This window comes from Anas acuta, chromosome 3 (genome assembly GCF_963932015.1).
Source record: "Anas acuta chromosome 3, bAnaAcu1.1, whole genome shotgun sequence".
Lineage (NCBI taxonomy): Eukaryota > Metazoa > Chordata > Aves > Anseriformes > Anatidae > Anas > Anas acuta.
The window spans coordinates 43,547,499-43,835,856 of NC_088981.1; the positions used below are offsets into that span (position 1 = coordinate 43,547,499).

At 37.8% G+C, this 288,358-nt stretch overlaps 5 protein-coding genes and 1 long non-coding RNA gene across 13 annotated transcripts; 4 read left to right on the forward strand and 2 right to left on the reverse strand.

Moving 5' to 3' along the window:
- Positions 1 to 24,498: 24,498 nt before the first annotated feature.
- Positions 24,499 to 42,066, reverse strand: ERMARD (ER membrane associated RNA degradation). The gene is made up of 18 exons (XM_068676861.1): positions 41,913 to 42,066; positions 40,450 to 40,618; positions 39,255 to 39,394; positions 38,614 to 38,715; positions 37,973 to 38,062; positions 36,834 to 36,931; positions 36,129 to 36,265; positions 34,750 to 34,864; positions 34,047 to 34,149; positions 33,605 to 33,634; positions 33,026 to 33,094; positions 32,237 to 32,407; positions 31,259 to 31,342; positions 30,923 to 31,002; positions 30,035 to 30,163; positions 27,827 to 28,036; positions 26,780 to 26,893; positions 24,499 to 26,172 (listed from the first exon to the last, which is right to left on the reverse strand). Exons 2-18 carry the CDS (start codon positions 40,616 to 40,618, stop codon positions 26,013 to 26,015), a joined length of 2,001 nt encoding a protein of 666 aa, XP_068532962.1. The 5' UTR covers positions 41,913 to 42,066; the 3' UTR covers positions 24,499 to 26,012.
- DYNLT2 (dynein light chain Tctex-type 2) lies at positions 41,948 to 47,728 on the forward strand. 6 transcript variants are annotated; one of them, XM_068676855.1, is made up of 4 exons: positions 41,948 to 42,137; positions 44,520 to 44,720; positions 45,535 to 45,693; positions 47,044 to 47,728. In XM_068676855.1, the coding sequence occupies exons 1-4, from the start codon at positions 42,039 to 42,041 to the stop codon at positions 47,152 to 47,154; spliced, it is 570 nt and encodes a 189-aa protein (XP_068532956.1). In that variant the 5' UTR covers positions 41,948 to 42,038; the 3' UTR covers positions 47,155 to 47,728. The 6 variants fall into 6 exon arrangements, with proteins under 6 accessions (XP_068532956.1, XP_068532958.1, XP_068532957.1 ...); XM_068676857.1 differs by having other exon boundaries at positions 41,948 to 42,119; XM_068676856.1 differs by having other exon boundaries at positions 41,951 to 42,125.
- An 850-nt stretch (positions 47,729 to 48,578) lies between these two features.
- Positions 48,579 to 66,273, forward strand: PHF10 (PHD finger protein 10). 3 transcript variants are annotated; one of them, XM_068676852.1, is made up of 12 exons: positions 48,579 to 48,765; positions 50,587 to 50,693; positions 51,261 to 51,391; positions 52,214 to 52,291; positions 53,685 to 53,818; positions 53,942 to 54,091; positions 55,005 to 55,114; positions 56,664 to 56,817; positions 59,217 to 59,372; positions 64,144 to 64,252; positions 64,532 to 64,720; positions 66,151 to 66,273. In XM_068676852.1, the coding sequence occupies exons 1-12, from the start codon at positions 48,697 to 48,699 to the stop codon at positions 66,234 to 66,236; spliced, it is 1,473 nt and encodes a 490-aa protein (XP_068532953.1). In that variant the 5' UTR covers positions 48,579 to 48,696; the 3' UTR covers positions 66,237 to 66,273. The 3 variants fall into 3 exon arrangements, with proteins under 3 accessions (XP_068532953.1, XP_068532952.1, XP_068532951.1); XM_068676851.1 differs by having other exon boundaries at positions 48,583 to 48,765; positions 52,208 to 52,291; XM_068676850.1 differs by lacking the exon at positions 59,217 to 59,372 and having other exon boundaries at positions 48,584 to 48,765.
- Positions 64,872 to 69,767, reverse strand: C3H6orf120 (chromosome 3 C6orf120 homolog). Its single transcript, XM_068676860.1, has 2 exons — positions 69,368 to 69,767; positions 64,872 to 68,183 (listed from the first exon to the last, which is right to left on the reverse strand). The coding sequence occupies exon 2, from the start codon at positions 68,135 to 68,137 to the stop codon at positions 67,580 to 67,582; it is 558 nt and encodes a 185-aa protein (XP_068532961.1). The 5' UTR covers positions 68,138 to 68,183; positions 69,368 to 69,767; the 3' UTR covers positions 64,872 to 67,579.
- A 1,474-nt stretch (positions 69,768 to 71,241) lies between these two features.
- On the forward strand, positions 71,242 to 193,651 carry WDR27 (WD repeat domain 27). The gene is made up of 24 exons (XM_068676862.1): positions 71,242 to 71,478; positions 72,130 to 72,271; positions 74,387 to 74,511; positions 74,969 to 75,082; positions 76,663 to 76,714; positions 78,057 to 78,127; positions 79,034 to 79,148; positions 79,630 to 79,762; positions 82,685 to 82,788; positions 83,202 to 83,269; positions 84,221 to 84,354; positions 85,132 to 85,208; positions 86,910 to 86,988; positions 88,924 to 88,995; positions 90,193 to 90,296; positions 91,360 to 91,449; positions 97,422 to 97,543; positions 98,120 to 98,253; positions 104,407 to 104,504; positions 104,843 to 104,964; positions 114,542 to 114,639; positions 125,768 to 125,870; positions 141,330 to 141,428; positions 193,029 to 193,651. The coding sequence occupies exons 1-24, from the start codon at positions 71,299 to 71,301 to the stop codon at positions 193,074 to 193,076; spliced, it is 2,484 nt and encodes an 827-aa protein (XP_068532963.1). The 5' UTR covers positions 71,242 to 71,298; the 3' UTR covers positions 193,077 to 193,651.
- Positions 193,652 to 227,295: 33,644 nt separating this feature from the next.
- On the forward strand, positions 227,296 to 229,691 carry LOC137852997 (uncharacterized). The gene is made up of 2 exons (XR_011094141.1): positions 227,296 to 227,879; positions 229,036 to 229,691. It is a non-coding gene; the product is annotated as an uncharacterized lncRNA (long non-coding RNA).
- The last annotated feature ends 58,667 nt before the right edge of the window (positions 229,692 to 288,358 follow it).

Sequence of the window (288,358 nt, forward strand, 5' to 3'; positions counted from 1 at the left end):
TAAGAGCATCGCTTCATTGCACGGCATTGACGGCTACTACCAAGCCAGCACCGCAGCGCTTCGGAGCGTAACTGCTGAGCACTGGAGCGCTTCAGCACCAGCATAGGCCCTTTTACATAGCTGCAGGCTAAAGGAAAGTGCTCCTGCTCCTCTGTGACTGTGTGAGTAATATTTCCCAGCAATTCTCTTAACAGGGGAAGCAAGGGTTGTTTCGCTGGAAAGTCAGAGGAAAAAATAAGCTCTGTCCAAAAAATGCATGGCCTTTTTTCTTCTTCCTTTTTTTTTTTTTTTTTTTTTTTAAAGGGGGGGAGATGGTGACCAGGCTCAGGCAGAGACAAAAGACAAGATTTGTCTTCAAATAGCAGCACTTAAATGCTAAGCCCCGACCACGGCAGGTGTTTCAATCCTTGATGAGCAGGTGCAGCAAACTGGCTATTGGGCCTTGCAATGCCCTCCAGCCAGATTAGACCATTCATTCAGAGAAAGAAAAGGAATGTGCAAAGCCACTGGGGATCTGGCCAAACGCCGGGTGACTCTCAAGAAGGCCAGTGCTTGTAAAGAGCCCAAGGCCAAAATAATGGGAGCCTCCACTTGCCGTGCCTGCCTTGCATCTGTCGTGCTGCATCCCTGAAAGTGGGCCGGGGTGAGCCCAAGCCTCGCAAATCTGCAGGGTGAGGAGCACAGGGCATGGCTTCATTCTGCTAGCACAGCCTCATCCTGCCTCTCCTCCCAGGCTGGGAAGGAGGGCACTGAAGGGGGCATCGCTGGCTCGGTGGGGACAAGGACAGGAGCTGGGGGGGCTCAGACAGGATACTTCCACCTCCCAGTCATTAACTTCATGGCTGCCATTAAAACCGACACCTCATTAAGAGCTTGTAGTGAATGCCAATAAAGCACGTGCTGGTAAATAATAAATATATGTGGATATCTGATTGGCAATTACAAGCATGGCTCATGCTGTTGGGTAACTCAGTTCTGGGATGTTATGGCTGAGCGAGGCCAGCACATGGTAAGCAGCATCCAGAGGCTTCACCAAGCCTTCCTCTCCCACGGAGGATGTTGTGTGCTTTCCTCCCATCCTCACAGGCACTGCCAGCTAAGCTGAGAGCAGGCAATGCACAGCACACCCTCTGCTGCATGTTGCCACAGAAAACATCTCATTGTCTGTAATCCTAGCCCCAACAGCATACACCCATGCCTACAAATCATTCCTGGGAAGTGTCATGCCATGGGCAAAAGCCCTGCTCCTCCTCCCAACCAGACCCAGCTCACCTGCTCCCTGCTTGTGCTTTGCTTTTATGGTGTAGTTCTTCCAGGACACATGCATGCATACAGGACACATTTCAGGTTTTGGGGAGCCTGTGAGGACCACCAGTGCTGGGACTCATTGGGGAAGGCTTTCTATGGGCACCTTCATGGGGAACCACCTTGCTCAGAGCCCACTCACCCTGGGCCTCTGCACGCTCATCTGCAGCCAAGGCACTGCGTGGTGTGGGCAAGACACCCAGCATGCAGGCTTCATTGTGCCAAGCTTTTGCCACCATCTGAATAAACTGCAGCTCTTCTGGCACCCAGAAGCCAGCTGGCCCAGAAAAGACAGCTGAACTTGGCCCAAGAGGGCCAAATACTATGAAAAAGTCTATTTCCATAATCTGCCTGGCAAGTCAGTGCTGGAAAGCCCTTAAAAGAACCTGAGTGAGCGCTGTTTTGTGAAGCCGGCTCATTGAAGGGAAAGGTTTTAAAAATGAATCACAGGAAAAGTAACCTGTTTTATTCCCTCACATGCAGGGGCAAGAGAAAAAGAAAACTGGGTGTCCTCACAGCTGCCCTGCCAAACTGGTCCCCAGGGCTGCAGGTCCTCTCCCGGGATGGTGGAAGGGCAGGAGAGGGAACAGTTTAGACTGGTGCTCGTGGGACCTCAGTGATTTTGCTCTGCAATCATAACAAGCACTCGGGGAGAGGGGAAAGGGAAGCTCAACAAGCTTTCACAGGGCAAACATACATCTCAGTCTGGCAGCAGTGTATCGCAGCCATCCTCTCTCAGGCTCTTTGGGTGGGCATGTTTACAGCAGAGAGCGCAGAGCGCAGGCAGGGGCATGAGGAAAACATCACAGCTGCAGCAAAGAAAAGTTTGGTTAGACCTCCTGAGTTCATCAGAGCATTCCTGGTGGTGAGAGTCAGATGACACCTCCTATCTGCAGCAGGCAAGCCCTGTACGCGCAGCATTTGGCAGTGTGGTCCTCCCTGGCTCCTGTGCACACCAGCATCAGCAAAAAAGCAGCCCCGAGCCACGGGCTCTCCAGCTGCCTTGGTACACAGCCTAACACACGTCTCAAAATGGTTTTCAAACGAGCTGCCTCGGGTATCCCCACACGTCTGATGCAGTAATGAATGCAAGGTGCAAAATGGCATGTTTCCCTTCGGTTTCCCATGTTCTGTGGATATCTCATGTTTTACATTTTGGAGGGATCTGTTAAATGCTTCTCACCCCTTTCATCTACCCTGCCTTTCATCTCTGGGAAATTGTTGTTTCAAGAGTTTGGGTAGCTCTCCTCGTCCCGTCACACTGTGCTGGGAGCAAGATGGGGATGGGGAGGGAAGAGGGCAGACTCTGGTAGTGCCAAGTGACTCTGTCCCACCCAGGACCATGGGGAAGCAGCTGCTTCCTCATGAGCATCTTTTTAACCTCCAAAGCAATGTGTCTAGAGAGTGGGACCAAAGAAACCCCGTGCTAGGAAAAGCCTGACACGCTGCCATTTCTACTGCTGGTGCTGCAAATGTCTCCTTTGATACATTCCAGACGGATGCATTATTCCTGCTGTAATTTGGCATGGGCTTTGCTCCCCTGTTTGCACAGCGTGCCAGGTGCCTTGCTGTTCATCAGCCCAGCCCCACTGCTACTATGGAGCCAGGCAAGCAAACAAGCAGCGACGACACACTGGCAGTACCAAACGCTCTCAGCCTGCAGAGCCAGCAGCCAGGGCAGGGGCGTGCTGCCTGAGCTAATGTCCCTGGGCTGGACACGCGTTCCTATTTCCTCCCCTTCCACAGGGTAAAGGTGGGCCTTTCATCTTCCCTAAGTAGCTTTTGTGACTCAAACTAATCATATGTGGTTGGACACCCCTAAAGATAGTGGATCGTATCTCCTGGAACTCGCTCACCACCGCAGTGCTGGGAGCTGTCAGCAAGCTGATACTCATTTTGAGTTGCATTCTTATTGCAAAAGCTTGACCCTAATTCTCCAGGCTTGCTGTCTGCCGAGAGCCCCTGACCGCTTGTTCCCTTTATCACACGTGTCCCCCTCACCCACACACCATCCCCGGCTTTTTTGGCAGCAGACTTTGCAGACGCAGGACTTGTCCAAGCCCTCCTCCCCAGTCCCCTGGTAACCTCTGCAGGAAGAGGTGTCCCATTAAACGTGAGGTGTTAACTGCTCTCCTGCCTGCATATTCCAAGATGTTTCCTGCTCATATTTCAGGAGCGGTCTGTAATGTTGCAACCCCCAGTGGGGCCGTTCTGTCAGTCCAAGCATTTAATTAGCTAATTACAACCTGCTGACATGAATACACAGAATATGGTGTTCGAAGAGCAATTTTTTTTTCAATTCATTTATTATTAACCCCCAGTAAACATCTGATATGCTCTTCCCCGAGGGGACAGAGTGGTAATTGGTCCCTTGAACACCGGGTTCTCTTTCTAATCTGCCAGGGCTGGAGCCGGGTGTCACCATCTGTCAGTGTTTGCACATACAGCCCACCGCGCGCTTCACGTGGTGAAAGGGGAGAAAGAGAAAAAGGAAGCAGAAAAATCTCAGGCAAGGGTTTTGAATGCAGCCAGGTCCCCAGCTCCTCTGCCTGGCATTCATCGCTCACACATCTGCAGCCGGCCCGGCGGGCGGCACGGCGGGCCCAGCTGAAGCGCCCGTCCCAGGGTGCTGCGCTAATTGGGCCGGCTCCTTTTAGCCTCGCTTTCCGCCCTGTTTCATCAGGCGTCTGTGTGATGGTTGAGGGAAGGGTGGAAATGATCCTCCCCTCGAGCACTCTGACCGAAGTGTCACAAAACAGCAAGAGCTGGGCTGCATTTCTGGAGGGGACGGGGAGGCCTTGTGGGAAGCTGGGAAATATTGCGGGTGGCTGATCCTGGGTGCAGCACCATGGCTGGAAACGCTCTGGTGAGTGCAGGATCTACCAAGCCAGGCTATGGTTTGGCCCACATGGTGTTTCTGAAAGCAGTGTGACTGATATTTGTGCTGTATCTGATACTGGTGGCCCTCTCGGTGCTGCTACATTTGGAACCGAGGGTCAGACCCCAAAATGCTGGGGTCCCAGCAGGGCTTGTGGCTGCAGTGCTTCCCAAGGCTGCCTCCCCACTACTGTTAGAAAGACAAACCAAACTCTTAAGTCTACTAACTTGATATGAAAAAAATAATCAATCAAACAAACAAAAAACAACAGAAAATCTGCCATGGTATTTTAACACACCTGGGTTTCATCTGTACTTATGCTGTTCCAGTTTCTGCTTTCTACAAATGCCTTAGTGAGTCCATTTGTTAGCAGGAATGAGTGCCAAAACACTGAAAATGCTGGAAAATATATAGAAAAAGCAAACTTGTAAACTTGAATTGTGTAAATAGAGACATTTCTGCTTAATGTGATGGGGAGACTCTCTAATGGATGCTTTGTCTGTAGTATTTTCACCATAGCATGTGCCAGGGTCCCACAGATAGAAAGCAATGTCAAGGTGAAGACATGGAAAGAGGCAGGAGAATCTGGGAAACCACAGAAATAAGGGATCTTGGGGTATGACCAGCAATACCTAACCTATGGTCTCATCCAGGGGTTTTAAGACTTCAACAACAAAAATATGCATTTGTCTTTGGGCTTCTAATACTATGATTTGCCCATGCCTGCTTTGGGGGAAAGTGGAGAAAAATCCAGAATAAAAAGTAAAAATACATAATAAAAATAAATAAGTAAATGAGGAAAATAAATAAATCTTTGTGTAAAGGGAGCATGGTGGGAGACCAAGTACTTAGAGCTAGCTGGTTGACTGTAGACAGCTTGTCTTGCTGCCACCAGGAGCAGAAGGGGGGTGCTGGTAGCTATCCAAAGCTTGTCCTGTACGAGGTGAGTCAAGCACAGGCAGGTGCAGGCATCATCTCTGAACTGTCTAAGACCCATGTGTTCAGTCCTGGGAGCAGGAAAAGTATTAAACTGCAGTGGCTGGGTTGTTTGGAAAGAGACTTGTTCCGGCTAGGCTGCTTGTTTAACTCAAAACATTGACTCTGTCAGTGCGCTGATTCTGACCCCAGCATGTTGTTTTTGTGGTGGTCTATGAGCATGTAGCACACCATTTATCAGAAAGCCAGTTAACAGTGTTAATGCAATGTATTAACTTCTAATTATTTCTAATGTAAATCATATGAAAAAAAAAAAAAGTATTTAAAACATGATTGTGTAGCACAGTCTCTGCTTTAGGAGACCTTGCTCTTTAGAAAAACCTGGGCTGCAGTTCAGGTATAAACTGGTGACATTTTGGCATCCTCAAAGAGCCGTTACAGCTGCTGAGGGATCACCCTGTGCTGTGCACAGTGTTCAGGGGGAAACCCTCAGATCTCAAGCAGAAGGCCCAAGGTACTGGCTTTACCCACTACAACAGCAGAGCCCACTTCGGCCTTTAGTTGGGAACCACATGTGAACTTCATCTTACTTCAGCCGTGTGTGGCAGAGCATTTGCTCTTAGATTCAGCCAAAGCTGCCCTGGGTGTTGGAGGCATCCCTAACATAGCTCTGCAGCTGCTCTATGGCCTTCTCCATGGGCAGCTGCCCCAGGACTGAAGCAGAAATCCCCTGCCAGCCCTCGGGGCAAGGCACCTCTCAGCCTTCCTTCCACAGACAGAGGATTTCTGTGCACCGCTGCGATCTGCCTGGATGAGCAGAGGACAGGGCACTTGTCACGGTCCTGGTGCATTTATGTTAAGCAGGTTTTGGGTAGGTGCCACGCACAGATGGATTCAAAACATTTCAGCTGTTCTCTCGTTGTTTGCTGCAACAAAGGGATGCAATAATTTCACTGAACCCTGCTGATGCTGTAGAAAATGGTTTTCTTCTTTTTTAGCTGCTCTGGCCTTTATCCTTTATCCTTTTTTCTTTCCTTTTTTTTTTTCTTTTTTTTTTTTTTCTTTTTTTTCTTTTTATTATTTTTAATGCAGCATTATTCAAACAGGTTGGCCACTGAGAATTGAGATCATGATGGCAAAGACAGTTTAAAAAATATCATGAATTAATTATTCTTTCCCATGCCCTGCTGTATCACTTATCAGGCCTTCAATGGGAGCACTGGCCCAGCTCTCTTACCATGTGCACGCTAATGGCTTGCTCCTCTATTATCCCTTTTGATCAGACACAGGTGGACAACAAGGCCTCCTCCTTGTCTGTTGAAAAAGGTGCACACTGTTGTCAGGGTGATTATATCTAATTACATCCTGGTTAATTATCAAACATGAATAATTATAGCAGAGCCACTCTCCTCCAGAGATAGGTGCATCTTCCAGATGTCACCCTGCGGTCTCTACAGGGCAATTTCCCAAGACTTTTGTTAGGATGCTCCTGCTATAGAAAGGGGGTTCTGAGGATCTGCTGAGGGGCTCCGTGGTCTGCTCTGGCCCTCCCCGACCTTGCAGCTGGCTGCTTTCTGTTGTTCATGTTGGTAATCCAGAGTCCTCACATTTCCCTCAGTGGGGTCACCACCATGCTTGTTTATGCCAAAACCTTTTTCTCTTACATTTCCTCTCTTCCCCTCTTGCATATCCTCTTATTTCTTCGCTTGATCCCTATCTCCCAGCAGACACATTTTCCCCAGCAGTCTTCCAGGTAATGCCTACACTGAATGGAAGAGAGAAAGGCATATAAAGACATAACAGGAGTATGTAGTACGTGGTATTGCTCCCACTCTAGCAGCTTTTGCAAGAATGGACACAGTGTGTATGCCCTGATGGACGAGGTCGGCAGTACCCATCCCAAAACCCACATGCTCATACAGCCCTCTCCATCCTCCTGTCCCTAACCCTGCAGCTCAGTTTGTAAGGTCTCCTCAGCCTCACTCTAATTGGTGCATGGAAGACATGAATACCTCTGACAAACTGAAAGAAGCAAAATAATTAAATATTTCATCAGTTGGATCCATTGCAAAATATAATGATCTTCAGCTAAAAGGCCATTCCAAAGTCTGCATCGAAGAAACTTCCTAGAAACTTTGCTAAATAAATACATGCTAAACATGCTCGTGTTTTTCAAATAGTTTCTTGTAAACACACTTAGATACATCCTTTCATGCCATAAATCACTAGATACAAAAAGATAGCAGACTTCTCACATAAGTGTCTTCCCTGGCCTTTACTTCAAAATGTTAAATATCCACATGACATTATTGACCCCCCCCCCCCCAAAATAAATAATATTTTAAAAAGTAGTTATCAGCTTCTGCTGTGACCTTTCGTCTTTCTTGGTGCTCGTTGAAGGAGCTCATGAATGTTTGGGGCAGCCTTATGTTAAAGATACAGAGGGAGAACATGTTAGCCCAGGAGCTGCTATGAAGAAGCAGTCCTGAGTTTCACCTAGACACTGTTCAATGTTTATCAGCACCAGATATTTCAGAAAGAGACAGAAGAAAATCAAACCAGAAAGATATGGGACAATCCACCCCCATTAACATATTGGCTTTAAACTTAAAACCTGACATTCTAGAATTTTATGAGTAAAACTTTGTTATGCTTAGTAAAAGCTCTTATAAGTTTCATTAGTATAATTCTGTTTATTCTTGTTACAGTTACAAATGTCAAGCCCCATTTGAGTCTTAGTAAGCCCTTGGACACAAAAGATACATCTACATTAATGTTTTATTTTGAACCTGAGGTGTGCTTTTGAATCACCTCTCCTCATGGTCTCTGTGTCAGTTCATGGTGTAGAGTATTCATTTCCATCAGATGAAACTAAATCAGAGTATGCACCTGAGGAGTACAACTCACTAGTTGCTGCTGGTGGGTGTCTGCTCTATGGGATAAGAGCATAATCCGGCATAAAAGCCCCAGATGCACATAGCATAGAAGGAGGGTGCCCAGCACCAGCCATTTGCTCTGCAAGCCCCTCCTGTCATGCTGCACTATTTGCTGCTACAGACTTAGCAAATAATGCCTGGTGGCATCGAGGCCAATGATATGTGTGCAAACTATTTTCGTTTCCTAATCAACTGTGAGATTGCTGCTTTTTCAGATTAGCCACTCCACTTTTGTTCCTGAATTATAACACACCAAATAGGCTTTCTACTTGCTACTGTTTTATCACAATCTACCTTTATTATTTATACCACAACATTTATACCACAACACCTCTTTTTCACATTTTTTTAAAGGTAAACTTAGGTCTAGTCTTGTCAGCCTCTTCTCACATGAGAAATTTCATGTGTCCTTTTCCATTCCTGTCACCTTTCTCTGAACTCTGTCTTGCTTTGGTGCAGTCTTCTTGTGAACTTGGGAGTATTGGGTGACCTGTACTGCATATGTTATTCCAAATGTGAATGCATCATTGACCTACATTATTAATTGCTTGTATTTTACACATTATTCTCTGTCCTGTTCCTTGTGCAGTCTAACACCTTGCCTGACCAATAAATTAGAGCTGTGCTCTGCATCCAAATGATCATTGAGCCGTCCACGGTGAAACTCAGCTGCCTTTCCCAAGCCCCTGCAGGTAATTGAGAGCCTTGTGAGCTATATGAGCACATCCATTTTTTTCTCCCCTTCAGTGTGCAACACTTTGTCTGAACAGCGCTGAACTTTATCTGACACCGTGTCACCCATTCATCTAGTCGGATTAGGTGCCTCTGAAGTTTCTCACAGCCTTCACAGAATTTGACTAATTCTGCATCCTTTGTGAATTTGTTGGGTTCATAGCCACCTTTTCCGTCTCTCTCCTGAATATCCTGAACAACCCAGGAGGCAGCATGGAACCTTAAATAACCCAAAGGCAACTTTTTGCCATGATGAAATACAGACATTTAAACCCATTTTTGTTTCCTATCTCAGAGATAATTAAAACACTTGAGTGAGCAAATGTTACACTGAACCCATTATTTTTGTGCTCCTCTCTCAGGACCCAGGGCTGTCCCACCCATACAGGTGCAAACAGGTAACAAGAGCCCATTACGTCAGCAAGAGCAGGAATTTTTCCCTAAGACCACCCCCAAAATATTAAGGATGGCTGTAGTTCCTGGTGGTATCCACCAGCAGCCCCATGTCTCCTAGGGGTAATTTCCTCCATTCTATCCTAATTAAAACACTATGATTTTCCTTTATTCTTCTGTCAGCTCAAATTTGCCTGAGGTTTCAGAAGCACTGTGTGTCTGTTCCTATTTCTCCTTCTTTTTATTTATTTATTTTTATTTTGAGGAAATGATACAGCATTGCCCAAGCATAGCAGACTTGAACATGGCAAGGAAGAGAGGGACAGGAAAGGTGCCAAGCATGAATTAAGTCTGCATTCTGCCAGAACAATGCTGCATCGTACAGACGTGTCCCGGAGCGCACAGCACCCTAGTGATAATTTCACAGAATTAATTTTCCCAAAATGAAAAAAAAAGGCAACAGCACAGAAAGGACGAGGCAAATTACCAACACTAATCAGTCTCTCTCTCTCTCTTCCCTTTTCCCTTGTATGATAATTATGATAATTAACAAGCTAACAAGCTTCTAGTAAAAACAGTTCCAGAATTTCAATGTATAATTAATATTTACATCCATAACAAGTTGTCATTTATAGTGAATGTTGATTTTCTTTTTTGAAAAGAAACTGCACTTTATACTCAGAAAAGAGAAGTCCATCAAGAATGTGCACTAAAAAGGCATCTTAAATTCAGAAACCTTGTCCTTATTTGCCATGTATTTATGCAGGGGTATGGAAGCATCTTAACATCTGCGTTTCTTACAAATTATGAGTTACATATGCAAACAAATGCAGTTTCCCTTTTCTTCACAGAAGAGAAGGCCACAACCGCACCACGATGCTCAAAGTCAGAAAGCAGATGCTTCCACATTGCACCTGTGTTTCAGGTGGGTCCTAGCACAGAAATCTTCTGTCACTGTTTAGTGACCTGTAAAGCCAAGCTCAGGTGAGCAACCAGTGATCTGCAGAAATTTCAGATGCTTATTATTTAACGCTCTGCTGCTTGTTGTTGCATGTCTTCTCCAAGGGAGCTGCATTTGCAGTTTTCCAGCTTCTGAGGTGTGCAGAGTAGGAGGCAAATACTTCACTAAAATAGGCTCAGACTCCTCAGTGCTCATGCAGGGTGGCAGCCATGCTCCAATATCACAGCGATGTTGGACAGGAGTTGCATAGGGAAAAAAAACTCAACAGCAAGTTCACTTTGAGTATAAAAGCACCATCCATGGGCAGCTGGATAAACTGTCTGCAGTGACCACTTAAAAGGTGCAGCTTCTGCTTTGCAACCAAAAGATCTTGTAATTGAAGAAATAAGAATGATGCTGTCTCAAGAGCAGGTATCAATTGAGTACCTCTTAACCCATCCATATGCCATAGCTCTCATCTCGCCCCATAGCAAATGGTGGTCCTCAGGCTCTCAGCACCAAAGCACTTCAAAGGAATAACTGCAGGAGACAGGACAGTGATTCACAGGGTGCTGAAAAAGGTTATGTGATGAAGCAAATCTGTATGGAGTTGCAAAGAAGAGAAGCAATGAAAGATATGGCCAAGAAAAATTTCTGAGAAGACTTTCTGTTCTTACCTATTAATATTTGACCCATCAACATATGTTCTTTGGCCAGTTGATTTTCAGATTTTGTCTTCCCCACAAGTGCAATATAACCAAATTTTCAAGAGAAAAAGGAATTGTGGAGTGAAGGGCTTGTTCCACCAGCCAGACCCCGGGGAAGGATGCTGCAGCAGCGGGGTGGGAGCCAGCTCATCCTCGAGCTCCCTCCGGTGGAGACCACAGCCCATGCTGCCGGGGGTCTGCTTGGCAGAAGGGTTGGCAGCAGGGAACATGGGAAAGAAGGGAGGGAAATACGTACCTGGAAAATTTAGGGTGGCTTTGAGTCTTTCTAAGACACGGGTGTTCATAGGAAGGAAGGGTGCTGTAAAAACCCACAGCCTACAGAGAAACTCGTAGAAGTAGCCAGCTTCAGAAGGGAGTCAACACTTGGTATTTGAGTTGGAACCTAATGTAAATTTCTACAAAATGGAAGTTGGACTTGAAATCTGACATTTACTTCTTTGCTAGATTAGACTGAGCATGTGGTCTACATATACAGCTGAGTCCACAGAACCTGACCTAATTAGAATAATGCACTAAACTGACCACTCACATCCCAGATGTGGAGGTGTGTATAAGCTTTCATCTTTACCAAGTCATCATCTTGTACGATATTTCATGGGAAAAAAAGAAAGACTCATGAACTTGTGCTTCTTCCAAACTGCTACGCAAAATGATCCCTGGCAAATGTTGACAGTAGAGTCATCTTTTGGTTATTTCCCAAGTGACTGGCAGACTTTGAATGAATTCTCTGCAAAGAACAGAGATTATGGATTACACCCACCTTGGTTGGATACTTGCACAAAAGTAATTAAACATGCACAAAAAGTCATAGCAGAAAAAGGTCTTGTGTACAGACCTAGATGACTCCTTTTAAGCTCTGCATCCTGTAGTTATATCAAGACTGAAAGAAGGTACTTTGCCATGATAAAGCATAAAAATGTATTTAACAGAGGATGCTCAACAGATGTTGAATTACACATTTGATTAATAAAGGCAAAATAAAGACACAGTAGATTTAGATTTCTTCCACGAAGCATTTCACCTGGTACCATATGGCATTTTAATTAAAAAACTAGGACACTACAAGATCAAAGCTCTTAGATTAAATTTATTAAAAATTAACTGATAGCCCTCAAAATGCAATCTGAAATGGCAAATGATTATAATTGGTGTCAATCTCCAGCAAGTGGGTGTGACTTTTATACCTATAATATATATTTATATATTTTTTTATCAGTGAGGAGAGAAGGGGTCATGATATTGCAGGTGGCACAAAATTACTATCTATGTGCAATTTAGGACTTATGGTAAAATCTAGGCAATTCAGATGGTCCTGTTAAGCCATAAAATGTTGTGATGCATTGAAATCCTTCCTCGACTGTTGAAACTGAAATATTCCTTGGCTGGAGCACCAGTCACTTACTAACCACGCATTGATCCAACAGAGGGAATATTTAGAGGTTGCTTAGGCAAGGAAATCAGTTCAGCAGTGTTCAGCTATACGGAAGCAAATTAGTAGCAGCAAAGACACCTGCTGATGGTAAGGAGAAGGATGTAAAACTGTTTAAACATTGACTCAGAGAGCTAAGTAAAAAGCTGCCGATGAGAAAGAGGAAATACAGACACACTCTCCTGAAGGAATTTCACTTGAATCCTGGAATCCTCTCTAAGGACAGGTAGAACACATCTACCTAGACATGCTATTCTGAAGGAAAACTGCCAAATGGAAAGAGAAGGTGAAAAATGTAGAGAGCTTCCCTCGTTTTCGTAATTTGCACTGACACTGCATGTCAAACACACAAAAATTTCCCACAAGTGGGAAACTTTGCTTCTTAGTGGTGATAGTAAAACTTTGGGATGGATGGTCTTTGTCATATCCTTGGAGGATGCTGCAACAAAGCTTCACTTTTTGGATGTACAAGCTTTATTCTTACAACAGGAAGCCTCACTTTACCAGAAGAAAGAAGACAACTGACTGCATTTCTCATCCATCACAGTTAAGATCTTTCAACAGCCTGGGTTCAGGCCATGGGGACTTGGGAAACTGACTCAGATTTAAAAACCAAAAGCCCACACTGCTGCACATTCAGATTTTCAAAGGGCTCCAGCTTCACTGTATGTGTTTTTAATTAGGGGAGAGAAGGAAACAAATCTGTTCACACAATAAAGAAATGTTTCAGTTCAGGTGCACAATGCAATTCTTGGAGATCCAAGAAGCTCTTTTCATCTTGGGACATTGCTGCAATAGGGAAATAGAATGGAGTAGCTGCTCCATATCAGCAACCTTGTTTTCTACTGAGTGCTACCTACATTTGGCCAGTTCTGCAGGTGGGCTAACTGGAGTGACCAAAAAGCTTTCTTTGTGAGGAAGAAAGACATCCATTTAAGGAATTAATTCAGACCATTCTTTAAAATTCACCCCCCACACTCACTTTTCACTTATTTTGCACTAGTGTCCCCATGAAGACAGGGTCTGAGCCTCCAAATAGGTAGGCGCTAAGGGAAGAAAAATACTTAGTTTTCAGCATGATAGATGTGTGGTGCAGCCACAATACGGTTCCTCTCTGAAAAGCCCCAGCACCTAGAGAGAGCTACAAAATGCTGGTGGTTCTTGATGATCCTGCTCCAGGTGGGATTTCCAGTGCAATGGCTCCCTGGAACCTCCCTTCGGTTCCCAGGAGGAGAAGCCATCCACCACTCTAATGAAAAAGCAGCAATCTTTTAGTCTCCCTGGTCCTGCCCCAAGTAGAGCTTTTAAGTTAAGAAATCCATGTGAATCTAAAAGGATTCCTTAAGAATCAACATAAGCTTTTTGTGTAAGTATGGGGTCTGCACACAGCAAAAGAGAGAAAGAAGAAGAAAAGAAGGAAGAAAGGACTATCAGTTCTATATATGCCACCATAGACTTTGACTCCACTCACCACAAAGCATAAGGAGAGCTATAATTCTCCTCACTGCACCCATATGAGAAAGTAAAGCTTCTCTCCCTCACACACTCTCTTTTCCTAACACTCTCAGAGACCGCTCTTTAGTCAGTCATCCTTGCTGTAAGCTTCTTTAAATCAGAACTGGATAATCTTCCCCATTCTGGGAGGCCTTTTAGGAGAGAAATCTTTGGACACACAGGCCAACTGATGAAGTTGAGAGTTGCTAAATTGACAAAGAACTGACTAAAGACATGATTCCTTGTTTGTAGTAGAAATCCAGTTTCACCAGCAACTATTTATAAAGAACCCTATAATGAAATATGTATGCATGTACACCGACATTACTGTAATTTATTTTATTTCCAATAAGACTCTGAATTTATGAATATCATGATCAGTGTCTGTGCCTCATCAAGAACCTGGAATTTGCCCTGTACACTTGCTACCCTCAATCTTAGAGGTCCCAAATGTGTAGGCATATTTTGAACTAATTTCACCAAATCCGTTCTATTTTTGCACTCTCTCTGAGCATACATGTGGCTCTTCATCACCTGCAGAAAACCCCACATGCAACAGGTGAGCTAGGTAGGGAGCACAGAGACATGCCAGGGACATGGACACAGATCTCCATGCCTTGTCCATGTACCCCTGAGCACAGGCATGGACCTAGTGCCTCTGCCTATCCACCCATTGCAGTTTTTGCCTTCTGGCCTTCTCTCTGTAAAGATCCATTGCAAGGCCATTCATACCAGGGAAATTCAGGGGCTTTGCCTTAGTCAGGACGTGCCAGCATTTTAGTCAATGGAAAACCTGATTTATTTTTTCTCCCAGTAGGTAAGAATGCTTCTGTGTGGAATAACAGAAGAGATCCTCCACCACCCCCTCCTTGCTGTCTATTTGCTTTCTCTCGGTTAAGTCTGTGAGGAAATCCTCTTGGTAAAGCCAGTTAATAAGATTAGATAAATGTCTTTGAAACCAAAATGCTGATATAAAAATCAGAACAACAGAGCACCAGCTGGCTTTTCTTTTGCTCATTCAGATGCAGCTGGAACGCCGCAGCCAGTAACGTGCGAACTGGGAGTGATAATCAATAAGCAGTAAAACAAGAGCGAGATGCCTCTGGAGGAATTTTCCCTTGGTGAGAAAGATGGATTAACTCTAATTCTCAAGGCAGCTGAACAAAAACATTTGCCTAAATTCAGACATAATTTAAATACTGATCCAGAGAAACGTGACAGCCTGGAATAGCAGTGAAACAAGATCCTCTGCTTGCAGCCATTAATACTGTTTAATGTTGGCACTGGATTTATTTATTTTTATATTTTTTTAATGTAAGGTAGCTGCTGCACTGCACAATAAGGAACACCTATTAATGAAGTGTAATGATTAAAGGCTGTTTAGCTGAGGACACCAGGTGAGAGAATGATATTGCTAACTATTACAGCTCTGTGCATACAGAGGCACACAGTTCTGGGCAGCTTATCCAGCAGGGTGCTGTGTACACAGCAGGCTAAAGACAGAAACATTAACTAAATCACAAGATTCGGATCATTTATCTTATCATCACATGGGGAAGGAGTTTATCTTCCAAGCTGGTGCACCTGCTCTCCTGGTAAAACTTTACTCGTGCCATTACCTAGCATGTTATTGTTTCTCATTCAAACATGCCGCCGCAGGAGCAGGACACAGCCAAGGGTGGGTGTCCCTCCTGGAGCGGGCACCAGCCCTACATCTGCACATCCTTGCTGGCACGTGCACTGCTGTGTGAAAACAGCAGACAAACCCCACTTCCCACTCGAGTCAGCCACAAGAAGGGCAACAGGGTTGAAAAATCCCATTGACATAGATTTTGGAAGAAATCTGGAAGGTCTTTAAGAAGACAAAATTTATGTGAAGTGTCAGACTTCTGGCCAAAAGGAGAACTCTGTGAGCACAGCATCAAATCTGTGCGGATGAGTGATCACCTCAAAAAGTGTATTGAAGTAAGCAAAGATCACGAAAATACTGGAAATTGGGATTGACCTCTGAAGAAGCCACTTCAGAACCGAGCGTGTGTCACTCAAGTCAAAATTATTTCACTCAATCTGGTCTTACCCAACAAAACAACAAAAAAGTAAAATAATTCTGGCATTTAGATACAATGAAAAGCAAGGAAAGTGAGGCTGTTCTGAAGATGTAGACATCACAGATGTTCTAGCATGACCTGAAACCTAGAAACCTAGAGGAAGGCTTCTCCTTCCTGTATGTGTGTATGGCTACTGGGAGGAAGGCTCTGGAGATGAAAGCCACTACATTCTAAGAAGCTGTGAAATAAAGAAAGGACTGAGTAGACTCCTCAGGAGTCTGAAAAAAATGCATCCTGTGAAGCTGGAAGATCAGGGGCAATATTTTTAACAAGTATTTCAAGTGAGAAATGGTCAAGGGAGATACACCATCAGTGCATGGCATTGTTCCAGAGCAAAAAAGAAAACAAAATCTTCATGCTTACTTAAGGAAGATGCAGAGGAAAAAGACCCTTACTTATTAGGTGATCATAGAATGACTCATCAACAGGAGATGCTGCAGAGGCAGATGTGGTCCTATCATGTAATATGTGAAGTAAAACCCATGCAGGCAGGGAGGTATTTCTGCCATGACTCTAGATGCTGGTACAACGTCCTCTGCAGGTCTGGTCCCATGAACGAGGAACTGAAACCAGAACAGGTGCAAGAAAAGGCTATTGGGTATATCCAGGAAATAACAAACCCATTTTATGAGTGGACACTAAATAAGCTGGGCTTGTTTAGCCTAGCGATATGAAAACTGAGAAAAGATACTGTTCCTTATTATAAATACATCAAAGTGATGTGTAAACATTAGACAGGGAGAGGAGCTACCTAACTAGGGGACAACACTGGCACAAGAACAAATGAATACAAATGGGACACACAGAAAAAAGGGTACTAGAAAAGGGTTTCTAAGCAACCTGAGTGAGGTTCTAATACAGCAGTACAGCAAACAGAAGAGTAGGAGAGATTAATTATTTCTGGTATTTGATACAGATGAAAAAGATAGCATTCAATCTGGTTGGCTGCAGCAGCAGCACACAGCACCTAGGAGGCCCTTCCTAGTCCTATTCTTGACGTTTCTAAATGCTTTTTACTAATTGGAGGGGAAACTACATATACAAAGGTCGAACTCACGATCTTTGGAAAATTTGGATAAAAACACCTGAATAAATAGAACTCATATTAGGCCACTCTGTAAAAGTCAAAAGGAAACGATAGCTTCCTCTTGATTGCTAACAGCTGCAATCCCTGCCATCCAGTAAGGGTGTTGGCAAGCAAATCCCAACCATGACAGACCCACCGACGTACATGACCAGCCTGTTCATGTTCACACACCATTTCCTATGTGCCTGCAGAAGTCCCAGCTATATATATTGATGCAGCAGACACTGGTAGGCAGGGCTCCTTCCATTGTACATCCCGTCTTTCCCACAGACAGGACTGCACCTTGCTTGCATTTCAGTTAAAATATCCTAACAGAATATTCAGAGTATAGCTTTGATACAGACTGGGTTAAATTAATTTCCATTAAACATGCATATATTCACAGAAATGGCTGTTCAGTCCTGGTGTGTACACAGCATCACACAACAAAACTGAGTCATCCCATTCAGTTCAGATGATTTACAACCTCACTTAGGATGTCCAGGCACAGCCACAGCACAAATAACAAACAAAATGCAATATTAACGCTCGGGTCCCTCTCCTGAGTTCACTAATATGACTTTCATTCTTCAACACGCTAACTGGCTGAAAGTAAGGGATGCTAAGAGTCTCTACTGGGCACTATTTCCTATCATCTGGTACAGATAGTCAAGTGAAAAAAAAATACAGCAATAACCTCCCTGGTTTTATGCATATTATATACATTATACATATGCAAATGCACAGAGGAGACTTCACACAAAAACAAAAAAATCAACCAACTAAACACACACACTCCCAAAAATTATTCCAATCAATCTGACCTTACCCAACAATACAACAAAACGTTAAATAATACTGTCATTTAAAAAAATATATAATATTACAAATCAGGAGGTTAAATTGGCCGGTATTTCGAGCATGAATAATAGATTGTAAACAAACAAACAGAAATGGTGTGGCAAAGCTTTAAAAGCTCACAATGTGACTCCTCGTGTCAAGCAACCACTGATTAATCTGAATAGAAATTAGAGCAAACTGGGAGATAATTGTGCAGCAGCCCTGTCTGTCCGGGATGCAGAGCGCAGGTGCTGGGCCACATCTGCCCCTGAGCACAGCGCAGCCACCATTACTCTCGCCCAGAAAACACCCTGTCCCACTTTTACAGCAGCGGACCCAGGAGGACAGAGAAATGCTATCAATTTGATGGCCATCACTTCGGTAATCATCCCACAGCCATCTCCCCAGAGATGTATTTAGTATCGGCTGCATTTTTCAACCAAATAAATATTCCAGACTTCAGCGTTAATACACCATTAAGATGACACCGTCGTGCTACACGGAGTACTATAAATTAGACCTCGAACACAGCAGGCCAGACAGGAATAGCCATTACTCTCTCCCCACCCCACTTTCACCATCTCTGCCTATCTTCCATAAGAAAAATATTTTTAAAAGAAGCAGAAAAATTGCTTCCTTGTAACAACTCCCATGACTTGGAGGTGAATACTCTTTCTCTGCTGATGCAGGTCCCTGGATATCAAAAAATAAGCACTGAGAGAGCCAGCTTGTATGATATTTTCAGTTTGGAGAGCATTATTGTTTGAAGGGGTGAGCTGGGTTTGCTTTATTTTCCCTCCTGCTTCTTTCCCCTCTCTCTTCCCTCACCTCATCCCTCCTTACTCCCTCCCTTTGGTGCTACATAAACCAGAGGGCAGGGCATCCAGCTGCTTCCACAACAGAACAATGTTTGGGCAGAGTCCATGTTGACACAAGTGCATTATATCCTGAAGGGTCAACTGCAGCTTTTTTTTTTTTTTTTTTTTTTTTTTAGGGGGTGGGGAGTTAGTTTTTCTTTACCAACTGCGTAGAATTAAGCTTCCACTCCTGCACAGCTGCCATTGGTCCTACATCCATGAGATCATCTAATTGTCATCTCCTATCATTGTCCTATGCTGCCGGTTTAAAAATATTACCATTTTCCCACTAACACAATTAGAGACCCTCCCCTTCCTTAACGTTTTAATAAAAGTTACACCTAGGAGATGCACGTAGGACTTGTTAGACAATCAACACCACCCTCTCTCATTTTGTGCTTTTCTGAGCAAGGATCAGCTCAGCTAAAGGGCAAACAGAAACACACAATATGCCAGCCTGTGGTCCAAATGCTGGCTAACTCACCACCCCAGTATCCACCCTCATGGGTAGGGCAGAGCTGCCCTAGGACTTGGTGTGCTGTACGTAATGCCTCCCCCAGCACACCTATCACAGTCAGTCCCGTGGTCCCCAGGAATAATAAACCATACGTGAGGAGGTCTGCACCATACAGATTCTCTGGGGGTACGTTTCCTCTGCACCATAAGATTTTTCCCATGGCAATATACCTCCCAGGCTGAAAACTTTCCAAAAGTGCTTCAATCTTCCTCCTCTAATGGGATCCGTACTAAAATGAGCATAACGAACTTCAAGCCCCTCTCCATCCCACCACTTCTAAATATTGACTACACATCAATAGTTCAGTGTCCAGGTATTTCAGATGCATAACAATCAAAATAATATATTTTATTTATTTATTTTAAAGAAACTTCCACCATTCATTTTTCCAGGAAAAGTCTTTGTGTTTGCTCTTCCAAAACACAATATTGTGGTATCTTGGAGTTTCTGAAGTGGCAGTGTAGGCACTGTACTCTTATGTTTCATTGAGTGCTCGTTCAAAACAGCTGTATGTTCTATATAAAACATGTTTACATAGTAAATGTACTTCCTGTAGACACAAAGAAATGTTAATGAATAACCATTCCTGCATTTCAAATTTTGCAGGGCTGTGGGAAGGATCAGTGCATGACAAAATAGTTAATGTTCACCCACTTTCTGGCACATGAAATCTGTTACTACAACTAATCCCTTACAGAGAAAAGAAAACAGGGAAAACAAACTGGTGCTGGCTAGAACTACTATGCCTTTTTTTCTTTTTTTTTTTTTTTTCTTTTTTTTTTCTTTTTTTCTTTTTAGAGAAACTGTGAGATGCATATACATGGAAGATGAACAGAGAAGGTATTCAGTGGAGAATGCCAGAAGGCATGGACTCTTTTTGGTAGGCAAGACTGCTGGTTTTAATTGTATATATTGTCTTGGATTCTCACCTTCAGAAAAAATGCCAGTTTCACCTCGCACAGTATTCACTACCCATTATTTATATCCTATTGCCTGGGGCCCAGGGAAGGCAAACAACAGGTATTTTCCTTTCAGTCAATTTATATCTGAAAATCTATATGACTTAAAAGACTTCTTAAATAACAGATATCCATTTATCCCTGAAAAATTTAAAAAAGGCAAAAATCAAGTGATCTAACAGCATTGCCCCTGAAAAAGCCTCAAAAAGACGAACAATTTAGATGAAGTTCTTTCTGAAATACAAAAATATAGTGTTTTATAGTTTACTCCAGGAATCTGCTCAGCATCTGCAGACCAATTTATGAAAAAAAGGTGATACACCATACATGGACCAGATGCACTACTGTAGTATAAGGCAGAAACAAGCTTTGTTGGGGATGTTCCAACATTTCTGCACAAGAATTCACAGCATACAAAAAATGTTTCATGTGAATGAAAATCTTTTTTCACTGCAACCTCTCTGCATGGTCTAAAAGTGCTACTGTGGACATGGGTTTCAGAGGCCACCCAACAAGCAATGCTCAACTTTATCTTCTTCACAGGGTGGCATATGAATAGCACATTTCAGTTTTAACAGGCTGAAAAATCATTACCATAGCAATAAGGCTAAGACCTCAGAGCAATTTTCTCAATAAACACATTCCTTGACAATTATCATTTTTGTACAAAAGATATATTTTGCTTTTGAGATAAGACTTGTTTTCATGATACCACCGCAATTAACAAAAGATAATCTGGAACCTTTTCTTTTAGGAATGTCAAACTATCTCATGTTCTGTAAGAAACAATAATTAAACTGTTTATTAAATTCAGTGAACTTATCCTCAAGCTCCTTGAGGAGAGGGGAACTTGATGGAGTACTGGCAAATTCGAAAAGTCCTCAGAAAGTAGTGTGGTGAGTGATAAACCTCTATCTTATTATTAGAATGCAATTTACAAAACATTTTTTAGAGATGTTAAATTTCTCCCAAAGTGATCTGAAACAAACGAGGAGAGAAAAAGTTTTCAAACAGAAGCAACAGCCACAATAAAGGACACGCAGCAAATAACAAAGCTGACAAGATTAGCAGAAAACTTGACTTCTTTAAAAACATTCAAAGGAAAGAGAAGAGTAAATGTCAGGGCGTGATGTTATTTTGAGTTACCAAACACTGCCACCATGCGTTTGCTTCAAAGACTATCAGGCTGCTTGAAAACTGCTACATGATGAGCATTAAAACATAAAGTAAACCAATTTTGTTCCTGTATAATACAATAGTAACAACAACCCCAGAAACGTTTTTAATATTTTTTGTCACTTGAATTACATTTTATAAGGACAGAGGGTGCTGTTTCTAACCCTTTCTACCATCGTGGTGGAGAATAATAACTGGAGAATGCTAGAGAAAAACAATAATGGACAGGCTTTGTTTCCACACACATACATATTTTTGTTTGTTTGTTTGTTTCCTACATAATCGATGTTTTGTTGTGTTTCTACAGTGCCCAACTCAACAAACTACATGTTCATCATCATGATCCCTACAAGGTACCAAACCCCACAAATATTCATGCAAGTGTAACAGAATTACTTCAGAGATAAGCTTTTCTTCAAACTTTTATATGAATGAACAACAACATTCATAAAATGATGTAGATAATGGATTCAGAAAACTTCCTACATTAATTTTTGCCACTTCCTGTTTCAACAGCACAGGATCTCTACTCATATTTGAAAACTATAGCCATTCCAATTTGAATTAAAAGCATTACATTTCTTATTAATTCAGTCTTTTCTCTAAAACCTCTCCTTGAGGTGCATGACAGGCAAGAGAACCGCATCAAACTCCTGAAAAGCTAAAACAATTTGAGATGCCCCTCTTATCATTTAGGTGGGATATTCAAGAAGATGCAATGGAATTTGGGACAAGGAGGTGATCTGAGACAGCCAGCACAGCCAACACAGCTTCACCAAGGGCAAATCGTGCCTGACCAATTTGTTGACTATGTTGGAGTGACTGCATCAGTTGATAAGTGAAGACTGACCCATGTCATCTACCTGGACTTCTGCAAGGCCTTTGACACAGCCCCACATGACACACCAGTCTCCAAATTGGAGAGGGAGTTGAAGGGTGGACCATTCGATGGATAAGGAATTGCCTTGAAGGCTGCACCTAGAGTTGCGGTCAGTGGCGCCATGTCCAGATGGAGACCAGTGGCAAGTGATGCCCCTCAGAGGTCTGTCTTCGGACCAGTGCTATTTAATATCTTTATCAACAACATAGGAAAATGGATCGAGGCACCCTCAACAAGTTTGCAGATGATGCCAAGGTGAGTGATACAGTTGATACAACAGAATGAAGGGATAATCTTGACAAAAGTGGGCCCATTTGAACCTAATGAGGTTCAACAAGTCTAAGGGACAGGTGCTGCACCTGGGTCAGGGCAATCACAGACGTAAGTATAGACTGGGAAAAGAACTCACTGAGAGCAACCCTGCAGAGAAGGACTTGAGGGTTCTTGGACAAAAAGCTTCACATGAGCTGGCAGCGCATGCTTGCAGCTCAGAAGGCCAACTGCATCCTGGGCTGCATCAAAAGAGGAGTGGCCAGCAGGTGGAGGGAGATGATTGTCCCCCTCTGCTCCGTGCTTGTGAGGTCTCACTTGGAGTACTGCATCCACGTCTGAGGCCCCCAGCACAAGAAGGATGTGGGCCCATTATAGCAGGTCCAGAGAAGGGCCACAAAGATGATCAGAGGGCTGGAGCACCTCTCCTACAAAGAAAGGCTGAGAAAGCTGGGGATGTTCAACCTACAGCAGAGAAGGCTCCAGAGCTACCTTAGCGGAGCTTTTCAATACTTAAAAAGGGGTTATAAAAAGAGATGGAAAGCAACTTTTTCTTAGATAATGACAGGACAAGGGTAAACTGTTTTAAACTAAGCAAGGGGAGATTTAGATTAGCGGTTAGGAGGATGTTCTTCACTCAGAGGGTAGTGAAGCACTGCAACAAGTTGCCCGGGTAAGTTGTGGGTAGTGGTGAACACTTCAACATCCGTAGAGGTGTTCAAGGCCAGGCTGGATGGGAGCTTTAGGAAACCTTATCTAGTGGGTTGCACTATTAATGCTCATTGCAGAGGGCTTGTAATTATTTGATCTTTAAGGTTCCTTCCAACCCAAGCTGTTCTGTGATTCTATTAATTCCATTGACTTCACCAGGATGGATGCCTGATTTTCTCCAATGTTTTCAAAATTTCTGTTATAATTTTTTTGAGTTAGAATGCTTAACATTAGCTTGTTAAGGAAAGTTAAAATTAGCTTGCTCAGGAAGTAACAGAAGCAACCTCAGCTATTTTTTTTTTTATATATGCATCTGTGTACACACATTATAGAATATACGTATATATATTACTCAAATACAAGTTAACTAATTGAACTTGGAAGAACTAACTGAAGAATTCTCACTCCCTCATTAGCATTACCCAGGTTTCAGAGATCCTTTTTACACAAGATATTTCAACTACCTTCCTCAGACTACTTTACAGATTCTGCACCTGCATGTATGTCTGTACACCTTCACTGTACTACCTTCAGGAAAATGCAGACCTCAGGAAGCAGGGCCAGGAAACAAAACTGGCAAAAGTAATACTTGGATAAAATTCCACGCTTGCAAGAAGACATTTTCTACTACTCTAGACATTTGAAATTTCAAGAACGAAAACATTTTTAAAAAGACTAAGCGAATATTTATATACTTAACAGGAGACTGCAGTTTTGGACAGCTCAGTCCCAGAATTATGTTTAGGGTAACAGAAAATCAAAACACTTGCACCTGAAGTGTTTTGTCAGCTTTACTCATGCATGCACTAGATACTTTTGGTTATTCCAAACTTCTTTTATTCTTGGGAATACTGGGAACCTGAACCTACTGTATCTTAAAACTCAAGTGATTCCAAACAGATGGCAAAGATAACAACTGGAGCAGAGAAGTCCAAGTGACTGATAAAGGACAAAACCAATGATTTTATTATGTCTCTTGCCATTCGCTCTCCTAAGTGCATTGTAGAATATACATGTAAACTTATGCTGCAACTCTTTTCTGTAAGTCTTACAACAACAGGAAGAAGCCTTAAGCCTTGCATGCAGCTCTACTGCAAATGTCTAAGAAATAATAGCATCAAGACAGAATTAACTGGATTGTCCTAGTCTGTTCCGGATTTGTCTAACCAATAGATGATAGCAGTATTCCCATCAGAGAGCTTAAGAGGTAGGAAAAACAAAATTGCCAGAAGTCCATCATGTTTCTTACTGCAGACTTAAAGCAACAAAACATATCTGTGGCATTAATTAGTAAATGAGACTGTCAATGAGCTCCTTCTTAGGTAAACACAAATGAAGAGAACAGCATGCAAGATCATTTTAATGAAGTTTAGGAAGAAAGTATAGGAAGGAGAACTTTTATGTTGTTGAAAATACACACAGTCTGTAAGATGCTTTTCAGTACAAGAACATGTTTTCAACAAGGAGAAAGTGTGTCATCTATTTATGCACTTTTAAAACGCTATGAATTTTAATTTCTTAATCTCTTTCCTCAACAAATAGGCAAAGTTTTAAAAATTTTTTGCCTTATAACACTTATCATCATCAAAGCAAACGTCATAAAAGTAACTATAAAGCTATGCTTTACAGAAGTTAACACTGCTGAGCAAAGTCAACAGATAGAAAATACATCTTCTAAATATAATTAAATTTGCCACTTCAGCTGTTAAAAAAGCTGAAATTTTATACTGTGGCTCAAAGATTGCATTCAATTAATTATTCCTAGTTTAAATCCTTTTTTCTCTAATTCATATCCTTTAGTTTTAGAGTAACAAAAAACCTTGGAAAGTGACATAGTTAAATTACAAAATTGCAATTAAAACATTGAAAGGGTAGCTTGAATGAAGCAACATGATTTTAGTTTACATCTACCCCCATCACTGAACTAGTGATTCTCTCACTATGATTTCCAGTCAAAGAATCTTATTAAAATGTAACTTGAATCTCTAATTGTTTGTATAATCAAACTATCTCCAGACATTACCCTCTGGTTTTGCTCTCCATAGGAGAAAGAAATGGATAGAGATTAGTTATCTTCTGTGAATCCATTCTTAAACTGATGCATTCCTTTGAAATTCTAGTCTTTGTGGACAAGAATATGGGAAAATGTATTTTTGAAGAAAATATATTCAAAAGGAATCTTGTATGCAACACAAAGATAACTTCTTGAACCATAGTAAATACATGACTGTGATTGTGTACACTTTAGAGTTTATATTTAATTTACATGCAGTTAACTCACTAACTAGGCATGTATTGGGAATGAGCAGATAAATTAAACAAATGGTGCACATCATGCATGACCTGGCTGGTTTGAACTAATAAAAACAATTATAGCTGTCAATGAGCATTACTTTACCCTAAAGGTTATACTATTAATTGTTTCTCAATCTGTTCATCACAGTACTTGAAACTATTTCCAGTGTATTTCATCAACATGTACAATAAATCTTTAGGAATTTGATTTTTTTTCCAGAGCTTTTATTCATCCTCTTCTCTTAGATGTTTTCAGTACAATAAAAAACTTTTTATATAAAAAGTCTAGCTACAAAACATAATATACTTAAAGAAGAATTTGCATCATCCTGAATAGGCTTGCAGTCAATCCTTTTTAATGGATTTGGCAAACAGCTTGTTCTTCAGAAGCTTGATAATTCAACTCCAGTCTCAACAGCCTTCTAATAAAAACAATACATTTTGCATCCAAAATTTTACAATGACTGATGAAGTTTGCTTTTAAACCTTAGACTCGTCAAGTTTGATGACTTCAAAACTCTTAAGATATAACAATATCCTAATAACCTTACAACTATTTAATTTATGTGGCTGACTGAATTAATGTTAGCTTTCTGTCACTGAAGTTCCTTATTTTTCTCAAAGCCTTATTTGTAAGCTCTTCAGTTTCATCCCACTTGTTTTTCTCTGGGCTTGTGTATGTCACCAAGTTTTCAGTATATTGCAAGATTGACTTCAAAAACCTACGAGAAATAAAAACAGAAGAAAAACTCATTAAAGAACCTAAAAAGAAAAAGCTCTCAGTGCCTGACTTAAAGTTACTACATTCTTCTACTGAAAGAAATGTACTTGTTCATTCTCATTTGTAGAAGTAATGATTTTCAGAACTGCAATTAAACACTGACAGAGAAAGAATGCAGTCATATAAAATGTAATACAATTTTCCTCATATTGCTTCTTTTCTTTTCTCAGTCAAATGTTCAGAATACAATCATCTGTTAATTGACACACAAGGAGTAACATTACTAATATATTAAATACAGCTTTTATATACTGAATTTTTCAGTGTGATCATTCTCTGTTTATACTAAGGAGGAGTCTAATAATTAAAAATGTGAATAACTGAACCATATATTTCCAATGAAGTTATTTTAGTTCTTAGTGAACATTGTATGACATAACTGATGACTAATGATGGAAAGAAGGATGACAATTCTTCTGCAGTAGTTATGCTGTTCCTTTTTTTTTTTTTCTCTACAGGATTTACATTACATATCAAATTTATTCAAATGGACACAAAAATAGTGCGTGTAACTTCCAATTACCACAATATAAGTTGTATATACTTACTTTAGATACTGCTGATAATCAGAAGGAGTCTTCTTACAAACCAAATGGACATTGATTACTTCCAGAGTAATCAACAGTAAGATGAGCCGCAACACCGGAAACAAAAACTTAATACTAGAAATAAGCAGAAGTATTTAATAATAAATAAACTAAATCCGAATTAAATTGAAATCACTAATATAAACAATTCCTTAGACTTCTGGATCCATCCTAAATAGTTGGATATTTAATAGTAGAAAAAAAAGACTACAAAAGTCCATCAGACAAAAACAGGCCAAGTATCAAAACTATATAAAGACTATAAATAATGAAACCTCAGAGGAGGAATAGAAGAGAAATACATGTAATTAAGACTCCAGAGAAAACCTCACCAGAATCCATTACCCCACAGATAATAAAATGGAGATCAACTGAATTACAAATATGCATTGTCAGTTTACACTGTTTCTTGAATAACATGTTTTAACATTTTGAGGAATACAACCTGTCCAGGAAAATCATGCTCACAGTTTTTCCAGTTTTTAAAGTAAATTCATAAATCCTTGAAAAACACTTATGAACAGGAACAAAATTAATGGAATCCTAAAAATCGCTCTTCTGTCTAAAAGATGCTGACCCAGCCATGATAAAAATCAGAAGAACTGAAGCAGGTAGAGTGTTGAAATAAAATTAACATATTGCATTCTGGTAAAACTCAAATGGCATTTTTATGCTTAAATAGGAAAAGCAGGATATATATATATATAAATATATTTTCTAACATTTAAATGTTACTTTTATTTGAAAACTTGTAATTTACAGTGTAGTAGTCTAGCAGTGCAAAAAAAATATATTAAATCGGTCTCTAATTTGTTATTTTCTGTTATTTTAATATTACTACATAACCATAAACCTGTGTTGACACTAACTCTGACATGGTTAATGAGAACATAACACTGTATTTTAAACTTGTAAAACAAAACACAAAGCTAGCAACAGCAGCATGCAGCCACTACACCACATCACCATAAACATAGCCACAAAGTAAAGAAAAAAACATCAGCCAACCTGTTTAACATTCGTAGATAGTTATGCCTTTGGCGAGAACGTAGAGTCTTTTTCATCCACTGTTTATATCTCAACTCAATGCTGGCAATAACTTGTTCTGACACTTGATGGCACTGTGTGCATATTTTACGGAGTACCACTAATACTTCCAGGACAGGTCGTGGAGAATAGAGTGTGCAAACGTGTTTATCACAAAGTTTTACCAACAGCCTCCAAAAGAGGAAGTAATTGTTAATTTCAATATTTTGCTAGATGCATCTAACATGAGATATATTTCATATTTGGTGTTGTCCTGGTTTCAGTTAGCACAGAATTAATTTTCTTCCTAGTAGCTGGTGGAATGCTGTGTTTTGGCTTAGGATGAGAAGAGTGCTGATAACACCCCGATGCTTTAATTGTTGCAGAGCAGTGCTTATACTAAGCCAAGGACATCTCAGCCTTTTGCTCTGTCCTGCCAACGGGCAGGCTGGGGGTGCAGTAAGAGCTGGGAGGGGACAGACCCAGGACAGGTGACCCAAACTAGCCAAAGGGGTATTCCATACCATCTGACGTCATGCTAAACAATATATAGGGGTGGCTAGCCGGGGGGAGGGGGCCGGACTGCTCGGGGTTAGGCTGGGCATCGGTCAGCGAGTGGTGAGCAATTGCATTGTGCATCACTTGTTTGTACATACTATTATTACTTTCCTATTATCACCATTGTATTATTATTGTTATTATTTTATTATTATTTTGTTATTATTATTTTCCTGTCTTATTAAACTGTCTTTATCTCAACTCACGGGCTTCACTTTCCATTTCTCTCCCCCGTCCCAGAGAGGGAGGGGGGAGGGTGAGCGAACGGCTGCATGGTGTTTAGCTGCCGGCCGGGTTAAACCACGACAGGTGTGGTTAGATTTGCAATGTTTAACTTAAACTGATCACTCTTACCTCATGACTGAAAAAAAATAAGTATCTTTATACACTCCGTGTACTCTATCACTTTACTAAATGCAATTGAAAAGTTACTGGTGATGAATGTGTTTTCTGTTTCAAATCAAAGAAATACAATGACAATAAATAAAGACATCTAGATGAAATAATACACTAAATATACCAAATCAGAGCATTCCTATGGTTGGAGACTCCTACCATACTTCAATTCACAGTGAATTATTATAATAAAACTTATATGATAATAAAACTTACTGAGACTAAAGGGTATTAACTAATACTCCCATTAGTGTATTGTCTTTCTTACAGGCAGAACAAACAGCAGACTTAACACTTCTTAATATAAAGGTGGTGCTGCCATTGTTTTAATCAACTGCACCAGATTATGAATTGTTAGGAGATCAAATACCTTTCTACTGTCCTTTTCTGATCTACAAACATAACATATCACATTTCACTTTAAACACTGTTCTTATAAAGCTGTTTCTTAATCTCCTTCATACCAAAATTCTCTCTCAGACAGCAAAACATTAACGAGTAAAAGTGATAAAAGCAGAAAACTCTTACAATGGTTTAGCAATTTAGCAATTGGGCTGCTCTTTAAAGAATTAGAACAGTTCAAATTGCTTTATATATATAGACTGTGTGCCTTCCATGTTCTATTCATCAATGGGTACCATCCTCTTTGCCTTATCCTGCCCATACCCAATAGGTTTTATTAGGAGCGCATTGTTCCATCATACTTATTTAGTCATGAACCTCTTCAGAGTACCACAACAGGGCCAATTAAAAAGACAAGTTGTTTTGATTATTATTCCATGTCAGTTTTAACTGGACCTACCAATATACCTCTAAAGTCTGAAAAGTCTGACAAATTTTCTATTTCAGAATCTTGGTACTGAAACACATAAGAATTATGTAGTGACATATTACTCTTTTTAAATGCCATGCATAGCTATGACATCAAACACATTAAAACAAAATTTCTGATGCAGCTTTAGATTAAAGCCCACTTAATCAAGTCAGCATATAAATATTTACATATATTGCTTCCCCAATCTGATTTTCTTTCCCAATGATGAATTCTAAACTAAATCTAAATAAATAATGACCCAGATCTACAACATCTCATTGCTGCAGCAGCAATATTGGAACAGCACTTGAAATATTTCAAGTACTGTTCTGAAAACAGGAAAATCAGTAACTTAGGTTTGAGAGTTCTTGTGCTGAGCTACATGCATAAGTTGACAATGGGAACCCAGAAAACAAACTTACCTCTCTGTTACAACACTATTGATAGGATCGTCTGGACTACAGCAATCCTGGGGCAAATACTGCTGTACTTGAGAGAGGATTTCAGCCATCTTCAAAATTAAAGAACTAGTTTCAGTATTTCCTTCTAACCTTAAAATAAATAAATAAATAAATAAATAAAAAGATCGAGATGACAATACTGTATATTGCTCATTTGCTTAAATGGCATTGATTGAGATGTAGATATTTTGGATAGCAACGTATATGTATTTAATAACCCCTCTTTCTACTATCTTGGTTTTCCCTTTACGTATAACTTTCCTTCTCCAATTAAAATCAGCCTTTTCTCAGTCTCAGCAGTCTCTTAAACTCCTCTTAATCTTCTGCTTATTCATTAAAATCGTGAAGCATACTGAATGTGTGCTTGGTGCATTCCATTTTCACCTCTCAGATCTAAATCAGTGTAATTTCCTATTTAATATCTTGTGTAAAGTCTTCCATTAATTTAGTTACCAAGCCCTTTTCAGAATAAGCAATTATTTTCTGTTTTACATCTGGTGAGTCACCTTTTGCTTTTTGTTGTGATGGGCTCAATTTCTAGTTTAATTTCCTAACAGCTCCTTCAGTATCTCTTCAGAAACAGAACAGGGAGTCACTAACACCCTTGTGTTGCTTTCAAATGGTTCCTCGTTGCCTTCTAGTTAGTGCAATGCTTGTAGTTTTTATACTGTATTTGCATTATATATACAGATACGCATAGCACAGATTAAGTTAAAAAGAAAAACAAAAGGGTCTTTACACAACCTATTTGGTGTTTATCATCTTACTAGTAAAGAAACATAAGATACTTATCATCTCAAATCCAATTTTGAGAACTTTTTTTTTTTGTTATGAACAGCATATACGTACCCTTTAACCGCTTGAACATGTTCCTCAGACACTGTTGGTAATTCAGGCCATACGTGAATGCTCTTCATGCATTCCAGCACCTAAAATTCAAAAACGTACCACGAAAAATTGTATGTAAAGTATGATCTTTGACAGATAACATTTTATTTTTCTTTGTGGCTATTTTAGAAAGAAACTGCAACAACTGGTAATCAGTTCAGTAGTCATAATTATATAAACTGACACAAATTGTTAAGGTTTACATTAGGGCAATCAAAGCATGAAGACAGTAATTAAGACTAATTTTAAGGATTCACAATTTTACGGACTAAAATGCTTTCAACTGTAAGCATTTACCTGTTTCTTTAGTCGGGAAATTGGATGAAATTGAGAACGGTAGCAACTTGCACAAGTCATCAATGGTTTTATGATCACATGTTCCTGATTACAAAATCAACAGTTGACAGACAGCAGACAAAATACAACATTTTCTTCAAACTGTCCTAACTGGATGCAGAATTAGACTTATGTTTAACTTTATGCAAGCTACCTACACTACTGAAGTTAATTAATTTCATACGTCTAAAGCAATAAATCAAAACAATGAGTTTTTAAAGCTTGATTTCTTTGCCATATTTCAACAATGAAACCTGACTGCAGCTGAGAGAAAAGTAACCATGAACTCTCAATGCAGCAGCATGCAAATCTTGAGAAACCAGAAGGAAATCCAAATTATAAATGTAAGATTTATCTCAAAGGTTTTTGTTTCATATTGAAGGAAGTAATGCCAAACACGAACAGGAAATTTGTGAGAGTGAATATAATAATTGCTAATGTTAAAGTACATATATTGCTAGACAAAAGGTATATACAAATTCACAATATAGAGTGTGGACACAAATTGCATCTCCATTTCTGAAAGGTTATTTATAGTGTCTCAGAAAGAAAGGAAATGTCAAACATTACATGCCTCAGTGGCTGAGCTACAGCTGTTCTATGTACCTTTCCAACAACACAGCTGATAAACAGGCTAAGTATCGATATAATTTAACAAATCATATACAGTACTATCACTATAATCTATGGATCAACTATCCAAATAAGGAATAGTTAATCAAATTAAGATACAGTAAGAAGACTTATTCCAGAAAACTTTCTGTATTTATTTTACTGCAATACTAGAAAAACATACTTGCACAGCTTTTTTCTTGGAGGAACGCTTTATTTTTATGAAAAGCTGCTGTAAAGAAAGATGCAGTCATGACACTATCTAAAAATACATTCAGCACCCAAAACAACTGAAGATTCTTCTGACAGCATAATATTGATCCTTACCTTGAAAGCAACTGTGTCTCCATCTGAGAATCTACAGAGAAGTGTAATTGCAAATGCAACTATCTGATTGGCCAATTCTCTAGGAAATGTTTTTATATTGATCTCTCCATGACTTAAATGATCTCTTATACGTGGACCCTCCTGGTGGTTCAAGAAATCCCAAAGAAATTCCTGTGGAAATTCACACCAATGGTTGTGAGTGTACAGAATACCATCTGAAAGATAAATATGTGACTGTGTCTATAGGAAAAATGGCATTTAGATGTTTAGAGAAAACAATGCAGTCTATGCTCACAACAGAAGGGCAACTAGTACAACTTGCTAGCTTCTCAGGAAATTCAAAATTCACATACAAGCTATTTCATAATGGGTAACAACGAATTTCCTTTAAATTTGTGTCCCAATTTCTACATAGCTTCACTGCCTCCGACTCAGTGCAATAAACTCATGTCTTTCTTGCAATCTCAAGTCTCTAAATTCAACACCTCTAGTTTTCATGTTCACTGTTATGTTTGGGTTACAACATGCAGAATGTTCTCTGGTAGGTTTGCAGCTATGTTTTTATGCCACGTGCCCACCTAGTATTACATATGCCCCAGAGGAAGTCAGAAAACAGTTTTAATTTTCCCCACATGTGGCAACAGTTTTTCTCCTGCTCTGTAAGCTAAGTGGAATAAATAAATAAACGATCATAAATGTATCATTATTCTGAAAGAAAACAAAAATAAAACCAACAAAAAAGACAAACAAAATTACAACAACAACAAAATGAACTTTCAAAACACTTGCCATTGCAGGCTCTTCAAGAACTGAAGGAAGCTGGTTGATTTCTTCATTATCCAAATGCTTTTTTAGCATCTAGAAAAAGTAATTTGAATATAAATGCATTGTTGAAAGCCAAACAATCAAAGCAAAAACACTAAGTAAATAGATTTTCTAATATTAAGCAAATACTTCTCCAATGCCAGAAACAAGGTATATATTTACTACTGATTAAATATTTGACTATTTGAGATAATTCAGAAAGGCTGTAAAATCTAGGACTTCTGCTGGCAAGGCTTATTTGTATTTATTTTGATTAGCTGAATCTAGGAAAATGGCAGAGTATGTTTCTTTGAGATGAATAAATAAAAAATAAAAGCATTTAGATTAATCTCTTCATTAAAATTTGTATTGATTTTGTTATCTTCTGAGGGATGTCAAACTTAAAGTATGTTTTCTGCCATTATCTTCTATTTGGAAAAATTTAGAAATAATGCCTTATCCAACACAACAAGAAAGTGCTTTCTGATCTCTACTAATGAGAGACATGCACATGCTTGAATTCTGACACTGATCCATATTTAAAAAAAATAAAATCACAATTACCTCATCAAAAGTGGTGTAGAGAGCAGAAGGCTGGAACAAAAGATAAGTATTACATGATTTTTCAAAAAATGCAAGCCATACTGAAGTTATACTTATTAATTTATGTGAGATACTGGAGGTACATGAATAGCAAAAAAAAAAATCAAAAAAAAAAAGGACTCAGATTTTTTAGCAAGGTGTTTTGTTTCGTCTCTAATAAACGTAATATGATCTACTTTCCTCCCTTAACTACTGTTTTTGAACACTAACCTTCACATAGTTTTTCAGACCACTTTTAGTAGAAAAAAAAAAAAGGTGTTCATGAAACTTTACTGGAAATTTCTAAACAATGTTCCACGATTTCTTGGAATGTTGGGGTAGGAAAAACTGGAAGTATCACCTTGCTTCTAGAATAATTATTCTAGAAATACTGTGAGTCATAATCGACTAGACAGAGACTTACCTCAGCTGTCAGCAGTCGATTTGGACATTTATTAGTTGTAGTGAAGAGCAATCTGAGTCCAGCTTCCAGCTGAGGAAGTAAGAGAATCACACAATCAGCATACCTGAAAAAACAACAGATACCCAAAGGGTTTTTCTTCCCTTATAAATAAAATCCGAATGGAAATTAGAGACATCTTAGAAATATTCTTTCAGGCCAAACAATCTAGACCAATATTCCTCCATAGTGAGGACCTTATAAACAGATATTAATGACTATCTGTGCCCAACAGAAGCTGGCCACCTAGTTCAAATCAGCTCAGAGATGACACTGACTTACAAAAAGGTGGAGCATGGAAGATGGAAAAAAAACTATTTTTTTCTAAATATGTTAATATCTGAAGAGTTACTTCCATTCACTTTCTAAAGCTCTTCTTCGCTACATCTGCTGCAGTTCCTCAGCTTAGATTTCAATACATAGTTTATATTACTTTATCTTGTGCCAACTAGAAATAAGTCCACCAACCTTCTGAGGGACCATCATTACAATGCATAACTATATGTTTGCAGGCAAAAGATTTAGCTAAAAGCTTTGGAATCCACAAGTGCTGCTGACTAGTATTCTAGAAATAGTGAATATCTAGAAATGAAAAGACTAAAGAAATGAAAAGACTGAAGACTACAGACCAAGACTAAAAATAGGGAGAAAACAAATCAACTATTACCTGCTTTGCTTGAAGGCTGTTAAAGCAGCCATCCAAAATGGTACCATTGATTTAAATACAAAATTAGACACTTGTACTAGCTCTTCTGCTACACAAAGTGTTTCATGATTAAGATCTGCAAGTTAGCAAAACAACATTAGTAAGTTACATACAATCTACATGTTTCTAAATCATTATTAACATTTAATTGAAAAGATCACTTCAGCACTTATAAAGGGAGACTTAAAAGCTATTCAATTTATTTCAACTCTGCAAGTAGAACAGCAATCACAATACATTTAATATCAGAAAATCAATTTATAAGATTGCATTTCAACAAATAATATAAAGTGACAGCGTAAACACAGTAAAAAATGCCTACAATTTTTTGAGACTAAAATATTACACAGCAACTGGCCCGTTTCTATTGAGATGTTCTCCACCTACTTCAAATACTTCAAGAAGTATAATATATCTTAATCCCTTTAATTCAGTAAAAATCTGTAGAATAGTGTTTTAAAAATAAAAATATTGTTTCTATTTTATCAAATTTTCTGTACCAACATTTAGCATAATACTTTATACTTCAGTGCTACCATATAATGAAAAAAGACACTTATTAAATCATATTATAAACACATTCCACGACAAGCCATAAAATAACAAGTATAACTTAATTGTAGTAGGTGTTTTTCTGAAGCACACCAACAACTACAGGATTTATACTACATGATGATTTGAATATTATCAGCTTGATATGGTTTCAAAAAGCCCCATTCTCAGTTCCATGAACAGAAGTTTCACTGACAAATTGATCAAATAGCACAGACAGACTATGGCCACTGTATAGACCTGGATTCCTTATATGTTGTTGTTCCTCTGAAACAGTGGGAATACACCAAATATGGCCTGAAACTACAGTGATGAGGAGACTTTCATCTGACACTCTTCAGGTCCTTCCCTGAGAAAAGCATCAGGGTACTGAAGATGAGGCATCATAACGTTTCACTACTTTCCCTGAAATATGCAGAGTACTCCTGCTGGGACTTGTGCACCTGAACCCCCCCGATTCAGGAAAAAAAATAAAGATTCGGTATGACTATTAAATAAAATACATTTTCATCAAAAGATTGGAACATGAAGTCTTCATAGGAAGTAATGTTACACATTTCAGTGTGCTGCAATTATTTTGGAATGCAGATTTTTTTGACTCAATAACAAGTAGAATTGCTTTTGTATTAAAAAGTGGTCCTACAAGCACAATTGATTCATCTAAAGACAGCATATGTTATTTTAGCTAAAAAGATTCAATCTTAGAACTGTGGAAACTCCATTATTTTTAACAACACTTATGGACAATGAAACAACAATAAAAAAACAGCTAAAGGTTAAATACTTGCCTGGAAATGCAACAAGCTCCTCTAAGCTAATGAAGGTCACATAAGGTCGATGTACTAAAATATATTTAGTTTTCAGAAGGTATGTCTGTAATAACTGACCCAATCCTGCAGTTAAAAAAAGCAGCATAGCACAATATCTAGGGAGAATACCATAACATGTTAGAAAATCCTGTATAACTGAAACTATTGCAAAAAATCCACATTTGTGGGTTGGGGACAAAGGTTTTTTCTGCTCTTTCAAAGAAGATCCAGTACCTGTTCCACCCAACCCTTTTGAGTAGGGGGTGCCTAATGATTAACTACATTTACAAGCATGACAAAATGGGGAATTAGGAAAAAAAGAAAAAAGCATCAGTGTATTCTACTTGGCTGCTGCTGCTGCTCCTCCAACCTGCTTTTTGTTCCAAGTTATTTCTGACTGTCCTAACAGACAAGGAACTGTGTTTCATGAAAGACTAAGTTTTGTCAGTTTTCCTGTTAGTAAAACACACTGGTCCTAAAACTGACCAGTTTCATAACGGCTTAAGTATTCTATGGAAATCTAATTCCAAAAACAGCAGCAGCAGCAGAAAATTGTCAGGATACTGCCAAAGGCCTTAAGACACTTTAAAAAAAAAAAAAAAAGAACTAAAATTTACTAATTGCTTTTCAGGAACTGTCAAATCTAACTGATAAGAAAATAAGTTTTCTTTAAAATTAACTTACTTTGCAGGAATTTCTTGTGGGGATGCAAACCCATGCCACAAAACATTACGAAGATTCAGACCATACGGTGATCCAATGAATACCCTTAGTACATCCATCTAATTAATAAACAAAATGATTACTACATGAAGAAATCTATTATTTATTACCTTGTGTCTTTCCCTGACAGGAAATTTGAAGAGTTATTGAGAAACTATAATGCCTACTGTCAAAATGACTAGGCACAGATTGTCACAGTAACGGCAACTCCCAAAGGTATTGAAAGGAAATCTTAACTTTCTTGTACATGCTATAGAATATAATAAGGAAAGAATAAAACTTACAAACATCCTAAACAACTATGTCAGGAAAACAAGATCAAATATAGCTCTTACTTATCACAAAAATACACAATAATTTGGCAGAAATTTACATAAAAAAAGGCAGAATTTGCATTCAAAGTTGTATTCCCAGACCACTACCAAACAAAAAGGGAAACTGTTTAACTGTAAGAATTGAACTTTTCCACATGCCTGTAAGAATTCCAGAAATAATCCTTATAAAACTACTAGACTGGCTAACAAGATATAACCAATACTCTGTCCTAACAAAAAAATTACATTTGTAAAACTGTATCAGAAAGACCATCTACTTTGTTTACACAAGAGGGTAAATGTCATCAGAATTTTGTTTTATTATTTTTATGCAAATGGAAACGGGCTACCTACTTTCCTCTCTTGGAAAAAAAAAAAGTATGGTAAGTGTTATAAAACATTTTACTACAGTGGCAGTGAAGAGAAACACAGCTTTAGAAGCTGATTATTAGGTGTGTATTTTCAAGTAGTACAATTCAAAAAGAGGCAGACAACTCTGCAGTTTTCTTACCCCTTGCCAAATATATGAAATTTTGTGTATGTGGGTTTTTCATGTAGAAAAGCAAGTAAAAACATATGGGCTTGCCTTAGAAATCATTACCATTTACAATTATAATATTCACTATTTTTTGCCATACATCCCCCAGATTTTCTGTGACACCTATATAATGAAAATTTTCCCAATATATTTCAAAATTTGCAGTGCAAGCAAAGGTTATGTTTGGAAACCTGGCAAAAAGAAAACCAGCTCTGTAGTTGTTACTTATTTCGAAACTATGCACTTACTACATCTTGTCCAAAAACAACTGCAAGCTGCTCAGAAGCAAGCAAATCTCTTAGAAGGAAGGGACAATCTTTACCAATCAGTAAATATACCTATTAAAGAAGAAAAAAGTAAAAACAATTAAAGCATAAATAATTCAGTATATTTCTTTGTATTTCAAACACAGAGCCTGACAATTTTATCCAGTAATCATTTTCACTATTGAAAACAACCAGGATGTTGAGGAAAGTTCTCCAGCAGCCCATTTCCAGCTCTTAGCTCTTGCCTCTCCTCAAAGAAATTAATACATCATCAGGTCATGTGTGGAAAAAGTATGCTGCTCTGTTTCAGTTAAATAACTCAGAGCAGCAAAGACCTCCTATATGCTCACAGATTAAGCAAACATTCCTCTTTTTTAATGAAATTGTTTAGGAAGTGCATTCACAGCAACTCTACCAGCACAGGTGATGGGGAACCAGAATGCTTGTTAGTGCAACTGGATCCAGTAGAAAACACCTGTCCAACTGGATCCAGGTGTGGCTAGGCTACTCTGTACTACTACAGTACAGGGTAATTTCACTTCTTCAAAGTGCAATTAAATCCAAGAATTCGTTCTCATGTTATAAAAGAAAACCTGCAATTGAATACACATGGTGCCACTTACATCACCCAAAGCTCTCTCCAAGCATGATGTCAGCTTCATTAAGCCAAGAGCAACTTCCGTAGCTTGCGCATATTGTAGAACATCAAATACTTCAAGAAATAACTGTGATTTGTGGGAAAAAAGAGGAAGAATGTTGCATTAAATATTCAGAAGGAAAAATCAAATTGTCAAAATAACACAAAAACATGACCTAAATATTCCTCTGTGATTGTCACTACACTATTACAGAATGAAAACCATGCCACAGTGATAAAACTGTAGATATCTGGAGGGTCACTACTTTAGACTGTCTCTTGTATTTTTAGTCACAACTTACCTAGAGGCTCGCATCTAAAAAAAATAACTAACTTTACACAGTAATATTTGGTATTAGACACTGATTATTAGTCTTTACAGAAAAATAAAGTAATACCATCTTAGGTTAGAACAGGCTCAAAACACCACATGTTCTTTTTGTGGCAGCATATATGAAATCTAACTATAGAGTCAGGAAAATTAGAAGTGACAACGTGTCAGAGAAGGACAATTAGTTACAAATTCTAATCATTTTGGTTCATTGATCTCTCTTGAGTATTCCTATATTGAACTTCCACAAAGAGATCATGTGTCAAAATACAAACTGTCCATATACATTTCCATACCTCTGTGTAGTTTGTCCAGTGGAACCATACTGCATACTGAACTACAAATTGGTCCTTGGTTAGAGATTTGAAGTGCAAATTAACTGATTCACATACAGGTCCGAGTGATTGGACACTTTTGATATAATCCACACTTCGATCTTAAATTGAAAAACAGAAGGTGATTAGAATACCAAACTTACTGAAGTTCCAATATTTTAAGAACCATAAGAAGTAGAACCTCCTGTAGCCCATGTACATATTTAGATAAACAATTTTATCCAGATTATTTTAATGCAACTGATACACTACAATTTACTGTCCAAAAGAGCACACAAATGAACTATGGAAAAGTGTAGTGTGAAACCAGGTAAGATCAAATGCCTTCTCCCAAAAAAAAAAAAAAAAAGAAAAAAAAGACAATGCAAGAAATATGGAATTAAAGGGGATTATTATGTTCTATCTTCTTTGAAAGAGGAAGAACCTATCAGTGAAAGAGTACAGTAATTCTATACAACCAAATTGGAAGCAAGTGCAGGCTCAGAAGCCTCGACCAAATTGCACCACTTACACCTGTTACAGAACGCAGATGGATGTGGCACTTGCATCATTTCTTCTCTTTGGTGGGACATTTTGAAACAAAAGAAATTCTTCTGTTTCACTGAAAAATATTGCTTGAGGAAGGTATACCTATCATTTTTACCATCTTCGGAAAATAATAAAAGCTTCCAATTCGTCAAATGAAAATACAGCCAGCTCATCAGGACATAGATACTTGTTTTGCTTAACAAACGATTACAAACTGCTCTATGTACAGAAGTGAAAGTTGGGAAAATAAGAACTGAAGCAATAGTAGGGCTACTGATTGCTCACAGGTGTTTTAAATTTACTGCAAAAGGCATTTAAAGATTATAGAAGAAACCAATTATGAGGCAGGAGAAAGGCAGAACTGAATTCCTCACATAAATGCAGGAGCTGTGAACTGAGCAGAATGAGGAAGGAGAAGCTACTTATGTAGCACAGATTACATGAATCTTAGGAGTTAGTAATAACTAATAAGCATAGATGAAACGTTTAAAGCTGGTTGTAGATAGGAAATATACATACTCCAGCAAGTGAAGCTAATGCTACACTGTAATAAAATGTTATGACTAAGCCAGGACTACTATGAAGAATCAGTCTTTATGTATCGTTACTACAGAAGGTAAACACCAACCTGATTCAAGGTAATGCAAATGCTCTGTAACAGCTTGCCAACATACTTCTCCATTTTCAGACACAATATTATTAATATCATAGATGTCTTTTTTCTCAAATCCAAGTTTGCAAATCATGTAATGCACAGGTGGAGAAAGACAAGTACTGACTGAGCCTGGGAGTGCCATCTAGAACACACAAAAAAGGTTCTTGTAGCGAGAAAGTATATGAGAACAAGCAAATTATTATCGAAGGATACCTGTCAGCACAGATACACAGAGACAGCAATACAGGATCTGTAAACAAGTAATACAGAATCTGTAAACAGGTTAAGTTTTGGAATGCAATTTCCATCTATACATATTATGAAAGAAACTCTCTGTGCAGAACCACTCCTCAAGAGGTGGAAGGCCAGAATTGCTCTTATTTGCATATACCAGTTTGGTGTATTTCTGAATGGTTACATCCACCAAGCTGGTGACAAGGAAGAGGGCGATGAGGCACTGGAACAGGTTGCCCAGAGAGAAGCTGTAGATGCCCCATCCCTGGAAATGCTCAAGGCCAGGCTGGATGGGGCAACCTGGTCTGGTGGGAGGTGTCCCTGCCCACAGCAGGGGGCTGGAACTGGGTGGTCTTTAAGGTTCCTTCCCACCCAAACCGCTCTGTGATTGTATGAAGACAGCCAGAAGAAAAAGATCACAGTCTGTACGTATGTTCTGCAAAACCTGACCTTTGTGCAGAAATTGATGTTACTTAGCAAAACCAAGTGTTTCAATCTTTACACCAGCAAGAAGAGAGCAAGTAAATTCTGTGTGAGCAGGTAGTATTGGTAAACAATCCAAATATAGATATTACTCGCATCTTTGTCTAAGTGGCAACTTGGACTAATTCAGAAGCATATACTGAATATGCAAAACAAATAATGAAAGATATATATGACAGATATGAAAGAACATGCAAAAATTAGAGCCATTCATACTAACGAGGAGAAATATATTTCAGACTTAGTAAAAAACAAAGTCTCTTCATTAAAGAGGTAGCAAAGACAGTTAAGAAATTGCTTAGAAAATAAAGAATGACAACAAACGTGCAAGGGGCTTAGTATTAAGTTGGCAAACACAACACGTTGTTTCCTCTTTAATTATGAACTCAGGCTCACAGGACCTACTTTCTGAATTCCAGGCTGAATTCAATCGCACAGTAACGCCACAAACACCCCAGCTCCTACAAAGACCATCTACCAGCCGCCCTCGGCAGCACCCCACTCGCGGTTCCCCACCAACCCAAACGCTCACAAACCACGAAACCCAGCCTTTCGCGTCACTCCCAGGCACCCCAGGTTTCTCCAGCAGATACGGGGCATCAGAGCAAAGCCCACAGGACCGCAGCAACCCCCCGGTGCCCCGAATAAAAGCGGCGGAGAGCCAGAAACACCGCATCCCCATCTCCCCCCCTACCCCGCCGCAGCCCGGCGGCCATTACCTGGCTGCTGCCCGCCCCGCGCCCCACGTCACGGCGCTGAGGGAAGGCTCCGCCCGGCCCCGCACCGCCGGCCGGGGAGGAGGCGAGGGGAGGCGGCCGCTACCGGCCCCAGCTCCGCGTTGAGCCATGGAGACGCGCCCCAAGGCGGAGCGGCGCCTGAGCCTGTCGGCTGCACAGCGAGAGCGGCCGGGCCGGCTGCAGGAGGGGGTGAAGGTGGCGGCAGCGGTTGTAACGGCGGCGGTGTGAGCCCCGGGGGGTGGTGGGGGTGGCTGCTTCGCAGGTGTCAGAGCCGGCTTGTTGAGAAATAGAGTTTGTCCAAATGGTGGAGGCTCGCATCCCTCGGTGTACGAGCTCCTGCCTGCCCGAGGTCATGCTGGCACAGCACAGTCCAGTCCCGTGAGAGCCCGTTGCTGTATAGTCCACGTGAAACTGGGTCATCTGGCTTCAATAGGGCCTTTCCAAAAGGATGTAGAGAGGCTCAACATAAATGTAACAGCAACACTGAGAATCATAGAATAGAATAATTACAGTTGGAAATGATCTTCAAGGTCATCTGGTCCAACCATCGCCCTATCACCAATGTCACCCACTAAACCATGTCCCCGGACTGCACGTTCAACGACACCACCACATCCCTGGGCAACCTGTCCCAATGCCTGACTGCTCTTTCTGAGAAGAAATGTTTCCTCATTTCCAACCTGAACCTCCCCTGGTGCAACTTGAGGCCATTCCCTCTAGTCTTATCACTGGTTATCTGTGAGAAGAGGTCAAGCCCCAGCGCTGTGCTGAAACTTGGAATCCCATGCTAATAATGCACATGAAGAAGCAAACCATCCAGCGTTTGCATTGTGAAATACAGAAGTGTATTTACTTATTAACCCCTTGAAAGCCTTGATTAATACAATCATAATGATAAAACCGTGCAGAGAGATCAGTAAGGATTTTGGTTACCTCATTATCAAGTGAGGAAACGTTTATGGAAACTTCTGTCACTACTACTAGCGGTTAAGTTTCTAACAGCACCATTTGAAGTTCAGTGCCATAGATACAAATTTTCTTCCGTCTGCAATCTTGTACAGGCTGAAGATATTGTGACTTATGTGGAACTGCATTAGCAAAGAGTTGCTGCTTAGGTTGTAACCATTTTCACATGCTCAATTATATTGAAAAGGTTTGGGAAGCTGACAGCAGAGTTGATTTTTTCTTTCTCTCTTGCTAGAGGACCCGTGATGAGCTGGTACGATCTACAAGTTTTATAGCTTAGCCTTCACAGTTCTGAGTTTCTGACAAGTGTCCACAGCCTCAGTGCAAATTGTCTGTTCCTTCCATTTTAGTGTAGTGTCAGTACTATTCAGAGCTTGTGCTGTTGGCATAGTATCAACAAACACCTGCAGCCAATTTGTATTAGGGCTGCCAAAATCACTAGTTTGTAGCAGTTATGTAACTGAGGAACTGGGAGAGAGATCTCAGTAATGTTTCTAGTGTCAACATGGCTGATGTGTGATACCGTAAGGAAGAAACTGCATTGCATCCCTTATTCTCAAACTTCTCTGACTGAAAGATTTGTGAACCCCAAAGTAGTGCATCTTTTCAGATAGTTATTATTAGAGCTTTCTGTTACCCACAAATGTATTTTTTTTTTCCTACGCCTTTTAATGTAAGCCTTATGCTCTCTTCTGACAAGTAGCTGATGATGGCCTAAGTTCTCTCTGTAGTAAGAAAGTGGAGCAAGGGGCTGAAGAATCAGCAAAACTTGAATGTGGTTAGGAGGTAGCTGGTATGGAAAATCACGGTCTGTAGCAGTTGTTACAGTCTCACTGGTACCAAGTGCTTTTCTGTCTCTGTCTTTTGTTATTGTTTTACAGTTGTATTTTAAGCCAACTGTGGAGGACAGCAGGTGGTGATATCTGAATGCATCATCAGACTTGCTGCTTGCATTCATAGAAGGCCAAGTTTTGTTATGTGTATTAAAAGAATGATATTGCACAAGCTGGATGGGGAGAGAACTTGGATCTTCAGAGTTCTCATGACACACAAAGAATTACTACTCTGCTTTGAAGTTCCAAGCAAAATTACAAAGCTTGCAGATGAAAGTATCTTTTTCTTTTTAATGAGCAAATTAAGACATTAATACATAAGGCATTTATTTAGTAGCATCACAAGCAATGAGGACAAGTAAAATTTCCTAGTAAATGAACCAAGCATATATTTTGGATTTTGTGTACAATTTTTGAATGAAAAGCTTGAAGTTGTGATTAAGAGTCTCAGGCACATGGTGGTATTTGTGTATGTTTGTTTTTCCTATAAAATTGAGTGAATGCAGAGTGCTACTGTGGCATACTTGCTTGACTGAGATTAAATACAAACTTAATTTAGGCTTCATTGGAAAATAAATGAAAATTGAACACAAGTTAACCACCATTCTCTTTTTCAGTAAAAGTGATGGTGTCAAAACAGCCAGAGGAAAAGATATATTTCTAGCTTTTCTGCTTTTTCAAAACACAGATTGTTTTTTACTTGTAACTATATACCATAAAGTATCATTTAGAGACTGTAAAACACTAAGCCATTTACATCTAATGCAGACTTTCTTACTATTTTGCACAGATGAAAGGAAAACGGAAGCACACTGTTTTTGAATCTTTAGCTCCCCTGGAAGAAGAATATTTCAGTGAATCAACAAAAACTAAGCGACTGCCATTCAGACCTAGTAGGGCAAAGATAAAATATGCTAATACATACAGACTAGAGCCATATCATAAATTTCGGGATTATTTAGTGAGAGACAAAGCTCAAGCAATACTAACGGTATAGTACTTTTAAAATGAATTTTCTACTTTTTTTTTTTTCCAACAGTGGTTTGTCTTGCAAAGATTAAGCAACTTCTGCTGTTCCATTAATATAAACTTAAAACAGGCATAAATGTTTGCAGGCTTAAGTTTTGGCACACATGTAGTATGTAGTGCTATGTTTCACAAAGTGCAGAAGGCCCTCTGCAAGTTAGCCACTAAGCATGTGCTGTTCAGATGGAGCTGAAGCTTGATCTCTTACTCATTTCTAATCAAAGTAAGTTATAGTTATTCAAAGTACCCTGACCTCCAAAATATCTGGATATCCAAAGATCCTGATCTTGGATTTGTGACATTTGACTTTGATTGGATCTATTAATACCACTTGACCAGCATAACATATGCTTTGTGTCCTTGACAGTCTGACTGCCACATATAAAAAATAAGCAGAAAATAATGAGAACAATCTACTAAAATGTGATGGTGATACCTTGAAAAGTTACAACTAACTCTTGTAATTCTGAGGACAGGCCTTCAATATATGGAACAGGTATTTATAGAACTATTTTCCAGTGAACTGAGCCTAAGTGCTGGAGAATAATACATCCCTGTTTGCTGAAATGAGATTGGCTCTATATGTGTAATTGTAACTTTCAAAAAAATAGATAAAGCATTTAATATAAAAAATAGTACAGCTTTTGCTGTTTGGGAGCAGCATCTGTATTTTACAGTCTATTCTACTCCTTATTTTTTCTAATGAAAATGTCTGTAAAAGTTTATTGCAAAGAACTACCTGGATGAAAACTAAGATCTTTCAAATTTGTTTTCAATAGAAGAAACTTCAACAAGGCAAATACGATGCAGTTTCTAGTCCCTCCTTGTGTGCTTCAATCTCTGAAGAGATATTAACAGCTACGAAGAACATGGGCTTTGACCGTTATAAGTATGTGGTATCAGTGCTAATTGTGGAAAAGGCAGGTCAAGCAATACATGTGAGCAAACAAATTATTCTTAATACCTTTTGCAAATTGAAAGTAATTTTTAGAAGTGTATGTTATTTCCTAGGCATTAATCCACATACAGCAGTGTAACATGAAGTAGTCTTGGCACTTTTAGGTTCCTTAGGGAAGTAGTGTACTAGGTGACAAAGGTACTGCTGTGCTTCTGACTAACCCTGTTAAGGTGTGTGTTTGGTTTAGGTTGTTTTTTGTTTGTTTGTTTTGTTTTGAGTTCAGCAACAGTGGTAAGGAGCCCATGCTGCTTTTCTCTATCAACCAGTTATTTCCCCTGTGTGCTGTGCCAGTACAATTGCATGACGGCAGTGAATATTTTTTTTCTCCTCTATTTCTAGAGAACTTTGACCTCCAGTTAGGTCATCAAATGCCAGCATAAAATGCAGTGCAGTTGTGGCAGGGGGTGACATGGGAAGGAATAGGAGCAAGGAAAGGAATGTAGACTGTTTTAACTGGAGCTGCCACCAAATGGATACTCCCGGGACTACAGCTGGGACAGTGGTGACCTGAACTTGGTACACCCAAAACAAAAGAATTTATTGGACTGCAATTTACATGTGCTGCAAGCTCTCTTTGGCTTTCAGCACACTTTTTGGTCTCTTGCTGAGAATTAGAGAACACTTGTAGTAGTTGAACCACAGCTGGTGTTAAAACCTGGTGTTTTGCTCAGGCGAAGCCATACCTTGTTCTTAATGGCTTCTGTGAAATAATGTTTGAAGGGGTGTTGTCTGAGGCCAGTCTATGAAGGTCCTACATCTACCCACTTTTCCTGGAGCTGTGGTGCAGTACACAGCTTCCTAATTTGTACTGTATGGGTGTAGAGCTGTAGGAGAAAGACGTATTACTGAAATGTTCCAAATTAACTTTTTTTTTTTTTTTTCCTCTTGAAGATTATATTAATTTTAGCAGTGAATTTACACGTTTGTTTTCAGAAGACTTTTACCAAAAAAATGAGAGCCACAAGTATACTGGTAGAGGTGGAAGTGGCAATCGCTTTTTACTTAAATTTGTTGGCAGAAATGGTGTCTGTTGATGTCATGTTTGAAGAGATGCTGTTACAGTATGCTGAAGTGGTAACAAGTGAACATGACAGAGCTGAGTTTTTGGTGTAGATATTTTTGGGACAATTGGGGTGGGAGCTTTAATGTGAAGCAAGAACACATTTTCATACAAATAGTATTTGTTCATTATCATTGTCATTTTGCAGTTGTTTTTTACTAGTTGTGGCTCGTGTAATTCAATTATGTCAGCATTTATGTAACACGTTCAAAGCATAAAAATTGTGCTATATATAGTCTCACAAATGATTTTATCTTTTCTTTCCTTTAGGTTGCCAGCAGATGGGTCTGGGATGTTCAAAGAGACAGTTGGGTCTCAGCTAAATATGAAACGGAAACGTTTATAGCACTGGCTTTGGTAATGGCTTGCTATTATGAGTAATGCTCTAAAAAGCACACCTATTTTTGTGCATCACAGGACTCGGTATATTTGAAAATTTTCAGAACGTCAGTCTACCAACAGCGTTTGCCCAAAACCTGGCACTAAAATATAGAAGCTGACATATAGTTGGGATAATTTTGCTCGCTTTTCTTTGTAAAAATAACTTCTGAAATGTGTGTGGTTAAGTACGTGTGGGCTTCATCTGTCATAATGCTCTGAAGCAGCTGGTGTAATGCCAGACTTGGTACCATTTTGAATGTTGTGTGTTGCATGCCCAGAGCTGTTAACGAATGCTTGCAATAAATTGTAGGTGTCTGTTTTCTTAAAAGTGTGCTTTTTGAAAGAGGAGGCAGCGTTATTTCTTTTTTTCCTCGGTTGTACTTATGATAAAACGCCTGTTCGTGTAGCAGCGTGCAGCGGGAAGCCATCTTTTGCACGCTTGTATTGTGCAGCATTTCCACAGGCTTGCTTTCAGCGAGGCGTGAGTTGAATCCCCGGCTTCCCCGCGTCCCAACCTTGGCGTTCAGCATCAGCAGCGCTCAACCTGCTGCCCAGGGGCCGAGCTGACCATGCCAGCGGCGTGAGCCCTACTGGCCAAGGCAGGCTGACAGCGCTCTGGCTGCGGGGCTGCCGACCCCCGCCCGGCCCGGGCGGGGCCCCATTGTTCCGAGCAGCCGGGCTGCCGGTGCGGCGGGGCGGCTCCAGCCGGGGGTCCCTCACCGCACCGCGCCGTGCCGTGCCGTGCCGTGCCGTGCCGTGCCGTGCCGTGCCGTGCCGTGCCGTGCCGTGGGAGGGGCCCGGCGCTTTGTGGGCCGGGGTCTGCCCGCGCTCTGCCTTCAGCCTCCCGCCGCGGCGGGGGCGGCGCCGGGCGGGGGGCGCGGGGCGGCGCGCACCGTGCGCGCTCCCTGCGCGCAGCGGCGGGGCCGGCCGCCGGTGCCGGTGCCCTCCTCCGGGGGTGTGGGGGGAGCGCGCCCCCCGCGCACCCCTCCTGCGGTGGTTGATGGTTCACAAGCGTAGCTCGGCCGCGGCTGACGCGCCCGGAGACGGCTCCCGTGCCGGGCGGAGGCGGCGGCGCTCGGCGCTGCCCAGCCGCGGGGGATGCTGCCCCTGCGCCCCGCGCTGCTGCACAAGCGCTACCGCGGCGGATCGGCGCCGCGCTCCCGGCCGGGCCGCGCGGCCGCACGGGCTGCGGCGGCAGCAGCAGGAGGAGGCGGCGGCGGAGGGCGCGGCGGTGGCGGTGGCGGTGGCAGCGGCGGGTCCCCACCGCCCTGCCCGCGCGGCGGCGGCACCGGCACCGGCAGCGCCGTGGGTGCGGGCCGCGCCTCGGTCCGGCGGCGCGGGCCGGGGTCGCCGCGGGCTGCCCGGAGGGGGGCGGAGCAGGAGCTGCGCGAGCCGCCGCGCTCGTGCCCGGGCTGGCCGGTAGGGGCCGTTGCCACCCCCCGCCGGGGGAGGGGGGGCGGAGCCGGGCGCGGAGCGAGGCCGGGGCGGGCGGCGGCGGCGGCGGCGCTGCTCCTCGCCCAGCCGGCGGCCCCCGCGGCGGTGATGGCGGCCGTGCTGTCCCCGCGCCTCTGCGACAGCGACCCGGCCACGCCCGGCGCGCAGTCCCTCAAGGTGAGAGCCGCGGCCTCGCCGCCGGGCCCGGCCCGCTCCGCTCCCCCCCCACCCCCTCCCCGCCGCCTCAGCACGGGCCCGGCCCCGGCCCGCCGGCGGAGGGGGAGGGCGGGCGAAGTTTGTGGCAGCGCCGGGCGGGCCCCTCCTGAGGGGGCTGCGTGGGGCTGGGGGCGCTGCAACTTGGTGAGGGCCCCCACAAAGTTGGGGTGGGGGGGGGCGGCTGGGGGGAGCTTCCCGCGGCCGTGAGGGGCCTCGGTGGGCTGCTGGGCTCGGCGCTGTGCCCGGCACGGGGCTCCGGGCGGGCTGCTGCCCGGGCAGGTGCTGTGGCGTGCACCCAGCCGCCCGCTGCCGCCCCTGTTTCACTTCCTGGGCTCCGAGCCTGCGTGATGGGAGCCGAGGGCAGGGATGTAAACACAGCGCGCTGCAGCCTGAACGGAAAGAAAGTGCCGAGGCAGAGGAGAAAAACTTGTACAAGTCCTCTTACAGGCCACGTTTATACTTATCGCTTAAACACAGAAGTTTGGAAGTTTCTTGCTCTGAATATGCATAGACTTTTGTGCAGAAAACCATAGCCTTGGCCCTGTTTATCTATTTTTGGAGCGCGCTAGTGTTCCGGGTGAGAAGTAGGAGTGAACTGCTGCTGAGACGTAGCTGTGTTACAAAAGCTCTAGTGTGATATTGTTTTGGTTGGGACTGCTGCTGAGTTTATGCAGGGTGTTCCTAGTAATACTCACAGATAGTATTGTTGGTAGTACTCAGAGATGCTGCTTGCAGTTTTGTTAACATTGTCTTTATTTTTTTTCTTGTTGTATGAAAGACATTCTTCTTTCTTGAAGAAGAGCTGGAGTAAAAACTCCCCAAGAAAGAAAAAATGAAAAAGTCACGTAAAGAATTCCGTAATACATTAAACAAACCAGAAGTAAAGGAAATGCTTTTCTCCTGCAACCTGTCTTGATTACAGTGCTGTGAAGTCTTATATAACAAACTTTATTATTTGCTGAATTCTTTTTAAATAATAGTATTTCAAGTGATATGGTACATAAAACATACTAGAGTGAAAACCACTAGCTAATACAGACTTAATAATAGTTCTTGTCACTGTTTAACAGTGTGTCATCATGGGCTTGATCCATTTATTTCTGACACATTAATATTTCTTTCCTAAGCTTTTCACAAAAGTTACAAAAAGTGATTCTTTCATCCTATTCCAGAGTTTCAGTTACTTAAAGAGTTGTTTTGTTCTTGGATCTACTGCTGGTCACAATACACAATTCACTTTGCTACTTCTCTCTCCGCTTTCTCACTTGTAATCGTGCAAGGTTATTCACTAAAGGCTTTGAGATTTTAGGTAGGAGTTAAACAATAGTTTTCCTTTTTTTTTCCTCTCCACAAAAGAAAAGTTTTTGCTCTGTCCTTACCGTTGCTTTTTGGAGCAAGCCTGAGTAAGGGAATTACTTTTGTCCCTGACCCTCACTGGTGAGGGAAGCTTTTTGGGTCTACAGCTGCCTGGCTGTGCTGTTGTAGTTTACATTGGGAATGAACTTGGTGGTCAGAGCCACATTCGTCTATTGAGTACTCCCTGTATGCAGCAGGCGAGAAACAGCCAGTTCTCTGTGCCGTTTTGTGGCCTACAGCTAGTTTATATCAGAGAACAATTTGCTGCGTAATCTGTCCTATGAGCTCTTTGTAGAGAGTATTATTAAATAGTTCACTTCTTCGGGTATACTTGAACTGCAGATTGTTGTACAGTATTTTTTTTGTATTTTAAATGATCCACTGAATACTTTTATTTTTTAATACCTATTTGCATGTTTGTTTCAGGATGACACAGAAGAAAATTCCAATGATGGCAGCCAGCCATCCAAAAGACGACGTATGGGCTCAGGGGACAGTTCTCGGAGCTGTGAAACTTCTAGTCAAGATCTTGGGTAATACCATTTCTTTATTGCTAGTCTTACTATAGTGTTCAGTATGCTTAAGTATTAGCTCTTCCACATTCTTTGCTGTTATATACTTCATATAGATTCTGATTTGAGGGAATGTCCTATAAGTAGTGGGGTGTCTTTTTCTCCTGGCATATTTTAAGAGGTCATATTTTAAAACCACACAGAGCGTGCTGTGTCTTAATTTATAATCAAAAGCACAGCTTAGAAGTTTTACAAATATTACATGTTTCTGGAGTGAATTTTGACACTGTAGCATCTGCTTTTTTTCTGAGGTCCTTTCCACCATTACGGATATCCCTTTTTTGTGTTCCTTCTCTCAGCGTATTGATAAACACTGCTTTCGGGAAGTACATGTGAAGTGGGGTGTAGGTAAATGCCTTGAAAAAGATTAAGAGAATGTGGTGTTATAAAGGAATTGTTCAGCTATCTGTAGATGGTGGTCAGTAATGTAAATTGGAATTAGTGAATTTCTAGAAATGTAAGTATCCCTCTTGTATATTCTTTGATTTCTTCTAATGTGTTTTTTTGTTTGTTTTTTTAAACGCTCAGATACAGCTATTTTCCTGCTGAAAACTTGATAGAGTACAAGTGGCCACCGGATGAAACAGGGGAATACTATATGCTTCAGGAGCAAGTCAGTGAATATTTGGGTGTGACTTCCTTTAAAAGAAAATATCCAGGTATTTGTTTTTTTGTGTGTGTTTTTTTCTAAATTTTTCTTCTAAAAAAAATCTCTGCTTTCATATGTTTGAATGTAATCTCTGTGTCTCTTTGACCACGGTATGAGCCAGTTGTTTAAAAAAATCCATGGCAAAAGTATATCTCAATTTTGTATTTTGTACTTCTTGATTTTGTTACTGGCATATTGAAAATGTATACTACAGTTTTCAAAGCAATTTAAGACTTTTCAGTATGGTCACTGAAAATCTGCAGACAAGTCTGATTAAGGGTTAAGGTGAGCAAGTAGCTTTTGAAAACTGACCTCAGCTTTATTCTTAGATATTTTGTTAGTGATCTCTTGCTGTATAGCTGTATCTCTGTATTGTTTCCTAAATTGTGGTAAAATTTCTATTTTATCTGTGGAAGGATTTCAGAATGAATTGGGAAGGTTCTAGGATTTTAGTCTTCATAATTCAGATTTATCGTACATGGTTCTTATGTCATGGAATTCATTTTAAAAGGTATATTAAAAGAAAAAAGTTAAATATGCCTTCAGTATTTGATCATATTTTCTGCATCCGAGCTCTTGTGGCAGGTTTCTTTAGTATATCTGTAAATCATAACTATGGGCAAGACTCTCAGAAAAATCGAATGTATCCTGGCAGTGTATATTAAAATTAAAATAAGTTTTTAGTGTTATCATGTTTATAGGAATAGTAGTTTTGTGTAGACTCTCACTACCTGGAAATAATTCTCAGACTACTTTGATATTGTTTATGGGGGATTTTAAGTAACTTCACACATTTTTATTGCTTTTTTTTCTGTTTTCTCTCGAGATTTAGAAAGACGAGACCTATCTCACAAGGAGAAGCTCTACCTCAGAGAACTAAATGTTATCACAGAGACTCAGTGCACATTAGGTAAGAGAAAAGATTGTTAGATTCCTTGTTACAGTATTGAAAGTGACACTGAAAATGTGATTCAGTTTAGTAGAGAAGAATTGGATCATTTGCAACTGAAAATGTAAATTCTTGAAACTGGCTTATATTTCATTCTTAATTTGTGTTAATTGGCCAAAGGATATTGGTCTTCCAGATTTATTGTTTAAAAAAAAAAAAGGATCTATTGTAATTACTTAGCAAAACTTATGTTGTAAATTAACTTTTAGAGCCTTTTTCTCCGTGTAGAAAAGAGAACAACGTACTTTTTCAAACTGAAAAGTCCATTAGTCTTGTTCTGCTGAGTGAGTTGGGACTGAGCAAACACTAGTGTATTTATACAGATCAGCATACGTGTTAGTTGTCGGAAGGGTGCATATTGAAGCACTTAAATGTACTTGAAATAGAACAATGCCCTTGATGCATTTTATGTTGAAAGAACTTCAAGTATTTGTTTCTTCCTCTGCTAATATGCGTGACTTGGAACATGCTAGAGATTAAGTGATGCCTGTCACGTTTTTTTTCCTGTGTGCCATGGATCTGTGCAAATGTTAAATCATTTTATATCTTAACAGTTCTTGGTATACTTACCTTTATTTCTCACCTGCCAGCTTTTTTTATTATTATTTTTTTTTTTTACTGAAATATGCAATAGAGAACAAGATCTGTTTTTATCAGTAGAAGCAAAATGCTATATTCTTTCTCACATACACAGTATGTGCTGTGTTAACTGTAAACAACAGGGATAGTTATATATATCATCAGTGGTAGTAACATATGCCAACCTTCATTCTGTTGTCAGTGGAGGTTGGTTGCGTTGGAGGCTTTCAGAGAGGCGTTCCACATGACATCGTAGCTGCAAACTGTCACGTTCTGACTTCTGAATTGAAATACTTTAATTAAGAGTCAGGCATCTGCGTGCAGTTTGCTGTTCTGAATTGCCCTCACAGTGATTCTTGATTTGTGTGGAAAACCTAACCCCATAATTTAAGTTAAGGTTGTACAAGTTAATGAAACTAACAGTTTACCAACACAAGAAACTGAAGCTAACGGTTTACCAGGTCCCGCTTACAGCAAAGGTTCTGTGTCACAGTGGAGTTGAGTAGGTGGCAGTCAAGTATGAAGGTGGGGGTTGTATTCTGTAGCTGTAAGCAAGAAAAGAAATGAGCCTTTCCTCCTGGGGGAGAAGCAAACTGTTAATCAGCCTTGAAAGCTGAATGTCATAAGTACGCTCCTGCTTGAGAGAGGGAGAAGCATTGTGCATAGTAGGTTGTTGTCTTTGGCTCCTCAAAAACTTCAGCTGATCATTGTCAGATATAAATAACCTACAGTTAGTTTTGCCAGGTAGCATCATTATTGCTTTTATCTATTTTAGGTCTAACGGCTTTGCGCAGTGATGAAGTAATTGATCTTATGATTAAAGAATACCCTGCCAAACATGCTGAGTATTCTGTTATACTGCAAGAGAAAGAACGTCAGCGAATAACAGATCATTATAAAGAGTACTCTGTAAGTAAATAGTGCGCTAAGGGAACCAAATCTGTATCATGGAATATACATGTATTTAAAAAAGGGGTGCTCACAAATTGATAGTGAAATGTATGTAAATTAATAAAATTATTTTTATTTCAGCAAATGCAGCAACAGAACACACAGAAAGTAGAAGCCAGTAAAGTTCCAGAATATATAAAAAAAGCTGCCAAGAAGGCTGCAGAATTCAACAGTAATTTAAACCGAGAACGAATGGAAGAAAGAAGAGCGTATTTTGATTTACAAACACATGTAGGCAGATTTAAATTTCTTCTCAATGTCAATAGTAGCTCCTTGCTTGTTCTAGTAAGAAGTGTTTATTAGTACTATCTTAACTGTTTTATCTTCAGAGGGGTTGAATAGTCCTGTTACAGTTAAGTAAAGATTTTATCAGTTTTGCTGGGAAATACAAATAATAATATCAAATATATCTAATATAAAATCTTCTTTCAAATGGGAAAACACTTCTGTCTGAGGAAACTTCTAAAGTTTCAGTGTTACTTCATTGTCATGTCTCTAATCTGCTGCAACAACATAATATTAAGAGGGATGTTTAGGTTAATAAGAAGCTTCTGTTGTTATCTGTTCATGTAAGTGGCTCATTCTTTTTTGGACAACTACTGAAATTTTGTCAGAACAATGTAATGAGTTAAACAGTAAGCTGTTTATCTAAAAGAGTACTTGCTCCCTCTCAATTTTCATGTCTGTATATTTGCTAGGTGTTACATTGTTTTTGTATTAGATATATTTTATGCTTCTGTGCCTGATTTAAAAAAAAAAAAAAAAAGGAAACCACATGTGCTAGCTGTCGTTTTGAAGCAGGACTGCACTGCTTGTGTGAGGACAGGATAGCAACTTTTTTCTCTTTGCAAATTATAACAGTATAGTAGTATATTGTGAAAAGTTCAGTTTTCTGATATTGAGATGTGTTACATACAGGGTAGCAGATAATTAGTTTCATTCTGAAAAAAGACCTTCTATAAGCATCCTTTGTGTTGCTAGTGGGATTTTAGTAGTACAGTTAAGTTTCAGAATTATTGAATTCAGAAACTCAGTAAAGGGGAGAGACTGAGTTCAAAAATATTTTCAGGGGGTGGAGGGTAGGGAAGGCTCAAAAGTTTGGACATGAAATGAGAACTTCATTATTTTGTATTAAACACCACAGATTATCCAGGTGCCTCAAGGAAAATACAAAGTCTTACCTACAGAGAGAACAAAGGTTAGTCCTTATCCAGTGGCTCTCATACCCGGCCAGTTCCAGGAGTACTACAAAAGGTATTTTAAAACCATCACAACTGCTGATTCTCTTGCAGTGATCTATTTTCTCTACGTTTAGCTGATGGAAAACACTTGAGTGTATTTACTGTAAAGTTTTGAATTAATTTTATGCCTGAGTCACTTGCTAGACTAATAAATGAGGGCTTCTGTCAACAACATAAATGTAGTACTGGCTGCAGGAGTGTTCCCCCCAGTGATGTATTGTGGTGCCTGAGCTTTCACCAGCTCAGATCCTTACTGTGGTAAAAGCAGACACTGATATCACTCCTGCCACCCTCACATGCTTACTTACCTTCTGCCTCTGCATGTTTGCTAAGATTAATATCGCTACGTCAAAATGTTGTAATGCTGGCTTGTGGTCAGGTGCTTTCCATGTGACAGTCTTACTGTCCTTTTTTAAATTTTTAGAAAGTTTTTAACTTAAAAAAAAAATCCCACCAAATTGCAATTGATCTTGTGGGCTAAGTTTAATGTTGGATTTTTAGGTGAGGGAGAAGGGTGTTGCTAGTTGAATTTTTCTTTTTCATTAAACATGTATTGTGTAAACTTAAACAGCTACACAAATTTTAGACTTTTCCCTGTGAGATGCTCCCATTTGGCAAACACAGGTTGATTTGAAAGCTGTTGCCTGAGCTGTGCCTTCTGTGCACCAGAGATGGTACTACTCATCCTATACATGCAAAGTTTTCTGTAGAGAAACTTTTTCTGTAGAGAAACTTTTTGTATGCACTTGCCTTGTTCATTCCAGTGTGTGTTCATACAGCCCCTCCTATAAATGTGCATGTTTAAGGGGTATTCGTGAAGGACATGAATTTTATTAAGTTGTGTTAAAAATACAATATTGTTTATTTTGAGCATACAAGCTCTAAGTGAAACTAGCTATCCTTCTTAATGAAGGACGCAACCTTTCAAAGTGTACATGAAAATAGTGTCCTACCAGTTACCATGTCCTTAATAACTAAGAGGTCTTTTTTCTTAGTTTTTAAGGTCAATAAAAAAGAAGGGGTAGGGGGGATTATACACATAAAGCTGTATGTGGCTATAAGCAAATACAGATCAGATCTTCACAGTATTCTGTAATATTTTTATTTCCCTTTTTTTCCTCCTTCATTACTCAAGAAACTTGGTCTTAAATAGATTATCTTTACTTATTTTGCTTTGGACCCTAGCCATTTGTGTACCTTTGATTGGAGTTGTGCACATGCTGTGTACTTACATAAACAAAGTATATAGTCTGTTGGGTGTAGGAACATGGGTTGATTCTGTAGGCATTCAGGTGACCATTTATGATTGTGCAGGTTTCGAACATTGCAAATATGTTCTTCCTTTGTTCCATGAATATTTACCTATGCGAAGATGACAAGTACTGGATAGTAATTAAAGTTAATTGGTGAAGAGAAATTAGCAAGTTTCCTGCATTTTTTTATGTGCTTTCCTAAAGAAGCAAGCATTCACGTTTCTTTCTTTCAAAATAAATTTTTATGTATTTTGTAAATAATATCCATGCATAAAATACAAAGGCATTTGTTTATTTTATTGCCTTTAGATATTCTCCGGATGAACTTCGTTATTTGCCATTAAACACAGCTCTTTATGAACCCCCTTTGGATCCAGAACTGCCTGCATTAGACAGTGATGGGGATTCAGATGATGCAGAGGAAGGGCGAGGTGATGAGAAACGGAAAACCAAAGGCAACTCGGTGAGACAAATTGAAAGCGTTCTTCAACAAAATAAAATCCTTTCCCTTCGCTTTTGTTAGTTTCAGTAATTTCCTGGTAGAACCTTTAACATCGTCAAAATGCGGTAGAATCATAAACTCGCCTTTTTAGTACTTATTTTTATTTTATAACTTTTCTATCCAACTTTCCATTGTGCTTCATTTTTAAAGTAAATCAAACAAATATTTGTAATACCAGGCTTTCTCTTACTTGTTTCTAAAGAAGTTTTGAAAAGTCTTCCCAACTGCCCCTCTGTGTTTACTCCCTTTTCCTCAGGTCATGGGTCAGGTTGCTAGCATTTCTGTGAACTTTAGTTCAGGTCACAGTATATTTTGCTCTTTAAGTTCCACAGAATCCATCATTAAAGCAAAGGACTTGGTAGCCTGGTAACTTTGCTTTCTTGTAATGTAGAAGGAGGAAGTACTCAATATAGAAACAGTTACTTTATTACAACTTAAAGAAAAGGTTGGGATTTTTTGTTTGTTTTATGATACATCTTTAAAAAGATGTGTATGCGCTCTGTTTATGCAAACCCCAAATTAACTGTTACTGGCAGTTAAGGGAAACTTTCACATACCTACCTGGATAGTGTTGTAGGTGCTCAGGAGCAGCTGAGCTTCAGATGGGCTGTCCAAGAACAGCTGTGTTATTGGTATATTGGTGTTGGTGGTATATTGGCAATGACCATTTTCTAGAAACGGAACTCCAATTCTAAGAAAAAAACAGAATATAAAATCAGAAATACATTTAACAATTTCTAGTTCAATTGACTAACATGTTAGATAGTGGGTATATGTAATGCTAAATTTCTCCATATAAATATTTATTTTGTTTAAATATTCACAAGCTACTCATAACTGAAGAAGAAAAGAAAGGGTCAGCTTGTAGGCTTATGGGGGATAGCTGTTAATACACTCTTTCTGCTTGTATTTTTTAGAGAGAAAAAAAGTAAACATCATGCTAAGTGTCAACTTTAATTTAATCGTACTCCATTTTTTTTTACACTTGATTGTTAATCACCTCTTTCTAATTCCCCTGTCCACTGACTTCGATTTCTCTTAATGGTAAAGAAAAGTAATTGGACCGAGCCGGCTGTCCTTCCATTTAGCACAGAAGTTCAGATGCCTTTTTGGTGAGAGAATATGGAAGGGAAAATGTTGTGGTTGTGTTGGAAAGGTGTAGGGAATATATGAGATGAGGTTCCTGTGAAGGGGGTTTGGCTATGGAGCAGGCGTTCTTTACTAGTCATTAGGGGAAGATATCTGTTGGACACAAAGGTGGACAGTTGCCAAGTATATTTTTCCGAGTTTTGAGCTGCCTAATATTTGTCAGATCTCGCTGGTGAGCCCTACAATATGTTTTTTCCTTTTTTACCCTCCCCATTTTTGGTCTCAGATAGCAGTTTTCCTGTTCTGTAGTGTCTTAATGGACTTGTTCTGAATAATTCTTCCCCTAGTTTAGAAAAAAAAAAAGTGTGAAACATACCATTTCTTTTTGCCATGTAGTTAGCTTTGCTTTTGTGTTCTACAGCTTTCTTTGCCCTCTGTCTGTTTTGATTTCAGGCTCCAGGGCATAGGTGGGTTACTTTATTTGTACTGAGTGCCTTTTACTGTAGGGCACCACAGTATTTGGCCTTTTGTTTTTTATTGTAATAAACGTGATTAATTATATTATTCTCTGCTGAAAGGTTTTGGAAGCCTTTATTAACACTTCTCTGAGAAAAATCTTGTGCTGCTGCTCTTAATTATGCATACATCGGTCTTTCATTCTCTTTGAACCTCTTCCCCTCTTCACCTTCCTGTTCTTCACAATGCTTTTAACTGCAGCATGAAATCTGATGTTTGGTTCTGTATTAAATATTCAGGTGTGTTTTTCCTCTGATGGCATTCTTCTGCTGCAATCCAAATGAAATATTCAGAGTGCTCCTGGTGAAAATATGAGATGAGGGTGGCAGTAAAAACCTTCACATATTTAATTAAAAAGACAGCATTATTTGGTCGTACACTTTTAAATACGAGGCCAGGGCACTTTTAACTTTTCACTGGCCCTTTACTTTGTAAGCAACATTATGCATATAGTCAATTTCTTGCTGACTTTCAAAGAAAAATGGTTCAAAGAATTATACTGTTGTGTGCTCCACTCTGGTACCAAGATCAACTGGAAAACACAACCACTGTTGCTGATGCCAGTCTCTTAGCATGAGAAAAAAAATAAATAATGAAGGTTATGAGAAAGTGTTCTAGATTGTGATGCACCCTATGCTTTTGTAGAAGGAAAGATGTATCCTTCTTTTACATTAGTTGGCTCTAAGGGGCATAGGAAAGACTTGTCTGTCTATCCAAAAAAAATAAAAAATATAGCTATGGTATTTTTATTATAGGACAATTCGTCTGGCAATGTATCTGAAGGTGATTGCGCCACAGACAACCAGGAGGATTCTTTTCAGGGAAGACAAAAAACAAGAGACAAAAGTTCTACTCCAAGAAAAGATGGTTCCAAACGTTCTGTATTATCCAAATCAGTTCCTGGGTACAAGGTAGAAGAAAAAAGCCCCTGACTGAACTTCCATACTGACCAGCCTCTCCCTGAAATATTTGTTTTTCAGTAATGTGGAACTTCTGCTTGCTGTACTTCACTAGCTGCTCTCCTGTTGTGTGCTCCATCTGTTTGCTTCCTTACTTCCTTTTTGCTTTTATTTCATGTGAGGCTTTCCTTTATTCTAGCTATACAGTGGCCTCTGTTTCTGGTAACTTCTCTGATTTCCAGGCAGTTACGTTAGGACAGTCTCCTGTGGATTTGTCATTGGAACTCGACATCTTTCTGTCTGCCTGGACATAGCAGTCAGAATTACTTGCCAGTTCAAAACTAGCGCTAGGTATCCATTATTTTTTGTACTGTTTCGTATGGCAGCATACCTAGAGATCAGTGCTGTAAAGTGCAGCTATGTGGCTGAACACATTGTTCCGATGTTCATTTCAAATAGTCTTTCGTCCTGAGATGTTACGATGTAAGACATCGATGAAAGACAAGAAGCTTATTACAGTCGTATAGGCAACACTACATGACCACTATAAGAGGATATGGAAAACAGCTTTTTATGTAGTTCGTACTACGTAGAAAAGTTTGTAGGCAATATGCTTTTATCTGACTTAGTTTGGGTGTTAATACATTTTAGCTACCAAGCAGTGATTGCCAAACCTAAGACCAAAATCATCAGTATTATTGTATAATAATTTCAAAAATTAGGATAATAAAAGATGAAGATAAAAAAATAATTCTCAGGAGAACTGGGAATTGACGTGCATTATTTATGTTACTATTTGGCATCCTGAGGGGTTTTGAAAATAATGTAACACATTTAAAATACATTATTGCCCAGTCCTGTTCCACTGAAAGGAATTAAAATTTTCCATTGACTTATGTGGGAGCAGGAATAGGCCCATAAAAAAGGAAGACACTACATTAACATGGGGTTTATGTAGCAATCAAGAATGCGTGTTGAGAGGTTATGAAAAAGGAAAATCTTTGTTAGTGACAAGATTGTACATACTGAGAAACTGTCTCAGCAGAAGTTGCGCTGTTGATGGTTTGTATTTTGTATTCATAACTGTTTACTATCTGTATTTACCAAGTTAACAATAAATAAGCTATAACTAAAGCTAATTTCCAACAAGAATTGGACAACTTTGATAAACTTTCTGTACATACAGTAACTGTAAAAGTTAATAACAGATATCAAGCTCCAGTTGTGTTTTCTCTTTTCAGAAACTTATTAAGACATATGCAAATTATGGAGATTTAGACTGTGGTACCATACATCTATTTTTTTATGTGTAACTCTGCAAATTGTTGTAGACTCAGAATGCATACCGATGTTCCCACGAACATGAAATCCAAAGACGGCACTTGAAATTTTTTTAGCTTTGTTTAACTTGACGTTGGAGATTGTGTGCCACAGGTTTGCAGAAAGAAGTTTCACTTAACTTTGAGATACCTGTGTGCTTGATTGTTCCTGTCTATGAATGCATAAAGAGAGGATTTACAGAGTAGACCATTTTTTTTTTTTGAAAACTATACTGGTAGCATATGGTATTGCATTTTGAAAATAGATTCCTATAGCAATTACTTCTACGAAGTCACTGACTGTATTAGTAACAAGGCATTACTGCAAACTGACAGTGCCACATCTTTCTGATGTCAGTGTGCTTCGCCTGCATCGACCATCAACCTGTTGATAAGTCAAGATGGTGATGCTGTGTTGGGATGTTGAGAGGACCGGCTTTCTTGTTTGTGGGAGTGTTTAAATGCTTTCAGTAAACCCAATTATATGAGCTGCTTTAACTGGTAAGACAGAAAGAATCTTGTTTGTTAGTCCATTAAAAACACCAGATAATGATATACCGTATGTGCCTGAGTGTTATGGCACTTCGAGCTGAAGGCTTAACTGATTTAAAATGTTGTCCCTGTGAATTCTAAATCTTTGTAATACTTTTGTTCTGTATCATTCTCTAATATCTGACTATTTTTGTAGGACAGTAAACTTTTGGTTACATGTAGTTAAAATTGAAGGATAATTGCTATGGCATCAACATGCAATTGTATCATTATAGACACATTACGAGTATTAAAGGATTCACACATTTCCACTGAGTTATTTTTAAGCAAAAGAAATGATGTATTTTATATGGAGCCGTTTTTATTGTCAGTTCTTTAACAAAGAACAATTAGCATGTGTTTTACATTTTGTCATGTTACAAGTAGCGAGTCTTTGTTGCTGCAGGACTGGCTATTGCAATTGCACACACAGGGTACTGTAAAAAGTACAGGAGGTTTTTTTTGCACATAAAACTGAAATGTATTGAAACTATATTTTACAACACTTCTGTTTTAGGTCACTGTATATGCAAATGGAACCCTTTGCATTCAGAATAGGACCTTATAAAAATAGTGTGATTGGAATGCTTGCTTTGAGAGCTGCATCCTGCAGCAAGGAAGTTAAAACTTACAGAGCAGTCATTATTTTGACCCAGCATTCCTTCTCTCTCCCTTCCTTAGCCCCCGATAAGATGAAGATGTACAAAGCAAAATGTACTCTAATCAGATGGGATATTGTCACTTCCCATTTGGATTTGATACACTTTTTTTTTTAATGTTTCTAAAAGCCATTTATGATGGTAGAACTTGAATTGTTTTGAAATGTGAAGTCTTGCATTATTTCATTTTTGTAAAAAAAAAAAAAAATTTAAAAAAAAAAAAAAAACATAACAAAACCCACCCTTCCATGCTGTTGAAACTTTTATTATTAATAGGCTGTTATTCCCACCCCCAAATGTACGATTTCTAATAAATACAATTTAGTGAAGTAAGAATTAGATGGAAGCATTGTTAATAAATGCACCCCTATCAGTGTCTAACTTTAGAATTTTATATATCAGAGTGTTAATGCACATAACGTAATGCAAGTACAGTGACCAGAAAGTAGCTCACTTTAGTTTTGATGGAGTACAAGGGAGTATGCTGCTGTATATTAAAAGCAGTGATACACAAATTCGTTAGAAGTCTGATTAGAGAAGTGCACTTCCTAGTCTAGAAAGGCTTGGTTTACTTAGAAATAGATGAAAACACACCAACAAAAAAATTAGAATGTAGCCTAAACAACAGAAGGGTAAATGCTGCAACACTGACAAGGTTAAAGCATGTGCCACTTTTGTTGGGAGGAGCAGGGTATAAAGGTATACATGTAGGACACATAGAATAGTAAATGATTTTGTGTGTTTTTGCTTCCATTATATTTATTACTTTGTAGAGACATTTGTGAATGTTAGACTTCTCTTACCGTTTTATTATATTTATGTATAAAACAGGTTGACTATGCTTTTTTAAAATAAATAAGCAAAAAAAAGCCTGTATGAGTGCCTCTGTCATCTTTTGAAGGAAGTTGCTTATAAACATCTCGTATGGTGTTTTGTTTTTTTAAATAAAACTCTTCAGACTAGACAATTTGGAGCAGAATGTAGCTGCATTTTAACTTAAAAAAAACAGATGTAGAACTTCAGAATTCTTAAAGCAATGCGTCTTGACTACTTAAAAATGAATTAAGTTATTATCATACTAGATACAGGTATTGGAAAAAGACTGGCTGGGGGGATAGACATACTTGAGGATAAGTTGCATTACAAAGATTCCTGTTTAGTTTCTTTGTTTTAATATATGTATTTGTTTTTGTTTTTTAATTAAACTTAATTCTTCTCCCCAGAAGTGGTCGGTAGTTGACTGGGTATGTGTTTGCTTACTGACAAGCTGTTTAGTTCCTTAGAAAACAGGATATGCCTTGAATTAGAATTCCAGCTAATAGCTGCATCTTTGCAGCAACATTTTTTTTTCTTCTCAAAACTCTGGGACTAAAACTCTTGGACTAGTGCTTAATATCAGTGAGTACTATGTTAATTTTAACCCTTATTTCTCACTAATTTCATTATGCAGAGGTCCAAGCTCAATAATATAACTACTGAAATATGTCTGAAGTATGTAATGCTTGGTTTGTTTCTCGTTTCTCACAAAGATATTTCTGAAATATGTCATACCTTATTTCTTTGGTCCTCATCAAGATAAAACTTTTGGGTTTGCACACAGAATTAATACACAAATGTTACTCCATTTAACAGCCTACTGTTTCTCTCATACCTTTTAAATGGGTCTCATGCACTCAGATGGGCTCCAGATTATCGCTTAGAAATACTATAAACGTAAAACTGTATTTAAATGCAAGGGTATTTATTTTTTACTGCAGTTACAACTGGACTTAAGAAGGAATGGTAAGACAGCAGTGTATAACATAGCTTACCAGATATTTTAAAACTTGTTAAAGTCAAATTTATTGCTTTTGTAATTAAGTTTCTATATTCTATAAAGACAATGAAAATGGAAAATTGTATTTAATTTCTTCCACACAGAAAATCTGCATGGAGATTTGTAATGAAATATTTTATACCAGGGATTTTTTTTAATGCTATACCATGTAATTTAGGGGTATGTTAGCTGCTGAATTCAGAGGAAGAAACTAGTACAGGCTTCTGCTCCCATTTTGTTTATGTAAAGCTCACTACATGTGTGCCAAGCTCAAAATCTTATGTGGTTAATCAAAGACTTTTTAAATACTGCTGGTTGTCAATTATTGTCATATGTGTTAAGGTTCACACATCATAGCAGATAACCCATTAATTTTGAGTTAAGGAACTATGTTACATTTCCTGTTAAATCTGTAAATTCTTCTGGAATGAATTTATAGCCCTCTTCTACCCTTCCAGCCAAAGGTCATTCCAAATGCTATATGTGGAATTTGTCTGAAGGGTAAGGAGTCCAACAAGAAAGGAAAAGCTGAAGCTCTTATACATTGCTCCCAGTGTGACAACAGTGGTAAGTATCTGTATAAACTAACTGGATTCCTAAGGATTCAAACATTCCTAATGTTTGGCAGATCTTTTTGTGGAAATATTTGTACTTGTTTACCAACAGTTCATTTGCCTTTTCTGTCCTTCATTAAAGCTTCATCCCTGTTTAAGATTATGTGCTATCACATTCAGCGTGCTGTTAGATTTCTCCAGGAGGCGAGCTCAGCTTCAGCTTCTTTCAATTCAATCTAAATAATTTTAAATTTCATTTCAGTCATAATTAATAATATTGATTTTAATCCAGGCCATCCTTCTTGCCTTGATATGACCCCGGAGCTTGTTGCTATGATTAAGACTTATCCTTGGCAATGTATGGAGTGTAAAACATGCATTATATGTGGGCAGCCTCACCATGAAGAAGAAATGATGTTCTGTGATGTATGTGACCGTGGTTATCACACTTTTTGTGTGGGGCTTGACGCTATCCCCTCAGGTAATAAAGAGTTAATTGTTCCCTTCCCACCTCCTCCAAGTCATGGGGTTTCTCTGTCAAAATACACGCGTTGCTTTTGAAAGAAGAGTTTAAAATCAGTGTGAAGGGTAAAAATAAGCAATAGTGTTGGAAAGCATCCACACACCAGGGATTGAGAATTTTTTTTAATAAGCTTTATTTCTGTGTATTTGGTTTTGCACAGTTTAACCTGGCATTTCCTGTATAGGAAATATAATTGGCTTTTACAACAGAATCCAAACAGGCTCCCTCAGAGCGATTTTTTCTAATATTTCCAGAGAATACTGAGAATAATTACCTCTTTTCATAAAAGAAACATGTAAAGAGGCCTGTATTGCTGCATATTGCTGGATAATAGCTTTCACATTAACGAAGTTTGTTATTTCAGTTTCTAAATTTAAAAGTATGCTCAATTTAGCATTTGTAAACATTTTTAAACCCCTTCGTTCCCATTTTTTTCTTAAATGTAAAAGCTGGAAGTACCTCAGTGTCAGGTAGCCTGTACTTCTAAATTACCTGGCCACTCATATCACCTGGCCAACTCAAGGCAGTGTAAAGAAAACTTCAGATGTAAGTGACTGATAGCAGTGACACTAAATAAATCACCAGTAAGCTCATGATAAAGTACTTGGTGACAATATTCCTCGTAACTACTACCTCAAATATATTGTATATTCCCATTTAGAGAAGTACAGGGAGCTTGCTGTTGCTTTACTCCAGGTTATGTGGTTGACTCGACTTTCAGACTGACCTACAGACAGAATCTAAGCAAAATAATTATAGTCCTACAAAACTAAAAAAAAAAAAAAGCAAAGCAGCTTTTATGATTCCAGCTGTTGTAATATAAATAGTTAATATCTGTGCTCAACCCTTTATTGTTCCCTCCATAAATGGGTTTTAGTACAAGGTCTAGTGCTGAACCTCTGCCAGCAGTTTAATCTGTGCTGCCTGACTGCACTGAAATAACTGACTCTGGTTTGGGGAATAGGACCCACTACCCTGTGGCACAATAGCAACATTCTCCAACTGCCATTCATTTCTGCTGTGAGTTACTGCCCATAACCTTGAACTGTGGCCACTCATCTGAAAATCTTCACTTGCAACCTCATGGTTTGTCTCTTCTTTCCTAATAACCATTGCATTAGCAGTGCTGGCACTTACTCCTTGAGCCCCATAAACATCAGTGTAGCCAATTGTTACATGCACTGAGTCTGCAAGGGATGGTGAATTTGACATGGTGTTTTCTGTACCTTTTAGAAAAGATGCTTGAATTTTAAAGAAAAACACTGGTTGTGTACATGAAAGGAAGTACTAGGAACAGATGAGCACCTACTGAAATGGTGAAAGGTACATAACTAGATGAGTGAATAAAAAAGGTAGCTTCCCAATAATTGACAACTTTCTTTTCTTAGGTCGCTGGATTTGTGATTGTTGTCAGAAAGACTCTCCCGTACCCAGAAGAGGAGGAAGAAGGGGGAAAAACAGCAAGGAGGGCTAAGCCCCACTCTCCCCCCTTAAAAAAAAAACAAAAACAACTTGCTGTCCAAAATTTAACTGCACAAATTAAAGTGATATTTTGGTGCTATTTAACCAACCACTTTAAGAGGAACAATACCACTTTTTTTTTCTTTTTACCAAATAAACTCTTAATTTTGGCTATATAATTATTTTTGTGATATAAAAGTCACTAATCATGTCCTGTCAGCTATCTAGACAGAGAAGTCAGATTCCCACTGAAAAAGAAAAGGCTTTCACTAATGAAACTTAAATTGTACATGCACCGTTTGTATAAAATTATAATAACATTCTTGTTTATTTCAGTGCACTCATCAGTAAGCTCTGTGAAAAGAAAATTACAGAGCAATTTTAAATATACACTACTTGCATAGCAATTGATTATCTTGAAAGACTCAACCAAAGCAAAAAATACTCCTGGAAAAACTAACTTTCAGGGAAGAGTGAGCATGATCTGACCTTCTTACAATATACTGCAACTTCCTTTCAGCAAAAATTTTCTTTGCAAGCTAAGGACTTGTTCATATAAATGTACCCCAAAAAAAAGATTGTGTAAACATCTTTTGAAAAGAAAAAAAATCACAAAAAGCTGTAAAGGGAGGTGTAAAAACCTCTCAAGCTTAATATCCTATATACTGCATTGCCTTCAATGAGGAATGAGAATGTCATATTGACAAGTAACAACAGCTGAAGGCTTCCCTTCCCTATAGTAATATCGAAGTAACATGTACTCGATTCAGGTCGTGGATTTGCAGAGGTGCTGAGTGACCGGACAGGCTTCTTCTTACAGATGGTTGATGGGATGCAGAGCACAAACAGTCAAAATACAGACCATCTGTCCCCTTAGGTGATTGTTTGGTTTTCCCTTCCGTCACCCTAGGCTCCTCAGCTTGACTGCACTCTAAAGCCACTGCTAATTAGTTTTACCGAAGATACCTGGCAGAGAAAGAGTAGATTTTAAATATGCTCAAGATTGAGAGGGGGCACTGAAGTGCAGCTGTTTGTATTTTGCTCTTTATAAAATAATGATAGAAAATAAAGGATTAGGGCTGATTTTTTTTCCTAAGCACCTGTTCAGAGATTCCAAACTCTACATTCATCTTTAAGCCCTGATCTCTAAAGTTGAATACTGCAAATACTGTGCTTGCTGCTCATTTTACATGTAGGGCAGGATTTTACAATATAAAATCAAATATGGCTTTTTCCCCCTCACCCCCCACTTTCTTTCTGGTTCAGGAAACACAACAAAGAGTATTAAATATTACACAAAGTTATTAATGTTCAATTTCACAGGCTGAAATTTGATTTAGTCCAGTGTATGTGAATTTAAAAAAGAATTTCAAGTATTAATTTCAAGATTCCAATAAGTATAGTCCAGAAAACAGACTCTTCATCCTGAGATTCATCTTCTGTGGTGTGTGAGTATTTCTGGTTTGCCTCCATCTCCTCTGGGTTGTAAGAAGCCTCGCCAAAAGGATACTGTACAACTGTTCGATCGTAGTAGACCTTCATTTCAAACTCACTCTCCAGGTGAGAGGGGTGACCATAAATCCCTATTCCCACCGGGCGGCGGAAGTGTGCTGGTACGTGGACAACATCTTGGCCACAAGTTACGGACTGTAATTCGTACTCGTCAAAGCTGGGGTGAAGAGTTATATCAGATACGTACAAATCCGCATCACCTTTTAAACTCTGCATCTGAAGTACTATCTTTCCCTCGTGATTTAGTCTCAAGTAGCTGTAGTTTCCCGCTCCAATCTGACCTTGAACAACGTGAAGAAGCAGCCATTCTTCAGGTACATCTTCTTCCTCAAAGGTCTTTGCCACAAATAGTACTTGAGCTGCCACAAATATTACCAGGACTCTCCTCCAGCGTGCTGCCATGGCTATAAGTTTTACTCTGATTCCTCCTACTGTCACATGCGCTACCCTGCAAATACAAAAGAATTTAGATTTAGTATACTCCGTTCCTGGAAGGAATCAGGTTTTTTGGTTTTAATTTGGTAATTTTTAGAAATCCTCTCTAGTTCATAGGAAGTTAAGCAACTTCAATTAAGTACATTCATTAATTTTTTTCCTTTTATTTAAAAAAAAAAACAGTTAAGAAACCACCCTGTTGCTAAGTTCAGAGCTCTGTTTGGTAGGATTTAAATGACCTCAGAAAACAGTTCAGGTGCAAATCCAGGTGCATGTGTGAAGCAGAATGCATTGTGACCTCCAGTAGGAAGGGAGCTAGAACTAAAGACAGATCATCTACTGAGATATATGCTAAATATACTAAGTTGTCGCTCTACAGCATGGATTATTTCTATGACCAAATTTGGCATATTTTCACTGACAAACTGCATTTACTTTCATAAAGTTTTTGTTACCTTACAAATGCTCAGCTCTTTACAGCACTTGCCTACAAAACAGCCAGCTCAAGTTGCTGGGACCGTGGGCAGAGGGAAAGGGCTGTTACAAAACAAAGGCCCTTGTGCCCTTTCCCCCTTGTTGCACACTCCCAGCCGAGCAGCCTGAGCATGCCCACAGCACTCCAGTCCTTTCAACAGCTGCACAAAGTGCACGTGAACAAAGCAGCAAGCTCTGAATTTTGTCAAAGCTTTTCAAAGCATACAGGTGACTGAATTTTACATGCTGGTCTTGGTCAAGTGTGGGAACTGGAAGTACATGCACCTTGATGTTTCAGATGAAGATTTCCGCTCCCTCACGCCTTCCATGAGGACTGAGCTATTATCTTAAATGTGACAGCTGCTGGTAAATTGCTAGCACGTAAACAAACTGCATTACTTCCACTGGGATGTCGCTTAAAGCTTAGTGGTTTTCCAGCTACCCAGATCTAGGGACAACAACGTATAAGCATTTCTGTAGTAACAAGTTTTCTGTCCCACGGGCCTCTAGAACACAAGGCCACAATTCTGCGAAGGCAGCACCACGAAAGGAAGCACAGCGCCCGCAGAACCTGCCGGACGGACCAAGCCCTTTGAACAGTGACAGAAAAGCTGCCTTCTGGATCAGAGAACAAGCCAATCCGCGGCGATGAAGCAACACCCGAGGGGAGGAACAGTCGCGGCAGAAAACACCCGGCTAAGCACAAGCGACGGCCGATCCCACCTGAGCTCCTGTCCGGCGTCCGGGAGATCTCAGGAGACCTTGGACAGAGCCGGGAGCCCGGCCACCCCCCTCAGCTGCCTCCTCCCCGCGGGCCGGCCCAGGCCGCGGGCAGGGAGCGGCGGCGGCGGCGGCGCCTCGACTCCGCTCGGCTCCGGCTCGGCTCCGCGGACGTGCGGCGGCGCAGGGAGGCGCGGCCAAGCCCCACCCCGGGGCCCCACCGAGGGGCCGCCGGGCACGGCACGGCACCGCCCCTCCGGCCTCGCCGCGCCCCCTGCACGCCCCCCTCAGAGCCCGGCCCGGCGGCCGCCACTCACTGCTGCCGTTACGGCCGTTAAAAGCCGTTACAGCCGGTACCGCCGGCACGGCCGCGCGCGAGCCGCCGCTCGCGGCCCTGCTCTCGCGAGAGCGCGGCGGGGCGCGGCCGTCGCCCTGGCAACCGCCGCCCGGGCTGAGGCGCTCGGCGGGACGGGGCGGGACGGGGCGGGAGGCGGCGGCCAGCGCTGGGCTTTTGTGGCATTTCTCGTTTTGTACAGCTCTTGTGGCGAAACAAACTTCGCCTTAAAGATCACAGGATGGGGGAAAAAAATGGAAAGAGGGAGAAAAAAAAAAGGATAAAAAAAAGGATTTTGTGAGCCCGCTGATTTCAGCAGGCACCTTACCGTGCCTGAAAGCTGTAAAGCTAAGCAAGACTGAAGGACTGGAATTGATAATAAAATCTTCATGGAGAATGTTGTGTGCTGGGTGGTGAAAGGGGAGTTGTTTATGCACCTCAGGGATCCTGTATTCATGGAATAAGATAATACGCTGTCTTCAAACCCTAGCTCTCCAATTTCTTAAAACCCACGTAACTTTTGTCCATGCCTATCTCAAACAGATGGGCTGCGTGGACCTGACAAACGTAGATTCCACTAAGGCTGAGCTTTCTTAACATCAACATCGGTCTTTTACCAACTGCTCAAAACACAATAAACTATTAAGGCTGCTAAATCGCATTAGTTAAAGTTGCTCTTAAAATGATTGGGTATTGAGATTAGTCACAAAAGCACACAAAAACATGACATGACGGGGAACTGGTGTTTCCCTAAAATTCCATAACATGGTCTTTTTATTTATTTATTTTTTGTTTGTTTATTTATTTATCTATTTGTTTCATGTTGAATAGGTGGATACCCAAGCTATGAGGACCTGCTGGGGCCGGGGTCCTTTAGCGTTGTGTTGCGCTGGATTGGGACATCGCTAGGGGTTACTTTGCCTGGGGATGCAGCGTGCTGTACGTTTCTCACTGCATCCGTCTCGATCGAGCTGACTTTGCTGGATCGGGGTTCAGCTGTGGCAATGGAGTTGGTGTTCTAACTCCTGCTTGATCAGGTGAGAAGTCGGTTCAAGATCTCTGATGGTTTTTTGGATTTCTTCTCATTCCCTAATTTATATGAATTGTGGGTTGCTGGAAGTATTGTAGCTACAAACATCGAAAGGTGAGGATGAGCTGCAGTGCAACGAATTAGAAAAAGCACCCTGAGATGCTCAGGGACAGCTGCAGACAAGTGCCCAACATGCTTCAGAGCAAGCTCTTCACTCCTCAGCACCGTTTGCCCGCCTGAGCAGCACCTTTGTGCTTCGCCAGCCTTTATTCCCCCACGACTAAACCGCCACGGGGCGTTCACAACTGCAGACTGTCAGAAGAAAGCCCCCATCCAGCGTTCTCGGGGGGGGGAATTATTTTAGGAAAGCCACGCTGCGTGTCCCGAGCGGTGAATGGGGCCGCCTCTCAGCACAGCGCCCGGTGCTCGGGGCGGGGGCGGTCGCGGCCGCGCCCCGTCAGCGTCGCCTCTCCGTGGTAACGGCCCGGCCGTTGGGCGCGGGGCCGCGGGGCCGCCTCGCCGTGAGGAGCCGGGGACATGGCCCCGGTGCTGCCGTGGCCCTGAGGCAGGATGGAAAGGGACGGGGCGCGGCGTTGCGCTGCGGGGAGAGGCAAAGCCGGTGTTGTCTGCGAAAAACACGCGGTGAGATCGCGGCTGTCGGCCCGCTTCGTGCAGCCGGCGTGCTGCCACCCCTACTGCGCCTTCCCGCTGAACAAAAGGGAGCTGTGCGTCTGGAGCACGGCCGGACAGGTAACAGCACAGGGTGGGAGAGGGAATCCCCAGGGCAGCAGTGAGAAAAAGGCGTGGGTCGGGAGACACAGGTTAATGTGAAAAGGAAAGAGTATGAATAATGCAATGAAAAACAATTTCCCACCACTTCCTACAAACAGACCGATTTCCAGCCACCCTCTGAGCAATCGCCACCATAGAAGACAACCCCTAACACCATCTTCTCACACTCCAGTTCTGTTGCAGAGCCTGATGTCACTGGTATGGGATATCCCTTTGGCCAGCTCGAGTCACCTGTCCCAGCTGCGTCAGCTCCCAGCTTCTTGCCTGCTCACAGACAGCTTGCTGGATGCTGTGGGGACAGGCTGGCAAAATGAGAAAGCCTTGAAAGCACTGTTCAGCAGCAGTTAAAATGTTGTGTATTGTCGTCACTAGTTTGGTCACAAAATCCAGAATGGCACCATACAAACTAGTGTGAGGGATGTTTACTTGGTCCCAGCCAGACCCAGTGCAGCTATATTGTAATTTATTAAGTGATTTTGGAGCAATAAAGAAAAATGAGTTTGGAACAATTTTGTTAATTGCTCAAACATTATCCGTTTATAATTTTGCACTGTTTGTAATGTTAATTTGAAGTGACTCATTTAACTCTTCTTTATGTACGTTTGTCAGCCACTACATTTGTTAGGACATCAGCACTCGGTTTCTGCACTGTCGTTTGGAAATAAATCCGAGCCACTTCTTCTCTGCTCTGCTTCCCGTGAGTGCGTGATCGTGTGGAATCTGGCTGAATGTGCGCAGAAAGAGCAAGAAGGTAGAGTATCAGCTACCTACCCACCACAGGGGCAGCGCGGCACAGCCGGGAACTGGCCGTGGTCCTGGCCATGGAGCTGGGCACTGCTCAGCAGCTGGTGGGCCGCTGGGAGCCTGGTACAGCTGGGGAAAAACGAGTAAGCAGCAGCAACAACAGAGACCTCGGTGTATAGACCTGTCAGAGAAAACTCAGAGAAGCACTGTGAAGACAGGTTTTACCACTGTGCCACAAAAGGGACACTGACATTATAAGCATGCCAGCACTGCTTAACTAAGCATGCAATGACAAAATCACTAAATGCTAACTTTTCTAGAATATGTGCAGAACTAGTGTGCTCCATCTTGCTTTGTCTGGTCCTTCCTCTCCTGCCTCTGAAACACTGTTGTGTGTATGTGTGTGTGAAAGAGAGACGTGCAAGTATCTGATCTAGGAGGGGAGTGCATGAGTGAAGTATGGTGAGAAGTCACAAAAAATGCGCATGTTCTAATGTCCTGAACACCAGTGAGGGTTGGAGCCTCAACAGATGGAGTTTGATTCTAGGAAGCAGTGCTAACTCCACTTTGAGCTTAAATTGACTGGGAAGTAGAGGAATAACAAAAGAGAATGAAAGAGATCAAGACCCCCAAAGTCCAAAAAAATATTAATATAGTGTGAGAGTTGGGAATCATTATGGACCTCTTTTGGAGCCTCTATTGTGAAAGAGTGGTGTGGTGTTGTCCATCACTACTAAAAATTTCATAGATTTGCCTATGATTAAATGTGTGGGAGTAGTGTCTTGTACTCTGATCCACACTGAATTCTACATATTATGAAAATAAATGTTGTAAAGAAATATCAACATTTGAAGTACTTTAGTAATACCTGTCATCACTACATCTGAATCCATATAAGTGTAACACAGAGAATCAAAGCACAATTCAGGGAGTGGGCGTGAAATGGGACTAAGAATTATGGGGAAAACAAAAATGGAAGATAGGTATAGGCAGCAAAAGGCAGACAGTATGGGTAGTTTTAATACAAAGACATCTGAGAGCGAGATTCAATGCTGCTAGACTTCCTTCTTCCCCTGTTCTCTATCCACAGGCTCTTCAGCAGAAGCTGTATAGTCTTTGTCACCACAGACTGTACTCTCTGCACAATTTTGGCCTACTTTTTCTTGCCATATTTTTAACAAATATATCAAGGTAGTTAAGGAATTCTTTGTGTGATCCATCTCTCCATTCTGATAGACCTTGACACATTAATCTGCTGTAAAAGACTCCACAGCATTTGGGGTAAAAACAAGAAATGGACAATCTATAGCTGTTGTGACTCTTCTAGTTAATCTTCTGCCTATGAAATCCTAAAATTTAACAAGATATCCAAAGCCTCTTCACATCGTTAAAAGTAGCATCATAAAGTACAAATCTGTAAAAGCCAACCTGCTAGAACCACTGAGATGGTTGATTTTGTGTTCAATTGTCTTCAATTTTGTGTTGAAGAGAGGGATGAAACATGAACCTGTTCTCAAAGCTATCATCAAACTGCTTATCTTCATCATCAAACTGCTATGATTTTTAGTGACATACCCCCTCCTTTAACCCTTTCCCACTGAGGAATTAAAATCAAGATAAGGAAAGTCCCCCTTGCTTAGTGGCTGAGTGGCTGAAATACTCACCCAGAAGAAATATTTTTCAAACCTCTGTTCTGCTGGGCTTGAATCAGGATTCCTTACCTCCAAAATGAACATGTCACTACTGGGTTCTCTGGGCTCATCACCCTACTCCAAAAATCCTGTCCGTGGCAGTTTTCAATGAAAATATAATTTGATCAGCACACTTATTATTAGTATCTCAGAGAGCACCAGATATTGTCTAGGCAACGAGGCAGATGGAGAAATCCTGGTGCATAGTTTTGTGCTTTGCTTTCCAATAGCCTGGGATTGGACTAGATGATCTTTAAAGGTCCCTTCCAAACTGTTTTACAAGTCTCTGATTATTAAACTCTGTTATTTTGTACATCTTCCTGACAGATGCTGGCATAGGTGTGTGGTTAGGTAACTGTTGTGCAATGTTTCTGAGAATCAAACTTCACTAGAGTTTTAGAATTTATTGAGTCTTAATAAAATTTCTGCAGGGATAACACCTCAAGGAATTATTATTGGAACTCTTTTGGGAATAGTGCTTCATGTAAGGTTTAGTCCAGATGATCAACAAGTGGCAGTATGTGCTGAAAATCGGATCTACGTGTTAAGTGCAAAGGTGAGATACCATTCTTTTTAGCTATGTTGATATTGCTCCTTTAGCTTATTATAATGATACAGTTGTGTCAGAATAATTAATCAAATTCAGTCATCTTCTCATATACATGAAAATAAGTATTAACTAATGCTTTATAATGAATCATATACTGGATAAGAGACTAGAATAAAAAGTTGAAACAATACCTCAATAACTTAGAAGTAGAAAACATTCTGACAATATCTGAAAAATTACTCCTACATCATTCATTTTGAAGAAGCAAATGTAGCATTTAGTGTTTTTGCCAGCAGAATGATATAAAGGGCTGCATTTGGCTTAAGAAAAATCTTACTGAATTTATATTTTGAACACAAATCTGATATTTTTAATAATAATTATTAATTATTAAAAGCTTGAACTAATTGTCAGTTTTTGTTTTAAATCTGATTTGTTTTTGTTTTGGCTAAACTTATCACAGAATGAAGCTATACTAGCTGAATTGAATGGTCACCTGGGTCCAGTTACTGCTGCTGAATTTTGCACATGGCAGAGAAATGTGCTTATATCAGTGTCTGAAGACAGAAGCTTTAAGGCAAGGAAATTGTAGAGCTGCACTTTAAAAGATATATAGTGAATTTTTGAAGTAAAGTTGTCTTTTTTCTTTACAAATGTTTACTGCAAGTTAAGCAAAAATCATCTTTGACTTTGTAGAAATCATGACATTGTTCTTAAGAGATGCTAGGGAAATTATTATATATGTGTATAATATTATATATATATATAATATAATATAAATTAAATTATATATATTATATATAAATATAATATATACATTATATATATATATAATTTAAAAATATATCCCTCTATATCCCTCTAAACATAGCCCAACATTTGATTCAACATGCTGAAGTAAAAGCAGATTTTGCTGTTTTTTTTGTAAACAGCATTTTTTGTTATGTAAAGTGCAAATTTACATATATTTATTTTTAAATTTAATTTTTATGGATCTCTGAGAAAATGCTGGTTTGATTTTTGTCCTTGTCTTGAACAAAGAAAATGCAAAGATTGAATTAGAATTTTAGGAAATAATAATTCTGACTTTCTGATTGTTTCTTATTTAGTTTACATTGACTGAATAAATTAAATAAAGGTGAAAATGACTAAAGAAAAGCTCTTTATGATCTTTCTTATGATTTTGATGAAGAATTGATAAATTAAACAAAGTTCTAAAGATAAGGTGTTTTCACCCGGATAAAAATTGGGACTAAAATGACAATCAGATGAAAAAATCTGTCAAGTCTATCAAATAATTTAGTAAGACTGTCTTTCTACTTTATTTGCCCTGACTTATTTTGCAGGTTAGGGGCAATTCTCTAAGGGCAGCAACACTGGAGTCTATGGTAGTTGGCTCCAGTGGTTACAGGACACAGGACATCCAAAGCCTCATGCTGCCCTAGTCCTTTTACCAGGGTAAAGAACTGCAATGGGTGAGAATCTCTTCAGATAAAATGAAAAACAAAATCTAGGAAGCAGCTTTTTAGTAGAATATTGAAGCATGAACAAAGCAAAAAGCTTGGGAGATATACAAAGGCACACAGCCATGTTTGGAGCGCAGGGGCTGTCTGGCTGCAATGCTTTTAATCTATGCTGTGATAGCTATTGTAAACGTAGTAGAAGAAATTGTGTTGAGGAAGGCTTGTAGGAGTAGCAGCATGAGAGGAGAGTTTTGTTTTTATTTAGCTTTCTTAGTCAACATAATGATGAAAGCTGATTTTTTTTTGTGAATATATAGATCATAATAATTAGCATTATTACTACTAATAATCTCTTATTGTAGGGCCCAATAGCAAAATTGTGAAATCATGCAAACTTCCTGTGTGAAATCTAGAACAAGTTCAAGTGTATGTCTTTACATTATTTTAGCTTAACTTTCAAGATCTCTTAACTTCTGATTGCTTTGTGTATCCATACCAGGTGGGTTTCCTTATCAGTTAAACAAACGTGAACATGGGGTGAAAAACAAAACAACAGCTGCTGAAAATAACCTTACTGTATTGTATCAAGGGTTGCGTTTCCCTGTTTTCACCACTTGATGGCCTTTAAGTTTGTGTTTTCCTCAAAGATCTAAGTAGATGCCTATCTTTATTTATTTATTATTTCCCCCTAAAGGTATGGGAGTATTCTACTGGTCTGTTAATATATCAGTCAGGAATATTAACAGGTAATTTTTATTTTTATGTACCTTTTCATAACATCTGTCTTTGACAATAAAATAAATTCATTATAGATGTATTTAGTTGAGCTAGTCAAAATATTTCTAATAAATTATATGCTAGTAAATATATTGTCCTTTAAAGCCATTTCTTTTCAGGGTAGATAGTTTTAGTGTACTTTCATAAGCATTTCTGTTTGTACAGGGAGTGCATATAACTCTTGGCAATTAGTGAGATATACAAATAGGAGCTCTTTTGTTTTGTAGATACAGCTCCACTCTCTATAGACTTTCTTTCTTTCAAGTTTTGTATATGACATGAAAGGACATTTTGTGTACCATAGGTAGATTTATTAACAGGGTCTCTAGCTAAAGGCATACATTGACTTTAAAAATGTCAGTGACTTTTGTGGAAAGAGAACGAAAGGAATGAAGAGGAATACAAACATCTCTAGTGCAGCAAGGACATGCCTCGCCAATAAAATGTCTCCTGAAGTAACAGATAGTTTTCACTGGGACCTGCTTAAACTCTGTGCTCATTGTTCCTGCTTATGGTGCAGCTAGTACAGGTTGGAGCATACTTTGACTAGAGACAACAGGTGCATGGGAGTTAGTTTTTAGTCTTTGTTAATTATTATTATTATTATTCATCGTATCATCATCATTATCATTATTATCATTATTATGATACGATAATATATTATTATTATTACTATTATTATTATTATTATTACTATTATTATTAAAATAATAATAATAATAATAATAATAATAATAATAATTATTATTATTATTATTATTATTATTATTATTATTATTATTATTATTATTATTATTATTATTATTATATGCCCAAAAGTAAACTAAGAGTTCTAACCACATGGTAGGAAAGGAGAGGAAGAAGGGAGACCACCCCCATTGCCTACACGTATGGCAATTGCAACACTTGAAAAGCTTTTTTTAACACTAATATCAAGGTTTGCAGGTAAAAGGCCATGAGAATAATTGTGTAGGAGCAGCAAGGGAAAACTACTACTACAGGGGCTCTGAAAACCATTGCCATAGCAGCTTGGGTGAAAGCATGTGGAAAACCACTGTCATGGTAGTGATTTAGAAGGTTACCCAAAAGCACTGCCATGGCAACTTGGATGAAAGGCAGGCTGCAGACCTGCAAGTGGAAAGCCCATTGCAATGCAAAAGCAATGGCCCTTTGCAGCTGTAAGGATTGCAGTAAGGGTGTTGTTGTTTTTCACCTGTCCTTATCAATAGGAGGCAAGTTTTGAATTGCGTGTTTTAATAAAATATCTGATTTCTGTGTACTCTGGAAATAATTGCACCTCTTTTGGCGCAGCATATCCTTTGCAAAGCCTGCTAATTGATGAAAAAAGTAAACAGATTATCACTGGATGTGGTGACGGACAGGTAAGAATTAGACATAAAAATTAAACTCTGTATGACAAAACACTCACCTGTTATTAATTATCTGTCTAGCAAAAATCTTCACAATTTGCATACAAATGTTGAGTTGTTACAACAATTATTTTTGTAAGCATAATTCATTGCTTTGAGTATGAACCATGCGAGGTGTATAATACCTCTATTACATAATGTGATCTTCTTCCTGAAAACCAGGAAAGGTTTTAGAACTACAATCAGTAAGTACATAGCATGCGTACGCTGAGGGTCTATAAGTACATCCATTTTAATAGAAAAAAAGGTGTAAAACAGAATTGTACTTTTTTGGCCAATGGTTGAAACCCATGACAATAAATCAGAGAGGCCAGGATTTCAGTGTGGTGGAATTCTAAGCAAAATATGATAATGTGACTATGCATTTCAGCTGCTCTTTAATTTAATGTTGAGAATATATTTACCTGAGATTTTTCTATAGCATTTAAAGGCTACTCGTTGTTGTTTAAACACTTAACTATAGTGGTGCCTAAAAAGAAAAAGGTAAAAATGATATTTATTTCCATGGCTCAGTGAAAAATTGTGTGCACAATACCTTTGATTTTTAATTGTTAGAAATAATCTGTGAGAAGTGTTTTTCAAAGATTTAAACATGGGAATTAGACATGCAGTTTAAATTGACAGTGGCTTCTATTGCTGATATTGAAGATAACCATTGATGATCTTGGAATATAAATTCATAATTTAATTTCAGTCCAAGGTGAGATTCCAAATATAAAAAAAACATTAATTGTATCATATATAATGTATAAAAATATATTAATTACGTCTTTAGTATTGGACCTCTAGGTCTTATCCATGTAAGCTTTATGTTTAGTATCAAGAAGTTATTGCAATTATTTTTACTTTTTCTTGCAGCTCCGGATCTTCAGTTTAATCACTGATCATAATTACCGTTGTGTGGCACGTATTGACTTAAAGAAAGAGCAAGAGAAATTCTGTAATAAAATCTGGAAATCTGGCAAAGAATCAGGTAGCATAGTTCTTCCAAGATGCTGATATATTTCAATTATTATTGGTAATTGTGTGTGTGCCTTTGATACCATGAGAATTTATTATAAGTGATAGAGTTAATGAATCTCAATGACATGGAATTCTTACTGAAGCTGAGGTAAAGCATATTTAGGGGCTGTTGGTATATGGCTTTCAGAGTCACTTTTTGATATGAATGTACCTAGCTTCTACAAATCATTTTCAGTCCTTAAGTAAACTTTTCAGAATTTATTAAGTGTTTGAAAGAAAATAGTACTAAAAATAACACAGTATTGAGGAGAGCTGTTTCAAGAAGGCTGGCTCTTAGGCTACCTCCATCTTTTGAAATGGAAATTAATTGTGGTCTTACATGTATTTCATGCTACTTTACTATATTACTTCGAATCCTCTCTTAAATGCCATCCGTTTCCCTCATTTCATTGTTTTGTGCATAGATGGTATTGTTGATTGGCTGTCTTTAGGTGAAAGACAAAATAATTCCAAGCTTTGCAAAACAAACAGCGTGAGACCAGAAGGATCAGTGGAAACATCATTGTCTATCCTCCTAATTGAACACTGCGACTGCTCAGAATGTTTCTGTAACGAAGAAAACATGTAAGTCCATTAAAATATTACCAAGTATATGACTGGAATCTATTCCTAGGAGTTCCTGTTGGTTCTCAAAATACTTTCACTTCAATTTACTATTTCTTTTTTAATGTGACAGGTAAAACAGAGAATATATTCAGTCATCTGCAAGTTTTAGTGATCTACTCTTAGATAATATACAGAAAGTGATACAAAGTTAAAACAGGTTACTAGTCTGAAAAATAATTTTATGAAAATGGGAATATCCACTTTGGTATCTCTTGATACCAGCTGATCAGAACTAACAAGTTAAAAGTATTTAATTAGAATTAATAAGTCAAATTTATTTTTAGCTTCTGATGCAGTCGCTGCGTGCCTGTGTCAGTTTGCCTTCCTAATGTAAATGTTTAAACTTCATAGCCTGTCAGAGAGACAGACATTTCAAATCATGATGGTTCCTATGGAACTGGTTGGCCAAGTAAAGGATGTATATCTAAATTAAATCTTATATTGCAGCTCTTTCCTGGAGAGAAGTTTAACCTTATTAACAGACATCCAGGAGTCTATTCCAGATACGGTCACAATAAATGTTTCATAGAACAATTTGATTTTATTGTTATCTATAACTGGCACTTGGAAAAATTTCTCAGCCAAGTTGTGTTTCAGCAAATGTTTATTCCAGTCTTTGCTCTCAGGTGGGTTGTACAGGTATAGCTGATTAATACTCTGGTTAGATTTATAAACATTTTTGATAAAGAGAGAAGAAAAATATCCATCAGTCTTGGATCATTTTGTTTGACTTTATGTCAAATTGAGGTAATTATTTACAAACAGCTATTTCCATGATGCCCACATTTTCTACCTTAGAGAGGAAGGAAATGGTGAGTTCTGAGACATACATCTCAGACTTACTTGAATGGGATATCAGACCTCTAAGACCAAGAGAGGAATAATTACAGTCAATTTGTTTTAATGCTTGTATAATACCACTCTCAAATCTTGACAGCTTTACCTTCATGAAAACTATAGATTTGATTAGACCTCCTTAAACATGTCTAGTTTTCTAGCAATGAAGAATTCACTATGTCCCTGTGTAAGTTTTCCCAGTAACTGACTCATTCCATTCTACTTCTCATCTGAATTACTTGTGATGTACAGTTATTGGCTCTTTGTATGTTTTTTATTCTGGTAATCCAGAGCCAGCTATTATCAAGTTCCCTCCTTGCATAGCTACTTACAGGTCACTATCAAGTTATCTCCATACTTAATCCTGGATAAAATAGTTTGAGCCCTGTATAAGGCATATTTTCTGTACCTCATACCAATTTTTAACATTTTCTTTTGAACCTTTTCTGAACCTCAGTCTCACTTCTTTTTCAATGTCTTTTTTGGAAATGGTTGCCTGAAATAAATCCACACCAGTGGCTTAAGTAAAATAAACCACTGAATAGAAATACCCCTGTTAGCTCTCAATAGAGATAGCATTACTATTCTCCTGGTATTGCCTGGAACTGTACACCTGGCATTGTAAAGACTAATTAGCCTTTTAGCTATGGCATCAAGAACATTTTGTTCTGCTTCTAAACCACCATGATTTTTAAATTTTTACTATAAAAAAGTTTCACAATGGTTTGTTTTAAAAGTTTTGTGGTTAAAAGTAGTTTTCCGTTTGATTTTTAAATTATCGTGTGTTGTTTTTTTTTTTTTAGTAGAGGTTCAGATTCGTTTGAACAGTTGACCAGTCCTGGATTTTGCCACTTTTCCTGCCTGCAAAGAAATGCAAAAATCAAATGCTTCTGCAATACTGGTGTACAAAAATTTTATGGGTTTCATATTTCCCTAAGCTTTTTGAACGTGAATAATTTCATTGCAACAAATGACATTTTATTATTGTAAAGTCAGTGTGAAATCAACTTCCTGTGTATATAACTTGATATCATTTTTCCTAATAACTTGATAATACCACTTCTCACTGTATAAACATTTCAAAGAATTCACAAATTAATTCAGTCTGTATTTTCAGTATATGAAAGCAGTGCAAACCACAAATAAAACTATACAGAGCACAAAAAAAAAAAAAAGTATTAAACCACTGTGGTGACTCTTTTCATGCCAACCATCAACTTTGTGTTTTTCTATATCCTCATTTCAACTTTTGTGGTCTGACTTTGCAAATCAAATAGATAAGTGTACTCACTTCTATTTGCAAAAAATATTTAAATATTTATGACAGATCTTATTTACTGTGGCATCAAAACATTTTTAGTTTTTGAGAATGGCAACATTTATTTGGTATTATCAAGTTATGCTTGATAACGTTTTACTTCCGTGAGGGTGCTGACTGAAGCTGTAGCCAGTTGGTCTGCTCTGTGGTGTTGGCAAACACTGGATTTCATTACATAACTGCAATATTATGACCACTAGGCAAAGACTGATGCAGACAGTTGAAGCTTGCCTTTTTATTTTTTTCCCCTAATTTTTGCTGTTTCATCTCTTGTACTGTTGTAGTCTACCAAAACCACCTGAAGTTTCGCGTTTTTTTTTTTTTTTTCTGTGTTCATATTTCAGATGGTAAAAGTAAGGAAATATTTAGATTTACCTCTTCATTCGAATTTACTTTGTGTGCATACAGTGCTTTTACAGCATCTCCCAGCTCTTACAAACCACAGTAATTTTTGAAGTATATCCTATGCTGTTTTAGATTTGCCACGAGCAATTACATGAAATGAAGAATTGTGTTCTCTTCCTAGTTTTCAAAACTTCACAAAGTTTGATTGAAGATTTGTACTTTATCCTACAGATTTAAAAAACACTGCAGACTTAATAAATCACTCCAATAAAGATTTTATTGTTGTCATAGTGGAATTGGTAATGAGTATTATTGTATCTTGTAATAAGAATAGCTTCTTCATCACACTCACTTTTTTTTTTTTTTTTTTTTTTTATTAGACCTTACACCCTGAATACTAGCTATTTTTGGATAGGAACCTCTACTGGATTGTTAATTATTAATTTGACAACCTTTGAATTGGAAGCTTTTTTATGTTACAAAGGTATGATCATAAAGTATCTGACTACAACATAATTTTCTTGTCACCTGATATAAAAGTATAACAATTAGTTTACCAAATAGCATAATACAGTAGAAATGAAGTTTTTTTAAATATTTTATTTTAATATTTTATTTTTATATGTTTTTCTGTCATTGCTGACTTGTTTCAAAACATGTCACTGCTAGATTTCTGTAGTGGCTAGTGATGAATTTTTATCAAATTCCACAACCTAACTAGATGTTGTTCTACTCCTGCTTTACAATATGAAGCTTCTTAAACAAGCTAGAATGATATACAGTGAAAAGAGTGGGTTATGATGTTGTCAAGCTTGTGTAATTTTTTTATGTTTTAAATTTTTTTTTCCATTTTCAATATAAATACAATTCTATAGCACCATGTTCTTTTTGGTAAAGATTACAGTGGCCTAAGCATTCAGTTTGCTGTATCATGTGCATTAACTAAGAAGACAGTTAATGGAAAGGTAAGTATACATTAAACGTTGACTTAATGAATGTTTACATTTCCATTTTTTAATAAGCATTAATTCTGCATTTCATTTACAGATTAATGTACAACTTTGAGTTTTTTTTTTTTTTTTTTTTGTGAATTATACAGTAGTTTCTCTGGAGGTGCTTGATTCTTTATGGAGCTTAGTACTTTTAATAGCTGGGTAGTTTTAAAGCTCTCACAATTTGGATACTATCTGAAATGATTAATAAGAAAAAGTGAAGTGTTTTTTATAGTAGTTGGTGCGTACCTTGGACACTGAGAATGACCACTGTGGGAGCAGAGGCACTTCGTAAGGGAGAAAAGCGTATACATGTTGTTACACTTTTTTCTCAAGTAAATGCTGGGATGAACTGCTTCTGAATCCTTCCAAAAAAACCTGCTAATGCTATTTGAGTTGTGAGAAAAATTCTGTGGAAAATCACCAAAAGAGCTATTAAGGAAAATAAAGGTGATGTTTCTATGCTCCATTTTTTATATTAGTTTTCTTATAGAAGTGAGCTGAGCCTTGCTTCATATTTGACATAGCAGTGTTTTCTTTTAAAGAAGGCTCTCTCACTTAAGTAATTCACTTGTGTTAATCAGTTCTCAGTGTGTTCTCAGCATGACTCTGAAACCAGTCTTTCCTCCGTGTGTGACTCTTTTCTCATGACTCTTACTGCATAAATATCTGTATTGTAGAAGGTGGTGTGATTTCTGTGAGTGTTAGGTATGAAAGTCTGTTAGGGCACATATTTAAGCAGCATAAGCATATTTTTGAAGGAAAGCATTAAGCACTTTTTACTGCTTAAAACTCTGTGAGATGAAATTGATGGACATTTTTGAGTAATTTCATAAATGACACAAAATAATTCTCTACTACAAATGACTTAGAGCTTAAATTACAAAGTACATGGAGTGTTAGTTTGCAGTATAATTGCTGCAGGTTTTATGCGTGATCACCTCAATGTTTGAAGATGTGATTGCTGTGTTGGAGGTTAACCTTCCTGCATTGGTGAGATCTCAGCAGGGTGGTATTTTCATAAGAACAAGTGAGAAGAGTCTATCAGTCATTGCCAGGTACAGTATAACTTGAAGTGGTTTGTTTGTTTCTTTTTTTTTGTTTGTTTGTTTGTTTTCTTGCTTGCTGAGGGAGCACCCTGATCCATCATCCAGATTATTAGAATAGATGTTGAATAGGATTGGACCCAGTACTGGCCCCTGGAGTACTCCACTGGTTACTGGCCTCCAACTAGGCCTTGGCCACTGATCACTGCCCTCTGGGCCTGTCTGTTCAACCAGTTTTCAACCCCCTCACTGTGCTCATCCATCCCATACCTCATCAGCTTCTCTGTGAGAATCTTATGGGAGACAGTGTCAAAAGCCTTACTAAAGTCCACGTAGACTATATCCATTGCTTTCCCCTTGTCTACCAGTCCAGTCATTTCATCCCAGGAGTTCATTGGTCAAGTATCACATCCCCTGGTGAATCCATGGTGACTACTGATGACTCCTTCATGATCTTGGAAGTGGTTTTCAGGAAAATGCTGAGATCTTGAAGTCACTGGAAAATGTACAGTTTACAGCGAAGAGAAGTGAAGATTTCAGTGCTTGTAACATCACCACTTAGAATTCAAAGAAATGAGATTTTAACCTGTAAATGCACTGGCCTGTGAATATAGTCTGGACTGAGGCTTGCTTATGCTTCTGGGTATCTGAAATAAGTGATACACTCCAAAAAGCGCACTGGTATCGCACACATACACACAAATAACTAAAAAGTTTTGACACCTTTTCCTAATCTGTTGCTTTTGTCCATTGCATTGATTGATTTGTGGTTTTGGCTTTATAACTTAGGTGTTCTTTGTCGCCAGAATCTCCATTGCGTAAAGGTTTAAATAAAAGCAAAAAGGAACCTTCTAGGAAAACACTTGGTAAGTGTAAAACAATTTTGATATTAACTAATAATGTTATATATTTTAAAACAATAACTGACTCCACTATGTGGTGCCTATTATAATGAATATATTGATTTCTCTTATACTCGGCATTTTATTTTTATTTCATTAGAAAGAATTTTATTCTTGTGCTGATATTTCATATCCCACATATGTATTTGTAGTGAATGGTAATATAGCATTTTTCTTCTTTTAAATATAATCCTCTGAGAACTTTGGGTTTTGAAATAGTTGAAATGTGTAGAAAGTTTACATTTTCCACAAGTATTTTCACAATATGTAATATATTTTTATGTATAAAAATTAATATATTTTTATACATAAATATAATATATTTATATATTTATATGTATTCTATATATTATATATATACATAATATATATTATATATTATATAAATATTTTTATATATATTATATAAATAAATTTATATAAAAATATATTATATTTTCTTTCTTAATTCTAATAACATGTTTTGATTAATTTTATCCTGAAGAGTCTTCTGTTAATACCTGTAAGATTAGAAAGTTTTGCCTCAGGTTCCTGATATTTGACTAAAAACCAAACATCAGACTTCCAGTTGCTGTGGGAGCACATGTAGCTTCTTTGCTTAACAATAGCAAAACTAAGTCCAGAAAATAGACAGAATATATATGTTTTTCATCATCAACTTTTCTTTAGAAAAGATAGAATATTACCGCTAGCTGTAGATGTGTAGAATAATCTATTTTGATTATATTGATTGTACTTCATGTACGTGCTAGAATGTCAAAGGTTATGTTTTTAGTTTTGTTTGATATTTTGAGAATGCATCTACAATGTTTTAGCTAGAATTCCAGCCTGCTTCTGAAACCCAGCACTGATGCCAGTTTTACTCTCATTGACATGTCTCATTCAGATAGTTTAGGTGCTGTAAGGAAATAAATCTATTATTGCAAGTGGTGTTGGGAGTTCCGCAGGAAGGACCCTTTTTTGCCTCTTCACTACTTAGAAAGAGAGGATAGCTGGTGGGAGTTGAAGGCGCATCTATCCTCAGCATAGGTGAATGTGCTCACAAGATCACTGCCAATGCACCTGAAGTTTTCCTCTGGGAATATGAACAAGTTTTCCCCTTTTACATCATTTATGTAATTAGTTTGTTTCTGCTGATAGGAAATGCTAATAATTTAGTTTTGATTGGAGGCTGAGGCTTCTCAGGACAGCAGCATAACTGCAGCTTTTATTAATGACTTCTGAAGCCACATAAAAGAACAAACATTTATTTGTACCTGCCAGTCTGTTTATTAAAAATCTTTGGATTTGTTCTATGTTACAAATATAGGGCGTGAATAGATTATAACTAGTGCTTATAAAATCTAAGCATAAAATAGGCAATTACAAAACAAATTTGTGAGTCAATGATGAAAAAAAATCCTCAGAACAGTATTTTTGTTAGTTCAAAGTTTAGAGAAGTTCCTACTTAATACTATTGGAGAAGGGATATTATTCAAAGGAACAGCTTATATTTCTTTCCTTTTCTCAATATTCACTATTTTAGAATAATTGTTCATAAATATGCTTTGTAACATAAAGAGACATTAAAAATTGCTAGAGCAGAAGTTTAACTGTGCATCTAAAAACTTGTAAAAATATAATGTTAAGAAACACTTTAATAAATATTAAGTTACTTTACTATAGGTGTGAAAAGCACTGTGAAAGATCAGCCATTGGTTTTCCATTATAAAATTCAGTCATCAGGATATACAGCAGCACCACGGTGAGTAGATATGTTAGTATTTTAGCTGTTTTACTGGTGTATATTTTATCACATAATAGGTATGTGTAGTCTCACCACTGTGAAATTAATGACCCATAAAAGGTAGATATTATATTAACAAACAAAATATTTTAAAAAATGTGTTGTAAAAGAAACGTTTTACAGCTTTTGATCGGTGTCTTGAAATGAAAATTTCTGTGTACGTTTGCATAGTGCCTGTTTCCAAGTACTATGTCACATCCCATTTAGCTCTTTCCCTCATTCTACACATACAGAGTATTCTCATGTCAACATACAGAGAAGTACGTCTTTCATTTCATCTTAGCCATCTGTTGAGATGGGCTATGTTACAATTTTGTGAGTTGTATAACCTCTCCTTGCTGGTGTGGTATTGTCTTTGAAGAACTTTTTGGTAGTGGTTGTTTTTTAGGAGCATCTAAAATCTCTTGTGAAATAGTTCTCTGAAAGTTGCTGTAACTTTGCCTATGTCCTTTGGATGCTTGCAAAGGTTTCTCTTGGGATGAACAGTTCACTCAGATGGAATGAGCAGTGTTGTGCTAGAGTTCCCCAGAGAAATGGAGATTTTATGTCTGTGTCTCAAAGCTCATGGTGATCCTAGACAAGGCACTTCATTTTTGGTATGGATTATGCTGGACAGTACCATTCTTGTGTATTATAACTGTTATAGCATAAATATAATGGTGCAAGGTATTATATGAGAAATTATCCTTATTTTGGATTCAAGTGGGTGTTGGAACTGAGACATGAAGCCTGTCAGCAGTAGACTTGTGTACGTTTTAAGTGGTCTGGGGAAAAAAAACACTTAGGTTTACAATTTTAGCTACTGGGAGCTCTGGTTTTATATTCCGAGAACAACTATTAGAGGCTGGGACCTCAAAATAAATGTAATGACTTTGAAATGATGGACCCATTTTTGCTGGGGTCCATGATTCCTGAATGTGTTGTGTGTGTTCCTGGTTCAGTGAATATACAGACTGTGTTGTCTTCTCTCTTCAGTTTCTCTAAACCTGAAAGCTTTAGGTAAGATAGGATGAACTTGAGCACTGGACTCTGTTAGTTCAGGAAAGATCTATTCACCTCATCCCTAATTTTGTGACATAGAATTTCCTTGTTTTATCAAACTCACCATTTAAGTGTTCATTGAGAACATATCTTGAAATGTTCCTTCATCAAAAAATCAGTGTCAGAGGAAACTAAATCTGGCTTAAGGGCTTCTATAAGATTGTACCCTCGTCTCTTGTGTCTTGTTTGTTTACTTGTTAGTTGAAAGAGTTCTTGGTTGTGTGCCATCATTGTGATGATGCGTAGGAAAGTTAATTCATAACTTCATACCTTTCATTCATCCCACCCACCAGAGTCGTCCCTGGGAAACATTCTGAGTTGCTTTCTAACAGGGTGTCAGACTTCCACCTTATCCCAAAAAATCACCTTTGTTGTTTCACCTGATTTTTTTTTAAATGATTATTATTTGTTGAAACTGGTGTTGCTATATGAAGAGTTGTGCTGCACTTGCTGGCTTTATGTTTTGTCAACTCAAAACTTACCTTCCCCTTTCAGTTGTTCCAGTTTTCCTTCAAAATCTGTACTAGGCATTCTCTCTCTTTTTTGAAACTCTTCTCATTTCTTCAGTCTGCAGAAAGAAATATCTGAGGACTTTATGAGAATGGATTTTGGCCTTCAGAATGCTTTATCCAAAAAGTAACTCACAGAAAGCAGAACTTATCTATAAATTTCAGCATTAGATCATTAAAGATACCTTTATCATTCATTGTGCACATTATCTTACCTACTGATGTTAGTAGAAGGCATAAATAGTAAGAAGGAACTAGGGTTATATTTTGTTTGAAACAAACTGTTTCTCTTTCATGAAACATTTAATGTTTCATATAGGAGAGTCTCTGTTCTTTCTTGTAGAATGACCATGTTTTCTCCAAATACTAACCTGAAGAAAAATTATATATCAAAGCGGAAGACCAGTGTTGAATGGTAGGTAACCTAGCAACTGCATTAGAAGAAGAACAAATTAAAATGAGTTCTGTCATAAATATTATTTGTAACTGCTACTCTCATGGGAACGCTTTAGTTAGGAGTATCAATAGAACTAAAATGCTTTGTAAATTTGCTACAGAATGGCTGTAACAAGTGATTCACGTGATCAGATTGACAATTAAAACTGATTAAGTCTTATGCAGAAAATCTACACATTTATTTTACTTGGATTTTTTGTTGCTAGACAGTAAAATAGGTGTTAATTATGGTTGGAGGCAAAGTCCCAACAAGATCTTAACCTGCAATTCTAGTCAGAAAAGCAATGGAATGTGGCAAGGTGAGACTTAATGATTTCCTATCATGTGCCTCATTCACTCCTAAAATCAAGTATAATCAAGCTCTTTTATTTATACAGAGATTGCATAATGATACAGTTTGGCCAGTGGATTCATGATCACTGTGGATACAAAGAGCTAATATTTTTTTAGAGCTGGCACTTTTAATTTGTGTGGTACATTAAATGGGGATATCACACACATTTTTTTCTCTTTCCACCAAAATTCTACAAAATAGTCATTGTTCTTTGTAGTACAAACATAAAAATAAAGATTGATGAATGCAATTTTTCTTTTTCTTCTTAAACTCTTAAAAAATTAATAGATGGTGTCTGAGTTTTTATATTCCTTGCACACATACGTAAGCCTTTAGATGAGCATTTCAGATGATTTTCAATATTGGTTTGCATTATTTTGTGATAGATTAAGCTACTTAGCACTTACTGTTTTGTTTAATATGTTGTTAAATAGATAAGTGTCACTCTTGCTTTTATATATATATGGACATATTTTTTCATATTGCTTACTGTCACAAGGTAGTTTGTGTTCTTAAAATAATTTCACTAGTTAATTATAAATCTTAAAAAGTTTGATTTTCTGTAAAATTCCATGTTAATTCTTGATTTTATGAATTTATAGCAGTTATAGAAGTTAAGTATGACAATTTTTAATTTGTTCTGTCCCTTATCCTGGATTTAACATAAATTCAGGGAATATAACATAATATTCAGGGAATATTTACATAAAGATACTTACAATAACTCCCCAAATAACATTTAGTTCATAATTGAAATGACATACTACTGGTTTTAGGTATCTCAATATTTTTCCTCTCTTTCTCTCTTTCCCTTCTTTGAAGTACACGTAAAGAATATCCTTTGGAAAGTTCTCCTCCAATCAACTATGAGAGAGAGATATCTGTTACTTGTAAACCAACCCCAATCTCTTGCATTCAGTATTCCGGTATGTATAGGTGTTATAAAAGGTACTCTTGGTTCCTTGTGCAGACAGAAAAACAAAATTTGTGTAATGTGGTTTATTAAGGCCATGGATTTGCTAGGCAAATTCCCAGAAAACTCTGGCATCTACTGTCTGGTCATAATTTTTTACCTTGCAAATGCATGCAAGCTGCTTACATGTATGCAAAAGGATTGTTATTCCTCTCCGACTTACATCTTGTTTGCTTTTGGACTCGTTCTATCACTTTTCCATTACAACTTGAAAATTAGTCTAATACATTCTTTCATTAAGGAAGTTTATCTTCTGAGACATTTCTTTAGTGTTGTTAGAGTGTATTAGAGGCTGAAATTCTTTTTAAAGATAATCAGAATACTTCTATTTTTTATGTAAAAAATATTCAATTGTTATATATAAACATGCTAAAAAAGAATTGTTGAATATAATCCAAAGAAGAGTATTTTTCTTAACTGCTTTGGAAAAGTGAGTCTTGTCATAGGTTTAGTCATTTCCAATCCATATAAATAATACTATATAAAAATAACTTCCTAGTTCAGCAATCAAATGTATCACCAAGTATATAAATATGATTATAAGCTTGCAAAGATGTGTTCTGTTATTGTTACAGGTCTTTAAAATATGTTATATTGTCTTTAAAAAGTTATTGAGAGTGACTAATGTGTGCTTTTTTAATACATGTGAAAAGGTGACGTAACTTCTAATATGAAGATACAGAAAAATGAGTGTAAATCAGAAAATAGATTTATATGACTGCTAAAAATTTATGCACTGAAAATGTTTAGTACTTTTCTTTTGGTAAAAAGTGAATTTCTGCCATGTGATGAATAACTATTGTGTGAATGTCAGGAACAAAATAAATTAATATGTGTACAAATTCCTACCAAATTCTGCAGTGTGAGTTTATGACATTCATACAAAAAATGTTTTAAATGTGAAATGAATATCTAGTGTGTGTTTTGTTGTAGCAGCATGTGATTTTTATGAATGAAAGAACAGCACATTATATCCTTGTTGCTTTCAAACTTAAATCATCAGAATCTCTTTATAGGGGATGGAGGGCAGCTGGCTTGCGGGCTGGTTGACAAGACTATACTGATATTCGATGCCAATCTCACCGATACGTGTAATGTTTTTTCAGGTAAACTTATGAATTACATAATTAAAAGGATAGTATACAATTGTGTTTAACCTAAAGTGGTGTATTAATTAAACAATTCTACTTACATTACCCTGAGAAGAATGGGGGCGGGAGATGCTTCTGATTCAAGAAGCATAAATTATTTCTCTGACTGGTTAATTTTGCTCTAGAATTGAACTGCCCACAAGTTTTTCAAATTTTTCAGTTTTCTGGGAGGTAAATAGTAGCAATGTATCACAGTATATATTACAATCTGCAATATGTGGGTATTGTATGGATGTGTATTACAGTAGTTAAGTAGAAATAGGAAAAGCAATATATTGCAATAATAAAAATATTGTGTATACTGCAGTAATATATTCTAATAGATTATTAGCCAAAAAATGACTGATGACTTGCAAATTATGTGATTGGTGTGAAACTACGTACTTCTAAATTTGAACTATTTGAAATAGGAGGAACTGTTCCTATGGAGAAACCCATGCCTGTAAATTGTATGTGTGCATACATTTGTGTATTACTTTACATTGTAAAATTAGCCTTTAAGAGTTCTAAATTTCTATAGGCAAATTTTTTATAGCAGTAAATGTTATGACTAAAATTCACAGAACAAGACTGACTTTGTGGAAGGTCATAATGGAAAATGCCTGCCATTTACTAGTAGGCCTCATCTAGAATAAAAGCAGACTATTTTCAGTATTTTTAACAATTTTCAAAAATTATTTCTAAGTAAAAACCTTCGTTTGTTTGTTTGTTTTTTGAGTACCTTTAATTGTATTTTGTGGAAGAATCTGTGGAAAAAAAACAACACTGTCCATGGAAAAATTACAAAATATGAGTATTGATGCTCAGTCATAGTATGAAGTGTGTTTAAAAATAGGAACTATTAAGAAGATTGACATTATTGATATCCTTGAAACAAATTGATAATACTTTTTTAAAACTGACATCTGCCATATTTTAGGACTCTTCTGTATGAAATAGTAATATTTCATAGGCTGTGGTGTTAACAGACTTCTCAAGCCTATAACAGCTAGGCTTGGAAAGTTATCTTTGGTTTCCTATTAAATACATCTATGAATTCATCACATAAGAAATTGATGAAACCACACTATTTGGCTTTTCCCAGATCATGGTTTTCAAACACAAGGAATAATATTTATTGAGACAAACACAAGATATTTTTGTTAATTGAAATCAAACCCTTGGCAAAGCCCAAACTGCCAGCAGCAAAAACAGAATCATGAAGCATCTTGCATGTAGACTTTAATTTTTTTCTGCTTTTAGTTTGCTTTTTTTAATGCTTCTGCTTTTTTTAATCTCTCTTTAATTCACAGACTTCAGTACTGTTATTATTAAAATGTGTTATTATTAAAAGTTGGGTGTGCTTTGAATTTTGATTTTTCTTACTTAACAAAACAACATGTTTTCCCCAGAGTAAGTGTAGCGCTGAAGTGTTATGCCTAAATATTCCCAGGGAGATCAAGATCATACCTGCTTAACTTCTCTTCTACTTGGGATCATTTAAAACAAAACAAAACAAAATACATTATTAATGAAAGGCTTTGTCTTTCTATAAAATAAAACCTCAAGACACTGTCCCTGGATTCAGTTTGTGACTTGCACAATGAATTTACTCAAATTAATTGGTGTTACATGAAGAAAAACATTTATTTAACTTTATAGATTTATTGGGGGAAGGAGGGGTGGGGGGAAGAGAAAAAAAGACCTTATTGCCCTGCCCATAAGGTGTATATTCAACTATTACCTCACACAAAGAGGAAATCATCACTAACACTGCCTCCATTAGGGGCCACAGTGCAGATCATGTCACCCATTCCAAGGTATATGTGATATGGAGATTATGTGCTACAGAAAGTGACAGTCATTAAGGTGTTACGTACAAGTTCTTTGTCTTGTTTTGCAAAGAAAAATATATATATATTGATAAACTGTTCTACTGACAACTGGCTTTGTGCTGTTAATTTCCTTAGTTTTTGCCAGCTGCTATTTAATTTCTTTCATTGATATCTTTAATTTTCTGTTCTCCGTTCTCTTTTCTGATGCACTACTGAAAAGAAGTGCCATCCACATTACACTTCCGGGAGCATAAGAATGCAATGTGTGTGCACAGTTCGTTTCAAAACCAGTGTAAATGGGAAACTGAGACACTACTGTAGGGAGAAGGAATTTCAGACCATCAGTTACTTGTTTATTTCATTCATGTAGTTCTGCACAGCTTAGATTATCATGAAATCTTCTACCTTATCTTCTACTTTAAGTACCACTTTAAATATATCTACATTAAAAATCATTGTTTGGAAGTTTATATATATATATATAAATTTATTTATAAATTATTCATTATATATATATTATATATATATATAAATTTATTTATAAATTATTTATATTATTTTTTTTTTTCTGTAAAAACTTTGAATTACTCCTACTCAGTTTCACTCAATGGCAATTTAAAGCTTGCTTTCTTATTGAGAAATGAAACTGAAAAGTATTTTATTAAACAAAAAAAAAACAAAAAACAAACAAACAAAAAAAACAAGGCAGTAATAAACCTGAATATTGCTGCTAGTTGAAAACACTTTTATAATGCACCATCAGTGAAGAGTGGTGTAACAGCAGCAGTTTTGTTCCCTGAAGTGTTCAGTTACAGTTTTAAGTGTCTCTGCATTCCTCTTAGTGTTGGCTCTTCAGGTGTCTGTGTCCTATTGTGAAGTGCAGGTGATGTTGGCCAGCTTTAAAAGGGTTACAGCCAGCACGGCCCTTTTGAAGAACTCTTTTTACAAAACCAGCTGCTGTCCTTCTCAATGTGTTTCAAGACTGGGGAACCCTGAGTAAAGCCTGTTTTGAAGCTTACTGGCTTCTTGCAAGCCAGCTGGCATCATCTTCCCATTGCTTTGGGATTGGGGGACCTAGAGTGAAGAAATTCTTAAGCTTTTTACACAGCCTTTCCAATTTTCCAAACCTCAGATTTTCCTAAAGTTTCTCATGTTCCTCACCACTTTGGAAAACTGTTTTGTATATTTTAGTCAGTACTATCCTCCCCCCCCCCACCCCCTTTTTTTTTTCATGCAGATAATTTAAGGCTTCCAAATGAGTTTACAAAACCAAAGCCTCCAAATAAAATTTTACTTTGAAGGAAAAAATAAGTACAGTACTTACATATATACTTACTTACCCAGTACTCATGCAGTTTTCTGGTGAAAGTTTTATGGTTTTGGTAATTGAGAATTAAATTATCTTGTTTATAAACCTTTTTGTAGCTATATGTTACCATAGAAGACTTGAATTGCTGAGGTAAATCAATTAGTTCTCCTGTTATTTAAAATGGAAATATTTCATATAAATCTTCCATTGGCTAAAGAGAAAATGTGCACAAGAGGGCAGCATAAGAACTTCGAATGTTTCAAGTTTAGATGAGATTTTTTTTAGACTTCATCTCGACAAATTAGGAGCATAGTATGGGCCAAAGTTTGTTAATTTAGTTTGGATATATGTTCTTCTTTTCTGATCTTTTTGATCAGTGTCAATATAATTTTAGAATCAATTAACAATTTTACCTTTTGGATGATGTCTATGACTTTTGAAGTTCTTTCTTTGTAAGTTCCTGATTTTGTTTTTAACTTTGTAACACCAAAATGGTAAAGTCTGATTCTTGCCAGGTCTTTTTCCTGTTATAGAGAAACTATAATACTTTAAGCCATAATTTTTGAACAGGTTATTAATTTTTATTTAACTAATGAGATAGTCCTGTTGAAGCTGCTGTAGTAACCCTTGCATTGTGTTTTTCCAAAAACAGCTAGCTCAGTAATAAAAACCTAATGAATAAAATAAAATATTGCAAGGTCTTAAGTGGCCTCCAGATTATATCTAATACATATTCTGTCTAACATCAAATTTGATTACCATCTAATACTCAGATTTTTTCTGTTGGCTAATACTGTAAATTTTTCCTTAAAACTGAATTTCAAGAATGTTTCTTGAAAATATTCCCCCAATGACTTTGAAAAATGAGAATGAGTGTTGTTTGTGGATAAGTTAGATTGCTGATTCTTTTATAACTGCTGATATTTCTTGCTTAAAAACACTGAACTTTGAAGTTAGTATCAGTTGTTCTGTGCCTGAGACTTCTAGAATATCATAGAATCATAGAATCATAGAATCATAGAATATCCTGAGTTGGAAGGAACCCTTAAGGATCATCAAGTCCAACTCTTGACACCGCACAGGTCTACCCAAAAGTTCAGACCATGTGACTAAGTGCACAGTCCAATCTCTTCTTAAATTCAGACAGGCTCGGTGCAGTGACCACTTCCCTGGGGAGCCTGTTCCAGTGTATTTATTTGCCATAGCCATGGTGAGTTTCTGTACTTTTTTGGAAATCCTTCTGGGACTCACTAGCTTTGCCTTTCTGACTTTCTCTTTGTAAATCATCATCCCACCGATTACAATGTTTTCCTTTGCAATATCTGGTTGTTTGCAGCTCTGAAAAATCAGTCGCTAAGCACAGGAAGTTAAGCCTTCCAAATAAGGTTCATATGAAGCCTGACTCAAATCCTGAAGCCCTTTGATGCTAGAGTAAACTTCCTGGGATCCATGAGTTTACTTTGGGCTGAACCTTTCCACAGAAGTGCATTTTTTGCAGACCCATGATAAAAAAATCAACCAGGCATTACAAGGTCCGGGCTGCTGAATTCAGTTTTGCTGGTCTTCCAAATCTCTGTTATTAGGACTGTGCAGAGTCAAAGCAATCTGGGATGAAGCAATTAGGTTAACTTATCAGTCAGAGCAAAATAATACATGATCATTAATATTGCGGACTAAATACTGTTTTTCAGGCCTCCCCATGAGCCAAATACGGGCTAGCAGGTAGGCGCAAAAAGCTGTAGTCTTATATGAAAATCATCCTGTTTGCCGTTTGGCCATTGCAGCAGATCATAGGGCTCTGGACCTTAACCATCCCAGCTACATTTTGAAATATTTGGTAGCGGTGTTGTCGTTGATAGTTGTTTCATTCACTCTGTCAACAAGAGGATGAAACCAAATGAAACTATTCTCTTAACATCCTTGTCTGTGTAGTCTCTTTCAGACTGGCATTTAGGTCTCTGTGAATAAAAAGAAAGCTTTTCCAGACATTAGGAGTACTGATTAGAAGTATTACAGGTTGATGGTCAAGCTTCTGTTTTCCATGGAAGGGTCCATTCCGCCCCCTCCCCCCCCCCCCCCTCCATTATGGAGTAATTGTAATCCAATTCAGGGCTAATATAACTCTGAGACAGTCAATATTTAATGAAAAAGAAAAGTACAACAATTGTAGCAGAAAGGCTCACTATTAATGACAGCAGCCTTATAACCACTAAGCGCTTCTTATTCAGTCTGGAGTGGGGATAAAATTTATTAATATCACTGTGGCAGCAAAGATCTGTAAATATGTTTTTGTTGCTAACTCATAAGGATGTTTCTTTTCTCTGTATTTGTCTAGCATCATGTTGTAGTTCTAGCTGAGTCAAATCTGAATTACAGGAAGCTGAAGAAAATTTAGCTACTAGTTTGTATTCTTTTAAAATGTTAATGTCTTTAAAACTTAAATGTTTTTTTATGTTATAAAGCTTTCATAAAAGCCCCCTTATGGGCTTAAGCAATGGAGGCAATATCTTACAAATGCGTATGAGATTTCAGGTAGAATATCTTGATATTTCTCTGATCTTATTTCATTTAGTGAACTTTGATTATTAATAAGAGATACTTTTTTCCATATATTTTGACGGAATAAAAAAAACAATCAATGAGTGGTTTACTGTTACTAGCTTTAATCCAGCCATTTGAAGCCATTCATTTAAAATGAATTTTAATATTGTGTATAACTATATTGAAACAATATGATTAACTCTGGAGAAATGTATAAATGCAAGAAATGGGCTTTATGATATTTTCATTATTATTTTTATTAGGTCATGATGGTGCAGTTAACTCTGTTGGCTGGAGTCATGACAAGAAGCGGTTAGTTTCTGCATCAGAAGACAGAACCGTAAGGGTCTGGTCAGTCTGCAAGAATGAACCTGCCCTAATTCTGGTAACTAGAAACTCCTGTTAAGTTAGTTCAGAGGACACTATTTTGCACTTTCATCTACTTGTAATGGTTCTGTAGAAAGAATATATGGCCTGATTTTCAGAGCTACTGACTGGTTGTCATTCCAACTGATACTACGATCCAGGTGGACTCCCTTGACTTCAAATTAGGCTTTCATCATAATTTGTGAAAAAAGCCCGGTAGCCAAGTCTAGTAGGTATGTCAGGAAGTTTTGGTTTTAATGTCTGCTATATGTTTTCTATTTGCCTTGGCTCATCTCTGCTTCATTTTAGTCTACTCCAGAGTTCGGATGGAAGTTTAGTGTCTGAGGCTAGATTGTATTACATTTAATTGGCTATAAAATATTGCTATCAATTATACTGCCAACTCATTTAAGCAGAATGAAAACTTTGTTTTGAGATTAATAGACATAAAAACTAGGAAGGGCCACTACATATCAGGTTAACCTTCTGTCATGTGGTCAGATTAACAGGGAGATTATGTTTTAGCACCAGGTATCTCAAACAAGAAATATTCAGTATCTTAGAATCTGTTCTTACTAATATATTTTTTTAACAGGGCAAAGGTATGTTTCATAAGGCTATACGCTTCGCACAGTTTTATTTTATGGATGCATTTATATTGCTGTGTTGTGGAGCTGAATTTCATCTATTAAGTTTCCATGTAGACACAACCAAGGATGACTTAAAACAGTGAGTTAAATCTTTCGTTAACAGAGCATTGAAAATACATGAAATACTGTTTGATCTGAGGCTTTTTTTTTTTTTCTTTTTTTTTTTTTTTCTGGGAGGGGATAAGGGGGATAGGATAGTTCAGCAGAGGAAAGAGGCTATCTTAGGAAAAATATTATAGAAGAAAGAATTAAACAAATAGTAAAAGCTAATAGTAAAAGGTCTTTATTCTTGCATAATTAAAAAAAGGAAATGTCTATTTTTATAGTGCATACCTTATCTGCTGCAAATAATATTTCCATTGCTTTTAATAGTTGGGGACCTTCTGAACTTTACTTTCTGTCTGTTTACATTTTACTGTGCATTAATATATTAAGTCACCTTTGAATAGCTATTGCAGTTCCTTCTCTTATGGGAGTATTTCTAAATACATTTTCTTTCAGGGACTCCAATATGCTCTGACTGTCTTCTACCTTTTATGTTAAATGGAAGTGGATTGCTTTCATCATTTTCACTGGCTTTCTACCTTTTATGTTGTATCTAATTACTTCTTCTATTAACTTATTTTTCCCTTTTGTTTCTTCATGGTTAGGCATTCTTCGTGTACTTTTTACTTACACTGTTCTATTGATCATTAAGTGGCTTCTTCTTTCTGATCTGGAATCAATTTTTTGTATTATATCTGTATGATACAGTTTTTCTGATCTTTTAGTTCATAGTTGTAGCTGAAGTGTTTTATGACCCTTTTACTAAGTCTCTCAGCTCTTCTTTTGCTCTTGCTGGCTTTCAGCAGTATTGTGTATGCTCACGTATAAATGTATCTGTTTAGACACAATAGTGTTTAAAAAACATTGAAGAGATATTTTGCTTTGTTTTATATTACCACAATAGATCTTCAATAGAAGGCAAATAGACTTTGGAGTTGTAATCTTATTTCTATTAGTTGATACTGTGAGTAGTGTCCATTTGTGATACTGAACAGTACTGAATATGATTTTGGTTTGTAAATGGTTCAAAATAGTTGATTAATTGTCATTTTCAGTGACCTCCCTGGTTTTACTGTTAATCCACTGGCACTTGTGATCCTTTAACTCACGTTTCTTGTCAAAATCCTTAATGGAGGCAGTTGCTGTGGCTTTTACTTGTATGGTTTTAGATGTGAAAGACTGGTCTGAACTACCTTTAAACTAGCTAGTTCAGTTGCTAGATGTAGAATGTGGTATAGACATAGAACCCATCCATGAAGTTTTGCAAGGACTTCGGCACTTATCTTCCTCTGTGTTTCTGAAATTACTTTGTTAGAAGTGTGTAATATCCTGATATAAAGCTGTTAATGTGTGTAGGATTGTGCTTATATCAACACTTCTGTTATTGCCATGTTCTCAGTATTCCTTGATGGATTAACACTAACTCAAAAATATGCAACTAGACTTGCTCAGATGTTAGTAATGCCAAAAGAGCAAACATAATTGTAGACATTACAACAAATCCACAAACTAGTCTAAGGCCTGGTTATATGTATCTATTAAAAAAAAAAAAAAAAAAAAAAAGTACTGAAGGTTAATTTGCTTTGACATTTTCTTGTGGCTTCCCTCCAGTTCATTTCCCAGCATTTCATTTATGAAATGCTGTGTCATTCCTTTTGTTTCTCACAACTTTTTAATTCTGCCTTCTGAGTCAAGTTTGGAAGAATGCTCGAATGGAGCTGAATCAAGGAAAAGCTATATCTAACTCCTAAAGTGTGCTTTATACTTTTAATTAGCAGAGCATGGCAATGCCATCTGGCTAACCAATTAACTGTTACTGTATTTCAAATATGAAGACAATACAATAACAAATCAGTGTTTCTCTGCCTAGAGCTTTCAAAGAACTACCCATAAGTATGGGTAGTTCTATTTTTTATATTTTATTATATGGAAATAATATCTTATATATTATATATATATCTTATAATTTCTATATTTTATTATATGGAAATAATAAAAAAAAAATGTTCTTTATAAATGTCATAGAGGATATTTACTGCAGCTCTGGGAATAGAATACAGATCTCTTTACTTCTACAACTATGATTAATCTCAAAATTATTCACCATCTAAATAAGTTTATTTATGTTCTCCAAAATTACTGTTTAATTTCCACTGTCATCAGCAGTTGTGTATGCTGATATAAAGAAGGGTAAATTATTCTGTTTAATTTCTTTAAAGTTCTTAATTACCTTTAATTTGCACAAGAATTTGAGCAGAACAAAATATCTGTGAGGTTATCATCTCATTTTTATAGTTAGTTTCATGTGTTACTTTAAAGATAAGAAACAGCAATTTAAAATTAAGTTAAAATGAAGGAAACTGCCTTCCAGTAAAAGAAATATTGCATTTTAAAGCCATTATATAATGTCTACTATGATGAAATGTGAAGTTACTAGCTAGCATATTTTATAGATGGGCGAAGAAAAGGCCATGGTAAGTGGATTTAAAATTTAGCATGCTGTTGATAAATAGAAGAGTGCTAATTACAGGTACTTCTGTTAATATTTAACAAGATCACTATATTAATGCAAACAACTTTAAATCACTTTAGACTTCTTAATAAAATGGACAGTGTAGACCAAATTCAGCAGTATGATAATATGAATGTTCTAAGCTTGGTTCCTTAGAGCTTTAGCCATTAGTTCAAAGACCTGAAACACTCTTTGATCGTCTCAGAAAAGGAAAGAACCAAGCAAGACGTACATGTCATAAGATGACTTCTCACAACATTTTCAAAACAACCATCTCTAAATGCTTTAAATTTTCCTGTTTATATCCTTTCTTATATCTGTTTCATTATAAGCAGTCAGTCAATAACATCTATCCTCTTCTGTAGCATGAAACCATTTTTAAGTTAGGATGAATTCTAATCATTCCAGAATATGAAGTATTTCTTTTCCTTTCCATGTAACCGATATTTTTTTTAATAGAACTCAAGGCTGTGTATGGAACCGTAGAATTGAACTGTTGTTGAAAGATTATTTCTTAAAAGCATGTTAAAATGTTTTTAATAGATTTACACCTTTTGATCTGATGGTATCTTTGGTCTGGTCCTTAGTTTTAACTTTGTGCAGATGTTTTCCTTAAACCTTTAAATACTGGATCTTCATTAAGCTTTTTAAGCTCCTGAAAAACGCCTTCGGCAGAAGACCTACAACGTGGTGGAAAGCAGACACCTCAGTCCCTGCAGTCATCGCAGGAGCATTGCATTGTTTGTATCTTAAAATCCAGATTTATATTTTGTTTCTGAAGATATATCATTCTCCTGAAAATAACCATACAGTAAAAGTATTCCCCAAAAATGAATACATCCCCAAAGTACGGAGGATATGAGATTAGAAATTAATCACTTAAACTGTTACCAGGTTCTAATAATTGAAGGAACAGAATTTTAATTTTGATTGTTTCAAAACTGTTATTTTATTTGGATATCTATTATGTAAGATTGTCAGGTAAGAATATGTGCTTTGCATATAATTGGAGACCTGGAAAAAAACATAGAAGATCACAGAATCACAGAACTGTAGGGGTTGGAAGGGACCTCGAAAGATCATTGGGTCCAACCCCCTTGCCAAAGCAGGTTCCTCAGAGCAGGCTGCCCAGGTAGGTTCCAGCCTGTTCCAATGCTCCATTACCCTCACCGTGAAGAAGTTCTTTCGCATGTCAGTGCTGAACTTCCTGTGCTCTAACTTGCAGCCATTGCTCCTTGTCCTATCCCCACAAACCACTGAGAAGAGGTTGGCTACATCCTTCTGTCCCCCACCCCTCAGATACTTATATACATTGAGGAGATCCCCTCTCAGTCTTCTCTTCTCCAGGCTGAACAGACCCATGTCTCTCAGCCTTTCCTCATAAGGAAGATGTTCCAGGCCCCGTATCATCTTTCTGGCTCTCCGCTGGACTCTTTCCAGGAGATCCCTGTCTTTCTTGTACCAGGGAGCCCACAACTGGACACAATATTTCAGGTGAGGCCTGACCAGGGCCAAAGATACTTTGCAGCCATTTTTGGGTCTCATCATAAGCTTTCTGTTGGCTTGAAATTTTGGTTTAATTTAGATAATTTTAGGGCCAGTTTATGTTACAATAACTTTTTCAGTAGTCATGTGATCTGGAATTTTGCCTAAACACACTCCCTACTCTTGGTCTTAATTTCTGCTGTATTTTATAAGGCTTTTCTTAGTGTTTTCTAGTATCTAAAAACAACTTCACAATTGGCTTTGACAGTGCAATCCTATTGGAAATCTTGCAGTGAGAAAATTAGATTTTTTATGATGGGCCATCAAATTTATCTATGAAAACTCTCCAGACATGAAGTGGAATTCTTAATCTTGCATGAATTTTATTTTCATTATTCACTTTTGATGGGTAAAAAATGAAAATAAAAATAGTTGTTCCTTATAAAGATTTCTTACTTTTTTATTATATTCTTTCTTTTTACCTATAAGGCTCCTTATATGCACAGAAATCACGTCATGATGATTCTCTGCAGTTTAAAGCACAGTAATTCTATGAAACGCACCTTCTTACTGATAAGCTGTAATATCTTTCAACAGTCTGAAAGGCTTTTCTTTTGTGTACTCTACACAACTTTATCTTGATAAGTATCGTAATATCTTCTGACCTTAACTGGGTTAATTTGTCTGAAAAATTTTGCAACAAGCCCGTTGTAAGATACATTACAATCTTTTGTATAACACAGGCAATTATTTTAACTGGAAACATAGATGGTTGAAACTTAAGTAAAAATGCACATACATTTTTATTCTCAAATTATATTCTTACATATTACAAGTGGCATTTAAGCTTTTGTATTGTCTGAATTATGTAATACCTTTCTTCCACAAGATGATTACTAACCTTCTGTGTTGGATCTTAATTCTTAGCTTATGGAGGTGCTGTTAACCTCTAAGAGACAAGAACTAATGTACAGTGTCCAACTGAGCGTGTCCACAATGTCTGGCTTAATTTCAGTTGACTTGCAATTTGAACTGAGAATGTATGCTAAATGTGTCAAATGAATTGCATCTAAAAATATAAGATCTTAAATATTTTTTTTTCTGCTAATGGGGGTCTTGTTCCATTTTTTTTTTTTTTTTTTTCCCCATGTTACTCATGTTACTTTCATTCATTTTGATCTAACTTGTATTTCTATGTATTTACTGAATTGGTTGAAGATTTACTTTCTAGATGAAATGATATCTGGGAAACACTCAGTGATGTGGGCTATCTATTAAGTAGACTGCACTGTAGAAGAGAGATACTTCAGCTAACTCAAAACAATTGATCTTGCGTTTAGGAGTAATGTAACTGTTTCAGTAAGTTTCTTCCAGGATGGTAAATTAACCCAGAGGAAGCTTCATACTGCCTTCATTAGACTATTTCTGTTATGTTAGTCAGGTGTCTAAAGTTAGCTTGGTTATCTTTACTCCAAAATGGCGATAAATCAGTTATCCCTAGGTCTAGATCAGCTAATTTTTGTAGCTTAATTGGATAAAATACCTCTGTAAACCACAAAAAAAAAAATCTTGGATTAAGTTGCAGACCACTGTGGTTTAGCTTATGTTTTACCATTGTAGCTGAAGTAGCTCTGATGTCTACCTGGAAGAGCTCAGCAGACTGTCATTTAAGAATGTTAAAAATATTAATCATTTTTCTATTGACCGGATCCTGCTAATAAACATATTGCTTTTGCCAAATGATCATAATTTTCCAAATTTCGTGCTGGTGGAAAGAAATAGTAATTATTCCTGTAAGTGTGCCACCCATGGACTTTTGTTAGATACACTAAAATGGAACTATAGTACTTACAGTTTCATTGGAATTATTTTAATGCATAGAAGTGTCTGCATTTAGAATACAATATGGAAATTTTGATTTCTTGTGGCGTGTTGACACTGCCTGGCAGAGTGGTGTTTCATGTTGATCACAGATTTGTCTTACATGTATGAATATCATGTTTCTTTTCATCTGAAATAGTTTAGTTACCAAATTTAATAGAATTCAGCAACAAGTAAAAAGATCTGCGGCTTTAATTTTAGTAATAAAATAAAGCATTTTGCTTTGTTTTGTAATTCCAATGGGATTTTACTGGTGACATATCATTACTTATTTCATTAACGCTAGCATTCATTTGATATTTTTTTCAGATACAAACAGAGAATTTTTTGCAAATTGATCCAGAAATTTCTCATGGCTTCAACAATGGAGATTACCAGCCTTTCAGCAGTAAATGATTTCTACTCTTGTATCCTTTTTAACAAATTATTATTAAAAAACAAACAAACAAAAACAAACAAACAAAAAAAAAAAAACAACTTTGGATTTAATGACAAAGAAAGAATTTCAGTTAAAGCAATTAACATTTGATTCTTTCTTTTTTACTACTCTTTTTCTGTTAGTGTAGAAATACCATATTTTTTGTGATACCAAAGTTAAGCCTTTTTATTTTTTTTATGGCTAAGATTTTTGATTTTTGCATGTAAAGCACTAAATACAACAGAACCTTTATGTGTTATATATATATATATATATATGCTTTAATTTATTTAGATCAATTTTGCTTTAACACAGAGAACTTTGCAGATATTGTTCTTACAGCTGGCAGCAACCGAGCATTGGAAGTTTTTGACCTCAATGAAGGCCGAAGCACAGCAGTGATTCCAGAAGTTCATAGTAGATCAGTCCATCAGATCTGCCAAAATAAGGTTTATATATTGCTGTATACTGATAGTACCACAAGGACTTAATTCTGTGTGATAAAGGCATGTCTGCAGACAAGATCTCATTCATTCTCTTGTGGAAAGCAAGCAGCAGTAGACTGAACAAGCCTGCTAGCAGGGCAGTGTATCTTACCCTTTGCCTTACTTGGGCCAGACTGTAATACTGCAGTTCAATAGGAACCATTAATTGTAAATATTTACAATGTTTGTAATCTGCTAGCAATTTTTATAGCTTTTAACACTTTCCATATTTTTGACTTGCATTTTTAACATGCTGTTTAGAAAACAGAAGGCTTTTCCATGCTGATTTGTTGAAGTATTAATGTAGATGTTATTTAACATTCATGCTGAATTTTGATATCTCAAAATACTCCATGACAAAGAGGAAACCAATTTAACACTCAGTTCTTGCATGGGGAAATAAAGGGAGCTGTAAAATTCTAATAAGTCTTATAACCTATTCTAGCATCTTATTGTATTTTTTTTTACCAAGGGCCAAAATTGTTATATAGTGTTCTGAGTGTATTTCTTACGCTAGGGGCTACATATTCCTCCAATATTCTGCTCCTGACATGGGAACAAGAAGTTTATAATTTGTGTATTTACTGATGTCATCATTGTTATTACAATTAAAAGCAAAAAAAAAAAAAAAAGAAACAGTAACAAAACCAAATCTATCAAAAAAAAAACCACAACAAACAAGCTTTTTTACAACAGCAGAAATCTATTCTCAGAGTAAATTCCTATTGCCCAAAGTTGTTCTCCTGCACTGTTTATAACTGCACTGTGTATAAATAGGGTTTCTTACAAGTAGAGGTAGCTATAAGCTTCTTGGATGTGCAAGTTGAAGAAGGTGAGATAAAGTTGATATATGTTATAGTATGTTATGTAAAGTTGACATATGATATATGTTAATATATCATGCCCAAGTATGTCATGATGGAAATACACTGTTGCATCCTGAAGGCTTGCAGATAAAAATCATCAGGGAGGAATCATGAATTCATAGTCTTTAGGAAATGCCATCAGAAGGTAAACCAGTACAAGGTGCTGGGAACTGAGGAGAGCCATATTTTTCAGATAATTGGCTTGGATTTGCCATTTCTCAATCAGTTTTCTTGTTTATGTTTTTAGTACTTGAAAGCAAATGACAAAATATACAGAATGTGCAACTTACTTTCTATGTAAATGAATGATAGGATCCTCTTGCTAGTTTGTTGAATCTCATGAGAGAATTTAGGTTTGCAGTCTTATATGTCTTATGTAACTATTCTATAAAGTTGAATCCAAAGTCATCTGTTTCATTCAGAAATTAAAAGAAAAATTGCTCAGTATTACACTGGAGTTGGATGGCTTTTAAACCCTCATCCTTGGGCTTTTTTTCTTTTTTCTTTACTTGTGAAATTTGATTAGAATGTTTGGAAATCTATTCCTGTACATTCCTGCTGGAATGCCTACTGTGTTAGGTTTGGTTGAGTATGGCTCTTCATTCCCATTTGGAAAGCCCTTGCTTCTGTGGGTTTAAAACAGTTCCTTATTACTACTTTTGTATAACTCTGTGGGTTTTCCTGAGCGATGTGATCTGGTAAAATACTTAAAATTGTGCTAACTATTTCAGTACTATTTGTTACACACACAGGCTTAAAGTTTTGGCTTTTCTTTTTGCTTGGTCAGCTGAGTGGCTTCAGGTTATTTAATCAAGAGAAACTTTAAAGCTGTGGACAAGTATTCTCTTGGGAGAAAAACTAGAGACGTGGTATAGCAAAGAAAATTGACCATTTGGGGGAAAATTATAGATCAAGGTTCTCAATTATTTTTTCAGTTATATAAAATTAATACTTTAGATAGGTCTGTAGGAAAATTATATCATCAGCTCTTTTGTTACATTAGTATAATTTCAACTGTTAGAGTAAATATAACTTGGAACATTTGCATTAAGAGAATATGCTGAAATAATTTATAGTGTACACATAATATTCTGCATATTTTTGTAATTCTATATCCTGTTTAAAGTGCAAAATACATTGGAATCTAAGGATGTGACTACCTTAGCTACTGGGGAGGGGTGGTGAAGTAGAAGCAAATCTATGGAATGAAATAGTTGGTTTTAAGGAGCCAATGCCCACAACTTAAAATTTATGGAGGCTTTCCTGTAGGTTTAATGCTCACTACAGATTGCAATGCATTATGTATATTCTTGAAGTGCATTTTCTGTTTTGGCTTCATGCAAAAACAAGTGAGTTCCCATGTTCCAACATTGCTTTTGGATGCAACCTGAACAGCATTAGGTGGGAGAGATTGGGAGTTTGTTTTTAATAAATAATAATAATAAAGATAAAATATATTTAGAAGGTCTTTATAAAACACTAATGAAGATCTGATTCAATTAAATGTGGGAGAAACCTGTCTGCAAGTTCTCTGTTGCATTTATGGGGGATTCTAGCAACATACAAGACCAGCATGAGATTCATTTATTGCTGAATAATACTGCTGTGCAGCTGTAAGCAAGCACATATAACTTGCAGTGTAATTACTTTACGTAGTTCTTTTTTGTCAGTTCTGGAGATTAGTTGCAAGAAATGACATTGATTTATCTCAGCCTTCAGGGTACTTGATTAAGCTTATTTTATCACTTGGAATGTGTTTTTTACTGTAGACATTGTTTGACATTGTTGTGTGTGACACAACAGAAATTTAGAATGTGTTACAGGTAAATGTTCAAAAGAACGTTCAAATATTTAAATATCAACTAAATCTCAGAATCTGTGGCCTTACTCTTCTGTCTAGTTTTGAAAATCTCCCTCTTTGTCCTATCAAAGAGAACTAATGTAAAAGTCATCTTTCCCTCAGGAATCACAAAATTATTTTAAGTTTAGTTATGTGTAGCATATCCCGTGTTGCAGAGGCAGTTATTAGTACAATAAGGTCTTGCTTTATTAATGATATCCTGAAGATGACATACTACTCTACTGAACCATTACTTGCCACAGCATAGATAAAGAAAGCTGTAGTCTAGCTACAGCTTTGAGTAGCTTTGTCTTTAGCTTTAGGAATGTGTTGAATCATCCTGACTATAATTACTGTAAAATCAGACCATACCCTTGCATGAGATAGAGGCTGCCAATTTTATTACAGCTGATGAAAACTTATCACTTATCTGAAACATGAACTGTGCAAAGAAATCTCTGTTCTTGCTAATGTTTTGTGTAATATTGCAAATTAATATAGAGTACATGCTCATTGCTCATACAGTGTGTGGGGAGAGAGAGAGAGAGAGAGAATAAGTACATGGAATGTTTCCTATTGTAGGCTAGGAAATTGCTGCAATCATCCCTCCTCTTTTCAGGTGAAATGTAAGTGTGGTGGTTGTTCTGCCCATTCCTACTGGCTCTTCTTTCCTGGAGAAGAAAGCAGTAGCAGCAACAGGATGGGACTTCCAACCGGTCTTTTATCTTGTCACTGTTCTCCATTTCACACTACACACCTACAACCACTTTCATTTTTTTTCTTCTTTCTCCTGTATGTAATTCCCCCTTCCTACTGTATTTTTTTTTCCCCCTCTTCTGATCATCCGCAGCCATGCAGGTTACTGTTCTTTCCAGAGCTCTTTCCAGAGCTCCTTCTGCCCTGATTATGTCTTCCCTCTCAAGTCCTTCAACCTCGGTTGTCAAACCTAGACAACTGTGTTAGTAAGAAGCTGCTCTGAGTTGCTACATGTTACAGTGAGATGAAGAATAATGAATGAAGTGAAAATGTATTTGCACGCTAGCATCATGTATACTGCTGTACTTATTTTTTCCTTTATCTTTCTTTAACTGTAGGAATAGCTGGATGTCTTAATACCATGCTGTTTAATTGTTTAATTTGAAAACGTTAAATTGCAACAACAGTTGAATGTAATGTGGTGTGTGTGTGTGTGTGTGTATACACACACATATTGTGTATGTGTATATATGCCCACACATACATAAACTTATTTTCATTATACCTATTCATCTGTTGTATAGAATAGAATTCTATTCTATCCATTGAATAGAAGTGTTTTCTTCAGGTCTTTCCTTATATTCTACAGAATAGTATTTTTGTTGTGAGTTTGTGTTATTTCATCAACATTACACAAAGGAAACCAGGGCAAGAATATATCAAGCATCTCTTGAATGGAACATGGATATTCCAAAGCTTACAAAAAGGTCATTTTAGAGCTATACTTGTGGGTCTGTGCCAAATTTAAAATATTGGTTGAAGAAAAACACTAGAAGAGAAAATATAAACTGCACAAAATCATAAGACTAAAACTCATGTAAGGAAGACGTTTTTCTGCATAGCATGCTTACTAGAAGGTTTTTGTTTATATTTGTACTGCTTTTGCCAAATCACTTCCCGGTTGTCACCTAGTTTAGATTAGTAGAGTTATTTAGGATTTGATTATGTACAGAACCCTTAGGACTGGATCCAAAATAGTGCAACTTAGGTACTGAAGTCTGGGAGAGAAAACCACAAAAGACATGTCTAGCTCTCACAGCTTGAGGTATGATTAAAGTTTACACAATTAAATTACTTGCAGAACTGTAGGCCTTATACAGCTTGCTTTGAAGTTCTATGATCTTGATTTAATTGAGCATATTAATGCTTATTAAAAATCTCAGCGTATTCTTGTTTCCTTAGCAAAGCCTCTTGGCACCAAATTGTCCTCAGTTGTTCAAGGACATGTGTTGATGATAGAAAACTCATCTGTCTTTGTATACAGGTTCTTCTAGCAGTAATGAAATGAACTCAGTATCCTTTCTAAAGGATTTTAAGCCCGTGTCATAAATATCACCTTCCAAACCCACCAGAACTCCAATCTAAGTATTATATTCTTTATGACCTTCTTTTGCACCACTTGCACTTCCAGTTTTGTTCACTGTGTTCACTTAACACTCTTCCCTGATTGCAATGTCATCTTCATGTCGTGTCCTTGTTACTAGTTGACTGAGAAATGCACAATATTTGCATGCATGCCTGTTCTGAATGACATGTGTTGGCTGGTTAGTGGCTTTCAAAACAAAGGCACTTAATGGCTGTTCTGGTTTGAATTTTTGTATGCTAATTACTCATTTACATGTATCTTGTGGAAATATAATTATCACTAGACTTTTATTTCTCTGTCAGATTGGATTTAAACAGGGGAGCAGGTTAAAAAATTCTAGATGAAAATCAGCAGACCATATAGTTACTCAATTTCCTAATGAAACCATGTTTATGCTAATTACAGTCTTCAGAGATGTGGTGATGATACTGCTGTAGGTTCATGAAATAGTTTTCAGGTCATTTGCTCAGAAAATGGCAGGTGGAGGTTCACTGCTCTCCTCCAACTGAGGATACTGATGGAAATCATCCACTTCTCATTGAAGTGAACCTTCACTCTTCCCTTAACCTATGTCATGGTACACAGGGCAGGCTTCAGAGAGAGAGAGGGAGCAAGAGAAAGTGTGGTATAGCATGGAGGAAACAGCCACCTGGGAGGGGGATGTTCTGGTTTCCTGACCTTACTCTCAAAACTGCTTATGACATTTTTTAGTGCAGGTTATTACTAGACCCTAGTGGTGCCATTAAGCTCCCTTTGATGCAATGAGCAAATGTTGCTATTCTGGCAATAGTAACTTCATCACACTTTGGCAAATAGTCTTTAGAGGTCTAACAAGCCTGACAAGGTGAACATCCTAAGCTAATTATAATGGATTTACATTGCCTTAACTTCTTGTTTTTCAAACAGTGATACAACTTGACAATTTTGTTTTGATACATAAGATCACCTAAAGAGAAATGTTTATTGATGATTGCTGAATTATTACTTGACTTTTCATGGTTTCTGTTGGAGCCATGAGTGTTTTGCTTTGTATACTAATGTTTAAGTCACGTAATAAAATAAATTGACTGAAATATCAAAATTGTGTTCCTGTTTCTCAGTTTGGAAACCACTGAGATACAGAAATGGGTGTCAATTTGATATCAGATTATGCAGATCCAGAACTTTAGAGTTAACAGCACAGTTGTACTGCTGTAAAATGTACTTTTTGAGCAAGAGTCCATCATCACCAATAGCAAATATTTTGAGGGTATTGTGTCCTACCAGCAAGAACAATAAAAGAATACATTAATTTTCAGAGAAACAGCAAGGTTTTTGGTTTTCTCTCCAGGACCTTTTCTTTCAAAGTACATTGGTCTATTTGCTAGGAAATGTATATGATGAAAAATGTAATAAGAAACTCAGAAATTATATAGTATTTGAACAGTCAGCTAATTTTTTCCTAGCTGTGCTGACAAACCTGTCTGAAGGTATGTATTTGCCTGTAAGGTGTGGAGTGCTTTCTGAGATAGCTATTGATTGATGCCTTTAACATAAGCCAACCAGACTGTTCAGGTGATATTCATGGTATTTATATATAATCAGTGAATTAGATAGGCATTCTGTTGAACTGTGTCCTTTTAGGGGAAGCAAAAAATATAGATTGCAGAGTGTGTTAACATATACTACTACTTTGTATTTTAGGATAGATTCTTATAAATTAACAGATGATAAAAACACGAAGGGATAAACAACATTCAGCTTGCATAGTATCCCAACTAGTATACTTTTTATAGCAATACTCAGTAGCAATTGTAGTTTGAGGATACAAGTATGGCTTTAGATTGGAAAAGTATGTTACTGACAAAACATCAGGGCAAGGACGGAACAAATGATTTATATTAATATTTGATCACATGTATTACTGTTCATGCTTCATAAAGTAAAGGAGTGTTGCTGGAAGTAAATATGCACTTGTCTAGAGAGTGTTTTTTATTAGACTCTGTGATGACTGGTGACTGAAGAAAGAAATGGTGAATAATTTCCAAATCACATAAATGAGGGTACTCTGTAACTTAATGAACACCATCCTTTGGACAAATATTGTCTTTCTCTCTTGCAATTATTCTTTTTACAGAATGTATATACAGAGCTAATGTGAGAATGTGTAGGCTTTGTCTTTGTTGGAAAATCAGTGGCACAGTGTATTTCATTTCATCTGTTAGAGCAGGCTGCGGTAATCCTTAGTTTAGGAAGTGAAAACTCCTATAGTCTTTTTAGTTCTGAGTGCCCCGCTTTGTCTTGCCATTTGGGGAAATTTCTTGAAAAAGTACTGGAGCACTTTCCACCCATACGCCAGTTTTCGCAAGGAATAGAAGATTCCTGGCAGTCAAGAACTGATTGCGGGAAATGGCCTTGAGGTTTTTGTGATGTATTCAGCCAAATCAAGAATGTGAATGGTGGGGAAAGGAAAGAAGGAGTTCCAACTGTTTATATTTAGTTCCCTGGAGAAAGAAGTTTGTAGCCAGTAAAAAGGTCAAGGTTTGCCAATGTGGATGTTAAAAAATCAGAGGTTTAAAGATAGACCAGATTTAATTATTTAAAGGTATGAAGCCAAAACTGCTCCTGGTATGAATGAGTGCAATTACTACTGAAGTCAGTGGAAAGTGTGCCCACTTATGCCAGGGATAAACATGGCTTATAGTTAAATGTTGGACTACTCAGGCTGTATAACATAGTTAGGCTTTGTAAAGATAGTTGATTGCTTAAGGTTTTCTATTTTTACTTCTTTTCAGATTCCAGATATTATTTTCATCTACGTGAGGTGTTCCTCACAAAAAGTAGCTTTAAACTAGAATTTGCTAAAAATGTTCCCTGCTGATATTACATATCCATTTTCTGCTTTAATATGAACAAATTTTAATTGATTAGTCATTCTATGAGTGCTACAGTCCTCTAATTAATCATTGGAATACATGATTTACTAATGAAAGGCTGTTGGCCATTTCACATTTGTATAATTGGTCAATATTTTGGCCATGCCTATGGGAAGGTGTAAAATTAGTTTGTTCTGGTGACATGAAACTTCCTTGACATGCTTTTGGGCAATATTCATATGGTTTGCTGTCCTTTAGTAACAAGAAAGCCTTGAATGAAGATAGAAAATACAACCTGAAACTTCCTTTAAGGATCTGGGAAAGTATTGAGGTCTTGCTGCTTTTAAAATGTTTTTGTGGTGACAACCTTTCTTTGAAGATCTTAATGATTGTGAGGATCATAACAATTGTTTTCTACTGCAAACAGATGTGAAGTTAAACTAGTATATGTTACAGTGAGAGGCTTAGGGAATTATGTTTTTTTGAAGGGTCAGCTGAAAACTGATGAATAGTAAACATATAGAATAGGTCTAGGAAGTTTGCATAAACTGAATCTTGCCAGCTTTACAAAGCCAAATAATGCTTCTGAAGTTCTGATAAAATGTTGTTAGAAGTAGATGAATCCAGTAACCCAATGGAGTTGAGACTGCCATAGGTCCCTTCCCCTGGGCCCAGCCAGTAGTGAGGCTGAACTTGTGTTCCCAGTTGGCACATATATACACATACACAGGTCAACACAGACAAAAGCACTCAGCACTCACACAAACGTAAACATCACTGACAGCCACATCATTTTTCCCTCTTTGGCTGATTTGGATGAAAGTCCATTAGTGGGAAGAGTGGCTTAGATAGAGATTGTCCACTAGCTGGCCCTGGATCTCTGCTATCTCCAGCTGCTGGCACCAGGGTAAGCAAACTCCTGAGACCTGCAGCCCTACACCAGCTGCTGGTGTAGACCAGCAGCCTTGCACATGCTTAGGATTACTCCAGGAATGGTATTTAGACTTTAGATGTGGTTCATCTGATAGCTGGTCCTGGATCTTTGCTCTTTCAAGTTGTCCCATTCAGCTCCAACCCCCTATTAACCCCCCTCCACAGGTGGGGGGGTTCCTCAGTTGTTGACCCCCTCACAACGTGGTCTCTCTGTCGGTTGGCCTGGGCCTTCTGGTAGCCAGCTTTTCTAGGTTCTTCACTTTCTGAGACACACACACTTAGCTACCAAACCACTTCACCTGCTCACTGGCTAGCTTAAAGTTCACTAGGGATCATGTGCTGGCTTAATGTACCCTCTCTTGCCTTAGTTGCTTACATCTCAGATCCTTGGGCTCCTATTACCTGTGGTCCAACTCCACTGCTGGCATTTAATTTCCCTCACTCCAGTCTCTCTAGTAGCTGGCACTTAGACCAACAGGCCACCTGACCTGCGGTCCCCCACCAGTTGCTGGTACCCAAACCCTGAAACACTCCAGAACACACAGGCCCATAAAGTCTTGTGTAATCCCAAAATGTTATTCTCTTGAATACCATAATTAACCCCATACCCATAGGCATCTATTCCTGTCAGTCTGTTTGGTAACCAAGAGAACCTCTCCTTTTGACTAATTTTGGTGGGTGTCATCCCTGTCTCAAAGGGCTTCTGGCTGTCCTGGGATAGCCCTGAGAGAAGTCGAGGCAATGCTGCATTTGTCTAAGAGCATTTTGGGGGACCCTCCACATGCCAGTGGTCCTCTGTGCTCCTTTTTATGTGTGCAGAAAAACTTTTATTCACACAGTCTAACAAACTATATATTTACTCTTGAATGGACTAAATATTTAGTGTCACGAGAAGACTTATTTGAAAATAATTTTAATATTTCAGGGGTCAGCATTCAGCTCTCAGCAACCTGAAGCTTACAACCTCTTTGTGACCACGGCTGTAGGTGATGGCATCAAACTCTGGGATTTAAGAACTCTCAGGTAAGGCTGAATTAGGTACCTTGGAATAAAAAGGCATGCTTCGTCTCTATTCAGAGTTGTCATACTTTCTGTGGTATACTACTAGAAACTAGTGTGTGGAACCAGATCTGCAATCAGGCCTTTAAAAAAGTATTATGCATATTATTAAGGGATACTGGGCTAACTGGAATTTACTTATTTTAACAGACCAAATGTAATGTTGAGTAGATTTTTACCCTGTGGTTCCTCAGTTGCAGTTACTTATGTGAAAACCATTAAATAGTCAAGATTTATCGCCTATGTCTTACCCACCTTACGGAGATCTAATTGTATATATAAAATAGTATATTGATGCTAATGGTATTTCCAAAACAGCATGTCATTACTGCTAAAGGAGGTAAAATTTATGATCCAGCTTTTAAAATACAAATGCAATTGTAACAGCATTATTATAAATCATTTATACAGTTCTATAAATATGCATAATACTCTATAATAAACTCAGAAAAAGATGCTGCACTTCTTCCAGAAGCTTTTCGCTGTTGTACTTCGGAAAGCTATGGGACAGAGAGAGTGGCAGGGAAGGGACACTGCACAGGAAAGGAAATACTTGGGGCAATCTCTTTTGTGCAGGTTTTTGTGCAGGAATTATATTTAAAAGAAAAGTGATTTGAATGGGAAAGATTGCTTAAGTCTGATAGAATAATATAATATTTGCTTTGTGCATATGTAAACATACTGATTTTTTCTTTACTTTATTATTATTATTATTATTATTATTATTATTATTATTATTATTATTATTATTATTATTATTATTATTATTATTATATTGAATTTCTGTTTAGGAATGCATAATGGTTGTTTCAATTATTTCCAAATTTCTGTGGTAAGATTACATTAAACCTATAGGGGGCACATATGTTCTTGCCAAAAGCATTGCTGTTATTACCTGTACTGAATGTCAGAAAGTAATGAAACTAGAGACTGCTGAGGTTGGAATCCGTTACCTTCTTATGTTTTTCTAATAAGCAGTTCAAACCGTGTTTCTAGAAGAGTAATGAAAAAGTAGAGAGGTTTTCACAGATCACTTATCTGTCTCTTCATTTTTAAATACTTATATAAGTAGAGCAGGTGAATGGTAAAATAGTTAAAGTGTAAAATCTGTGCAATCAATTAAATGAATATGTCCTGGGAAGAGGGGAATAATTTATGTATGTTCTTGCTCCATATTTAATTTGGCAAAGTCAGTGTATTCTAGTGTCTGCTGAGTTCTGCTAGCCAAACTTCAAAAAAAATTATTCAAGTTCTTAATTATCCATATTTTCAGGGTGTGCAATAGGTATTGTGTAAATATGTATGCTTGTTTCACACTACAGAGCAAACAATGACAGTAACCATTGTAGAGGAAAAAATAGAGCAAATAAATCACCATTGTGCTATTGTTTGTAACTTTTTTTTTTTTAATAAAAAACAACAAATTTTTAAAAATGAAATTTTCCCTCATTCCTCTGGCCAGAGGTTAAATCTTCTGTATTTTAAAATCTACTTTTCAGTTCTTATAAGGAAGAAAACTGTTCACTTTTTCCTAATGTGTTCACCAGGTGTTTTTTACATAAATAATTTTGAGATGGTTGAGCTTGGAAAGCTCTGTCTGAACTTGGAACAAGTCTCTACCAGAGTGCTAGGTGTACTATACAGTTACACAGATTGAAAACTTTTGCTTTTTTGTTCGTAGGTCTTGTCCAATCAAATCCAGTTCATCCCTTGTACTTAGAGGAGAGATTAGTTCCTAAACAATCTTATGGTGGGCCAGTTCCTTTAATCTCTTGAAGTTGCTGATTTGTAAAGGTGGTGCATCTGCCATTACTGTATTTTGAATGGTCCCTCTGGAATTATCTCTTTTTCTACTTTTTTTTCTACTTTTTTTTTTTTTTTTTTTGAGCGGGGGGGTGGGGGGTGGGAAAGAGGTGTTGCCAGAATAAGTTCTTTTTTTTTTTTTTTTTTTTTTTTTTTTAATGAAGTCATTTTCCAGTGTTTTGAAATATAGCAAAGGTAAGTCAACCTTCTGATTTGTACTGTTTGCAGAGTTGTGGAAGTAACACTAACTTTTATTGTCTGTTCATTTTGTTCTCAGTATTTGCCTCAGGCATCCACAGTGAAAACTGTTTTTCTTTTGTTTAATCTGCTTATTGCCCTTAATGAATTTTATCCACTAATACTATATTTAGTGATACTATAAAGTGAAAAATGCTGATGAAATGGGAAAACTCCAGAGCATGGTGCTCTGGAAAGCTGCAGTTGAAATCATGGGAAATCATTTTCAAAGATTCTGCACAATTTCTTCCTTAGTTGTTTCTTTAGTTCAATTTCTTTGATAATTCATTTTTTTCGTTCTTCTGACTTGCATTGCTTTTATCATTAGTAACTGAGGAATCACAGCAGAATGCTCAGGTTCTTTTTTGGTCCTTGCTTAGAATAAATCTTCAGACACTTTATCCTGGCCTGCAGCTTTATAGGCTTTGAACACAGTGTTTCTTTTTCTTTTTTTTTTTTTTTTTCTTCCTTTTTTTTCCCCCCTGAGTTCCACAAGACTTTTTCCATTCAGTCTGTATTATCAAACTCTTTTTTTTTTCCTTTTTCCCCAGTGAAAATTCATTTACATATGTTTTCTCTTGTTCTTGAAGTTGGTGAAAGTGTTTTTGCACCTTCCACTTTCATCATCCTTGGTGGATAAAGCTGTAAATCCATCTGCATCTTTCACTATGGATGGTTTGGAGGCATTCCAGGACTACTTCAGAGAGTGCCAGGAAGTCTTATGGGTTCCTCTGAAGGTGGTACAAGAAAAGACATTTAAACTTCTGATGTTGTCAGCCAACCTCACACAGCCAGGTCATCTTGCCAATAAATGAGGGAATCTTGGATGCTATTAGTGACTTTTGGACTTACTCAGACTCCTGCTTCATTTACTTTGAAATGCATGGGTTTTTAAAGTTTCATCTGAAGATTTTGAATATTTGTATACTTCTCCCGCATTCTTCTCTTCATTATAAATGTAGCTAAGAAAAACTTCAGACAATCTACAAAGCAGCATAAAGAACTAAGGAGGTTAGATCTTTTTGGAAGAAGATAACTGGCTACTATTCTTTCAGGTTACAATAATGAATTACCAGGCTTTGTGAATGCATACAGTGGGGTAAGATAATGACCTTTGATCATCTTCCAAGACACTGTGAAGACATTGTGAAGAACATTTTAAGCCTGTCTTGTCTAAAAAGAATGGCTAGTTGGAGGACAAGTGAAAATATTACCAAAATATTACCAAGGTCCAAGTTGGAAGCAGTGAGCACAGAAATTAAATTGAGGTTCAATGGGAATGTTGTTGAGAAGAATACTAGTTACCAGATTCAGGGTTCCCAAGAAAGTGTCAGACTAAAGGGTAATAATCAGGAGGTACCAACAACAGTTGGTGCATGCTAATATTTTTTGAAAGACTTTGTGTTCTTTATGATGAAACATTGTAGACTCCTAAGTGCCCATAAAATATAGAAACTCTACCATTTTATCTCTTTTACAATTTTTATCTCTTCCTATCTCTTTGGTGAATGTATTTCAGACATCAACCCCCCCCCCCCTCCCTTACCTCTCCCCCACTTTTTCTTCCCCCCAGAAGTCAAGAGTAGCACTGATTCATAGGAATCTCTTCCTGTTGCCTCTATCATTTAATGTTCATCTTTCCATGAAAAAAAATGGTGGATTCAAGTATAGACTAAGTCTCCTTATCCCGCAGTCCTGCCTGCTTTTAGTAAGTATGTTCATGAAGACATAGGGTAGTGAGAGACAGATTTATTTCTGTAACCCACTGCTCTAAAATTAATGCATAGAAAGAGCAGAGAAATCTAATTAGGGAAAATTCCATTCCCTTACAATAAAACCATGGAAACCCCAAATGGCAAACTAGACTAAATACCAGCTGCTTTATTATGTTTGTGTCCTTTAAATTTCACATGACAGTTCTTCTGTCTTACCAGTCTGTATCACTTCAATTTTGTTTGTTTCCTCCAACTTGCAGATTAGATAATTGTGATTTATAACATCCAGAATAAAGAAAGTTTTTTCCATTCATGATATTAGGGGGAAACCATGAATTCGAAGTGCTGTCCTCTGCACTTTATCAAATGTTTAGAATATTGACTAAACACTTATGCTACAACTAATTTTGTTTGCCAGCAAAGTTACATGAATACCCTTATCTTCATGATTGGCTGATATTGAGAAAAATCATCTGTCCAGATTTCGGCAGCAATCTGCTGTTTCCCTTGTATGTCACATTCCAAACTATCACATTCATAAGAGAAATTCCAGAATGTGAAGCAGTGAAAGCTTTTCTTCTCCAAGGTGAATTTCTTCCTTCTTGCTCATCAGTAAGATGTGGCTAAAGCCATAGTGTTTTACAGCTTCATCCTTTTTTTATGACACTAATTGCATGGCCTGGCTTTGTCTCAGATTTTCAGATAGCTTAACTTGAGCTACAGATTGCACTGTCAGGGCCCTGAGTGTACCACTGGGCCCTAACTGTCCTGAACAGCCTTGGACCCCCACCGACACACTCTGCATCTTGCTCCAGGTACTCCTTTTAAATGTAGGCTTGGGCATTCAGTCTGCCAGAAGCATATTGTAATTACACCTGTCTCAAGTTATGCCTCCAGCCTTGTTTTCTGCATGGACCTTAGACCTACCTTGTTGGTAGTGTACGTAGCTTTCCTTGGGTTCTGTTTGCAGCCCAGTCTTCAGGAAGTACCTTTGTCACATATTACAGTCTTGCCTCCATCTTCATCCCCTGCTGCTCCTGGACTCCATGGATGTACACTAGATGTGATTCATCACCTCTCCTTTTCTGGGACTTCCAATGGATCTTGTTATCAGCTCAATACAATATCTGTTCAGAAGTTTTTCCTATCTCTAGATGACCTGGAAGACAGTTTCTATACATTTCTGAGGAAAAAGCCCTTCAGAAAGGACGAAAAGCAGGACCCAGGGAACTACAGGCTGGTCAGCCTCACCTCAAGCCCCAGGAAGGTGGTGGAACAATGAATTCTGGAAAACATTTCCGTAGGCGTGAAGGACAAGAGTCATCAGGAGTAGTCACCATAGATTCACCAGAGGAAGTGATGCTGGACCAACTTAATAAACTTCTGTGATGAAATGACTGGCATAGTGGACAAGGGAAAGCAATGGATATAGTCTACATGGACTTTAGTAAGGCTTTTGACACTGTCTCCCATAAGATTCTCACAGAGAAGCTGATGAGGTATGGGATGGATGAGCACCGTGAGGGGGTTGAAAACTGGCTGAACAGACAGGCCCAGAGGGCAGTGATCAGTTGCCAAGGCCTAGTTGGAGGCCAGTAACTAGTGGAGTACTCCAGGGGCCAGTACTGGGTCCAATCCTATTCAAAGTCTAATCTAATAATCTGGATGATGGAGCAGGGTACACCCTCAGCAAGACTGCAGACAACACCAAACTGGGAAGAGTGACTGAAATGCCAGAGGTCTTCTGGAGAGACCTGGCTGGAGAAACAGACTGGCAAGAAGATTGAGAAATTCAACAAGAGGGAGGACGGAGTCCTGCACATGAGGAGGAACCATCTCAGGCACAAATATATGCTGGGGGGCGCCTGGCTGGAAAGCAGTTTGGCAGAAAAGGACTTGGAGATCCTGGTGGACCACAAGCTGAATGTGAACCAACAATGTACCCTTGGAGCAAAGAAGGTTAATGTTGTTTTGGGCTTCATGAGTAAGAGTGTTGCCAGCAGGCTGGGGCAGGTGAGCCTCACCATGGCTGAGTAGAGGTAAAGGATATACCTGGAGAACTGTGTCCCGTTCTGGTCTCAGTATTACAAAAATATGGAGCTACTAGGCAGAATCCATCATAGTGCCACAAAAATGCTGAAGGGACTTGTGCATCTCTTCTATGATAAAAGGTTGGGAGAGTTGGAACTATTCAGCCCAGAGAAGACAAGGATCCAGGGGGTAGAGGGAGAGGAATCTCATAGAATCATAGAATATCCTGAGTTGGAAGGGACCCTTAAGGATCATCAAGTCCAACTCTTGACACCGCACAGATCTACCCAAAAGTTCAGACCATGTGACTAAGTGCACAGTCCAATCTCTTCTTAAATTCAGTCAGGCTCGGTGCAGTGACCACTTCCCTGGGGAGCCTGTTCCAGTGTGCAACCACTCTCTCTGTGAAGAACCCCCTCCTGATGTCAAGCCTAAACTTCCCCTGCCTCAGCTTAACCCCGTTCCCGCGGGTCCTGTCGCTGGTGTTAATGGAGAAAAGGTCTCCTGCCTCTCGACACCCCCTTACGAGGGGGGTGTCTCATCAGTGTTTGTAAATACGTTGAGAGGCTGTAAAGAGGGTAGACCCAGTCTCTTTTCAGTGGTGTCCCGTGGCAGGAGGAGAAGTGATATACACAAACTGAAACACAGAATGTTCCCTCTAAAAACTTTTTTTTTTTTTTTTTTTTTTTTACTGTACAGGTGACTGAGCACTGTCACAAGTTGCCCAGAGAGCCTGTAGAGTCTCTGTCTTTGGAGATACTCAAAGGTCATCTGAGCATGTTCCTGAACAACTGTCTCTAGATGATCCTGCTTGAGCAGGGGCTTGGACCTGGTGACCTCTGGAGGTCCTGTCCAGCATCAACAATTCGGCACTTCTGTGAAGCTAGCACTTGCTGTTCTCTACTTGTTACAGAGATACAGAGGTGAAGAATTTGCTGGGAAAGCTGTTGTGATATGTAGTAAGAAAACAAGATGGAAAAGGACAGTTAAAACTGGGAATTAAATTGCAAGGGAGGAGTGGGACAGTGCTGATGTTCTGTCAGATGTGCTTGTTTTATATGCAGAAGTGGGGAGAGCTGGGAAAAGTTACCATAGCTCCATATTATTGCCGTTTAATATGTATTTTTGGTCTTTTTAGAGGACTGGGCTGCTACTGTGTTATGTTTGGGGAAGCAGATGTGAGAGCTGCTAAATTACCTTTTCTGCTACTGAGATTGTCAGGGGTAAGATGTTATGAGGAGCCCCCAGCCAGTATCACCTTTGGTGGCAGCAGCAACATGTCTCTGGCTCACTCTGAGGAGTTGAGGAATAGAAATTCAGCAGCTCTAACTGTGTTTGCTGCTGAAACAGCCATTCCTCATCTCTTTCTGGAAAAAAAGCAGTGTATGCTTATTGGACCACAGTGAAGACTTTGGAAGAATATTGGATTGTTCGGAAATACTGAATTTCTTCTGCGGATTACTCAAATTCATGATAATGCTTTGAAGGAAGATCTGAGATAAAAATTGGTTTCACCCTCTTTCAGCCTCTGAAAAGATTTGCCAATTCTTTATACAAGACAGCTTTTGACATTAAGGTAGTATCTCCAGCTCATATTATGATCTTGTGCAACTAGATCATAAGCTCCTCTGGCAATGTACTTTAGTAGAATTCCTGCAGCCACATGGAACTCATCTCATACATTTTCTAACAGTTACACTTTGAGAGCATTAGGGTCAGACATGCAGTTTGAATGAGTTACCTTCAATTTTCAGAGACTTCAGTTTCTATCTTTACTGTGAACTAACTGCTTGATGTCATCCTGAGCAAAATGTATGTATATACATACCCAGAATTTGATTACTTCTTGGTCTCTGCTCAGCCTGAGGATCCCATAATTTTTCATCTTTTTTTCTTTTTCTCCCAGAGATTTGAGTTATCTTGTTACCTGAGGATAACAAAGGAGAAATGGATAAGCAGTGTCTGGAGTTCCTCCAAGTTTGAGATTGGAGATACATCAAAATATACAGGATGGGGAGTGTGTGGTCCCTGCTGGATTCTGTTGGTGAAAGCATCCCGAGCTCCTTTGTGAAGGGTTCAGTGTGTGTTTTAAATGAAACCCACATGTACAGAACATCTGAGGTAGCTACTACTTCTGTCAAGTTATACTTAGATTTTCATAGTCTCAATGGATTGATCTGCTCGTATTGAAAGGTCTCTGAACAAATACCAGAGCACTGGGACAAAGTGATAAAGTAGAAGGCAAGGTGGTTAAAAAAGAAGAAAACTTTGATCTGCTGTCAATTTTGAATGCAGCGAGAAGAATGAAATACTCATTCGTGACGATATTCCCTGATTTATAAAGACGTGTCTTATTCTGGTATCATTCTCTTAAAAAGACAGAAACACCACGTTACATTTTTTTCCCCATAATATTCTACAAGTTGTTTGTGACATAAAAAGATACATATTTTGGAAATTAGACTAAAAGCTGTACATTGGAAAACATAGGGAAAACTTGGCTGTTTGCTGTCCCTTGCAATTACCAGATGTTTGCCATGGTAACTCCTGAAAAGTTCTGACCAAAGATTTATTCTTAGGAGGCTGGACAGCATGCCAGCTGGCCAGGGAAAACCTGCAATATCCAAAATAAGTTTGATCACCACCTGTTGCTACTTAACAAAATGGAAGAAAAAAAAAAAGCTGAAATAAAAGAACTCATAGAATAAGCTAAAATTATATGCATTATATCAATTTATTCTAAGATTTCTTTTCACTTCTTTTCATCACTGTGTTACCTGGGGATATCTGGAGTTAATAGACATTATATCACAGTTTCTGCTAGATTCTGTGGAAAATTTAACTAGAATCAGTTTTTTTTTTTTTTTTTGAAATGTTTTAGAGCAGGATTTTGAGGGAGCAGGATAGTAATACATCCTGATTATAATGGTGATCCTGAGTAGGAAAACAACTAAAAAAGTAGAATCCAGGATGTTAGTTATTACTGTGGCTGTACTAGCAAGGTGGCAAGTGGTACTGCCCTATGACTCAGCCTTTGTTTTACATTGCTGTGGTGTAGCATAGAAAAGATCCCTGGAAGCCTTGTAATTGTGTAAGTTCTTAAGCATCCATTCGTAGGTAGAGTAGTTGAGTTATTAGTCATAGCTGCAAAGGAGTCAAGTTCTTTTGCAAAGAAGTTGTTGTCACTGATTTACTACGAGACTTTCCTGTGAGAAAGAGACAGTTTATTAGGAAAGTTAGCATTTACAGGCCCTGAGAATGAGGGCTTAAATACTAGGAGCTAGTCTTCATGGCTAGTGGTCTACTTAAAAAAGAATGGTGATTCCAAAGGCATATTCAGGAGTGACAGAGAATATATGAATATTATTTGCCTCTTTGAAAGTGTAATTTATGTATGTATTCTGTGACTTGTCTGCCATTACATAATCTTTGGATTTATGTGTGCTAGAATGCTGTGTTTGAGAGGAGACTGAAACAATTGCTACTGTCCTTTACTGACAACAGGAAACTTGAGTAGAGGCAGGTATATTGACCCAACACCTATGGTGGAAACTGAAGCAGAAGAATGTTTTTATATATTAGTCATAGTAATTGACTGTCTCTATAATTTACCTTTTTTTTTTTTTTTAAAACAAACAAACAAACAAACAAAAACAAAACAAAAAAAAAAAAAACCTGCAGTGTTCTCTTAAGCTGGATTGTTTACAAGATTATTATGGTAGAATTTGCCTGAAGTGAAAAGTCTGGTTACTCTATACTCAAAATGTCCATTGAAATCAGTAGTTTTGTTAGACAGAGGTTCAGCCAAATATGTGCTCCATAAAATGATGCATTTACATGCATTCAAAATGGTCCTTTTTATGGTTTGCTAAGTGATAGCCATTGGATCAGTCTCAGAGTGATGTTTTTGTTCAAGTATGCCTGTTTCACCTGGGTGAGCAAGATCAACTTGGCATTCAGACATACATGCGTGTGTAAAAAAGAGCAATGTGGTATAAAAATTTAGACATTTCTGCACGCAAGTTCAGTCAATTGAATTAACACAGTGTCTGTGATTTCACTGGCCAGGGAAAAGTGCATATCACAGGTGTTGGCAGGAGATTTTACTCTTTCAAATTTGTTCCTGGACTTAGCATACATGAAAAGAAGAACGTATGACAGCTGTATAATGGCAAAGCTTTTGTTTTGTAAGGAGAAAGGCAATGTGATAACATTCATAATAAAGGCAAAAGAAAAATGCAGATTATTATGTGTTCTGAAATGACACTTTCTAGTGGGTATAAAAATTAACATTTGAAATGAGGCACACATTTACAGATAATCATTCTGAATGGGATTGAAACTCCAAGTTGTACATGTAAATTACTTTTAACATTGAAACAACTCTAAATCAGACTTCTTTCCTTAGTTTTATTGTGACTACAAAGCTATCACAGTTTTTTACAACCGAGGATTTTTTTTTAAATGGATAGTAGTCTTCATCTCGTTTGAAAAATATGTTTTTAAATGGCCCAAGCGTGCTCAGCTATCAAAAACTTACTCCACATTGCTAGTTATGCTGCTTTGCAGTATTAACATTAAAAGTAAGAAACTAATTCCTTATGTTAAATTTAAATGTATTCCTTCCTTTAGACTGAACTAACAAAGATAAGTAAGAAGCTATCTACAGTTGTACTGTAGATAGATTTATGACTTTGCAATGTCATTTGTATGCTGCCATTCTTGATTTTACTAGATTCAGTAAATGAGTGCGTGGAGTAGGAATGCAAATAGCAACACAGATTAAGTATCCAGATTTAAGAAAATCTAAAAAAAAAAAAAAAAAAAAGTATAAGAAAAGCAAGCAATAATTATTTACATTATGTTTCAACATGCTGCATCTTGATTTGATGGAAATGGCCTGAGGGAGATTTATAAAGCTTCCCAGTGCACGCTGGCTTTCACAACACCCTCCCCTTAAAGCAGGGTTGTTTTGGTTTTCCCTGCTGAGATAGCTAACTGTGGGTAGTTTGACAGCATGCTTCACAGCTCCTCATTTCTAGATGCTAGTGATATCTCTACCTTTGTAACAGAACAAGGCCAAAACATGAGTTTAGCATTGCCCTGTAGTATTGTGTGTTCATTTTATTTCCAGTTTTCACAACACTTTGGGACAGAATTATTTTTAACTTAACTAAGGCAAATTCACAAATTATGTTTGTAGACTGAGGAAAATGAATAAGGCTTCAGCAGAATTTCAAGAAAACGGTAGTAAAAGAGCTAGGTTGTTTTTGCTATTAATAAGACTTCCTGAAACTCTTCTAAAGGTGTGAACGTCGATTTGAAGGGCACAGTAGCCGCTGCTACCCATGTGGAATTGCAATATCTCCTTGTGGGCGATTTATAGCCAGTGGATCAGAGGACAACTGTGTAAGTAATGTTTTTATTTATTTTTCTTCAAAACTGTAGGAGTTGCTTGTATTGTAGTTAACTTAGTCCCTTCATGCATGTTCCTAGGATTCAGCTTAATGTGCAAAGTATTATACTATCATATACCTAATTACTATGTAGCAGCCACATCTGATTCCTATTCTATAGTTTCTTTGTTTTGCCTGGTTTTGGTAAATCCCCAAGCAACAAAAGTTTACCAATTTTAGTAACTTGTTAAGACCTTATTTCTCAAAGTTTTCATAGTGTTTAACTCAATTGCCACATGCCATCAAAGATGATGAGAATGGTATCCCCTGTAGCACAACTTTATGTAGCATGTGTATTGTGTATATTATCTGCCCACTAGGAACTATGCAACCACTACATGTTAATTTACTTAAGCTACCAAATACAGAGTGATGAAGCTTTCATTACTGGTGTTGTATGATCCAGTCATGCTACAAAGTGAAAAGGCATCCAACTGTATTTATAACTTATTAAAATTTGCGGTGACTTGGAATGCATGTCCTCCCCAGACAAGATCTCTTCCCACTCCCTGTCAACTGTATTTAAATTATCTACACTTAGCAAAGAGTCTTGATTAAAAGTGTATTGCTACCTTTATGAGTATGTACCTAATTTTAACTCAGTAAGTCCTGCATTGTTGGCACAATGTTTTCCTTGGTGTTTTCTGAGAGATAGATGCTTGCAAGGTTGTTGTACAGGCCTTTGAAATTGGGCTGCTCTGACTGTATGGGGCTGGGTTACTTATAAACACATCCTTCCAAAACAGTTGGTTACAAAAACTGTTTAACTTTCTTCTAGGTCTTTCTAGGTGACTCATTAGGACTCTGACACAGGGTTTCTGGTCAGCTTCAAATTCAGAGCAAAAGGAATTTACTGTTATGGCCAGTTTTGAAATACTGGCTCCAATCATGTGTGAAGGTTAGAGATTTTATTGGCAGATTGCTGAAGGTTTGGCAGTAGCTAATGTATTCTTGTCATTTCCATGATAAAAAATATTCTTCAAGTTTCTGGTAATTTGTATTTGAAAATGTAGTTTGCGATACAGTATAGAAGTTTCTTGTGTTGTCTGTTAAACAAAACGTACCTAATATTGATCCCAGCTCATGACATACAAGGTATAAATATATTTAGTTGAGATTCTAATTAAGGTCATTGATGAATGGTATAAAAAGAGGTGCAGTTGTAAGTCCTTTTCTCTTTTGTGTTAAAGTTTTTGTTTGGAATTACGTTGATAGAAGAGAGAGGCATAGAGCATGGTTTTGCCAGTAGTCCAAATTTTTGGCACGTGGTTGCTCATCATAGGAAGCTGAATAGCTGGACTGCATCCTGCTCCAGTTGGCATATAGTCCCTGGTGGGCACAGTGCCAGTCAATACTTTTTAGTGTGGCTCTTGGGTTGGAATTTAGCATAATTTGTATCACATGTCTGTGAAGATCTTTCATTGTTCTTGTTGCCCCCTCAGGAAAACTGAGTCAAGTTTCAGAGTCTGAGAAACTTGCAGAAACCTTTCTACAACCCTACTGTTAGGACAAAATACAGATCTGGGGCATTTTTAGAAGGCTTCTCTCTGAAACATTGACACTGGATATACTTTTGTGTTTCCTTTGAAAAATAAAATTGATCATGGCACTGAATCTGCCATTCATATAGTTAAACTAACAACATCCTGAGAGAGAGACTGATGTGCAACTGTAACAGTGTTAGATTATCAAGAAACCTGATATTTTTGCAGATTATGTTCAATGAATGAATGTCCATGGGAATTGATAAAAGTTACATAAAAATGGAGGAATGTGAATTGTATGAGTGAATGTCCATTGGAATTCAAAAAAACTGCATAAAAATACATCAGTGTGGATAAAAGGTTATTTGGTTATCTTGCAACTTTCCACTGACCAGTAACTGTGTCTCAATCATCTTGGCGTTTGATTTATTAAATGTGTTGCTTGCATCCCATGGTTAACAAATATGATTGATTTTAAAGCCAGAAGGGGCAGAAATGGAATATAATTGAGAGACATTAATCTTGAACTGCCTTTTATATTTCACAATATGTAACGTGTTTGACAGAGAAGAATATGTGCTGGCTGCATTGATTAACAGCAAAATCAAAACCATATTCTTACAGGGCACAGAATCAGAAAACTAAAATATGATGTTATAAACAAAGGGCTGCAAATTCTGCCTGCCTTTTACTCTACTTATGAAGTATACAGCTTATTTTATACTACAACAGCTTGGTATAGCTTCTGTTTGGCTGAAGTAACCCCTTGTTTTCGTAGGGACTGCTTTTGTGGCTGTTAGTATGAAAGCTGTACATATTGTAAATCCTGGCTTGAAAGTGTTCCCCTACCTGCCTACTTCCACTACTTGAACCTTTATCAAGAACTATGTAGGAAGTGGCAGTCTGATCAAGGCAGGTATCCACAGTATCATGGTTTTGAACTGTGGTTATCCTTTCCATAATTTATAGTGATTAGAAAACCTAGAAAGTTAGTGTTTCTTATATCAGTTCCTCTCTCCATCTTAAATAGCCTAAGTCTATAAATGAGGCAGGTTTACTTTTTTGACATGATTTCTGGCCATTTTTCAGGTGGACAGTTTGAGGTTTCTAACTATCAAGCAATAATGCTAAGGATGTTAGACAAATATTCCAATTGGGCTGAGATTTCCATTTTCCTGGGCTCTGTAGAAATATGTTTACCTAAATATTTTCTGACCAAAGAAATCTTATTCTGAAAGGATAAAAATATCTGGAGAGTATGAAATAATGATTTTTAAAATAGAAATAGCTAATCCTTTTCCTGTGCTCCATGTAGTTCTAGTTAACTGTTTTACTTCATGTCTAATTAGGTTCTTCATTTTTGTCTTTGAAGACCTTGAGGCTCTCTGAATAAAGTCCAAGTTTCCAGAAATGAAGTAGGGAATGCAGAAATAGAGATTTGGGTCTTTAATTGTTTTCAGATTCATGTTTGCTGTCTTTGAACTGTAGATTTTAAGGGGCATGTTTTGGCCCCAGTGTTGAAATGCAATTTGCTAGCATAAAATTCTATATCCATGTCAAGTCTAAAAGACTGGGCTCACAGTTCACACTGACTGGCTTATATTGAAAACCTAGAGTTTTTTTTGGTATAAGAGGTGGCTACCTCAGTAACAAAAATGCAGGGGTATTGTATTTGTATATGCAGGGGTCTTCCATTTTATTTATTCTCTTGGTTAACGTATAGGATTTTGCCTATAGCAATGCCTTTGAAACATTTTCCAAATCCAGGATTAAGTGGATTTTCTCCAAAATGTGAAAGCAGCAAAGCTAGAGAGAGTAGGATTATTCCTCTCCAGAGGGCATCAACATTGAAAGGAGGAACAGGAGACAGGATACGTCGATTTCATGCTTATACATCAATACTAACCACTTGCAGAGTTCCTAAATGTTTACATTTGTGCAAAAATTGGTTTTACAGTGGATTCCCATTATACAAATGATGCTGGATACAGAGATTTGTCATGGGGGCATATCCACAGCATTCTGCAAGCCTGTGAATGGTTGCTTGTTGCAAACCTGGACGTAGTTGTACTTGCTGACTAGGTTGTATTCTACATCTGGCATAACATAAACAGTAGAACTTGTTTGTAGTTGACAGTTCTAAATAGTTACAGAAGTTGTTATTCCACACAGAATTTCAGACCTACTGAGCAATATTCTTTAATGTTTTATTACCAGATATTTATTTAGCCATAAAATTGACCATTTAAAATCAGAGATCAGAATCTCTTTACAACTTTCCATATTGGATTAAACTAGTAAATTCCTCGTTAAGGATTTAAAAAATAAATAAATTGCAGTACATATCAGAATTCTTAATTTTCGTCTGTAATTATATCAATATGTGTAGCTTTAAAAATATTTATTTTGCCATTCTTAAATGTATTAAAAATGCAATGCTGCTTTCTGTTAAACTCATCATCTGCTTTCCTTGGTCAGATATATTTTGGCTTTGAGTAACCGTAATGAAAGGAGCTTTATTATTTGAAATAATTTATTCCCCCCCCCCCCACCCTCACTTTCCTTAGTGCATGAATTCCTTTTATTGGACATCTCACAGTATCCTGACATTTTGGTGTTTTATTCACTGTAGAGAAACACCTTTTTGCTTCAGCAAAGTTTCAAATACCGTTCCTTAAAAACACACAAAAACAAAGAACACAAAACTTTATGAAAATAAAACTATTTCAATGTTTGAAACACCCTGTATGAGCTTTAGTAAATCACTCTGTGATGAGAGAGGCTTTCTGCTATAGATGTCCATATATAGTGGAAATAGGACATCCTAATAGAACAGGCAGAAGAAGACTGGCCTGCCTGAACAGAGATCTATTATGAGATCAGGAAAAAAAAAAGAGGGTTTATAACCTTTGTAAGAAGTGGCAGGCCACTCAGGAGGCCTACAAAAACGTGAGGCTGTGCTGGGAGAAAATTAGAAGAGCTAAGCCCAACTGGAGCTATATCTGGCTACTGCTGTTAAAGACAATAAAACATGTTTTTATAAATACATAAACAAGAAATTGGATGTGGGGGGAAACATAGTGACAAGAGATGAGGAAAAGTTTGAGGTGCTTAATGCCTTCTTTGCCTCAGTCTTTAGCAGCAAGACCAACTCTAGGTACCCAGTTCCCTGAACTGGTAGTCAGGGAGAGAGAGCTGAACAAGGGTCCCATAATCCATGAAGAAATGGTCAGTAACCTGGTAAACCACTTAGATGTAAGCAATTGTATGGGACCAGATGGGATTCACCTAAGGGTCATCATTTATCAGCAGTCCTGGCAATCCAGGGAGGTCCCAGTCAACTGGTGGTTAGCAAATGTGACACCCATCTATAAGAAGGGCTGGAAGGGGGATCCAGGAAACTACAGGCCTGTCACTGACCTCTGTGCCAGGGAAGCCAATGGAACAGATTATCTCGAGTGCCATCGCGTGGCACCTACAGGGCAACCAGGTGATCAGGTCCAGTCAGCATGGTTTTATCAAAGGCAGGTCCTGCTTGAAAAACTTGCCTGCCACAAGGTGATGCATTCGGTGGATGAGGGAAAGGCTGTGGATGTGGTCGACCTAGGCTTTACTAAGGGTTTTGACACCATTTCCCATAGCATTCTCCTGAAGAAGCTGGCTGTTCAAGGCTTGTATGGGTGTATGCTGCTTTTGGTTAAAAACTGGGTAGGTGGTTGGGCCCACAGAGTTGTGGTGAATGGATTTAAATCCAGCTGGAGGCCACTCACTAGTGGTGTCCCCCAGGGCTCAATACGGGGGCCAGTTCTTTCAATATCTTTGTCAATGATCTGGCTGAGGGGATCAAGTGCACCCTCAGTAAGTTTGTGGATGACACCTAGTTGGGTGCAAGTGTTGATTTGCTTGAGGGTAGGAAGGCTCTGCAGGGTGGTCTGGATAGTCTGGAATGATGATCTGAGGCCAACTGTACGAAGTTCAACAAGACAAAGTGACGGTTTGTGAACTTGGGGAACAACAATCCCATGCAATGCTACAGGCTGCAGGAAGAGTGGCTGGAAAGCTACCTGGTGGAAAGGGACATGGGGGTGGTTGATGGCCATTTGAATACGAGCCAGCAGTGTTCTCAGGTGGCCAAGAAGGCCAACAGCATCCTGGCCTGCAACAGAAATAGCATGGCCAGCCAGACTAGGGAAGAGATTGTTCCCCTGTACTCAGCTCTGCTGAGGCCACACCTGAAATACTGTGTTCAGTTTTGGGACCCTCACTACAAAAAGGACATCCAGGTACTGGTGTGTGTCCAAAGACAAGCAACAAAGCTGGTGAAGGGTCTAGAGAACAAGTCTTGTGAGTGTAGCGGGTTTACATGGCAAGGTTTTGGTAGTGGGGGGCCATAGGGGTGGCTTTTGCGAGAAGAATCCAGAAACCTGCCCCATGTTAGATAAAGGACCCACTGCTGGCCAGAGCCGAGCCAATAAGTGATGTTGTTTTTGCCTCTGTGAGAGCATATTAAAGAAAGAAAGAAGAAAACAACAACAACAACAAAAACTGTTGGTAGAGAGGGGGTGAGAATCAGCCTTGCAGGCACCAAGGTCAGTGAAGAAGGAGGGCAGGAGGTGCATCAGGTGCCAGAGCAGAAGTTCCTCTGCAGCCTCTGGAGAGGATTCTGTTGAAGCAGGTTGTCTGCCTGTGCAGTCCATGGTGTAAAACGGTGGTGTAAAAAAAAAAAAAAGGTGTAAAAAAAAAAATGGTGTAAAAATTTCCATGCTGCAGCCCATTGAGGAGACCATGGTGGAGCAGGTAGATCTGCCCTGAAGGAGGCCATGGCCTGTGGAGGACTCCTGCTGGAGGAGATTCTGGGCTGGAGCTGCAGCCCATGGAGAGGAGCCCACACAGGAGCAGGTCTGGGGGGAGCTGCCACCCATGGGGGACTCATGCTGGAGCAGTTTGCCCCTGATGGATGGACCCTGTGGTATGGACCCATATTTGGAGCAGTTCTTGAAGAGCTGCTGCCTGTGGGAAGCCGCTGCAGAAGCCTTCCTTCAGTTTGGAAAAGACAGCATCCCATGGGAGGGAGCCCACGTGGAGCAGGGGCAGAGAGTGACCATGAAGGAGTGGCAGAGACAAAGCATTGGGGACTGACTACAGCCCCCATTCACCAGTTCCTTTGTGCCTCTCAGGGGTAGGAAGTGGAAGAGGGTGGGTAGGGCTAAGGTGGTTTTGGTTTCTTTTCTTTGTTTCTCACTAATCTAGCTTTTTAAAAATAGGCAATTATTATGAAGAGAGGCTGAAGGATCTGGGGTTGTTTAGCCTAGAGAAAAGGAGACTCAGAGCAGACCTTACTGCACTCTACAATTACCTTAAAGGAGGCTATAGTGAGGTGGGGATCATTCTCTTCTCCCAAGCATCAAGTGATAAGATGAGGAAATGGCCTTAAGGTGTGCCAGGGAAGGTTTAAGTTGTATGTTAAGAAAAACTTTTTCACTGAAAGGGTTGCGAATCATTGGAACCAGCTGCCTAGGGAAGTAGTTGTGTCATCATCCCTGGAGGTCTTCAAAAAAAACCATGTAGGTGTAGAGCTTAGTGACATGGTTTAACAGTGGACTTGGCAGTGCTAGGTTAAAGGTTGGACTAGATGATCTTAGAGGTCTTTTCCAACCTAAATGATTCTATGATTCTAATAGTTCAGAAGTTGTATTACTCTATATGTTTATATTATTATCTCTTGAGAGTGATAAATGTATGGTGTCAGTGATATTTTAAGTTCAGTATCTTTGATCAGTAGAGTATGCTATAGTATTGACTTTAGTACTGGCTTTGGAAAAAAATTATGATATTTTCTGGAAATAATGGAAAATTATTTTTAGAAATGTCTGATAGCAATGTTGTATTAGTACTTATTGTGTCAGTCTATGCTATGTACCAGAGGGCTTGCAGAACAGAATGTATTATATGAAGCAGCGGCAGGGACTATCTGAGGTATTTTGGGTTTCAGTGTCATTGGCATCCTAATTATATTTTGCTCAAGTTATATTTTATATGTCCATATTGTTTAACTCAGATAGGCTTTAAAAGAAAGCATCTGGAGAAAATAGCATTAGTAATAATTACTGTGGAAAAAACAGGACTGACATTACTGGCAGAAGGAAACCCATGGCAGAGTATGAATGACAGCAGCTGTGACTACCTCTCTGCCAGCTATTGTTGGAGGAAATGTATCCCTTTCCAAAGAAGAACACAACTTTGTATTACTCTCGAACCTTGGTTTCTTGGACTATTTGGAGTGTGGTTGGCTTTTATGACTATTATTATCCTATGAGAAAATACCCCATATTCAAATGTAAGCAAAACAGGAAGTCAAAGTAGATACGAATACCCAAGTTTCATTTTGGTATGCATGCATATGTAATAGCTGTTTATGTACAAAAACGGCAGTGAGATGCTAAAAGTACATGCATAGAGACTTATAACCACAAGTCATGTGTTTTCTGTATGTATATCTCAGTGTACACCTCTGAAGAATTTTATGTATTACATATGTCCTGTTGTGCTTCTAGTTGATAACATTGTCCTTGCAAATTTATTAAGATAATACAGTCCATTGTAAAACTAGTGAAATTCCCTGTTACGCTTAAACACCCGAATGAGTGTCTGCATTTTTTGAATCTCATAGTACTTCTGTCAAACAGTCAATACTAGTACACAAACAAGGAATGGAATTATTGGTAAAGTTAATACAGAAGACATTTTTAGCAGCAAAGAAAAATTTCCAGAGTGTGGGTATGGTCCAACTGTGCTGTTTCTAGTTGTAACTAGAGGCGAGGTAAATTTTCCTAGAACAAAGTCTTCAAGTAATAGTTCTGCACTCTGCCAAACCAAAATATGTTATAAAAGTAAAAGTAACCTAAATACAGCAGTGTTTGGTGCTACATAAATAACACAGACAGACAGATAAAAACAATCATATATATGAGGGTTTGAAATTGGTTAATTAAATAGAAACTAAAATCAGGGAAAATATAAATCGGACATTTCTAAGAAGGGAGAATTACAGAAGTAAAGCTGAGCTATGGTTAGATCTGTTTAAATTTCCGCACTAAAAAAGGTTATATAAAGCATGTTAACTATAACTGTCATCATACTAATACATTTGAAAAGTGTGCCCTGTGTTTTGAAAGATCTGAACTTGATCATATTTTTAATAATGAAGAACCTTATTAATTTTCACCATTTGGTGAATTATAACCTTATAACCTTTGGTGGTTATATGAAAGGAACTCAGATGGAAACTGGGATCCTATAGTAGTTGGCAATTTCCTGAGACCACCAGAACAACAGCCTCCTCAAGTGACATTAGAAAGGGAAGGGACACTCAAAGGGCATTTGTACTCAATATTTTGGAGACAGCCTTGAAAAGGCTTTCCCTGCTGCCATTGTATAAGATATCTCAGGACTAAAAAGTGCTAATCAGTGCTTAGGATATTTGTGAAACCTGTTTTATTATGTGTGGAGTTGGCACTGATGCCTGTAGTTACGGTAGTCTAACACTTTCCACTATAATTCTGTTTTCAGTTGCTTATAACTGGGAATGTTTTGTGCTGAAACTTTCCATGCTGGGTGTCTGCTCCAGGCTGATTGTTATTTTATATTTTAGTATAAGTAGTTCAGGTGCTTTTTAAGCTGGACATTTAGGAAAAATACATGGTTCAGTGGGAGATGCAGCTCCAGTGTAAACAGGGAATGGTGGAATGCAAGCCAAACAATTCTATCATGTAGCATGGGACAATGCACCAGGCTTGATGGCACTGATGGAGGCAAATGGAGACTAATGCCTTACTAACAAATCCAGAGGTCTTTCCTAAAAGTGTAAGTAAAATTATTTATTTTCCATCAGAGGCTCTAACACTTTCATCTTCTGGAGCTCATTTGGAATATTAGAAGTAGTAGTCCCAGGAAAGGGATGGCTTTGTCCAATTCATGCAAAATTTCTAAAGAACAAAATCTATATTTGCGTAAGGTCAAATTAGGTATGCCAGATGCTAGGTCTTTTATTTATTTAGTTTTATTTATTTATTTATTTTTGTGATGTGTATATAAAGAAGGTACTCCAGTTTAAAGCCACAACAACTAGAAAGGATTTTTCTTGAAAGTGTTGTTGCTTTTCTGGTCCCTGAGCAAGAACTGATTTAAAAAAGATTTTTTTTTTTTTTTTTTCTGTTGTGATTTTAGTGTTGCCCTTTCTGACTTGCTTCCCCCTCTTCTCCTTCCCAGGAGGAGAGTAGACATATAAGTATTTTGACTCAAATGCACATGATCATGGATTAGACTAGGGTGCAGTGGGAACAGATGGGGACAAGGTTGCTTTGAAGGCACAGTAAAAGAAAACAGAGCAAATAATTTATAGTGAAACTCTGCAGGTACATAGTCGATTCATTTTGCACACCCTCTCTACTAGTGTAATAGAATTAAGTAGTTTTCCATTTGGTTATAAATTCTTGTCCTCAAGGAGGGACCTTCACCCTTCTTCCCTGTCTCTTGCTAGCAATTTAAAGAAGAAAACACAAGCCTCTACATACATATAAGGTGCTAAATACACTCTCACACTCTGGGTTTAATGAAAACTGACTACTCCAAATATTCTTCAAACTTCAAGTGAAAGGAAACACAAGTAAGTATGTGGTTATGGGTGCAGGAAACCTGTTTGGAAGCTATAGGTACAGGTAAATGATTTTTACTTTTGGCTGACCCTTAGACAGAAATGGAAAGGAAATACCAGTATCTACTGAATTGGTATTTTTATTACAAAAAAACTCGGTCTTAATATTGAAAAAAAGGGATTGACTTTGGCTAAAGTCTGTAGCAGATTATATGCGCATATGCACTTGGGGTATTACTGAGTACTTCCTAGACTGTTTTACTGTTTTTCTTCTTTCTTTCTTTCTTTCTTTCTTTCTTTCTTTCTTTCTTTCTTTCTTTCTTTCTTTCGTTTGGTTTGCTGAAAAATTTGTTCTTCCTCTATTGTTGAATTCATATTTTCAACATTATTATTATTTTTTTTTTGCTAGTGTAATGTTATCATTTATACATCACTTACTATTCTTTTTTTCTCTATAGAGAAGAAAATAATAAAAACATCTAGTAAGTATAGAATAGAAAAACAATTGGAATGACTTCGGAAATGTAGTAAAAACTAAAGTTATGGTGGACTATAGTAGGAGAATATTTATATTGGAGTTATTCCACTTATGAATACCTGGATATCATTTCAATTAAAATACAATATATATATTTTTAACTATTGAAGATGATAAATTTACTGAAAAGTTCATTTTCAATCTTGCAACAAGTTCACTTTGATTCTCAGGATTTAGGCTATCACTGGCTAGTTTAAATATCTGTGACTAGTGTTAATTAAACAGAAGCTGTTTTTATACACTCTTTGTGGTGACATTTTCCTTTCAATGACATTCAGTTATGATGCATGTCAAAATTACTCTGATTTTAATTGTTAATTTCCTTAAAAGCGCAGCTATTGGAAGAGATGATACCTACCACAATGTAATAAATTATTCTGAGATGTAAACAGACTCTGCCACTTTTTCTACTGAATTACTGCATCTAAAAAGATTTATAGGGCAAGAAATGTATCAAAAAGACAGTATCAGAAAGAAGTTTAACAGTAGTTCTGTTGGGAGAGAATTTTCTGAAATACAGTGGGAAAATTGTTTTCACAGCCCTGTTGTGTGTGTTTTGTGTAGTAGATCTTCAGTATGAAAGCAGTCTCTAGAAAAGATCTGAGTTGAAGTCATTCTCATCACAATGAATGTTTCAGTGCTTAGCTACATTTAGGTTCCATCTGTATCTGCTTGTCTTTAGTTTTCTCTGACTCAGTATGTCTTGGTACACAATGTGACTGATTCAGAAAAGTGCTGCATCCAGCCTAACCTCTAGTTCATCACTAAGAAGCATTTCTTGAAAGGTGGGTGGCAAGAGATTGATTGCTTTGTAGGTTGAGAAGTGTGATTAGTTAAAATCAGGTATGAGCTGAAGTGTTGATTTAGGAAAAGTGTGGAAGATGTTTCACAAACATGGAATTTATCTTCAAAAAGACAATGAAAAGTTATAACATCTCTTTAAAAAGAGGAATGAGGACATAGAGACTTAGCTAAAAATGAATGTTCTTCTCCCCAAATTCAAATAAAACTCAGAACCTGGAATGGAAAATTTATTTTATTGCATAAGTTTGGCAAAGTTTTGTAAGCCACTGAATTATGATGGAAAAATTTCAGCTTCACTAACCATCTCTCTGTGATACATTCTTTTCATTTAAAACATGAAGCCATGTTTCTTTTTGGCTCAGAACCTGTTGGAAAACATTATGCCTGTGATTCAGAGGATTTGTACTCCTGACTCTTGCTGCTATTCCCTTCACTTTTCTCTTGTGCCTACTTCCATGAAAATGAGGGAGGAGAGTAGCTTAAAGGAGAAAAGAAAGGTGGCAGTAAGGCAAGTTGGGGTCAGAAGGAACAGAGATGATGGGGAGTAGTAGGAAGTATAGTCCAGTCTGATGCATGTTCTCTGTCAAAGACTGGTCTTACTGTTAGCAGAAGAACTGGTGCAGCTGTTCCAACATATTTCAATCGAAGAGTAATTAGCTTGTGAAGGGAAGTAATCACTCACAATATGAACATTAAAAATTTCATAAATCTATTTTACTAGCTCCCCATGTATTAGGTGAACAGAGTCCAGAGGAATTACACTGATGCCAAACACCTGTATTTTAAAGTTGATTTTATTCTCTACAGTATTTTCCTCATTCATTTCTATTCTTTTTAAAATCTTATATCTAAGAGTTCTGTAGTGTATTAAGCAACATGACGTGTGTCTTGTTTTTGCTGTCCCCACAGTTCCAAAGGGCACAGACATATGTACAATAGTGATGGGGTGTAGAATTTGAATCTATAATGACACAAACACCCCAAAAGTGTCATAGCATTACTGGGTATTGTGATGCAATTGAACCATTTTGACACGAGGTCCACAGGATTTTGGAGAGGCATTTGGTAAGGACGATCTCTTCTTTTTCTCTCAAATACCCTCTTTCATCAGACATTTACATGCAGAGGAGCATCCTGTTCAGGAGATGGAAGTATCGCTTGCTCTTCTCTCCTTCAGCATAGTCCTTTCCTTTCTGGATTATTCCTGGATTTTGGACTTCTTACCCCAGTAGCATCTCATCTCTTGCTCATTTTCTAAATATTTCCCATTAATTATGTAGACATGATAGCACTGGCACTGTGGTGGTGAAGTACAACCTGACTGCAATCTATACAACTCATATTTGCTGGAATAGAAAAAGTCCTTGCTAGCACTTTCTCTGGTTTTTGGAAGTAAGAAAGTCCTGTGAGAAGTCTGTACCACTTGTGAAGTGGTACACACAATGTGAAGACAGGTAGCACACAATGTGACACAGCTTGGTATGAAGTAGGGAGCACAACGTTACATTTACTGAGGTAACAAACACAGCAGCACACAGAGATGTCACATCTAATAAATGTTAATATAATTTGAGTCTTGGTATAGTATAACCAGAGAGAAAAATGGAGAGTCAGTATGGAAGGAGGAGAATGGATGGATGTGATCTTGCAGCCTATAAAGCAAGGGAAATTTTGGAGGCTACTGTGATGTTAAAAACATTTCTGAAACCTTCTCTTTTTAAGTCAAATTACTTGGCAATATTGTAATCTGCTTGTAGTGTGAAGTAAATAACCAAACCTATGGCTTAGCATTTTTAAGTCAAGAGGAATCTTGTGATAAACTGGAGGTATTTATAAACATAAGTTGTGTTTCTGAATGGAAAACTTCACAACAGCAAGAACTTGAGTAGTTCTGTGTACAGACTGAATTTACTACTGATATATTGTGTTGTACTCTTCATCATGTCTATTGTATATCCTTTTTCTTTTTTTGGGGGGGATTGGGAAGGGGTTGGGGTGCATGTTATTAGAGCACTTTAATCTCTTATTGTATTTGAGTTCCCTTTGTCTATCTGTTCCCTTGTGAACTGATCACGTTCCAGGTGGTATAAGTCATAGTAGCTGTGGTATGGCCATACATTTTAAAGCAAAAATTGCTGCTTGTATATTACTATCAGTCAAATACTTATTCTGACCAGTTTCCTGACATGCATAAAAGGTAGGCAGGAGGGTCTTAGTGTTTGAGACAGAGCTTCCAATTAACAAACTTCGTTACTTTTTTTTTTTTTTTTGTATCCTTTAGGGAAGGACACAATGATTTTAACACATTAATGGGTTTTCTGGTGCTTCTGGTGCTCAGTTAATATGGCAATATTCATATAAAATGTTACAAAAGATCCAGAGGTTAAAAATGGATACTTATTTTTCTATCCATTTTTAGGTGCTTGACTGAAGCCAGTAGGTGGTTTTAATTCCTGGACGGAATTCAGAATTTGTGAGATATATAAACAGGATACAATTAAGTAGATTTACAGTTGGACTCTTGGATTGCCTCTCAGTGAATATAGTCATGAATGGAATAGTTGACTCTGAGTACTATGCAATGTTTCTTTGGTACTGGCTTGGACTAGAGAATCGTTTGAGTCAGCTGATGAGGTTTGTTTTCTGAGTGAAGCATTAAGTGATTCTCAGGAGCGGGCCTATGTCCATGATTCTTTTCATGAATTGGAAGATTTGTCAGTTGAGTCCACAAGATTTGAGGACATGTATCTCGTAGTAGTTTGCAACTGAGTTGCCCTGGGTCTGAATGATTGCATTCCTCTTGGGATAGCAACAAAAAATTTTAAAGGCAAGTGTGGGTAAGGGAGCAATAGATAGGCAAGGGAGTGATAGGTTGTTGTAACAGTATGTGTGCACAGTTTGCTTTAGGTTATATTAAGCTGTCCTCCAAATTCCATGTTCATAGGCTGGGTATTTAATAAATGCAGCAGATATTAAATACGTGCAAAGGAACATTTTAGCTTTTTATTGCAACTGTGAAGTTTGGATTACCAACTTTCTGTTGTTTTATACCAGAAAAATATAGTATAAAGCATGTGACTTCGTGCAAGCATGTGACTTTCACTACAGCTTAGTGGGGGACCTATACAACCATTTCTGTTTCAAAACTTTTTTTAATTTTTTTTTTTTTTAAATGAAAGATAACACTAATTTAAATACACAATTCAGCTGTTTTCGTAGTATTGACATGTCTATGACTTTCATTGGATTTTGGATTTTTTTCTTAATACAATTCTGCATTGGTATGATTACATTTTTTGAGCCAATAAGAGCATAGTTGTTTTGATACTAAATTGAATTTACTCCTTGGAAAGCACTTTTTACTCTTTCATTTGAGAAGAGAAGACAGGTAGCATCATTTTTTTTTTCCTCACTGATACCTGTGTTGTTCATAATAGTGATTGGATTTGTTATTGAATTCTATGCTGTTCAATTTGAAACGTCAGCCTTGTGTAGAAACTGAAGGATTCTATTTCATGTAGCCACAGACCTGAGAGTTTCCAAATTTAGAAATGAAGGTTTTAGATTTCTACATATTTCTATCTAAAAAGGGTTTAAATTATGAATAACACACTTAAAATACATTTTGGGATATACTCAATATTTAATTGTTCAAGGGGAAAAGATTACATTACTCCTTCTAAATATATATATATATACACACACACACATACCGTTTGGGTTAATTTAATTAACCATTTGTTAAATTATCCTGAGCTATAGAAATCCCTTCTAAACGTTGATGTCGTTTATACCTGTTTAACTATTTTGAAAGCATTTCTAACTTCTCTGCAGATTGAATGTTTTGTCCTCTTGGAATATAATTTAATGCTTTGAGAATGTTTCATAGCTTTTTAAAATGAAAATATTACTTTTTTTTGTTTTGTTTTTAAGGCTTATATATATGAGATGCATTCAAGTACCTTTTTACATAAACTGGGGGGACACAGAGAATGTGTCGTCAACGTGGGTTTCAGTCCTTCATCTCCACAGGTAAGACTTTTTTTTTTTTTTTTTCTTCTCTTTGTAATTATAACATGTAAAACCTTCACTGTAAGCTTGCTCGCCTGTGTGCTTCACATTTGTCTGAAGATAATTTGGGAAAGTAACACTTCCTTATAATCAATGGAACTAATGGAATCTAGCTTTTTTTTTTTTTTTTTTTTTTTTTTTCTGAGTTTTTGTCACAAGTCATCTTCCTGTTGGTATTCCTGGACCTACCCAAGCTTCCCTGTAATATTCTCAACACCATATAATCCGCCCTCTTTCATTATGACACTTGCAATATCGACATATGTCCTCATGTCCCCTCTCTTCTGCAGTTGTTCTCTGCCCAGTCATCAGTGTTTCTCATCACTCTTTGGTATCCTCCTCAAAATGCGTCTTATAGGTACTCCTTATAAGTACTTTTTGAATCTTTAAGAATTAGCCAAACACAAAAATAGTTAGTTTATGATTCTTGATTCTTGATATTTTGATTTTTGATATTTAAATATTATTAAGGGATATTTTTTAAGATTTCAAAAGTGTTTTTTTTTTTTTTCTTTTTTTTTTTTTTCTTCTTTTTCCAATTATATATATTGCTTGGAGACTTGAAAGTCAAATCTGACCATACCCCTCAGGTATAATCTGCACTAGAGCTCAGGACTCCTGGCTATTTCTGTTCCTAGACCTTTATAGACTGGGGAGGGATCTTTTTGCAATTTACCTCTTTCTTGTCTATTTCCCATTGCTTCAGCTTTAAAGAAGAAATAATCATGCTTCCTTTCCTGAGATTACTTTGATGTTATTATAATAGCCTCTTCTGAGTTTGTAACTCAGAAGAGGTTATTATAATCTGTCATCCATATAATATAGTAATGATATGAAAAGTAAACAAAGCTAAAGAAATAACCAAAGGTTTTTTATACACACACACACCTCTACTTTTTGCTTATTCAGAATATAGAAGCTTTATTCGCTGATATATAAGACCTGTGGTCTATACAATTCTATAATACACACCATCTTTCACACACAGAGAAAATTTCTGATTAGAGATGGATTTATACTGGGAAATATAACTTTGTTTTTCACTGTTCTTATATTTACATGTTAATTTACTGTTTCAATGTACTGTGTAAGGGTATGTTAAACTGTTGATCTATTTTCAACTGTAGAGTGGTTATGGTGTCCACTCTAAACTTGTGTGGGATGCTGCAGCAATAAATGCTCTCACTCACTACTTACAAAGAAGAGTTCTGCCATGGAATGTGTTATGAACTTATACGCGTAGGGGAAAAAATAAATCTATCTCAAATTACCTGAGTAGATTGCTCCTAATCCTGAGAATTTACTAAAGAAATACACTGGGACAGGGAATTAGCAAGGGACTTGGGCCTGCCCTAATTAATCAAAGGCCTGAAAATTTTACAAATCAATGTTATTTTAAATGTGCTGTATTGGAATAAACAGTTGAACAGCTTTATGACAATATTTTGAAATACTGTTATTGTTGTGTTTTGTGCCTTTCAGATATAAATAAAGAATATTCCAAATAAATTTAATATTAGGCAGTGACAGTTTTTATTTTTTTACTGATCAGTAATACTACAATGTGTTAGCAGCATTATATTTCAGTGTTATGTCTTAATTTTAGTACACCAATATATACATAGAAGTCTGTTATCTAAGCTGTAGAAACCAAGGCTTCCCAACAGCCAGTTTATTCCATCAAGTCTTTGCATGCTATTTTGATTCCCATAGACTTACCTTCTTTATTTTTATTTATTGGAACTGTAGTGAAACTTTCTACTTTCACTGTTTCTTCTTACTTTAAAGAGTCAAAAGTGGTAACTCTCTCTCTGTATATGACCCTGGATTGCACAGTATCTCCTCTTTACTTCACTATTTCCTCAACAAGAGCCACTACTGTTCAAAAATATTTATGGAATGAGTTTAATTTCTTTACATCTAAGAGTATTTTTTTTTTAATTTACTTATCTCATTTTTCCATATATAAAAGAAAGTATATTTCTGTGATTTTAGAATTTCTAGAAGTTTTATTCCTTCTGCATATGTTGTTTGAACACAGAAGATGTGTTATTGCTATTCTGTGGTGAACACTATGTATTTCTAGTCTTTGGATTCAGCATTACAAGTACTGTGTTCAGTTTGGGCCTCTCTATACAAGAAGGACGCTGATACCCTGGAATGTGCCTAGAGAAGAGCTGCAAAGCTGATGAAGGGCCTGGAACACAAGTCCTGTGAGGAGTGGCTAAGGGAACTTGGGTTGTTTATTCTGTAGAAGAGGGTGCTCAGCCGAGATCTTAGTGCTCTCTACAAATAACTGAAAGGAAAGTGTGGGGAGTTGGGGGTCAGCCTCTTCTCCCAGATAACCAGCAACAGTAGTTCTTATATATTGAAGGGGAGAGATGACTTCCTGTAGTCCTCCAACATCATCTTCTTGTGGTCCAGCTATTGGCATGCACTTTGGTTGAAAAATTATAATCAGAGTCCAACTGATGAAATCTAGTGGCTTAGTTGCAATGCTATGACTCAAGACTTTGAAGTAACCAAGTTCAGACAAATCAGTTGATAAGAGGGGCAGAATGAGCAAAAGGTATAAAGAAAGTGCTGCCTATGGATGGTATAACTGAGTGTACCTCTGGACAACAGGCCTTCCATAATGAACTTCATAAAAAATCACACAGTTAATTTGGTATTGTGGCTAAAAGCTAGAAGTTCAAGGACCAAAACGCATTTTCATGAAGAGCTCTTCCTTGAGAAATGAGAGCTGTGGATTTCAACTATGTTACAATTTTCCCCATAGTTATGGTTCTGGGGAAAGATTTGGAAACTGATGTTATCAGGAATACCTTACCAAAAAGTAAGAAATAGGCAGAAACTGCTGTTTTGAAAGATTATGGCTAAAATGTAAGGTTGGATAACTAAGTTTTTCTCCATAAAGTAGTCTGAAAAGCTTTCTAAGTATTTCTGGGGGGAATTGTATAACAAAGAACAACAACAAACAACAAACAAACCAACCAATCCCCTACCCTCATACCCCTTCCCCCCCCCCCCCCCCCCAAATTATATATATCTATATGTATATACACACACACCTAAGTTTTCCAGCAAAGGAGTTGGCATGAAGTTATATTCAGAGGTGCTAGGAGAAGGCTGCAGAAGCTAAAATTGCAATGAGAATCTTTTAGAGTGGGAAAAAAGTGAGCCACACGTGAATCAGAAAATAATCCCATGCTTTGAAAGAAAGACTTTGTATGAGGCAGCCAGTCTCCAACGCTGGAAGATTTTTATACCTACTGCTACCACTAGTTAGGGATTTAACATCGACACTGTTTTTGTTTCATCCAATGTTTGAATGAATACAGTTAAGAATTAGATTGTGTTCTGGATAACCTCTGCACAAAGCCCCATTGCATTCAGAGTGAAACACTGGCAGGGGAAAGATTAAGGGGTGAAAAAAGGGAAGTGACTGATGAGTGAAATTCAAACATTCTGGCTGATCTTTCTGCTGTGGAAAGATCCAGCCAAATGTGAGGTGTATTGGCAGCACTCCAGTTCAGTGGTTCCTTGCCCAGCACCTGTCCATGAGGCAGTTTGTTCCAACCATTATTATAAGTCTCACTTGCATAAATGTTCTTCCAGAAATGAGAGAAAGAAAACCTGGATGGGTAGTGATTTTTTGGTGATTTATAGTGACTTTATTATTATTATTATTATTTACTGATGGGCATTTTTCCTTTCATCAGATTGTATTTTGGAGTTATTTATCAAATGGTTGCCATGAAAGCCAGAGGAGTCAGATGGCATTGTTTTTTTTTTTTTTTTTTTTTTTATTTTAATTTTCAAGACAATTTCTCAGTTTTAGCCTCTCAGTCTTCTTTCCCTATTTCATTAATTTTTCAAAACGTATATAGGGAAAAGTATTTAGCTAACCACAAATATTAATTGAATTTCAATCTGTTTTAAGGAATATATGTTAAGGGATATTTTAATTTTTCATTATAAAAACTGCAACTATTAACTCCAATACACTTGTGTGAATCTAAGTTAAAATAGGATGGGAATCTTATCATCCAAATGAGGAAGAAATAAATCATCTCTTTATGAAATAGTTTTGAAGCAGAATAAAAGCAAATGGGGACACTATTGCCATCTGCTGGTTTTCTTGGTGGCTTTTGTATAGTGTTGGTTTCATCTTTATACAAGCTGGGGGTATGCTGTCACATATTCCTTCTCTTATTTCTAGTTGCTTTCAAAAATAAAAATAAAAAAGGAGCTCCAAACTGTGAGCCAATGTAGGGTGCTGGAATTCATTATTTCAGGACTGAATCATAACTGATATCAGTTTGCATTGCTACAGCCCCACTGATGTTCTGAGGGGTAGCTTTGAGAGACAGCGAAAAGACACACACACACACACACACACACACACAAATAGGCATGCCTCTTGTGAAGGCATGACAATTTAAAATTGTCATTTAGAAAGCATTAATATCTTTTGACTTCCACATAATTTCAAATGGAAAATAGAAATTGCTTGCTCATAATGTGAATGAAACAGTTCACAAGTTGTTTTATCAGGAAAATATATAATGTACATGTATGTACATTATGTTACATTGATTTTTTTTTTCCATTAATTTGTCTTATTGTATGTTCAGTGAGTACAACTGTATTTCAAATAGCATTAGCTTCAGGCATATTGTTATATCATGGCAAGTTTAGGTCACAAAATAATGGACAGTGTGTGAATTACTTTGCAGATGGAGAATTTTAAATAAATGATAGAGATTTGGAAATTCCTTCCACAGATAGATTTCTACCTGTGGATTTCACTGAAAATTTCATACAGATTTTCTGCTCACCTGGTTGAAGGGAGACATACATAATGCTCCTAGAAAGGAGGTTTGCTTGTGGATCTTTCGGACAGGCACTAAAACAACCACTTGAGTAAGAATTGGCTACAGGTAGTTTTGGATGTGTCTGGGAATATGAGTTATTGTCTTTTACTAGTTACTAACAAAGTATACTTTTCCTGGTGGTAGCATCTGGAGATTTCACATTAGAACAAATGGTATAAAAATGCTATTCTTTTGCGATTTTGGTTCACTATTGATGGTTCACTTCATCATATATTTTTCCACAATAGAGGTAGCTTTTTTAGTGATATGGAAAATTCTTTTTCAGACTTTAATTTGCTGAGTTTTGGCTTTAGTATCAAATCAGTCTTGTGTCATCCCTATGTAGGCCAAATTTTTTCCAGTATGATATTCTTCCTTAAGACTCAGGACTATCTTGTCAGAGATTAAATCATGTAGATATAAAACTTGTGACCAGTTTGACCTCTAATATGACTTTTCTGAAGTCAGGAAAACTCTTTCACGTGGTTCTTTTGATCCTAGTCACAAATATATCAAAAATAGTAGATGTAAATAGAATCTGGTAGTTTTAGCTTTTATTTCTCCTTTAATTTTCTGTCTGAGAGGAATAAGCAGCCAGCTGTCAGTTTTTCTGATCTTCCATTCCTGGAGTGACCTTTGTACTCATGAAAGAAGTAGAAGCAGAAGATGGAAAGTAAGCTCACTTGGACCTATAGGGGGAAGCTGTAGTCATATCAGAAAACTCCAGAGGAGTGTATCTGGGAGTGTGAGTGCTCTCCTAATGAGAAAGCAGCAAGGATGAGGCAATGAAAAGTGGTGAGAACATTTGTTTGCATGGCAGAAAGTTCACTTAAGTTAAAATCTGGCAGCTCGGTAGCAGATAATGAACAGAGGACCCCTGGTGTTATATGAGATGATAAAACATTACAAATCTATAAAGGGTAGCAACGGTTTCCAGAAGCCTCAGAAAGCTAGATACTGAGACTATGGATGTAAGGATATTTGTGGAAAAGGACACCTGGTAAAAATCTGAAGACTGAATGTTTTCTTTTGGGTTTTAATTAACACCAGAACAAATACACTTTTGCAAGTGGGTTGCTTTTCATCTCAGAAGAAACAGTTTCCTAGATTCTAGGAATTTTTTTGGCCTGAGCTGAACTGAGTATGCCTCTAATATGCCTGTTAAACAATTACAGTTGATATGCCTATAAAATGATATTCTGTAAATGCACTACTGTCCTGCTTAAAAATTATTGTTAAAGGAGAAAAAAAGACACTTATTTTTTTGACCTGGAGGGTGGTACTACTAAATTGTTAATTATTCCAGAATATAACGAATTACCAAAACTAATTGTTCTAGTATCTTTTCTACTTTAGAGGCCTTCAAGCATCTTCTGTGATGTGCACAGCTATCTTAGGTGATTTTTCTTAAGAGCAAGCTATTTTGCTATCTTAAAATTTTTACTTTTATGCCAGTGTATATGTTAAACAAAACATATTTGCAACTGCATGCTTAAGCTAGCATATTTTATTTCACGTTTTTGATGAACTGGGTCTGTACATCCAGTCAGTCAACTCTTCCTTGCATGTCTTAACAACAAGTCTTCAACACTTTACTTACTATTCTGCAGCACTGTCCTTTCTACATACTACTTTAAGATGCTGATGAAGAGGTTTCAATTGTTTGTTTTCCTTATGAGCAGTAGGTTGCAGTAATGCAGGCTTTGTATGAGGACTGTCTTTGCCAACAATTGTACTACGGTTTGTGTCTGGTGAGAAGTTATTTTCTTGATTCTCATCCAAATAAAGAAGATACCTGCATTAAAAAGGAAAAAAAAAGCCTTATGCTGACCTTGTACTCTCTGCAGTTGAATGTATTCTTTCCTTGTCTTCTCTTTGTACTGTTAGCCAAACCTGTGTACTCTCATTTCTGTGACTAGTCTCTGTGACTCGAATGGCAGTTTGAGGTGGTTGTGTTCTTAAATTTAATGAGCACATCAGTTTAATTTTTCTATCCAATTTACTGAAACACCAGTCTGACTGAATTTTATTTCACTGTAAAACATTTATTATCATAGTATTATTTCTAAAATAGATTGGGATAGCAGAACTAAGACAACTTTTCCTAACTCTCATCAGCTAAATGATGCTTAAGTTTGATACACTTGTAAATGGTACAAATTTGTGTAAAGCAGCCAAAGGTAGATGCATGTATCTTTGCATATTCTTATGAGACTAAGACTACAAGACTTAGGAGGAAAAGTTAGACTGGGCCAAAAATAAGGATAAAAAGAACTCTGTGAAATGCAACAGCTCCTTGAAGGCTGTTGAAGAAATGTGGCAGGGAGCGAGACCTTTGCTGGTGTTTTGTTTTGTTTTGCTTGGGTTATGTTTGTTTGTTTTTATGTAAGAGTGCTTTTTGTTTTAAAAAAAAAGTCATTGACTGATGTAGCTTACATCTTCTGTAAGCTACATGTGTAGCTTACATCTTCAGAAACAAGCAAATAACTTGTTAATAATAGTATAGTCTATGAGAAACTCTTCAAATTTAGTGAGCTGCATAATCCGTCAACTTGCAAAGGTTACATGGATTTAGAAATTCAGTCAAAGCACAAAATTACAGCTTGTCTTTTATCCTAAATATAGTCCTATTCTAAGTGGCTTGGGGGAAAGGAGGGGCTTCAGCTTTACCACCTGTGGGAATTCTCAAAGGGGGCCTGATTTCCTTAGAGTGCCTAGTCTGGTTCCTACCTTTAAGTTACTGTTTACATTTACAAATCTTGGTCTTTGCTTTTGTAAGGTCTGCTTTAATTGGGGAGGAAGCTTCTGGCTGTACCACAATTGTACTATGATGGCACTTGAGTCTGTGGAGAATCTAAAAGAGTGACACAGCAGGTAGTCCTACTGAGTTTATTCCAGTCTTTGGTATCTCATAACCAGAGTTTCTCACTTTGCATGTTTGTCTCTGCATATAGCAGGAATAATGTTTCTTTTGCAGCTTTTAATAAACAGTAATGCTTTGTATAACTTAGTATGAGAGTTGTTGTTTAGCAGAAAAGTTTGCTTATACTTAAGAAATTATTGTAAGCACATATGACAACACTGAAGAAGGATGTGGATTTTTTTTTTTTTTTTAAAAGAAAATCTTCTGAGAGCTAGCAAGGACAATATAATTCAGTTTAACCATGGGATACTCCAGCCATTCTAAGTATGTTGCCAGCAAACCACAGCTGTACAGCATATGATTTTAGATAAATATGCTTGCACTGGTAAGCTTCTCAATTTATAGCACATATGTCATAAAATCTTTACTGTAGTTCTTACAAGTGTAGATATTTTATTGAATGGCATTAATAGCCTGAATGAACTTAAGTGATGGTACTAAAAAATTGGTTACTCAGCTGTTTGACTTGAGTTCTATTTACCAAGAATGTAGACAGGGAGAGCTGGGGTCACTTGTGGACTGGCAGGAGATAGGATTGGCTGGGAGCAGGAAGGAAAGGCACCAGTTGTAGTCATAGGAATACTCTGGAGAAAAGACAGCTTCTTGGAGATCATCAGATAGAAAATGAGGGCGAAGGGGGAAAGGTGGAGACTAACTGTAAGAACTGGAGGCAACTGACCTACATATGTATGGAAAGAAGTGATGATATTGGAGAGATGAAGAGAGTGCCTAGAAGGAGGGAGTGAAAGCCCTACAGAGAGAGGTCAGAGAATAGCTGCAAAGTTAACAATAATAGTTTCTACGCTTTAAGTTATGCCTTCTTTCTGAAAAAAAAAAAAAAATAGCAAAAGTGAGATGCCCAAAGCCTGGTTTTCATAGTTGCTGAGAACCCCCAGTTGATCTTAAGAGATCTGAAAATCAGTGTGCTCAATGCCTCAAAAAAACTACCCTTCAAATGACACAAAGTGAAGTGGCCAGATAAAGTAACCTCTCTTGTTCCCCTCACACACCACAAAACTGCTTTGCAGGACCCAATAATATAACACTGAAAAGGATAAACTAATGAACATCTACTTTTCATGTTTCACAAAGGGGCATTTAGAAAAATATTTTGTGCAGCGGAAATCTTGTGCTTCAAATACAGTCTTAGCTTAAGTGAGGAAGCTTTGGCAAACAGGAAGAAGTAAAGGACTAATCATTAGGAATTTGTTCAATTGTGTTCCTTTCATAGAAGTACGAATTAGGATTTAATTGTCTTATATAGTCCTCTAGGAAGTTGTCTTTCAAATATCTCATTTCTTTATCTTTCTCTCTGTCATCATCAAGCATTTCTCTTAACAAAGACCATTCAGAGAATGCAGTCCAATGCTTGCTGATGCTAGAAATCATTTTTGGGGAGAGATCAGTTCTACAGTTCCTGGTCTTTCATGTAGAACAGGTACAAAGTGTTTTGCCCCACCTTGATTAAAATCCACGCATTTGCATTACAAGCAGATTCCAGCTTCTTACATGGTCTTCAAGAAATGTAGGACCAAACGTATTGGCAATTATGATATAAATGTATAATATATAAATGTATATAATACATATATATTATATATAATATATATATATAATATATATAATATATATATAATATATAAATGTATATATATATAAATGTATAAATGATATAAATGTATAGAGGATGTATAAGAAATCAGAACTCAGCTGTTAAAAGTACAATTAGATGAAACACAAGCAAAATGAAGTGTCAAATATAATGCATTCCAAATGATCTTTTGGAAAAGGGAATGCTAAATCTTAGCTAACAGATTAAATATGAAAAGAAAAACAGACACAACTTCTGTCTCAAATTAAAATAGCAACATAAAATGATTCCAGCTGTCCGGTGGAGTATGATATAGCCACACCAAACATTTTGGCCTAGCTCCTGGCTGTATCTGAACTGTGTACAGCACAATTTGGGGAAGGAGGGAAGCAGAAATTCTTTAAAGCTGCCTTTTGTGCTTCTTTTCTTACAAACTTCCACTCTACTGCATAAAGAACAGCAGGCTCAGAACTGCCCAGTTCTTCACCCTCTAACAAGCATTCTGCATGAGCTGATTTGGCAGATGGGGGCTTCTGTTTTGCCGTCTTTCTTTCAGGACTGTAGCATGTGTTGGAGTAGGCAGGAAAGAATAAATCCTGATAAGAGCATCTTGTAACTGTTATGCTGTAGAAATATTCAAGAGCTGGGATCACCATTGTTCCTAGCTGCTGCATTTCTGAAGAGTGGTATTTGAGATGTCTAACAGCTATGGTTATTCATGTGTTAAAATGATTGTATTATAATCTGAGGAGATCGTAAATAAATTATGAAAAAACACAGATGAACCATATCATGCTAGCTGAAACATCCTGTGACTTTTTTTTTTAACCAGTCTTAAGCAGTATCCCATCCCTCAAGCTGTTGACTCATGTAAGAACCTTTCTTGAAACAAGTAGGTCACTTTCCCACTGCCATACTACAAGCCCATGTGTGGGACTTTTTCAAACATTTATGTCCTTCATTTCTGCTCTCCTGCTAAGAACACCTGGAGAGAGTCACATTGACTTCTGACATTACCTGGTCAGAAAATCCTGACAAAAAAGACAGTGAAGAAGAGAATACATGTATACTATGCACTGAAGAGAAGTTAGGTTTGGAGAAAGGCAAATTATAAAGATGTAGCTCATCTTTGAATGTTACCTCAGTAAGTGTGTTACTCTTTCACCTGAATGCAAGTGAGCCACTTTTTAGATCAGATATTCTGAAGAAGGATCAACAGAGGATGATGGCAGAAACATGAAACTCTAGCATATTTGTTCTCCCTAACTTTGGTTATTTTATTTCTGTTTTCCAAGAGAAGCTAGTTCAATGCCTGGAAACAGGGAAAGAGTGACAGAAAAAGAAATGTGATGTGATATAACCTCCAGTTATAAGAGAATAACCTGAAACAGAATATGATTTTATTTTATTTTTTTTTCTAAGGTTGATCAATTTTAATGTAGAAAATGTTTTAGTGTATGTCATTTATCTTATTTTAATGTTTTCATTTTGCCTTGTCAAATGCTGTAATAAAACAGAAAACATTTCTGCTTGTATGACATCTAACACGGAATAGTCTAAGATGTGAATTTAAAGTAAAAATAGCCATTATAGCCAACTGAGGCTAATTTTTACTACAGCTGCTTATCAATGATTAATGTTTTCCTGCAGTTTCCTAGAGTTCCTACTCCTTGTTTATTAGTTGCCTTTTGTCATGTTACAAACCATTTAATTAACAGAAGGAAAAAAACACTAACACTAGAATTTGTGTCTGAAAAAGTATAGGAGGTAAAGTTGGCCAGAATTTTACATTCCTATATCCTTCCCCTTACAATGTTCATGCAAAGGTAGGAAAACTAGACCCTGTGTCAATTACTCTGACTGTGACAGAAAAGCCAGTATATCAGGTGAAAGCCAATACATATGGAAAATGCCAAGGAGATGGTCTACCAGGCCACTTGCTCTGCTACACTGCTGCTTTCCTGAAGAAAATCTCTGAAGGATCATGCAACCAAGAGAATAGTGAATTATAATTGTTATTTTTTCACATACAAAAATATGGTTGAAGTTAATGGAAATTAATACAGCATATCAATGTATGTAAACATGCATTATTTTAATAGATTATCTTAGAAGATTATTTTTTTAAACATATCTTCAATTAACTCATATATTTAATTGAAAAAAACAAACATTAAAGATCACAAATAAATGTACTTCAGTGATGCTTCATTTACTTTAAAGTTATTATAATTACATTTCGGGGACAAGTCTTTAGCACGTTGTTTGGAAAACACCAGGATCATGTAACAGAAACACTGAAAGGAATGTATCCAGATGATGCTTTAGGAAAAAAAAAAAAGATATAGAAGCAAAGAAATACATTAGGTATTAATGTCAGAAAACATTGGTTCATTCATTCATTCATTCCAGAAGAACAAAAAGAGATTGAAATAGTAGAAAGGAAAAGTATTGCTTGAAGTTTAAATAAACATTAACACTTGAAAAAATGCTACCATTGAAAAAAAATGTCTGATTTTTGTGTGAATGTTTTAACTAGTTTTTAAAAATAAAAAACAACAGCAACAACAAAAAAGTAACAACAATATAAACTAGAGACCAACTATTTTAATGTAGTGGAAATATAAAATATATCAAAGCATGTTTTCATATTTAATTCCTGAGATGAAGATAGGTATAGAATGTAGAAAAGGGCCGTTGACATTAAAAATATCCTCCTGCAATTTTCTGTTACTCCAGCCAGATCAATGACTTGATCCAAATCATCTTCCAATCAATTCTTTATGAGGTCAAGTTTTTATTAGGCCATGAGACAGGGATAAGAGCAAACATCCAAAGTGGGAGGAGGAATAAGGCAACAGGCATTGAATATTGGCACTACAGATGTGTCTGTGCTCTCAGGTAGTTAGTCAAGTTCTGAAATCTACACTATTCCAATTTTTTGTTTAAACTTAATATAAATCTTTATAAGTAGCAAGGACAGATAATAAAAGAAGACAGTAAATATTCTGAATAAGAACAGATGCAACAGACGTCACAAGATTAAATAGGCAGCATTGCTAGAGTCTAGGGAAAAATTGAACACAATTTTCACTTATATTCTATTTTAGAAAAGTGATACACATGGTTAGGAGAAAAAAATGTCTAAAAACTGACTGCCTTTGAGCCAGTCATTGATCTAGAACAAGATCTTGGGGTTCCATAGTTGCATGTAAACATCAGTTTAATGTTTAGTAGCAGTGAGTAAAACAATGTCGAGTTATGAGGAAAGAAACAGAAAGCAGAACAGACATCTTCATGTTATTGTATACATACATGACAGTCTATGTGCAAGTTTGTTCTGCCAATCTCAAAAAAAGATATAATAAAATTGGAAATGATTCAGAAAAGACTCACCAAGTTGCTCAGAGACATGGAATGACTTTGACAGAGGAAGTAACGGATTAGAATAAAGATTCTTCAGCCTGAAAAAGAAGCAATTCTGAGATGTTATATGAGATGTCTAAATAAGTCATGCGGAAATTTCATAGCCTGCAGAAGATGGGTGAGAAATAGTTGTTCATTTTTCAATAGTGAATTAAAGGACATCAGATGAAGGTGCCATAGCTTGAAAACAAATTAAACAAGGATTTTCCCTAAAAATAGTTAATTTTTGGAATACCTTTATATGGGATACTGTACATGCTCAAAATTTATATTGCTTTAAAGGAAGACTGGACATATTCATAGGCAAGAAATCCATTAAAGGTAAATCAGAATACATAGAAATCACATTTAACGTGAAATGTGTTTGGGTTTCAAGTTCTACGGTCAGAACACTAGGGATGATGTACTTAGTCTCTTCTTATAACATGCTATTCTTAAAAGTTAATCTCTTACATTCTTATTTCCTGAGCATCCACTTTGGGTCACTATCAGAGGCAGGATATTGGGCTGGTGTAACCCAGTACAGTCATTCTCATAAATTTTCTCACGTATTTTCCACAGCCCAAAGGCGGAGTTACCTCTACATTTGAATTTACTAACTCTGCCTTTATTTTACATGTGTACTTTAAGTAAGTATTTTGCTAGTGACCTGAATAAAGTTATATCAGATCTTTGATTATGTCATAAAAAAAAACAACTGAAACCTCATATTTGTGGCTATGATCTCATTGAAAAATTTCTATATGTTTAGCCAATGCATGTAGCTGATATTGTTATTATAGTTAATGTAATGCCTGAGCTTTTTTATACAAAAGTGACATAGTCTCTCTTTTTTCCTGTTTTCTCCGTTTCTTCCTTCTTTTGTAACCTCTCTATGAATAAGGCTGTGCTCCACTCTTCCAAAAATGGTAACTGTTGTTTTTCACCATTAACCTTCTTCAGCATCTGTTGGAGCAAAGGTACAATGACCTTTATTATGATGCTGGTAACAAACAAGGCCATTTAATTTCACAGTTGACATTATTTATTTTACAAAAATCCCCTCACACACACCTTTTTTTACCCCCTTAAACCTGAACAGATGGGTAACATGGACTGCATCTAATCCCTTTTAGAACATGTGTCATATCTATGGTACAGTAATACTCTTAATTCCACACATCAGGCTTTTATACTTCCTTTTTTTTTAGTGCTCAGGTTGATTCAGGTTTCATCCCATTATTGATGTCACTGTGAATGCTATCAGTAATGGCAATAGCAGAAAATTTAGGGAATAAAGAACTCTATACATTATGATTTTGATCACCCTTTTTTACAACTTTATTGTTAGGACTAGCTGCCCTACTTGTAACAGCAGAAACACAGACAACTGAAGTACTATCACCATTTTAAGAGATTTTACAGTTTTCCAGGTGAAATCTTCAGGGAAAAAACAACACAAAACAAACAAACATACCAACAAAAAGAACACCACCCTGAAATAGTGATTCTTGTGATCTTAAAAAGTGTGATTTGAAACTTAGCTGTTCATATATTGAAATTTTAAATTATTGCTCTCCTCTCATTTTTGGAAGCAGAAATCGTGGAGTCTTTGTTTGTTTGTGGGTGCATGCGAGTGTACTTTAAATGACACTGAAACTCCCTTTTGATAAGATTTCAGTCTGCATTTTTTCACACTGACAGAAAATAACTCCTTGTAAGTTTCATAAATTTTTGGAGAAAAATCACTAGATTTCATCATTTTTAAAGTAGACTAGCATCACCACAACTAGATGATCTACACAATTTACCTTTAGATTCTACTAAATTTTATATTCAATACATATTTACACATAAAAATCATTGGGAAAGCTTCTTATTTTTGCTCAGAAAAAATCCGAGAACTATACACAGATGATGCTGAGTTTATGATATCTTTAGTAAGTACTAAACAAAAAGCAATATTTTTTTTTTCTGTTATTTCAATGCACTTTTTACAAGTGCTTTTGTCATTTTCTGAAAAAATAAACAAAACCTGATGTTGCTTTCATTGCTTGTTCAGTGAAGTCCAAGTTTCCTATCAGGCTAGGTGCCCGCTAGGTGTTACCTCAGTGAGCCTTATAACTTAAAAGGCGATAATGTTTTTCCATATTTTCTTATGTATATGCCTGTTACTTCAGTTCTTTCAAAAGCCTCACAATTTTCAGGTCATGCCATATGCAGAGACCTCAGAAAAAGGCAAGGATATCTAAATTTTAGTGTATCCAAAAAGGGATAAAGCAATCATGGTTTTAAATCTCAATTAGAGCTGTGTACATTGAGCAGTAATAGATTAAATTTTTCCTTGCTTTGAAGAAACAAATTTCTTTTTTCCTTGCCTACAGTTAAGAAAACTCACCCATGGTCTCACAGTATGCACCTGAAACTTGTGACCATAAATTCAACAGCATTTTTTAGGATAGACCTTGTGCTGCAATTACATTATATGAGGTTTTCTGAGTCTCAGAACAAGTCTGTAAAGTATGTCTTTTGCAGGCTTAAACCACGTGGATGATCTAAGGAAGCTCTTATCTATCTTCTGTTATGTAATTCTGTTTTCTCTCACTCTTTTTTTTTTTTTGTTGTTCTCCTTATAAACATATTAATATAAAATATAATAATATATAATAAAATAATATATACATATATATATTATTATATTTTCCCAGAGATATCATAGAAGTTTCTTAGGAGATTCTTAGAAGTTTCTTATCTCAGAAACTTCTTGGGGAAAGTGAGAATATCCTAGTAGATCCACTGCCAATTTGAAAATGTGTCTCACTAGCAAAATATTAAAAGTAAAATTATTCTTAACCTGGTAGTGTACTACCCAGGATGAGTGATGGACTCCAGTGAGAGAATTGTTACCATGTATCAACTACAGTTTAAAAGTTTTGAAAGCTGATTTTTTGCACCACTATTTCCCCTGGTTCTGTAAGGTCTGGCACACTTCAGGCAATTAAAAATTATGTAGAGTGTGAATACTTTTATTATGGTCAAAGGGATTTTGGTACAGATACTGATCATATGTAGACAGCTTGAGTTCATTAGCCTGTACTATCTCTCTCTCTGCAGTAGCCGTGCAATGTCTGCAGAAAACTCTGTGTTGCTATACATTAGCTTATTGGTTTATTGTTTGCCTAGAGATAACTAACTAGCTCCCCAAAACCTAGTCTCTGAAAAGTGCAGTGCAAAGACATCTGACTGGCCCTGCATGTGGAGAGCTAGCTCTTGTCTCTGGGAGTTTATTAGTGCAAGCCTTGTGCATTTACATTCTCTCTCCTTACCATTTTCATGAACCCTCCTCAACTACCTGTTTGCCAAACAAAATATCTAGTCTACTGCATTTTGTGCAGTCTGTTTTAAAGCTTTCCAGGTGCCAGTTAAAATTTCAGCTTTGCTTGTTTCCATCCCAAAGCCACCAGTCAGTCTTCGCGGGTTTAGAATAGCTAACACTGTAATGTAATGTGCAGCCATGAAGAATGACATTATGTCTGTTATACTTACAATTTCAGGGTTGAAATGTTATGGTGATGGATACAGTATAGGAGCCTTTGTAGAACAGAATAATTAGAATTTAATTGCCTGAACTGAATGTGGATGGAACACTGGGGGTGAGAAGAGTGCAGTAGTGAAAAGCAACATCTGATTCCAATTGCTAGATTTTAGCTAACTTTTCTAAGTTAAAGTATTTTTTGTAGATGTATAATGTCAAATATACGAAATAATAAAAGGGAAAACAGAAATTACAGATATATAATTCTAAGAAAAGTTATATAGTGAGATTTCAGTTCATATGATTTTATGGAGAGTATGGCATGAAGTTTACTATTTCATGTATACATATTTGAGCTAGAATTTCATACGAGTAGAAGATACAGAACTAGCAGATGAATCTTGAGAACATCCAAAAGATTATACTATAAACCAGATGTCACACCATGTCTGGAAACATTTAATTGTATCTGGAGCACATCATATTTTGTCCTGTGATTCTAACTAGAATTTGCATTCTTTCCATTTTATTTTCAAGGCTGATTTAATATGAAATATGAATTAATGCTGTATTTGATACAAAATTAAGAAATATATAGTTTGTGTTTGCTTAAGGAGGAGTCCAAAAGCCTAGAGGAATATATTAGTGATAACAATAGATGCATATAAATGTGTACCATTTATCATTTAATTACTGTCAAGTAATAATAATAACAAACCAGTGTTTTGAAAAAAATCGTTTTCTCATTGGGCTGTTTTAGCTGAACAACTGAAAGACTTAGCTGTTAGGACTTATCTTAAGGTTAAAAAAGTATTAAATAAGGGACACCCAAGCTGTGATTCCTTACAAAATTTCTAAGGATTTCCAAAATTCCTTCTCTTCCTTGAAGAATACTGTATTTTGATTGTGAAGTATGGACATAGACTACCACTTTGTTTTTCTTGTAGCTATACATTACCTAAATGTTTTGAATAGATTCCAGCTATTATTTGAAATGTTGGCATCTGCTTTGAAATGAAACTTTTGAGGTTCTCCCATCAATAAAGTATCTATGCAGTTATATTGTGATACTTAGTGAGAGAAGTGTTTTTTGCTTCTAAGTGCATTCTCTTTCCAAATTTCAGATTCTCTATATTTGGAGTTTGGAACAAATCATCTCTATGAATGACTCAACTTCAAAATGTTTTGTTTGCACTGCAGAATATGATACATTCCCCATTGGGAAGTAGCTAATCTGGCACATTTAACTGGTGTTCCCACTGACTTACCAAGAGTTATGCAAGCATCACTATCCCATGACTTGAACAGCTCCTGTTACTTTTACTTTAGATACTGCAAGAGAGTGTTTAAAAACATCTTGTAAATAATAAGGCCTTCAGGAAACTTAGGTGCATTATTTCAAGATTCCTGTAATACAAAGCTCTGTATGGAACATACAAGATTCCACTTTCTTTAAGTTATATGCCTTTATTGTTTTTAAAAAGACTATCCTTTTCTCTCAAAAATCTTTGAGAATGCAGTATGTCATTTAAGACCATGGTTTGGCTTTTGAATATGCTACAATCTGCAAAATATTTTCCCAAGGAAAAGGTGGATTACCCAACAATAAAATGAACTTTCATTCTGTGGGTAAACAGAGATGGGGAGGAATAATTCGGAAACAAAATATGTTTTCAGTACCAGGCCATATTGTCCAGGCGAATATACACATTATAAATCTGTCAGCCGCAAAAGATGAGTATTATCTGGAGGAAAATAAAACCTTTAAAAAAAAAAAAAGACAGGAAAAAAAAAAGCCATACTAAATTAACGAAGTTCATTGTCATCTAAGTCATTCAGATGGAATAATGAGGATTTGCATTATGGAACTTGAGGGTGTGTGAGAGTGACAGGAATACTTCTTTTAGGTAGGTTATTTTAAAAGGCAAATCTCTATTAACCTTTTACAAAAAAATGTGATGATTATATAGCCAATAAAGACTGCCCAATGCAAGGTAGTTTTATACAGCAAAATGAGCTATGTTGTCTCCTTTTTGCATGCAAGGAGAACTAATATAACTGCATTGACTAGGACCAGCCTTTCTGACTTCTTCAAAAAGGAAATGCAAACAGAAAAGACAATGAGAGAGTATAGAGGAATAAGAGGCTGGTCTCTGGTTCTCCAGGATTAAGTAAAAGAAAACAACTGTTAATCCATTTGTTTAATTACATACTTTAGACTTCTACTAGGAAATAGAAAGGTTTTTCTTCATCCCTTTGCACTGTATGGGAAATTGTGAAGAGGCAAGAGATTTTTATTTGTTTCATTAAATACTTTTGTAGATAAACTATATGATACCAAGTTTGGAATCCATTTGACTGATATCACTACAGCTGGCCATCCTGTCAGGGTGATTACAGCTGAAGTGAAAACCATTGTAGTTTTTAACCTCCTACTTCTGTAAACATTTCCTGTTCCACTGAGTTATTTTTGGAGTTTTAATGTGCAGTGATTCCAAAGAAGAAGTGCCAATGAGTAGGGTGTAAAAAGCAGTATTGAAAATCACTTACTTTAGCTTAGAATATTATATACTAGAAGGCAAAGTGCCTTTCAATGTATCTATGTACACATTTTTTCTGACATTATTTCATTTATCTAACTAGTTCTTTTCTGACAGATGGGCACAAATTATGGCCTCAGAGTTCAAAATTAGAACAAATGACAGGGTCCACCAGAGTTCTGTTCAAGATCCAGAATGAAGGATTCCTAAGAGCTAAGCTTAATCAAAATTAAGTTACAGATCATTAGTGGACAGCATTCAAACCATATCCACTGTGCATCCTCTTGTTTCATTTTTGTTTCCGCTATGCTTCTAAATTACGGATTTCAGGCTTTAAAATTGGAATGACTTAAAAGTCAAAATGAATATTGCAACAGTTAAAACCAAGAGAACATCAAAGTGTCTGAGATTTATACAGTACATGGTAAGGACAATATTTGGCAGCAAATGGAATTTTGGAATGTAAATAGAGACTAGGCCATACAACAGTATTCATGACAGAGATGTTCACAAGGCAATAGTGGCACTTCATTAATATTGTAGTCTGGAAATCTAAGTAGATTGCAAGAACATGTAACCCATATGAATGTATCAGAGGTTTTTGTACTTTTCCAGGATTTCCCACACAAGAGTGTGTGAAGTGTCTGCTACGTATGTTGGCTTATGGACTAAATATTAGGGTCTTAAAACACTCAAGTAATGTAGGTTTATGAGAATTTATGGATCCATTTTGAAGATGGGATTGGAACCTACTCAAGTCACTTATTCTGCTTTCATTTATATCATTTATTCATTGTTTGAGCTTTTAGTCCTTTAGCTCAACTCATGGAGACACTTAACTGTTTTTGTTGAATGGCCTGAGTTGCATTCCTCATGCAAACCCACAATGGGTGGTCATAATAGGCTGACAGTCAGGGAAGGTCCATCAATAACAAATAGCTCTTAAGTAGCATGTATCATGGGTGGTCCAAGAGCTTCATGTGAGGGACAATTTCAGGAAGACACTATGGCTAGAATAGGAGTAGTCCCCTATGTTTAAAGATATATTCTCAAATTCTGCTAAGCGTGGCTAACCTTGTGACAGCCACCCCACTGGGAAGGAAAAAGACTATTGAAAATGAGGATTCTGCATACATAATGCCTCCATGCAAAATGGCCTCATAGGTCACAGTCTCATTTTAAAGTGTATTTTTATTACATGGCTTCTTATGTTCCACTCCAGCTGCTCATTGACATAGAGGGCAATACCCCTTCCTCATCTTCCCTGCCGGTCCTTCCTAAAAAGGATGTATCCTTCCATTCCAACAATCTAGTCATGGGAGCCATCCCACCATGTCTCTGTGATGCCAGTGGAATCACAGCTGTGCAGGCATGTGCACATCTCTAATTCTTGTTTACTCCCCATGCTTACATACACTAGCATTGAAACATTCTACAGGCCTGTCAGTTTGACCTCAGTACCAGGGAAGCTCATGGAGCAGATCCTCTTGGGAGTCATCATGCGGCACTTGAAGGGCAAGCAGGCGATCAGGCCCAGTCAGCATGGGTTTATGAAAGGCAGGTCCTGCTTGACGAACTTGATCTCCTTCTATGACAAAGTGACATGCTGGGTGGACAAGGGAAAGGCTGTGGATGTGGTCTACCTTGACTTCAGCAAGGCTTTTGACACCGTCTCCCACAGCACTCTCCTCAAGAAACTGGCTGCTCTTGGCTTGGACTGGCGCACGCTTCGTTGGGTTAGAAACTGGCTGGATAGCTGGGCCCAAAGAGTTGTGGTAAATGGAGCCAAGTCCAGTTGGAGGCCAGTCACTAGTGGCGTCCCCCAGGGCTCGGTGCTGGGGCTGGTCCTCTTTAACATCTTCATCAATGATCTGGACGAGGGCATTGAGTGCACCCTCAGTAAGTTTGCAGATGACACCAAGTTAGGTGCGTGTGTCGATCTGCTCGAGGGTAGGAAGGCTCTGCAGGAGGATCTGGATAGGCTGCACCGATGGGCTGAGGTCAACTGCATGAAGTTCAACAAGGCCAACTGCCGGGTCCTGCACCTGGGGCGCAATAACCCCAAGCAGAGCTACAGGCTGGGAGATGAGTGGTTGGAGAGCTGCCAGGCAGAGAAGGACCTGGGAGGGATGGTTGATAGTCCGCTGAATATGAGCCAGCAGTGTGCTCAGGTGGCCAAGAAGGCCAACGGCATCCTGGCTTGTATCAGAAACAGTGTGACCAGCAGGGCTAGGGAGGTGATCGTCCCCCTGTACTCTGCTCTGGTGAGGCCGCACCTCGAGTACTGTGTTCAGTTTTGGGCCCCTCGCTACAAGAAGGACATGGAGGTGCTTGAGCGGGTCCAGAGAAGGGAGACAAAACTGGTGAGGGGCCTGGAGAACAAGTCCTATGAGGAGCGGCTGAAGGAGCTGGGCTTGTTCAGCCTAGAGAAGAGGAGGCTCAGGGGCGACCTTATCGCTCTCTACAGATACCTTAAAGGAGGCTGTAGTGAGGTGGGGGTTGGTCTGTTCTCCCACGTGCCTGGTGACAGGACAAGGGGGAATGGGCTTAAGTTGCGCCAGGGGAGTTTTAGGTTAGATGTTAGGAAGAACTTCTTTACTGAAAGGATTGTTAGACACTGGAACAGGCTGCCCAGGGAAGTGGTGGAGTCACCATCCCTGGAAGTCTTTAAAAGACGTTTAGATGTAGAGCTTAGGGATATGGTTTAGTGGGTACTGTTAGTGTTAGGTTAGTGTTAGGTTAGAGGTTGGACTCGATGATCTTGAGGTCTCTTCCAACCTAGAAATTCTGTGATTCTGTGTGATTCTGTGATTCTGTGATTCAAGTTGGGCCCCTGATGAAGCTGACTTACTTATTGAAATGGCTGAAATCCATTTGTGCTCCTGTTCAGTGCTCTCCTGCTGACCTGTGACCCTTCTCCAGGCTCTGGTCATCTATTGCACTGGCATAAAATTGGTAGAATAAGGATGGAATGAGGTCCCCTTCCCTCTGCAAATTTATTTTAAAGCTCTCTTTTTTTATTCGGCAAGCCTATGACTGAGGATAGTCTTCCCTTTCTCTGCCAGAAGAACCCCATCAACTCCCTACAGACCAGATTTCTCAAAGTGAGTCCCATGGTCTAAGTAGCTGAATCCCTGGCTGCGGCACCAGTCCTGTAACCATCTGTTGATTTGACAGGTTCGACTGGCCCTTTCCATCCGCTTGCCTTTGACCAGGACTGATGAAAAAACGACCTTCTGTCCAGAGTCCTTTACTGCTCCCTGGACTCTGTAATCCTTCATACTCCTCAGATTGCTCCTGGCTGCATCACTGTCACCCACATGAAACAACAGCAGTGGATAACAGTCAGTGGATTGTACTAGGCTTGGTAGTCTCTCAGTGACATCCCTGATATGAGCAATACTCCTCTCTAGAGAGTGCATCAGGTCTGCAAATGGGTGCATCCATACCTCTCAGAAAAGAGTCACCCACTACTATCACCCATCACCTTTTCTTATTAGTGCTTGTTGTTATATGGAGAGCAGATCAGACTGCCTTGCTTAACTCCAGCATCTCAGACTGGTCTTCCCTCCTCAGTGTGCAGAGTAGTGAAGAGGTTCTGCTTCAGATGCAGGTATAGTTACTGGATTGGGGTGGGATAGTGAAAGATAGTGAATATCTGATTAAAATTTTTTGCAATTTCTTGAAAAATAGATAAATTATTTGTATTAATTATAGTTTTTTTTTTTTTTTTTTCTAAAAGAAATAATACATTTTTCCTTCATTAACACAGGATACATATACAGTTGTACCCTTGTGCTGCACTCTTGCCAAACCACAGAATTTTTCCAGACCTTGAGGTTGAAGAGAATATGCATGCCAAACTGCTGTAGGGAGGCAGAGATTTGAGTTATATTTGCTTAGTATGGGAGTGAATCACTTTGATTACCTTGTTATTAGAACAGAGTTTCTTTTTATTGACAGTTGCTTAAGTACACGTTCATTCATGTAAAACAGCATTAGTACTATTGCTGATGGTTTTGATCCCTTCCATGTATTTCTTCTATGTCAGTGTATTTATCCATTTGTAGTAGTTTATATTAACATATTTATGTTGGAGATGGTAAACTGAAATTTTGCCATCACAAGTCAGTAGTCAAGTAGCCATTTTTTTTTTCCTTTCCAGTAGTCTGAGTAATCTATCTATACTCTGCATTGCAAGTAATCTCATATCTGTCTTTAAAAAAGTGCCAATCCTATGATAGAAAAAAATAAGTGAACCAAAATGAAGAAAAAACAGAAAAAAAATATGTTGCTATAAACAGCTATTAGGGTTGAATCATAGTTTAGTTTTTGTGAATGTTTTCATTTTAGCATGTCATTTGTTTACTAATCTCTGAAATTTTTGCTCTTTGGACAAATTATTAACACATGTTTTTCTCCTCAGCTGTTCAGAAAAAGCAATTTAGACATTTTTGAGTAAAGAGTGAACATGAAAACTTATTCACACTTCTATGTGTGTGTGCTTGCTTTTGTCTGTCTTGAAAAATGTGAATTCTTCAGCAGTATGAAGTAGATGTTAAAAATCATAGGAAAGACCTAGCTGGCATTTTCATGGAATAACTTTAATTGCTTCAGGCCAAATATTTATATTCTACTGCATCATGATGCAAATGGACAAGAAACCTGACATAAGTCTGTATGCAGCTTTGCTTTGTGGGGAAAAATAATAAAAAAAAGGATCACAGATAAAGAAACAAAAACTACACTGAATTAGTATTAGTTAATTCTAGCGTATAAAGAGACTTTATGGTCAGGTAGGAATGAGCTGTTGGTAACTTTCTGGTTGTTAGTAAGCCAGTACGTTTGTTGAAAACTGCAGCATATATCCGTTTGTTATCCCCCCACTTCCCTGATAACATTGGAATAGAAATAGACTACTGAACTCTTTCTTTTAGTTGTGAATGAGAAAAGTGAGTTGTTTTCTTTTATTGTTTATTGTTGATAAATTCATAGCTAATTGGCTACAAAAATAAAAGACTATTCCAAGACCAAAGTAAACAGCTATCCCCATGTTGATTTTGAAAGTACAAGTTTGACAACATGTTTGAATTTACTGCTGGTTTGCTTGAAGAAGAATAAAAAAATTGTCTTTTAGTTTCATTTGATTCTGAAATTCCTAATATAAATGTTGTAACAACTGTTTTCTGTCACAGTAGATTGATTTCACAGTTGGATTTTATGGTCACACCTCTGTGTATTAGTCTTCATAAAAGTGTAAGCTGTCCTTTTTGATTTTTGAATTCACATTGCTATTGTTTGGCATATGAGTAAAACCTTCTATCTGTACACGTATTTGTAGAAATAATCTGAAAATCTAGATTTTATCACCTCATTCTAAAGAAAGCTTCAGATCTAACTAACCAATGTTGCCAAACTAGAGATGTTCAGGCATGTTCATAGTTCTTACATGGCATTTGAACATCTCCATTCCGTGGCAATGTGTGTCTGACTGAAGATGGTGATGGTAGGGGGATGCAGTCTTGCAAACCAAGACTCTTTGTAGGGGACTTATAGCTACTATGAAAGAAAGAAAGCTGTTATAAAGGTAATTAATGGTCCAATTCCATCCCAGGTTCTGAAAATGTTGGCCTGATCAATGGTTTATCAACCTTATAGATTTAAGTATCTTAGGAAAGTTGTTTACCATGCATAGTTGTATACTTTAACCATTTGTGGCTGCCATTATATTCTGCTTATAATTGTGGTGCTATAATACTGTCATTGACATTGACATTGACTTGTTATTGAAGACTTCTATTCATTCCTGCTATTTAAGAAATGCAGGTGTTTTTAACATGTTAATTAATTCTTTGAGCAGAAAGAAATTCTATTTCTGAGGGGTAATGGCAGAGAAATCTTTTATGGTATTGCAGAAAATGACAGCAAATTAAATATCTGTTTGTGATTTACATATATTTGAACATTTCTAGATGAGAAGCTAACAGGCAGCAGTCTTTTCCTGTCAGTACAGCTGCAAAAATATTTTTACACAGCTAGATCCCACATATGATCTGATACCATGCTGAGGAGGACAGGCAGAGGACAATTAAATTTCTCAGAACTCATGGCAGCATTTTTTGATTTCCATGTGGCTTTATCCAAGCTGCTCCGCTGTCATTTCAAACAATCTCTGATTGGTTGGTGGCTCTACTAGGCAGTGCATAGCCTTGGCTTGAACACTACTTTGCTTTGAAAATTCGGCATGGATGTTACATCATTTTTGTCTTAGTTCTGTAAGTCACTGGAAATAGTGTCAAATACAATTTGAAAAGAAAGTATGTATGTGCTTAGTTACCAATATAACCTGATCATAACTGACCATATCAAAAATCAGCTTAATATTGATCTTCTTGATCTATTGATCTTCTACGATGCTGAAGTGCAACATTCAAAGTAGTTCAGGGACTTTTTAACAAATCTCTTCCCAGTGTTTTAAAGGGATACCATGCTATCAAATATTTCAGAATCTGATATATCTGCAGAATGGGTCATTTGTGTTAATGGACCATGGATACTAAGGATGAATGATGAATGGTAGACTGATGTTGTTGACAGTCTTATGACAATCTATGACAAACTATATTTCTTTGCTTTATATTAAGTGGCAGAAAAAGATCAATCATTAAACTATTTGTAGCAAAACCAAACTGCTGTATACATCTCTGCTGTTTATGACTTCCTATGTAAAAGTTATAGTAATGGAAAACTGATGAATTACCATTTGCTCAAGAAATTATTACATGTCAACCATTACATGCTTGTCAAGAGCTTTGGCAGGGTAGTGAGACTGCCAGAAATCCATTGACCATTTAGGCTTCTGTGTGGTATTTGGTCTGCAAGAAAACTGTGCCCTGTGGAAACTGCATGGATGCTGAGTCAGCAGCAGAGCTGGAAAGAAGTGGGAAAGAAATAGGTCTATGAGTGTGAATTAATTGTAAGTAACGAATGGGTGTCAAGGGAAAGAAAACAAAGGGAGCCACAAGAGAAATTGTGGACATAATTACCTATTTTGACTGAATTCCAGGAATTTAGTCAAGAAGTATTTCTTTCGGACCAGCACTAGGGAATTTTTTATACCTTCAAAAGATGAGCCAGGGAGTGAGCAATAAGGTAAGAAAATGTATGTTTTGAGAGAAATGATTTCATGAACATCTCTTGTGTGTATGCCTGATTCAAAAAATTTCCTGCTACAGCATGTACAGCATAAACAAAATTCCGAGATTGCTTACCCTGTTTATCTTTGCACTCTATTGATTGCTCACCCTGCTTACCCTGCCTTGGTATAGATTGTCTTTGTGCTGTAGGGGGATTCTATGGACAACATAGGGGCAGCGGTGACTCTTGGAACTTCACATCAGACAGGCATTCAACATGCCCAAAGTAAAGTATTTTAAGTTCCAAAGAAAATTAATCTGTGGTTTACATTAGCAATTTGTATTGAATGCCCATTTTAAGTTATTTATTAGAGGTCTGCAATACATACTATAGCAGAGGTAATGTGGTGAAAATGTTTTTTAACTGAATGGTTACATAAAGAATAATAATTAACTACAGGTAAATTGTTTTGAAGCTTCAAAATCTTTTCAATGTAAAGAATTGTGATCATTTTAAAATAATAGCTGTCTCTTTGTATTTTCAAATCACTGTCATTTTCTTCTGCTTGTCTATGAGGACTTATCAAGCTTATCATAGTAAACATGTAAGAATTTATCGAGATTTATCTATCTGTATGGGCTCTTTGGTCATGCTGTGAAAGAATGTTATCCAACATTACCAATGTTATATTAATAAACTGCAAGAATTAATATGTTGGAACACTAATAGTATACTTCATATGTGTTCTCTTACTTTATATTACTATAACAGCAAGCCTCAAATGTTATTATAATTATCCTTATAATTATTTCAGGATTAATTTTCGTTGTGATTCTTTTTTATTTTCTCATTGCAGTTATGAAATTAGTTTTGAATCAATTAGATTACTTTATATCCATAAATATCAAAATAGGTCGTTGATGTAAACACTTAGAAACATTTCACAAGACTTGTTGTGCTCTTTCAGATAGGATAGACTAATCAATTCTTCTCTGCAAAGCTGGCTGATACATAAGTTTTTTTCCTGTGTAAATAAGATACATGAAGCTTAATGCAGAAATAAACTTTGCAAATTTGCATTTATTTATTTATTTGTTTGTTTATATGTAGGAGATTGAATCAGTGGAGACATTTATTCCAAAGTTAAAGATGATGCTACAATAAAAGCTCCAGAGGAAGGGCCTTTACATTTTTCTATGGACTTTGAGATGGGTGACGAATGGTCATAGAGACATATGAGATTCACTGAACTCTTACTGCCCTTTCATCACTGACCATAGAAAATGATAAGCTGAAACTATGTCTGTTTCTAGTGCAAGCTTCCCCATTGTCTAATACCTTTGCTGATGTATGATCCAGAAATCATCTGCAAACTCTTTAACCTGTTCTTTGTCATTCTGGTACTTATAAATATTTTGGATTAGGTTGCTACAAAGTTTAAAATGTAAAGTACCCAAAAAATCATGAGAGCAATTAATGAGTCCAGGAAAAAGGATATTGTTGTAATGAGACCTTAGATAAACATTTAGCAGTTTAAACATAAACAGTTAAATAAACATTTTAGCAGTTTAAATTAGTGTAGAAGGCCATATCTTAGAGACCTGAAGCAGAAAGACTTTGTAGGACTAAGACATAACCTAGATGTCGTGATGATGTAGAGGGAAACTGAAATAGTAGCTGATGTGCTTGCTAATCATCTATCCTAGTGACAGGTTGATGTCTACAATGACAGAGAAGGTTTCAGCAAAAATTGCAGAGAAGTAGAAACTAGGAGCCTAGTTCTAATCTTGTTGGACTCAAAATAATGGTGAACCATTAGATAGGTGTGGAGATAGGGCTAGAGTAGTGTCATACTCAGAGGACTAGTAGTTTGTCATTACCTGAAGTTAAGATGTGAGGAGATGTGGAATAGAAAAGCAAGAACAGACTTCTGTGAGATGCATGGAATTGACTGGGAAATGAGAATACACTAATTCATGAAGCAAAAAGATAATCAGGACAAAGAAGAATCAAGGAAGACAAGCGAGGTCTGGACTCAGGAAAGGTTTGTCAGCTGTATTAAAGGCAGCTTGATAGAGAGAAGCAAATAAGGATGGCATGATTATTCTCAGTTATGGTTAGGAACAGACCATTAGAAGGACTGTAAGGAATCAATTCAATGAAATTCAGAGGCACAAGGTGCCTTAGAGAAATTGTCTGGAAAACAAACAAACAAAAAGCAAAACAACAACAGACAAAAACAACAGAACCTGACTGCAAACAGCACAATTTTTATTATTAACTAAATGAGAAATGGTCTGTAGCTGGAGAAACAAGTGTGGACAACATCAGGCCTTTTGAGGACACAGAAACTAAGGAATGTTTATGCTGGAAGGACAAAGAGCAAGTTGACAATTAAATGTTAATAACTAATAGAGGAAATGGAGGAAATAAGTTAATATGTGAGACTGCATCTCTGGAGCAAGGGAAGGAGAACAGAAGAAAAATTTCTCAATTGACAAAGCAGCCAACAATTAGGGGAAAAGAAAAGGAAGACAAAATTTGGAAAATCCTGTAGAGAAAGAAAGAGGGTTAGGAAAGAAGCAACGGGGACTACAGACGTGAAATTTCATCTTAGAAAAATAGCATTATTTATCCAAGGTAGTAACCAGTCCAAAAGCAGAGAAATAAAATTCTCAGAATATTAATTGAAACTCCTGGTGTCAGTTCCTATAGTTAATGTCTTCTGCTCATCTTCTCAACTGCAGAAACATAGGTAGCCAGGTCTGGGTTAGGTTGAGGCTTCTGAATCCATACATATACTAAACAAAATTTACCTGTCATTGAGATGGATTTACTGGGCTTTGCCATTGCAATTCTTCTAATCCATATTTGATCTTCAGAAGAATTTGTCTTGTGAGATCTAGCCTCACAAAGATAGAAGAGATAATACTTCATGGCATATACAAATACCCTTACAAATGTTTTCTGTTATTGCTTATCATTACATGAAGTGCTATGAAACCTTGTTTCTTGGGAAGAGAGTGGAATAGGGGCTTCCTCTTTAAAAATCCCTAGGTTTCCCTCTCAATTTTGCCATAAATCATTTTCTTTTCTCCTATGAAGGACAATATAATATTCCTTATGGATTAAACTTTATAGGAATGATGGCAATGCCAGGATATGCTGTTCCAAAGTGATCCACCAGTCTTGCAACTTCTTTCAGTTTTGACTTCTTCAAATGAAATGATCAAGGGAAAATGGTTGCTTTATGGGTAAAATTGTAATTAGTATTACCTTATGTTGTTAATACACATTTGAATTAACATATCAAAATAATCATGTTAATTAATTAAAAATGTTCTCCCATTTGAAATATTAAATTGCCAGAAGGCTATTTGCACCATTCTACTCTAAACTTATGTGTTGAACATATCATTAATGTGATTGCTTCTGTTTCTTCACAAGGCACCTTTGGAAAGTGAAGCATTAACTTTGTGCATACCTTCAGGCCTTGCCAGTTTCATATGCTTGAAAGATTATTTGTTTTAATTTGCAAAATTTGAAAAATACATCAGCTAGATAAATGCTTTCTCCCTGTTTCTGGCCTGTGACCAAGAGAAACCTGAAGCAGTCAAAAATACAGAGAACAGATGCATCCATATCACAGGTTTGTTCTTTGGAATGCATTGGGATATAGCTGACAGTGAGTTGACTTTAAAAGTATCCTTCAAAGTAAGTATTAGCAACTTAGCACAACAATGTACTCAAATAGCTGTATAAAGTTAATAAAAGTATCAAAAAGAAATCCAAGTAGAACAGAATCTGGAAGGAAAGAAAGAAAAAAGAAACAACTGTGTCTTCACACAAGTATGAGGTGAACAAAACATGTATATATACCTTATACAGGCAATATAATGACATTACAACACTGATATACTCAACTAAGTAAAGCAAAATAATTTTTTATCTAATAGCCATAGGGAAGAAAGAGAGTGTTATGGAACAATAGATTCTCATTTACTGTTTGCATGTAAAAAGCAAAGGATTATTTGGAATACTGAATAATTGTGGACTAATAGTAATGGCAATGTCAATCATACTTTTGTAAGTAGATCCAATTTTCCTGATTTAAAGTTTGAATAATACAGTTTTAAATCCCAGATTTCTGGGAAGAAAAATGTTTTTGTAAGCATTCTAATTTAAAAAGAAATAACATCTTATTAATATACACCAGGTCCATATTCTAAAACATATAAAGATCTGGAGAAAAACTGGAAAACAGCTTAATTAATGACAAAAGGATTTTTCTTCCTTTAGAATACTAAATATCCTCACGGGATTGAAAACTCTGGTTTTGACAAATTTTCATCAAATGTTTATACCAGATCCACAGTGCTATTTTAGTTGGCTGTGGAATCTGCTTTTCAGGCCAAGAGCTGGGGATTTCAGTGGCCTAAATAGGGCATTATACAATACATATGGTGAAAAATCTTTATATTTGAGGACACAATCTATTTCTAAATACGGATTTTATTTTATTATTTTCTGTGTGTGTGTGTGTGTGTGAGCTTACTTATTGTAGATATAGTGACTTGTTGATGAAAAGCTTGTTTTTGTGTTCTATGTGTTCACATTATGGATCAAAATGGTAGATTTTGCTCTGATTGTCATTAGTGGAAATAGCCATTTCTTCCATTTGGAATAATATTGTGTCCAAAGGCTGTCACAGAACGGCAAAAACTTGTAGTAAAGCCTACTAGAGTAATGTCTATAGCCACAGTCATGGTTTTACATAACATACATGTAATAAATGGGAAAACAAAATAGCACAGTTCTTTCTGGAAGATACTTATAGTTTGTTTGTTTGTTTGTCTGTTTTTCTTCAGAAATTATTCAAAAATATGTTAAAATATTGAAAGCCTGAAGAAAGATTTCTGTAACTACTCTCTGTATAACTACTGTGGTCAGGTACAGTTGGACTGAATTCAATAATTTTTCATGTACTTCTAGACACCTACTGATTCACTTGACAGATTTAGAGCTGTAAGGATACAATTAAAAACTGATCTGTTAAACTTTGCAGCAAACAGGCTTTTATAGCCTTTGAAATTCCTTAGGACATGTCCCTGATCTTGTACTGTTTGCTCTTAGACTGTATACAATCTCTCTTCTTAACTATTCAATGAAGGTAAAGTTCCTCTGGTATAGATTTTTCCTTATGCTCTTACATTTCCACTTTTGACATTTTAGTAATAATTTTGTCATTTTTTTCAGTGGTAGCCTCTCTGTTATCTTCTAGATGAACTGACTGAGATTCACCCATGCCTTGGTTCTGGCGGCCTGATTCAACTCTTGGATGGCTGTATCCCATGTCTTTGTTTTTAAAGGAAGAACACATGAAGCTAAGTGTTTGGGTATCCAAACCCTGAGTCAGCCAGAAGTACCAGGAAAATAAAATATACCATAGAATATTTCATTCCATAGAATATTTTATATTCTATAAAATACTTTCTACTTTCTTTGTTCCATCAGGAACTAATAGATGTTCATTTTTGGATTCTTATTTAGCTACTGAAAAAAGTTTGGGTGTTTTCAGTTGAAAATTTAGTTCAAGGATTATTGTCAAGAAGGGCATTTTCATCTTCTGCAGGGCTGGTGTGCTACAGAAGAATCTCAGGAATACGTGTAATTTGGATCCAAAGTGATGCTTCTATATGTTGATGTGAACCACTCAGGAGAGCACAGAGGAAACAAAAAGTACAGAGCTTTGTTTCCCCTGAAACCAATGGTGTCTGCAGTGGTCTCATGCTGGACTATTGAATCAATGCCAGGAGCTTTTGCTTCCAGCTGTGGTTTGCCCCCATAATTGACATTTTCTCAGATTCCCTCTGTTGCTAGCTCTTCTGTCAATAGGTTTACCCATAAGAAAATGCCGACTTTTCTGCTCCAGGCGCAGTCTAAGAATTTCAGTTGGACCTATCTTCTGTATTTATTTGAGACTCTAATATATGTGCTTTATTTTCTGATCTTTCAAACTGTTTTCCTCTGGTACTATACGTACACAGGAGAGCAAGGCAGCATGTTTCCAAGAAAATTACTTCACATACGTGGTAGTGATAACTCTTGATTGCAGACTACAGAAATATTGTATGACTCTGAGGGTTAAAGCAAGTTTACTTGACACTTAATTAATAGCAGAAAGGAACTTGCAAGTACATAGTGACGTGGACTGGCATTCTAATATTGAATGTAATCAGATCTCTTTCAATCAGGAAGGCCCTGTCCCAAATTCTAGTGTGTTTCTTCCCCATTTAGAAAGAGGAATTACGTGAATCTGAAGATTAATCTAATATCAATTTCTGCACAGTATTTCTTTTATGGAAGAGTATTTAATTTTTTCATATGCTGACATCTTTAACTTCTTTGAGAGACTAATGACTTCTACCCTTAGAGAACATGACTCAGAAGGAGATATTAATTTCTTGTCAAATTTATGTCTGTAATCTCATATCTACATCTTTTTATGAAAATTACTTTTTGGTAACCATTATCTTCCCTGGAAGAATACTCAGAATTGGGCTCTTTTTTTTTTAAAAAAAGAACTACTATATATCATTTTGCTTTCCTGATATGATTATTCCTAAGGCTTTCACTAAGATCCTCTCTAAAGTAGTACTAGTTTTGTGTGTATCTGCTATCAATTGCCTGGAGAGAATTATCTATTGTAAGATATCACTTTAAGCCAAAGGAAGTCTCAAGAAAATCCTGGGAATATTTCTAAGCTAGACATTTGTATAGTTTCTACCTGAAGAATGACCCGTGCTTTTATCATGAATCATGCCATGCTAAAGTGAATGTGTCCTTGTAGTATCTCTGAACACTTAAGGACATTAAGGACATATTTTTGTAGGTGTGCATGAAGACTCCAACCTTGATTTATTCTCACCAGACTTAAACTTATCAATGGAGTACTAGTGAGCCAATTCGTGGCTTGGGACAGTGTAATGCTCTAATCTAGCACTGTAGATGAGCTAGTAACTCGTCAGCTTTATTAACTGCAAGGTGATACCAAGATAACATGGCTGCATTGCCTGTGAACTCCCACAAGTCTGCAGTGACATAAGCCATATTGACACCTTGATTCCCTGTTGACTCAAGTACCATGGTCCATTTCACAGTATAGGCATGCCCTAAATATCATGCCTTGAAGTTCTGTGTTTTTGTTTCTATTATAATATAAATAGTACATTTCTCCTTACAAGTCTTACAGTTTTAAAACTCAGGTGTAAATTTAATGTTTACATTCTAACTGCCCCCCTGAGCTACTTAATACAAATGTTTTTATATGTATATTTGAGGTACAGCACATTGAATGAGTCTGTTACTTGACATGCTACATTTAATCTTCTCATTTGGCTGTACAAATCGTGCACTTAGGAAAAACACATTTTAAGAAAGCTATTAATCTAATTTCTCCAATGTTTTTCTTTTGTGAGCTAAGAAATTCCGGGAAAATAACTCTGGTTAGTCTTTTCTTAGTGTTCTGAGTATTTTGTGAGTGTATATTATTTTAGTATTTTTGTTCCAAATTGCAATGTGGCATTGCAGTTTTTCCTGCAGAATATTTCTCAATACTTAAATTTTGAAAAGTTAACATAAATTGGTAAAGATTCACTGATCTGAAAATTAACATATTGTTCATTTTGTATATTCACCATGTCACTAACTTGCTATAGAGAAAGTTTACCACAGTACATACCTGAGGTTCTTGATAATTTATAGGATTATTGCCAAAAGCATTTGTAGGAATTATATTAAAGTAGAAAAAAAAATAATAATTCTGTTAGCCTGTAAAACCTTAGTTTGAAAAGAACATGAAAGTGTAGAAAATCAGAAATAAAGAATGGCTATAGTGAATCAAATCATTTACATATATATTTTCCTTCAAAGAATTTATATATTGTAAGAATTCAGCCTCCTGAGTCTGTATTAAATAATGTTTTTCCCAAGTATTGTATATCAGAAAGATTTTGTTTCAGAACTGAAATATGCCATACAAAAAATATTTGATTGTCTCTTGTAAAATAGCAAATGTTATGTACGAGCCTTTGTCTCAACAATACTTCTGTAAATGCTTGTATTTGAAGTCCCTGGGCTTTGGCCATGGAAGATGGTTCAGATTATGCTTATTGATCTGGATAGTAAAAACTATTTGTTCTTAATCATCTGGCAAGTCACTCAGTTCTTCATGTGCTGAGTGCTGGGATCTCCAGCACTGAGTGCACTGAAGTCATGTCTAAGGAATGTGTCAATTAAGTAGCAATCTTCTGTTCTGATCATTTTATTCTGGTAGTTTCTAAACTCAGTACATAGTATGCCTTCTTGTCATGCCCCTCTTCCTTCTCCCCCGTACATATAGTCCCTTTTCAAAGTGTATGACTTCAGAGACATTCATTGTAATTTTCCATTGTGATATGTTTTTATTATATGTGTCATCCAAAAGGTATCAGAGATCATCAAAGCCTATCATTTGAAGGAACTTAAAAATAGTCCTTACCTCTGAAACAGCAGCAAAGTTAAATAATCTGTTTATAAATAATCATATTATGAAATAAGTAATTCCGCATGTACAGCCCATTGTTTCATAGTTAAATTGCAATGATGAGAAATCTGAAAATTGCACCTTTGGTGGGTTCATTTCAGCTACCAGAAACATTAAACTTCCTAATTTAACCAAGTAAAAATATAAAATGAAAATCACTTTGTGCTTTCCTTCTATTTTCTGTTTTCTTTTGTGGGAGAAGAAGTGAAGACTATTCCAGATGTGATGGCCTACTCTTAGAAACAGTACAAGGTTACACAGAAAAAAATATGCAGACCATCATCTCATATTTTGCACAGGAACAGGAGACTATTGGAGAGGCATATTTATATTTAAGTTTAAGACTTGTAGTTTGGTTTTAATAGATTTAAAGGTAAATCTGCTCAAGACTTTACTCACACTAAAAGTCTCTTTTTAGAATCCAAATTTCACCAAAATGCAGGATGACAGATTTTTTTTTCTTATTCTCTATTTTATTATGTATGTATATTAATACATTTGAGAAAACAATACCTTCCTAAATAACTTGACCTATACAGCACAGGTAAATTCTCTGTCCTTCTTGTTTGGGGTACCTTGAGTGGCATACAGTCTTTTTAAAAAAAATCTTCCTATCTTCACAACAGCCTTGGGTGATGGGGAAGTCTTCTTATCTCTGTTTTTAAATCAGATAATCAAGGCTCCAAAACATTGGTGTTTGCAACTATAAGTTGTTCTTCAAGAAAAGAGCTATATGTGGTCTTAGTTAATGCTAGGACCTAACTTCACCTGAGCAATATGAAAACAAAAATGTGCCCACTGTATGGCAGATCAAGTCCCACTGGCAATTCAGTGCACAGACTGATAAGTAGCTTGTCCACTTAGCATATCAGTGATTACTAGGGAGGTGAAGATCATGTCAGGATAATGGCCATGTAGAAAATGCCTGTGAGCAAGATGAATCAGCACAGCTGGGTGTGCATAATTTTCAAATTACTTGTGAATCAGCAACTTGAGCTTCCTTCTAAAAATCTAGAGTTTACCAGATAAAGGAATACTTTGCATTCTACTCACAAAAAGTAAGAGGCAACATTTGTGACTTCAGATAAACAGCATTTGTACTCTTTGGGAAACTGTGCTTAATGATCTATATTTGTGTCCACAGTTTTGTTGTTGTTGTTGTTTTTGTTTTTAAATTTCATTTGATATGTGATGTCCTATTTTACCTTTAAAACTATGCATCTCAGAACTCTTCTTGTAATTACTAACCTTAACAATGATCATCTGAAAATACAGGTCTATAGGGAAGATGTTAAAATAATCAATGGTGGAATGGCAAAAGTGTGATGAATGATCTTTCTCCTCAAGGTATGCTTACTGGAGTGATCCTGAATGGAAAAATGCATGGATCCTGCCATAGAGTCTTGTAGCTGCCTCGTATTTTCCTGCACTGTAAAAATGCATCTTCCATTATTTGACCCATGGGCTTGCCTGTTTCAAAGGCAGGAAAGCACTCATATTTAGGGCTTATCAGTGATTTTTAGTGTGTTAGATTCCAAGTGAAAGTAGCCCATGACTCTGAGTATATGGGTCTGTGGAAATTATAGTCACATTCACATTGCTATTAATGAGCTACCTGGACTCTTTCATGTACAAACTGTTGCACTATGTCATCAAGTAGTGGGAAGGTATTTTTTCATGCAGTGAAGCTTTGAGGTTTCATTTTATTTTATGGCTTTTGACTGCCAACAACTGTACTTCATTATACATGGAAAACACATTTAGCTGTTTCTTTTCTTCAATGTTCATCTGAAGAATTACATTCAATAGCTGTTTCCAGAAGTATTTTTGACACAGTGGAATCTCCCTGGGCCTTCTGCTTCTTCAGGGAAGTGATAATATAATACCACTGCAATGATTTTTCATGAAATTACATTTCCACGAATTGAAGATGGAGGGTTCATTTCTGTAGATCATGTTGTAAAGTTCCATTGCATCTCAGATTAACTTTGTCAGATCAATGTTTATGGAAAGTGCAAATATACATTTTCTTGTTTTCATCCAGTTTATGCCAGAGGAAAACATGTCATGAATTTTATAATTTAATCATTGCACTTTTCCTTTACTAAATTTTGGAATCCATGCATATTAATGAGTGTGTCTAAAAGTCATTAATAATACTAAGAGGTTTTAGTAAATTTACCTTACATAAAGAGCTCATACTATATTTAGTAGAGGCAGGGCAGAGTTCAAGTTATTTAGCATTTCCATGATTTTCATCTGCTTTTAAAATTACGCTGGTGTTATTTTTAGTATGAATTTTTGTACTTTTACAGATGTAGTACATCTCAGCCAACAGTTTGTTATGAGCATATAAAAGGGTTGCTAACTAACCACTCTTTATTGTCTTTATTTTAAAGTGTTAACTCAAAAGTAAATTAAAACTCAATAATATTTTGAATGCCTCTTGTGACTTGCTAACTGTTTTAACCTTTGCTTTTACAGCCCTTTCTTTTGGACTACTAATTTGAGAGAATGTTTATTTTATATGAATATGAGGTCTCCATAGCTTTAAGAATCTTTTAAACGATTGTGACAATTTGATGTAGTCAAACATCAAACAATAGATGTAGTTACTCTGAAGAAGTCACTTCACTTGCCATTACTTTCAACTGCTGTGTTTAGATCTGCTGGGTAAAAAAAAAAAAAATCTGGTATAAATGACTTCATTATGTTGTTTGTGCCTCAGTACATCATGCTGCTTTTGTGGTAAGTAGTTAACACTACTTTTAAAAAACATTTACACTTTCTTGCAGCTTAGGCTTTTGTAACACATAACATTTATGCCAGTAGTAAAAATATTTGTAATTACCATATGAGGGGAGAAATAACACTGCCCAAGATGAATCATACTGAAAATTTCCATTTACTCTTGTATTTTGCTTTGAAAATGTTCAATGCAAGAAGTCTTAGAAATTCCTTCGTACAGAAGACTTACTTTTTTGATACTTGCCTTTCTTTTGTGATACATTACTTCATGATGAAGTTACTTTTTTAAATGCCAAAATGGTATGAGAATGTCAGGGTTTTGAAAAAAAAAAAAAAAGCAGTATACTCTAAGCAAACATGTTCAGTCACTTGTATGTGGAGTAATAAAAGAAGAAACGTGGTCCCGTTAGGTTCTGATACATGCTTTAGTTTCAGGAGGAAAAATCCATCCCTCTGGTATATCAAGTACAACTAGGGTTATCAGCTACTATGAAGTGTCCTGCCTGACTACTCTTTTGTGGCTGGGATTCCATGAAAGTTTTTTTTATTTTTTTATTTTGAGTATTTTGCTGTGAGCTAATGTCCAGATTTTGAAGTGGAATTTGTGCAACTGAAATAATACACCTGAGTGGGATGCTAGTAAAAACTCTTTTTCATGTTTCCCTCAGTTTTTCTCATTACTGAGGATTGTAATGACGATGATGTCATGCAAACATTAGCAGCCTCAGAGATTAAGGCAGTCTTTCGAAGAATGTCTGAGATTACATTTAAGTTGTTTTAAACCTATCATTAAAGAAATGATCTGGAAACCATTTGTGATCATTTGTCCAGCCATGTGAGTTCTAAGTATATTTTGCAGACTTTACAAAATTACTAGTATAAGAATATAGTAAAAGTCTTTTATGCATTGAAAATGGTTTATTAGACATTTTTATACCTCTAATTATATATTTTAATTCTTTTACATTTAATTGAATTTTGATTTAATGCACCCAAGAGTCCATCTAAACCCAGCATCCTTCTTTCACATATAACAATGACTTAGGTCAATGATGTACTTTTCTTCATTGCACCCTTTGTTGTTCATTATGCATCATCCTCAGATCTGTGCTTCGATTTTCTGACATCATGGGTTGATACCAAAACCAACAGGGTGGAAGGGACCTCTGTAGGTCATCTGGTCCAACCCACCTGCTTAAACAGCATCACTGATTGCTCAGAACCATGTCCTGTCATGTCCAAAGTTGGAGACTTCACAACCTCTATGGGAAACCTGACTGTTTCAAGATTGGTTTCAAAATACTGTCATAATGCTGAACCATATACTCTAGTGACCCAGATTTAAAATGGAATAGCTGAGAGATGCATGTAAATACATGGCTGAACAAAAAATAGCAACCAGATTAGCAGCTGCTCTCTAAATTGTGCAAATTTGTGCATGTTGTACAGAACTTGAGCTAGGGCAGAATGAAGGCATGTTGCTGTGTAGTGTTGTTAGTCCAGCCATGGAACTGTTGTAAAGGACTCCTCAGAAACAGTGATCATGGAAAATTTTAAAAACTCTTTCCCAGTTTCCAGCCTAATAACCAAGTGTGTAAGGACCTGGAAGAGTCTTCTGGTTGGAGGTGTAGGGACAGAAAAACTTTTAGTTACAGAATGGATCTTGATAATACATGAAACAGATCCATATTTCTTCATCTAGGATATTCTCAATTTCATCATTTCTCCATTGGCTTCGTTGGCAAACAGTTCCCGACTCAGCATGCTGCTCTTATGGATTTCATTCTGAGGTGCATACCTTTTCATATGCCATTTTATGAAGAGCTGAGATTACTCTCTTGAAAATTAATTGCATGGTCAAATTTTGTGGTAGAAAGATCATTTGCAACAGAGATATAACTGTCTATGATATCAGTCAAACCAGCAGAAATTTAGTTACTATACGGAAACCAGAATTACCCAGTTCAAAACTGGTCAGAGATGAGAATCTGTTCCAAAGAATCTTATTTTCACAATTTAAAATATTTTTGTGACATTCCTATTCCACATTTTGATCTACTTGAGATTTTTCAGCAGAGATAATTCTTTGTGAGTCTCTGTTGGTTTCTACAAATAAGATATAGGAATACTTAAAGCAGAATTGGTGATCTTTGTTGGTGGATAAACCATGAACTGCTAGAGATTAATTACATCTTTTTGTAAGCTTCTGGTGACCTTCCTTTTGATTCCAGTGGAAGCAGGACTTTATCCAGGAATTCTGACATTCCTCAGCCTTTTATCAGGAGGAAAATTTAGCAAAGAAGCACTGACTTTGAATATGACCTCTCAGAGAGGAGATCTCACACATGAAAGCTCACAGGCTGTTTAGATTCCGTACATTTTGAACAAATTGTGTAAGTATAGAATGTGTTACGCTACAAGTGAAAAGATGTAACAAGTTCACTGCTGTTGTGTGGATGAACCAGAGAAGCAAGTAATTTTTAATTCCCTGAGCACAATATCCTAAGGCAAAACAGCTGTATTTTATGCTGTGTTGTGTGCTTTTTATGTTAATTGATGTGTATTTATAAAGACGTGGCAACATTGACATAGCACTCTTGTTCAAATGCAGATTTCTGAACTTTTGTGGGTTCATTAAGAAAGACTCTTAAATGTACTTTACAACACTTAAATGTACTTTAATGTACTTAAATGTACTTTACAACAATGGAAATGCAACTAACACTTAAGCAATTTTTGGCTGGTTGAATGAGCTCATGCATATATGCCCACATAAACCCACATAATTAATGTACTGCATGATTTTACCATTGGAATGTGAAAGCAAGATTATAGTAGAAGAGGAAATGTTTGTACTATGTTGTGTTTATTTCTAATGGTAGCGTATATGTACATGCACAAAGTGGGTGGCTGATCCACCAGCACGTGAAGGCAGAGACTTCATAACTTAGGTAGTACCAACAAAGGGCACATATGTCCCACTCCTTCTTGGGACAGTAGTATGCTTTATATGTCTGCTATATATCGCTTTTTACTCCTTTTGAAATTCTATTTGTGTGCTTCCAGAGAAATAATTTTCTCGTTTTACATTTTTGTTTTTCTTTTCTTCCTGTGCGTTGTGACTACTGTGTTTTCTCCTGCATCTTTAGTACAAAATGGTTCTAAACTATAATTCCTAGTGCTGTTCTTTCCTGAACTTCTTGGCTCAATTGTCTTTCTTTTTTCTTTTCTTAGAATTTTAGTTTGTAAACTTTGTGCAGAGTGGTTATTCTGTTCAGAGACTATTGTCTCCTTTCCACTTTCTTCTCAAAGTCAATTCAGTTGGGAGCATTATCTCATACTGAACAAGATGTCATTGCCAAAACTTTTGGTATTTAAGATTTACTTTTCCTCTTCTAGCCTTATACTGTCTGGTGAAGGGCACAGGCACTGCTTTGACTATACTAGAAACTCCCATAACTGAGACCAATGAAGCAGCTGCCCTAAAAAGCAGGAGTAAAGCCTAATTTTATTTCGTTTTATTTTATTTATTTATTTATTAATATATTTTGTTTTTTAAATGGTATACCATTAGCTACATTTCAGGCTGATAGTGCAAGCAGACCCAAACTACTCACTATTCCCCTCATGACTGATAGCAACATCAGAAGTCAACCACAAAATGAACTGGTAAAATTGCCTAAGAAAATCTGTTCATAAGTGCCATTACCCATCTTTAGGACTTTGAAAGCTTATTCAACTTACTTTATACAACCTGTCTTTTTGATCAGTTTAGTGTCTGTTTTTATGATTATTAGCTAATATTGCATTTTTGACCTGCAAAGATGACCTTCCTCCAAGGTAAACTAACTATACTTTCCTGAAAGACTGTTGGCACATTCATATCTATAAAACAGTAGCAACATACAGAGGATTTAAATGACAGACTTGAAAAGTCAAAGTAAATGAGATATTGTAAATAGTCCCATAATAATAATAATAATAAAAAAATATATTAATCTGTAAGTATGAAAAGAAGCAAGAAAATAATTGAGCTGTTATGTTGTGAGGAAAAAAAGATTAATGTTGTGTAGTGTGACCAAAAAGTCTAAAAGAATTCTGTTCGTTTCTCATTAATGTTACAAAGAAAAGAAAGTGGGAGCAAAAGAAGGATTGGTAGTAGTAATGAAGTGTAAAAATAGAAATTATTATATCTGTGGTAGAAGTGAAACCAAAAGAGCTTAAACTGATTCATTTGCCCAGTTAAGGCAAATTAGAAAATATTCTCCTTGGAATAAAAATATAATTGGCACATAAAGACATACAGCCAGTTGCTATGTTTGGTATTAAATGCATCAAATGAGGAATGGCATCATATTAACGTGAGACATCAAACAATTTTTACATTTTTTCACTCTTTGTAAGCACTTCTAAGTCATTACATGAGTTACCATATCTGGTTTGGGGCATTGTATTTCTAGAAATGCTGGCCTCAAGAAATGTTGTTTATTTGACTCCAGTAGACTTGATGCAAGCACATGCTAGCCTTTGCTAATTAGGGCCAGACTTCTGTGTGTAAGGTGGACTAGAAATGTATTTGGAAATTTGGGAATTATTATGTATGAAGTAATATTTTACAAACCTGCATGCATCTAAGTTAAAGATAAGTTAAAGATCCTTATTACAGTCTGGGCCCCTAGGAAGTCAACTGGAGTTTTGTCTTGTACTATGGTTTGAAATCCCTGTTTTAAGTATGTGGGTCTATTTAGAAATTTAACTCAGGCTGAATGCTTTGGAAAGAAGCAACGTTTTCCTCAAATTTCATATATGAACATAGATTAAACATAATCATATAATGGATCACTCTTGTTTTGATTTATTCTTTATTTTTTGCATTTTATAATTGAATACTTAAATTGGTATTTATCGTGTATTGTTCACCTTCTTTGTTCTTAATCCAGGAAAAGATTAAATAAATTCTTTTACTTTTTTGTCCCTTCTTAGTTTTCATTATTGAACTTTTATGTCCATAGTTTACTATTTTAATTCCATTGCACCTTAGACATGCAGTAAGAGATTTTATATGACTGCCTTTTGAACAAATGTTCAGCACATAACTAAAACCATTATTGTTTTTTAGACCTTTTGTTATGTTTATGTAAAGTCAATTTTAATAATGTTCACAACAATGAAAATTCTGTGTGGTTTTGTTTTGTTTATTTGTTTGTTTGTCCTTCATTCATCAATATCTACTACAAATTTCCTTTCTGTTCTTTTCTGCATATAAATATGTTGAAGAAAATTTACTGGGAAAATATTTTTTTTTCTTTTTTTGTAGTTAAACTGATTGATAAATCAATGTCCACTTTCAATTAAAAATGGAAAAGCTGAGAAGTACATTTGAAAGGATTGCATAATTCTGGAGGGCTGCTTTAAGAATTTATATATAGTGTTTTAACCTATTTCTGTGGCTGTTGCCTTGCGATCATACAAGTGGGAAATCAAAAATCTATATTTAATATTGAAAATTATTTAACATTGATATCTGTGATTGCAAACCAAGTGATTAAGATACTTCTCTGAAATGATAATATGTGACATGTACCTCTGCAGTGTGGGAGGTGAAGTGTTGTATTCTCTTGTTATAAGAGCTGTGGTCTGCAGAGAAGTTTACTTTCTATTCACAAGAAAAATACACAAGTCATAAATTGCAGTTTATGTCATTGCTTTGCTTCCATACTTTTATCCTGTCCCGGGACTATAATTTCTGGCAAAGAAAAGTGTCATTTGTCCCCTGTAGTATTGCATCTATTTCCTCAGTATGGCCATTTGCGATTTTTCTTTACACAATATAGACACATTCCCATTAGCAGGGTGAGCCACCCACCTGTTTGGAAGTGAATATACTGTGATTGATAAGTTCAAGCTTGAATTGGAATTAGTTGCTTCAAAGTATCAGGCTACAGTCATTCTTCAAGCAGCCCCAAGGTGTTAGACCACCAGGATGGAGTGTCTGTTGGGACAGAACTTTATGTTCACGCCAAATTTAATAAAAAGATAGTGTGAAAAAAAAAAAAACCACAATTGTACTTAAATCCTTTTCAAAGTTCACTTTTTATTGTTAAGGTGTTTGGGAGTTTTAAAATGACTGTTCTTTACACTCCAGCTTTCTTGGTCTTGCTATGAAATCAGTAGCAATAACAACAACATCAACAATATTTTTTGACAAAAAAACAGGTATGATGTCACAAAGCCAATATAGTGATTCCATTCAAAAATCAAAAGTCTAGAGATAGAGATCATCTGTAGCGAGCAAAGCTCACACTAAAGAAAGGAAAAAAAAAAAAAAGAAAAGACAATTTACATGAGCTCATTACACAAGTTTTACATGGGATGCTCTCCCAGTAGTTCTTCTGTCAAACAACACCATACATATTTCTTTAACACATGTTATGTTTATTGAATGATTCTCTGGTTTCCTCAGAGTTCACGCCATGCTTTTATTAATTTTTTTTTTTTAAGTCATTTCCTTTCATTAGTATTCTAGCAGCTGGGATTTGATGTATTGATATGGACATAGTTATGTAAGGAATGTTTACTGCTACTTCGTTGTAGTTCTCTGCACACATTAGGGTTTATTGCCAAAATGGCATGCTTTCTAGAATTGAAATATATAATATGGCCTATTAAAACAAAAAGTGCATTAGGAGGCCTACGTAAATTGTCATTAACAGTATAATAGCAAGAAGGAAACCAGATTTTTTGATTGTTGTGAGTTCTAAAGAGTGACTCTAAGAGACTCTAAATTACTGTGTCGTTCCATTTATTTATTTATTTGTTTGTTTGTTTGTTTATAAAATATGATACATGAAGGAAACTGCCCAGGAAGTTCCAAGATCTATGACCAGAAGAGAAGAGTTAATTTTAGTCATAAAGAAACTAAGGTTTTAATACTTAAGATTGGCTTTGGATTAATTTCTGATTGGATTTGACTTCTATCAAAGATCAAGAAATGATGCAGAAATTCTGTATTCTCAGAGGTATGAGAGAGGGTAGAAATAGTTATGTAGAAAATATAAATTATGCTGCCAAGAACTGAATTAGTGATGCATTTGTACAAAACCTAAAAAAATATGATGGTGTGAATAGAATGCTCAGCCCTTTATGAAGGCAGTCGTGGGTGATATACTAGGTTTATCATAAATTTATTGGAAAAAGGGCAATCAGTGAGTCACTTCAGTACAAAGTTGCAAAATGTTTGGGGAGGAAATCTTGATAGCAGTGGACGTATGCTTTCTGTTAAAAAACAGCTTAGGAAAGAAACAATTTAATAAATCTCAGCAAGAATTAAGGAGTCATGTACAGGCTGAAATTCCCAGGCTTCTACAGGAAGAATAAAAGTATTGGACTCATATACTAGTAACACAACCAGTATGGTAACACTGTCTGTGTTACGGTAAGATCAGTGAGGGCAGGAAGCTCCACATCAGAGGGAGAACTCAGTTACCATGCTGCAGCAGGATACATGCAGAGGTCAGATTTTAGATGCTAACAGTGTCTGCTTGTGTTTAGGGAGTCCAACAGGGCCAACCCCCAACTACACTACTGAATATGTAGAAGTTGTATGTGGCTCAAGAAGTCTCTACATTGAATCTAAGTGCAAATTACATCTATCTCACTCTGTCCAGTGCGTTTATTTATAGTGCTCTTGGAGTCATATTCCAAGATGGTGTCTAACTAGGTGGGTCTTAGATCTCTGTTCCTATGTTCCAGATAAAAGCACTTGAATAAGAGCACTGAGTATTCTGAACAGAAATTTCAAACAAATATGACCACACATTTTGGCTTTGCTGAAGTATGTGTATGTTGTAACTATTTTAAGAACTTTAAATGACAAAAAGCCCAGGTAAGGCCATGAAATTAATACTGTTGCTTTCAGATTTGTATTTCCTGACAACTTTATTTAGAAAAAAAAAATAAAAAATAAAATTTTGAGGTTTTAAAACAAGGTTTTGCTGTAAAGATTTAGTAGAAAGCTGGGTTAGACACTCTAAGTTGCAGTCAGTTATTCTTTTCTTGGTTGATTGTTCTGAGTGACTAGGGAAAATACTGTAGATCTGTTACATTTCTGCACATATAGGTGGTCTGGAAAAAATGTCTTTATTCTTTGGCCTCTCTACCACTCAGGCTTGCCAAGTGTGAGGCATTGTTTGCATGATACAAATTCAAGCTGTTGAATAATTTGGTTTTCTTCATAATTATCCTTCCTACCAATTCTAGAAAATGCTTTCTTCCTCTTTTTATAGGCCCAAGCCCTATCCAGAACATCTCTGTATATCTATTGATGGTGACTCCTTTAACAACTGTCTTAATATCTTAAGTCACACTGGCCTTTGAACTTGAGTCCCTGTAGACATGTAAGCCATCATTCAAGCCATAACACATACAGATATTAGATACAACAAAATTTAGGTGAAGTGAATTCTACCTTAAGTGTCAATCCTTTCAACTAAGTCATGTGGATTTTTATTTTTTTTTCCAGACATGTTCAGACTGATTTTCTTGGCAGTCTTCTTTTCTTCATAGATTTCCTTCTGGAAATCTGAGATGTGGGTTCTATGTTTTGGGGGAACAGAAATACAGAGATGTACTCTATGAGCCCTATGCATGTACTGAGCATAACAAGAGGAAAAAAGTTAGCATATCATCTATGGGTACTATGAACACAGAAAAGTCTTCAGATCTTGAATGCCACTGTCTGTACTCACTATGTGATTATGTGTACAGACTCTATGCCTCCAGGTATTATGATTAAAAACTGCTAAACTGTTTTTTATATTTTTTCAGTTCTCATTTTTGCAATAGGAGGGCTATCTTTATTAAAAACTTCTGTCTTGTCTGTTAAAAAAAAAAACAAACAAACATGTGGCTTTGATCTAACTGATTGAATGTTTAGAGTATAGCTGTCAGATTAAGCAGTCATCTTTCAAGAAAACAAGATTTTCCAAAGTGCTATTTATATGTTTGTGTTCTTGTGTTAAACCACAAAAACAGAGTTGGTAAGTCCTTTGTGTACCATGTATCTTCAGGGATAATGGTGCTGAAGGTTACATTGCATTAGACATCACTTTCAGAACAGGATAAATATAATAAAGTCAATTCTATATAGTCTGCTTGTCCTTTTGCTCATGATTGTTGCTATCTGTCAAACAGTAAGTACTACTGTACTGGTGACTGTGTTTTCACTGGTAAACACTAGTTTTTAGTGGTAGTCCTGTCAATTTCACTTTAGCCACATTGTTTGCCCTGTCTCAGTTTTATATTGAAGCTCTGAATGTGCTGACTGTAGTTTCAGAGATCACATCTATCCATTCAAAGGTGATAAAACCAAAAATGTGTCGCTATATATGCTTACTGCCTAAAATTTATATTTATTGTATTAGTGAGTAGTGTGAGAGTATTGCAATATATGCAGTAAAAGATGGTGCTTGTTCTTGAGCAGTACCTTTTCTAAGTTGTCATAATTAGCTGAACACCATGAAGCTGAAGATAATGCTGCATAGCATTACAGATATAGGAGTTCTACCTGTGATTTATCTGTGTGACTAATTCCAAGTTAATTTTCAAAACCGTTACTTGTTAAGATGACATTCGGTTGTTCTGACTTTTGTTTAACTTATATCTGAAGCCACAGTGTGAGGCTGTCTTTTGTTGGGTTACGCTTCTGTGCCACCAATGTGACTTGCTGGTGCATCTTCTGTGCCCAGTGTCACCACCACTGTAACAGAATCAGCTGTGTTAGTCTGTGGGGTGAGTGGGACTCAGTGCAGTAGGATGGGACCTTGTCATCCAACTGCAGGCTCAGTGTTTCTGTGAGAATCAGCTGAAAACAGTGTTTGTTTGTTTGTTTGTTTGTTTGTTTGTTTGTTTTTTAATCTTTCTTTAAGAAAGAGAGAAAAGGTGGTCTTATAATCAGAACAAATAAGTACCTGATGGGCTTTTCCATAACACTTCATCTTTCTATATAAAAATCACTTATATGTATCCGACATGTAAGTGATTGTTGAGACAATCAACAACAAATGAACTGATCTAGTGGTCCCTGCTTAGTCAAGGCATAAGAGGAAATTAAAATGTTTCCAGGGAAGCTCCCATGTGCTGCCTACATCTCACAGTTAATATGATGCTGTGAGCAAAGTAATGGAAGTGCTTATTCCTGAGTATATGGTGCAAGCATGTGACTTCTGTCAGTTGCCTGTATTCCACTTCCGAACATGTGTCTTTTTTTTTTTTTTTAATATCATAATGCATAGCTGAGTAATTGGGGTAACTGAGGCTAGAATAGTAATGGCTGACAGGTGTTGCAGAGTTCAATATTCTTGCAGGAAAATATTTACCTAGCAAACACATTTTGATCTGCAAGACTGAACTTCAGAAAGGGGGAGATAGGGTCTTTTTAAAATATATATATTTTTTTCCTTTTTAAAAATGATTGAGAAGGACAGTTTCAAATTTATGATTCCATCAATATATATATGAGAAGAAAGAATAATATAATTGGTTGAAACCAAGACTTCCTAAGTCTGGAGCCCAAAGCAAATATTTTACTAATTCAGCAGTAGAAAAAGTAGAAATGTAGAGTTTTTTACAGCCATAATAATTTTATTATAACCATTGTATTTTATTTGGCTTCCTAAAATGACACTTATTTCAGTTTCCCAGTGACTTAAATCCCTCACAAATTTGACATCACTTGAAATGAAATAATTGAACTGAAACATTAGAATTATTTGAGTCAATGAATAGCTTTCTAAATTTTTAGAGAAAAATACTATGCCTGTTTCACTAGAGAGTATATTCTGCTTCCTGGGCCTTAGCAAACTAAGGAATATATTTTTTTATCATTTCAAAAACACTGCATCTATTCCCTTTAGTTCTTGCTGTCTTTTCTCTTGCCAATATTTGAAATGATATTTTTTTGGCTTTTTTTGTCTATTAAAAATAAGTTTCTGCAGTAGCTCCACATGTTCTGATATGTAAGAAGGACCTTCTAGAACCTCTTTTCACTGTGCTTCCTTAGGCTATGTTTGGAAATATAATACTGTCATAAATTAAACACAATTTCTTATTGAAAAAAATATTCAAATTTCAATGGATTCTAAATATGTGAGCACATTCTTTATCAGCTTTAATAGCTCTTATAGCTCTTATTCAGAGATTTTAAAGGCACTACAGGTTAGCTTTTTAGTAGCTCTTTTGGCCCATGTTAATGCAGATTGCAATTAACCTCAAATTTCTGTGTCGTCCAAAATGTAATATACAATGTAAAACAGTAATTAGGGTGTTTCTGCATTATCTTCAGCCATTTCTGGAACAGATACACCAATTTAACATGTAAAATTACTTTTTTAGCAATGAGTCATTGTAAAATCTGAAGGCTAAACTGGACTGCCTTTGAGAGTGTTTTAGCAATCTAGTTTGGATCTCAATGCTTTTGAAGGGAATCTTACAGTTCCTGCTTATACAACTTTGGTTCTTGTTACTGTATGCTCCCTGAAGGTGTGAATTGGATTAGTCTCTGATCAAGTTAAACCAAAAGACAAACTCCAGAGGTTAAAGCAAACTCCAGTGTGTTAACAGGCTTTCTAATATGGGACTAGAGTAGACCTGGTTATATTAACCCTCTGAAAGTAACGTGGCTGTTACAACCAACTCTGCACCAACACTTTTGTTCTACATATCCCCTGCTGCTGTGCTACTTATCAATATAGACATAGCTACAGATGTAGAAATACATGCAATTTTTTCACAGGACTGAAACAAGAAATCTGTTGATGTGGTCATCTGACAAATTCCCCTATACCTGTATGATCTTTCTGTCCTATTTCAGTAGCAGGAAAGAATAGAAAAACATGATTTAAAGTCAGTTGACACAAGAAAGCAGGTTGACAGAGCAGGGTGACACTGCAATAAACTCAATTTTAAAAGGTGTAATACAATTCAGGAATTAGCTATATATGTCATTTAAAAATAAAAAAATAAAAAAGCTAATTTGCAAGGAAGAACTCGGGATGCTAATGACTCACCAATCCCATCAAAAACTCTTTTTGGTGAAGCTTTTCTATAGGCAGTTTGGATTATGAGTGATAGTATCATTGTAGTTGTCTAATAATCACTTTATTTTGATTAGACTTTTAAAACATTAATTGGATTAGAAATAATAATAAGCCTGGCTCTATTTAGGGAATATTCCTTTTGCCAATGGAAAGATACTGAGTGTAATGCTTCTCAGGAGAGTGACACAGCCTAAGGGCAGCCTCTTTATCTACTGCTAATGAAAGCAGGTTGAAAAAGTGGTAGAAAGGACTTTTCCTTTAAAGAAGGACTTGTGAGAAAATCAATGGCTTAGAGCACACGGCCAAACAGGGGAGGTATGAAAGCTAGGAAGTGGGCATTTTTAGTTCAGCCAACATTTCTATGATTCTGTGCTTTGGTGTTGTCAAATATGTGGAAAGTGATTAGATGAAGTAGAAAGACAATTTTTAGTGGAAGAACAGTAGGACTCTGGAAGGGGAATGTAGCAGTACTTCAGGGAATGCAGTTACATTTATCAGGTGGAAGCCAAGCAGTGTTTCAGTAGGCTATAACAGGAGGCAGTGAGTACATGCTGCAGTTTTTGAGGTTCAGGATGGAAATTAGAAAAAAAAAATCACCAGGACAGTGTGGCACTAGAACAGGTTGTGAAATCTTTTGTTCTTGTAGTTCTCCTAGATTTGGCAAGACAAAGCCATAGCTCACCCATTCTACTTTTTTCAGTAGTTTCATCTAGAGCAGAAAGATAGAACAGATGACCTTCTTGGGTCTTGTAAAAATTCAATTGTTTTACTAATGAATCTTCAGTTAGAATAGAATCCATCTCTGATTTCTCAGGTTAGGTCATCTCTTTGCTAATAATTTGATATAATAATAAAAATATTTTATTTCACACAAGATAAATGGATAGAGAAACTTAGGATAGATTACTTACATATTTTATAAATACATCCTCTTTCCAATAATAAGTTACAGAGGTAGATAAGGAGCCAATAAAAGTATTTGTTAAAGGTGTAAAAGTCTTGGATATCGGAAAAAAAATGCAGTTACATATGGCAGATTGGACAGTTCTGGGTAGTTTATAGTTTTAAGATTACAGAAGTGAGAGTGAGAAAGAAGAATATAAGAAAACTAAAGTCACAGTCTTTGTAGATAACAGTTGTGAGAGATTACAATAATTTGTCATTGGAGATTTTGAAGGAGGGTATACCAAACCAATAGCAAAAAAGTTAATTCATTGAACCAAAGGAAGTAAGCAAATGAGTAAACATGTCAAACAACAGGTCAAGAAAAATGAGGATGAGAAAAAGTTAAATAGAAGAATGAGTGATGTGATGAGACCATATTCTGATGAACTGGTTAAAGCATGAGATGTGGTTGTGATTCCAGCTCTTCAGATTATTGTCACTGGCATCAGTAACTGCAAATCCTAATATGCAAAGGATAAACATGAATAAACTTGAATAAAAGGTATCACTTGTACATCATTGCTATCTGAGCTATAGCAGACTTTCAAGTGTTTGTTTATAAAAGAAATTGCAGAAAATAGTACTTTTATTTTAAAATTAAGATTTTGTGCAATTGATAAAAGAAAGCTAATGCAGCTAAAGGCTCTTAATACATCTTTGAGGCTTGCCTCTTTATAAAGGTTTGTGTCCTTTTTCAATATACTTTTTTTGGAAAGGAAATTATACTACATTTAACACCAATGAAAATCTGAAAACTGCATTTGTTGGTATGCCTCATTTAATTCATATTATTTTCCATCTCCATTTATTCCATCTCCTTCATATTTCTTCCATGTTTCTTTCTTGAATCAAACACAGTGAAGCCTGTTTAACTTTCTACGTGGTTTAAACATATGCTTTGGTTTTACAGACTGTTGATACATTACCTGATCTTGACACAAATTTGAAATAATTCAAAAAGAAAAATCTAAGGAAAAATAGATTTTTCAGATTAATTTGGGTTAGAATAGTCTACAAGTTATGTTGTTTCACTTTTTAAAGTAAGTTCTGGATCTCTTAACATAGTAGTAATGTAAATATCTTCCTGATGGTCTTTATTCAGTTGGTTGTACAAAAAAGCAAACTTCACTCTCTGGAAAGATTTTTACTAAAGCCATATGTTCTTTTCTTTTGAACTACAGCTCACCACAGCCACCTTGGGTGGCAAACTCCAATTGTTTCTGCCCTGAGATTTGCCAGCATATGGAGCTTTGGACCTGCTACTCTGAGAATAACGACATGCTGAGAGAAAGGCGACCAGTAGCTGGCCATAGGCAAGCAGCATAATATTCCCTTTTAATGTACAGATTTCTTCTGATTTTATTTTCTGGAAATTCCTCAAACTGTTCTCAAAGTTTTTCTGTTGTACAATCTGATGCCTTTATTGCAAAAATAAGGACAAAAGATCTCTTGATGAAGTGAGACTACTCATTCTGACTTCATTCCAGGAAATCATCAGAGAAGTGGCTTTGAGTTTTGGGTGTAAGCTGTAGGACACCTTTGATTGTTGGGTGTAAGCTGTAGAGCTTTTCTAGCCTGTGACCATTTTGCTCTAAGTTAAAAGAACAACTCTGCCAGTCTTATTAAAAAGTTATGGTCTTGTTGCAGTCTGATATTATTCAACGACCTTTAAATGTAAGTAAACTATTTCTGTCTTTGAATAACTCTTAATTATTTTGGAAAATATTTAAAATAATATGAAAATAAACTTTTGAAAAAAATTTTTTTTTGTATTCTTCCTAGTTTACTTGTCTTCATCGTAGAAAAAATATTGTTAGATAAATGCTTTTTAAAACTTTTTTTTTAAATACCTATTCTGAGCCTTCATTGACAACAGATAAAAATATAGATAATGTATGTGACAAGTTGAAGGAGACAGATGTTATTTTCCACTGGAAAATTGTGGTTATACTTCAGTTTAATTTGCCAGAACAGAATCACTAAATTTCATTAATCACTCCACTTTAAAAAATTGAAAAAATTGATTCCCCACTGCTATGTCAAATCAATCAGTATGCCCAAGTCACCTTCAGTATGGTAAAAAATGTTGTGTTCAACCAGCACCTCCAATTTATACATGTTAAATTTTGTATATATAAATCAAGATACTTCCATAAGTTGTGTAAATTCCTTAGCAAAGTTCTTTTGAAAGTGCTTTAGTATTGTGAAGCAAAATCCTATGCTTTCACTATATATCATCTTGATCTTCTCCACAATACAAGTGTTTCATCAATAACTACAGGAGTCTTACACAGTTTGATAATGCTCAGGAGTCTGAATATCAGAATCAGTTCTGGTATGGTCAAAGCAAATGTGGAATAACACACCTGAATACTTTTCCAGCTCAAAACCAGATTAACCAAGAGAGTGCATTCTATCCTGTGGCTACACACTGATAAACTACACTACACTTATGGGTTATCAGCAGGATTGAAATTTTTATTTTTGCCATAGTGATTTTTTGGATGGTCTTCTTCAGACTTTATTTATTTGACTTTCTCATCTGCAAGCTTTGGACTCCGCATCAGGAGTCATTATTAAAATACAGAAAACTGGCATAGCCCAAGTGGTATTTGCAAGGAAGGTGTTCAGCTTTGGGTTGCAGCCTGCTTAGTAGAGATAGAATCTTCAGAAAATTTGATATCTCTGCTGAGGATATGTGAGCTGTAATTAATGCTTTTTTAAAAATCCAGATTTTTGAAGCAGGAGTAAGACAGAATACAGAGGCCACACTCAAAAAAAAAAAAAAAAATGATTCCTTGCTCTGGAGGTTGTCACAGTCTCCATGGAAATGAAGTAAAATGGAAATGTTTCCCTTTTGTAGATACCTTTCTTTCCAGGAGTAACTGTAGTCTGTCCCCAGTCAGCCAACGCATATCCCAGTAACATTTCCTAATCTTTTGTGCTAGTTTGATCTCTGAAGAAGGATCTCTTCTTCCAAATCTAATGGATCATCTCAATTTGCTTAATGTGAGACTCAGCTTTCTGAGGCTTTATGGTTTGCAATTTAGGGCATGTTGGCAATAGCCACGGCATCATTAATCCAAGCTGAATAGAGACTTTCATCTATCTGAGACTTGCAGATGTGCAGCTCATTGGTAAACCAATAATTTGTTAACACCTTTTTCCTTCCTGGTGAGACAATCTGCCCTACCACACAGGAACTAGATCTTTTCAAATGGAAATTTACTACAATTTTGTCACATGTCCAAAAAAAAATATATATACATAAAAAAAAAAAATCCCCCCCTGGACTCCTCAGAAATGCTTGAATACTTGTGGTTTTGAGAATGGAAAACTTTAGCTGACACAGTTCAAGTCTGGCAAAATTAAATGCTTGAAATCAGGTTTTCTAATGGCAAACACGAGGAAAAAACAGTCATGGATGGTGCTACCATCCCATATTGTACTTAAATTTATCATAATCAGTAGGTTATCCTTGTGAGATCTGTTTGATAGAAGCACAGAGGAGTCTACATTTAATTACTAAAGAATTGCAATAATAAAAGGTTTCTTTTCAGTATAACGTGCCCTCAGAGGCACTCTGGTTTTCAAACAGGGAAGCCTGAAGGTTTGTATTTTCAGTTCCTGTCATAAAGACAAAGCCATTTTGAATGAGACGGTCCTAAAGGGAGACAGGAAAAGTTCCTGGTTAACTAAATATATCTCAGCTATAAAAAAAAAAATCCTAGAAAACTGTAAATGTAAATATTTAATAGGTCATTTTGAGGAATTTGAGCATGCTTTCAAACATTTATTTGAAAAAAAAGTGACAAAAATTAAAAAAAAATATATGTATTTCCTAAATAGCTTATGAACATTAGAACTCTGGCTTTGAAGGACTATGTGGCAATGTGTGAGGAAAATGATTGGCAGAAGAATAGCTTAATTTCATTAAATTTTTGCTGTTTTACATGTAACATATATCCTTGAATGTCCTGCATTTTGGGGAAATGAATGGTGTTTTCCTGTCTTTCTGGGAACTGTTATGTGGGGGACTTTCCCAGTTGAACATCTACTGAGTGTCACTGAATTCTTTTCTTAAAATGGGTTGCCAGAGTAGTTTGGTATCGTTCTTTAAAGGTCACAAGATACAGGAAGCAGACAGCACAATTCTAAAGTGGATCCTGTTAAAAACTGTTTGGGATTAAGTGGTTTGCAAAATATCAGGTATTATCCATTTTCCTGCATGGAATGAAACTGAAACCTTTCTTAATTGAATAGGTATACTATTTGGGTTTGTGGCAAACTCTGGAGCTTGGAAAAATGGAAAAGAAAGCATGGAAAAAAGCTTCCAGAAACAAGAAAAAATTGAGAAATTCTTTGTTTGAGAGAAAATGGTCTACTTTACCCTGTGGATATGTGTTATGTGTTGATTGTTCATTTGTGGGTAATGCTGAGTAACACTGATGCTGTTAAGTAATGCCCTGAGGAAAAGAGCATGACCCAGGCCTCATGTCAGTTCTTTGTGGACAGGGTGGAAATACGCAGTTCTATATTCCTGTTCCTGCAGTTTTGATTATATTTCCTTTTTTTTTTTTTTTTTTTTTTTTTTAAATGCAATATTAATAGGGAAAACCAGGCAGCAAGAGCCAGGATAAACAGTCCAGATTGCCAGAGAAGCCTGTACTGATGAGGGAGGTCTGAGGTGAAATCAGCAGATGACATCATCAGGTCAAGTTAAGGGTCAGAATCAGGAAAATACAAGGGCAGATCCAGGTGTACCTACAAAGCTCAGCATAGCTCAGGTGTACCTACAGCATAGCTCAGGCAGAGAACAAGAGAGAGAGCCTGAGCATTAAAGTCACTCCTGAGTGTGGTGGTTTTACCTTGCTAGCCAGCTGAATGCCACCACAACTGCTCTCTCAGTCCCCCTCCTCAGAAGAGGAGGGAAGAAGAAATGGAAAGAAACAACTCATTGGTTGAGAGATAAGGATAATTTAATTAAAGGAAAAATAATTATTAAGGGAAAATTATTATTAATTAAATAACTTAATTAAAGGGAAAAGGGAAAGCAAAAAAAAGCAAAAGCTTTGTGGAAGTGCAGAGGAAAGAAATTTTTATTTTCCACCAATGAGTAATGCTTGACCACATCCCTGAAGCATCGCCTCAATGCACGTAGCCTTTGTTCAGGAGGACGTAGGTTTCCACAATAAGAGCCCACACAGCTGTATCAAAAGCTCCCCATTGACCTATCTATAGTATGGGACGTAAAAAAAGCAAAAAGGTTTCTGTAAGAGAAGGTGGTTACTGAGGCAAAAATGAAACAGACATCTTGTTTTCCTTGAAGCACAAGAAATAAGACAATGAGAAATGATGGTGCTATGGGTGACTGAGATGGTTTCAGAGCAAGAATGGATGGAGCAACTGTCTCAAGGACAGGTACAGAAGTGTTGATGGCAAAGGGCATGAGAAAGAGAATGGAAGGAGTATTAATGCTGGGCCATGTGCCATAAATGTTGAGTAGACATAGGATGTCTAATATGAGCTTGGCAATGAGGATAGAGAGATGGGAAGGAGTATATAGAAACAGAAACAAGTCCTAGAGAGTTGTAGGCTATTGAGACTGAATAGAAAGAGAAAATTATATGATGGAGAAGAAGGGTGTGGGAAAATCAATAGGGGGTTAAAAGATGGAAGAGGTTACAGGAATAGAAAAGGGAAACTACTGACTATTACTAATACAGGTGTTTTTTTTTAGATATATGACACAGGGATGTGAGGTGAGAAGTGGCTTCCTAGCACATATTCCTGCAGTGACCCCAGAAGAGATGGACAAATTTGGGTTCCACTGTCAGGAGAAGAGTGAGCCCATGAACAAAGGATTGTTTTGCTTTGTTTATTACTGGGCAAAAGTCTGTTCTGAGAAGAAAAGTGTTGTAAGATTAGGTTGAAACTGTCATCCAGTCACAGAAGAAAGATGAACCCTTGAGAAGTCATCTCCAAAGCTCAGCCCACTATCCCAATGCAACTACTTCTAAATCATTCTTGACAGATGATTGACTAAACAGTTCCTAAAAACCTCTGGTGACTGAGATTCCACAGCCTCCCTAGGTGGGAAACTCCCTTGGTGCAATTTAAACCCATTACTCTCAGTCTTAATCCATAAAGCACAGGGCATAATTCATTGTCCTCTCTGCAGCAATCTTCTACATATTTGCAGATTGTTATCATGTCTCCCCTCAGACTTCTCTATTTTAGTCTAAACAAAGCCAGGTCTTTCATTCTGTCCTCATAGGTCATGTTTTCCAGACCTCTGTTCATTTTTGATGTTTTCTGCACTTCTTCCTGCTCTGTGTTGCTCTTTGTGGAAGCACAGTGCTGCCAGAAGGTTACACCATTATACACCATGTCAGTACTGTGTAGTCTGAAGGCATGTCTTGGTGAATCTTAAATATAGCACTCATAATTTGATATTCTACTGTAGTGTTGAGTTTGTTTACAGCTATGTATCACTACTGACTTGTGTTCACCCCATAGGTTTGCTGGGGTCCCAGAGCCCTTTATGAGGAGCTGCTAGCAGAGTAGTTGTTGTCCCCCTCAGAGGTATGCAGCTGAGCCTCCTTCCTAATGGAAGAACTTCACACATTTCCATGTTGACTTCTCTCCTGCATAATTTCATCTCATTTTTCCAATTGGTCAAGATCACACTGAATTCTGATCTTGTGCTCCCAAGTGTTTCCAGCCCCTCCTAATTTATTATTGTCTGTAAATTTAATAAGCAAAGATTCTGGAGGGTGGAGGAAGTCAATCTCCTGCTGACTTGGCTCTTAGGTTTTATATTTACTGCCAAAGAAGGTGTTCCTTTTATTTCACTTAGTTCAGATGGGGGCTGGGGGAGAGGACTTTCAGTGATATAATTAGCTGAAATTACTACTTTATCCTAGCTTTCCAGTGAAAACAGAGCACTTCAGCTTTTACTGATGCTGTTGAGGTCAAAAATGTGAGTATTATCAGTACTTTATTATCTCATAGTGCAAATTTAATGTCCCTTTGCTCATCAGGAATTTGTGTACATCCACTGTTGAAAAAAGCACTCAATCATGCACATATTTATATTCACACTTTTTTTTTGTTTGTTTGTTTCAATCTGAGGACATGGACTTTGAAACAATTTGTTGGCCTTGAACCTAACCACTTGTTAGGTACAAGGAGGTTCCTGCCATGAGAAAAGCAAGTACAACTTAGTCCTTGGACCACGCACTGTAGCCACAAAAACGTCACATTTATCTTACACCTAATCTTTGCAAGCATTTTAAAGAGCCTTCTTCATTTGCAATGGTAAAACTGAGATGAGTTAAAGCTCCGACTTCTCTTCAAGGGCCTTGTATTGTGGTAGCATCAAATGTTACCATTTGGCTGCGTTGATTCAGACCTGGGGTATTTGCATCTGTAAAGGGACAGGAAGAAACGTATTGCTACTTTATTCTTCAAGATATTATCTGAATACTTATGCAGTTTTCTTGTAAAGGCTACAGTGTTCCACTGCAGGACTGACCATTCTAGGAGAGTGACTGGAGACTCCCAGCTGCTGTTTCTCTCATTAGCTGTTTCATATACAGGGAGCTTGCATATTATTGCATAACATTTCTTTGAACAGTTGAATTAACAGATGAAAAGAATTACACAATTTTCTTAAGACTGGAGGAAAAATGCAGACTATCTGAAGTTAACATTTTTTGCATTGTTTCAGGCTCTTGATGTGGCATTTAACAGCAGTAAAAGTGAAGGATAAAAGTTAACCTGATTTTGCTGTGTGCCTTTTTTAATTTTAAAACAAGGCAGGATTTCAAAATTTTGAGCCCTATTACTTTTAAAGCCTTTTTAATCTAACATATTTTTAAATATCTACATGAAAGAAGAGTTCTAATTGACTACAAGCACTACCCAGAGTCTTTCTCCTTGGGTGACGTGAACAGTCAAGCTGCATTGTGCTTGCAGGGAACAAGCTCAGATGTAGCTGAATCCTCACTCCATGTTCTATTATTTTAAACCACCGTGAGAGAAAAAGTAAGAAATAGCAGCTATAATTTAAATACAGGCCCGAATTCAGGGCTGACTGGAACAATGGTTGAGTACTTCCCATTTGTTTGCAAAGCCTGCAATGGCAAACTTATCCTAGAGCTGACTTTCAATGTGAGCTGTGAAAACTAACAGCACATAGTAATGTAGCTGCTGTTCTGCTTCCATGCTATTACTCAGAGATCTGCCAAAATGCTTGGATTAAGCACTTTTTGCTTTCCCAGGATAGCACCTGCCCCTAAACTTGCCATTTAAGCTCTCATTTTGGAAGAGAGAAATGCCTGTATATAGTTTACTCTCCCACAATACCCAAAGGTATCTCATTTTACCAATTTGTAGACTGGACTCATAGGCAGCTACCAATCACCAGGCAGAAAGTGTTGCCTTACGTCTGTGTACGCCGACTGGCCGACCAAAAAGCCATGCCTCAGGGGAGGATGCCGGTTTCAGGTGGTAATGGCTCCAGAAAGAACGAGACCAGAGGCTGAAAGTGTTCCTGGCCCAACTCCATACACTTAGCTAGGGTTACACCAGGGGAGCTTGGCCTAATGAATATAAAATATGCTCTCCTCAACTGTAGATAAAAAGACATCTCAAGGAAAGGAAATAGAAGCTGAACAAATGAATGAAATGCCTTCTACCGTGTGTGATTCTGGGCTATGAAGTACAGTTGGAAAAAGTTTTTATTCTCCTCTAGTTGAAACCACTACGATCAGTGGTCTGACATGGTGGTATGTTTTCTTTTACCCTTTCTGCCTTTCTCCTCCCACCCATGAAGTCATTACAGAGAATTTTTCTCTGACAAACAAAGCACAATATGGAGCTGTGGGATCTAGTAAATGCAAATTACCTTATTCTGTCCTAACACAGGAGTATGATTTTTTTTTTTCTTTTAACTTATCCAAAGCCCTTTTTATCCACTCTAGCTTTTTGATTTTATGATGTAAGTTATACTAAAATTGCTTAAGGAAACACAGTTGTATAGTGGTGGTTGTAAAATACATTTTCAGGTTTCATTCAAGAGTCACATCAATATATTTTTTTTTCTTCTTTAGAAGTGCTTTCACTCTTGCACTTTCCAGATTGACAGTTGGTGCTTTAATACAAATAATCTTAGATATTATCTATATTTTAAACACATTCTTTATTAATCTGCATGTTGAGAGCAGTTGGAATAATTTAAAGTATGGATAAAAAAGATTTCTTGGCTGATGTAAAAACGAATATAGTTTGGGTGGAGGAGACTGGAGATTTAAGGCATTTTTCTTCAAACTGTGGACATTCACTATGGGTAATGAAGTCGCACACCCTTTATATATGTCATAGAATACACACACCATCATCATCCTACATAGTCCTCTGGCACACAGGCTGGAAAAACATTTTAAAGTTAATAAATGACAACTGGAACTAACACCTAGCAACATCCCTATGCATTTCATATTTACTGTATGCAGTTAATACATTACTTAAGAAGACACCTATAAAAATGTAATTAGGAAAGGAAATAGCTTTCTCCCAGAGGGAAACCTGTAAGAAGGGTGAGGTTTCCTCTTGTAATGCTTTTTCCAAATTTCATTCCAGTAGGCTGCCAAATTATATGAAAGATACAGGGGCTTCAAGCCTTAATTTTCTCCAATATTCACTAGGAGTATAAAGTTCCTCTTAGACTTTCTCTAAATGGAGCAAAGGAAAGGATGTCCACAAAATGAGACTGGTGAACTGATTGATTTTAAGTATATGTTTTGGTCTAACTGGCTTTCCTGAGGTCATATATGATAGCAAAAGCTATAGCCAAAGCAGAAAGGCTATTTTTGCTAAAGAGACTGGCTCCAGACTCACAGGTCCCTAACGACAGGCAACCCACTGAAGACTACTCCCTTTAAAACTGACCTTCTGTGTGATAGACAAGAGATCTTTCTATAAAAGGGATAAAAAATGAAATGAATTGCTGCAGCCACTTCCTTCCCAATCCCAACTCCTTTACTATTATTCAGCTGGAAAAACTTCCAAAAAATAATGTCTGGATTTGAAAGTAATTTCAAAAAAAGACACTCTGAGCTTTCCTTTGTCCCTTAACCCTTGTCCTCCTCTGCTTTTGCAATTTGCCATACACTGCAAAAAGGACTCAGGATTTTTTGTTTTTCCTTTTTGAGGAAAAAAAAAAAAAAAAACTCAAACGAAATGCCTGAGACTCCAGAGCTCATCCTTCACATTTTTTCCTTAAGGGATACAGCTTTGCAGAAATTCAAAGTCATACTCGTATTTAGCTCTGCTGCCCTTACCCTTCCTTTGTGTGCACACTTCAAAGTGAGAGGCAATGTGTATTTGGCTCACATCTGAAATGGAATTAGCAAATAACCCCATTAGTGGAGTTAGAAAAATGCTTCCTTGAAAATGGTGCTGTATTGTAAAAAGGGCTTTGTTTTAAACCAGGATAAAATGTCAAAGGGCAGGTTTGGGCATTGTTCCCAACATGGAATTTCTGGGAAATTCTGCTTCAAGAGACATATAATTAAATGTTCTGCTCTCCTGGTTTACAGGCGGATAGGCTGCTTACCTTCTCATCATATTGCTTTTCAAAATAGCAGAGAATTTTGGAAAATGTTAGTTAACAAGTTGGATATCTGGGAAGTGGAACCCCAAAAGTCCCATATGAGGCCTAGGAGATGGTGAATAGCTCCTCTGGCTCCCAAGCAGTGCAGGAGCCAGCAGAGTGCTGGAAACTGAGGATCTAAGTTTCTGGATGTACAGGGAGCAAGACATCAAGTCCACTACTCAGCCTCTGGATTAGCCTATGTAGTAGGGGAAAAAAGCTTGGGGAATTGGTGAGATGCTTACTAAACCTGAAGTAGCCTCTGATGTCTGGAAAACCAAGGGCTTCCAGATCCATATCATCTTCCTGCAAAGTCTGAACAAAAGTGGAGAGGTCTCAAACAGCTAGCCCATCAGGATATGTACAGAGGAACCAGGAGTCCAAAGCATAGGCAGGCTGAGTTAGCAAATAAGCAGCCAAACCTCTAACAGTTCATTTTTACAAAGCTTCCACAGAATCTGTCTTCTCCCATGGAAAATTGTCTCCATGGAAAAATAAAGAACTTCAACCAGATCTTCTTACCTTTTCTGCATCAACAAATTCAAGAAATGTAAGAGAGTTTAAGGGGTTAGGAACTTGAGTGCCCATCTCTGCAAGTCTAGTCTAGAAAAAAGTTTTGCTACTCTGCCTTTTCAGGGCAAAACCCCTGCTGGTCTATGTTCTGTTTTAGTAAGTGATTTGAATTTCTTTCCATTACAGTTTTCATAGATGTCCTGAAATTCTGAATTTCCAGGCTGAGAATAGTCTATGCTCACCAGCTTAGTCTCACTTCCATGTTGTATTTTGCAGGAGGAAAAAAAAGAGTACATTCTCGCCATTTTTTCCCATTTTTTCACTTTAAAGAATGCCTCAATCAGAAGATGAGGTTTTGACTAGAATTACTGGGAAAAAAAAATAATAACAAAAAACAAACAAACAAACAAACAAAAAACAAAACACAGTGAAAGCAATGGTTTCAGGTTGTGTTCTAATACACATCAACCACATGGTATCTGTGGACTGTGAGAAGATTTGCTCAGTGCAACCGCCTGGAGAGCTGCCATGCGATGCCAGACCTGGTAGATCACTTTGTGTTGGAATGGCCTGAATTTAATAGCAGAACCACAGCTTCAAATTGTATTGACATTGTTTTGCTGAATAAAGCAGGAAGTGGGAGTGGCTTTCCTTGATTTCAGATGAAGTTTTAAAGTCAATTGCTTGCTGTCATTCATGTTATTCCACGGTTTCTGCATTTCTGTGGGCTGCCCACAGGCAGCAGCTCTGCAAGAACTGCTCCCACATGGCTCCGTACCACGGGGTCCATCCCCCAGGAGCAAACTGCTCCAGCACGGGTCCCCCACTGGCGGCAGCTCCCCCCAGACCCCCTGCTCCTGCGGGGGCTCCTCTCCACGGGCTGCAGCTCCGGCCCGGGGCCTGCTCCTGCGGGGGCTCTCCATGGGCCGCAGCCTCCTCCAGGCCACATCCACCTGCTCCACCGGGGGCTCCTCCACCCACGGGGGGGATGCAGCGTGGAGATCTGCTCCGTGTGGGACCCATGGGGTGCAGGGGGACAGCCTGCTCCACCAGGGGCCTCTCCACAGGCCGCAGGGGAACTGCTGCTGCCTGCCTGGAGCACCTCCTGCCCTCCTGCTGCACTGGTCTGCAGGGTTTGTTGGGGTCTGCAGGGTTTGTTGTCTCACTCTCCTCTCTCCCAGCTGCTGTTGTGCAGCAGGTTTTTCCTTTTCTTAAATCTGCTTTTCCAGAGGCATAGCCAGTGCTTTGCTCTGGCCAGCAGCAGGTCCCTTTTGGAGCTGACTGGAGCTGGCTCTGATCTGACATGGGGCAGGTTCTGGGCTCTTTTCACAGAGGCCACACCTGCAGTTCTCCTGCTAGCAAAACCTTGCCCCATAAGCCCGATACATCTGTGCAGCAGGATCAGAGTTGTAGCTGTTTCTTCCAGGTACCTTGCATGCTTTCAGCTAGTCTCAGTGAAAAAAATATGGCCATGTTTATAACTCTGCATAAAATTCAGCATAGGTACATTCAGCTGCTGCAAGGTTCAGGGCTGCTGTAGTGTAAACCACTGTGAAAGACCAGAAGGTATTTCACATATATGTGGATTAATATAGCAGTAGAACACTGTGGCTCTCCTTTCTCCCTCCTTCTGCTATTCTCCCTCTCATCCTCCACTGTCCAGACAGCAAAATGATTCAAAGATTTTGTTTGAATTTTGGTACAGAAAATCTGTCATGCACTTACTGGTCAGCCTGGCGGTGTGTCTGAACTCTAGTTCAAAGACATTGTGCTGCACAGCAAGTCAGGGCTTGTATGTCACATATGATGTTCCCCAAAGTGCAGAAAAAGTACAACTGATCTGTGTTGCCATCTGCATGCTCACGTGTTTGCTCCTTGCTGGAATAGTGGGGCTCTTATCCTCTTATCTCTCTGCTTGGGAGAATATCCTGTTTCTCAAGACTGTCCTCAAAAGCTGATGAGAAGAGATCCTCCTAAATTTTTTTTCTATGACACTCTTTTTGAAGATGTAAATATGAAATGCCAAAAAAGCAATGCATACAAAAAAGAATGTCACCTCCAGTTCCAAATGTGAAGGGTAATAATGAAGTTCACATAACATATGGGAAACGGTAATGATTTGTTTAGCCACTTGGATTGAAATGTAGACTCTATGGTGCTTGCTATGCAAACAATGCTCAGATGATCCATCAAAAAAAAAAAAAAAGAAAAAAAAAGTCATGGCCGTATATAATAGCAACAATTAAATGCTTATTCTCCATGATCACATAACATATGGCTTTGTGCTAGAACATACACAATCCCAAAGGACATTATGTGAACATAAAAGATTGTTGACTCATGATTCCCCCGTTTGTGTTCTCTGGCAACCCCTCTTTCAAGAACAGAGACACACATACACAAATGTAAGGATCTTAATGGGATTTTTTTCCCCTTCAGATTAATGCGTTACTGACAGCAGTGTTTAGAATATTTATTAACAAAAATATACAAAAATATATTAGTAACATTGAATTTCAGGTTGCATCCATGACCTAAGAAGCTGAATTGAAGCTTCATGTGTTGAAGCACCTTTGAAAAGGTTTTCTCTTTTTCATTCTGTTTTGCATAACGATTTTCTTCTGATTTCTTCATTAGATACTAAATTAAGAATGTGGCGAGAATAGCTTGCTTTAGTTTGTACAAAATTTAGGAAATATGCTGATGTTTCAGCCACAGATTGAAGGGATTTCTTTATCCCCCTTTGCTTTGACCCTACGCATTGCTTGCCAGCTTTCCTCCATCTTGAACATTTTTCCTGTGAGCTCTCCTTGTCCACTAAAAAATCTTTGATTTTCTAATCTAGGGTTGGATAGTGGCAGGCATCTCCAAAAGTTTTTTTTTTTTTTTCCCCAACTTTCTCTGCCATGACAGTTCTTTACAAGTCTGGTCCAGGCAGAGTGTTGGCTCTGGTGCTTTGAAGTGGAGATGCTTGCTAGCAAGAGTGACACATTTGGTGCAGGGGTCAGGCAGGTCCTTTGGGGTGTCTGGGGACTGTAAGGTCACAGAGGTTTCAGGCCACATCTGTACTGGATGGGAGTAACTGCAGCCATGAACTGATAAACTTGCTACTAGTGAGCACACAAAGCTACTGAAACCTTCAGCCAGAAGAGAGGAGCATGCCGAACTTCCTTTTCCAAAGCAGGAATAACTACCTGGACAGTGGCACAGGAGTCCTGGTGGCAGAGTGTTGCTCTGCCTGAGACTGCGCCCCAAACTCCAGGCTCGCCTTTCTGCTGTCTGCAGGAGATGGTTGTTGCCCCAGGCATGGGGAGACCCAAAGCACAGTGTGGAAGCATTGGTGCATGTCTTCAAATGGAAGTTGTATTAGCACGGTTTACACAATAATTTGTACATGAAATTTTCTTCTTGCTTTGCTAATTATTCATTCTGAAGCGTCTCTATCTAAATAAAGGCATTGTATAGGCATTTTTGCATTAGCAGTACATGTACATAAAGAATATATTTGAGTATGTGAATGGCATATGTGACTAATAAACTGAGTCACCTACAGCTGCTTCTGTCCTGTATTTGGATGAAAAAATAACTTTCTGTAAATTTTATGTCTTTCAATACAAATCGTGAAGACTTGTACTCATTAGAAGTCTTGTTGTCTGATTCACAGATGGGATTTAGCAGGAATAAGTAAGTTGTAGATGAAAACAGGCTTCTGTGGTATTCTGTTGCTGACTGACAAAGAAGCACGAGTGCTACAAAATAAATAAATAAATAAATAAATAAATAAATAAATAAATAATAATAATAATAATAATAAACCCTGAAGTTTACCAAAGTATTTATAATACTCAGTGATTTGTGATTATGGTATTAACATTTGAAAATCTTACCGTTATACTATAGTATTAGTATTATACTATAAGACTAGTTATAATGTTATTGATTTTCCTGTTTTGATGCATTTAAGTTACCTGCCTTCAAAATTCTCCAGAAAACCTGTGAAGTCCTTTACTTGCCTTCACTGTGGCAGTCTGGTTCCTTCAGAGGTGTGACTGGAGGCACAGAGCTATTTCATTTACAGCGCAAATCCATAGCAGAGACAGGGGGAGAATCTCAGACTCATTATTCTCTCTCCAGCCAATTCACCAGCTGCCTTATTTTAATAGTAGCTCAGCTGCAGGGTTTTGGGCTGTGAATTAGCCATGTCACTGGGAAAACAACCATGTGAGTTTGTCCAGCAGTTAAAAATCCAGTGTTTTACAGCTGCTGATATTGTGCTTCCTGAGCCAGATTTAAGCAACATATCAGCACTGTATAAAGCAAATCTTTTATCTTTCCTGCCCCCACTCAGCTAAAGCTGTAAACAGGACACATTGTGCAATTTTTCAGAGATGAGCCTAGCATGTCTGCAGCTGCTAATAAAACCAAGTAACCGTAAACATCTGATTGTCTAAGAAGTGGCAAAAGGGCTGCTTTGCTCTTGGTTGCAAAGAGCAACCGGTGACCTGCAGGAGCATTGCAGTGTGTGTTCTGGGATCTGGTCTGAATTCAGAGCTATCAGGTGGACGGAAACCAAGGTCTGGGTTTTGTCCCTGACAGTAAAATCAAGGTTGCAGATGAGGCAGCAGATTAATTTGTCCAGAACTTTCCAGTTCTCTGGGTAAAGTCTGTAGGCCCCCTTTTCAGTGTAAAATGTTCAAGTGCTAAGACAAAGTCATGCATAATGTGTAGACATCTAATTGGCAGGCTGCAGCAACATGCTGGCCAGGTCAGAGATGTACACTAGCCTGCACAGCGATTAGGTCACTGGCAACCTGTGGAAATGAAGCAGGTTGCACTACGAAGTGGAGGACTTGCTTTCCAGGTCCTGAGGAGAGCACCGGAGTTTGCCAAAACATTCAGAAATCTTAGAAACAGCCAAAGGGAGACTGACATAAGTTCTTTATCTAAGACATTTTATCTTGTCTGCCAAGTTCTTAGCTCCTAAAATAAAGAAGCACTGTCTTTGTTCATGCAGGGTTTGGCATCTGCAGCCAAAACTAAAGGTGACTTTGCCCTGTCAAGCTGCCGAGGTCCATGTGGCTGCCAAGTCCTTCCCAGAGCCTTGATCCTGGCACAGGCTCAGCCCGTATTCAGTGATACCAAAAGTAACACTGGGGGTGGAGGTGCTATCCACATGAGTTTCCAGGTGCTGATTTTTTAGATAAAAGGGCAATTCTGCCTGAAGGGTGGAATAAGGGGAGCAGGAGCTGAGAGCTTGAATCCAAGTGGACCAAAGAGGGACTGAAGTACCAGACAGAAGGCAGAGAAATGCTGGTGTTTCACAAACAATAAAGCAGACAGATACATGTGGCAGAGGGTCTCTGAGGCTGTATGTCTTACTTGATGATTAATTTTATTAATTAATTAATTTATTTATTTAAAGCCTGTTTTTAAGAGCAATTTAGCCTTACATTTGGCCAATAGATGAAACTAAGCAGACCTGCACTGACCGGTTACTTGTTTAAAAGTTGATGGCTTTGTAAGCCTTTGGCAAAGCCAACGTTAGCTATACACTCTTTCATATGCATTGTGGACAACCAGTTTTTTTGCTGAAATAAGTTGGCATCAGTTTTCTGCAATGCTGATTGGGACCATCCCAGGGTCGAATGGAGCTGCTCAAGGAAAAGGCTTCAGGGATCCACATGGTATGTTTCTCTTTTACTGTGGCAATTGCCACCCTCAGTGCTGTGCTTTGCCAGGATATTCTGAGATATGGCTGTTTACATTGTGGAGAAATTTCTCCCCATTATTTATCACATTTTTGTCATGATTATTACTTTGTCCTTGTTGGTTTCTTTCCCACAGTGTTTGAGGTGCTTCCAGAGATGACATCTTTAAAGCTAAGCACCTTCAGCATCCATGCTCTTGTATACCCCTTGAACAGTTTGTAGTTTCCTTACAGGGATACTGTTGCTCTTGGTTAGTGCCTCATCCAACCTGGCCTTACATACTTCCATGGAAATCTTATTGTTACATTTAAAAATAATAAGGGAAAACATAAACTAAAGAAGTTGGCTGGGGCCCTAGGAAACAAAGCCATTGTTTGCTATCAGTGTTAGACTACATATGAATTTCAGACCCGGAAAGAACTGACCCTCCTTCCTATAAAGTCCTCAACAAAGCCAGTTTGACCAGACAAACACAAGATCTTCAATGGGCACACTGTGCATTTAATATAAAAATCAGCTGTGCAAAGATGAAAAGTTGCAGCAATGCTCATGCAAATAAAGCTTCAATGTTAAGAGTGCAAGAAATAAAAATGAAACTTTTCTATCATAAAGCTTTTGCATCTGAAAGCTAACTTTGAACAGACAAATGTGTCCTTACTATCACAAAAATGACAGAACACTTTCAGAATCCCTTTCTAAGGGATTAACATCATTGCATCCTCCATACAGCTCCCTCATGGAATGAAAGAAGTGTTGAGCAGGAGGGTAGTTTTAGATCTGAGTGGTTTAGATATGAGGTTTGAGATGACTACAAGTTTTAATTCCTCCTTGAGGGGAAAAAAAAAGAAAAAAGAAAAAAGAAAAAAAAAGAAAAAAAAAAGAAAAGAAAAAAGTAAAAAAAAAGATATTTGTGGCTGAAAAACACCATACAGTGGCAAATTCAAGACATCAATTAAAAATAAAGATAACTTGTGTTCAGAAATCCTAAAACCAAGAATATCTTTGGTCTCCTGATACTCATTTAAAATTTGATCTCTGAAAACTGAGGACATTTCAGAAAATTCAAGAGCACTATAGTTTTACCAATATTTAAGAGTAATATGCTGTATTCATATGAAAAATACTTAACCTGAGTTGATTCGTGGGTAAAATAACAGATAAATTAACAAAGAAATCAAATGATAGTAAGGAATGGGGCCTTGAATCGTGACAGTGTACATAATGCATGAAAAATTGTTAAACAAAAGTAAGGTAATTCCTTGATGAGTTTTCTAGCAACTGATGCAAAAGAGCTGAGTGATGGAGTGTATTAAGGCTTTGTAAAACAGTTTGTTTACTGTAGCATAGTATTTGAAATTATCAATATACAGTAGCAGTACATGTTAATAGGACTAAGGATTGGGTGAGATGAATCTCAAAAAACACAATGAAAAATTGTCATTGGAGAGTCATTATCAAATGCCTTATTTCAACTGGTGCTCACAATGAGCTATTGGAGAGCTGACATCCAATGCATCAATGCATTCATAACATGAATCAGGAAAAAATAAAACTACAGTAGATAGAATTTACCAGTGGAGTATAATTGGCAGTCAGTGAGAAAACATCAGCTGGAGAAGAGGGTCATTGTTAACCTGCAAAACATGATGATTACCTTGCAATGTGATAGTAGGACACAGATGAGGAGACCTAGAACAGTAGCAGAGTGAATTCACTTTGAACATGTCAGACATTAAATAGTAAATGATGCTGTCAGTTAGTCATTAAGAAAAATGAGAAATTTGAGAGAGAATGTCAAAAAGAGCATCAAAAAAGTTTGAAAACATTAAGAAATGATTCATACTGAGGAATTTAAACTGTTTACATTATCAAAAAGAAAATGGAACTTGACTGCTTTATTTGAATACTTTCATGTCCATGGCAAAGAAAGTACCAAGTGTTTCTTTAATCCATGCAAGAAAATGTCACAAGTGTCTGTTACCACTCATTTTTTAACACTGCATGAGGAAAACTAAGAGAAGTGGTAGATTCTTCATCTCATGAAGTCACTGAACCAAGTGCCTTTTGTAAAAACTGGGGGTGAATCAAGTGGCAGGAGCAGGAGAAAAGGACTTCCTCCACAGCAGAGCTCTGGAACCTGAATTACTCACCTCCCATTCTGCCTATAAATCCTATGTAGCCGTGTAGCTTTAGGAGGATGCTTGGCCATGTTGCTTCACTTAGAGGAGTGAAGAAGACAGGGAAGAATGAAGAAGGATGCTGGAAAAGTCTTAAAACAATAACCTCTAACTTTTTCTTCATTATTCTAAATATCATAAAAGAGGTAGGTTATAAGCAAGGTTTGAGGCAAGAAGCCTTATGTTTTCTCCCATGTCCTTGGTTGTCCAGCTGTTGGTTTTCATTAACAGTGTATGGTTATACTTGAGAAGACCAGGACTGTATGATAATGGCTTTTGTAACCAGTTCTGAACTCCACATCTGGGGAAGTAACCAGCACAGCAGATAAGTAAGGCAATGAAATTGTGAGACACCTGCATACATTTTAATATTTTTTTATTCAAGAAAAGTTACAAGGCCACTGACATCTTCCACAACTTTGCAGAAGGTGAGCATAAAAAACAAAAACCAAAACCAAACCAAAACAACAACCACAACAACAACAACAACAAAAACAAACACAAAAACAAAAATCAGAGGACCTCTTTGGCTGGTCTGAATGTCTGAATCAGGTCTGTAGATGATCATTTCTTAAACTGACAGAATTGCAGGAGTCAGGTAGAAATGCAGACATCCAAAAAGTTTGCTTGAGTATAGTAGAGACCTAGCTGGTGTTGCCCTTGGGAGGGGTATTTTGCAGTTGGCAGTCAATTGCCTCGTAAATCATGACTAGACTCAATTCATTCTTAAAGATAAATCAAGCAGTAGAAGATTTATTGAGTGTTGGATAATTCTTGAATCAATGCTATACAGTTTCTTTTGAGCAGAGAATCACCTGCCAAAGTTGTGCCTGACAGCTAATTTAGACTCATGGGGAAATTGTGGATCTGGGTTTTCCACTTGGACAAGCAATTTTAATTGAATTTGGGAGGTGATACTGAAAAGAACAGTACTGGAGGAATCTGTTCTCATCTTGTGGTGGTGGTTAATTGGATGGGTGAAGTCAGAAGAGGGGGATGCAGAACCTCAGGGGAAGTTAAGAAAGGTACATGTTTTGGATGGTCATATTTTGAAGCTTTTCAGAGGAGGTTGTACAAATGTCTGAAAGTAAGTGCACTGAGAGCTTGGAAGCTGCAGTCTTGCTGTGGAGCCTTGTTCCTGGGTTTTGTCTTAGTGGAAAGCATTCTTGACTGTTCAAGTGCATGCTTTGGACTTGCTGAGAAACATGTTCCTCTTTTGTTAAGAAAATTTCCAAACTGGTTACTGTAATCCATAATGCCACGTATACAGCATATGTTGATATCACATCTATTTTGGAGTCATTTGTTGATCAGTATTCTTTATGGAAGGATGGAAGTTATTAATAACCCTCATACTGGCTTTTAATTGGATTACTGTGGATTCTAGATCTGTACTCGTAGTATCTATACTTTCTACTGCAGGTGAGACACTAATACCATTCTTATGTTGGATATCTGAAAAAGTAAATTGCATTTTTACAGCTTTCTTGACAACAGAAAACAAAACAAAAAAACAGATTTTTAAAGCCATTTACAAAATTTTCATGCAGTACTGTTACTGTTAAAGCTTTGCTTAGTGTTAGCTGGCACTTTTTCTCTTGTTGTAAACATTTTACAGGCACTTCCTAGGTTTTGTTCTCTGTCCAGCATGCCCAAAAGGACATTTTGGTCAGAAATGGGAATAAACACTAAGAACCAGTCTGTATTTACCACTTCCTAATGATAGGGTTATTTTAAAGAATTGTTAAATAGCTGGTTTTAGTTGTTCTGTGAAAAATGAAACTAATCCTAGAGGAATTTGTTCTGTTACTCAGTATTTACCTTTTTTTGGCTGAGAATCTAGTCATTTCCACAAAATGATTGCTGTTTGAGAAGTGGATCAATAACTCCAGACCTCATCAAGGCTTTACTTCCATCCTGTGGAGTGATGTACAGCAGAGAGTGTGCGGGTGGTCTGCCTGAGCCCATGTGCTTCAGTCAAGGAGTGCTGCAGACTGTGCAGTTTTCTATGCAAAAATAAATATGCCTACTTTGAAACACAGGTAATTTTACTTTCAATGAGCATGCAGGCAGCATCATAACGGAATATGCTCTACTAGTAAGTCAGACTGTCATTCCTGAAGAAAGGAGCAGTTCCAGGTCAACTTTGTTCCTCCCTCTCAAACAAGGTTAACAAGTAGCTACTGCACTCTGACATATTCTGGGTCAATGCTGAATTGTGTTCTCCTTGCCTCGTTCCAAGCTTGTGAGAAAGTTGTGCAGGAACTTTAGGTAACTTTGATTTTAGATAGGGTAAAGAATGAGGGAACACTGTTATCATGAGGCAGCAAAGCCCCATACAGAAAAGGCAGAGTTAATTTCTGCTTGGGGCAAAGGTATTGAATTTAGAGTTCATAAATTTGTTTATTCAATACAATATCATAACAAAAAATGAAGCCAGAGGTAATGCCATTTTGCCAGAGATTCTCAGTGAACTATGGCTCATTGGTTATTTTACGTTGCTTAGCAGGGTGTGTTTACATCCACAGAAAGTCAGCTAATTCAATGAGTCCCTTCTGTCTGTACAGACGTCTCAGTATTCTTATCCATCTACCCATGCCCTGCTTGCTATCCATGTGCTGCACACAGAAATGAGCACATATGATTACTTTGATGGGAAAAAATAAATAAAAAATTGTCAAGCTCCATTCCAAATACATTGGCACTCATCCGGGCTTTTTCAAACCAGGCCAGAAAATATTTTGCCGTTATTCACCCTACCTTTTCTAAACTTTTATGAGGCCAGAGATTGGGATCATATAACAGAGGTCCAGACCTTTTTGAAATGCACCATTTGAAGAATACAGCAGAAATGTCTTTTGTCCAAGCTGTGGCTCTTTCAAGCATTTGCTTTTGACACAGATTAAAATGACCTTTCCAAAAGGTTGTCCCATGTTCATCTTTCCTGAGGTGCTGTGCTGCCACTGATACTGAGCACATATTGTGCCCTTGTGTCAGATAACTACTGGTGGAGCACAGCAGGAGATTTCTTTATCAGCACAGAGCCTTAGGAATGATATGGATGCTTCAAAGCTGGATGATTTGAAGAGGTGGAAAAAGAACATGCGGTAATTCATGAGATGATTGGAGGGGTTCGCTTGCAGATCTGACATGGGCAAGAGGTGCTCTGGCATTGCATCCACCTTCTTCCTCTTTTGAGCAATGGCGTAGTGGTGTCCAAATGCCACTCCTTAGCTGATGTGTTCATTAATTACAGACACAGATAAATGTGTCAGTAATTTCTAACTCGAAGTCCATATTTACACCTACAGTAGGATCTAGCCATGGCATTTCAGCTAAATGGTTCATTTATATTAGCAACAGAAGTAGGCAAATGAGTAGAAACATACAAACTATTGTTGTTCTACTATTTAACGGCTTTCGGGAAACTTTGAGTTTGATTTAAGGAGACTTACTTGTTCTCCCCAAATGGTTTTCAAATGTGATTGCTTTCAGATGAGATAACTTTTTCTTTGATAGAAGAACGGACCAATGGGACAAAAGCCATTCCAGGATTTAATCTTACCCAAACCAATGGTTGGTATTATTTCCATTAGAGAGTTCAAAGTATACAAATCACCAGCTTAAAGCTATTGCTTAAAACTCCATTCCAGGCACACTAAAAAGTATATTCACTTTACTAAAGACATATTTCCTCAGCAGCACAGGAATATAGTCTTGACTTGGTCTCCCATTTCCATCAAACTCTTTGTATAAATCCTTCCACAGTGAATTTCATAGGCAAGGAGCCAAGGAAGTAAGCGAATGACTTGTTGGCCAATTTTTGAGTGCACTGAATGGTAAGTGACTTTAAGATCTCAACTTCATACCCATTTTCAGATCTTTTACAAGTGATTTTTATGTAAACTGGAAGGAGAATTAAGAATGCCGCCTCCTCCCCCTCTCTGCACACACACACTCTTACAGACACACAGAAACACACACACACATTCCCAGGATTTCAAGTCAATATTTCAGCCAGTGAATGTTCAGGGAGGCTCATCTTACCATGTTAGAATGAGTATTTTTATGTACCATTGGACTAACATTTCATACATACAAATTCTTATCACAAAAACATGGTTCTGTTTCATCTGGAACGTGAAGGATCCTCATACACGGCTTCCTTAGATTTCAAGGTTGATGAAAATGCATCTGTTAATTAGACAGCTTAGGAAAAAGCCTGCTTGCTTGGCACCAGAACACCATCTCTCTCCCACCTGGCAGGTATTTGAATCACTGCAGATTGGCCTTCTCACCTAGACTAAAATTAAAAATTGGAAACCAAGATGGAATAATACATTTTTTCCCCTTCCCCCCCCACCAAGCTCCTACACATGAGAGTGAAACAAATTGTGGAAACATAAATAAGCAATTGAGAATTGAATTAATTGACATCCTGAGGTAAATAAAACAGCTTTAAAAGTAAATCAAACCATCCTATTGAACAGTAATGAATAACATGATTTAACTCAACTAACACCCCAACAATAACAGCAGCATCTTTCATAGATTCTAGGCAAGCAAAGTTCAAGCCAGCAAAATACTTTCCAGTTTATAAAAGTTTTAAAAACTGCCAGGGGATATGTCCTGGCCTTCCCAGCAATAGAGCAAGAGTTAGCTCCAACAAATCACATGGAAAAAGCATAAGGGGAGCAGATTTTCCAGGCACTAATTCAGTGCAAAAGGGGGTCTCCCTTCCAATATTAGACAGCACTGATGTGTTAGTGGTCTCCTTTCTCACATCACTGAGCCTTGTTGGATGGATTGCAGGGGGTCTCTTTCCAAATACCATTAAGTCCAAAAAAACCCAAAAAGTCTCTCTTCGCTAGTATCAAACTATTGTGTATTAACAAATGGATATATAGAAGGTCACAGGTTTTGCCGGAGGGTGTTTTATTTAATTATTTTTTATTTTCTTTTTCCTGCAGGAGTACGTGGGAATATTTGCTGTAAGCACTTTTGCACGTAGCTTTTATGGAAAAAATCTGATAGACTTTAATAGAGTGACAGTCTTCCTACAGAATTTAAAAATCAATTCACAGAATTGTATAAGAGGGATATAAATGTTGGATGCAATAATTTCTATTGGACCATTTGAGCTTCCCTCTTATTACATTCCAAAGAATTTTTCCATAAGTGAATCAAGCTGATTATAGTGTACTGGATGCTTCTGCAGTTTACAAACTGAAATAATTGTGAGTGAACTTTTCAAATATAGAAACATATTTTAAAATGTTGCAGTTGCTGCAATGTGCCCTCATTTTTATATATTTCAATGAGGTTGATGTGTTTGTGCTGGTTTAGTTTTCTTGCAATGCCTTTTTATGAGCTTGTCATCCATTTGAAAAAGCCAAACAATTCCACAAATCTAAAATAAATAAATAAAACTGTGCTTCTTCTGGTTTGTTTCCTCCTTTCTTTTTCCTACAACTTAGTTCAGTTCCTTTCTTTTTTTTTTGTTTTCCTTGAGATCTGGGGAAGATTTGTATAGAATATAGCCTGGTAACGAACTTTACCCATTAATGAGAGCTGTTATCCAACACTGAGAACCACTGTCTCCCCAGTACACAAGGAAATGAGGTTGGAAGTCCTCAGTGAAAAAAAATATTATTATGAACTCTGTTTACTGATAACAGCCCAGTAATTTTCTTGGGTTGCAGACTAGCAAACAGAACAATTTCATAATTTTTCACATTGTGAGATACTAGCAAAATCCACTGGGCATTCTCTGGGAGAATCCTCAGTCTTCTGTTTTTTTCCTGGTCCTTTGTTGTCTTTGATCATAACCTCCTTAGCTCCCTCCATCTGTGTTCCTTTCCTACTGATTGCTCAGAGCATATGCTGATATCAGGATATATATTGATTTACTGTAATTGCCCTTGTTTATGTTTTCAAAAAGGTTTTTATGAAATTTCTATAACAATTTCAGAATCCCAAGGTACACCATCTACTTTTTCTTTCTTTCTTTTTCTTTTTCTTTTTCTTTTTCTTTTTCTTTTTCTTTTTCTTTTTCTTTTTCTTTTTCTTTTTCTTTTTCTTTTTCTTTTTCTTTTTCTTTTTCTTTTTCTTTTTCTTTTTCTTTTTCTTTTTCTTTTTTTTTCTTTTTCTTTTTCTTTTTCTTTTTCTTTTTTTTTCTTTTTCTTTTTCTTTTTCTTTTTCTTTTTCTTTTTCTTTTTCTTTTTCTTTTTCTTTTTCTTTTTCTTTTTCTTTTTCTTTTTCTTTTTCTTTCTTTCTCTCTTTCTCTTTCTTTCTTTCTCTCTTTCTCTTTCTTTCTTTCTCTCTTTCTTTCTTTCTTTCTTTCTTTCTTTCTTTCTTTCTTTCTTTCTCTCTCTCTCTCTCTCTCTCTCTCTCTTTCTCTTTCTCTCTTTCTTTCTTTCTCTCTTTCTTTCTCTCTTTCTCTCTTTCTCTCTTTCTCTCTTTCTCTCTTTCCTCATTTCTTCATTTCTTTATTTCTTTATTTCCTTTCTTCCTGCCATAAGGCCAGAAGGAATTCCCCCTCATTTATTTACTCTTTTGTTGGCAAGGGAAGTTCCTGAACTTATTCTAAAATTTCCCACCAGCCCGTTTTATCTAGCATCACTTGCATGTATGTTGTATTGAAAGAGACTGGTTGTTAGCACTTTTAACTGTTTGTGGAGATGACAAAAATGACATGAACAGTTTGTATAAAAAGCCACAAGGTTACTTTGTACAAGAAATGCTGTTCAGGCTTGCAGTTAAGCATTGCAAACACTTATAGACAGACCTGGTTGTCTGTTATAATTGTTTTCTTAGACTTGAAGCTCACACTGCAGAAAGTAGTCAGCTATTTCCCTCCAACCTTCTCAAAGGGGTGTGTTGGGAGCACATTTATGGCCTCAGGAATATTAAACATTCCAAGAGGTTCAAATAGATGTTGAGCACCTGTGATGCTTATGGTGGCTGTCAAAATCATCTTGTGAAGCTTTTATTTTTTTTTTTTATTTTTTTATTTTTTTGGAGAGATGGCTAAGACCAGTGAAATGAACTATTCTGGGAAGATGTCTAGCACTCTCCATTGTCTATGGAATATATGCAGATAGCTATCTTGGATTGGATGCCTACATTTTTGATACCCAAATCTAGCTGTGATGAACCAAGCCTTTAGGGAAGACAGATGTATTGGACATTGCCAGCAATTCTTTAGAATTTATCATGAGGAACTCTTTGTAGAGAAGTTTTTTCTTTTTTCTCACAGTTAAAAAGGATTTTTCTTGTCAACATTGTGTTGCCTAAAGCTGAACACTTACCTCTTCATTCACTTTAGATGTGTTCTATATCAAGGAATAACCCAAGCATATAGTTCAAACTTTCCTATCTGACTTAGCAGAGTAAATTACTAAGTTAACATTTTTATCTTTTCCTGTTGTTCTTGTATTTCCTTCTTGACCTTTTGGCTACTCAGACATTTATTACAAGCCCTTTTGTTTATCACTGTGTTCTAGATAGCATTTTTTTTTTAACAGTAGGCTTCCAGCTGTCCAGCTCTAACCAACAACCAGATGCTGAGCACTACTGTAGCAAAAAGTGTTTAGTTTCCAGACCATAAACAAGCTAGAATATATTTCACAGTTCAGAACCTTTGGGTGTTTACATCTTTACACTTGTTGGGTCACAATGCCCTCCCTACATCTGTTTTCTTTGATTTTGTAAGAGCTGGAAGAAAGAATGGGGAATCCCAACTTCACTTCTGGCAGGTTTGGGAGGACAGACCCTCATTACCTCTACCCCAAATCTCCTATTTTCAGACCAGAATATAATCTTCCAATGCAATGTCAAAAGAGAGAATCTTTGTATGCTCTGTGACCTGTGGCTAGGGAGAAATCAGGAAAGACTTACCATTTTCTTTGTATTCAAAATTTCATTTGGTCCTTTTAAAAAAAAAGATTCATGAAATATCTAAACTTTGGCTTATTTCTCAGATACCACTGTCTCTCTGAGAAATCATATGCACTAGGAACATCCAGCTGTAACTTCTGCAAGAAGAATCCTGGAGGGCCATGTTTGTGCTTTTCCTTGAACTGTTGGATGATCTTTCAGAGCACACAATTGCAGGTTCTGGGATGAGAGGCATCCTGGACATATGCCACACACTTGAAATCAAAAAGACCTCATAAGATCAGCAAGACAGAAAGCAGATGTGGCTAAAGAAATTCAAGCAGAAATCATGGATTGTTTTCAGTTTGATGTAGGATTCAATTTATTTTATTTGTTCATCTTAGGCAAAAGTGCAAATAGCAGTTTGTGTTTTCCAGGAAAATGACAAAGCTGGAAGTTTCTGCCTCTTGAAACTCTTGAAATTTGTCCTACCTTGGGTGATGTGAGAGCACCTGATGGAGGAGGGAACATGCCAAAGACCCTGAGAAGTGCACAAGACTCTTTGTGTGCTACATATTGATTAACAGGTTGGGGCAGTCTGAAGGGGACTATGTTGTTCATATTTGACTTTTTATTTCATTTGGGATAAAGGACAATTTTTATCTGCACGTTTCTTAGAGTGAAAACTTCCTTATTGTTTCCACTTGAAACCTGATTTTTACATCTCTGAATTCAAATACCTCCATTGTAGTGTAAGTAATTTACTGCAATCATGGAAGTATCATTGCTGGATAACAGTATGGTGGGGTAAGACTCCATGTTTGGAAGGTGGAAATTTGGACGCTCAGCTGACCTATATTTGAGCTATACAGATGACTACAGTTTGCATAAATGGGTCAGAAATATTGTGAGAATAAAACTTCATGAGAGATTTATGATGTTGCTTCTTTCCAGTCAATGTTCGGGGGAAAGCCCACCTGAAGACTACTCAGAACTCCAGGTGGGTGGATCTTGACCAGCCCCCAGCTATGCAGTACATTGATCTCCTTTAGAATAACTTGAACTCCAGGATTTGTATCTGTCTTCTTTTATGCAGGAAAAAAATGCTGCCTGCCAAATATAATATACTTTGTGGGCCTTCTTCAGCTTGGAAACCCCATCAAGTATCAGAGCTGATCTCTACTCTCATTGTATACCTTTGTGTGATAAAGGCTGTGGAAACAAGAAAAAGAAAAAAAAGGAAACTGATCGTTCAGCTTGTTTGTCTGTCCCTGGAACTCTTGCTAGAAAACAAGAATTATTTCTAGTCCAGATTCTGATGCTCAGGACCTGTTGCCATGAAGCCTATAGCTATGTGCCATCCCTATTTTCTCCTCTCCTCAGCAGAGGCATGCCTGACAGAGCATTGGCTCTGCATAAGCTGCAATAAAAAGAAATTCAATGGAATTTTCTAGTGATAACTTTCCTCCTCTAGGAAATGCTTCATGAAAGTGGAAGTGGAGCTGACCCCATGGAACAAAAATCCCTGCAGTCAGGAGTTGCCTTTAAATTTGGGAATTATGTATGACTTCTACCCCATGTTAATACAAACTAAGCAATGAAAGCAAATCCTTAGGACACTGAACAGTGCTGTTACCTGTTCACAGGCTGCATTACTTGCTGTACAGAAATGCAGTGACAGCCTCTACTCTTAAGAGAGTTATTCAAAAATTTATTCCCCTGAGTCACAAGAGCCACTAACATCTCAGCCATGGAATGCCTCCAAGGAAGGTATGAAATGGATGCAATTGCCCTTGCAGTTCCAACCTCACGTCATGAGTCACAGAATCACAGAATAGTTGAGGTTGGCAGGGACCTCTGGAGCCCATCTGGTCCAACCAAAGCAGGTCCACCAAGTGCAGGCTGCCCAGGAATATGTCCAGGAGACTTGAAGATCTTCAAAGAGGAGACTCCACAACCTCTGGGCAACCTGTGCCAGTGCTCATTCATCCTCATAGTAAATAAGTTCTTCATGATAGATGGAACCTCTTGTGCTCCTGTTAGTACCCGTTGCCTCTTCTGGTACCAGGCACTACTGAACAGAGCCTGGCTCCATCCTCTTTGTACTCTCTTTTCAGGTATTGATTGATAAGGTACAGATTTCAGGTACAGATTGATAAGATCTCCCCTGAGGCTCTTCTTTTCCAGGCTGAACAGTCTCAGATCTCCCAGCCTCTCCTAATAAGGGAGATGTGCTCCAGACTCTTCATCATCTTTGTGGGCCTCCTTTGGACTCTTTCCACTATGTCCATGTCTCTCTTGTGCTGGGGGACCTGTAATTGGACACAGTACTCCAGGTGCAGCCTAACCAACTCTAATTAGAGGAGAAGGATTGCTTCTGTCAACCTGCTGGTGATTCTTTGCCAAAGGCAGCCAAAAATACATTTTAGCCTATTGAATGACAAGGGCACATTGGTGACTCATGGTCTACTTGGTGTCCACCAGGACAACTACAGAGCTGCTTTCCAGCTGGGTGTCCTCACAAGGTATTGGTGCTTGGTTTCCTTTTTGTCGAGACCAAGCTTGATGAGTGGCTAAGACCGGTGAGAAAAGTTTCAGCAGGCAAGGCTTGTAAGCAGAAAAGACAGATACTTTCACACACACACACACACACACACAAAGTTATTAGATCTTTTTACCCACTTTATCCTCATCTTGTACATTTCCAATTAAAAAGCGGCTTATAACTAAGCAAGTAAGACATGCACACAAGTATTTTGTAGCATAATGAAATTTACAGCCTAAGAACTAGTGTCAAATAGAGTTAACATCTGGAATTAAGTAGAGGTTCAGCGGATTTTTGTGATCAAACAGTTTTCAGCAATTTTGCAGTGAATACATTGTGACCTACAAGCTACAGCTTGGGAACCAGGTGCTCTGTGTCCCAGCAGCCATAGTCTGATGTGTGTAAAACTTATCTTCAGGGATGACAGACATCTAGTGTAGCCTGGCCCTTACTGGTGCCCTCTGGGAAGCCTCATCAGTCATCTAAGAGATGGGGACAGGAGGCATTTACAGATTCTATATTCTATATTCTATTTACAGTGCTACATGTATGTTGAAGAGGACTTTATTATTTTTATTTTTATTTATTTTTATTTTATTTTTTTAATCTGGAGGACAAAATAAAATATCCATAATTCTTTTTGTGTTTATTTCTGTGTCTGAGACTTCTAACTTCTATTTACAAAATATCTGGATCAATGCAACAACTGACTTAAGGGGGAAAAAAAAAGTCATATAAATAGAAAGAAAACATAGCAAAACAGCCATGCTGAGATTATGTATTCGAGAGGAAGGAGAGCCTAGAGGATTATGGGACACTGGTATGCTCCCTGCGAACCAGATCCAATTCCTGTTATTTTGTACCACTTAAGAGCATGTACGGGAATTGTTTATGGCCAGTGGAATGAAACAGAAGGGAAGATAGAGAGTGATCTCCTTTGGCTGGCCTTTTCCAGGGAGCCTGACACACTTATGACTCAGAGGAACAAGCACACTGAAATCCTTAGCCCAGTCCTTGTTTTGGAGGTTGTGTAACCAACCAGCCACTCAGGTCAGTAAGACACATCTATTTGCTTTGTTTGCTTATATTCCAGTTAATACGTTAATGATTCTGTGCTGTATTTTGGCATTTGTTTGGACCTCCTCATTTTTATTTCTCACATATTTATTTTTAATTTTAGAAGTTCTGAAAGCTGGTTGAACTGAAGAAATTCCCACAAGGCACTATCTGACACCACAGAAGGCTTGAAGGGGGGATCAAAATGCCAGGCTTCCAAAGGCACTGAGTTGAAAATAATTGAAAAGAAAAGCACTGAGGACAGCTTTTGTTGCATCGGTTTGGGGACAGAATTCTTATTTCAGGACACTCAGGAAGAAACAGTTCTGTGGGACTCTTTTGGGGAAAACAGAACCTCTGTAGAAATCCTGTCAGAGCTCACAATCCAGTAGCTCTCTTCCTGCAGGTAGCCATTCTGTGACCTGGCCCTTGGGGGGAATAAAGCAAATCTTTCCTCAGAAGAATGGGAAAAGGAGTCTCAGGGAATCCACTTTGCTCTGCTTCTCCTGGCATCTCTAACTTTTTGCATGTATTTCCAGCTTGCTTGAGAGATCCTATTCCTTCAGATGAGGAGTAGCCAGAAATGAAGAAGACATTACTTGCTGATGTCCAATAGTTTTATTTTCATTTTTTTCCTTTATGCTCACTGCTGAGGCAGATCTGGAATTCTCTCTAACAAGTAATGGAGGGAGATGTTCCTCAGGGAGGAAGATGAGGCTTATAGGTGGAGTAGGAGGCTCCATCCCTTTCCTGCCCTTTGAAGCAGCCTGTGGGACATGTGTGTGTAGTCTGTGAGCTCCTGGGCTGACCTGGGGGCTCCTGCTCTGCCTCTCCCAACCTGTCTGGCTCCCCAGGGGCTTTGTGTGTCTCCTCTGGAGGTGCCTGGTGCCTGGCTGTGCTGGGTGGGCTCCTAAGGGCAAGGGCTCTCTCTCAGCATGAAGCTCAATGGAGACTGCAGCAAGGTAATGTGGTGAGACAAACAATAAAATGAATAGCCATAACTTTAATTTGTAAAAGAAGATTACCATCACTCCCCCCCCACACACCCCAGCTTCACTGCTAACATAATAAATACACTCATTGTCACTGCCTTTGGGGTTTTCAGTGTGTTCTGGCAACAAAGTGGTCTGAGTCATAAGCAGAAACAGATTAATATTAATAGCAAATGTCTATGATTAAGCCATGAGCATTGCCCATCTCTAACAGACACATTCTCAAGATGTGCACAAGTTGGAATTCATCCAAAATAGCTACTGATACTCTGGATTTAGCCTGACTCCTATCTCCATCCAGGAGCACAAGCAGACTATAGTGTTCCCATTGTAAACTTGATCTATAGATGGTTTTAAATACTTTTGCACTTTGGGAAGGAGGAAAGAAAGACAATTCTGGATCTCACAGTGGCTTAAAGCTTATTTTTTACTTAAGTGATGAATCATCACTGGGTACCTTCTATTTGAACATACTAATAATACCCTATATTAACAATAACCCCTCATATTACTGAAGGTTAATTCTAATGGGCCAACCAGATGCTATATAACATTGCAAAAGTTTTGTCTACAACTCTCATGTACTTACACAATAAGCACAGTTTAAAAAATATTTAAAAGTAATATGCAAAGCAGTGAAACTGAGAAGGAAAAAAAAAAGGCCAATGAATGCCACTTATTCAAATACATTCTGTAAGGTTAAAATTTTGCCAGAGCCAGTGGTATGGCAAAAAACAAACAAACAAAACAAAACAAAAAAAGAAACAAAGTGCACACACATTGCCAGGAATGGCTTTCAGTGAAAGATGCACTTAAAAAGGGCATTTCTGAGGTTCGTGGACAGATCCTGTGCTCACACTGTGGTGGAGAAGACCATAATTTCTCACTTCAGTTGTTGCTACATGTGAAGTTTTCCTCCAGTATGAAGCCAACATCAGGCAATCCCTTGGCTCTGCCCCATCACAGAAGGTTCATTCCTGTTGTGCCACACCTTGCCAACCCTTTTGTTGTGCTGCTTGAAGTGTTTGGGAGATGTCTGTCTGACTATAACCTTTGATGTCCCTCCCACTAAAACCAGTGAGTTATGTGAGGAGATGGGGAGGGAGGAGGCTTGAGAGGTGGTGAGCTGCAGCCTGAAGACAAGTGTCAGTGATGGGGATGGAGTGGGGAATGGAGCTTGAACCATTGTTGCCACTGCAGAAAACCTCCCTCATGTGTCAGCAGTTGCCAGTAGTTCAGGGGAAGTAAACAAAAACATGCAGGACAAAGAAAGACAATGGCATGCTGTGACACCACAGCTGCACGTTGCCCTGGAAATCCTTTCTGCCCTGAGCATCAGCCAGTTTGCACCCTGAGCCAACACAGCTGGTTAGCCTTTCAGACAGCACAAGCTCCACCAGGAACAATTGCTCACGGTGTCCAGGGAATGGAGCTTTGCTTCTCCCACACTGGTATCTCCCCATCACCTTGCCCTCCTTGTCTCCACATCCTTCTAGGTAGGTTCTCAGGTGGGAGAGGAGCAGTGAGCGCCGGCTAGGAGCCTACCTGCTGAGCCACCATCATGCTCCCCCCTCTCAGCTTCATGGCCAGAGGGGACCGAGCTCTGAACAGGGACTGCTGATGTGTTACACAGAGCAAAGAAGAATAGTCCCAAATGTGGGATCCTCCTACCTCAGTCAGAAGCTTTGGCAGTTCAGTTCATTTAATTTTGTAGCTGAAAATATTATTAGCAGTAATAAATTTGTCCACCCTTTTGGAAATCCAGCCAGTGAACCTTTATTCCCCTTTAAAATGGGACATAAAAGGATGGGGAAAGGCTGCAGTCCTAAAAAAATACTACACCAGAGAGCTGCATAAATTACTACGTAACAGTCATGGGAGAAGAATGTCTGTAGTCATACACTCTGGGTGTAGCAAGAAACGCCTGCTGAAAGGATTCAAACAGGGATACAAGTACGTGCATACACAGAGAGGAAAAAATAGATGTATCGGGGCAGATTCTGAACAGACCAAAACTTAATACCAATGTGGAGTGCTTCCTTTACACATCACATCTCTGTACAAATGAGATCAAACTTGATCCTTACTGAGGGAGCTCAGAGAAGATAGGTGGAGTAACAAATGGACAGACCCTTACACAGGCTGTCTGGTGACACACCCTTCCCAACTGGTTTGCAAAGGCACCCACTGAAGTGTTTTATTTATTATTTATTTATTTATTTATTATTTTTTGGCATTGTAGTTTTGCTTGGGATCACTAGTGACAAGTGATCACACTTGTGAGGACAAGAAAGTGGAAGAATATCCTCCAGAATAGTAGTTAGATTAGAAATAATAATCATGTTATCCAACTCTACGAGTTAAGAATAAACTTGCACTTAAGAAGCAGACCTTCTCTATGCAGCAGTGGCAGGATCTGTAAAACAGAAGGTAGTTGTTCCTCTGCAAGGCAAGAGGACACAGGCCTTCCTGCACCCACCGAAGCATACAAGGTCACAGGCTGCTTGTGGGAGCTTTCTGCGTGGGGTCTGCTGGACTCCTGTGCTGTCTGACAAATCTCTGCCCTGTGGACAGAGGAACAGCCTCCACCCCTTTTGCATGTCTCCTCAGCTCATCCATCCTCTCAGGACTGGTGTTGGGCTGGGTGATGCACTGGTGGCTGGGAAGGAACAGGATTGCTGATGGACCTTGTAGGTAATCTGTCAAAGATGTCACAGCAGCATGTGCTCATGCCCCCATTAACAGAAGATGGTCTTTTCAAATGTTTCTTTTCAAATACTTCCTTTCAAATATTTTTCCTCCGCTCCGCTCCTCTCCGCTCCGCTCCTCTCCGCTCCGCTCCCCTCCCTTCCCTCTCCCTCTCCCTCTCCCTCTCCCTCCCTTGAAAGAAGAAAAGACAACAGCAAACAGTGAAAGAGAACAGTGAATTTGCAAGATATATGACAGACTCAGCATTTCAAGAGTGAAGGTTTGTTTCTAATGAAAAGTCTTCTGTTAAGACAAACTGTTTGTGTGCCATTGGTCTGATGCCAACTCTATCTTTCCAGCTTCTTGAAATGCTTTCTGAAGAAATGGAATTTTCTTAACACAGAAGGCCAAAGAAACTGAAAGCACTGTTCTGTCAGAAAATAAATAAAAAAATAAATAAATAAATAAATAAAATAGGTACCTTCCAGGTAAAACATACTTGGACAGTTATGCCCAGATCTGTTGAAAGGAAACATTGTCTTCTTAAGAGGTATTATCTATTTCTCATAATTCTGAGAGATACTTTATGGAAGACTGAAGTGCTGTTTACTGTTCTGGTGGCCAGACCTGTGTGTAAAGGCAGGACAGACTGAAGCTACAGATGCAGCTGGGACTCTGAGAACCAGAGCACCAGCTATGCTCATAGGCAAAGTTTGTCAGCCATGCTCATAGGCAAAGTTTGTCAGCCTGAACATGGATGTTTTGGAGTTTGGATGCAAAAGCACTCTTTGGGGACATGGGGAATGATTGTCATCTGGTTATCAGATAATTTGGTATGTTTCCTCTTTTAATAGCTGGGGAGTAGTTCTTTCAGGTTGGAAGTCTCTTCTCTTTGAAGAACAGTCTGCACAGCTGCAGGAACTACTGATATTTATAAATGAAACTCAGAATTTGCTGAATTGAATCATATCCCAAATCTGTGTGACCTCATGTGGAGTTTTAGTCTGTGGATAGCACCAGGTGCTCCTGAGAAAGGTGCAAATAGACTCATAGAAGACAGGTGAAGGTCAGTCACCCCTAACAGTTCAAAGCTGACTAAAGCCTTAATCTTTCAGGTTTTAACTCTTACCTTTTTTAACTCTTACCACCTTGGCGGTTGTAATTGCAATTAATTCATGTTACTCATTTTAATGTCTGATTGGAATGAGATAGAGCAGAACTCTGATAGCTTCTGTCACTAGATGACATAAAAGAGGTTCTTGGAGATGGACATGGCTTTCTTGCTCCCAGAGATGTTAGATTAAATCCCTCTTACCTCTCTGGGAGTAGGAGAAGCCCTGGATGCTTACAGCTGTAAAAATCCTGAAAATTTACATGTCTATTCCCCAGGAAGGAGTGCTCTATAAAATTATATGAGAGCAGGTCTGTCTGATAAACTGCAGATCTGTGATCCTGTCTGCAACATTAAGTCAGTGGATGTGTACCAATAGCCTAACTAGAGACAACCATCAGTTTTAAAGAGTAAGAAAAATCTGTTCTCTATTAACATTTCCTTCTGTCCTTCCTTCCATCATGTGAGAACTCCTCTACAAACTACAAAAGTTAAAGGAAATTTGTGAGCAATATTGAACTGTGGATCAGGGGAAGATCATTTCCTGAACCTAAGAACAAGAAGTGGGAATTCTTCCCCAGTGGAGCACCACAATTGCTTCATTTTCAGAGACTGATGCACCAAACTTTGGAATCACAGCTCTAGTCCATGAGCAGCTAATTATATTGTCTACACTGCTATGTTTTTTCCAGCTGCTGCCCCTACAGGTGAACTCATACAGGATTAGTGGATTACATAAATATATCATATATTTATACATATATTTATATTAATCAGTTTAAGTATTTCTCTGCAAAATACAATGCAATAGAAGTTGGAGGTTTTCCATTTGTTTGCCATTGTATGATGTTCTTGGAGGAGATGGGGTCGTGTAAATCTGTAGAGGGAGGTTATCTGTTGTTTTGGGAAGTTACTAAACAGACCTCTGGGGAAAGAGGAATTTCAGAGAAAAGGAGCAGAAGAGGTACATCCTGGGTCTGACAGCTTGCAAGATGAGCCCAGAGACTAAGACACCTGGGAGATGAGAAGACCAAGTGGCCTCAGAGGTACTGGGTGAGATTTACAGCCATGCAGAAACTCATTGTGTTGTCTAGAAGCAAAGATATTGTAGACAACAAGCAGGAGAATATCATATATAATGATTTAAATGTCTTGGTGTCTTATGTCTGTTTGCTCTGATTTTTATTTTTATTTTCTTAGTAGAAAAGTTAACTGTTCCAGTATACATTAAAATAATCAATAACTGATTTCACTTTAAAGGCATGTTTGTCTTTTTGGTGAGCTCACCATAGAAGTAGGTCTCAAAATCTCTAGGCTTTGGCCAGCTCGAAGTCCTTTTTTTTTAATTTTCACATACTGGTGTAATAACAGTACTTCCATGCATAAGGATTTTATTGTTTGATTTCCTCAAACACTTTAGTGCTATGGGTTTTTGTTTTCCTTGGTTTCACAGGATTATTTCTCATACCAGATATAAATATAAATACAGATAAAGATAGATGTAGACATTATAGAATCGGATTAGATATAGATAGAGATATAGATAGAGACAAAGATATAGTGTTTTATGATGTGTTTGTATATAAACCCTCATCCTTAAATGCTGTAATACAGGATGCTGTTTCTTAAGGTTCAAGGTTAGCTAGTTTTGATGGTGACATATTGTCATAAGACAGATAAGTGGTTCCAAGAATGATCTGGAAATGATCAGAGAAACCCCAGGTTGGTGCTTCCACTTCTCTGTCCCAAAGGAATAAGCTGTGCCTGTTTCTTCTACCACACCAAAGAAAGGTCTAGGCTGATAAAGCTGTGTGTGGAATATGGAGAAATTGTAACTATTCTGTCTTTTTATTGCAACCACAGACATCCAAAAATTGCCCACAGTTATCATACCTGTAAAAGAAGGCTGGGAGTCCAAGACAAAGTCTCTGGCATTTGAGACAAACCTTTCTGGGATCTGCTTTACCATGATCAGACTTTCTCAGATAAGCTGCTTGGGTACCAGCTGGTGCTTCCAGCACAGTGGGCGCTGCTCCACAGGCCTGACAGTGCTTGTGCTCAACTTTTATTTAACAAAACTCTAAAATAGTGCCCCCAAAGCACCAAGAGTAGATGAAAATGAGATGCTCTTGAACTTTCTACCTCAGCCCAATCAGAACATAACCCCTCAAAACCAGAGAAAGGAACGCTGCTGCCTTTCAGAAGGCTGCTGTGGGCAATGCAATTGCTGGTGCACCCCTGAAGGAAAGCTACAAGAATCCATGCCATGGAGGCTGTTCAGTCAAGCTTGCATTCCCTGTGTGGAAAACAGACTGCTGTAGTGATACCACAATTTATGTGAAACCTGACAAGTGGTTTTATTGTCCCAGGCTGTCATTGCCCTCTTCTTACCATCTGAATGTCTTTTCTTCCACTTGTCGTGATTGCCTCATTTATTTGGGCATTTAAGAAGGGCTAGGTTTCCTTGTGCCCTGTGGGTTTTACCCTAATAAAAAAAAAAAAAAAAAACAAAAAAAAAACACACACACGAAAAAACATTAATAACTGCAATAAATAATCACAAACATCAATGTGAGGTCTTAACGGGTTGAAAGTTTTGCTTTAAGACAAGTTTATTGCATTCAGAATTCATCCACACTATGAAATAAAGTGAACATACTGTTGTGCTGACCAAACTGTGAAGCATGTGTGCTAAAATCAATTCTATTAAATTGTTCTTCACTGAAGTACAAAGTGCTCCCTTCCAGTCCTGACAAAGCAAATGATAGCTCTTTCTTATGTAAGGAGACAAGAAAGCTATTGTCATATCTGAAGCAGGAATAATAACAATTACTTGTTGCTGTAGGAATGTCAAAGAGCTTGCCTGGTTATGTCCACTTGGCATAAAACACCTTTGTTTATGCCAGGCTCAGAGGAATGACTGAACTCATGTCTTTTGATTGAACATTTTGCACACTTGAATTTTCCTAGGACAACATAAATTGTCCAGAAGATAGTAACGTGATGCTGAGAAACAACTCAATATTTAATAAAACTACTGTCTGTCTGGACTTGTTTTCTTTTTAATATAGTCTATGAAATTCTAGTACCAATAGTGTTTTTGTCTGCTAACCTCGTCTTTCTGAGACTTTGAGGCATTTGGCTCCTTGTGTGATGGGTGATCTTACCAAAAAATTTGTGATTAATAATGTGAGAGTAGCTTTCTAAACTCCTACTTTGTGATCAGCTTTTGTTTGTTTGTATTTGAAAATCTACCTTTCAGAATATGACAATATTTATCCAGAGGTTCAGCAGCAGGCTTATCTCCACAGCTTTCTTTTCCAATTCTACAGCACATATTCCATTGGAAAACAACCCCTTACTTCTGTTTTGCATTTGCAAAATTGCAACTTTTTTTTAGTGCCAAACACTGGTTTTGTAAATTTTAAAACTGGGGCTTCTTGCCCTTACAGTAGCACTGGAGCCTCATCATGAACACATCTCTGCAGCTTTCTAAGGCTGTTTTCATTGGTGATACATCAGATCCAATTTCCTCTTTGTCACTTTTGCTCATCATGGGCTTGTTTTGGAATAGATTCCACATGCTTGTGAAGTCAAGGGATACACCTGGGTTGTAGAACTACACCTGTGTTCTTGTTGGAGTTGGTAACTGTTAGTTTAGCACTATTGCCCACTTGGAATAAAGCTTTTAAAGGTTTCCTTGGTGTTGTAGAACTGATATGGGGTACTCCTTAATGAGGGTTCAGCACCTGTCAAATATTCATGGGTATTTCCAGAATCCATGCCATGTAGTTTAAGCTGTCTGACTGGTTACTGGCCCACCTCTTCTAAGCAGCTTCACACTTTGGTAAAACCTCACATTGTTGTTTCTATTTGTGGTTAGTCAGCCATGCGGACTGTAGCCTGTTCCTGGTAGTAGGCAGCAAAATTACGCAGCTGTAGGTTTTGACACTCAATGGTTTCTAACCTTGTTTGTGGGCAGTTTGTGGTGGATAAAGCTTTAGACCACCACCCGCTTGCAATCCCAATGGCCTCTGAATGTAACATTGATATTCAGAGGAAGTTGCATCAGTGGCCAGCTCACATTTCTTACTGGTAAACTGACAAAGTTCTCAGGAAAGGCATTACCTGGGCAGGTTACTACACAACGTTGATTCAGAGTTATTTTGGAGTGCTGTCTCCAAGAACATTAAATCCCTAAACTTGTTCCTAAACCAGTTAAAAACTCTTACACTGGTTATGCATTTTGCCAATAGTTCTTCAGTAGCTGCCTGCTCTCATGACAGTCACAGCTATATGAAATTTCCTTGCAAGGATGAAAAACAGCAAAACTACACTTTGGGCTAGGAGGAATAGTGGTGAGATTTTAAAGAGAATGTAAAGAAAGTATCCTTTCCTTGCTGTGATTTTCTCCTAAGTGGAAGCAGATGTGTGGGTAAAGACTGTATCTTTTAAATTTTCATAAACATGAATTTTACACTGAACATCCCAGTGAAAAGCAGAGGGGCACTTATGATTTTGATAACAAGGAAAAAAATGTTTTTTAGTTTCAGTGGTCCAAAGCCATTGACACGTTAATGTCTAGGAATCGTTGTTATTCCAGACCATCACAAGGAGAGAAGACCTGCCACTTCAGCAAGGAAAGAAAGAGATCTAAAAGCCTCTCCTGCATCATTCCCCTAAACTGAGCATTTAGTCCTTACAGTCCTCCCTGTGCTGTCCATCACCTACCCCTGCTTTCTCCACATCCTCTCCCACTGTATGAAGCTTTTGTTTTTTGTGACTCAGCTCCAGTCATTGAGAGGGGAACCTTCTCTTGTGTTTATGATTACATAAAAAAGGGATTTTCTTATAAGAAATTTGTATATGAAACATATTGAGCTAGATGCCTCAGATGTGCTAGGGTTGGTTTGGGGTTCAGACACTTTATAGACAAGTTGAGCTCCTCAAGCAGGACATGTATCTGGGGTGTTCCAACATTGCCTGTGCTGTCACAAAGAGTCAGTCTGAACTGGACCTAGCATAAAAGGAAGATATTGCAAGCTTTGACTTGTATCCACCTCTGAACTTGGACATTTGATGAAGCTGGTGAGGTGTCTGGAGAACAAGTCGTACGAGGAGCGGCTGAGGGAGCTGGGCTTGTTCAGCCCGGAGAAAAGGAGGCTCAGGGGTGACCTTATCGCTCTCTATAAGTACATCAAAGGAGGCTGTAGAGAGGTGGGGGTTGGTCTGTTCTCTCACATGCCTGGTGACAGGACGAGGGGGAATGGGCTAAAGTTGCACTAGGGGTGTTTTAGGTTGGATATTAGGAAGAACTTATTTACTGACAGGGTTGTGAGGCATTGGAATGGGCTGCCCAGGGAAGTAGTGGAGTCACCATCCCTGGAGGTCTTTAAAAGACGTTTAGATGTTGAACTTAGGGATATGGTTTAGTGGAGGACTTGTTGGTGCTAGGTCAGAGGTTGGACTCAATGATCTTGAAGTCTCTTCCAACCTAGATAATTCTGTGATTCTGTGATTAAACAGCAGTTTTCCAAAAAAAATAAAAATAATATCTATTAATATTCTCTTATTTCTAAAATGGCTTGGCAACTGCAAAGAAATAGCAGCTTGGTGACCCAGTCCAACCTGACCCCTGACTTTCTGGTAAAATGAGCACATGTAGCATCTCAATTTTTGGCTAGTTGTGAGTAATGAATTACTGGTAGGTTATGAATAAAACCACCTCAATATATTTTGGAGAAAAAAATATTACATGGGTAAATAGAGTAAAAATGCATCTATTCACAGTTTTAAATAGTGAGAAGAAACCTTTTGCAGGGTAAATTAGTGAGATATTTGGAAACTGCAAGATACCAACTTGGACACTCAGAATGGGTAGCAGGGGAGAAGAATGTGTGAGGAAGCAGTGAATTTCCACTGTTGCATAAACCCAGCTGTCATACTTGAACTCATATGTTGGTGGTGGATTATGTTTTCAAGATGAGGAGTTAAATGTGCCTCTGCATTGCAATAACAAGGTCTACCATCCTTAGGTTTCACACTGTGTTTCAGGCAGTTTGTTGCCACGTCAGCTGTTCCAACTTCCAAGCCCTAAGGAGCTCACTGACAGGTCTCTGTTGCTCCATGGGAAGGGTTTCCTGGGAATATTAGAGGGAAGCTGGGTGAGCTCATCCATTACAAATGACCAGTGGTCCTCAGCCTTGTATGAGGTAGGCAGTAAGGGGCAGCTATGTCGACCATGGCCCCCTTAGTGACAACCACAGCATACCCAAGCATGCCTCTTGGCCATTCAAGACTGATGATCTCATTTCTCCTTTCTGAGTTTTGCTCATTTCCTTGGGCCTCAACTCTTCATAGCCAGATCTCTGGAGTGTTTTACTGTGCTAGAATACTTTTCAAATGTCTCTATTCCCCCAAACCAAAATTGTTCAATTATCCTAGGAAGAAAGCCTTTGTAAACATGCCCATCAAGATGAATTTATCATACAGAGGAATGCTTCTCAAGTATGACGGATACACATACCCTTGGGTAGAATAAACTTCTATATTATTAGCTTGTGTTTCAAATGATGGGGTTAGCATTCATTCCTAGCCACTAAATAATTTGGTTTCCGGAAGCTTCTCTGGAATAGAACATGGTAATTCTAGTAGCTGTATATTATGTAATGTAAATACTGAAAAGCCAGCCATGCAAGATGGAAAATACCCCATGCATTTACTGTGGCTTTTCTCCCTTTCATATTTTTTCCCCTTTTGCTACTTAGAAGTCCACCAAGTTCTTACCCTTGCTAAACTAAAAACAGCGAGTGATTGTGGTATTCTTTCAGGTGCTTGGAGATACAGTTAAGGGAGTTAAGGGCTGTAACAGGCTGCTTTCTTCTTCCTCAGTGCAGCCACCACTTCACATTTCTGTCCAAGCAAAATGGAAAATGCAGGATAGACTATTCTGAAATCTTACAAAGATTCCCTTCCCCCCAATAACTGCAGTTTTATTAAAAGATCAGTTTACATGCAGTTCCATTTATTAGTACTTTGACTCCTAGCCCCATAAAACTTCATGAAAAATCACGGCAGATCAGACCACAGGGACATCTACCTTCTGAAAAAGTAGAGTTGTACTTGAGCATGTGGAAATTGGTTGGCAACACATGAGAAAGCCAGAAACTGCCATTGTTCAAGCTTTCTTAGAGTATACATGCCCTCCAGCCAGGCTGGTTTTATGGTATAGCCCTGAGTGGTGATTCAGTGTGGGAATTCTTAACAGTGTTATTTATGGCTTCATGTCTCCGCCTTTCTGCAAACCACATTCTTAGATCTCCAGCCCAGCACCCCCAAAGCAAGAAGCACACACTGAGCACCACCTGAGAAAAGGCTTAAGAGACTAGACATGTGTCCCCTGGGCACACTGGGGAAGGGAAGAGAGAGTCCAGCTCTGTGGCATTATGCAGCTGCCTTAGTCATGAGCTCATCTCCTGCCTCATTTGTTCTGTTTTGCCTACAAAGTGGCAGGCACGGTCCTATGCAGAGAAGTCTCTTACTACAACCTCTTGAGTTCTCTCTATCCCTATCCCCTATCCCTGCAATTTCCAGTCTTATTTGCCTTCATTAGGTCCTTCTGCTAATTTAATTGGGACCTTCATCCTGCCTCCTTGAGCAAACACTTGCAACCTCCTCCTCTAAATTTGCTTCTCTGTGTCTCCAGGTCATCTGCTGCTACACCGCTGGTCCCTTTGCTCCATTCTCTTTTCAACCTCAGATTTCCCTTCCCCAACTGATCCCTTGTCCTCCTCCCACATTCCTACCTCAGTCAATTAGCTGTTATTTTATTCATCTACCCAGTGGCCATCTCCTACCCACCTGCACAAAACCTCCAACATGGAAGGCTGCATTCACTCATATCCTACCTCTGCATTTCCAGGTTTTGTTGAAGGGCAGGAGATACCATCTACCTGCATTTAACCTGTTACAGACTGTAAAGGTGCAATCCACTTTCATCAGGGCTACTCTTGGTAGACTGGAAATCCTGGAATCAAGACTTTGGCCTCACATTAGGAGGAAAGGGCTCGTCTGGCTGGACTATGAACAAAAACGACTTCGGGTGGTGGTGTTGTCATATGAGAGGAAAAGAAGAGCCTTAGTGAAAAACTGAAAAGCGTTGTCAGAGTGATTGATGTGTCCATGATCGGCGGGGAAACTGTTAAAATGTGTCTGACTCACTAGATGGCACTGCAGAACAGCTTGGCAGCGGTTTGCGGGTCCTTTGACGGGGAGAAAGCTTGAGGGATGTTTTGTGTGTGATGGAGCAGCGTCATGTTTAATCCACAAAAGGGTCTGCGTGAAGCCTGAGAAGCCTAAATATTTTCTAGGTACAGACGGAGCTGTGTCTAGGAGCAGGGCCTGGGCTTGCTTCTCCCCTGCTTGAAATTTGAAAGAGAACTTTTGAAAGGGGTTTTCCAGCATCATGACAATTGTGAATCGGGACGAACTGAAGCATCAGGTGTTTCAGACCAAGAAAGAAAAGGGCTGAGTGTCCTGATAATAGTCCTTGTATTCTGGCTGCATTAAATTTTACATGGATTTTTACAAGCCTTTATTAGACACCCTGTAATTCCTGATTCTCTTCTCCTGTTGTTGGAGGGGTCCAAGGATTTCCCCAGATTTTCATCATGAAGCTATGGATAAAATTACACTGGAAGAGTGAAAGCTCGAGAGAATACATATGGGCAGACAGCAATGGAGCCATCAAATAGGAAAGAACTATCCTCTGGGGTTTAAAGGAATCACAAAGTACTTTCCCCTCCAAAAAAACAACTGGGGTCTACAGAATCTGTGGGGGTCCTGAACAGGCGAGAAAACAATCAAAACAATGCACCTCCAAATGGGGGAACAACAGAGACTGTGGAGAGAGCTCAAATAGTATTATTATTATTTTTTCTTCATCTTTATCCTTGTTTTATTTACAGACCAAGGCATCAGCATCAGCCACCTCCTTGGTCATCTGATCCCATCCTGTGGGTCTGCTGGGGAGCTGTAGAGCAGCTACACAGCACTGCAGTACAAGAGTACCTCCTGCTTCCATTGGCAGGGCCACATTTTGGCTTTGTCACTGTGAACCCTCTGCCATTCTCAATTATAAACAAACACAGCACTGTAATAAAGCAACCCCTATTTAAGGGTGATCTGAGGGAGTTCATTTCATGGCTTAACAATGTGAGATGACCTGTATCAATGAACCCCGTGAGCCTGGATGATTTCAGGGGATGGTTTCATTAGCAAGAGAAACCAGGTGAAATTTGCCAGGGAATAAAGCACTTTCCATGTCCTGTGTTTTTCTGCTGCTCCAGATTCCTCACATAGCAGCTCTGCTCAGGGACCCTCTCAGATGTCCTGTCTAGCAGACAGTGCCCTGGAGGAAGGAAGACAGTAAATCAACTTTGTCTCTTGCTGCAGTAAAGCTTACAGCAGCTTTTTTTTTTTCTTTTTTTCTTTTTTTTTTCAGAAAAGACAGCTGGTTTACCATGCAGTCAATAAGATTGTTTCCCTTCAATTCTCTTCAATTCAATTAAAACACCAGGAGCTAGACTCTTCATATGGTCTTTAGGTTTAATAATGCTGCAAAGCCTTTTCCCATGTACTGTGTGCATGTTACTGGGAAGCATACCTGGCTTGGGGAGTGTGTACTGGTTTCCCAAGCCATGTTCGCATCTATGTAGGCACAGTGGCTCTGTCTTCAGGGGAAGGCTCCTTCTTCCTCCTCTGCCTCTGGTTTCCCAGCTGAATGCAGAGAAAAGTCTTGCTGTTGGGCTGTTGTGTGTTGGCCACTGACAAGTACTGTCTGGGCTGTGTGTGGTCGGTGTGCTGCCGTGGGAGCCCGAGGGCAGAAGGGAGAAGTACCAGGCATGTGCTGCTCTGCTGTAGATCCATGCTTTCTGACCTCCAGTCCCAAACATGCAGATGTCCTCTCTTTCCCTGGGTTAAGTTTCTCAAAAAATATGTCCAAAAAACCTCGAGCTTCAAATAAACCCATTTGGGTTTGCTTTATTAGCCTTTCGTCTTTTGGAATTTAAATATTAACTACATAAATTCTTGAGCTTTTCTCTGCAGCTATAGGGTTGAGAAGCTTTGTGGGAAGGGAAAATTCATACCATCCCTGTCTGAAATAAAACACTAACATTCATGAAGTGCAAGAATAGTTCCCTGACTCAGAATAAAAGGCTAAGAGTTGGTAAAGTTGCTTTCTTGTTAGAAGCAAGAACAGCATGTGGCTGTTTTCCCTAGGGAGCAATGAAGTTGCCCTGTGCTTCCTGGTGCCCACCAAGCTCAGACTAATCAGGTTGGCACCCAAAGCTGTGTAAATTTTCTGATGATAACACATGGCTACATGTCATGTCTGCATCAGATGGTTTCTTGTGGGAGCCAAGACACTGGTGACCCAGCCTACCCTGGCCAGAGAGAAGGTGCCTGAGATACAGAACAATTGCAAGAGATTCTCTGAGTGATGTGGATAAGGCTGCTCTGGAGATGTTGCTTTTTGTTGTTGTGAAACTCATTAATATAAACCAAACTATAAGCTAATTTATGAGCTTTACAATTTATTTCCCCAGGACCCATAAATTTTCCAATATTATTTATTTTTAGGTCACCCCTACAAAATAACAGCATGTTTTGGAGGAATTACATCTTGACTTCACTTTGAGGGAGAAACCAGTCTAGCACTGCTCTTATTTTAACTGTTACAGCTAGTACATGTATTATTTGTACTGTGTATTACTATTCCTGCAGAAAAGTAATGAGCACACAGATAAATCCCCTACTTCAGGCACCTGAGCTAGAGCACTGCTGCCTGATTCCCAAAGCATGGCTCTGTCGTATTGAAAATATTGCTGCTTCACATATATACTTAAGATCACTGGATGAATAAATTCCATTGCAAAACTAGCAACACTGCAGTATCTTCTCAAATACTGAACAGCAACTGTACATTAAGAACATATAAGCATGTGCAGCAACACCATACATAACTTCATCAAGAATTAGTTAATGTTTTTGAAGGACTTCAAAGATTCAGGTGGTGTTTCTAAAAAACACAATTTCACTCTCTCAAGTGAAGACGGTAATGATTCCAATGTTTACAAAAACATTTGCTTTGTCTGGTTTTCATATTCTAACAAGGTGGAAGCTACTTTACCACACCAAATGTGATAATGGAAGGATGATTGACTACAAGATTTGATTTTCATAACAGAGTGTGCAAGTGAGGAGTGTTCACATGTGGTTGTATGTTTGTATTAGTTACAGAAGCTGCTGAAAGAAAATTCAATGAACATGTCCTTGGGGATTCTTTGAAGTCTGTATACTTGAAAGTAATCCTTCTATAGTGTTTGCATATGATTTCATTAGGTCACTCATTTATAACTCAGGCAAAGTCTTAATGGAAGACAGAGAACTTATATGTATCTTGCTGAAATAAATGAGGTCCAGCAAAGAAACATCAGACAGAAGTAGGCATTTTATTTTTTATTTTATTTTATTTTATTTTATTTTATTTTATTTTATTTTATTTTATTTTATTTTATTTTATTTTATTTATTTTATTTTATTTATTTTTATATAATTTTATTTTCCTTGCTAAACAAATCAAGATAGTTGCTAAAATTTATCTGTACATGTAGTCCTATGGTGGACTATACTTTCTATACTAACTTGTGTGGAAGACCAGGTGTTCAGAGATTCTGAAGGAATGTTCTTATTTCTTTCTTTCACCGTGCCAAAATTGTGCTGGGCATATACCATACTGCTTCAAGATTAATGAGGTTTATGCCAGATGTGCCTTAGCAGAGTAATCCCAAGTTATTTCTCAGGGGTGAAATGGATATTTTAACTATTGGAATAAAAGCCTACTGAAAAGCTTATTCAGTACTGAGCAATTCAGGTGTCAAGGACAAAAAAAAAAAAAAAAGTAATTTTGCACAAAGAAATCTCTGGGTCAGTTGGCCATCATTCATTGTTGGGAGGTGTCATGTTTTTATACAAAAACATCACGAAGTATTCAGAACAAATGTTGGCATTAAAAAGTGACAGATGATCTGAACTCCACATACCTGGCAGATGCACATTGGTCTTGTTAACAGAGACTCAAATGTAACTGCTTCTGAGAGTGATGGAATAACTGATTAATTTTGGCTCTTATTCACTATATTTCTGTAGTATTGATATATATATATATATATATAAGTAGTGTGTGACACAGACTATGGACTCTCATCTGTTTTCCTTTCTTACTGGTCAAGATTCTTCTTTCTTTATAGAAAATAAGGGTTTCACAATCCAGGCTGACACTAGTCTGCTCAATTAAATAGCTGCAGGAAGCTGGCACAGCTCAAGACTTGCATGTCTATTGGTTGGAAGTGGAGCCCTATGTACCAGTGGTGTCTGGTTCTTTAGCAGATGTGCTTCTCAACTCTCCTGGTACTCCAGAGACCCTGGGTCTCCAGAGACTCTGCCTGCCAATGCATTGTAGTGTAAGCCTGTTAACAGACATGCATTTCTTAATTACTTTTCATGTATCTATTGAGAAGGGTCTGCAGAAATCATCAAAAAACGGATCAAAAGCTTATGGTTTCCACTGGTCAACACACAGTCAAGTAAGATGTACTAGTTATCCTGTGTGTACTGTGTAGGCTACTAAGAGCATCCAGCTCTGAACAGCTGCAAGTTTAGGTGATGCTTACAAAACAGGTGAAGTAAACATGCTGTGCCATGAGGTACAAAAAAAAAAAAGGGGAGCATTTCCCGTAGGGTTACGTTTCCACAACTGCTTTCTTTTCTTGCTGCATCTTTCATATCACTGAACCTCCTGTCTGTGAAGGAAAGGCTCAAGCTGAAGCTGGCCCTCACTTGATTTTCCTCAGCAATGAAGCCAGCTCCCAATATGGGGTAAGATATAAGCCCACACATGGTATGCACAGTGTGACTTATCAGTGAGTTTAGGTTTCAGGGTAAGCACAAGACCTGATTTAAGGTGGTGGGACAGAGTACATGAGAGTCTATCCCATGAGCATTGAATATCATGACACTGCTGTTCATACTTCTCACATTGCATGTGTGCTCTTTACAGACAGCCTTGGTTACATGTCTGTATCCTTATACAGATCTAGTGACAGATTTGCTTCTTAGTGAATAATACAGAATGCCTCTATATAATGGCAATCATTTGCTGGTTGATTTTTTTCAAATGTACTGAAGTATTCCTTCATGTCTAGTTTGTCAGCCTGTGGGGGCATATTTGTCTTGTTTCCAGTAATCAGAAAGCATGGCTGGGAGGGATATGCTCATAGGTGACAGCAAGAGCCCCAAATGTACTGTAGCTCATAGGCTGCAGATAGCACAAAACAGACCCTTTTACTCTAGGGCAGCAAGAGAAATTGGGCAGACAGTCTCAGAGCCCGTGTGTCAAGTACTGCATTCAATTTGTCATGCCGTGGTCAGGGGGCGATTTGTTTTTGCATATGAGATCATTATGTCAACAGGACGAGGAGGCAGTGAAATGCAAAACAAAATTCCCAGTCTTGGGAGTCTTATCGCTTAGCTCACAAGCCAGACAGCATGGAGTCCCCAGAAGGGGAAGCAGCTATACTGGCAGAAAAAAAAAAGCCTGTGTTCTTACATACCATTTTTATTTTCAAACATAAACAGGCTGCAGAAGAATGAAAGCAAATCAGCTCCGCTGTCGCGAGCAGCTTCCAAGTACAAACTCTCACCCATGCTGTCTGCATCCAGCAGCCGTCATTCAGCTGCAGTGCTTTAGAGCAGGACTAGCAGAAATCACCCTTTGTACCCAGGGACCCCAAGCCAAGGCTCCTCCTCCAGAGGAGCTGAGAGCTCTGCTCTCTGCAGCAGCAGGAAAGCCCATGCTGAAATGCAACAATTCATTTTGGTAGCACGTACCTACCACACAAAAGCAGAGTCCCAGACAGCATTTTAATTTTCCCAAGTAGAAAAAGCTCTGGAGCAGTTGAATTGGAAAGAAGTCTCTGCTTTTTCACCCAGCCTGCAACACCTATATGCAGTCTGTGCTCTTCACTAAGCTTCTGTGGGGCTGAGTCCTCACCTTTGACACTAAGGCATGTTAGTGACTCCACTGGTTTAAGTCGGTAAGGACCCATCTTACGTGTCAGTAAGCAAAAAATTACAGTATAATGCACCTCAAGATACACCTGTGTTAGTGCCAGCAGAATTGGATCCAATGGTAGTCAGAGCATCAGGATGATTTTAACAGAGTTAGCACTTGATTTTTTTGCCCTTTTAGGGAGTAAGAGGGCTGCTGCTCCATGGGGGGACACTCCTGCTTTCCCAGCATTTCGCTCCACTTTGTCTCTCATCTCTCCTCCCAGTCAGGCAGGGGAGGGGACTTGGCAGGCGGCGGGGTGCAGGTGACAGCTGGAGGGACACCGCGCTGGTGGGAGCACCTCCCAGTCACACAGGTTGCACCGGCAGGGTGGAGGGAGCTGGGCAAGAGGAAATTCCTTGCACAGCTTCCAGAGCTCACCAATACGCACCTCCATAGGAATGGGGCAGAGTCAGACCCTCAGTAAATAGGTTCCTTGGGGATGAAAGGTGCTATATAAGCAAAGCAAGGCGGCAAGCAGTCAAAAGTTTGTTGCTCTCTTTTTCCCCTTCCCTTGATCCTTTGTGGATTTGGCTAGTTGGGTCTGCACTGTTACTGTGTCAGGATTCGGAGACCTAGCAGCAATGAATTTCTCACTGCTACTGCTCCAGCCCTAATAGCAAACAGCTGAGTGAAGAATGAGGTCCCGGCTGAAAAACAAACAGAGCTTTCCTCCCCTTGCTTAGGCTGTTGCTGGAGCAGCAGCAGCTCCACTGTTATTGTAAGCCCCTGGTGTTAGATGCCAGTTCTGGGACTGTAAGTGAGGTTATATTTAGCCTGCCGCCACTCTATTGTTGGGGAATGGCCCAGACTATACTGCCTTTTTCTGGATAGGTAGAGCCCGAATTTCCAGCCAGGAATAGTCAAATTCATTTTAAAGGTAGTTTCTCACATCCCATTTTATCAAGCAGAAAAGAAAATAATAATAATAATAATAAAAACATGTGGCACAAAGAAAACAAAGCATACTTTGATTGAAAGTGTAAATGTATTATTTTGACTGTTCATTTTTTATAACCAGTAGCTTTCTGAAGAGGTGAAGGCAACTTTATTTTATTTTATTTTTCAAGCAGTCAAACATCTGAGTGAGACTTACCTTATTTGAACAGAGTGAAAGTTGGCAGATTTGCTTCTAACTCCCGGACTCATTGACTACTATGGCTGCTATACAGTAGTTGAAGTTATGCCAGCCTTTCCATTATAACATTCCCTCTCTCTTCTCATTTTCAGGGCTTTCAAACTTGGCTGTAAAAATCTGCTCCAGGTTAAAATCTTGGCACCCAGAGTCCCAGGCCAGGTGCGACTTCTTAAAATCACCGTGGGCCAAAACCTGAAATTAGTTTCAACTTAGTCTTTAGTCACTGGCATACAGCTGTCTGCTCACTTTAGGAGAGCTTTACGTGAGAAATTATAGGGTACAGATTAAAGGAGGAATGCATTTCCTTAAGGGAAAACTAACTAGAATAAATATACAAATATTTGTGAGATATATGTCTGTTGAACTGAGTCTGTACAATCACCCAGGTTTTCAAAAGATCTGATGGAGATGACATTTACTTACTTCCCAGCAGACCTCACAACCACACTGTGTAGCTCAACACAAAGTGAATGGCCCACCTTGTGTTTTCCATAACTCTGAAAATAGGCAGGAGGGAAGGCTGCCTGGTACCTGGGTTTCTGCAGTCTCTCATACTGCTCCCCCAAGGCCAATCTGGGTTTCAACTTGCATTTCATAGCTCAGGTGGTCGTGCTCACCTTGCTGGAGGCTCTCACAGAGCAGCTTGTCCCTGGTCTCCTTATGTTATCCCCCAGCAATGAATCAGGGGTCCCTCTTTCAAACAGAGGTTACAGGCCTGGGGTGAGCCTGTCTGAATTCAGCTGTATGTGGGAGCACAACACCAGCCCATTTCAAGGGTTCACTGGGAGCTTGTGGAGAGGGACCAAAGCAGAACATTCCTTAAGGGAATCAGTCAGGTCACACAGGTCATACACCCCGTGATGCACAACTCCTGTCCCAGCAGGAGTCAAACTTTTGCTGTTGTTCTAGACAGCGCAATAGTCATTTGTATTATAGACCTACACATACAGGTCCTCACAGTCAACCCAGGGAGCAGCTCTGCCATGTCTGTGGCACTTTGTAATCATCCATGAGTCCTACCAAAGGGAGCCTGTTCTGGTCTGCTAGAGGTGCTCTGACACCAGGTGACCTAAGACTGGGAGTTAGACCTACGTTGCCTGCACACTCAGGCACACCCAACAGAAGATAAGCAACAGCAAGAAAAGCCAAGCTGACACTTCCACAAAAGTTTTCCACATTTCCCATGACTCCGGGCTTGTACTATTTGGCTCTAACTAGCACGAAATGCCACCAAAAAGGCTGCAGTCTAGTCTGTGCTGCAAGGCTGCCTTGTAACAGAATAGAGGTCTCTCTGCCAAGGGACAGGAGAAGTGGTAAGCAGGGAATAACGCAGGCACCTTATCTTTCCGAAGGCAAAGAAGGGAGGAAAGAACCACCAACTCTTGCATCCCAAACATCCCTCCTGCTTAAGAAAAATTTCCAAATTTAAGGTCTTAGATTTTTTAGGGACATCTGTCCCACTGGCCCAGACTTATGTTTGTCTACGAAGACCATTTTTGGTTCTATGTCTGTGTTAAATGACATAAGACCTATAAGGATGGATGTACTGGGTCCAAGCAAATGGTTATCAGTATCCTGTGCCTTGTCTCTAATATCAATCAGAAACAGATGTGCAGTGAAGAAAATGAAAAATAAATGTAGCTATAGTTCCCCTAAATGTTCTTCTATCCCCCAATATTTTGTGTCTTAGAAAGTTCCTCAGCTGGAGTATTTGTATTCAGTGACCCTTGATAGTTTTTCTTTCATTAATTTATTTAGTACACTTTGAACTTATGTAGACTTTGTACCAACCTGCAGAAAACAGTTATGCAGATTACATACTCAAAAAAAAGAAAAAAAAGGAAATTCTTTGTATGGGGAGAAAGAGTAAGCAATGTCTCCCTGCTTACTGCTCTGCACCATGGCTTTACAGAGCACTGTGGCATGTGTCCTTACAGCCAACTGGACTGCAACTGTGCAACTTGGCATGTGCTGCAAAGTTTCAGCCTGAATCTGTGGGGCAAAGGACTCGAGTATATGGATGTAGGAACTGATGAGGAGGTATTTGGAAGGCATGTACCCATTTTCCAATCAGATTGGTAAGCTTCCTTTCATTTGTGATTTTCAGGGAGCTTCTGAAGGAATATTGTGTAGGGCTGTGTAGGAAGCAGGGAAAGCTTATGTTGTGGCACAGTGGTCAAGAATATTTCAAAATAACTAAGTGGCACTTCCAAAAATACTCCTGAGAAATGAAAAAGCCGGAGGTATAATTACAAGGGAGTAATGGACAGCTAGGCCCTTGTTACTTTTATTCTCCTATTCCACAAAATCACTTTGGAATATCTCAGTGGGGCAAATGTTGGTTGTAGCTCAAAAAACGTTTGCTAAGTATCCTCCCCTGGGGATTATAATTTCAAAGAAAATAGATTTTTTTGCTCTTCTAATCGCTGTTGCAGTTATCAAACCTTTGTTCTTTAAAGATGCTACAACTGGAATCATTCAGAAGCAATTTGTATGGATGTTCTCTAACCTACGTAAACCCGAGAAATGTTTTATATCACCTGCTAACAGTTTTCCGTAACCTCATACTTTCCATAGTTGCGTCTTTCTTGTAAGGAAAAAGAAATCTCTTCCTCCACCCACACTACTACCACATATACCAGCCGACATCAGACAGCAGCTGTTTCTAGTTTCAGCGAAAAATATAATAAAAAACAAAATGTCTAATGTGGTATGCCAAAAAAAAAAAAAAAAGAAAAAAAGAAAGAAAAAGCGTTGTTCCAAATTACCCAGAGGTATGAATATTGTTAGAAGGAAAGCATCCTTTCCCAATCAGCTTTCTGTGAAGCATTCATACTCAATCACTTTCTATTCATGACTTGGTACTAGTCATTTATCTGGTCGAGTAGGGGAAAAAGCTGCCACATAGGAAAGTGAATGGATATGTTACTGTCACTTGTCTACATGGCACCTAGAACTCTCAGGGAGCCCGTGATATCATAATGCTACCAGGCATATGCTTAACCTGGCAGACTGCACTGCAGTCACAGAGAATTAAAAATCATTAGGAATAATTTTAAGTGAATGAAACTCCAAGCTCCTAGTATTCACCTCAGAATTTATTTTATTCTTTTATTTTCAAGTTAAATATTTATGTTTGCAATTTGCTTCTCCAGTGGTGTGCAATTTTGGACAAGATGCTCTATTAATACTCTCCTCTTCAAACTTGTGCATTTCCCTTCCTCTTTGAGATCTACAGTTCCTTTGTGGAAAAATGTCAGGAATTAATTACTTTTCATACGTAGCTCCAGAGACTGATTCTCATGATGATGGTGATGATGATGATGATTTTTTTTTTTTTTTTTTTGTAGACATTAGAGGTCAGTGGATTTCTGTTTCTTTACTTTGTTCACATTCTCTTTTACAAGGAGACAGGATCTCTTCCTCTGCATGACTCTAACACCAGCTGAAATGTCTTACTAACTGTTTGGAGGATGCCATCATTGCCATGATATGTGTGAGCCTGATCTTTGGTACTGATGATGTATCAACCTCCACCTCACATGCACCTTAACTGCACAACCCACTTTTGTGCATTTTATATATATATATATATATATATATAAAAAATATATATAATATATATAATATATATAATATATATAATATATTACAATAATTATAATTATAATTATAATTATATCAATATTATAATATTAACATCTATTATAATTATTATATTATATATTATATTATATTGTAATATTATAATTATATTTATACATTTAAAATATATAATATATAAATGTATATATATATAATTAAAGGAAAAATATACAGTTGCTTAATTTTCAATGTAGGAAAAGATCATCAAGATGAAAGAAAGATCTATGTAGCTAGGACAAGATTTGCAGTCCCACCATGGCTTTTTAGCTATATCTAGTGTAAACTGAGATTGGAAAGATTGACTGATAATGGATGACATGGATTGACTGATAATGGATGACATGTCAGTCAGATAAGGGTAGAGTATACCATGTGCTAATCTTTAATGTACACAGATTTATTTATTTTTTTATTTGTTTAAGGAAACCCTGAAAACTTTTGTTTAAATATTGAATTGAAATATTTTTAAGCATTTACACCCCTCTTTGGATATTTTTGTGGATGGATAAACAGAACAGCTTGGTCTCATAACTTGGTTTCTCCACAGTAATTGTAACAGTTCATATCTTAATGTAAGGATAATATGGTTTCTAGTGGCTTAATTTGTCATTTTTTTGAAAGAGAGATGGAATGAAAAGTTACACTTTTCTATGTGGGTTTTCTCTGATGAATGAAGAGTCCTGTGCTCTGGGGAAATAACTTTAGGATTTTCCTGTGCATACTAGACAGAAGTCTGCATCTGTCTTTTTTATAATGAATAGATGAAACGTAACAGGAAATTCAAAGAATTCAAGATAACCCCAGCCAGAAGTAATAAATATAGCACATATTTGAACATGCAGAACATTCATTAAATACTAATGATAATAATAATGTTTGAAAAACAACTTGAAAAGGAACAGAAAATCTCTTGTGAAAGATAGTTCTTTCAGGAAAGGAAACATTCCTTTGGTGGTCACATCGATCTGGTCCTTTGCAAACGCACATAATTCATCATGGTTGGCTGTCTCCTCAGGAACGCTTCAGGAGCTGGTTCAGAGGGGTATTGTACAGGTTAGGAGACAGGCACTAAGGCTGTGCTACATGAAGAGAAATTTACACTATTCTTGCCAGATTTAGGGCACTTCTGGCTAAAATTGGCAGTTTCATCACTTCAGGTACATCTCTAAATAGCTACTGTAAAAACAGTGAAAACCTTTTTCCATCCCTTAGGCTAAGAGTTTCACTAGCAGTGGTTGGAGCTAGAAAAGAATAGCTCATCAATTCAATGAGCCCTGAGATCTGGAGAAGAGAATACTCTCGGCTTGTCCAAAATGTTTGCTGAATCACCTCCTCCCTTTTTTCTTTTTAAGTGTGAGCAGCTCTGTAAAACAATGCTGTCAGTGGTTTTTAACATTACTTGAATCCTGTGTTTCAACAGAAGAAAGGTTTCTTATATGCAGCTAAACGGACAGGGAAGGGAATCTGTGTACTACAGCTTTTCATTCCCTGGTTGAGATCTCTATTATCTGTGGAATTGCCTTTTAATGTATTGTATAACCTGGGAAAATTCTGGAGAGACTTACATTACACCTTTTACAGTTCTTTGAACAGCGGCAACTGGATCAAGCACCATGACTGATGACAGCTTCAAAATCTTTTCTCTCCCTTACTCATGTTTTGAACATTGGTCACCATTGGCAAGGGTATGCCAATTATTTCCTCTCTGGGATGAGGATCAGGGTAGGAGATTGCTTACTTACTAACAAAAAAGAATCCCAAAAATTCAATCTCGGTTAGCATCTTACTGGGGGCAGGTCTGTGGCACCTGGCTGTAACTACATCTGTGAACAGAATTGTTTCTGGTTCTGCAGCTTCATGCCCAGAATGGCTCTCAGTGGTTTCAATGTGGAGAAAAATGTCTCCCATGTCTTAACAGCTGTGAGTAGGGAGTTAGTTGTTAGCAAGCAATTAGCATTGCAGTGTTTAAAATTTTAAAGCAACAAAAAGTTAGAACAATTTCACTGCTTTCTCCAAAGGCATATATCCCTGTCTGCTCTCACATGCCTTTACCTCCAGCATATAACTTTTCGTATTTCCATACACCTTTTTTATGTGTTCACAATGATGATGGTGGTAGGATAGGATGCAGGAATTTAATGCAGGTAAAGGGGGTTATTAACCATAAAGAAGAATGTTATTAAGATACTACTGCATAATACCTGAGAGTTGTGATAAATTGTGCATATTTGGTCTCCTTTTTCTCTCAGTTGTTTTCTATACAGAGCAGTAACAATCAGACTTATTTTGGATGGTGCCATGTGGGAGGATGTAGGTGGAAACTGGATAAACCAAAACACTGTCATTTTTTATTTTTATTTTTATTTTTTTCCTCCATAGGGGAGCATTTCATCATTTCACTGGTGTGATGTGGAAAGGAAGTCTATTTCCAAGGAATCTAAGAGTTGATCCTTACCCTAGGCTTACTACAGTCACTGGGTTTCTGATCCCCACTGTCATAACCCTTCTCAGCTGAGATAACTAGTGAGTTGATTGTGACTTTGTCCTTACCCATTGACAATCCATATTGTATGAATTTGTTTAATCAGGTGTAATCTGTATTTCTGTAATCCATACAAAGACCACTTAGGGTTAAAATGGTATGCATAAACAGGAATGGATGATTGCCCTTAAATTGTGTAGACAACTTTTTATCAATATGAGTAAAGAAAATCTCTAGGTAATGTTAACTGTTGAATAGAAAACAAAAATCTAAATATCTGTCTGTGGGTACAAGCATGTACTGCACTTTGGCTACCTGGCCTATATTTAAGTCTGATCCCATGGGAATATTTCCACTGTGTTTAATTGAACATTTGGCTAATTAGAAGGTATATATGCATTGCAAAGTATATTAAGACCAGAATGATCTCTTTCCTGCAAAGAATAGATCTTTGCTATAAATAAAAATTATAATTTGTACTGTATTTTCTACTGTTTTGCATGTGTTTTGCATTTCCTCTTAGAACACTGCATAGGAGAAAAAGTAAGGAAATCTTTTCTAGTAGAAGCTTTAAGGGTAAAGGTGAAGACTGTGTTTATTCACATTTGGAATTTGGCAAGATAATTGGAATAATGTCAGATACAACATAGATCAAAGTTCTATTTTATAAAATTCCTGTCTTAAGGATAGCACATCCCAGGAAAGCAGGGTGTGCAATAGAAGTTGTTTTAGCACCAGAAAGGATTACTAGCAATATTGTCTATGGCATCTGGTTTCCTTTGGAGGTATTCAATCTAAATGCTCTCCATTCCTTATGTTATGTTTGAGAGCCACAGAATTTACTGCAAGCTGAGAAATTAGGTCTTAAGTATAAGATCATGGTATATCAAATTTCATTGTATCACTTTCTTGTGCTGAGTCTAATAACTTCTGTTTGGTGAAAGTAGCTTTTAGAACGATGGAAAGTTTGAAGCTGGAAACATGAAGGCTCGAGAATTCTTTGGTGCTTTATTCCAGTTGTTAAAACCAGAACAACTATGACTTCTTTCTCAATTGCATTTGGCTGACCTCAGTCATCAGACATTGTTTCTTTGTCATTTCTTTCTCTCCTATGTTATATTTTTGTCCTTTGAATTTTCTCCTCATAAAGAATGTATACCTTCCATAAAAAAAGCACCTGTCAAGTTTCTTTTTGCAAGACTAATTTATTAAACATCTCCAGTCTCTCATAACATATCACCTTTTCTAGCCCATAATTTATTTTTTTTTTTGGGTGATTTTTCTCTGAACTGCCTCTTCTCAGGACTGACTGCATTATTGATTCAAGTCTCATTCTTTACTTCTTCATGGACTAAACGACCACCAAATCTTCTGCAGCCTCGGGATCACAGAATCACAGAATCACAGAACTGCAGGGGTTGGAAGGGACCTCGAAAGATCATCAAGTCCAACCCCCCTGCCAAAGCAGGTTCCTCAGAGCAGGCTGCCCAGGTAGGCATACAGACAGGCCTTGAATATCTCCAGAGAAGGAGACTCCACAACCTCCCTAAGCAGCCTGTTCCAGTGCTCCGTCACCCTCACTGTGAAGAAGTTCTTTGGCATGTCAGTGCAGAACTTCCTGTACTCTAACTTGCAGCCATTGCCCCTTGTCCTATCCCCACAAACTACTGAGAAGAGTTGGCTACATCCTTCTGTCCCCCACCCCTCAGATATTTATATACACTGAGGAGATCCCCTCTCAGTCTTCTCTTCTCCAGGCTGAACAGACCCAGGTCTCTCAGCCTTTCCTCATAAGGAAGATGCTCCAGGCCCCGCATCATCTTTGTGGCCCTCTGCTGGACTCTTTCCAGGAGATCCCTGTCTTTCTTGTACCGGGGAGCCCACAACTGGACACAGTTCTCCAGGTGAGGCCTGACCAGGGCAGAGTAGAGGGGGAGGATCACCTCCCTTGATCTGCTGGCCACGCTCTGTTTAATGCATGCCAGGATCCCATTAGCCCTCTTGGCCACAAGGGCACAGTGCTGGCTCATGGTCAACCTGTCGTCCACCAGGACTCCCAGGTCCTTCTCCTCAGAGGTACTCTCCAGCAGGTCGTCCCCCAGCCTGTACTGATACTTCAGGTTGTTCCTTCCCAGGTGCAGGATACCAGCTTTCTGTACCTGTGGGTGGTGTTTTAGAATGGATTCTATTATAAGATTATTTTTTTTTCTTCTTGGTTTTAAACCATAGACTTGAGAAGATGACAGTAGAAACACATATAAACACATAAAGCACACACTTTAGCTGTATTCAACTTTGTGCATGAAAGATGGTACTAGTTGTTTAAGTTGTCTCGTTGCTAATGTTCGTCTTCTCTTGAGGCAGGGCAATATATTACTTGAGTTCCTTTCAGATGTGTTTTATGAAACTTTTTTTTTTCTTCTCCTAAGAATGCTGTCACACTAGCTGACCTTTTTTCTTGCCCCTCTGAAAATACTGGCACAGTGTTAGCACTCCTGCAGTCTGTTGAATTCTCCAAGAAAGATGAGATTGGCCTATACAGTGACTGGGGTGAAAGGAAAGGAGAATGAGGCATATGAATTTTTAGATGGAGAAGTTTACTTGTATTTTACAATACAAGTAAAATCCTCGTTGAATCAGAACACTGTGCAGTGGAAATATCATTTATCATTTAATTACTTACCTGCTAGATTTCGCTAGTTTCCTGACTATAACCAAATAAAAGTTGCATTTGTGTCAATATACCTTCTAGGCATCTTCTGGAGGCATTTGAATTATTATTATTATTTTTTTTTTAAACATATGAATAAAATCTGCTGCTCTTTGTTACTTACTCAGATTTCTGTTGCCCTGTAGTAAGTTGTTTTTGTTATTTTATTTTAAATAAATGCCCAGGTATAATTTATAAATATTGTGATGAAATAATTTTAAAATACTAAGCTATGTTCTCTAGATAGTAGAAAAAGGCTTTAAAGAACCTGACGTTCATCAAAAAAAAAAAATATATATTTATTAATTTATTAGGTGTTTTTTACTATAACTCTACAGATTTAGGTTGGATATTAGGAGACATTTACTGGAAAGTTTGTATGGCATTGGAACAGGCTGCCCAGGTAAGTGGTTGAGTCACCATCCCTGGAGGTCTTCAAGAAATGTGTGGAAGTAGAACTTAGTAGCATGGTTTAGTGGTGGACTTGTCAGTACTATGTTAAAGGATGGACTGGATGATCTTAGAGGTCTTTTCCAGACTGAATGGTTCTATGATTCGATAATTCTTTTTTCATAATTCTTTTTTGAGGGCTGCTTATGAGACAATTGCACATGCAAAGAGCCTTGTGCTAGAAACTGAAAACTGGGACTAACTGCTCTTTGCTTTTGGATGATTTCTCTTTTTCTGTTGATGCCAGGCAGTACAGCCAGGTTCTAATCCATTGTCATGACAGATGGATGAAACCTTATAACTGAAGCTGTCCAGCTTTGCGCGTGCCATAGCCCAAACAAAGGTGATGGACCAGTGCAGAGTTGGCTGGCTGCCCCTCTTCCTAATTAATCTAAATGCCTATCCTCAGCCATCCACAATACTGGAGTAAAGAGGGAGTAACTTCATTACAACAAAAGATCTACATCAGTGCAATTGAGAATATAATTCAGCTTATCATCAATTTGCCTTTAAATGTGGCCTCTTACAAATTTTTACATGAAAAACATTCCAAATCATTCTTCTAAAAATGAAGACTTGCACAAATACTGCCAGAAAACTATTTTCTTTCTGCAACTTCTAGTTTGCCAAAGAAACAGTGGGAGAGAGGTATTCTCATGACAGCAAATATTTTTATAATTTAATATTTCCATAATGGAGATATCTACAGGAAAATAGAAAGAAAATATCCACAACCATACATTAAGTATTGTGCCATCACAATATAACTAACAGATTAGACATATGCCATTTAAGTGTCACTGAATTGTCCTAATTTTTAAAAGGTTTTCTGGATTCAATTTCCGATTTAACAGTGACACTTGATTATTATGATTCTATTCAGCTTTTCTTCTGCTTTGAATTTATACACTAGAATTTTCTGGAATATTTGTCTTCTGAGAAATTACATGTGGATGCATAATATGTACTTGACAAATCTGCATGTGTTGACACTATACATAATTATGTGTACTGTGAATGAGAGAAGGAAATAAGAACTGTATACAGGTTTTGTGGCTAGCCCAGCATGTACAAATAAGAGAAGCTCATTTTGCCAGTAGACAGATGCTGAAATTGTCCCTTACTTCCTACAATGTACATTAGCAGTTGTACATGTTTGCAGAACATGTTTATAAACACGAAAGTGCACAATTCTGTCTGGCCATTAATATGTCTAGATCAGGTAAGGACACAATTACTTTTGCATGCAGATATTTTGAGGTGCAGTTGAGATTTCTTCAAGATTCATTCTTAAAACAAAAATAAAAATAAAACCTTGAATCCTGGAAGTTTTGCATCCTGGACTCTTGTCTAGTCTCAGACTCTTTTTAGTCACAGTAAATGAACTTCTTCTAGATGTTATAAATGCCTAATGTCTAAAAAATGGCAGGTACTCCCTGATAAACATCCTTTTAATGTAAGGCAGTTGTAATATTAGAAACATACAACCTGCTTTTCTTAGCAACTTTAACACTCTGAAGGATGCCAACAACTGTACTTCCATACAACTTTCTTTATAAAAGGAATGTAAGGCAAAGAAAACAAGTGCTAGCTAAAAATAAATTTGATTTGCAATGTAGTCCAGCATTCAAAGCTGTTGAAGCATTTCATGAAACCACCAGAAGGAGAGTCCCTCAGAAGCTGGAGGTTTTCTGGAAGTAGCCAGGGCTTGCTTCTCTAAGGCAGCAAGTGGAAAGTGCTTCAGTTTCCTGCCAAACTTCCTTGCATTTCTCCCTGCAGTGCTGGGCCACAAGACTGCTGCTACCTTAGTTCTCCTCTTGCCATGCTTTGAGAAATATCCATTTGAGGAGTATCCATTGGACTGGATGATCTTTAAGGGACCCTTCCAACTAACCATTCTATGATCCTATGATTTTGTGGAACATGATAAATCTCCTCTTGATGCTTTCTGCTTTTGCAGCTGAGCTGACCCAAAATTCTGCTCACCCTGCTCCTCCTCCTCCCTTCCCCCCCCCAACCTTTCCATCAGCCTTAGTCTTTGGACTGTATTTTTATAAGCTGCATGATTTTATTTAAGTTTTCCATGCTTTTTGACATTTTCCTACAGAAAGGCAGTACAGGGTGCATTTTGTCACCAAAAATGTCTGTTGAAATAGCAGTTCATGTGAGTGACTAAGAAGATATGCCACCTCTGGAAAAAATAAATCAGCAGCCTAGATTACAGCTGAAGAGAAAAATGTTTTGAGGGAAACTGCCTTCCTGAGAAGAAATTAAAGACAGTGGGGAGGCAGCCAAACTGGAATAGTACAGAGCCCCTGATCCTGCTCTGACTTACTGAGAACTTTAAGTTCTTCAACCAGGTCCTCTACTGAACTAAGTATTCAAGCAGAATTATTCTTTCTTCCTGACACTTCCAAGGGACTCTGCTTCCCTCTGCTATCAGTTCTTATCTACTCCTACACTAATGTCTCATTAATTATATGCTTTGCTAGGTTCTTGTTTTAAACATTTTTAGGTAGTAAGACCTGGGAACTTCCAGCCTTCGTAATAAAGCTGAGTAGATGACTGTTCAAAGGATGCTGGCTTCCGGGGTTACTGCAGGGAGAGTGACCCAGTGTGCTTTTTGTACTTATGTTAGGACAGCTCAGGACCATGTGTTGTGCACAGATCTTCTGGCCTTGTATTCTCACAGTAATATTTTCTGCAAGGAATGAAACTGGAAATGAGTTTTTAGTTGTGTTTTACTCTGAAAATTTACTGTGGTTTTTGGTTGTTGTTTTATTTAGTAATTATTTATTTAGTTATTTTTAGTAATTATTTACAAGGTCTGAAAGACTGTTTAGGGGTGTCTTGGTTTGGGTAGAGGTGTCTTGGTTTGGGATAGGTTACATTTTGTTGTTATGTGCCATATTTCAGTGTGAGTTACCACGATATCAATCAAAAATTACATTATTGCTCTGCATGTCAGGATGGTTCACTAAAGCTGAGGGAGAGTCTGTTCCACGAAGAAGGAAGCTCTATGGGCAAAGAGTGGTTTAAAAGAAGGCTAAGGCTTTGTTGTTGCTATTGTTAGCAGCGGTACTAGCAAAAACACTTCATGGCTAAAATAAAGTTAATGAAAATCATTTGCCACATAATACACTACTTTGCCAAATGCCTTTTTTTTTGACTTTTAGCACTGATTTTTGCCTTGCTCTCCAGTTAGGATTTATGAATGACTGTGAAGCAGAAGACCTGCAGAATGCCAGATTCATCCCCAGCAGCAATACTGTTTTCTGGTAATACACCTAGAAAGGCTGGAACAAAGACCCAAAAAGGGGTCATGCCAAAGATGTAGTTGGAGTGAGGTTCAAGACAAGCAGCAGCAGTATTCTGCCCACCAAATAATACAGTCACATGCATCATAAACATAAACCATTGGTTCTGAAGACACTGTATAGCCTTCTTTGGCCCTCAGGTAAACCCTTACCCAGTCATTCAGTCCTTGCAATCTTTGGCTTGCTCTCTGAGTTGCTTGAAGCTGTGGTGACACATTTGTTTCTTACGTAGTGTGCTGTGTTGTAGCCATATATTTACTAGCCCTTTATTCATACTGCATCAAAATCAATTACACTAAAATTACTTGGTCTTGGATATGCATGTGAATATTCCTAGAGGATCTGTTATATCATATGCCCCTGCCATAGTTCCTATAAACACCTGCTGTTTTACATGCACAAATAGCATATTCACAAAAGCAAAGAGATCGCCTTTTCATTTGATAAGGAAAACATTTGACATTCAGCTTTTCTAAAGGAAAATTTCTTTCAACAAACTTCCAGTTAACTTGTAGTCAATTGGCTTACTAGCTGTGTAACCTTTAATTCATTTCTGTGCCCAATTCAAGTAATTGATGTTGGCTGATAAAACCTACTCTTTGCTGAAAGTGCATGTCTTTCTTCCTGTGTTACTACACTTGAGACTTAGCAAGAAAACTCAGAGGGACCTGAGAAAAGAAAGATCCTCAGCTGTGGAATTTCTTTACCCACTGTTTTGACAGACTATGAATCAGAGAACCTTAAAGGAAAAGGTCTGTCATTGTTGCAGCCTTCTCTGAACAGGAGACTGGGTGGAACAGCATTTTTAGAAAACCACAGTCAATATGATTTATTAAGTTTTGAAAAGTGTACATCTGTTCAAGGCCCACACATTAAATGCATTTTAATAATAAAGAAATGTCTTCTCAAGTAAAAACACTTCATGAAGGAATACAGTACACTGTGTGGCTTTCTATTCTACCCTGACTTCCAAGCATCTCTAGCATACTCTGTTTCTAGGTAATCTATTAATGTCACAGAAATCACATTGTATTTGGAGATAAATTTATTGAGGTTAGAAAAATCGCTAGCATAATATACTTACCTCACAAAAATTCAAACCCACTGAAATGCAATATGAAGGCTGTTTCTTAACTTCACCTGGAATCCAGGTAGGGCTCCTCTGTTACAGCTTTCAGTAAAAAAGCTGTATTTCTTGGTTTTCTTCACCATTTATGGAAATGAATCAACAGATCCTACTTCAGAGTGTCATTGTTGTAAAGGAAAAATGATTAATTACACTGTCAAAGGCAATATATGTCCAAGACCCAAAGGAGAGATTTTACTGGTGACATTTATTGAGCACAGCTCTGTTATAAATTCATGAGCACTTTTAAAGTCAGTCTAGTGGAAAAAACATAGGTTATCCTTTTAGGTTATCCTTTTTTTTTTTTTCTTCCCATATACCACTTAGCTAAGTTTCATTAAAAGCCTCCCATAAAATAAATAAATAAATAAATAAATAGAATAGAATAAAAAGAATTAAGGAGAAGGAGGAAAAGAAACAAAAATGAAAAAGAATCCTTTCTTGTGTGGAATCTGGTTCACATCAGGCAAAGGGAAGAGATATGGGTTTTTTATAAGAGAACCACAAGAACATCTATTAGTCTACTTCACTTTGCAAGGCACTACAATATATTAAAGACATCTCAGGTTGCATCAGGAAAGACTGTTGTGCTAAAATTTCCAAAATGACCCTCTGTTGTAGAAAAACCCCTGCTCCTTGCGTTTAGACTTGGCATTCTTTTTCTGACTGTGTTCGAATCAGGACAGATTTTACCTACTTTCTTTTGAAAAGTTTCTGAATTGCAAGCTATATTAATGAACCTATGCAGCACTTCCACCATTCCACCAGAGTGAAAGCACATTCTGGGAGACAGGTCAACCGGCTGTACTTGTTAGCAGTTTTATCCTGTTAACTGTCAAAAAAATGCTAGTGGAGGCCACACAGAGGTTTATATTTTTGTTTTGTTCTGGTAACACTAGAACAAAACACTAGAACATCTTGTTTAAGTGCTAACATGTCCCAGGCAGCCAGCAGAAAACAGCATATGGAATGCATGGGGAGGAGGGAATAGCCAGTCTTCTGAGATGAATCTTCATGAAATTACATTTCTTGGAAGACTACCAGGGAATGCTGCAAATAAAACACAGCATATGTATAAAGATACTGTTGTCTAGACCACTAAGGATTAGGTGTTCCTTATTTGTTCAAAGCAATGCTGTCTTTTCTGTAAGATGAAACTCAGTCCCCACTATATAGACAGTGGCTGTACAGAAAACAACCTCCCTGTGTCATTTATTGACAAAAGCAAATTGAGCATACCAGATCTTAACATTATGAAAACTTATGTTCATTTCTATGTGTTAGATACAAGTTGCTTTGTTGTTGTTGATGTTATTGTTTTGTTTTGTGTTTGTTTTTCCCCCCTCTTCATTTCAGCTGCTTAATTGTATTATTGATTCTTGCCTTGCACCTAATCTTGGGTCTTCTGTTTCCTCTTTCACTTTATTGCCTGGAAGAAGGCAGGTCTTTATTTTATTTTCCCTGTACAAATCTAAGTGTTGCTTCCCAAGAGAGCTACTAGACTACCATTGTCTCAAATGGATGTGCCTCAGGCTAGTCACTATAGCCTTCATCTGACATTTTCCTGGTTTTTCCATTAATGACATTACTCCAACCAACCAGGAAGGGATAGAGTTAATTTTCTTCAAAGTAGCTTATATGTGCTATATGTTGGATGTGATGAAAACAGTATTGATAACACAATGATGTTTTACGAATTGCTGAACTGTGCCTACACAACATCAAGGTCTTTTTCTGTTTCCCACTCTGCCCTGCCAGGGAGGAGGCTGGGGGCTGCATAAGGAGCAAGAGGGAGACCCCGAACTGACCAAAGGGGTACTCTACACCATATGATATCATGCTTAGCAATAACAGCTGGGGGAAAGAAGGAAGAAGGGGAGGATGAGTGGTAACGTTTATCTTCACAAGTAGCTATTATACGCAGTTGGAGCCCTGCTCTGCTGGAAGCAGCTGAACATCCATCTGCTGATGGGAAATAGAGAATGAATTCCCTGTTCTTCCTTGCACACAGATTTAGCTTTACTATTACAGTCTTTATCTGGACCCACAGGTATTCTCAATTTTACCCTTTTAATTCTGCTTTTTCTCCTACTTCCCCCCTCCACATTTCAACTGGGAGAGAGTGAGAGAGCAGCTGTGTGGTGCTTAGCTGTCTACTGGGGTTAAACCATAGCACACAAGATGTTAAATGGCTAGTCACAAAAAAAAAAAAATCAAAAAAAGAATAATCATGGAGTCTATAGGCATGTAATGAAGGCACCAGCTGAAAACTGTCATCCCAAAGGCTTTGCAAAGAACAGCACGAAATAACCAATTTCTAAGCAAGGCCAGCAGTGCTACACAGGGAGTTGTCAATAATTAAAGCTGCTAAATAAGCATGATTCCAGTGTTCCATCCCAGAGCCTCCAGGTTGCTGGTTTCAGTAAGTTTTTTTCAAATCCTCCTTTTTTCATATGGATAACTTGGAAATCCAGACCCTCAGTTTGTCTCTACTCTGCTAAAAGACTGGTTTGTTGAAGCAGTCAGTCCGGTAAATATCAAATGATATTATAGCAGAAGATTAATAGTGCTTATTAAGTGAATCCTTTCATAAATGCCCAGAGTGGGTGTTGCAAGATACCCTGTGTTTGGTTGATGAAGCTTCTAAAGCTGTCCCAGGTTAAAAAAAAAAAAAAAAAAAAAAAAAAAAAAAAAAGTGCTGGAATGATCTACACTTAACAAAGCAAGATCAAGTTCACATTCAAAACTACTATTATTTCCCCACTGGGTGATAGTAAACATATAATTGAATCGACATCAAATAATATAATATACAGCATTTTATTCAACTCAATAATGAAGGAAAGAAGATTGCAGGACAAATTTTGCAGCTATGGAGAGCTGTGGTTGTAAAATATGTGATTCAGTTTTGTCTGTAAAATTACACTAAAGGTATTTGAATGGGCAATTTTCCTTTGTGCACAGGTTATGAAAGATGGGGCTGAAATCTAGATAAATTATCACGTCATAAATCTGCATAACATTTTGTTATTAACTGCAAGTTTTTGTGAAGTGAGTGGAATCTAGCTGGTTGAAACTTTTAGTAGCTGAATGACACTTTCAGCTTACATGGGTACTTAACAACCTGATCTCTACTGGGACTTGGAACATGAAGGTGGAATTACCAACTTTGTTTTATAGTAGTTGAAAGTTACTTACTCAATTAACTTGTAGACTTAACATTTCAAAAATGGAAAATACTCAGCTCATTCTCAGAGAATGCAGAATAGCAAACCAGACAGATGCTAGAAGACCCTGGCTTCTATAATTTTCCTATGCCATATTTTTCCTTACCTAATGCTAGACATATCACAAAATTGCATAATTTTTTTCACAGCATCCTTTCAAAGTGCGTGTACATCCTCAGCAGTGGGGTCACACTAAACATGGGGGAAAGAAAAAGGTGGACGCTACTGCTTAGATCAATCCTACCTGTTAGATACCAGGTCAGAACCTGTATCTTAGATAAGGAAAGATGGACCCTGACAGACTTGAATTTCTTTCTCAGGCATATGATATGAAAAGCAGTGGAAATTTCACTACTGAAGATACTCAAATGACCTAAATGAATCTAAGTTTGAAGGTTGCCTTGCTTTGAGCAGGAGGTTGGACTCCCATGATATCTGGAGGTCTCTTGCAAACTAAATTATTCTAAAATGAAAGGTGGAACTAACAATGTAAATTTAGTCCTTCAACATGTAAAAGAGAGCTTGAGGAGATACTGTAAAGTTCTAAAAGTCAAGAGCAGCTTACAAAGGATGCTCTTCCACTATAATGAGGAAGGATCTTAAACAAAGTTTGTAGGAGCTACATAAATATTTATGGGTAGAAATAGTTCCTCATGAAGTAGGTAACAGACCTTTGGAAAAGAGACAGGACACATATTTGAAAGATATATCATCTAAGAGTTACTAAATTTGCATGTTATGTTTGGCTAAAGAAGTCCATGATTTGACCCTCACTGAAAAGTATTAGGTAGACCTGTCATACATGCTTACTTTGCTCATACTCTTGCTTGCTTGCTGATGGTGATTGCAGCAGACAAGACTGTAAGCTGAACTACTCTTAGTTTGAAACAAAGCTCTTATTCTTTTATAATTATAGACCAAGAGTATGGAGTCTTTAATTTAGCCCTTCTGAACAAAATGACATTTTTATAATGACTTGCACCAGTTAAAATATTTGTTAATCTTTGGATTAATTTTCTCTTAGCTAATTCAAAATCTAAATTCATTTTAGCCTTTTATATTTAAGAGTATCAGTAAAAATCTGAAGTATATAATACATATTTAATTTAAAAGTAGTTCCATAAGTTTTTATCCTCAGTTTTCAAAGGTCCAGTTAGGCTGGAAATAAAAGATACATGAGTGCCCTTAAATATTCAATAAATATTCAATAAATGGATTAGAGGGTTTCCCCAGTAAGATATGTCTTTTATAGGAAACAGTAATGCTGAGCATTGTAAAGCACTTTATGTCCTGGCATAATTTTCTTAGGCTTTGGCTAATTCAGGAGGTCAACAATTCTTCCTCACATGTAACAGTTAGGACCAATCTGTAACCCCAGGGTTGTAGATATCTGGCACTTTGATGCAGCTTTCAGTGAGAACAATTCATTTTTATCCTGAGCACTCCATTACAAAGGATAATAAAAAAGTAAATCTGTTATGTGTTATATTAATCTCTTAATGAAGACATAGAAAAGACAAAAAAACAACTATTCGCTTGAAACTATTGAGAAAGTGAGGGAAAATGCTCATCTCAAATGATCTCAAAAGACTTTGGAGGAGTATGGATATTTGCATTTATGGTTAGGCTTAACACATGTTCTCATATATTCTTAATGCTTGTTCTGTAGCTTTTTAGTTTATGTTATAAGTATAGCACTTGCACCTATGATCCAAACTTTGTCAATGTGCTTACTAGGTTTAGAAACACATGTCCAGAAATGTGAGATAGGCCCAAAATAATTCTGCAGACTATGTCCAGAGGAGGTGATTCTGTGAAGCAAAATGATAAGAACACTGAAGAATACACATTTTCAGCAGCATTACAGAAGACACCTTTTTGGAACAGTGTGGGATTTCTGGACATAATTAGTAGGGATCTAATCAGAACGTTTTGTTCAAATTACTTCTCTTCAGATAATAATTGTATTTAGCAACAGAACAGGATATTAATGATTTTGGAATGATGAGACTATAAAACAAAATGTAGCATTTTATTTTCATTAATATTGCCATAAAGTATCCTCTTGCCATTTATTTTTTTAGTAGAAAAGTATTTCCTGGACAATGTATTCTGTAATTTCCATTAAATGCATACCTGTGAATTTTCAAATGACAGAAATAGAACAGTTTAACTGGAATACTTCATATTAAACATATAATTTTCTTGATGTCTCTCCAACATCAGACTTTAATCTACTAAACTCTTTCTAGCTTTTATAATAGAAAAAAATGGACAGAATGACAGAATAAAAATGTTACAAGACCAGGGGGTCAGTGTTGTAGTTTAGCCTCTTTCTCTGCCAAATGGAACAACAGAATATTTTCTTATTAATACTGCTCCAGGGCATCTGTTGCAAACTCAATTTTTCTTAGCCCACTCTTCCTTTTTGCATACTTTTATTGCCTTCTGTTTCTGTGTTGCATCAGGTATAGCTTAGGTATCTTCCTTTTTCAGGCTCTTCTTAACCAATCTTTGTAATTTTTCCTTCATTGGAGGAAAGTCCTATTCCTGCTTCTAATGACACCTGGTTTCATTTCATTTCTAGCGAGGCCTGGTTTCATCACCTGTTAGTTTTATTTCAAATAGCATGTTAATTCTTCCTTTTTTAAATGCATGATAGTGCTTTTCCTTGGGAGGATCTCCCTAAAACCAAAATCATTACTTTCCTTTAAGTCTCAGGATTCTCCTTTGTGATAATACCTGCAGAAAACCTGAATGGTTCTCAGCCAACATGGTGATTATTGTGATTCTGTTCTCTTAAACTCTCCTACTTTTATTTTTTCTTAGCATCTGTCTTTCTGCTCTGTTCTTAGTTAACTGGAGACTCCTTAACATTTCAAAAATAGACAGAAATAAGCATGGAAAGTATAAAGTAAAATGAAATAAAAAGCTTTAGAGCTTTGGTTATGAATGGAGCCTGAGAAGACTGAATGCTGAGAACTTACCCTACAATATCAGTTTTAAAGATTTGAATAAGGATTTTGATGCTATTATGTATATGATCCACATTTGCATATGCAATCCTAGACAAATGCTATAGGATAGAAGCAGGAAAAAAACAAGGAACTAATAATCAAACCTGGATAATAGATCTATAGAGATATAAATAAGACCTCATTTTAACCATAAGATTTTCTTTTCCTTTTCTTTATCAAGAAAAGAGCCATATAAGTCATGATTAGTTTTATTTACTGCTGGCACTTCAGTCATGCCTCATAACCATTCCCCCAAAGAGTAGTTTTGTGAGTAGGCAGATCAAATTCTAAGCCAATGCACCCAAGTGCTGTAACATTTAACTTCATAAGTACAATACCGTCCAAGTTTCATTATGATGTAATCAACAGCATCATTAGAGAGCCAAAGAAAATAGATGATACATCAGCTGATACCTTTAGGCCAAAATATATTCAGGAAAAATTCCTTGAGGACAGACCAGTAATGCAAAATTCATTCATTATTTACTAAATGTCAACCAAGATATTTTTTTTTTTGTTCTGCTGCATTACACACATTCAGTATAGATCCTCATTCTGTCAGCTTTCTCCCAGTTTTCACTTGCAATCATGTTTTGTTAGTTTCATAATATTAATTTTACCTGTATGTATTCTTCCACATTGGAAAAAGATTATCTGGACTAAGTGCAGTAGGGAAAAAAATAATAATAAAATGAAAATAAATTAATTTAAAAAAAACCTTGGAGATGCAAGTAGCAATTTGTCTTTACAACAACCAAGCTAAAGGTACAATTTTCTCTGAGCTCCCTGGTCTTCCTTTCAAAAATCACCAATGCATATTTCCATTGCAGTTTCTTCTGACCATTCTAGGCTTTGCAGTATGACTTTTGATTGTTCTCTTTTTGGTTTCACAACTCTCGTGCTCAGCGGTTTCAACAGGAACTTTGAGGTGCGTCCCTCCAGACATCAAAAGGACTGAGTGTCCAGCTAGTCACATTGCTCTCCTTTGCAGCTGATAATCTGAGATGATAATCTGAATGCCTGGTGAGTGAACTGAAACTGGGCCTCTCCATACCTGGTGACTATCCTAGCCATTGACTCCTCTTCCAAACATATTTTACATTCAAAATGTCCATGGCTACTCTGCAGTCTCCCATGTGTCTCTCTGGATTTGTTTCTGCCATTGTGCATTGGATGTGCATTAGCTCTGGGGAATCAGGTTGTCAGGTTTTATGCTGCTTGGCCAGTGTAGCATTTTCCCTATAATGGGAGAGCTACCTTGGTGATCAGACCAAGCAAAGAGGGCAGCTTTTCTGCCCTCTTTATTATTTTATTTTATTTTATTATTTTATTTTATTTTATTTTATTTTATTTTATTTTATTTATTTTGTTTTATTTTATTTATTTTATTTTATTTTATTTTATTTTATTTTATTTTATTTTATTTTATTTTATTTTATTTTATTTTATTTTATTATTTTATTTTTAAATCTTATCCTTGAACACATAACAAAGGCCTGAGATTCACATTTTTATTTTTTTTCCCCCTAGTTTCCTAATTCCAAGCAATTCTCTGTTCCTTTGTTCTGTGAATCCCTTCCCCAAAAATATTTATTTTGGCTGACAGTGAAATTAACAGCGTAGCTGACATCTGTCATGGATTAGTAGATTGAAAAATTACAAGAAACAAATTTGTTTATCTGTGACTGGTACCATTTGAAATGTTTTTTCACTTCCCTTGTGATACTAGTTGCCTTGTACCTCTAGCTTTCCAAGTATGTATCAACTACCAAAACCCTTCATATTTCCTTGTTGTTTTCCAAAATAATAATCACCACAAGTTAAATCTATTAGTCAGTTACTGCAGAGGAAAACTCCTCCCCTTCTAACCAAAAAATATTTGTGAATGATCATTCATTTATCTCATCAGATGACAACCCTTGAAGAGATTGGAGCAACTTGTGCTGGGCATCAGTGGAAATATAGAATGAAAGCATCCACTCCGCAATACTTGTTTGTTATGCTTTAACCTGGCAGGCAGCTAAGAACCACACAGCTGTTCACTCACTCACCACACAGTGGGATGGGGGAGAGAATTTGCAAAAAGAAAGTAAAACACATGGGTTGAGGTGAAGACAGTTTAATAGGAAAGAAAAGGGAGGGGAAATGAAAAAGAATACACAAAACAAATACACAATGCAATTGCTCACCATCAGCCACCCGATGCTCTGCCAGTCCCTAGCGAACTTCCTTCATTTTTATTCCTGAGCATGATGCTGTATGATATGGGATATATCACTTTGGTCAGTTTGGGTCAGTTGGCCTGGCTGTGTTTCCTTCCAGCTCCTTGCGCACACCCAACCTCACAGCAGGACAGTATAAGATAAAAAGTCCTTGACTCTGTGTACACACTGCTCAGCAACAACTAAAATGTCAGTGTGTTATCAACATTATTTTCCTCCTAAATCCAAAACATGGCACCATACCAGCCACTATGAAGAAAATTAACTCTATGGATGTCAGGGAGAGTATTTACATTTTTAAAGACATGCAAACTTGCACCGAAGTCTAAATTGCTCTGACAAAATATATGAACAACATTGATGAGCCCTTCTTTGCCCCTTTTTAGTCCCTGTGCTGTTCTTGAGAGAAAAACTGTATTTCAAATTGCTACTTTACATCCCTTTATTCCTCTCTGCCTCCTCTTCATTTCTGTTTCCTAGTTTCTGGGGGAAAAAATATCTTAAAAGTACTTTCATACCACCATTTATAGCAATTCTATGGGTTACTACTGGAAAATTGGTTCGCTACACTTATAGACCTATAAAAACTTTAAGTAATCTTTCCCAGAGTGATAAAACATATATTTGTCAGTAAAAAAAAGCAAATATAATTTGGAACACATATAGAGATCAGAGATGTTGAGTAAGAAGCTAATCCACTGAGTTTAACTATAATTTAACCTTGAAGAAAGGAAAAGCAGATGAGGGACAATAACTATGTTTCAACTGCAAGGCAGAAAAGGAGAGACAGCACAAAGTGCAGATCATATGAGATGACTGTACTCAGATAGGGCAGATGAAGGTAAGAGAAAGGAAGTTTAAAAGTGAAAAAAAAAACACACAACACAAAACAAAACAAAAACAACAACATCAACAACAAAAAAAAATGATCATCATGGAAAACTTCAGGCAGCTTATGACTGATATTATTTTGAAATCTACCAAAACCTCTCCTGACTTGTGTGCTTTGACTTTGCTTCACATTGGAGATAGCAAAAAAAGTGTGAGTGGAAGTGCTTTAACAACCTTGAAAAGTTTTTGAAAACTTGAGTTTTGATAAAGAAAAGGCTTTTGTATGCTAGATATCTTGGAGTGTTATATGGATGCAGTTTTTATGTACATACTACTACAACTCTAACCTGATGTTATATAATATATAATTGATATTGTTGACAGAAATTCTGGATGGGTTTATTTATCTGGCCCAGACTATTTGTATAGGATTCTCATACTGCCAGTGCAATAGACATATATCCTAGAAGATGATTCAACCTGTCCTAAGTTTACCTGTAAGTGAAGCCAGTTGTCTTTAGGAGGTGCCACTGGTTCTTTCCTGCATATTGGCAGAGTCCAATCTTTCACTTTAAGACAGTTAAATCAGCCAGTAAATCCCACTCCCTCAATCTACATTAACAGAGCTTATAACGTTTGTCTCAAGTGAAAGGTTTGTGTGGTTGACACTATCGGTTAAAGATTTGTTACAATCACATAGAAATTGCAATGCTTTTAATTTTTCTTTTGTGGATAGTTTAGTAACAACAATAAAAAGCAATGTTGGGAAATTACTCAGCAAGCCACAAACGTCATTAGAAAGAGCTTGCACAAGAACATCAGAGAAGTAACAAGCAGGCTAAGAATTCAGTTTTACACGTTCTTGTTCATACATATTCTCTGTGAGAGATTTGCTGTAAGGAAATAGTTACCTCTTTTTTTTCCTGATAAACTCTAAACCACAACTGTTTGTTAGGTGATATATGACATATTATACCTGTCACATTGATGTGTGAGGAAAGGCATAATCCCTTTCTTGTTTCTCTCTGTTTTCTACTTTGTGTGTGTGTAGGGGGGAGGGAGTGTGTTTTTTTTGTTTTGTTTTGTTTTGTTTTTCCTACTATAAAAGAACAGTTCCACAACATTGCTTATTAAGTTGAATATATAAACTGTGGTAAGAGCATTGACGTCAGCCTTATTGTTCCATTTATCACTTGCAATTGCTTTGTTAATGCTGGTTGTTCATTCTGTGGAATTTTCATAGTTTAGGCAATGAAAATTGATGAATCAGTCTCACTTTTATTCCTCCTAGATCTGTCACCATTTCACTACTCCATAGCATCCAAGAACATGTCAGTGTTCTTCTCAGTCTGTTCATCTCAGCTTCTACTGTGCCAATACAACTATGCTGGTAGACGAGTTGAAATCCTGGGCATTTGTTGCACATATTTACTGATACTTCAATACTCCTTTGCCTGGAACACTGTGGCAGCTCTTACTTAAGAGGCAGATTTTTACACTTAAAGAGGGACACTCATTCAAAAGTTAAGTGACAAAACGTAAAAGATCTGCCCCAAAGTGGAAACCACAGCCTTCTTTTAGATCCTGAATTGCCTTGTTCCCCTGCTCTGAGAGCCATATATATGTTCATGTCGTCCAATAATTGGCTTCTCAAATGACTAATAAACAATGATTGCAATAAGAACCAGATCACAGGTCCTTTTCCAATGATCAGTTTCCAATTCACCTGACTGCAAAATCATGTCCCTTTTATATGCTTTGGTTTTGGCATGAAGATTCAAATTATTTTCTGCATGGGAGATCAGGTTCTGTAGGAAATGGTGGAATGATGATGGGAAATGGAGGATTCCATCTTCCTTCCCTCAACAGCACACTGTACTCCACCTCTTGCACACCTACTGTCCTAGATCAGTGGTTAGGATGCTGCTCATTGTAGGACTTAAGCCTTTATAGAAGGAGGTTAAAACCAGATCCTATACATATTCTGCATTATTTCATTTTTATATTTTATTTATTTATTTATTTATTTTAATACACAGGGCATTATATAAAATATCTTTTTCCTCCAGCCTAGTTTTAAAATAAAGTAGCAGCCAATGTTGCATTTTTAAGGACCCTCTTGTTGTGTGTTATGTGGGTGAAGTTAATGAGATCTGTGACAACAATTCTACTTTCTTAAATTCTTAATCAACATGATTCTTGTAGGGCTCTCAGGACTCAGCATCTTATTGTTGTTTTCTAACAGATTTCTCAAAAATCAATGAAATATAAAAAAATCTAAAATGCATTATTTTAATAACTTTGTGACTTTTAAGTCATTCTCTTCATTATAGCTAGGATGAAGAGAGAGGTCAATGTCCTTTTCACAGAATCAAATAACGGCTGAGGTTGGGAGGGACCTCTGGACGTTATCTAGTCTAATCTCTCTGTTCAAGCTGGGACATCTAGAGCATGTTGCCAAGGACCATTTCTAGACAGCTTTTGAAGATCTTCACAAAAAGGACTCTCCACAAGCTCACTGGAAACCTGTCTCAATGCTCTGTCATGTGCACAATAAAGAAGTGTTTCCTGATGTTTAGATGGAACTTCTTGTGCTTCTGTTTAGGCCCATTGCCTCTTGGCCTGGCAGTGGGCACCACTGGGCCCCATCTTCTATGCACCCTCCCTTCAAGTATTCATACATCTTGATAAGATTACCCTTGAGTTAGCTCTTTTCCAGGTTGAATAGTCCTAACTCTCCTCATAGTAGAAGTGCTCCCATCCCTTGTTCATCTTGGTAACCCTCTGTTGGACTCTTTCCAGTATGTCCATGTCTCTCTTGTACTGGGGGACCTGTTAACTGGCCACAGTACTCCAGGTGCAGCCACACCAATTCTAACTAGAAGGGAAGGATCACCTCTCTCAACCTGCTGGCGATACTTTACCTAAGGCAGCCAGGAGTACTGCTAGCCTGGTGAGTGGCAAGGGAACATTGCCGACTCATGTTCTACTTGGTGTCTCCCAGGCACCATAGGTCTTTTTCTGAAGAGCCGGGTGTACCCCACAGTGAAGACGTGCCTCAGTAATCATCCCATGTGACTTCTACATTCCATTTAGTGCTAGGTATATCTACCATATGCATATCTCCCTGCTGCACAGCCAGAGATCTGCATCAAAACACTGTGGCCCTTCACTTGGCCCTGCTAACACTTTCCTCACTGTAAATGCTAACTCTGTACAGTGGTGGTAGGCTGCTTGCACAAATTTTGGGTTGCCCAGGGGTCTTTTCTTGCCTTCTGGGTAACTGAAACTGGGGGGGCCTGTTTATGAGGCTTTCTCTCTTGAAAGGTACTGAAAAACAGGGAGTGATTTTGTTTCTCTGGAGCAGCATTTAAAGCTGTCAGGGGGTGATAGGAGTTCTGGTTATTTACATCTGAACTGGGAAAAGCCTTTCCAATTAATCTACAGATTTTTGTTCCTTCTCTCCCGCTGCTAGATTTCAAGACAGTTGATCTGAATCTGTAGCTCCCTTTTTATCTAACAATAGATTATAAACACAACTATTGCTTGGAATGTTTTAGAAGAATCATGCAAGGACCACAAGTTGCTCAAAAGTCTGCAATTCAAGTAATCTGAGGACGCTGAAAAAAGTTTCCAGAGATGTGTGGTTAATATTCATCATTATGAGCATTTTTTCCAACATGACTAAAAAGCTTTTAGGCCAGTCTTGCATTCCTGCTCACCTAATCCAAACGATGACACTGTGCAATCAGTCATAGTGAACGGAGTGTGCTTTGTAAGCAGTCAACACTTCTCATTTTCTGACACCAGTCCAGGTCCACTCGTCACTTATCTCCTGAGAAACATGGCATTCCCCTTCTTGATTTCTGCTGTCTGTCACTGCTTTGTAAATCACAACTTGAAAGTACTCTCTGATACATACAGAATAATATCTGTCACTGTCAAGCGGTCATTTTTGTTTGTTTCTTTCCTTAAAGATATGTCTATATAAAGAAGAGTAAATAATGATATTTTTTCCTTTGGGAGAATGGGGCATGTACATGTATGTGTTATTTAATACTGACTGGCAGAATTCTAATGGTTACCAAGTGAAAAATAGTCTGAAATTGCCAGTAAGGGACTAGGCAACACCCAGAGACAAAGCAGAAGCTCAACTGAGCACAAAAAAACAGCCAGGGCCCTGGCAGCAACAGGGGCTCTCCGGGGACTAGGGACTGGTGGGGCCCCATGGGGCCCTCCCAGTGCAGAGCCTGGCAGACAGGCCCTGTTGTCCCACCACCCCACCAGGAGCAGGCGGCCAGGGGCACCAAGGCAGTCCCAGCCCTAGTCATCGAGCACCTCCTTGGGGACAAGGCCAGGCCAAGGCCAGGCCTGGATATGGGCCTGTGGGTGGGCGCCTGGATAAGCAGCAAATAGTAATGTCCCTATCACCAGGAACATATATGGTATTGTTGCTTGTACAATGCCATAGGTATATGAGGCATTTTAAAGGCAAAGAGTGAGATAAATTTAAGTACAATCTGCAAGGCAGGCGGTTTCACATAGCTGAGCACCATGGGCTGGGCTCCTCAAGCAGTGTTCTGTGGCCAAGCCCTATCAACACCACACCACAGTGGCCACCAAATAAATTTGGAAAGGAGAAGGCCACTGTCCACTTATAGTCAACACTCAGGAAGTTCCTGTGCTATTGTCTCTTCTGAATCTGATACTGATTTGCTAACTCTGTTTTCCTAATCTTAATATACTATCTGGAGAGCTAGTGTAGGTTGGCATGCAGAGAAACCTGGGTGAATTGCATCCAGAGGGACAGAAGAGGCTAGAGGTAATGAAGCCATGGCTTCTGGCCCCTGTGCATGGCAGAACCTCACTACTGCTTGGGCCATTAATAACTACCTTGGAAGATTGGTGACCCATTCAGAAGAGGCTTTGGGTATTAATGGATTACTGGATTCTTTGGATTCGATCTAGTTTTACTGGAGTCTTTGATTTGGTCAGAATTCAGCAACAGCAGTCCATCTGGCTAGCAAAGAGACATTTACTCCATGGGCAACAGTGACTACCGTTTTCTGCTAGTTTCTATGTTTCTATCATATTGGAAAATATGATTTAACCAAAACCAAGTTATTGGGATCAAAGCAGGAATAATTTAATAGACTTTAATGGGCCATGATATATGGGAAATATTATGAGATGATTTGATGATGTGTGTTGAACAAAAGGTCTATTAATCCCTTAGCTGATCTTTTTTTTTGGACCATCAGAGTAATATATGATTTTCAACGATGTAGTACATTTTTCATGATACTCCATAACTTGCAAAGAGGATTTGATTATTCTTTCTGAATTTTTACGTTATCTGAGTGAAAGCAAAATGTCTCTTCTTTCTACCAATCAACAAAAAACACATTTGGGAAAAAGGGAGAACTTAAATAACTTCATCATCTTGCATTCTTGAATTAATTACAGCAGATGAATTCAACTGTATGTTTTTAAATTTAATATTTTTGGTGCACATGGAATTATTTACAGCATAAAATAAACTAGAGTAATTAATGTTGTTTGTTTTGTTTTGTTTTGTTTTAGTCATAGGAAAATACTGTGCATTAGTAACTAAATACACATTTATAAAAACAAATGGCTTCTTAGCAATTATTTTGGAGCTCTTATTTGAGACATATATTGCAACTTTTTGAAAAACAGCTGCTTTCAGAGTGTCCCTTCCCCCTTCTTCTTGTCTTCTGATAACTGTATATATTTATATTTACCACATGATTTGTTATCTTGTTTTATAAGTTCTGCAGAACTTAACCCAAAATATTAGAGAATCTAAGTAAATTCTTTCCCTAGTGTAAACACACATATCTGTAAACAACAATATAGAAACCAATTCCTTTTGTGATATTTCACTAATGGTATTTAAAATTCAAGGTACTGTATCCTTGACGTTCTTTGACCAACATAATAACACGTAATTTAAAAGATAAATTAACTAAACAGGAACACCAATAGTAATTAAATGTTGGAATCTATATGGTGCAATATTAATCCTAAACTACAGTGGAAAATGAGTGAAAGATCATTTCCTAGGAGTTTTAGGCCTTGCTAAGTTCTGCCTTCTAGGAGGTAAGGAATCAGTGGTCTAAACCTCAGACATTTCAATTTACTTTGCCTTCAGAACTCACTAGCTTTCTAGTGATAATCTGCCTCTAGATTAATAAATGCTGAGATCACAAAATGCAAACTAATAACGTATGGTCTCATTTTTCTGATTCATATGGGTTCAAAATCTGTTAACTTTGTCTCTCTAAGTTTAATATCAAGTCAACCCTTACTGGTCCAAATCACTTAAGGTTTGTGCCAAAGCAAATATAATCAGTCTCCAACAGCTGGCATACCATTGGTTTAAAAGCATAAAGCTGGCATACAATTTATATCCTGTGTTCTGAATAGTTGCTTTGAAATACAATTGATTTTGTACCATGGTCTGATTTTTTCATCGAATGTTTACATCTCAATGATCTGGCAGTACACAGATTTGATGTGAGTGACTTGAAAGCCACAGATACTTCTCATTTCTAACTAGTTTGTAAGTTTGCAGATGAAGAAAAACAACAACAACAATAAAAAACAACCACCAACCAGTCAACCAAAAAAACCTGTCACTTTGGTCCTAAAAGATAAGCCGTAGTTTAATTTATGGAGTTGGATGAACTATATAGGAAGTTTCACATTGACTTCATGGGTTCACTTTCTCCTACACAAACAAACCCAGTGATTAGTGATAGCTCTGTGATTCTGCTTGAACTCTTAGAAACATCTGGCCTTTTACAGTTTCCTGATAGAAATCAGACATTTTTGCCTTGATATATGGTAACATAGCATGTTATTATAATTACTTAATTACCCACAAAGCAAGGTGATGGGCTTACACAATAACCATAAAACATTTGGAGTCTGGGTGGAAAAAATTGCAGCTGGGGAAAAGATCAAACAAGATCTTGTTTTCCCTTTATTTTTCTTCTCATGGTAAATAATACTTGAAAGACGTTAACATACAAGAAATCTTAATCTACCATTTCAGTTATGATATTAAGTTTAGAAAGTGACTGGGATATATAGGATGACATAATTATGTCACCAACTAAAACAAAATATAGCATAACTTTTTGCAACCTGTGCATAAAAGCACAGGATAAATGTGTAATGGTATCATTGCTGTTTGCTTGAACAATATGAAAACTACAATTCAGGTAACATAAATGTAACATCCAGTAGAACATAAAAAAAGGCTCAGCTTTGGGGCCTAATAAAGTATATGCATTAATGAAAATAAACTAGAAAAAGTTCAGTCAGGTGCCTTTAAACTTCATTTTAGGTTTAGCAAATTTTAGGGCTGTTGCTTAAAGGCAATGAAGAACCCATGATGTATCTTCTGCCTTTTAACTTCTAGCAATAGAATAGCTTTGTCAACTTTGGAAATGATTTTGCCTTCATATTATAAACATTGTTTGCATTCTTAGCTGCACTAAAATCTATGACAGTTCTCTCATTGACATTTTCTGGGCCAGTTTCTTCCCCCTCCCCTCCCCTCCCCTCCCCTCCCTTCCCCTCCCCTCCCCTCCCCTCCCCTCCCCTCCCCTCCCCTCCCCTCCCCTCCCCTCCCCTCCCCTCCCCTCCCCTCCCCTCCCCTCCCCTCCCCTCCCCTCCCCTCCCCTCTCCTCTCCTCGAGTCTCCCCTGAGTCTCCTCTCCTCGAGTCTCCCCGCCCCTGCCCTCACCTCCCCTGCCCTCCGCTCCCCCTCCCTTCCCCTCCCCCTGTCCCTCCATCTCCCTCTCCCCCTCCCCCTCTTTTTCTCTCTCTCCCTTTCCCTCTTCCTTCTCCCTCTCCCTTTCTCCCCTCCCTCTCCCTTTCCCTTTCTCTCTCCCTTTCTTCCTTTTCCTTTCTTCGTCTTCGTCTTCGTCTTCCTCTTCCTCTCTTTTTCCTTTTTCCTTTTTTTCTTTTTTCTTCTCTTTCAGTACTGACCCACTCAGGTATGTACCTTGTACCTCCTCTGAGGTATCTGTCACAGATACCTGTGGTTTTATCAAATCTTCATTTTTTTCATCTTCCTTTGATCACAGTGTCAGCCTGTTGTCCCTGGCTCAGCAGGTACACACCTGATAGGACAACATATCGTGAAGCAGCACTATAGGCATATATGCCTAGGTTGATATATGAATGTGCTGAGCTGTCAGGTTGCTGCCTGCTTTGTACAGCAGTAATTTGAGAGGTTGGAGGTAAGGAAATACCTATTTAAATAAATTTCTTCCAGTCAAGTTTTGTTTTTTGTTGGTGATCAGAAAATAAAATTTATTTAGAAATTACATTGATATTTGTCCCTTCTCCTAGCACATACTAGTTGTCAAGTAAAAGAATCACAGTTAAAAATACACAATGCTAAATGAAATAAAGAGCTTTAATGGCAATTATGATTTTGCTGTTAAAGCTGCTTAAGTTAAGTGCTTGGGCATATGTTAAATTTCAGGCACCCGTATCCCCACTGAAAACAAGAACTCTAGTTAGGTTGTTACTTTTTGGCTTATGTGCTTTCCTGAAGGTGGGGAAAAAAAAAAAAAAAGGCAATCTGGTAATCTGGTGTAATTATACTAATGGAAATTCATCACTCAAAATTACTGTAGCCTATCATGTCATTTAAATACAAACTCCATAGCCAAGAGGATGAAATATTGTTCATACTGGGGCATATGTACTCCATGTGTTGCTAGCATGCAACTCTGGGGTGGGGCATGACAGTCATAATAAAGAGTCGTGTCTTAGAAAGCAAAGAGAAGGAAAAAAAAGGTCCATTACAAAGCTAAAGGAGGATGGAGACAGTTATGCTCCAGAGTTGTGCTCTTGCTTTGAATAACAAAGGTGTGTATACAAGACACACAATACAACAGAGTGAAAGCCAGATGGTGTTTCTCCTTTCTGTAATTAAATAATACAAAATAAGGTGTACTAGAGAAATTTGTGAACACATCTTCATAAACAGGAAGAAAGAAAAGAGTAAATTCTACTCCCCATGCTCTGCATTTGTTGCCATATCTTCCTCTCTGGAAGACTGAAAAGATGTGGGGACTCAGGCTCACGTGTAGGGTATGGGGAATGGGGTTGTCCTGTACATGCTGTATGATGGCACTCAAGCTGATCTACTCCATGACCTTCCCTGGCACTGAGGTCAGACTGCCAGGTCTGTAAGCCCCTTCGTGTAGATGTGTGTCACATTCGCCAAACTCCAGTCAACTGGGACCTGCCCAGTTCACCAGGACTGATGTCAATTACTGCAAGTAGCTTGGCAAGCACTTCTGACAGCTCTTTCTGCACCCTTGGGTGGATTCTATCTAGCCCCATTGACCTTGTGGGTGTTCAAGTGGTGTATTCAAGCACCACAGGTACTCTGGAATAGTTAGACAAAGAAGCATCTTTAGCCTAGTTGCAGAGAGATTTTATAGATAACACATCTGCAAGGAGAACAAAATTAACCAATTTGGGCTTATAAGCAGCAGCAATGTGCCACCTGTGATGGCAGCATGATCCCATTTCAGAGTTTATTTAAAAGCAGGATTGGGAGAAGACTGCTGTAGGCACAGGCTGCTTCTGAAATTTCACTGCTTTGAGAGTGTAATGGGCAGTTTTCAGTGAGTTCTGTGAGGTGCTCCTCTGTTTTATACCTTTGCTTTTGTTGCCTGTCACTGTGCTTGGCTTGGGTAGGAAGAGAGGCAGCCACGTGGCAGAATGAAATTTTATCACAGTACGGCTCACTCCACTGGCCTTGGCATTTCTGCTCCATTTCCAGTGGTGCATCCCTTCTGCAGACTCTCAGTGAGGAAGTGAGGAGGTTCTTCAATGCAACTTACAGAAAATTAAAATACAAAACAAAACAAAAAACAAGGAAAGCTTTCTAAATGCAACAAAATAATTTTAAAGCCACTCCACTGCTTAGCAGCATGCCATTTAGGAAATCAGTTTGCCCTCTGGAGATTCTCAGAAATCAGATTTCTTTTCCAAACCCATTGCTGACTGCAGGGCAGTTTGCAGAGAAGACACATTCCTTCTCTAGGAAAACTCAGTAGCTTTAATATGCAGCCAGAGCTGGACAAAGCAAAAGCAGGTGCTCTGCACTGGAGGAATGGGGTGGGGGTAGATGATGATTTATGTTTAGAATGGTTATTTTTTTTTATTTTTTTCCAGACTTAGGAATGTTCTTTTTATATATATGTATTTATTAAAAGGCTTCTGAAAAAAAAAAAAAAAATCACCCTGTGGTTTCAAGAGGATTTTTTCCCCAAGACATATTACAGTTGTGCAAGAAATCTTTATTTTGTCTCTCCAAAATGTAGCTCTCAAAACTGGAAAACTGCTCACTTTATGTCATCCTTCATGTTCCCCCTGTTTCTCTATAAACACATGAGGGAAGGAACAGGCACTGCATTACTGCCCTGACCAGTCTACTAATGTGTAGTTACTCTGATCTATGTGGGTATTTGATCTGTGTAGCCATTGTTGTGAAAAGCTGCATTTAATTACTTTTTTTTGTTGTTGTTGTTCCCCCAAGCATAAGGATGTTATTTTTTTTTAATTTATTTATTTTAAAAATATAAATTCCACAAGTAAGTTTCAATTCATTTGTATTTATTTTACCTTTTATTGTACATACAGACAGACAGACAAAAACCTTCTCTCCCTCCCACTCTGTCTAATTTTCAGACAAGGCTGACATTTCAAAGAAAATATTATGAAAGACTAACCCCTTTATGAAGATATGCACTTAACCACTGTATAACTGCCACAGAGTTTAATCTAGCATAATTGTGGGGAAGAGTTCTGCATCCTTTTTCAGAGTGTTTATTTATTCTATTGAGTAGATTCATTTATTGATTCACATATACACAGCAATGTTCTCGGAAACGGCAACTGCCTCCCCTGCTTCCCACTGATGTAGCTGTCTATTTTCTAATCTCTCATGAAGAGGAATAGTGGGAGAAGAAGAAATGAGTCTCCTTCCTCTATTCCCCAAATCCCCAGGAACTGGATGTCTTACTACAGAAGAGAGAAAACCAAATTAGTAAGTTACATACCTCTGTGAGGGAAATGTAAGTTGTATATAATTTAAATTTCTTTTTCTTGAAAGAGTATTTTAGTTCTAAAAGTATTTCCTATTAGGACAGAAAAGACTGCCTCAATTCTAGAACTTGAGGACCTCTGTTAGTCCACCCTTCTCGATGTAGTAGAAAACTGGATCCACATTGACCCCTGTCCTTTCAACTGAAATTTATAAAAAGTGCTGCTAGCATGCAATTACAAAAATGTCAGGCTAGGCTCTTCACCTGGTAGAAAATATCCTCGGTAGCATAGTGATGTCCTCTAGAACCATGCTGAGAAAGAGTTCTTTGCTGATAATTCCACAGAAAGGATACTTTTACTTCACTGCCTTACATTGAATCCTCTTTGTCTGTTTCACCACAGTTTGGTGCTTGTGGCTTATTTGGATAATTCAGTCAGGCAGTATGGCAAATGGCCCACGAGGGGATTGAATTCTGTTGAGAGTCAAATCTGTGAAATAATATGATTTCACCTGAATGCTTATCTAAGCCAGTCAGAGACAGGATGCCTTATTCCATTCAACAAAAATCTGAGTGGAAAGAATGTTTTTCATGACCTCCTTTCCAAGTCTACACAAATGAAGTTTTCACTTCCTCGCACGACATTTCTCAAAATATGGGGTAATAGTACATACCAGGTTGACTCAGGTAGAATATCACAAAGATTCAAAAATTACATTACTTTTCCAGTACACCAGAGAAATGTGTTTTTTGAGTCATGTGTAGCAAAAGGAATTTCTTTATAGCACTTATTTTATTAATGTAGCTTTTTTCCACTTTTAATGGCTTATTTTTTTCTCTGTTCTCTACATTTTGCTTTCTCCAGGTTCTCATACGTTCCTTTTCTCCCCATGTTTTTGTATTTCTTGTCTAGATCATCACCTTAGGGAAAGTTCACATGCTTTTTGTGCTGAATTCAGTTTGCACAGAGACTCCTTTTTTGTGTGTGTGCGTGTGTGCTACAAATATTACAACTATATTTCTGTAACTCACCTTCACTTTCAGTCACCATCATCACTATTGGGGAATTCCAGTCCCAGCCCTCCTGTTTGGCTGGGCAGGGAACTCCTAGCTCACAAGTAGCTGAATCTCAGTACTGCAGCAACCAGAAAAACAGCTTCTTCAGGAAAGCAACAAGATAATGTTTCTGGTAGAGAACAGCATATTTTTTTCCTGTTTATGAAAACAATTTCTATGCACTTTTCTCCCTATATAGCCTTCTCTTCACTTTGATCCTTCCTTCTCTTCTGCATATTCATATAACTTTGAAAGCTTCTGAAAGTTGTTCCATTTCTCAGCGTATTTCTTTAATTCCTCCTCAAATAACAGCCCCAACTGATAGTTATTTCCTTCATTATGGTAGGAAAGGATATGATCCTTGTGTAAGTACATGCAGGGTATTATGGTAACTACAGGCAGCAGAACCAAGAACAGATCAAAGAAGGGAAACGGATGAAAGTATTGTAGTGCTCTCTTCACTAGCACAAAGACAATGGAGATACTTGAGGAGTTCCTGTTTTCTTAGTATAATTTCCACACCTCCATATATCCTTTATTATTATTCTATGCACAAAACATGGACAGAGTGAACAGCTGGAAACACAGAATTTTCTTTTCCATTATCAGAGAAGGCTACCATACTTTGGGCCCTGCACATAGAACATGATGGCTTATGTATCACTAATTGTTGTTTCCTGTTCATGTCCCTTACATCTTAATATTTTCAATGTAAATGCACATTGGCATCATAGGTTCAACCTCATTTCAGTGTCTGACCCAAAAGGAGAGCAAAATGAGATTTGGACAACTCAAAACCTTCAGCCTTCTCTAAAGCCAGAAAACCTTTTGTTTAGTGACCAAAGTACCCTTGAATCTGGGCAGGGAAGAGAATAAATCTGACTTCAGAAGACCATGCTGTGGGCTATATCTAGAAAGAGGCTCTGAAGGATGAGTTAAATAAATATTAATTCTAAGTGGAATACGGAGATAAAATGGTGCCTGAATTGAAATTGTTTACTGGTTTGCAGGAAACAAACTGTACTTTTTTTTTTTTTTGAAATGCGCATCAGGTGCATTCCTCAGTTGTAGTAAACCAACAGAGCTTTGACACAGTCACTGGAGAAATGACAAATGAAGTCTGAAAGTGGGAAACAGAAGGATCAACCTTCTACATATTTCCAAATTCAGTGACTTGAACAAACAAACAAACAAAAAAAGGTCTGCATGTATTTACAATAATTTTACAAATATAGCACTTGAATGTGCAAATGCCTCATTTGACATATTTTTTAGTGCAGACAGTTTTAGTAGAGATCATCCTCAACACAAATTGTGATTTTTCTTGTACGCTCTTCAGGTCATCTAGCAGATCTCAGTCACATATCTCGCATTTGGGGGGATATTTCTTCATTCATCAGCTTAAAAGAGCAAAGATATTTAATTACTATTTTTTTTCTTTTTCTTTTTATTGGAGAGGGTATCAAGGGTTTAGATATAATCAGTCACTCCTTAATTAATTTCAAATGTTGTGATTCAATCTAACATGAACCGAACCACTGATCTGCATTTCACCCACCATAGATTTTCTTCATAGTCCTGTATTTTGTCATCCCAAATGGTGTGGGGTACAGTGTCAATGTGATACTGCACTTTTGACATAGGAGTGTGTAGTGAAGTGAAACGCATTGTGTGGGCCATGTAAAGAGGAAGCTCTTATTTCCTTTGGAGACAGTGACATCTGGAAACCCTGCCCCTCCTGTTACTGTGAGAAGGATCTCATCTGAGGAGAGTTAAGATACTCTAAGTGTCGTTTCTGCATATCATCATTTTGCCAGCAGGGGAGTCCTCTCAAAGTCAAACAATTTACTTTACGTATTTAATGCGAAGTAAAACAAATGCTATGTTGCAGATGTGCAGGACCAAAAGCATTCTTTTATTTCATGGCAGGCACACCCTTCTCATTCCAAACATTTAATTAGGTCCACCACCATGACACAGAGGACTGAGAGAGGAAATGTAATCAAGAGCAATCATAAAAAAATAACAGGAAAGGGCAGAGGTCAGGGAAATAACCCACAACCTATCAGAACTCTGTACTCCTACTGTAAACCACTGAACCAACCTCAGATGATTTTCTTTGCTAGGTTTGAGTGGTAGAGAAGATTTATTTATTTATTTATTTTGACAAATCAGGTGCAAAGCAACTTGGCATTTACAAGTAGCAATTCAAGGAGTGAACAAAAGAACAAAGACAGAGAATGTCATTACAATCATCACTCATGCAGAAAGCAAGGAGAAAGTGAAGTGAATTTTATTGCTGTCATGTACAGTATCATTCACTGCATGTCAGTAAAGATTGTTCTTTGAGCCACATCCAAAAAGCTAGTCAATGAAAAAAATGTGCTTGCGCTATGTTCTTTCTACTTCATCAGCCAAAGATGGCTGCACCACCGGTAGTAGAACTATATATTACTGAGAATGCTTCACAGCTTTAATTCTTCCACCAGCCCGTGTTTTTATATATTAATTTCTTTTTTCCTGCAAGGTTGTCAAGATTTTGTCCAAGATATCTGACACAAGCCAACCAGCATTTGACTAGCTAAGCCTACTTCCCATTCAACATATTCTCCACCACTTTCTTGGACTGGGTAAATAGTTCTAATGGAATATATAAAAAAGCAGTTTCATATTTCTCATCTAAAATATTCCAGAAGGCTTTTTACGAACCATGACAGAGAAAGGAAATAGCGGATGGAGATATTTTTCTCAGTTGGCTAACCACAATATATAAACATACAGTTATGATAAATATCAATACCATTTTTGTTTTCTTTTTCCCCCAATTAAAATATGCATTACATAACACCCAGGGGACTGTTGTAAAAGGGGGCTTTTAACTTTCCATTTTTTGTCATTTTTGATGTAGATAGACTTGAAAGAACCATGGGAGTTAGAATGCAAATTTTCTTCGATGACTGTGTGACTGGTTAGATCTCAAAACCAGTCAATATGCTTTTTTTGAAATATCTTAGGATATCAAACTTCCTTCAGAAGACTATTTAAAATACTTGGAGCAGACAGAGTGTTACATTTTCATGTACATCCTCAGAACTTTTTTTAATACAGAGCCTAGGAGAACAGAAAAGCTACCACTTAGAGTAATACAAATTTCACCTTCCGAAAACAAGGAAATGCAATTAAGCTACCCACTCTGTTCTGCCTCTGTAGCACCCTCTTGTGCTGTATGCCATCTCTGTCCCTGCTCCTGATCCCCCTTCTCTCTCCTTACAATGATGTCTCCCAAATCTTCACTCTGACCCAAGAAAGCATCTGAGAAGCATCTGGAAGTGTAATGAAGAGCTCATTCTACACGACCTATAGGAGGAATCCCTTGTCACCAGACTTGCCGAGTTGCTGTGCTTTGTCTATACTCAACTCTGTTGGTCAGGAAGTATGCCAGTAAAATTCTAGCTATTACATCAGTGATCATTTCCTTGGAAAGTGTTCCTAAAATAAAACTGGAATTTGTATATAGATTTTGGGTTGTATGTGTTAGATGGGGTTGTATCTAACAATGAGATCTTTGTATGCTCCAAACTTTCAGCTCTGAATGCACATATAATTCATATCTCAACACAGCTATAGTACAAGATCTATGCATATTCCAGACCCTTCCTTATAACCTTTGTATTTTCTTTTCCCTGAAATACAAATCCAAATTTCTGGCCAGAAAATAGGTTCTTTTTGGTTGTGGCCCTGTCTGGATGACCTGTGGCTCAGGACACTGATGTAAATGGGTTCCATTCAGTTCTAAATGCCCATGTGAAACTTGCATTGGTTCTACAAAGTCCCCAAACATACATCTTAGCTTAGCTTCAGTTGGAGCAGCATGTCTCTCTGCTTCCTGGGCATTCAGCTGATGCAGTCATAGAGATTATTTGCTCTTTTTAAAGGCACTGAGCTTCAATTCACTTGATGCTTTTTCTGTCTTATTTTGCTAGCTGACATTGACCTTCTAACTTAAACCTTGAGAAGTTTTCTATGTGAACACCTTCCCACCATGCACTTGCCTGAAAGGCCAGAGCTGTTATGTGCTTGAGACATATTCTAAAAGTCTAGGTTCATTTCAGGAAAGGTTGAGACAAGGTTTGAGCCTTAGGTGTATATGTAAAATGAAAGATCAAGAAACTCTGCATGGGGCTTCATAGGTACAAGAGGGGGACACTGGAACTCAAAATGATCTCAAACTTGCAACACTAACACTGCATCGCTGCCTCAGGAGGCCAATGATTTTCCAAACTGTCAGGGTTAATGTGAATTTTGGAGTACTTGGAACAGTCATCTTTTAAACAGTAAGCCACTGTCAGTCCCAACAGTATTTCAGTCTTTATGCTGGCACTGTTCCCATTGAATTCAGTGACATTTCTGAGTAAATAATGATTAAAAACTGAGTATGGACATCAGAATTTGTTCCAATATAATATATATGTTGAGACAATGCATGCTGCCATGTCAGCCCCAGAAATACGTGTTTTCCTGGCGAGACTTCCCAGTCTGATGTATAGTTTTACTGACCTCTTCACACTCCCTTCTAAACACAGCTGTAATGAGGAGTTACTTATGGCTGCCACTTTAAGTAGAGTTCTTTTCATGGCTGTGTCTAGGATACAGTTTAACAGTTGTCATTTGAGATCTCTTAAGTTTTGTGGGTGAGAAAACTAACAAAAAATCTTCATATTTATGGTGTAAGAAGCATAAGACATTTTCCCAATAAATTTTACTCTTAGCAGAGAACTATTGCATAGAATGGATACATAGAACTGACACAAAAATATATCAAACAGACATGCAAAATTTTCCTGAAAAAAAAAAAATGCAAAAGATCAGCTACACTTTTTATCTAGTGCTATTTTGTTTTACTTTACTTTATTTTATTTTATTTTATTTATGCATACCACTTTACTGGAGCATTGAAGTTTTTCTGCAGGAGTTCTTTCTACTTTCTGAGGCTTATGGAATGAGCATCACATTTTATCTTCATAATGCCTGCTCAAAGCATGAACTGTGTGTTTTCTGAGGTTTCTGCTTTGTTCTTTCAGCTTTAGAAAACTGTACTGATTCCAGTTCAATTTGCATGTGTCCATAAAGTAAATCCAAATTAATATGAATCAGTAGATTAAAGGTTTCTATTCTTTGTTCAGCATTACTTATCTTCAACCCTTTGGACTTGTCAGAGATCACAGATGTGGATATAAATTTCCTATTAGAATAATCACTCAACAGACTATGGCCTGACTAGGAAAATATCCTTGATCCTCCCTTCCTAAGAACATTCCTACACTGTGAGGGTCAAATTCTATTTCCTACTGACATAAATCTCTTTTTTTCTTAATATTTGACAGCGTAGTGAATCCGATACTTGCAGATTATACCACGGTATCCAGTAACAACTGCTATATGTATGATAGGAATGTTACAGGCAGTGCAAATTACATCGCTAGGTTAAGGCTACCTGATTCTCTTCTTATTGGCTTTTAAGTTTTTCCCTTGCTGATACTCTGAAATAAAAGTTTCTTGTTTTGAGGCAGTCACAATGCTTATTTTTTTAGGAAGATTCAGAAAAGAAAAAAAAATAAAAATTGGAAAGGTTGTTTCTGAATTTCTGAAGTTGGAATGGGCCCATCTTACATCTGATTTCCCCAACTCAAAAGTTGTTCTAAAAAAGATTTTGTACCCTCATTTTTTTGAATAATATTTCAAAATTCATTCAAAAGTCTTCACATTTTGTGGAACAAACTGTACTTAGCAACTGCATTTGGAAAACATCAGGCTGTTGAAGATGCATTGATATTTCTTAAAATTTTGCAGACCATTTCTTACTTTTCTCAGTACTGACTGCACCTCAGTCCCTAACAATGACACACTAAGCTGTCTCCCAAAGCACCAACCTCACAAAGCCATGGAGCATATCACTCCCTGGGACTCTGGAGCTAAACAGGCTCTTTTCTGACACTGCTGATGTTTCTTGCCTTGGTCTTGGGCAGCCGAGAGCCCTGTTTTTCCTGGGCCCTGCATGTGTGAGCAGAGAGGAGCAAGAGCAAGTAGACTGACTTGTGACCAGCAAGAACACAGTTTAAGAGTTATTTTGAACAGCAGAGACCAGGGGAATCAATGTGGAAAAGTAATGTAGGTCAGAAGAAGGACAGCAGATTTGGGGACTAGAAATGAGAAGAAAGCAGGGAGGAGAAGATTTGTGACTAGTGTCACATAAAGGAGACAGGTAAGGGGAGAGAGTTAGATGAGAGAGAGAGAGTGGGGGTACAAAAGCAAAGGAGAAAGAAAGGATATCCAGGAGAGAAGTTGGCTTGGTAAAGAACACATAGATAGCTTTAGGACTCTCACTGCAGAATTGAAGTTCTCAGTGTCAGGGTCCATGGCTCCCAAAAGTAACTGAAATCCACAGGGAAGTGTAGTCACATCCTTGTCCAAAACCTGAGTCACGACTTGGCCACTACTTCTCACACTGTCTGTGCAACCTGTGGAATAAGTCTGTGTGATGATCCAATCTTTGGATAAATGTGGTTTGATATGATATCTCTGTGTCCTTTACAATGGGTTTTATAACACTCTGTGAACCTCTGCATAATGAGGTGTGGATACAAGGTCTGGAATAACTTGTCCTTTTTATGCTACCAGCCTGACTGTCTTGAAGGCTTATCTTGCTGTCATAGAGCTCAGAATGTCAATGAAAAATCAACTCCTCTTCCAAATCTTGCTTTTATGAGTCCATTGATTTAAACATCAAGATCTATACCTGAATTTAGCACATTCTATCTTCCTGTGTCTCTGTGTGATAGACTCAAGGTCCTTATTCATTCATTCACTCTTGGAGTGTAAGTATGCTTTATTTTTGTCTTCACTGTCATTTTTATGTAGCTCTGCTTTCCACATTTGTGTTCTTGGCTTGGGAGGACAGGTAGAAACTTGCTAATCAAAGAAAAAATTATGAATTCATAGCGGCTTCAAGCAGGAAAGGCTGAAAGGACCTTGGAAAAGTTAGATAGACAGAAACACTTATGGAAAAAAAAGTCTGCTTCAGGCTTATCAAAACAGTGTGTGACATCTCTGACATTTATTGTCACTATAACCTGCAGTATTTGTCCATGTTTTTTTAGTTTTGGTCTTTGTTAAGAACCTCCAGATCTTGTTTACTTTAGTCTTCTTTTTAGGAGAGGAAAAGTCACATTCAGGAAATGCCCATACCTCTGTGTTAACCGTAGATGGAGTCTTCTATCTAAGTCTTGTAAAACCAACTTCTAAATTAAGTGAGAAAAGTTTTTGTAGTTACAGCAGCTCCATTACCTACCATAATTGGAATTCTTTAAAATCTCTTTTCTACTTGACATCTTTTATTCCTTAGCAACACAAGTTTTAAAATTCTCATAAATCTTCTCCTTTCCTCATTGTAATAAGGTGTGTGTGTGGGGGGGGGGATGGTGTGATCTGGTGTTTTTGTTTGTTTGTTTGTGTGTTTGTTTGTTTGTTTGTTTTCCCAACCTGGTATAGAGTCCTTTTTACCATCTTCGTCAATTTATCTGAAGCTGTAGAATGGGCCTAGTCAAGGAATGTCCATAAGATAATACTGTTCTGGTTGACAAGATCCTATGCCATGACCTGGTTACCTCTTTTACAACGCATAAGCGTACACCAAATCTGCTTTCTATCATGAAGGCAGATGACTAAACGCAGTTGTGAAATAGGTTGTCTATAAAGCAATCCAGTAAAGATCAAAGAAGATCTCGCACTGGCCTCATGTTATGAAAATTCTTAAACACATTTCCTTTTGGCTGTGTGTTCATCCTCACACAGACTTCTGTGATGCAGAAGTCTGATGACTTTTTAATTATATCTGGGACTGAATTTCTAAGAAAATCAGCACTCTAACCAGTCCAAACCTCAGAAAAGAGTATTCATTGTCTTTTTTCCAACAAATAATCTGAGATCATTTTGTTTTGTGGCAACACTGACATTCTTCCACAGATCTGGCTTTTGGAGGCCATATGTCTAATACAGTTGGAAGCTACTGATATTCCTGGCAGAACTAATCACTGCAGATTTATATCATAAGGTCAGACTGTGTCCTAACAGGAGCAGAAATCACTATTGTGTGTTTAAAAGAAAGATGAAAGACATCCTCTTAACTGAAATAGTAGCAATGGACAACTTGAGTACCTATGGCTACGACACTATCATTAGCCAAAATGTCTTTCAAGCTTGTGGACAGTGTTTGAACTACAATCACTGCACAATTAATTTTAATGTTTCTCTCTGAAGTGTTAAAGCTGTCAGTCTTCTGATCATTTCATAGCAGTCTCTTAAGCAACACACAACAGAGAGATATATGTGACCCAAATCCACATCCTGTTCATGAAGGGCTGATGCACATCAGGAAGGTAGGATGAAAAGGTGAGCTTATCCTCCAGCATCGAAAAAAAAACTTTGTAAGTGGGGCTTTGGCCACATGGCATAAATAGCCTTGTCTTCTGACTATGTGCATCAGCTCCCTTCAGCCAGTGATTTAAGAGACCAGAAGTTGGAAGCAGTAGTTGGCTGAATGTATCCTACTCCATTGTCCATATATCCCTTGTTATTGACACTGCATGGAAGTACCCTCAGTCAGGGTAAAGAGATTGCATCATTTTCATTTGCAGAGTGAAATCCACTCTTGTAGAGGTGGTGTCTAAGTTCACTTCATAATCCATGAGGCTGAAATACTAATTCTAATCACAGGCCAGGCAGTTCAATTTTTATTAATTACTAAAAATATGTTTTCCTACAAACAATGAATTCCAATCTAATTTTGGCATACAAAATGTACATGCAACTATTCATGTTCCAAATATTCTGCTAATTTACATACACTGGAAATGAATCTGAGAAACTCATAACAACAAGAGAGAACTAAGTAATTTAATAAAAGAAATGGATCAGGATTTAGTTATCTATCTGTGATGATGCAAAGAATAAATAGCTTTTAAATATATATATATTTTTTCTTTGTGTGGCATCATGAGGACTCATACTAGTGTAACTGCAGCATAGCTATAGTTCTCAGTCAAAGAGGCTGATGCAAGGGATGTGTCTTGCTGCTTACTTCCTGTCTGAAGAGAACTGTTTTGTAGTTGATTAAAATGTTTCTTCAAGATCAAACCTGAACAGGACTATAGACTGCCTATTAAAATCTTATCACAGTAATGTTCTGCAAGCCATATGGAAAAACGATCTTTTTAGTTCTGTCTAAAAGCCTTTAAAAGGAACATTTTGAAAAAAACTCTGTTATATTTCAACTAGTATACAAAATTTAGTGGTAGGACTATCACTTCCCCTCCTGTATTCTATAAAGGCATTGAATAACTAACCCCACACAGAAGCCTGTTTTCTATGAATTACAGAACTATATCTCCATAGACTTGTTCTCTATGAACAAGGCACTTTGAAGGTGTGTTGGGTAGCTAAAAAAAAAAAAAGGGGGGGGGGGGCACAATTACTAGTTATTTTGAATGTGGGAGCCAATTGCATTTTATTATCATTGTGGATATCTGAAAGGATAAGGGAAGATATATAGCCAGTTATGTGTAAAAATATCTTCAATTCTTCTGGGATTCATAAAGTGATAGCTGGGCAACTCACTCTGCCATCCTTAAATACCAAATGGCCACAGACATTCTGGGGACCAAAAGGAGAAAGAAGCTGAACAATGACTAATACAATATGGTATTTGTATAATTTAACAGAAGTATTTCTCAAAGTTACACTATTTATTTCGCAGGAAAAATATGGTTAAGTTTTTCTATCTTAATACCAAGACAGCACTTAGGAGGAAAGTTAGTACAAAAATAAGGTCTCTTCTTATTTTCTATATTGGCATTTCTTACTCCGTAAGAATAAGTCCATAGTCTTATTTATACAGAAAGTTCTATTTTAGTCAGACACAAGAATGTCCGTGTGTGCAAAACCATCAACATTTCCTTTTGAAAATAATTGTAACAGGAGAAATAGTAAGTAATAAAAATGATTTAGATTTTCAGGGTATCTTCCACCTCAAAATACAGAAACACTCCCAGGCACAACTAATCTATCAGGTGAATATTTTCATGAGGAAAGTAAGAAATATTACATACACTATAGAAAGAATTAGATCTTGCCAATTACTAGAAATACATATATTTTTTCTTGATTACAACATACAAATTCAACAATGTTGTATGTATTAGAATTTTAGAATTTTTCATTAGCTCATGGGCAAAAATTTAATTTTCTTCAAGAGCAGAATCAAGAAAATCATTAAATGTTTTTTTCTGAGCAAAATATATATAAAGTCTTCTGTTATCACATGTATTAAATGCTTGTCAGTTATTTTTTGTAGAATCTTTTCAGTGTAGATCCATCACAGATACAAAGCAGTTGTAAAAAGGTCATAGTAATTGTTGTGGTTGTAGTAATAGTTGAAGAAGAAACTGTGTGGCTGAGGAGCTAGTAATGTAGAGAAGTCCTACAAGGGTGTATTCTTGACACAATTTTGTTCAGTAATTGTATGTACCAGAAACTATATACTAAAAATGCTAAGAATTTCAGATAACACAAAATTTTGAAGTGGTCTCCCTTAAGAACACATATCTTAATCCAATGAAATGTGACACCAAAGGAAA

Excerpts from the sequence above, each read along its gene's own strand:
- ERMARD (XM_068676861.1), bottom strand. The coding sequence starts at position 40,618 with ATGGCACTCCCAGGCTCAGTCAGTACTTGTCTTTCTCCACCTGTGCAT. Across the intron at positions 38,063-38,613 it reads TGGAGAGAGCTTTGGGTGAT|GTATATTTACTGATTGGTAA; the intron begins GTAAGTGGCACC and ends CTTCTTTAATAG. Across the intron at positions 31,343-32,236 it reads GAGACACAGTTGCTTTCAAG|GAACATGTGATCATAAAACC; the intron begins GTAAGGATCAAT and ends TTTTGTAATCAG.
- DYNLT2 (XM_068676854.1), top strand. The coding sequence starts at position 43,385 with ATGTTTCTAGTGTCAACATGGCTGATGTGTGATACCGTAAGGAAGAAA. Across the intron at positions 43,490-44,519 it reads AAAGATTTGTGAACCCCAAA|ATGAAAGGAAAACGGAAGCA; the intron begins GTAGTGCATCTT and ends TATTTTGCACAG. Across the intron at positions 44,721-45,534 it reads AAGCTCAAGCAATACTAACG|AAGAAACTTCAACAAGGCAA; the intron begins GTATAGTACTTT and ends TGTTTTCAATAG.
- PHF10 (XM_068676851.1), top strand. The coding sequence starts at position 48,697 with ATGGCGGCCGTGCTGTCCCCGCGCCTCTGCGACAGCGACCCGGCCACG. Across the intron at positions 52,292-53,684 it reads AGAGACTCAGTGCACATTAG|GTCTAACGGCTTTGCGCAGT; the intron begins GTAAGAGAAAAG and ends TATCTATTTTAG. Across the intron at positions 53,819-53,941 it reads ATCATTATAAAGAGTACTCT|CAAATGCAGCAACAGAACAC; the intron begins GTAAGTAAATAG and ends TTTTTATTTCAG.
- C3H6orf120 (XM_068676860.1), bottom strand. The coding sequence starts at position 68,137 with ATGGCAGCACGCTGGAGGAGAGTCCTGGTAATATTTGTGGCAGCTCAA.
- WDR27 (XM_068676862.1), top strand. The coding sequence starts at position 71,299 with ATGGAAAGGGACGGGGCGCGGCGTTGCGCTGCGGGGAGAGGCAAAGCC. Across the intron at positions 75,083-76,662 it reads CTGAAGACAGAAGCTTTAAG|GTATGGGAGTATTCTACTGG; the intron begins GCAAGGAAATTG and ends TTCCCCCTAAAG. Across the intron at positions 78,128-79,033 it reads CTGGATGTGGTGACGGACAG|CTCCGGATCTTCAGTTTAAT; the intron begins GTAAGAATTAGA and ends TTTTTCTTGCAG.